General features: G+C 43.0%; 11 protein-coding genes across 35 annotated transcripts; 2 read left to right on the top strand and 9 right to left on the bottom strand.

The window, feature by feature from the left end:
• Positions 1-10,327: 10,327 nt before the first annotated feature.
• tnk2b (tyrosine kinase, non-receptor, 2b) lies at positions 10,328-73,022 on the bottom strand. Of its 10 annotated transcripts, XM_037083237.1 has the most exons (20): positions 72,945-73,022; positions 72,248-72,611; positions 61,636-61,844; positions 32,036-32,213; positions 30,759-30,835; positions 26,259-26,531; positions 25,868-26,020; positions 25,176-25,339; positions 24,018-24,137; positions 23,320-23,446; positions 23,025-23,171; positions 22,600-22,694; positions 22,186-22,380; positions 21,841-21,932; positions 21,085-21,207; positions 20,356-20,789; positions 18,891-20,105; positions 17,106-17,201; positions 14,003-14,133; positions 10,328-13,383 (listed from the first exon to the last, which is right to left on the bottom strand). In XM_037083237.1, the coding sequence occupies exons 4-20, from the start codon at positions 32,196-32,198 to the stop codon at positions 13,377-13,379; spliced, it is 3,612 nt and encodes a 1,203-aa protein (XP_036939132.1). In that variant the 5' UTR covers positions 32,199-32,213; positions 61,636-61,844; positions 72,248-72,611; positions 72,945-73,022; the 3' UTR covers positions 10,328-13,376. The 10 variants fall into 10 exon arrangements, with proteins under 10 accessions (XP_036939132.1, XP_036939124.1, XP_036939125.1 ...); XM_037083229.1 differs by lacking the exons at positions 61,636-61,844; positions 72,248-72,611; positions 72,945-73,022 and adding exons at positions 47,719-47,934; positions 48,371-49,011; XM_037083230.1 differs by lacking the exons at positions 61,636-61,844; positions 72,248-72,611; positions 72,945-73,022 and adding exons at positions 47,719-47,934; positions 48,371-49,011 and having other exon boundaries at positions 26,262-26,531.
• A 6,249-nt stretch (positions 73,023-79,271) lies between these two features.
• tfr1a (transferrin receptor 1a) lies at positions 79,272-96,748 on the bottom strand. Its single transcript, XM_037083914.1, has 17 exons — positions 96,562-96,748; positions 89,512-89,561; positions 88,382-88,619; positions 87,435-87,618; positions 86,936-87,281; positions 86,712-86,807; positions 85,962-86,101; positions 85,649-85,800; positions 85,442-85,561; positions 85,196-85,281; positions 85,027-85,090; positions 84,020-84,087; positions 83,805-83,872; positions 83,548-83,641; positions 83,187-83,408; positions 82,803-82,961; positions 79,272-82,130 (listed from the first exon to the last, which is right to left on the bottom strand). Exons 2-17 carry the CDS (start codon positions 89,542-89,544, stop codon positions 81,885-81,887), a joined length of 2,316 nt encoding a protein of 771 aa, XP_036939809.1. The 5' UTR covers positions 89,545-89,561; positions 96,562-96,748; the 3' UTR covers positions 79,272-81,884.
• Positions 96,749-103,848: 7,100 nt separating this feature from the next.
• On the bottom strand, positions 103,849-108,655 carry c21h7orf26 (chromosome 21 C7orf26 homolog). 2 transcript variants are annotated; one of them, XM_037084976.1, is made up of 8 exons: positions 108,531-108,655; positions 107,753-107,953; positions 107,435-107,656; positions 106,893-107,058; positions 106,473-106,750; positions 106,127-106,364; positions 105,230-105,269; positions 103,849-104,306 (listed from the first exon to the last, which is right to left on the bottom strand). In XM_037084976.1, exons 2-8 carry the CDS (start codon positions 107,945-107,947, stop codon positions 104,063-104,065), a joined length of 1,383 nt encoding a protein of 460 aa, XP_036940871.1. In that variant the 5' UTR covers positions 107,948-107,953; positions 108,531-108,655; the 3' UTR covers positions 103,849-104,062. The 2 variants fall into 2 exon arrangements, with proteins under 2 accessions (XP_036940871.1, XP_036940872.1); XM_037084977.1 differs by having other exon boundaries at positions 107,753-107,963; positions 108,531-108,631.
• Positions 108,560-121,283, top strand: rgs11 (regulator of G protein signaling 11). 2 transcript variants are annotated; one of them, XM_037084974.1, is made up of 18 exons: positions 108,560-108,807; positions 109,674-109,857; positions 110,117-110,213; positions 110,441-110,491; positions 111,376-111,482; positions 112,035-112,086; positions 112,429-112,487; positions 112,694-112,770; positions 112,886-112,967; positions 114,662-114,730; positions 115,298-115,321; positions 115,426-115,487; positions 115,775-115,888; positions 116,079-116,194; positions 117,625-117,712; positions 117,802-117,940; positions 120,395-120,477; positions 120,565-121,283. In XM_037084974.1, exons 1-18 carry the CDS (start codon positions 108,698-108,700, stop codon positions 120,695-120,697), a joined length of 1,647 nt encoding a protein of 548 aa, XP_036940869.1. In that variant the 5' UTR covers positions 108,560-108,697; the 3' UTR covers positions 120,698-121,283. The 2 variants fall into 2 exon arrangements, with proteins under 2 accessions (XP_036940869.1, XP_036940870.1); XM_037084975.1 differs by lacking the exons at positions 114,662-114,730; positions 115,298-115,321.
• A 1,748-nt stretch (positions 121,284-123,031) lies between these two features.
• On the bottom strand, positions 123,032-131,680 carry pgap6 (post-glycosylphosphatidylinositol attachment to proteins 6). Its single transcript, XM_037084751.1, has 13 exons — positions 131,516-131,680; positions 130,757-130,940; positions 130,450-130,651; positions 129,739-129,866; positions 129,130-129,395; positions 128,668-129,008; positions 128,434-128,530; positions 127,784-127,898; positions 126,974-127,116; positions 126,677-126,855; positions 125,754-125,900; positions 125,511-125,627; positions 123,032-125,422 (listed from the first exon to the last, which is right to left on the bottom strand). The coding sequence occupies exons 1-13, from the start codon at positions 131,577-131,579 to the stop codon at positions 125,105-125,107; spliced, it is 2,301 nt and encodes a 766-aa protein (XP_036940646.1). The 5' UTR covers positions 131,580-131,680; the 3' UTR covers positions 123,032-125,104.
• An 802-nt stretch (positions 131,681-132,482) lies between these two features.
• Positions 132,483-136,010, bottom strand: LOC119011373 (leucine rich adaptor protein 1-like). The gene is made up of 3 exons (XM_037084430.1): positions 135,725-136,010; positions 134,694-134,878; positions 132,483-133,658 (listed from the first exon to the last, which is right to left on the bottom strand). The coding sequence occupies exons 1-3, from the start codon at positions 135,935-135,937 to the stop codon at positions 133,106-133,108; spliced, it is 951 nt and encodes a 316-aa protein (XP_036940325.1). The 5' UTR covers positions 135,938-136,010; the 3' UTR covers positions 132,483-133,105.
• Positions 136,011-153,221: 17,211 nt separating this feature from the next.
• LOC119011562 (phospholipid phosphatase 3-like) lies at positions 153,222-166,982 on the bottom strand. Of its 2 annotated transcripts, none has more exons than XM_037084782.1 (6): positions 166,551-166,972; positions 160,200-160,357; positions 156,503-156,783; positions 156,143-156,200; positions 155,839-156,015; positions 153,222-155,321 (listed from the first exon to the last, which is right to left on the bottom strand). In XM_037084782.1, exons 1-6 carry the CDS (start codon positions 166,687-166,689, stop codon positions 155,193-155,195), a joined length of 942 nt encoding a protein of 313 aa, XP_036940677.1. In that variant the 5' UTR covers positions 166,690-166,972; the 3' UTR covers positions 153,222-155,192. The 2 variants fall into 2 exon arrangements, with proteins under 2 accessions (XP_036940677.1, XP_036940678.1); XM_037084783.1 differs by lacking the exon at positions 160,200-160,357 and adding an exon at positions 160,950-161,104 and having other exon boundaries at positions 155,182-155,321; positions 166,551-166,982.
• Positions 166,983-168,113: 1,131 nt separating this feature from the next.
• On the bottom strand, positions 168,114-180,478 carry si:ch211-188c16.1 (uncharacterized protein LOC562677 homolog). 6 transcript variants are annotated; one of them, XM_037084514.1, is made up of 19 exons: positions 180,316-180,478; positions 178,493-179,432; positions 178,186-178,377; positions 176,247-176,781; positions 176,021-176,136; positions 175,909-175,934; positions 175,697-175,737; positions 175,533-175,583; positions 175,179-175,311; positions 174,833-174,992; positions 174,224-174,347; positions 174,065-174,096; positions 173,617-173,680; positions 173,435-173,469; positions 173,103-173,166; positions 169,201-169,299; positions 169,047-169,060; positions 168,753-168,786; positions 168,114-168,621 (listed from the first exon to the last, which is right to left on the bottom strand). In XM_037084514.1, the coding sequence occupies exons 1-19, from the start codon at positions 180,322-180,324 to the stop codon at positions 168,552-168,554; spliced, it is 2,739 nt and encodes a 912-aa protein (XP_036940409.1). In that variant the 5' UTR covers positions 180,325-180,478; the 3' UTR covers positions 168,114-168,551. The 6 variants fall into 6 exon arrangements, with proteins under 6 accessions (XP_036940409.1, XP_036940407.1, XP_036940408.1 ...); XM_037084512.1 differs by having other exon boundaries at positions 173,435-173,472; positions 180,316-180,476; XM_037084513.1 differs by having other exon boundaries at positions 173,435-173,472; positions 178,493-179,429; positions 180,316-180,476.
• Positions 180,479-180,993: 515 nt separating this feature from the next.
• Positions 180,994-185,864, top strand: c8a (complement component 8, alpha polypeptide). Its single transcript, XM_037084518.1, has 11 exons — positions 180,994-181,197; positions 181,327-181,435; positions 181,815-181,962; positions 182,066-182,213; positions 182,770-182,959; positions 183,056-183,238; positions 184,217-184,457; positions 184,554-184,685; positions 184,861-185,018; positions 185,152-185,377; positions 185,532-185,864. Exons 1-11 carry the CDS (start codon positions 181,091-181,093, stop codon positions 185,681-185,683), a joined length of 1,794 nt encoding a protein of 597 aa, XP_036940413.1. The 5' UTR covers positions 180,994-181,090; the 3' UTR covers positions 185,684-185,864.
• A 2,118-nt stretch (positions 185,865-187,982) lies between these two features.
• Positions 187,983-196,240, bottom strand: c8b (complement component 8, beta polypeptide). The gene is made up of 12 exons (XM_037084679.1): positions 196,081-196,240; positions 195,676-195,823; positions 193,276-193,423; positions 192,254-192,395; positions 192,003-192,135; positions 190,798-190,995; positions 190,404-190,644; positions 190,114-190,242; positions 189,851-190,014; positions 188,938-189,091; positions 188,388-188,459; positions 187,983-188,269 (listed from the first exon to the last, which is right to left on the bottom strand). Exons 1-12 carry the CDS (start codon positions 196,161-196,163, stop codon positions 188,115-188,117), a joined length of 1,767 nt encoding a protein of 588 aa, XP_036940574.1. The 5' UTR covers positions 196,164-196,240; the 3' UTR covers positions 187,983-188,114.
• A 1,852-nt stretch (positions 196,241-198,092) lies between these two features.
• On the bottom strand, positions 198,093-266,498 carry LOC119011507 (disabled homolog 1-like). Of its 8 annotated transcripts, none has more exons than XM_037084682.1 (18): positions 266,440-266,498; positions 262,902-263,058; positions 262,405-262,562; positions 260,289-260,602; positions 226,093-226,713; positions 218,942-219,081; positions 215,767-215,865; positions 213,509-213,640; positions 211,824-211,943; positions 211,341-211,379; positions 208,746-208,811; positions 207,014-207,073; positions 204,880-204,927; positions 204,463-204,571; positions 202,960-203,607; positions 201,095-201,225; positions 200,499-200,605; positions 198,093-199,817 (listed from the first exon to the last, which is right to left on the bottom strand). In XM_037084682.1, the coding sequence occupies exons 5-17, from the start codon at positions 226,160-226,162 to the stop codon at positions 200,516-200,518; spliced, it is 1,752 nt and encodes a 583-aa protein (XP_036940577.1). In that variant the 5' UTR covers positions 226,163-226,713; positions 260,289-260,602; positions 262,405-262,562; positions 262,902-263,058; positions 266,440-266,498; the 3' UTR covers positions 198,093-199,817; positions 200,499-200,515. The 8 variants fall into 8 exon arrangements, with proteins under 8 accessions (XP_036940577.1, XP_036940575.1, XP_036940578.1 ...); XM_037084680.1 differs by lacking the exon at positions 260,289-260,602 and adding an exon at positions 226,861-226,996; XM_037084683.1 differs by lacking the exon at positions 260,289-260,602 and adding an exon at positions 226,944-226,996.
• Positions 266,499-288,358: the final 21,860 nt, after the last annotated feature.

The raw sequence follows: 288,358 nt of genomic DNA, 5'->3' as shown, positions 1-288,358 counted from the left end.
AGTTTATAGTTATTATGGATATACAGAAGTTTATAGTTATTATGGATATACAGACCTTTATAGTTATTATGGATATACAGACGTTTATAGTTATTATGGATATACAGAAGTTTATAGTTATTATGGATATACGGAGGTTCTTTGGAAAAAAAAAAGGCGCAGCCAGACCAAGAAGATGTGGAGAGCGAGACATCATGTCCCCCAGTGCCTGATAATACTTTGATCAGCTCAGGTTCGTGAAAAATTAAATTGTGGTTGTGGGTGTAGTCTGGGTGTGTAGTCTCTGTTAAAAGATGATTTAACAAAGCCTAGTGTAGGCCTAATGCAGATAGGCAATGAAGCGAAGAAATTGTAATAGGGAATGTTCAATCTGCTCTAATAGCCTATACACATAGCACAGGTCTACAGGCTTTAATATCTTGAACGTAAACATTACTCAGTAGGTCGACCGGCCTTCCTTTCCCTCTCACACTACTGAAATTGCATCTTTAACAGCCCAATTTTCAGACTCTATCTGCGGACAGTGATGCTGTTAACGCGTTACTTAGAAATGTTTTACTCTAATCTGACCATTTTTTTCAGTAACAAGTAATCCACTGCGATAAAATTTCCAAACCAGTAATCAGATTAAAGTTACTTATTTAAGTCACTGGGCGTTACTATTATTTTTGTCATTTTCCTCAGTAAAAATACATATTTTGCTTTCTTCTTGCGTCTCGGGAAGTGATGTCACATCTGCGACAAGTCACGTTTTACACTCACATGTAACACCAGCAGCGACACAAACGCAAACAACATGGAGGGAGGAGAGAGATGCGTGTTTGCTAGGAAATGAGGTCATTATTTTGAGTTCAGGTTTGTTGTATACTCTGTGCTGGCTGTACTTTTTAAAGGAGTAATCAGTAATCAGATTACTTTTTTCAAGGTAAATGAGGCACCACTGTCTGCGGGGCGAAAGGCCCCGGATGTTCTGCACCTCCTAGCGACGCCCCTGACTGTGCCACTTTATAGTTTCTTCAAGCCACCTCAACTAATGTTTGAAAGACACTTTCTATTCATAGGATCATCAATGAAATGAAGTGATGTAAAAGTCCTGAGCCCCATGACTTTTCACTTTGTAAATTTTGACAGGTAATGAAGGGCGCCTAGCTTTGACTTATAAAACCCCACAAACGTCTGATCCCACATGACTTTTCCTCATACATCTCAATCATCCATCGATTATCTCACTTAAGCGTCTGACCATCCCCTCAATTTACTCTTTATGGATTTAAACATAACTCCAATCACCTGGTTTGTATATAAAGGGCCAGAATTTAGTTGAGTGTTGAGGAGAAAGGCCAGAGGCAAAACGAAGCAGTCGGAGGAAGCGTAATTCTACGCACTGTGAACATGAAGTGATGATCAATCGACTGACAGAAAATAGCCTTTATTTGTATAAAGATAATGATTGTTAAAATTGCCATAATGCATACTGACAAACATGTTTGAAGATGACAGTGAAAACAAGGGTAACCGCTCATACATCTCTGTCTATAGACTATAGATTTAATCCTGACATAAAAAATAAAATAAAACACAAAATAAAATGTCACTCTATTTTCAGTTGCGGCACATTCTGCTCTGATCATGAGCCATTTACCGATGGGAGGAAGGCTCAGAGAGGACTTGTTAACTTTTGGGAATGAAAAGTGGATTTATCTCCACTCCTGATTAGTGGAAGTGACCTCCATCGCTGGGTGTTTGTGTAGTCTCTTGCCTGGCAACTGGAGCTGGAAATGCAAACTCAGCTGAATTGAAAGACTCACACGCTGGATGCCCGCTAGCTTACAGTTCAAATAAACACTTGCTTGAGAAACGTGATAAAGACGTAAGATCCCGAGACCGACTTTTGCGTTTGGTCTGAATACACCACGAGAAAGCAAATATTTCTTCAAATACCAATAAATATCAAATTTCTTTAAACCACTGATCACTGCGTTTGTGTTACTGCAGGAGTCTCTAACAACACCATGTTGTAAAGTGACAAGGCTCATACCAGCAAAAGGAGGAATAAGGGAGACGGGGAGTTATCATGAATATGGTATGGTGCGCGCGTGTGTGTGTGTGTGTGTGTGTGTGTGTGTGCGTGTGGCACTGTTTAAAGATGACAGAGCAGGGAGTAATGAGGATGGAGACGGGACAAGAAGGGATCCTGCGAAAGTTGAAAGATGAAAAAGGCAGAGGGAGCAAGGGATGATGGGCAGCAGTTACTTCCGCGACACACACTTTCAAACACACACACACACACACACACACACAGTCTCCAAACAAATCAGTTTGCTCACCTGCCTGTGCTGGCAGACAGCACCCGACGCAGCCGGCTAACGCTGGAATACAAATCACGTTTAAATTCACATCAGTGATTCAGTTTGATTCATAACTGGGCTGTCTGGGCATTATTCTTTTGTTTCCAGGGTTTATTTTATTAATAGAGCGGTACCTGGGTATCGAAAATGCAAGAAAGTTTGAGAGGTACGTGAACAGAGAGTCGGCATGGAGTTCCTACAAAACATAGCTCCTTAATTGTCTCATTATTCAGAGTATATCATGAATATTTAAAGGTCCGCTTTTTTGAAAACACAAGGGCAGTCTGTCATTTTCTGTTTTTGTTGGTCTTGACTGATTACCATGATAATTAGGATAATCAAAGACATCATTAGTTCTTTAAATATGTAGGTGATAACAGGCGCCCTGACCAGAATGCAGTCATTTTGTTAATAATGTGATAATTAGGTATTCACCATACTTTGTGGTTGTTGCAAATCAGATGCAGGTTCTTAATTCATATAGTTTCCTCTGCTGTCGTCTTTTATTACAGCTGAAGGGTTCAAAGTACTCCGTGAACTTGCTGACCTTCATGCTCCGATAGTGTTTTGATACAAAATCCTGACAACAGCTTCCCATCATTCCGCAGACAGCTGCTGGTTGAATACATGTCAAGAAATGTGCCAGCAAAGGCCAGGGACAGATAAGACTAAACATGAGCAAACATGGATACAACCAATGCACTCTTTTGTGTAAAGTGCCCAAAAGTCATCCTTTAGTAAAACCAAGATACCATATATTACTAAAAATTACTTTGGTTGAAGTGAATAGTACCTGAGTAAAAGTATATGCCATTTGACGTACTTAGAAAAGTCATTTTTGAGCAAAACACAAACTTACTGTAAGTAATCTAAAGTAAAAGTAAATTGTTCAAAACTGCAAAGGAGTGGGAGTATAAAGTACCAGAAAATGGGAATACTCAAGTAAAGTGCTTTGAAATTGTACTTGCGTTTGTACTTTACTTCATACATTCCTTCCCTGCCAATGCAGACTTTAAAATAAATAAATAAATAAAAATGACAGAAATTGGCTTTGGCGTTAAAGTCGTTTTACGAGGAAGTAAAAGTATTTAAAGTTTACCTCCAAATCTTAACTTCTGCTATTTCGTTTTCTGGAATTATAACTATGTGTTGCTTAATTATACACCGTAACTTACTGAGCAGAAACCGGGCAGCTTTACAGAAAAGAAAATACAGAAAATTCAGTCATCATCTGTTCACCCTCGTGGTCATGGGAAGTTCGGCGAAGTTTCTGAGTCTGCAAAAGACTCCGGAGCTTCACAGCAAAACAGCGTCTGAAGTAGAGGGGACTTGTTGTCAAATGTTAAAATACAGCTTGCAACAACGACTCCATACAGATTGTCTGACATAATCCGTGTTTTCCAGAAGCCCTGAGATTCCTTCTCGACTGGAAAAGCTGTTAGTTATCGGCACGCCATCAAGCTCGTGCACCCGCTTCAGTTGGGGTGCGCGCTAATGCTTTTAGCTTAGCGGCTGCAGTGACGATTCTGGCTTAGAAATAAGTAGTAAACAAAGTCTTCTGAATCGGTTTGGGATCTTGGAGCTTCCAGACACCTGGATTACCCGGGACGAGCTGCACGGAGTCATTTCTTAGCTTCTTGTTTATTTGCATTTTAAAATCTTTCTTCGCTGAACTCAGAGCTTCACCCGACTTTCCATCAGCCCGAGGGGGAGTAGATAGATAGACATTTTTTGGGTGAACTTTTACAAGAGCAAGCAGGGAGATAGGTTTGTAATGCGATTGGTGGAGAAGTTTAAACTGGCTTTACAGTAATTATGGCACTGGGCCAGAGGCTGGCTGAGGGGGAATCTACCTGAGTGGGACACACATGGGTGTCTTCCCACCGGGTGACCACCGGCACAGCGGCAGCCCAGAGACCGACGGCCAGAGGCAGACATGAGAGAGGTCCTCCTCAAAAGACTGAGAATCTCGAGGTCTCTCTCCTACTGCCTTCATCCAAAACTTCATATAGTTGGAAGTTCGTGCCGCAGCCTTGGCTTCCTGCAGAGCACTGTGTTTGTTTCTCCACAACTCACTCCACAGTTCAAGATCTGCGAGGTCGAGAGTCATTACTTGGAGCGTATTGAGAGAGTTAAGATTTACTTTTCTTTCCCTATAGGAGCCATAATGCCTTCAGTCACTTTCCTGTCATATGCCCCAAAATTGCCTCTGCGTGGTCGTATCTCTAAAATTTTAAGTCGTCCTTTCTCTCGGTAGTCTCAAATTCATCGTCAAGCTTTAACGAAGCGGAAGCAATCTTTTCGAAGCATAAAATACAGTTTATGTTTATGTTGACCATCTGGAAATACTCCAAAGTCAATGAGGTTCTTAAGACAAAAGAAGTTTTATCCCCTCATAAATTAATTGTTTTATCAGCTCCGGTTTGATTTGCATTAAAATACTTCTTCAGAGGAAAAGTTAGACTATATTTTCTTTTTCTTTTTTTTTTATTGCTCCTCCGCTGGTCTTACTGTAATAAAAATGACACACCTACTAGTCTTTCTTCACCTATAAGCCAATAAGCCAGCCTGCACATTTCACACGTGCGACTGCTCCGTACAACACCTCTAGTTCCGCACGTGTGTCGGCACTCCAGAAATCCAATTACATCCATGAGTGGAGGTCGGCGGAGGGAACATGCACATAATGTACCCGTAACAGTCAGACGGCAATTTAAAAGCCCAATATTTGTCCAGGCTCGCAGCTGACGGTCGCACGTTCATGTCTCATTATCTCAAATGATAGGACATGCTCGGCAGCATACATATATGACTACATCATGTAATGTTCTAAGGCACTATGTGGGGGATCCATTTCAGTGTGAGTTAATGTTACGGGTTATGGGGAGGAGGTTTGGAGACCATGGAAATAAGGTAATAAATAGTTGAGTGGATCAAGAGGGGATTCATCTGTTAAGGGTTACCTAACAGTGAGGTTGAACAAGTGAGGTTAGATTGTTCTTAAATAACAGGACAACATGGGACACTGGACAAAATGCTGAAGTGACTGCTCATCGGGTGAGCTGCTACTGTACTTCTACTCAGTTCACTTCTCTATTACTCCTAATCGGTCAATGATCCCACTTCAACCCACTAAGATCAGGCTTTTGTGTGCAATGTGTGCACTCAGCATTTACACCCGGGTCAATTGACCCTGCAGCAGACATGGGTTTTTATCACCTCGGCTCAGCTTTGATCTAAACATGGTGGGCACACTTAATTCCGATGTGCTAAGTGATGACATATCAACATCCGGTCATGGTGCGTAAATAAAGACGGAATCTGGGATGCATCTATCCAGGGACTTTTTATCACTGCACACAGTGACGGAGTTGGAGCCCCTTTCATTTGCATTAAAGCTGCTCAGAGGTATTTTGAAGCCAAGAAAAAAAGTTTGACATGCTGGCTATGAAAATAACCAGATTGCCGACCAAGCCAGCTAACTTCCAGTTTAGCGCCTGGCTAACTTTAGGGCGGAGTTTAAAACACCTGTAGAGACCTGCTAATTTTGGTGGAAAAGTGGTATGTGAAACTAGCCTCATAAAAGCACCATTTAGCTTAGCGTCAACTGTGGCTTTTGCTATGTTTGAGACATTTTGAGGACAGTAGTACACTGTTGTTATCATGGTTAAGCTGGGGCGTGAGGGGTGCCAAGGCTAAAAGCTACTGATTCACTGAGAGACAATGGTTCAATGGTACAATCAGTTCAGTCACAGTATAAAAGATTTGTTCACACAAGCACAAAACACATCGACTGCCCAGTGTCAAGCAGCAGACGTTAGCAACTAGCTGGCAGCTAATTATCCAGATATTTCTTGGTGAAAAGGTGGTGGAGACCAAAACGGAGCTAAAAACTGGGGTGACTACTTAACTAAACATGTCACCAGATTAATGCCAACATTTCCAAGTCTGTGCCAAGAAGCAACATGAAGGCTGTAGATTAAATTGAACTGGGTTCCGGTAACTGCTCGCCTGGCTCTTGTGCCGATACACCATATTCCCACTGCGGCCGTTTTGCTCTGACCTCACACTCAGGGTGGGAAGCTCAAATGTCTGATGCGCGCTAGGCTACAAGTGACATAAAGGTCGGTAATCTGATATCATTTCATTGCTTCCAGATTGATTAACAACTAGCTTTTGCATTTAGCCATGTACTAGATAAAGTGGCTGTTTCACAATACTGTTCTGATGCGACACGATTAAGATAGGCGTAAATTAATTCAGAAATATCGTCACACATCTTGGTGACATTTGCCCAAACCTGGAAGTGAAACAAACAGGATGTAATCAAATGCTAATGCAAGCTAGGAAGTTGTTTAATGCCGACATCAGCTGCTGAGTTATGAAATACATTGTTTTACCTTTAAATATGGCCAAATGTGCCTCCAGATTTTCACTTGCCGTCATCTTTTCAGTTGACGAATGACAACAGTTTGCCAGATCTCCGACACTTATACAGCTTGCAGCCTGGAAGAATGCAGCATTATGTTACCCAGCAATCGAGTTTCCCGACCTGAGCATGATGCTGGGAGGAAAATGACCACAGTGTAGATAAGGTTAACGCCGGCACCATTCCCCACAAGCATTCTTAACTCTGGCCTGAAAACCATCACCTCCCAGTGGAACAAAGTTCCTGTAGGTGTAATCGGTATAAATGTTGATGTTCCTGTCTTTGTCTGCTGTACCTACACTGAACCACCAGCAGAACCTGGTAAGTATATTATATGTATATGTGTATGCATCCATCTACTGTTACCAAATTACGTTTATTACATCGATTATACTCACAGAGGCGGACGAGAGAGAGAGCTAAAGGAGATCCGTGTCTTGTAGCACGGCACCGTTTTCCTCTCAGTCATGTCACCAATCCCTACCTCTCTTCTGTGATTTCTTTTGTTCTTGTTCTCCTCGCAGACCTCTTCAAAATCTCTCCCGTCTCGCCTCATCTCCGCCGTCACCCTGTCATCAGTCCGTCTTCATCTGCTCCAGTGCATACTGAGGGGTTTGTGCCTGTGCTATAAGCTCTGCTCCGAGCTAAGGTCTCTGAACAACAAAGGAGATGGCGAGGAAGGAAAAGACAGTCTGGGGGAAAAATATACCTTTTGCGCCGAGTACAAAAAAATTTTTAAAGAAAGAAAAGCTGAAAAAAGCAAAGGGGAGATACTGAAATCGAATTCTATAAAGCAAACAGTGGAAACGTACAGACATGCCGGAGGAGTTCTTTCCCAGACGGCACGAGGTAGGCTCTTATCTGCTCCTCGGCACTTTCTTGGCAGCTCTCGTCCTGCTTTGCGCTTTGTCTCTCTTCCCTCTCTATTTACCCTATTCTCTTTGGTGACAATAAAGCGACAATCATTTCTCTGGGGATTCCCACAACCCGAACCAACAGCAACAACAGGCATTAATAATTTGCCCGGGGACTGAGTAATGCTATTGTTCACACACGAACTACCCGAAGACGGATGAAGGGCCCACTGGGTCTCTCATTAGCAAGAACAAGTTCCTTAGGTCCATCAGTGCAGTGGGTTGTGTGTAAGAATGGGAAGATGGTCAGTGGCGCTGGAAGGACAAAAACAATCAAAGATAAATCGCGTTTGCGTGACGGAGGGTTGAGCGGCTCGTCCGTCTTTGCCATCTTTGCCAGCCTCGTTGTCCAATTCGAGTCCGCTGTTAAAGTTTTATGTTGTATTGACTCAAAGACATTTTTCATCATTAGGATTCCAGCCGTCTCATCGATAAACAAATGAGTCTTGGATATGCTTACTTAGGTCCTGACACGTCTGGAACAATTTATGAACTATGAACCATTAGAGTGCTTGTTGTTGCAGCAGCCGATAAGGAATAACAATATGAGGTCAATTGATATATGTGCCGCGGGGATCAATGCGGTCGACATATGCAAGGTCTGGGCTTTATTTTCTCACGGGGAGCGAGGTCTCGCGTTGTCGGAACGTCGATGATCACAAACACAAACACAGCCTAACTGATTCAGATAGATCCGTCACATCACACATAAGGCAAGGCCACGAGGGCCGCTGGAGGGAGAGCCTGACAACTGCTCGCTCACTTATGTAGCCACTCACTGCAAAACACAATCCACTGCACACCAGAGCACGGCTGCGTTCGTGTACACAAAGGGAAACGCTCCGTCAAAATGTAATCAGCCGAAATATTTTGAATGGAATTTTAGGTCTAAGATGGCATCCGTGTTTGTACCCAGACAGCGGCCACCCTGACTATAATGCAACAGTTGGGGTGGCGTACCACCTGATCCCAGCTGTCAGTGCTCTGAGTGATGAAATGTAAAACATCATCCACGTAGCTCCCACATTCAACACGGTGAAGTCAGAAGAACAACCTCTGAACTCCGGAAGCGGGTCCATCCCAGAAGCAGATGAATGCAGCAACTGGCCAAAGTTGCAGCTTAACCTTGGAGGACGTCATTGACTTTTACATCCCGCACCATCACAAAGCCTCCCAGCCATGAGTGGACAAATGCTTCCTTCTGTGCGGCGATACAATTGGTGGGTGTACTTTGGGAGAAAGAAAGTAGTAGTTCCTGTAGTTCCTATAGTAGTTGGAGTCGTGATTTCTGTAAAGAGACATAGCTGCTGAGTTTTTCAAATGTATTCTTTTTTCTGGAGCCCTGCACACAGTGTGACACTTTGTGCCATCTAGTTCCATTATATTTGAGAAATGGCAGACATCTCTACATGTCACATCTCCAACACTCTGCAACTGGCAACAAAACTTTCTAGATGGATAAGCAGCAGTACAGGTGAGAGGGATGATATGCATTTTGGATTTTTCAGTGAACTGTCACTTTGACCCATCGTACCATCGGTAGCTGAACTTTTTCCTTGCATTAGCTCTTAGCTCAAAGAGATGCTAAGCTTGAAGGCCCACTAGCTGTGTCTGTAGATTTGTTGGTGTGGTTCTGTGATAAATGAGTCAAATCAATTCACAAATGAACGCGAGTGTCGAATTGTTGAATAAATTTCTGTTGAGTGACCAATCCATTAACTGAAGAACTGACTCAGCATTTTAAACAATACAAACTTAGTGACAAGTAAAACTGGCCAAAACGAATGAGCATCATGTAAACAGAGATTTCCAATGAAACGTTAAAATACTTTGTAAATGCTAATTAAAGCGGTATTTGTCTCTTCGTCATAATTAGCTGCATCATAATATTCATCGGAGCAGGGAGTGGAACATGTCTTAATTTAGTGAAACCCAGTTCTATCCTACATCAAAGATAAAGATGATCAAAGTGACCAAAAAGAAGATTAGCGAACAGAAGAGGTAAAAAATAATTAATTCTTTAATAAAAAATACATTTATAAATTCGGCAGCATGAACTTCTCTTGAACATATCCATCAACCCGGGAGGAGAGAAACGATGAAAACCAACTGTACATTAGGCATTTAAAACACATTCTGGGAAGCAAATACACATAAATGAGGAAGATAAAGGTGAGCTGGATTGAAGGAGAAACAGCAAAAATGATAAAAAAAAATGACATAAAATAGCAGATGGTGTCTGAAGAAACAGAGACCGAGCAGAAGTGAACAGAGTTCCCTTAACATCGGAGTCTCAACACCACAACAGGAGAATGTTGCTTTAGGTTGATCATAACACCACGAGGTTCACGCTAAAGTCCTTCAATACAACTACAGCAGCTTGGTATAAGACGAACAACACACAAACAGACTGTGGAGGCACCGCTCACATCAAGCTGCGCTTCTGCACCGGTTAACAATCAGCTTTACCACGACACATCAGAGTGGCACAACTGACTCTGGATCAGTGTTCGAGGACAACGTCGTCTTACTCTGGGGAGGAAGTGTGAGTCACCAAACATTTCACACTGTTTCCTGTGCATTCAGTGACTCGGATACATCATGACAGATATGAAAGCTCTTTTTTTAAAAACACGACTGGATGGCACTGACAGACGGACAGGATGGGAGGTTACAGGTTCTACAGCAGCCTTATTGCACACGGGGGAAAAGTTTCACTGAGGCTGTCGTCCAAAAATCAGTCCTTTAAAAATATATTCCAAAGGTTTTATTTTTTTTTAAGCCTCTTAATGTGGCCGGGCTGATAGCAGGCTCGTTGTGGTTGTATATTAGCTTTTTTCAGAGGCCATTTGAAGTTTCTGCACAGATTGTGTCCAGACCTGCCACATTGGGCTGTTTGTGGACATACGGAGGGGCTGGTGTCTGTGCCTACATGTGGACATACACTCTGATATTGAAGTTTAAATGAATGGGTACCAGTTGGCAGAGAGGGATCTTTTTTTCTCTATAGAGAGAAGCACCAAAGGGATCATCTGTGTTTACAATACAAAAGTGTTTTTGACATCTTGTCGAACACTTAAAAGGGACTTTTAATCCTTTTGTGTCCCTCCTTTTTGTAGTAAAGTCCACGCGTCAAGAGTACAAAAGGCGGACAGGCCCAAAAGTTCTTACATTAACCGAGTCTTGAACCACTCCTCGCTGAGGGCTCCGCTCTGTCAGTGCCCGGTCACAAGATGTATCGTCCCATCCAGCAGTGACTGAGTTCACCCAGAGCTGACACGTCCTCTCAGTTTTAAATTATTGCCCCCAAAGCTGCTGACCGAAATATCACAGTTGTGGTTTTAAGTGATGATTATGAGACAGGATGTGCGCCTTGGGGCAAATTTCACTACGTTGCTGTTATAAGCTGGCAGTGTAGTCTGGGTGCGTACAGAAAAATAACAGCCTGGCAGCAGTTTTCAGCTGATGCACGGGGGTTCTGTGTGGGCAAAGTGCTTAGAGGGAAGGAATAAGGAAAGACTATAGGGGTTGAAGGAAGTTTCCACTGTGTGGGTGGCCCTTTGTTGTCGAGTCACGTGTCCTAATAGTCGCACATCGGGGATTAACTCAGGGAGCAACGCATTTAAATTAATTGTCGGCCCCGTAATGGACATAACAGTCTTCTGTTGTCTCTGAGATGGTGTTCTAAATATATTAACATCATATATCAATACTTTGTTCACAAATACACAAACATCTCAATATAAAGAGTATAGTACTTATACCCTTTGAGTTTAAATTAGACAGTTTAGCAGGTCTTTAAAAGAAGTGAATCCTGGACTTCTCTGATCCTCTTTTAACAGAACAGACTGGAGTCAACACTGGAACAGTTCAACCAGTAACTCTGAGCAGAGACCGCAGCACTGCATCAGTGCTGACTAGCGTCCCTCTGTATTAAACAAATTATTGAGACGACGAGCATTTTATTTTTTTTTTTCTTTTGCAACAGCACTTTCTGGGCACATTTTTCCTCGACACCACAACCTTTCAGCAGCATCATCACATCCCCACTCCTCTTCACAACTGTAAACAGGCCAAATTATTTCCTGCACAATGAGGCCTGGACAGCCAATTTGACATTAGCTTGGATTTTGTTGTGCTTATGCGTGGTGGAGGTAAACTATGTTGACGATCAATGTTTTTTTTCAATTGGTCATCAAGACAATTATTTTTAAGGTGCTGCTGGTGCTGTCATCACCAATTCAGGAGATTTGTACACTTACTAGACTAAATGAGTTCTTGGCATATTCTGACAAAATGCAATGAGCTTGAGGCAACGAATGGCCCATTATATGGAGCTGTTTAACTCAAAACAGCATCGCAGGATTTTCCTAAACAACTGAAGTAGATGGGGACCTGTTTTAAGGAGTAAAATGACAAAACATACAAACCATGAAATGGCTCCATACAAGGTCCCTAATTGCTTTGAAAGACAATATTCACATGGTTGACACAAGGTAGAGCTTGTGCGCTCACCTTATATGGGGTGCTTGCTTACACAGCTTAGCAACTTCAGTGAAGAATTCAGCTTGTAAAAGGGTGTAAATAAGGTATAAATAAGGGATCCCTGGGCGTTTGTAAATGTGGATCAAGCCAGATGCATGGAGTCATTTAATTTAATTTATTTTTTTTACATTATGTTTTTTAAGTTTTAAATCATCCCCATCCTCAAAGTCCCTGTCTACTTCAGTTGTTTAGAAGAATGCTGCAACAGTGTTTTGCTGTGAAGCTCCAGAACTGTTTTGTGTACAATGAAATGTCACCCAGCTTTCCATTGGCATGGGGGTGAGTCATCCAATAGATTTCAAATTTGACCAAATTTAAATTTTTAGGTGAACTTATCCTTTAAAGCAGGGCAAAGCGGGGCCCAGGGGTCGAAGTTAGCCAACCACAAGGTTCAATTTGGCCCATCACGTGTTTGACAGGAACGAAACATTTTTAAAAGTTTAAAATCTAACTGATCTATTTGTGTGAGGCAAAATGCTCTTCAAACAGTTAGAATCCATAATAATACATAATAATTTTTAATAAGCTGCGAACAGTGGACACTGTGGAACATTTTGCATCACAACACGATAGGTGTTTAGTTTTGGTTTGTGGCCTATCGTTAAGATCCGTCTGAGTACCCCTGCTTTAAACCTTCTTTGTGCAGCTGGTCTACTGTGTAACTGCGGCAGTGACGACACATGTAAGTGGATCTGACTGAGTGTTGTAGCACGACGGATCTGTAACACTGTGGGGATCTGTTACCGGTGATGAAACAATTCAGCTGACCAAATCAAACTGAAGAACAGTGTCATTTTTTTTTTCTTTGAACAGCTTTTAAAAAGAGGAAAAAAAGGTAGATGGCGGTCTACATTTTCTTAATAAGTGCAGCAATCACATATCTTTGTGACCCAACATCTTTCTTTTTGCCCTCAGGCTTAGTTCCTTTGTCCATGTTAAGTATGAATGGAGCCGTAATAGAGTTTGGTATTTTGTGCTAGTTCAGAGAAAATGTGCTTGATCCTTCCATAGTCAAATAACGGTCCTCTGATTGGAGGCGTGTCTGACGCGTTAACGGGTCAGAAGCAGATTCACCTCTTCTGATGATGTTTTTTACTGAGGACGAAGTTCCAATCGGAGCTCGGCAGCTTGAGATTCCTGTCACCGTCTGCAAATAGAGAGAGAGGCTTTAGATTAGATTGAGAGAATCATGAGATGAAATGCTGAATCCTCCTATATTAACTTGAATGATATTTACATTGTCTCGCAAGAGAGACTTTCACTTTTGAGACTTTTAAGATGAGATGCACATGAAATCGTTCAGGCTTTGAAAACCATTATCATAATATATACATTTCTCCATAGAAAGACCAGCAAAGCAGAAAACTTTCTCAGTCTAGCAGTTAAATATGATTCTTAGTCTCACTGACATTCTGATTGCATCATACCGCTGCCTGTTTCCCTGCTGTATACGTCTGCTTGTGACTTTTCCAGTTAATTCACATTTATTCATATTTAGCAGTTAAACCCAGCAGATCTCACGTGAGCGTGTGGAGCCAGGTCATAAGTGACTGAATTCAAGTTCTTGAAACCATGTCCAAATATTTTCATCATGAGCAGGACTGTCACAAAGTGCCATACAGGCAAGATTGAATAAATGTTTAAATGTAGAGGCTCTGGGTGCTGACAGTGATATGAGAGTACAGTCCATTCAAATGTATATATTCTATACTGGGAATTCATGACCTGCAGATGAGAACACACACCTACTGCAGAGCATACAGTACCTCTGTCTGGTTGTGGATCCATAGTTATCTAACATCTGAGTGCTGGCCACCTCCAGGTTCCAGTCACACATCTCCAGCAGCTTAAGACACTCTGACCTGCTCCTCAGGCCCAAACAGAACAGCTGCTCCACCTGCAGAACAGCAGAAAAACAGAGATGAGAACGGGCATACAAAGACAGTACAAAGAGAGCAGATGAGATGGGATGTTACTGTGTAGCAGAGTCACAGGTTCAGCTACTCTTTAGAGGAATCCAGGGAAATACTGTTTTGCTCAACTTCACAAGATATGGATCAGGAGTATTATGATTGTTATTGATTTGTTAATATTATTACTGTGATGTTGACCTGTAGGACTTTTGTAGGTGTTTTGTTGTTCAGTGAAGTAATCCTGAACAAAAAAATGTGAAGGATAGCCACATTTTTCTCTCGTTTTCCATTTTTCTATTCGGGCTACTGTGTTAACAAAAGTCTGTAATATCTGAATAATGTTAAAGGCAGCCACCCACATGAGGTACCTTATGCCAAGTTCCCACTACAGGATTTTAGTCGTGATCTTGCCGTTGCAGACAGTTTTTGGACATCACCCAGAAAAAGCCCTGGATCAGAAGGAGGACCATCAGTATGTGTGAACTGTTCAAAGACCTGATCCAGGAGCTCGAGGACAGCTCGCCGGCATTGACCTGACATCTGCTGAATATCTAGCCGGATGAATATCTGGTTGAGTCGCAGACGGGCCAGAAATGAGCTACAGCCAATGACAGCAGACACTCCTCCCTCCCTGCTCTGTTGTCTTTCACAGTAGCTCTCCGAACCGAGTCTTCCATCGTATCTATTTTTATGAAGCGGGTACAATGATAGCAGATCGTTTCTATAAGAATATATACACACAAACTGTTCAGTATTTGGAACTGTATCATCTTTGCTTTCTGCCGTCCTCCTAATCCATTCTCACACACACACACACACACACACACACACACACACACACACACACACACACACACACACACACACACACACACACACACACACAAAAACACAAACACACACATTCTCTTTCTTCTTTGTTTTTTCAGCGCACAAACAACGCAGACTGCTTGAACTGCGTCGTTCCTGTGACAGATCTCATGTCAACGTGGTGTGTGACTCCTGAACAGTCGTGTGGTGCGCAAAACACCGGGACAGCTAGACTCCCAATTACAAGACAGAGAGCTGTGTAGTGTGTTCAACTGTCTACTGCAGAGCTGCAGAAGGTGAAACCATCTTTTCCACTCCTTCAGGTGAGTGTGTCTGCAGCCTCAGTAAGCATGCTGTGACATGATTCCAGCCTTAATGCAGCTCAGTGTCTTGGCGCAAACATAGTTCTGTTGCTCCAATTGAATCTGAGTCCTTTGGACTGCATTTTTCTTTATCGTCTAAACACTGGAGCCACTATTAAGGAGCAGCCAAGTGCTCCCTTTGGCCCACTGCCACCGAAACACATCCTCCATCCTGTCACAATGGCCCCATCCAAGGCAGCGAACAGGGTGCTGCAGACACATCAGAGCATCTGTGAGCTTTTTTTTAAAATTTTTTTCTACGACTGGCTCTTATCATGTAATATGAAGCTATAAAGTAAAAATGACATTCAGCAACTTGAAACGACTGTGTGTTTACAGTTATGTCCTGTGTAAAAACAGGTTATTACAGGAAAGGACTCGAGGCTGACCTGAGCGGCACCGAGCTGGATCTCTGAGGAGCCCTAAACACCACAGCAGTGTTCACTCCTGAGGACCACTGAGGTTCTCCTTTAGTAATTGCATCCCTGCAACATAAGCGTGCCCTTCGTAGGCTCTTTATTTTGATGGACTAGAACCATGAATGCCTACTTTGCTGAAAGTTCTGTTTTACCAACTCACTCTGCCTTTCTTCTGTGAGAATAATACCATTTTTATTTGCCCCTGGCTTTGTATCTCGCTATTTATTTTATGTCTGGAATGTTGCTTGTGAACTGGTTTGTTAATACGGTACCTTGATGATATGCAGTAAAAAGGAATTAGATGTCAACAATATTACTGAGTTCATCTCTAAGTAATACATTAGTTAAATAATTCAAATAAGTTGAGAATAAAGATTGTTTGTTCTCCTCTAAACCAGTTGGTAATGTAAATACACATTTTATTATTGTTTTCTTTTACCTCTTATCAATTCATAAAGTAAATCCAAACTCCATTTAACATTTTAATATAAGAAGTTAGGAGCACAGTGTCTGTAAACTTAGCTTACCAGCTAAAATACCTTAGCTAATCTAACATGAATTTATACAGTGATGCTCCAGCAGCATGCAGTGCAGTATATAGATGATTAACATTGCGTGCACTGGTTTGTGTAGTTCTATGGTCATTATTAATTTTAGCTACATAGCTTGCTGAAACAATAGGGGCTACCATGTTACATGTGTTTTCAGTTAAGTAAACTAGAGCCATCTCGACTGTCCCACTGATATTACACACACTCTGAACCAATCACTGTCCTGGACATCCAAGGACACGGCCATCTTATTATCATATGATGACGCAATTATGAAAATGGGGGAAAGATAAATAATAAAATGTGTGCAAAGACAAAAAACAATCAAGGGGCTGAATATAAAATAAGGGACAAAAGGGAGAAAATGAATCAAGTTTTAATTGAAACCCACAGTATGTGATTTCTGCCACTGGGGGCCTCTCAAACAGTAGATATATTCTGATGACGTTGTGAAGAAGCATGGGATCATGGGAGCTGTCGTCTTCATTGTTAAATAAATCACTGTTCTGACGTGAATCTGACGGTAATAATGTTTCCACATAAAAAGCATTGTGTCGCGATTAGTCAGGTTTGCCGTCTTTCTTCCTGTTTCTCAGACCATTTCTATTCAAAAGTTTTGGGAAAACTGAGGTTGTTTTTTATGACATTTGGTCAGTTTCAGGACTCTATATGATTGTCTTTATAAAATAACATTTTCTTATTAATTCAATTGCCACAAAATCACAGTATGGACAACAGGTATTGGGAACATGCGGTATTCAATAACTCTTCAGTCCATCAAGCCTTTTCTTAGTGGGCTAATAAATGCTCTCACCTTTAGATAATGCACAGCTTTCTGCACATTCCAGTTGTGGTTCTGGAGGGCGGCTTGGCACTCCTCCAGAGTCACCCCATGAACCGCCTCCTGCACCTGAATCACACAACGACAATCAGCATTGTTAGTCTCTGCAGCATCCAACAACACTTACATTCCTCTGCCTCCAATTCCTCACTTGACCTCGGTAGCACCTTCTAAGCACACTTAGAATGGGAGACTGAGTGCTTTCTCAATTTAGCATTAATCCCTCATGTACAAACACCTCCACATCTGACAACCAAGTGAGAGTCTTCTACTTGAAAAGATTTTAAACCTGTTTTTGGCTCTCATGTTCACTTTTAGCTACATCTGAAAAAGTCAATGATGGGAATCTGATTGCAGAGATTTAAGCATCACTGGATTTGATCCCCCAACAATCCCCCCCCATCTCCTCACAAAATGAATTATATTTGTCTGAGTTCTACTAATGATGTTTATCCAAACCTCCCTTAAGCTAACTCGGGTTTCAACAAAATCACACTGACACTGTGTTCCAGCATGTGACGGGACTTTCTAGCAGCATAGTCATCTTTATTTAACTACTGTGCTTTTTAAACTACTACAGCTAATAAATCTGTAGTGTGCTCGTTCATCTTGCATTGAACTCCTCTGCAGCTCAGTTAATTCGTGATCCCACATTCTCAGTGCACCTCGTGTGTGGCCACTGATCGCAGTATCCATTGCAAAATGCCAAGTGGCTGATCGATGTAAAGACCATTGCAGTGACTCTGGCTCCAGTTCGAAGAGGTTCAATCGGTGTCAGAATCAATTGCTCGGAAAAAAACAAACAAACAAAGTGTGGTTCCTTGTCTTTCACACTCAGTTCACAGCAAAAATGAATGTGGCTTTTGTCTCATAAGATTGCTGGCATATTTTTTAGATGAGTTATGAGAAGTTATAACATTTAATGCTATTCAATCGTGACAGAAAAAATGTTTGTGGGCTTCCAAGTTTTATACCGGGAAGATATTCAAATGTAATTTACAGTTTAATTAGTCTGATTTGCTGACTTCAGCTCCAGTTTGAGGGTGTTGTTTTGTTTTCAAACATCAATGATAATTCGGTTCTGATAATAATTTGAAGTTGAATTAGGAGGTAAACTGATTATAGTTAGCATTATAGAATTATAGTTAGTTAAAAGCTGCTACTGTAAGGAGAAATTGCAGACTGCTCTTTCTGTATCTCAGTCTCTCACGGAAAGGCGCACACACATTCATGCACACATTTCTCCGTCGGGCTCCAGCCATAGAGTACCACCAATAAAAATTACCTTCTGTTGCCCCCTTGTGTTCAATGTATGGGCAAATATAGTGTACAGTAAACCTTAATGGTTCCATAAAATAAAATGTTGCATTCAAAAGCTACATTAACTGCAGTAAATAAGAGAAGTTGAGAAAGTTATGCATTGAATAAGCACCATTTTTATATTTCATTTAAAGTCTTCTTATTTCTTCTCTGAACAATTCCACTGCATTACTCTGAATATGCACTGGTATTTCAGTACTTAGCTGTGTGATAATGGCACTATAAACTCAAGAACAGATAGCTATCTAGTGTAAGGACTTTTTAGTTAGTTTACAAAAGCATCAAAGAAGCTTTAAGGAGGACATAAGCTCAACTATTTTTGGCAGGTAAACTATTCAACTGCAGTGGTTTAACATTCATCATGAAAGAGAAAGTAAGAAAGATCAGCACTTTCTTTCCTGAAGCATTAAAAAGAAACAGAAACATCTCTGGCCTCACCATTTTCACCCTGTCAGCTGAGTTCCCTCCTCCGTCTGTCCTGGTGCAGGAAGCAGTGAGCATTGTCAGCCCGTCTGAACAGACACGAGGGAGACTAACTGATGTCTTCATCCCTGACCTTGGCCCACCCAGATTGCTGTTGTTGTTGGAGGAGAAATTAGCCTTCAGATCGCCTGGCTGGACAAGCCCCTGTCCCTGGGCGTGTCCCTGCAGAGTCTGGCTGCTGACCACCATGGGTCTGACAGTGGCTGTGTTGGCTTGCCGTAAATGTCTTTCCTCCACACCGCTGGCAGACAGGCTCTCCGCCTCCCTGAAGAAGCGGTCGTAGCGGTCGAGGTACGGGGGCCTCTCAGGGAGAAGGTAATAGTGGGTGTTGCTGACTTTGCGGCCATCACGGACGATCGGGAGGATACAAGGGCCCTTGTTGGCGGCGTCCTTCCCCTGCGCTTGGATCACTTTGGGTGCAGCATATTTAGGATCTGAGGCAAAGCTGTGTGTGGTGGGCATGAGTTTACCTGGAGAGGTGGAGAGGTAGGAGCCGTGTGTGTGTGTGGAAGAGAAGGAGGCAAGGGAAGTCTGCATGGTGGAGGGGCTTACAGAGTAGACTCTCTGCTGGGGGGAGCCCACCACCAGGCCCATGGGGCTGGGAGTCCTAGAGCCCGGCTGGGACAAAGGGTCCCTGGGAGGGATCTGAGGTGGTCGGTCCTGGCCTGGGCCTGGGCCCGAAATGTCCTCTGTGGTGTCAGCTGGCGTCGGAGACAGCGAGAGATCCCTTGACCAGCGAGCAGATGTGTAGTCCCCCTTTTTTATAGGGCGAGGGGGTATGGGGACCCGCGGGGGGATCTGAGGTTTGTCCTCAGAGGAGAGGACAGTCTGCTGCAGTCCCTCCTGGGTCTGTGGAGTCTGGGGACACAAGGCCGAGCTCTGGCACGGTGAGCTCGACCGTGCAGCACTTCCAGTCGGCACATTGAGCCTCCTCATGCACTCTTGCTGGAGCTCTTGGAAGATCTCAGCTGACTGGGAGAAAGAGGTGGACAGGCCCTGGCTCTGCTTGCTGAGGAGGAAGAGGTTGTCCTCGAAACCTGCTCTGTCTGTACCCCTAGAGACAAGAACCTCACCCTCCACCTTCTGTCCCAGACAGAGAGCCTCATCTGGGTGACTGACTTCACTCTGCTCCTCTTCATGCTGCTGCTCTGAGCTGTTGATGGAGCTCACCTTTGTGGAGAGATTTACAAGAGATTTACAACCAAACTACATGATTATTAAAATCTTTTTTTAATGATCAATTACAAAACTAAAAGAATCTTATTTAACTATCATAAATAACAAATTAAAGCCGTTAATCTTCACATTTAAGGAGCTGGAACTAGCAAATGACATTGTTGCTTGAAATGGTTAATTATCAAAATAGTTAACAATTAGTTGACCAATCATGTAAAATGTGCTGTATCACCTCCTACCGTACCTCCATATCGTCTTCATCTTGGGCTACATCATCATAGGCCGGGGGTGGGGGTAACGGCCGGGTGTCCCAGTCCACGACTGGCGTAGGGTGAAGGGGGCGGGGCAACGATCTACACGGACTCTGAGGCGGAGTCCGGTCCAGGATGTTGTCCGCTTCCAAAGCTAGCTTTGCCAGTGAAGGAATCTGCAATTCAACCACCGGGGAGGGGGAAGGTGTGGGCGGGGGGAACTCCTCCCCAAAGTCAATGAGGGACACTTCACTGTTGGGGTTGTGGCCTGAGCCTGAAGTGCGGCCACTCCCCTGTCTGGAAGCAGAGACCCATGCAGCGGGTTTCAGTTTTAAGCCTTTGACAGAACCTGTTTTCCGAAGCGATAATCTCTTCAGTCCCACCGAGGTCAGATCTTCATCGTTGTTTACAGGGTCATAACAAGGCTCTAGGGACACAAAGACATAATGCATTTATTACTAACTGAAGATAACTTAAGAGGGTGATGACACCAACAGTCCTTCAGGTCACTTCACACCAGATTGCAAAACACATCACTCTCAAAAAAAAATCTCCAGGTTTGAAGTTAGTCCTGTAGTGCACAGCAAGGACACTGCACACCTGTTAGAGGGACACAGAGGTGGAAAGATGGGTAAGCAATTAAGTTAAAAGGGGAAATAAAAGTAAACGATAGAATCACTGCAAAGACAAGCAAAGAAAAGACAATAAAGTATGGGATGTACCTCTGAGGAGTGGAGCTAGGAGGGAACAGAGGGGGCAGGAGCAATGGGTGAGGAGCTGCTGAGGGAAACCAGACTTACTCTTGATTAACACTGCTGGTTGAGGAGGGCGGGGAGGAGGCTCCTCTGGATAAATTAAAGCGAATCCCGACATCGCAAAGGAGAAACAGAGAAAAACAAAAAGAAAGCAACAAAGATAGAAAAGTCAGGGAAACGAAGCAGGAAGCAAATGTCAGATTGCATATGTTAGCTTTGCAAACAAGTGTTAAGAAAAAGGAGAAGCAATGCGTGTGGCGGCCATGTTGATTAAACAATATATTTGCACCGTTTAAACATGCAGTTTTATCATTTCACAATAGAAGATGTCAGTAAGAATCAACAACTAAATGTTTTTACGTTATGCTCACATTTGTCAGTTATAGAGACAGATGTGACTGTATGGCTCAGCTCTATATTTTTCATTATGATCAGTAAAGAAAAGTGAGTTAGATTTTCATCTAGCAGAAAATGAATATATACCCACACATATATGCTTATTAATAATTTTTAAAAAACTACAGGATGGTTGTTTAAAATTAGTCCTGCAGACCTTTGAGCTCAATGCTGATCAGTGGTACAAACTAAAGAGTTTGGACCCAAAGATGGTGGATATTAATGAATGATGCTCTTGTGATGCTGTTTTTTTTCCTCCCTGGTATTTGTGAATCGAAGTGTCAATCATCAGTCATCACATCTTAATTTACAGCGTTTTTTACTCACTTCTAGCTCGTCCCGGTAGCTGTGTGGGCCGAGCACCACTGGGATCCACACTAAGGACATCAGGAGGATCCATGGGATTTCCGAGGTACAGACTGAAATGAGAAGAGGAACAGACTTAATAACAGTAAATGTCTCAGTCCTGAACGTACCAAACCTGGGCGTTATCATGTTGGAAAAGGTTGATGGTCATTTGGAATACTGTGCTACTGCTATCTATTGGTGAGAATTGAAACTACAACTCAGCAAAAAGTCAGACTTTTACCACAACTTCCTCAATCAGGAGACCCATTCATAAAGTAATAAAGAGACATTTAGACCATGTAAAAGCCAGAAGCTGCTCCTTACTCGTCAATCCTGTCAGGGAAGCCCCAGCAGCGATGAGGGTTGGTGTCTCCGTGTCCTGTGTGGATGAAGCTGTTCTTCAGAGGACGGCTGATGTCATGAGCTGACAAACCTGCGACCGATGTCACCACGTTCCTGGGGAACTGTCCAACCTTCAGGGTCCGTTTGTTTTGACCTCGCCACCAGTAGTTCTCCGCCCTGAGAGACAGAAATACTGAGGATGAAACAGGAGGAACCACAGCTGTTGACATCATCATTCTCTTCAGGGACATTAAACATTATCAACTTATGATACATGCAGATTGTGGAAATCCAGTATCACTGTAGAACCATGTATACTCTATAACCAGTATGTCTCAGTAATGAGATTAGCTGGTGGGACTATTAAGTAAATGTAAAACATTTCTTGAGACCCACCTCCCCTCTATGATGGTGATGACATCATTGATCTGGATATGGAGTTTGTCAGGTTCGTCAAAGTCCTGCAGAGCACACATGTCTGTGGGCATGGTCTAAAAAACAAACAGAAATGAAACAGACTTTTATGAATGGGCCATATTGTGAACTGGTTGTCCAAGTCCTTCCAGCTGACCACATGTTTCAGTTTCTACTTTGCAGTAACTCCACCAGGCGGAGCTAAAAGTCCATTTATAGGGTGATGGATTTCGGAGGGAATACTGGCGTCTCCGCACCAGAGGTGTCAACATTATCATCATGTGTCTTTTGCAAGATGGACTTTTATCCAAATACAGAGCTAAGGAATAACTTAAAATTGAAAAAATAAAGCTTTTTAAAATAAAACTTCAAAACGTCTTTGGATACCCAAAAGACAGCCCTCCTACCTCAAGCAGGAACTCACGCAGGGCGACAAAAGTGGGTCTGTCATCTGGTTTCTGAGCCCAACACTGCAGCATGACGTTATAGATATCTTGCGGACAGTCTTCAGGCTTAGGGAGGCGTTCGCCTTCTTTATCAATCTTGTGCAGGATCTAAGTGTGACAACGGAGAAATGAGTTGAAAGAAGAAAGATGACAAAAGCAGAATATACAGTATCTGTGTAGAATTGAGGGTTTGCCCACTGTTATTCTAGCCACAAGATATTTTTGCAATAATCCCTCATATATTGTGTGTATTCACCTGGCTCCCATTAAGGCCCAGCCAAGGCTCCTGGCCATGTGTGAACATCTCCCATAGAGTCACTCCAAACATCCACGTGTCAGTAGCGTGGGAGAACGTTCTGGTTTTCAGGCTCTCTGGGGCGCACCTGAACGAACAGACAACAAACTTCAACATGGACAGTACAGTGAATTAATTATTAAGTCTGCCCATGCTGAGGTTTTTCTCACCACTGTTGTCAAGTGTGTCAAGAGGGAAAGTTTGGTATGTATGTATGGTCCTGACCTGCTCCCATTGAAAAGTGTCATGAGAGATAGCGTTTGTTATGAATTGAGGTTATAAAAAAAAATAACAATAAAAATCTTTTACAACTGCTGGGTAAAGAACATATTTTCAATGTTGCTATTCAAACATTAAAAGCATTTTTAAAATGTTTGGAAACATCATGTGCAGTATATGCACCAGTATAAAGAATAATAAATTGCTAGCTAAGTACTCGACTGACTCAGAATCTGAAAAATAGACTTTTGCAAGCATTGTTTTATAAGAATTATCAGCATGGTTGGAATGCAGCTGTGGCAAATAAGATTTCTCTGTGAGAACTTTCTGCAGTAAAATAAATCTTGCTCCCGTCCTAACCGCTAAAACCACTCATAACCATGCCTGGACTACATCCGAGCACAGCTTTGGTGATTATGCTGCTCTCTACATCCACCCACCACGCAAAGGGGACCTTTCGATGCTCCTGCATGACGTAGTGCTCGTGGTTGTTCGGCAGCGCTCTCATCAGGCCGAAGTCACCGATCTTCACTCTGTGAGCTGAGGCCAGCAGGATGTTCCTGAAGACAGAGGATCAAACATTTGACGTAACTTTCTGTGCATTCTTTATTTGTAACACCCAATATTGTTATAGAGTTTTGTAATAACTGTAATTTAAGATTATTGCTGTTTGATTTTGTTTAGTTTTGCCTAGGTGGCCTACTACTGATGCCAACAACACACTCGTAAGTTCACACACGCTCACAAAACTCTCCAAATACAGTGGCAGCCACAAAGATGAGGAATAGGAATCTAAAGGTTTTCTATTTTTATCAAAAGAGAAATTCAGCTGTTACCAAAAGTCCAAGAAAGAATTACCAAACTTGGACTTGACCCAGAACATGAAATTTAAATCCAATTATGGCTTTGGTGAAAGGCTAAAGCTCTGGCAGGAGACAAACTACTTCATCTAACTAGATCCATACAAAAATGCTGACGAATTATCCATGAGTGTGATCCATGTGTGTAAAAATATACACTGAGAATGTTGTCCATGGCGAGTCATGTCTGAGCGCAGCCCTACAACTCAGGACCTACTGTGGGTTTTAATTGAAAGCATCAAATAAAACTGTGATGCATTAAGAACACAATTCACCATCTGGTACTGTAGCTTATAAAATCAGCAGACTGTCACTTCAGCAGTCCAGCGTTTAGAAACCACAGCTTGAGAAATCTACTGTAACAGCTGCATGGAGTCTTTACCATTTTATCACAGCTTTAAGTGGGAAAATGACTCATTTTTACCAGCTATTAAGATTTTCTCAAGCATCCACAGCATGTCAAAAGTTAAGTGAAAAGTGACGAATTTGGACAAGGCCAAGAGCTTAGACCACCCAGCGCAGCCAGCCAACCAGTGACTCATCGCACTGTTGGGCCAAACCTCTCTGTAATGGCCTATAAATTTCTGGGTGGAGGAGACGGAGAAGGAATATAAATAATTTAACATGCTTGTAAAGAAAAACAGGCTTTCATAGAGAGTGTGGAGAATACACCCTCTTCAAAAACAGTTTTTTTTTATATAGCTGCTAAAACTTATTAAATCAAGTATTTCTTTCTACCTGGCTGCCAGGTCCCTGTGGATGAACCTCCTCTGCTCCAGGTAGGCCATGCCACAGGCCACCTGCACCGCATACTGACACAGAGTGTGGATCAACACGGGGCCCTGAGGACGCACACATCGCAGACGCTCCAGCAGAGAACCGAGAGGAGCCAGCTCAGTCACCTTCATAACATGGACAGAGAGAGAGGGAGGCAGAGGGTGGGTGAAAAGAGGAACATGGAAATCACCAGTAAAAGGAAAGAGAAACAGATGATGTAGAAGGTGTGATTTGAGTTTGTGAGGAGGAGAATAGGAGGAAGAAGTATGTGGAAGAAAAAGGAGAATATCATCATAACAAAAATACACCGGAGGAAATAACTAGAGGGTCAGAGTGGGATGAAAACAACAAGGCAGAAATGTCAGCCTTTATCTTAGTTCTCCTCGCTTCCTGTGTCCCTTCTTTCCTCCATCACTCTCTCCGCTCATGACAAAGGCCTTAAGGTGCTTGACCTGATTTTTAACACACTATAAGGTCATGAAGCCAGCTGAGAGAATGCCTGGGAGGGACATCTGTGCTGAGTATGTGTGGGTGGAAGTGCGATGGAAGTGACTGACGTACACCTATATGTGTGTGTGTGTGTGTGTGTGTATGTATGTGTGTTTCTATTTATATGTCCTCCCTGTGTGTGTGCGTTTCTGCGAGTCCACTACCATCTTCATTGGGTGTGTGAGCACCACACCGTAGAGGCGAATGAGGTTCTGGTGGTCCAGGGAGTGCATGGCGTTGACCTCACAGATGAAGTCCTCCAGAGCGTCGGGCTGGCTGAACACATCTGTCTTCAGACACTTCACAGCTACGTTCAGCTGGAAAAACAAGAGAGATTTCAGCCTTTCAGTGTGATTTACATGGCAGATATACACAGACTCATCATAAAGACAGCACCCGGAGTACACCCCGTCATGCACCTGCTCTTATTTATTCCTACATCAGCACATGAAGCAAACAAGATGGGTGTTTTAGCAAAACAACTGCAGCTGTGTGACCTGTTGTCTCTTCAACAAATAGTAATACAAGTTAAATGTGAAGTGCGAGTCTCCTCACCACCTTTCCTGCAGGTGTCAGCCACTCTCCTCTTTTCACCACACCGAACGAGCCGTCCCCCAGCTTCTCGAACAGTGTCAGGTCCTTCTCCGGGATGAGGCAGGTCAGAGCCTGCTGCTGCTCGTCAAGAGGAGCGCCACCGCCACCGGGCTGTGTGGGCAGGACTCCCTCCCCCAGGCCAAGCGGAGGTGTAGGAGACAGCTTACGAAAAGAGGAAGCCGGCTGGCCCTGCTGGGGGAAGTCTCCTCCGTCTGGACGCTTACCACTAAACACCTAGTGAGGACAAGAAGAAGAAAGGAACAGGGTGAGCAGGAATGGGGAACTAAACATCTATAGTACCGACAGGCAGAATAAATGTGTGTGTAGAAGCATCCCTCTGTCTACCCATTTATGTTCATATACATGATCTCAGAGTGAAAAGGCCACGTCTCTTGGTTTACAAGTACAACACTGAATTCATAATGAACTGAACTCCTTATAACAGTATGAACCCTAACACAGAGTCTTGACATCTGCCTGAAGAGTTGAAATGTCCCTCATGAAGCTCTACATCTGAGTTTTATCTTGTGCCTTTATTGGTCTGAGCTCTCTGCCTGGTCACTTGCACTCAGGAGACACCGGGCTGGAGAGTGAGGGTGGAGATGGAGGGAGGATGGCCAGACTCTCATTTCAATTATGAAGTCTATCTCCTACTCTTTTATATATCTGTCAGCCTCACAGTAAATGTCCCTCCTACACGCAGGACTGACCCATGCACCCACAGACATCACTAAATGGAAGTGATAACAGTTTAACTTTAAATCGCACCCTTGTGAGCAACACTGGCAGCAGAGGGGAGATTTTCCTTGAAAATAACTTCTCCTTAACTTTCTGCATAATATTTACATGACCAACCAGCGCAACAAGAGAGAGAACAGAATATTTAAAGCAGCACAAGCAGACCAATAACAGTCTCAACGTAGCCTTTCTGTTTTGTTATAGTCTTAATGGACGTGCTTGTTAGCTTCAGCAAACCTCTCTACATACCAACAGAGCCACTAAACCCATTGTAGGCGCTAACACTTCAAAGCATAATTCCTCATTCAGTATCAACAGTGAGCCTAGACATTCTAACTTTTTCCTTATCTCCTGTTGTACATGCATGTCTAGCCAATGTGTTGTACAGCATGTATGTGTTGTGTAACGTGAGGAGACTCTGGTATGAAACCAGAGTAAAGCTACAGCCAGCAGTCAGATGACTTGCTGATATTCTCACATATAAAGAATATAAACATAAACACGAAATCATGCTTCAAATGTGACTATCAAACACTGGAAAGGACACACACATAATGGAGGCAGGATGTTTTACAGCGCAGCAAATCAGCCTAACTAGCCCAAATGACATCCATGCACTGAAACAGTCAACTTCACTCGGGATTTAATGATTATAAATCGCCCCAAGTATCTTTTTCTGCATCATAATATCTTAAAATAACTTTTGATAACACTTTCCAATTAAGCCCACATCTCTATTTCATTATAACACATGATGAATATACCTAAAATGCCTTATAATGCACCTAGAATAACTTATTATCGCACCAAAGTCTATAATGCATTATAAACATTGGTACATGTATGTTAGTGTTAAAAACTCCACTACACTTAAAGCAACAATGTTCACTTCATTTTAACTGCAGCACATAAAGCACCCAATGGCTGCCTAAAGTAACTTATTATCACATTCAAAATGTGCTATAAACGATTATAATGTATTAAAACTATGAAAATTTAAATACACTACGATCATTGCAAAAATAGTAGGGACCAGCAATTATGTAGTATTGTCGTCCTAAGTCATCATGAATGCTTTTTAATGTGTTATGATTATTGTTATATAGCACTCCGAATATTAAGGGCTTCTTATAACTATGATTTTACAGCTCTTTAGGTGCATCATAACACATTTAAAGTATGTTAATAATGTGTTATAATGGGACAACATATATGGTAATACCGATATATCTGTGATAGGTCGATATCTGCAATCATCTTTTAATCACCACCACCTACCACTTTAGATGACACTACACTGACTCACATTCACAGGAAACTTGACTTTGCTCGAATCATTACTTTCCTAAACCTGACCTCAGCCTAACATTAAACTCTAAAACTGAATGATTACACTACGATATGGGGACTTGCATTAACTCTAAAACTTACCATAATGTGACTATGTGAAAAGATTTATGTTCCCACAACATGAGTGACGTCAACACATACCCACAGGTGCACACACACACACACACACACACACACACACACACACACACACACACACACACACACACAATAATGGGACAGAGAGAAATTTCCTGTCTCTTAGCTTAAGCACTGATAACACAGGAGGAATGACATGCTGTTAGGAAGTACTCATTAAGAAGCACTATTAGATTAAGTCAACTGAATGTTTCCGTGTGTGTGAGTGTGTGTGTGTGTGCTTAAGAGCTTTCCATTCCCCTAAATTTGAACCATACAATGTGTGTGCTGTGCAGAGCCATTAAGGGAAACCTTTGTTTTGTTGAGGCCCTAAATGTGACTGTTTACCAAAATAGGAATGCACAGAGACTGGTGCTGACACTCAGGGGAACAATATCAAGCTACATATCAAATAACATACCAGGTGAAGGAAGGTAACATCCACCACTGATTTACATGCAACACATCAGATGCACATAACTTTCTCTTGAATGTAAAGCCAAGTGTCACATTCATGCAGTGAATTATTGGCTCGTAAACAAAGGTCAGCGCTCAGAAACGCCACCGTCAGTGAAAAAGAGGTGTCAGTGAATCCCCAGTGCCAGACATATTTGACTGGCTAGATATAAACAGTAGCGAGAGGTGTGTGGTTACACATTCACACTGGACCAGACAGACATGACATAATGCTGCAGACCTTTTTTTAAAAAACACCACGTCTCTGTGGTCGCTGTGTGGCGAGTGGGTTTCAAATAGGAGGCTAGACATTCAAAAGATCCTGGCTATGGCTGCGCAGCACATACACACATGCGCGCACGAACACGCGCACACACGCAGGGGGCTGAGGAAGCAGATTACTCAAGCTGAGGATGGTGCCAGAGGGGGAAACAGACAGGTGTAATTATAGAAGACAAGCACGACGACTTCCACTGAGAACAGCCAACACACATAAACACATAAACACACACACACACAGGCAATGTCTGCTCAGTATTCCCTCACACACTTCATGCCTCCACGCCTTGTGTGTGTATCAGACTCAGTATTAGTTTGTGTGTCTAAGGTTCAAGTAACAGACATGGCTCTGTCTCTTTGAGAGAAACTTTATGCTTCATGAGACAACATTTCTGTGAATGCAGCACGCTCTGAATCTGTGTCACCAGCACTTGTGACTTGATTCAAGTGTGGATTCGCTCATTGCCATGGAATGGAATGTCCTCTACAGATGTGTATGCACAGATGGGAATTTGTCTTTAAAATTAATCACAGAGCACACTGCAACCTCCTCTTTACATACATGCAGTACTGTTAGTGCTTCAGAAGCTATTTCTTGACATTGTGTTAACACTTTGTGCCTGATCACCAAAGCTGGGGACCTGAGACTTGGAATGTAGTCGCGAAAATGCAGATTTGTGACCCGACTTGGATTCATCTGCTGTGAGACTTCTGATTAACAGACATCACTATGGTAAAGGCTGCATTTTAGAAGATTTTTATGTTAATATACAATATTTACAATTCTGTACTATATTATATCTATTCATCTATCCATCCATCCATCCATATATCATGAGTCTCCCTATTTTCAACTCTTTCTCTCACTCCCAACAGTCATTTCTCCCATTAATCATCCATTTTCATGGGATACAGATTAAATAGGTGTTTCTCTGTTTCTGACGGGGTTATATGTATTAGTACCTGGCAACCCTTCCCAGAGGGAGCGTTGAGCCTGAGCAAACAACTCTGCCTGACGTGTGTTACAATTCCTGCTCTCTGTTCCACTCATTTTACCACTGAAATCAATGAAACGGAAGAAACACGCTTCCAAAGATGAAGCATGAAGCCTTCCTAAAAATCTATCCTTTTTTTTTCAACATGTTATTGTACATTTTGTACAGCTATCACTTTCAGACAAAATAAAAGTCATTTTACTTCCCATCCTTGTGTGTATTCTACTAAGCGACCATTTGTCTGTACCCCAGAAAGTTTTTTTTGTACAGCCTAACTTCTGTAATAATATCATCTGTATAGGGAGTAAGTGTAAAGTTTGTATTGTTCATAAGTTATTGTGTCCACACTGCGGCACACAGGCAGACAGACAGATGCCACTGTGGCGACACAATGTCAAGCATACCATATACCATACTAAATGAGTCCTCTGTGTGTGTGTGTGTGTGTGTGTGTGTGTGTGTGTGCGTGTGTGCGTGCGTGCGTGCGTGCGTGCATGTGTGTGGCATGTCTGTCTATGTCTGTCACCTTGCTCATCCAGGACTTGCGCTTGCACATGGCTTTCCTCCTTTTGACAGCCTCCCACAGTCGTCTCTGTCCTTTATCAAAAGATATAAAAGAAAAGAGAAACGCAGTAAAGGTCAGCGGTAAACATGAGTCCTATGGGTCTGCATCAGAGAGAGGAAATACAGAAAAAGAACTAACACTGGAGAGGGAAGAGAAAAGATGCAGGGCACACATGTAGTGTATTTGAGAAGTATGTGAGAACAGAGGAGTAGAGGAGAAAGATGTGAATGAATATATGAGCAGGAGAAGAGGGTGTAATTAGTCTTAAGCGGCTCGGTAGCTGAGGCCCTGAGGGCCTCAGTAACTGGATTTCAAACACACACACACTTACAAGTAGTACACACAAAAGACTTGGCACTTGAGTGTCCCTTCCTATTGTGCCTAATTACCAGCTGTGGCTTTAAAATGATATTAGGGGTATTAGTGATGGAGGATTTACTCCAGCTATGCTCAGGGTGAGCCAAATGAAACACGGCTATTACTGCAGACAAAAGTAACACTTGAGGCTATATATAGATGTAGAATATCCCCCTTATATAGTCAGACAAAAGCAAAGACATCATTGGGAGGACATTAACTTTAAACCTCTCTGCAGTGTATAATTAACAGATGAAAATGACGCGCAAGTGAAGAGAACATGACTTCGTTAGGAAAGATCAGGGGAATGCCAGTCTTGATGTGTGCTCGATAAAAGAGAGGAGCTGAGGAGACAAATGCTGCCTCGTCATGATTATTCAAGAATGAATAAAGAGTGGAAACAAGCCAGGCAGCCTGACAGCTTCCAAACGCACTCTCTGATCTGGCTGCATTTTTTTATCACAAAAATCCTCTCAGCTTATCTAGAAAAACTGACTTTTGAAGAAACCAAGTCACAGATGAAGATTAGTACTGTTTCATCTGAAGAAATGATAAGTAAAAACAAGAGTCTACAGCCACCAGCTATGTTGTGTTGTACTTTAAACTAAATCCTAATAAATGCTAACATCAACAATCAGACTGTCTTCGGTGATAATGCTGACCGGCTCATGATGAAAATGCTAACATGCTAATGATAGAAGAATAATGATAACCATGTGCACCGTCTTGGTTTAGCCGAGTAGAACGCTAACAGTTGTTACACAGCTGAGGCTGATGTTATTTCAACCAAGAATATGCAAACATAGTTGAATTTTTTAAAGTTAAATCCACACACACACACACACACACACACACACACACACCCACACACAGTTTCTCACCAGGTCGACCCATGCCGATCTTCTCTAGGTCTTCGTTCTTGACGTAGTCAAAGTGTGACAACCGTGTGACATTGAGGTCATCTCGGATCCGCAGGAAGTACTGCTGCAGCTGCACCTCCATCAGCAGCTCCAGCAGCCATTCTGTGCCTTCCTCACACTGCATGCTACTGCCCAGTTTCTGCAAAAATGTGCACAAATGATAGAGGACATTAAGTTTGAAACAGTTTGAAACAGATTTCTCAACACTTGGTCGCGAACCTGCAAAATACAGCCACATAGAATGTCACTGAGCAACAATCGAACCATTCTTCTCTTTGATAAAGAGAGGAAACTGAGCTCAGATCCATTGTGTGCTGTTTACAGCACACTGAAATACCTGCTTAGAGGCTCAGACACTCACATCAGAGTCCACATAGTGCACGGGTGGTTATAAATACATATATACGCTCAAAAACACACACATGTTGCACACCACGTTGTCCAAATTGACATCACATAAACAAGGACACGAAGGAAAGGGGGCCAAATTTAGTATGTGCTAAAAACTAACTGTGCAATTTTAGTTCAAAAGTTACACAGATTACACAGATCCTGTGTCATTGTAGTGTTAATACACCTCTTCTTCAGCAGTTTATCTCCTTCAAAATATTTCAGTGACATACAAATAGACTTACACACACTCTGGAAAAGAGCAGTAGTATTTTGGGCAGATACTTGAGATGAATGATTCACATCTGGGGTCCGTAAGTGTCAGTGAAAACAGACGGGAGGCTCCTAAACAGTCAGACCACAATATGCAAGCTACGTCCCTTCATGAGACTGTGAGTCAGACCATCAGTCCTCAACCTCACAACATACCACCACAGCTGAAAACACCATCCATCACTGTCTATTTAATCCACCAAGCTGTAAGCAGCACAAAACGTACCTAAAATTCATCTTGGGCTCCTTCATCAGGCTAGTAGTCATGATGATGGAGTTCAATTTAAGGTAAAGAAGCTCCACAAGAGTCCATGTAATCCTCCATAACACCCTCTGCTCACACGGCATTATTCACAGTGAGTCTGTAAATCAACCGAATCAACACAAAGATATGACAAACATTCCTAATCTGCAGTGACTGACAGGGAGACCTTTAGGGTGGATGCTTGGGGGCGTGGGGGTCACTGCATTGAGTGGTAATTAGAGTCTGTGAATGAGGAACTTCCTGCGGAAGGTTACAAGGTCCAGAGGAAAGTGTCGGGGGGGGGGGTGTCACAGCTTCCTCCGTGTCAAAGGATTGTGACCTGAGCGTCTTTCTGTCTCACATAAAATACACACATGCTTAAACAAACCCTGACAGCATGTATCTGTGGTTCCTTTTCAATGGGAGGACTCAACAACATTGCTATGAATATCTGATGCGAGTTCTGCTCAGAGGGCTCAATCCCCCGATGGTTATGCCAGATGTCTGTATCCTGATACAAATTCATAGCGATGCACATAAAAGTGGGTCAGCTGATATCTCTTCAGCAACGTCCAAACATGCAGCTTTGGACTCAGCGACAGGCTCCAAGCGCTCTAACCGAATTCCAAGCTTTTCTGGTTCGAATGCACACTGCAAGTCTTTAATGTTAGCTTGAAGGGTGAAGCAGGTCGGGCTGCGACTAAAGATTACTGTATTTTCATTATCGATTGATGTGATGAATATTTCCAGATTAATGGTTTGGTGCTGATAAATGTGTTCGTCCATTTTAGTCACAGCACCCTCACAAGGCATCGCAACAGCCTTAAAAATCTAAACAGCAAAGCTACAAATGAATCAAAGTAAATGAAGTTAAAGCTTCATTTTAAATCAATAGTGTCTTCTTCTGTCTGACTGGGATACTGGCTAAATGTGTAGTATTTGTGGATCTGCTCTGTTTTTTGTGAAAATGTGAAGTCCCATAAGGACATGCAGACTTTCGGGTGTATGTACGACCAAAATAGTCGCAGCCTGGAGCCCTGTAATATGATATAAAACAGACAAACAGGGCAAATGTGCACATTTGAGAGGCTGAAAAGAACATGTTATGATGTTACTGTCTGAAAATTAGTAAAACAATTAATCGATCATAAAAATAATTGTTTTTTTTCCCCCCGTCGATCAACTAATGTATCATCTGCCTAAGCGTTGTAGCTAAAGAAGCAGGTATATAAAGCCAGTTATTAACTTAGCCCAGTATAATAAAATGACCTGTATGAGTACAGAGATGCAGGCGACAGTGAATGCCTGCGGTGCCTGTGGCTTTAGCTGCAGTCATCTGAATCCATCTCCATATTTTGCATTTTGCTGCATCATGCCTGACCCTTACCCTGAGAAAGACGATACAGCGGCCCGTTGGGCTGGTCCACTCCCGCACTAAGCTGTGCTGAATGCTCTCCTACCATGTGGCATGTTGATTTGATCTGCAGAGTTTAGATTTCTCCAGCAACATTCGAACAAACGTTTCCTTTCGCAGCCATGCAAGAAATATTTACGTATGAGGGCACAACATAGTCCTGTACGGAGCACCTATCATGTCCACCATCGTCCCCCCCAAGTCTGATATTCCTTGGCAGTCAGCATGTGAGTGTTATTTCACTGTGCTGTGCCAAAGACGTAAGGCAGCTTCCTCTTGGGCCTCTTTCCATGACAGTGTCACATCTGAGGCATGAGGGGTCAAAATCAAGGTGCTTATATCATATTTCTCCATCAGCTTGCTACCTAATTTACAAAACTCATGAAACACACACATATATATATTATGTTTTACATGTTTCTGGACACATGTGCTGTACAAGAATAAGGTGATTAATGGAGGAGGTTTGGTTGAGTCTGACAAAGATCATATGTTGTCAAATGATACTCAGAGAAAAATAGTGAGCTGTTCTTCATTCATTTGTCATGTTGTGATGTGTAAACTATATTCTTTCCAGCAGGTGCTTATCTCGACTTCCCCTGTAATGGGATGAAGAGGATGAAGCACATTGCATAGGTGTGAGGTCAACATGAGGAACGCTACGTTCAAACCTTTAGGTGTGACTTTTGACAGGAGTCTGAGGAATCCAACCAAGGCCACAAGTCCAGTATTAGATAGGATGGTGGATTGTTATGTTATGGTGAGGTGTAAGTTACACAAGCTGCTTGCTGTTCTTGGACACTGGCTACTGGCAGTGTTGTAAAAAGCACTCGAGAGCCATTCTTGAGTAAAAGTGAACATATTGTCATAAAATATCCATCCATCCATCATCTGTACACATTATATGTACGCCGCTTAATCCTCTGCAGGGTCGTGGGGGGGCTGGAGCCTATCCCAGCTGACTTAGGGCGAAGGCAGGGGACACCCTGGACAGGTCGCCAGTCTATCGCAGGGCTACACATAGAGACGAACAACCACACTCTCATTCACACCTACGGACAATTTAGAATGATCAATTAACCTCAGTATGTTTTTGGACTGTGGGAGGAAGCCGGAGTACCGTCATAAAATATAAATTTGGTAAAAATGAAAGTCACTCATTTGAGTAGTGCTTGAGTAAAAGTCTTTCAAAATCTGATATTCAGTGTAATCCAAAGGTAAGTCCACCAATTGTACACATTGAAGTGTGTTTAGAGGTCTTGAGGAGTATTACTGCTTATGTGAAAAAGTAGTATAAGCCCTTTTATAGCTCCAGAGGCAGCTGCATGTAATCTGATAAAACTGCCCCCGTGATGTCGCTCAGTGGGCTAAATTGCATTGTGGGTCATGTAGCCACCAGGTTTTAAAAAGGAAGAAGAATGTATGGAATAAGAGGGCGATGTGTATTTTGATCATTTGTTTTTAAACTGCCCATGATGAGTCAAACAGCATTCTAGGGGCGCAAAGCTAGACCAGTGGACTGTTTTTTAAATACAGTGCCAACATTACCCACAATGTAACTTAGCCACTGAGTAACATCACTGGATGGATTTATTTGAAAAATGTGCTGCTTTGGCTGTGATGGAAATGGAAATACTCAAGTCAAGTACAATTATCTTAACATTGTACTTTAGTTCAGTACTTGAGTAAATGTACTTGTTTGAAGTTTACATGTCATCACTGGCTGCTTGTAAAGTAACACATCTGTTAAGTTACACACAAGTGTGCGAGACGCTGCAGGGAAATAACAGGGCCCCATCTCTAATAAAGAAATCATTAGACTTGTGTACTCGCCAGACACACAATCCAGCTTTGTAGGCAATATCTGAGGTTTTTCCAATACTGGTATGGCTATTAGAACAACCCGACTATAATGACTCCAAACAGTCTTCACACATTTCCAAAACATGAAAACAAACCACTAAAAGTTAACATTATCTCTCATTACATGTGGTAAACATTGTAAAAAAAAAAATAGAGACAGAAACAGCAAGTGTGACAGAGGGAGGGGAAAGAGGCATGAAGGAACTCAGATGCAGAGAAACAACATGATGTCCATGCTGAGAAATGCCTCTGGCCTGAACTCATTCCTCATGGCGGTGGAGAAATGCGCACACACACACACACACACACACACTACACACACACATACACACATACACACACACCTCCTGGCCAAAGCCATGTCCTGTATCAGATCTGTTCTGCTCTAACATCCTGCTGCAATAACAACAACCCTCCCAGAGGACGGCCTCAGTCCAGCTGGACAGTGCACACACGCACACACATACGCATGCACACACAAGCACACACAGACACAGACACAGACACACACACACACACACACACACACACACACACACACACACACACACACACACACACACACCATACCATATTCATGATACAAACTCTATATTCAAACATCTGTGCAGACCACATGATCCTGACTATAGTTACAACTCTCATGTCATATTTCCAAATAATAAAGCCCCTCAGAGGAGCAGCCAGACAGCAGACAGACACCAGACTTACTCGATACACGTGAAAGTGTGCCAGGAAGGGGAATGACTTTTTCAGCTTGTCAAAGCGTCGCATCCTGAATTCCTTCGTCCAGATGAGTGTAAGTGCAAAAAAAAAAAAATGTAAATGTGCGTGTGTGCTTTTTAAATGGCCAGAGGTGGCTGCTTGTCTTTTAAACCATTACCAAAGCCACAGTCCTCCCAGTGTGACGTCCCCGGTCTCTGAGGGAATTCTAGTAAGCGCACGCACTCCTTGGACCCGGACCCGCAGCTCCGAACCCGAGAGGGGGAAGAAAAGCTTCCTACGATCCAGTCCACAAATCTACTGCATTCCATGGCGGGGCAGTCGTCCTGTAAGCCCCTGCTTTAACTTCAGCTCCCTCAAGAAGGCAAAGAGGCATTCATGGAGCACTCCAGTGTGCAAAAGAGAACTTCAACAGTCTTAAAACTGGTTGTAAAAAAGGCTGTACAGTGATTAGGAGCTGCTGTCTGCAGCAGAGAACGCCACCCTGCTCTGCCCTGTGCCCAGTCCAGCCATGTGTCCTCACACAGCACTGAGCCAGTCATCCAAACTTACAGAACTTCACAAATAAGTCACTCCTCCTTCCTCCCTTCCTTTCACTCCCTCTCTCTCTCTCTCTCTCTCTCTCTCTCTCTCTCTCTCTCTCTCTCTCTGTCTCTGTCTCTGTCTCTGTGTCTCTCTCTCTCACACACACACACACAGACTCCCTCTCTCTGTCTTTGCGCGTGCAGCTACTGTCTGTTTGCTTTTCCATCCTTCCATCGAGCGTGGGGCTAAAAATAGGAGCGGCTTCTCCCCGATTCAGTCGCTCGCCAGTCAGGCAGGCAGCAGAGACACGAGAGCCAGAGTGAGTGAGTGTCTCTGGTTTCACATGTCAGGGCGCAACACGATGTGTGTCTCGGTGGTTTCAGACAACAATAATGTGTGTTTGTATCACCTGACGTTGTCTCCTACTCTTCCTCCTACCTTTCTTTCTGCTGTTCCGTTCCCTTATCTACCCCTCACCCTATCTTTCTGCCCTCGCCTCCCCCCCCGCCTCCATTCCCTCCTGCAGTCAGTCAGTCAGTCAGACGGTCCGTGCAGTGCAGAGCAGTGCGTGGTGCAGAGGACAGAGGCTTCATGGTATTCAGCCCGGAGGAGCATTTGATCCAGGGCCAAAGGGTCACATTCAACTGCAGGATGGAGAGCTTGTTTCCTGTGATGCAACCCCCAAACACACACACACACACACACACACACACACACACACACACACACACACCAACCACCACCGACCACTTATTCCCCCTCTCCACTACTTGATCTCGGCTCATATTGCTACTGGTTTCACTTAAAATTTGTCATAGTGGAGAAATGTCAGTTTTGGAGTTTGTAGTGCGACTGACACTGAACTGGGAATACACATGACTATGACCATGTTTATCATTAATATCATTAAGTGTTTATAATCACAAAATAACTAATATATATGATATCAATACATTTCTTTTCCTCTCATAGTTCTTTGTGAAATACTGTAAAAAAAAAAAAAAACCTCCCTCATGAAAACACTGACATCCAGTAGATTACATAACAGTAACTTTTTATCATCCTAAATCACACAACCCGCGCTGAAACTATTAGTGGATCAATCGATTGGTTGGTTCATCGACAGAAAACTCTTTTTCAGGCATGTAAGGTAATTTTATAAACAAAACATCACTGCTTGACCTTCCCAATTCTCAATGTTCACTGTGTGTCCTAAGCCATATTGCAACTGGGCTCTGTGTAATCAACATTTCAGAGGCGAAGCATCTGTGCTACACATCAAATTACTTACTTTATCAGTGTGTGAAGCACTATTTTTGGCAGTTTGGGGTGAATCTTTCACTTTACAAAGTATGGACACGCTTCACACGGGATTAAGATAACATTCTCCACAATTATTACGTAATATTAGAGGCCTCCCAACTAATGCGAGTCCTGTGCAATATTACTTCAGTCTAATGGGATAATGGGATTTGAACTAATGATCAGACAGAGCAAGCGATCTGAAGACACTGATTTGGGCATTAGAAAAGTAAAACAGCCTTATTTGTGAACTTTTCTCGGACATTTTAATAAATTATGAATCAGTTAATAGAAAAAAATATCAATAGTGACAGTAGTTGCAGCCCTACACACACCTGCTATCTACATCTTTCTGTGGAATGCCAAACCTGATGTGTTTTATAGGCAGCAGTAGCTTTGCAGACTGAATCCACTTATCTCCTGTTTACAGTCACACACACAGAAGCCTGTTGACTGCTGAGGATAAATCACAGAGGCAGCAGATGTCTGTCAGTGGGTGACTTATACTTGAAAGTTACAGCTGAAATAAAATTATTATCTTAATGGGACCTGACCCTCTTACTTCAGTTTTCTCCCTCTCTCCTCCTCTATCTAAGGCATCTATTCTCTCCAGTCTCTAACGTAAGCCTTTTCCTTCCTTCTTCTTTTGCTCCTTCATTAATCCTTTCTCTTTCACCCTGCCCCCTCCCTCTCACCCTCCCCCCTCTCCCGAGGGTCTGGCCAGCCCGTTGCATTTTCTTCTTTATTTGGTGCTGCCTTTTATTTCCTGCCTCTAATCCTCCAAAAATGTTATCTCTCAGCCCCTCTGCTGACTATAAACAAACCCTTACCAGCTGCTTTTCAGACCCTCAGTAGCAGCGAGCCGGCCTCTCATCCCCTCTCTTGCCAAACGCCATTAAGCTTTTGGTTTTCTAATTTCACAGCTTTTTGTTCTCTCTCCTCGTTGCTTTCCTTTGACCCTCTGCTAGTTAATCAACCCATTCAGCATTTGACTTAGCCTTCTGCCTTTCTCTTTGGATGTTGTTCCCCATCCCTCTTTTGCTCTCACTCACGTCACTCTCCTCTGCTTTTAATTAGGAAGGTCTGAGTTTACTGGAGGGAGGAAGGGAGGTGAGCAGGCGCTGGAGTCACGGAGGGGAAGGAAAGAGAAAACAACAACAACAAAACAGTGATGTTGTCATAAAACGTCTGACTTTAATTACAGGCAGGGCGGCGGGCATGTGGTGCTGTGTACGAGGGTTTTGTTTATGGGTATGTTGGTGTGTCAGTTTGTGTCTGTGTGCCTCCATTCACAAAAAAACACCAGCATGGTGTTTTTAGTTATCTGATTTACTGTCAAGTCATTCAGAAGGTCTGAGGGTGGTATTTCTCAAAATATCTTGTTGAACAATCATAATCAGTTTATACTTATGGTAAAGGCTGTGTGATATGACTAAAATCTCATACTTCTAATGTAGGTAATTTCTTATATGCGTAACAATACATATCAATATAGCACATTTTTCTGTACTGTTTGACATGGTTCTTGCGTAAGCGCTGAAAGAGGATAGCAGCGTTTGAGTGTACCCAAACCACATCCATGTGACGAATGTCGCTCCTCTTTTAGAATCTAAATCGTATCACCGCTAAATGCAACATTTTTTCTCTTGCTACATGATATGTTTCGCAAACAAAACCAAAAAAGAAATAAATAAATTGGTTTGAATTATGTAGAACAAACTAGATTCTTAAAGCAGTTCTCCTCATGCGTTCACAAATGTTTTATGAGAAATAGCTGAGGCGCCAGCTGCCTCACTGTCCATTATTTCAGTGTGGATTCCTCCTGGACTCGTTCAGCCATCACTTGTCTCATTCTCACAGTCGCTCAGAAGCAGAGGTGACGTCATCAATCTGGCTCTAAATCATTGAGCACGCAGGATGTGACAGGACATTAGAAGGGGGAAAAAGCAAGGACCCTTTCCCCTCCCTGCCTCTCCTCCCACTTTGCAACCACACACACTCTCACACAGGGGCTGGAAACACAACTCCCTGAAGTGAGTTATGCCATTAAAAGGCATAAAAATTCCCCCAGGTCCGCATGGTCTCTGCTCTCTTTAACCATTAGTGGGTTCGGGGAGGACTGGGTCACAGTGAAGTGGGTTATTGCTTTAACAAGTAGGAAAATAACATTTGCTTAAGTATAGGCACACTTATGTAACTCACATGACTATGAAACAGCACACATTTCTGCAAATCAGCAGCTGGACAAAGACCCTCCAACTGATTTGTGATCTGTTGAGTTTAAAATGTGATTCACAAGAAGTGAAAATAAGCCAGAAAGAAAATCTAACGTAGTAAAAAAAAGGAGGGAGCTCACAGTAAAGAATATAGGCAAGGAAACACTTGTGGTGAAAGGGGCGGGACTTGACGGTGACAGTGGAGGACGTGTTTAATGAATGTGCAACGGTGTTTACTGAACAGTGCATATACAGGCGTCAGATACCGAAGTTACACTGATGCTTGGCGGCTTTAAATCAGTGGAAGGAATGTGCCACGGTGCTGTCAGCTGCCTCCTAACTAAACAGATTAGACCAATACGATTAATGGCGTGCGAGTTGACCTGCAGCTCCACTGTGACACCACTAGGTAGCAGCCTGATGATGTTCAGTGCTCAGCCAGGTGGATGAGTGATCTCAGCACTAGGCCAAGTTATGAGGATTGCTGTGTGGATTGAACTGTACTCAAAGTGACGTGAGGATTTAACCTAAACACTGTCAAACATTAATCCGCTGTGATTTGTACAGATTCCTGATGAATACATGTAGATATAGTTTACTGGGTTAATACGTTATTAGTGAGGACAGCAAAGCACAACCTCTTTCAAGCTCCCTCACACCATTATCAATTCATTATCATCTACATGTTAACAATAAAGTCAAACTTCTCCTTTAAACAGTTACATATTGTATCATCCATCATGCTGACTTTATTCATGGGTGGTTATGAGTTGAGACATTCCTGACTGCTTCAGTTTATGTCTTATTTTCCATACTATATGTAGTATAAGTGGAGTAATCATCATCAGGGAACAGGGGGGGGAATCTATGGACCTTGGAGCACCCCAACTACTTTAGGAAGCCAGCACTGGTCCAATATTCAGCAAGTGTGATGTGGAAACTTGAAGCCGCTTGTACACATACACTGAGAATGGAATTCACAGTCAAGTAGGAGACATCTTGTGTCCAGCAGTTAAACTTGTAAAATCAAAAGTATTGAAATATTAATATATACTGGATTTTTCAAAAAGGGAGAAGAAGTAGGTGCCACTTTAAGGACATTAATATAGTAATTTATCTTTTTTTTAACGTCAGACACACATTAGAGAATTTGTATGTATGCCTCAATACATGTGTGGAGGGGAGGTCATGAACTACAGTGTTGTTCACTTTGAGCTGTTGTTAATGTTATGCCCTCACTTCACTGTAATGTAATGTACAGTATGCTCTGTTCATTGTCTGAGAGACATGTTTAAATGTTTCCCATGTTTCCCACTGATATGACTGACTGTGTTTACATGCGCATGGATGTCCCAGTCATGTTCAGTTCAGTATCCCAGATAAGAGCTGCAGGATTAACTCAATATATTGGTTTCAGGGAAATGTTGCAACCATTATGCTGGTTTTGTACCTAGCACATTTAAACACCTTAATCAGGTTTCCCTGCCATGCATGCAGGAAAGTCTAATTTCCATAATGCAGATCATGAATTGTATCATGGCTCTTGTTTATCATTAGCTTATTGTCATCGGACAGAGAAGCCAGCAGAGTGGCAAGTGCAGAAGAGTTCAAAAAGCCAGAAAACAAACGGTGTTCTTGGTAGTGGCTGTGGTAACTCAGTCAGGGCAAGAATGTCTGACAGATGTGCTGCAATGTCCAGGAATCAGGACAACCTGGATACTGGATTATGTCTACAAAGACATGAGCAGGTTTCTTTTATGAAAAACAGGATACTAATGTGCATGTAAATGTTGAAAGTGCTGCACTACTTTGCCCTTTCAATTTTTAAATATGCTCATATTTAAAGCAAGGAGCTTTCATTTTGTGTTTATTGGCTCCCCCTGTAGACAAAAGTGGTATGAGCATGACTGCCTCCTTTAATAAAGATAATCAGCTATATAGCTAGTGTGTGAATTTGTTTTAGAGGTAGAAAGATAGATAGAAGCTATTTTGAACACTATTATTTTTTTCATTATTAATTTCATTCACAGCTGTTTGCATCAATAAACACAAATTGACGACGGTGAAACAAAGGGAACTTTGTTGTAGTGCTGTTCATACACGCAGGTTAGCCTACATGTGGCCTACAACCAACAATTTTGGCTGCTCTGTAAATGTAATTCTGTTGAGAACCTTACTGATGCTCCCTTGTAATGTCCTGAATTTGGAATGAATCCAACCCAGAGTAAGTAAGGTATCAGCAATAACAGGGAGTGTTTCATAACCAGTTAAAACTTGATGTTGATGTTAGTTCTGAGCTGTGTCTCTTGTGCCTGATTAGCTTGGTCCCTAACACTTACAGTAACGTAGCTAATGACGGTCAGCCCAGCTGCTCCTTTCTGGCCTTCACTTCTTTTTTGGCTGTTTACACAATAACACACACACACACACACACACACACACACACACACACACACACACACACACACACACACACACACACACACACACAGTAGCGTGACTCTGTGGCTGTTCAACTGGAATATGAAAAGGGTGCCAACAATGTAAAGCCTGAGTAAAATGTCTGACCGTGTAGATTGCATTATCGTGAATTGACATCAAATTAGTGGCTCGCTGGCTAATAAGATTAGGCAGAACAAAGCGCTGTGTGGGGTCTGTATTCTGCCTGAGCACTGCAACACACACAGGCACAAACGCATGCACACACATTAAGCTTGATTCTGTAATATGATGCTCACTGTACACAGACACAGGCACGCAGAGGCATGTGCTCGCATCGGCTGGATTCACACTGACGTACAGTGTTGGGAATTAAGATGGCTTAGTGGATCGGGGCGAACGCGCTGCCAGTGCATTTCTAAAATAAGTCGCAACCCTTTTGGCGGCAAAACATCAATCTGTGGTTCCGTGTAGGGTGCCACAAACTGGCAGAGCAGTGTGAAGGAGTAGTAAAGCAAACATCACTAATCCACCTTACAACTGTGCAAGCAAAATATCTACACACACAGACAGTGGATGGCTCTGACGGAGCATGCACAGACAGACAGAGATGCGTCATTGCTGATCTCACAGATAGTAACCCCCTGCCAAAGACTGGCTTTCAGGTTCTCCCTAAGTCCCTCCACTCTCCGCAGCACCTCATCATTCACAAAATCAGAGGGGGAGAGCCTACACTGTTAGATGGTATATGTCAACAACGAGTTCTGGACACAAACAGACTGTTTCCAGACCAGCACACAACATATGTGTCCCCTTTTGGTAGCTTGGCCTAATATGCATAATGCCGGACGACCAAAACAACCCCCACTAATGCTTCCTACCACCACCTCAGACCTCAGGCACCTCTCCTCTGATCCCTTACAGCTGGTTAAGAGGGGAAAGGAGGGTGGGAGAGAAAAGTGTTGGTCAAATAAGACAACAGTGTAAAAATTTACCAAAGTGGCTGCTACAGTGAGAAAAAAACAGTATGTATTTTAATATAATTCTGCCCTTGTTGGACAGCTTCTATCCAACGTATCAGCGATGCTGGAGTTGAACTTCCTGTCAAAGTCGTTCAGATGACTGGCTCATGCCTGAGGTCCCCAGAGCAACTCATTTTAAATTATCTTTCTTTTACTCATTTGTGTTTGTACATCTACTTTTAACTGTTCTATAACTCGGCATCATTGTAAATGAGAGCAACCTCAATTGTTATTTGAGTTCAAATAAAAAAAAAGATTGATTGTCCCCATTTTAAAAAAATCTAGCAGATGCTCAACAATGTAGCACTGGTTGATCCTAACTAATCCCCTCAAGCTCCAGAGGGGAAAAACGTATCAGAAATAGATCTGTATGAGGGATAAAATGGCTGCTCTCATAAAACAATGTGTGTGTGTAAACTCTAACCTTATTCTCTTTTCCCCTCTGTGTACCCCTCTCCTCTCTCTTAGTGTCTTCTTACAGATCTCTCTCCATCTCTGTATTTCTGACTAAAGGAGGCTACATGCAGTGTTCAGGGGTTGTGTGTATTCAGAAAACCGCTGTATTCAGCACGAAGCTGCAGCTGTAGGAAGAGAGTGATCTGATTCAGTCCCCAGCAGCCAGGACAGCTGCAGCGTCCAGCGGCTTAACTCTGCTGAACTAGACCCTGAACCCTGCACACAGTCCACATTCATGATATTTAAACTGCTGCACAGATCTACACATTCATCCACCCATCCGATTTTTTTATACCAGCTTATCCTGCAAAGGGTCACGAAAGGCTCTGGAAGCTATCCCAGTAAACACTGGGTGAGAGAAGCGCTGCATGTCGTTTGAAATCCTTTGATAGTAATGTTGAGTTTTGTTAGTGGTAATGTGTTTTCACACGTTATAATAATCATCATTAATAAAATGTACATTTGGAATTTATCAAACTTAAGTAAATCATTTATGTCACTGTTAACAAATGAAAAAATGCTTCATAAACCATTTATCAATCTTTAGTTTGTTGTAAAGTCGAAACTGGTGTTGCTCATATATAATTGAAATGGCTGCTAAATACTAAATACTGTTATTCATCTAGAAACATTATTTGGATGGACATTATTAAGTTGCAACTGATGTCTATAAAACATAACATTTGCTTCAGAAATGGTTTATAAAGCATGTCACTGTTTGCCAACTGTGTAATAACTATTAACTAGTTTAATTAACAAAAATAATAAAATAACTAGAACATTCAAAATTAAATCAGAAGCAGTCCAATCATATGACTTCAGGCAAGAATTCAATTCAGTTTGTGTACTTGAAAGTTTCCAATATCAATTGTTACAGACACATTTTTCTCATGTCAGGTATTACACAATGGTCTCTACTGAATAACTTTGCTAACCCACAGTCATCTTGATTTAGGGCGCTGTTACCTTAAACTGTGAACACACCTCCAGCACAGCGATGGATCGTCATGTAATTTTGTCCTTAAGTACTTTATTTTTTACTATATCTCTCAGGCTTGGCTATCATTGTTACTCACACACAACATGGCAACTGCTGTCCATTCCATTTTCACTCCAGTATACTCAAGGATCTTGTGAAAATTACACAAACAACTTATATAAATAAACTGATATTTTTGAGGCCAAATTGTGAGTATGAAAACACTGATAGTGACATATTGGCCAGTCATATTTTTTTTCTAACACAAACACACATGATTAACACAAGTGTTAATCTTTGCATGGATCCCTTCTATTTGTTTGTCTAATTATAATAGCCGAGAACTTAAAGTAAAAAAAATTACTTATACTCACTATTATACCCAGTTTGTCTTTTCTCTATGTTCTTGTACTTATCTGACGACATGCACCAATACAATGTCTTCACTTAACTACTATGGGTTGAAATATCCACCCGGTCACTTTTAACAGTATGTACATTTCGAATCTAGCCAGGAAACTCAGTGAGTTCCCCTTCCCTCTCTGCACGTTTCTTGTCAGCCTTCACACAGATTTAAAAAAGACAAAAACACTGACAGCGTAGCAGCATTGCCGGCCTAATCATCCAAACCAAAAGAACAGTCGGGCCTGTCTGTACATCACAGGGTTTGTCAGAGGACGTGGGGGCTTGAGGAAGAGGTGGGAGGCTATAAAATGTCATACTTTGCCTGTCACCGGGTTTTTCAGCAGCACTTCATCAATGACCTCATGATCATGCATCCAGTAACTCATGACACACACAGGGGCTGGCCTTGTGTGTTAGTGAGAAGTGCTATGTATGTGTGGAGCGAGAGGAGAGTGATGGTAAAACTCAGGTGCACATGAGCTGCTTCATATGGATCTATGATACACAATTCGGTCTCTTTCATGGTTGACAAGGAAAGGTGTTACTAATGCCATCAATGATGATTCTGATCTGTTTCATGTCCAACTAGTCATGACAGTAAGTTAGCATGCTTAGGCGTTTAACCAATCGGCGTCCTATGAGGGACTTTGGGCAGCTAAAGCCGTGGTTTAAGTGTGATGACCTAGGAGAGATGTAACTGCTGGTTTGAAAATAACAATAAAAGCATCAGTTATATCTGAACTAGAGAATATATATCATTTAAAAAAAAAAAAAATTAAGAATGACACTTAAGTCTCCTCTCAAGTCTTTCCTACTGTTGATCTGATTGATTGGAGATAACCAAAAGCGGACAGCGATAGACAGATGGTTCGTCCAATCACCTGCCACGATATTTTTTGTAATTTTTTGTAATATCCTTTTTTGATATTTTTAAATACCTGGACCTTTCCAGACAGTTTCTGCCTTATCTTATTTGCGTAACAAACAGGCCGTCCTGATCAGAAAAACAACCATAAAGACCGTGAAAGCGGCTTATTATACCTATATTTAAGTTCCTTTCAAGGCGTCATAATAATTATCGCCGTAGAAGAGGAAGTCAGGGTTAAGGACAACATTGTTGCTTGGTAACTGGCAAAACGGAAAATATTTGCACATTTTGCATATTTGTTCTATACTTCTATGCATGCATAGAATACAATAATTTACTGAATAAATAATTTTCTCTTAAGTGATAAATACCACAGCCTTACATCGTCTTACAGGCTTTAATTTTCCCTCAAGAGGAACCTTAATGCCTGCTGAAACTGCTGCTCATTGTTTGTGTGTTGTCCATGTTTGTCTGTGGCTGTGTGGTACTACCATTACTATAATAAAGGAAAGTGTAGTGGTCTACCTCTTCATCATCGCTGGGCAGCCGTTGGTAGTCAGACTCTGACGTGTCCTGCAGCCTCTGGTACTCTGCCGTCTCCCCCATGGTGGGGCCTAACCCGTACCTGCCCGGGGCTACGTGTCCTCAAAGTCCTCCGACAGCCACAGCTCCAGTCAGTGAGCAAACCCACTCACTATGTCAGTCAGTCGGTCAGTCAGTCAGCCCGCTGCAAGGTCTGTGCTGTCATCGGGCAGAAGAGTAAAGTATTCTGCATGTCATTCACAGCACAGCACTGCATTATTTCAGACAACTGAGCACATTATTTCTAATCATTCGACTAACTAAGCCTCCAATACTCCCACCTTCATTGTCTTCGTCATTTAGGGAGAGTCAGCTTTCCTTGAAAATGGCCAGACAATGAGTTCCTCATGTTTACACAGTGATAACATGGCTGTGTCCAGTCTGTAAAAACACAGGTTCTTCTCTTATTGGATGTAGGTTTTAGTCATGAGTTCCTCTGGCAAGATGCACAATGAACATATTCCCTATATTGGCATTCATCCATGCAGGCAGAGATTCTTCTTCTCCTGAAGAAAGCAGACAATCCGTGTTTTGTCCTTTTCACACGCCAGTGTCTTAAATCTTCAGGAAGCATCCGAGGTATAAAAGTGATCACCTGTCGGTTGTTATTGTCCTCCCGGATGAGGGAACCCCCTGTGTGGGAGCTACTGCAGTCAGGTTGGAGCGGCGGGATGAAGCAGCCAAGGTGTGGCACTGGAGGTGACAAATCCGGCAGGCTCTATTTCTGTCGTCCCCTCTCACGCCACGGTGCTCACCCCTACCCCCGATCTCTCTCTCTCTCGCTCCACCTCGCCCTCCACCTCGCTCATCTCTGCTGTCACACACACTCTCTCTCTCTCTCTCTCGCTCTCTCTTGTTCGCCCTGCCTTAGTGCTGACGCATGCTCTTCATATCCTCTCTCTGCTCTCTCTCTCTTTCTATTCCTGTGCCTGAGGCATCACTCCAGCCAGCTTACCTCCTCTCATTGCTGAATTATCACAGCAGCAGAGGGGAGAGATCACACAGGAGCTGTTTTTCATTTTTCACCTGCTTTCATTTCATCCCTCCTTTGTGTGTTCTTCTATGTTTTTTTTCTCCCCTCCACAGATCTTGAGCAGCTGTCCAATCAGACTGGCAGCTCAGCTCTGACGATCACGCCTGAAATCTGGGAGGATTTTTAACGCTGCTTTGTCCTAAATGGACTTCCTGATTGCTCGGTCGATGCCTAATCCTTCGCTGTTGTTATTGTAGCCCCCCCCCCAACAACACTATTCAGTCCCTCACCCTCTAACCCGCTTTCCGCACCCCTCCACTTGATTTTTTTTTTCTTTCCATTTCAGCCCCAGTTCGATGATTTGGTGAGTGGTCGCCCTCCTCTATTACCGTGGCAACATCAACCCATCCCACCTCCTCCCCGCTCCCCTGTGTCCTGCAGCCGCAGCGATCCAGTCAGCGGTGGTCCTGATAGAAGCAGCCAATGGCGGCGAGGCGTGCTGATATGGAGAGGCAAGGGGGAGGAGAGACGACGGCGAGAGGCGGGGGAGCCCTAATGATGAGAGTTAATCCTCCCTCTGAGAAAAACATGGTCATGCTGCTTTGTGTGTGTGTGTGTGTGTGTGTGTGTGTGTGTGTGTGTGTGTGTGTGTGTGTGTGTGTGTGTGTGTGTGTGTGTGTGTGTGTTTGTGTGTACATGTGCGTATCAAAAGCACCTCTCCACTACAGGGAGGGTATCCAGGCCATCTGGATCCTTGCTGAGTGGACATCTGGATGGAGGGGAAATTAGAATAAAAGAACAATGTGTGTGGGTGTGTGTGTTTTGTGTGTGTGTGTGTGTGTGTAGCTGGTAGTGTGACTAGCAGCAGTCTGAGCCCCGGTGCCACTCAACAAATCTTTAACACGTGTAAATGACAGCAGTAAACAGTGCTCGTTGACTCATACTTCTTCTTCTCCAGCCCTCACTATCATTCTCTCTTCTTTCCTCTTTCATTCTAAACCGCTTTCTTCTCTCCCTCTCCCTCTGAGTCCATTCCAGTCCTGTTGATGTCCTCAGGCCAGTTATTCGCAGCTCGCTGAGCAATATTCGCCTCTTGCTCTCATTCCTCCTTTTCCTCCCCTCTCGCTCTAGTGTTGAATCTGCTCCTCGGGAGGCCGGCTGTCCCATCGCACACGTGAGCCGCATGCAACATCGCACTGTAAATACACAAACGTGCGCTCACCTCCAACACAAAGGCACATGTGCACGCATCAGTGCTCAAATATTTCTACAAAAGTGGAACAGCACTGTGCACGCACGCAGACGCCACACAAAGAGCAACACCGAGGCCTGCATGTCTGCACTAAGCACCGGACATAATACTGATTCAGTCTATACATGTTAAGGGCATTGTCAGTAATTCAGTTAATATTCCTTCTGCCATAAATGAGCCTTACAATTTTTATAGGCTGACCTCTCCTTCCAGCTCTCTTTTTATGGATTTATATTCTCTTTCCCCCTTCCTTTCTTACAACTGAATCCAAAATCAACAATCTTCATTATTCAGGCTATGTGACAACAAACATCATTTTGTTGGCATCTTCACATCCTACCTCTTACATTCCCTAAACACAAGTTCAGTTTATCCTTCCATCCATGTCTCCACATCCACCCTGGTAGAAAATGAATTGACATGTAGGCAATATCAACAAACAAGAGCTCATCACACTCACTCTGCTGGCCAGAGCCGTCATCACACATACCATAAATTAGGACTGTGCACAATTAACCAACTAGTTAATCGAACATGGGTACCCTGACTAACTGACAAAGGAAATAGTAGTAGTCCATTTTTATAATTATTTTCATTCATCATTATTTCTAAAATACTGATTCCACTTTCTAGTGCAGACTGATGAAGGAAAAAAATCATTTAAACAATTTTATTCAGTGACGTGTCATCATGTTTTGTAGAATAATGGGCAACATTCATAATGCATGGTGAAAAGTGTCACTCATTTTAGTGGTGTTTTAAATACCATTTCGCTACTGAGGACTAACAGTAATGGTTTCAAATATCTCTCATAATATACACAATATTTTTGAGACAATGTTACAGATAAAATAAAATTAATTCTGCTGCATTTAGTTACTTTAAGAATACCAGATTAGTCAAAGTTTAAACAGTGAAATGTCAGAGAAGATATTCATTAGGAACATCCCTACTACAGATGCATTTGTTTGACACACATCTTGGTTTGGATAATCATTACACTGAGGGGGATATACTGTAACTAGGGATGCAACAATTACATATTTAGATGCTCTAATTATATCATGAGGAAACATTCCGATTTCAGGATAATAATGTATTAATTTATCATTTTAACATTAAAAGGGGCAATATGTAGTTTTGGAGAAGAAATTCAAACTCAGAATTTTAAGATTCACAATATAATGAGGTAATCATCTAACTCAGAAATATTAATGTTTTCCATGACTGAATAAACAAGCTGTTCTCAAAGGAAAATAATAAGGTCCTCAGAACAGTGTTTGAAGCTAGAAAGGTGGCAGGGTCCGCCACCTATAAACAAAGTAAAACACAAAGTTTAACAATAATGTTAATATATAAACTCGCAAGCTAATTTTTTAAAGGTTTGAGTGTATTTTATCGTCACAACATTTCATCACTGGCTTTTGTTTTCAGTGGTTGCTAATTTATACAGTAAAAAAATAAAAGAACAAAACAAAAGCAAAAATTAAAGAAATAAGTGAGGACATTTTCTGTGCAGGTGTGATGTCTTTGAGGGGACTCGTGCCCTTTTTGTGGGTGTAATTTATAGATGATGCAACGCTCCTTTTTCTGTTCGGTTGCTTTTGGCTCACGTTGCTCAACTCTTAGCTCACCACTACTAGGAAAAAGCAATGTATCATAATATCCCTTTTTTGAGAGTGAGATGACAAACAGTTTGTGAAGCTGATCCATTACAGTTAAAAAAACCGTCACATTTTAAACCACAGTTTATAGGGCAGTCAGTTAATCGCAGCAATATATTAATAATTATTATTATTATTAACATTATTATTCAATATAATGTGCAACATCATAAACCATGCACTAAATACTGAATACAATTACACAAAGAAAAACAGTTTACACACCCTAACAGTAAAGTATTACATATGAAATGCATAAGATAGAGGAGTAAAGCTACACGGTGGAAGAGGAAGGAAAAGAAGAAGAAGACAGAAAGACAGAGGAGACAGAAAGACAGAGGAGACAGAAAGACAGAGGAGACAGAAAGACAGAGGAGACAGAAAGACAGAGGAGACAGAAAGACAGAAAGACAGAGGAGATATCCTGACGGGTGGAGGCTTTGATAAATGGAGCAGGGCTGAGCTGTGAGATCATGTGGGGTCACTGCTCCCCACTACCTCCCCCTGATGAACTTAACACGCTCCATGACAGACTGTATGGTAAGACTACAAGGACAGGGATGAGTAGTATAAAATACTCATGTGATCATTCAATAAATCAGAAGTGGAGAAGTTCAATAAGAATGTAGAGGCAAATGAGGACAATAAGATGCAGTAGTATGTGGACAATATGGAGTAACAGGAAATATGTTGACATATTCCTGAGCTCCCATAGTTATATTGCATAACTTCCTTCCACATTTTGCATAGAGAGTTGTCGAAACTGTATTTCTGTTTCTGCCTTTTAGTTCCAATCTTCTACTTTTCCATGGACGAGAAAAACTCAAGTTACTGCCACAAAACTTCAATGGAAATTTCTGCAAAACTTTATCTTTTTAATTTTTTTTCAACCCAAATTCACATTTATTTACTAGTTTTAATCTGATCTTTAATCTTTCTAATTAGGCCTGAACTGCAAACACATTACAGTTCAAGTGAAATACACTGTGTAGAAATATTTCTTACATAAAAAATACAGATATTTAATAATATAATTCGTCATATTATGGACAGACAAATTTATATAGGGATTATACTAACTGCGTTTTGGTCAGCAAACTACAGATATATTGGTGTTCAGAAGGAATGTGCTATTGAACTATGGAACTATTTAAATTCATTTTCATATTTTATAGATCCTTTTTTCAATCATTTAAGCAAACTTCATTTTTTTCTTACTCATTTAATCATCTGTCTTTAAACATATGATATCACTTCCTCAGAGAGCCTCACACCTCCACCTCTGACCTCTCTGCTTCCTTTAAAGACAACATTTCACACACTCTTCTCCAGAAACCTGGAAAAGCCCTTTAATAACCACACACTAGGGCTTTGACCTTTGACCCCAGGGTCTTCATTTGTCAGCCATCTTGTGTCAGGGGGGAGGTAAAGCTGAGCCTGTTAAACATGTAAACGCCTTCTCTGTCCTCGTGATGGAGAGTGAGGAGAAGCAGAGCAGACAGGTTGTGGGTGTTACAGCGCAGCGTTCCCAGCCCCGACGTCGCAGGCCGTTCAAACCCTCCCTTTTTAGAGACAGTTCAGAGTCCTTAAAGACTAAACAGACTGGGACCCCGGAGTCCCTCTCGTCTCTTTACGACCGTTGGTGGGCAGACTCTAGGCTCTGGGGGCAGCAGTAAGCTTTTGAACAGAAGCTGGATGAAATCCCTGATGTCTACTACTGATGTGGGGCTCGTAGGGTGGAAATATAATCAGAGAAGTAACTGGACAGTACAGGCTCTCCTCCAGCTATGGTGTTCTGTGTGTGTGTGTGTGTGTGTGTGTGCGTGTGTGTGTGTGTGTACATTCTTGAGTGTTAAACCTATGTGGGAAGTAAAGCATTTTCTTTCATTCTTTAAATTTATCTATGAAGCAGTCCAGGTTGCGGCTGCTAGTTCTAAGAAATGTCAGTAATTGATTCCTAGCTGCCTCATCAGTCGGTTATAATATATATATAAATGGTTGACTTTTTTCCAATAGTTTTAACCACTCATATAGGAAAATAATGATGACTTGATGGCTTAAATGTATCTGTTTAAATAAATGCTTGTATAATTCATTAAATACAATTTCTTTAACAGTAATTTATATTCTATTTTGATATATTTAAGTATTTTTTATTTGTTAACTAATAATAATCACATTCAATATGCTACATCCTCCATTTTTCAGGAAACTGTTTAATCATTTAGCCCGCATTACATAATACTGGTTTCAAAATGTTGCCTCTACAATCCCATCTACACATGCAAATACACACACACGCACACACACACACACACACACACACACACACACACACACACACACACATACGCACACACACACACACACACAAACACACACACACACACTAGATACCTCCATGAAGTTGTTTACTAACCAGACACAGATTAAAAGAAGAACAGTGGAGCCGCAATGATTAATCAACAGAAAATTAATCATCAATTGTTTTCATTATCACAATATATTCTGTATAATATATAATCTCAAAATAAGTAGGCTGACATTCAGGGGTCAAATCTTAAATGTAGTCATCAAAGAAAATCACACTGACCCAAGTTTCAGACTTTTCATACCCAACCTGTACATCAACTTAACACAATATATTGTCACTTCCTCATAGCATTTTGCCTGGTAAAACAAACTGACAACTGACAACAATCAAACTTAAAAAATTAAGTGCATTTTTTGGCTAAATTGGCTAAAATTGGCTAACAGACCTGTTTCTGGTGGGACTACACGAGAATCCATTTCACGCTTGGCCTCCATACACAAAGCACCCATGTAAAATACATATTTCATCTTATAGGTCATAGTAGGAAGACCCACCCACAACCACTAGTCGGAGATCAAATCTTGTTGACTTAGGCGATGACTTCACCACACCAAGGGTGAAAATCGGACATGCTGCCAGATGATTCACTACTCTACAATATGAAAAGAGAAGCTCAGATTGACCAACGACTGCTACTGTGCTGAGGTCAGTGCTTTGGGGGAAATTGCTGACACAGTTCACATCTGCCAGTGGGGAAGCTGATGTAGCTGAGGGCAGGGTGTGGACTGTGGACATGTGGTGCAGCAGCTCCTTCAGCATTTCTGTTCTGTTTGGATTTTACCTTCAACACCAGTGGGCTGAAACCTGACTGTGGTTGCACGTGCTGTCATTCAAAACTAAACCTCTTTTCTCTCCCTAAATCCTCACCATATGCTGAAAAAACTTAATGCGATTTTCAAGTACGAATGTGATGTTTCTGCTGCCACAATAATGGATAACAGAAAATCTTTATTGTCTTGTTGTTGATCTTCAAAGGCATTTTATGTATGGAGGAATGAAACTGACGAAATCACAGGGAAATAAATAAATAAATAAGGATATAAGCCACTAATTGCATCAAAAATAAATGCAAGCAAAAATTAATTGATTAAATCTGACATGAATCAATATTTTTGTTTGAACTTACTTATGTATGCTTTGCATTTACTGACTTATTTATTTGCTTTCTTATTTTCATTTCCATTTGATTGATGAATTAATTATGAATTAACTGATATTTTCAGTCTTCCTTATTTAACCAGCTCAAATGGCAAAACACCTCCAATATGTAAAGATTAACAGCTATCATTGTAAGCTCATTATTTCTGGGTCAGCAGGAAGAAAAAAAAAAAAAGACACAATTTTGACGTCTTCGAGCTCCAGAGAATAGTGATTTTCAACTGCAATCAATTCACTGAGAAAAAAAAAGTATCGACAAAATAATTAAATTCAGCCCAAACTATTTTTACTGTTGATAAAATGTTGGTTATTTATACCATTATTCAATTAGTCTTCAAAATGTAAGACTTCATTATGCTGAACAAACAGCTCAACATGCTAAATTTTTCAGTTTATAATGACACATAACAGAAAACTCTGGAATAAATAATCTAATAAAGAAATGAATCCCCCAAAATTCTGACAATGTGTCTGGTTTTGCATTTTCCATCTCTCTGAGATGCTACACTGGACATATTCTCATTTCTTCTTCCAAGCTACTCTATGTGGTCACTTTCAAACGTTAAAAATATAACATACCAGATCTCAGCTGGGCACATATGCTTTTTATGTCATTTTACTAATGTATTTATTCATTTAATTATGATTCAGTTTAACTGAGACTGACTGCCCTTTGACGAGAGGTGGGCCTATGTGTAATAATATCACTGACTTTGCATCATATGGTTGTCATTTCACCCAGAGTAAAAAGCACCATGTCCAGCTCTGAGGCAATGAAGCTGATGAAAAGGATGCAGTTGAAAGATGGCTTGTCCCCAGCCCCGCAGGCTTATTTTGGATCAATCATGGTCGGGCACAGAGTCAAACCTCCTAATGGCTTCCATTTACTGTGAAGCACGCAGTATTTCATTCTTGTTGTCAGGAGAAATATTATCCTCAACAAATCCTCTCTCATCACCCCTTTCCCAGAAAGATTTCCACTTCGGCTGAATCAGAGGTGGACAGGCACGCTGAACAAATCCACTGCGGACAGAGGTGTGTGACAGAGAGATAAAGAGACAAAGACCGGGTGCATGTGTGTGTGTTCGTGTGATGGTGACAGAGTGAGAGATAGATAGATCCCCATGCCACATAATCCTCAGCTCTCATGTCGTCTTTCTGGGAAGTGTTGAAGGGGCACGTGAGTGTGTGTGGTGTTGGCTTTCCTCTGTCCCCGCAGGCTAAACAGGTGGGATTTAAGAGGGTGTTCTAAAGCCTGCGGGCCAACACCGGACTGTGCAGGGTGGCGGAGGACAGGATTAGAGGAGCAGGGGATGGGATGAGGGTCCCACTGTCTGACTTAATCTGTGTGTGTGCGTTGGTGCCAAGGTCACAGGTGAGGAGGTATGCAAATCAGCACAAGCTGAAACGTTTCACTGCCATCTGGGTGCAGCATGCCAAGGGCTGTGCGTGTGTGTGTGTGTGTGTTGACATTGAAGTAGCTCACAGAACATACTAACTCATTCACACCCTCTGCTCACATGCCAACCCTGCTGTCTGGAATCAAGGGGATCTAACTAGGGGTGCACCCATCCATTTATTCTTTATTATTTGTTTAGTTCAGATCTGATTCCAATACCCGAATATGGATATCTGCTGGTTTCGATAGTGATGCTGATTCCAGAGCAGAACATTCGAATTATAATTATTGTTGCTGTCTTTGGTTTTAAGTGGGTGTACATCAGGCTGTAGTGAAGCAGAGCACTTCTTAGAGCAAAAAAAGCAAACATGCAATAAATGTTACTGATTCCAAAGAGAATTTGAGAATCTATCAATCAAAAAGTGGATTCTGCATCAGTACCCTATTGTATCCTGATTCACATATTAAATCAGATCATTACCTAACTAACCTAACCTTAAATCTAGATCCAACAAGTGGTTTCTTCCATGAAAACAGTGTACAATGACAGATAGCAATAATGTAATATGAATCAATGTTCTTATCTGTCAATTTTCTTATGATGAAATGGACATATTGTGCCATGGTTTTAGTGCAAATTTTAACAATAACCTAACTCATCTTGTTATTGAATTTGGGAAGTTGTGGTTTTAAATATGCAGCTTTTAGTGTGTAGCAGAGGTCACTGCATTATATATACACACTATATATATATATATATATACACAAAGTGGGGCCCAAAAGTCTGAGACCACCCTGAAAATGTGAGCAATGGTCTGTTCCAAGCTGTTAACAAACTGTCTGCCCTCAGGTCAGTCAAATACTGTACGCTAACATCATTTCTCCATCTGGCCACATGGGGGCAGCCTGAGGCAGGCAGAGGAAACAATCTCATTCAAAGCAGTTTTCAATGGTGTTCATGAGGCAGGTGAAAGACATGAGGCATAAATCTGAGTTTCTTCATTTCACTTGTATTTGGCTCTTTAGTATGCAGTATTAAATGTCCCAAATATACTCCAGACTCCTGGAGGGAAGGTGGAGGGCAGCTGTGATGGAGGTGTTCATTTTTTGGTGTTTGTGATCCTTTGTGTGTGTTTGAAATGATTTTGTAAACATAATAAAGTCCCCATCATTTTTTAAGAAAGCTGTAGAAAGTGAGGCTCATCAGCAGAGATAAGAAAAGGCTGCTGCTCACTGATGACAGCTTAAATGTTAATAATTCTCCACAATGTCTGCCAGCAGCTTCCTGGGACGTAATCTCTTCTATTTTTGGAAAAAAAGCAGACGTCCCACCCTTGGACTGATATCTATGTGCAGAAGCGTGTTGTTCATCCTTCAGCTTGGCAATGACAAAATGACAGTGAAATGGCAGCTTAATGATTTCCACCCATACACTCACCATGGCCTCAGAGCTGATGACAGTCATTTTAAGGACTGGAGCGATAAAACATCACTGACATACTCTGTGTGGCAGAGCAAACGTTAAAATGAAACTACTGATCATATCTACCTCTGTTGTAAATCTAAAAACTTGTCCATTTGCTATTCACTCTACCTGCCTTGAATCATCACTCTCTATATATGTGTACAGGTGTGTGTGTGTGTGTGTGTGTGTGTGTGTGTGTGTGTGTGTGTGTGTGTGTGTGTGTGTGTGTGTGTGTGTGTGTATGCCTGTGTGTGTAAGTGTGCCTGGTCAATATGTAAGCTGCTCTTCCGGTCCCCTCTGCCCACAAGGAGCAAGTGACTGAGTAGAGTAACAACAGATAAGAGAGACAACAATACACACTCTACCAGGAGTGTGTATGTGTGTGTTTAAAACAGAGAGAGAGAGAGATTAGGATAAGGATATTAAATACAGCTTATCACAAAAACTAATGCATTCCTTTACTAGAGAATAAACACAATGAAAAGAAGACCATGAGGGAAAACGGCAAACTGAGTTCAGTCACTTCTCTCAGACACAGACAGGAACTCGGTGCTTAGACTAACTCGTTACACATGTGCTATCAGTGAGACTCATCTTCCTACATCGTGATTGGTTTCTCGACATAATCAAGCAAACACAGCCAGTAATGTGACTGTGCTGCATGGTGATAAACTGTGAGTGAACCCTGAACTTCTATGAAAAGCCTCTCAGCGTACACTGTGAACCATGTATTGAGCACAGAGATAAAGTGGTATATTTCAACATGGGTGTTTGTTTTTTTTCATGGTGATTATTGCCCATCATAAGGACAGTGCGGCAAGGAGCATTAGCCTCCAGTAGCTTTCCAAAATACTTCCAATTCCATAGAAATGTTGCGCAACTTTTGTTGATTCAGACCATAAGGAAGCAGAAATTGGCTAATTTACAAATGTGAAGGTAGAGCTTGAGTTTAAAACTCTGGGAAGCTCTGGAGTTCAAATGTGTGTAGGTGTGAGTAGTCAGTGTCACAAGGGGATCTATTACAGGGTCACTTCATCAGGAAACCTGATGCGCGAACAACACAGCCAACATACAATACATCCGGAAGTGTTCAGACAGCACGCCAGCCCTCAGGGGGGCTGGTAACGCTACACCTGTGTATCTGTGTGCAGCGAGAGGAAAAAAAGAGAAAGGATAATGGAGAAAAAACACAGCTGAAGGTGAGAGGAGAGGAGACGAGAGGAGAGCTGGGGGAGTGAAAACGACACAGTGACAACTGCTCTGCAGGTAGATTGATTGAGGAGTCAACAGACTGGAGCAGCAGGGGGGGGTGGTGGAACAGCCGGATGTAAGTTCAGGGTTAAAATAACACTGTCCTCCCTCTCTCCCTCTCTCTCTCACACACATACACACACAGTCATACACTCGAACACACTTGACTCCCAGAGGCTCCCTTTCCTCGGAGTTCTCCTCTGTCAGTCTGGGCCCCCAAGGCCCTCCAAGCATTCAGAGACACTCTCCACAAAAAGCACACTCGCTGCTATTCTGGGAGCTTCCTCTCTGCTCCCCAGCTCCCTTTTAGTGCCTGTACCTCCATCCTCATACTGTCTCCTTCCACCTTTCCTCCCATTTTTATTTTATATTCAAATCCTGAGTGACAAGTGACTCAAACACTAGTTTTATAGGAAGCATGGATTCATTGTTGGAGCCTCACAGAGGATAATGGTAGACATTCTCTTTCCCACTTTTCTTTTCAGGGGACATAAGCTACTTTTACCTTCAGGTCATAACAGCTGGTGGAACTAGGGTTGGGCCGATGGCTGACAGCTACAGAGTACTTATCTCTGACCATCGTAACATTGTGATTTAAAAGGCTCCCCACCAGAAAGCATAATTAAGAGGCGTGTCCTCTTAGAGTTTCCGTAGGGCAAGAGTTGTTGTTGTTTGTGATACGTGGGGAGAAGAAATCAAAAGAAGTATTTTGCTACCAAGTGCACTAACATTACGTCTTCATGTCCTGTTTAGGAGCACCCAAGACACTTGGTAAAATTATGGGCAGTGTTTCTTTCTTTCCTGCCTTTTTTACACACAGTTTTCTTAGCTTAGATTCCTTGGCTAGTCGGCCAACGCTTTTTTTTTGTATATGACACAAAACAAAGCTAAGTTACGGGCATGCAGTGCAGAGAGGAGGACGCTTTTAAACCTGGCACAGGGATGTGTGTCGGTGGTAACAGGAGATAGTTTCCTCTGCAGGTTGAGACAGTTGGCGATTCAAGTCAGAGCAAAGGTGGGAAACAGAGGTGGCTTCTGATTAGACTTTAAAGAGAACATCAATCAAACTTCTTGGAATGATTATCAGCCCTCTGATCAACTGAAGCATTCTTAAGTAACATCAGTAACAAACCAGCAGCTTCATCAGTGGAAGAAGAACTGAAACATTTACCAATACCTTATCGATACCTTGATATAAAACTACTACCAATGTCTGTCAGCAACTACTGACCATCACACATTAATGCAAACATCTTTAATTGGTAAGACAACAAATGCTTTGTTTCACTCAGACATTCCTCACCTGACCTGAACAGTGCTGGGTGATAAGCATAGTTAACTTGGCTACCAATCCCCCTGCCACTTAGACAGCTGAACACTGACAATCTGCCACTGACAAGTAAACAACCAGCCTGGCAGAGGATTCAGCCCTTCGTGTGGCGTTTGGCAAAACAAAAGCATATACGAAGTGTCAGTGAGTGCACCCACACTCACACACAAAGGCATGCTGGCTCAATTCCTACATTCAGAGGCACACAGACTGTACACACTCACACAGTCTGTTCCTCTAACACTTCACTCCATCCCTGCTCTTAAGCACACTCACTTGATTATTTGTCTTTGTACCGACTCAGCTTGCAGACACCTGTTTGGGAGTGTGTGGCTGGCTGGCATCCTGTGTGTGGGTCTGTTTGTGCCTGAGGAACAGAGGGCTTTCTATTGAAGCAACGAGTGTGACTCTCACTTCCTCCTACTCTACCTCATGAGCTCAGGATTGTTGCTCAGTGACTGTGTCCCACAATTATAATATAAATAAATCTGCGACGTGACAGACGATTCTGATGAAACAGGAAATGGTCAGCCACATCCATCTCCTGTTTCTGAATGTGTATCTGCGAGGAGGACATAAAAACGTGCTTTTTCTTCATCATCCTGCCTCGCTATCTTTAACTCACACACGCACGAAAAACCAACAGTACGATCCAGAATGACATCATCCCTGGTATTTGCTCCTCATTTCAAAGGTGAATAGTTCCCATTCAGACACACAATGAGCTTGGTCAGTGGACCTCCCCACTCCAAGGAGAGCACAGTCACTGTTTGGCATGATCTCATGTCTGCATAGCTTTCTCACACACACACACAAAATACACACAGAGGGCAAACATAAAGTGCCACAGATAAACTTTTAAATACACAACCAACTCGTGTGTGTGTTTAGACAGTGTACACTAAGACAAACGTGCACAGCGGTCACGCCCAGGAATTGTGTTGATAGAGCTCTTTTCTCTGAGATACTGAATGTGCGATTGGGATCTTCTTACCTGGGTTTCTTTCCAGCGTCTGTTCTCACACCGTAGATACTCCCCTCAGGTTGATGACAGAAGGTCAACCACGTGCAGGCGAGGCCCCCAGTCCATTGAGATGAGATTTTGCTCAGCTATTAGTCCACGGCACTGCGAGGCTAGCATGCGCTCACATGATTTCATCCTCATCCATTGGTCAACACAAACCCCGGAGTATGTTTCAGGACCTGTGTGAAAAAGCAACAGCAAAACAAACAGAAAGAACTGTCACATTGTAGTCTGACGGGGTTGAAATATCATACATTTCCCTTCCGTTAAGCATTACAGAGAGCTTGCTTCATCACCTCCAAGTGCAGTCCTGCTGTATCTCTTGTGCAAACGACAACAGGAAGCAGATAAAAAAAACCCCTACAAGCACATTGAAAGTGAGCCCCCATGATGCACTCGCAAAGGGACCTAATATTGTGATGAGAGAATGAGTCAGGGCCAGGACCCTGGGGAGGTTTACAGGGTTTCAACTGAGCAGGGCACAACTGCCCTGGAGGGCCTCCTGCAGACATGCAGACACAGTTTAAACTAATAAGCTGCTGATCAGCAGTTTATTCTTCAGAAACAGGACAGAAGTTTGTACTAGTGAAAAAAAATTGAAAAATATATTATGTTTATTACGATGAAGTATTAATGAAATTTGTGTTATTCATGTTTTTATTTTCTAGAGTTTTTGACTTTCACAGCAATAATTATTGACAATGAGCCACTGTTGAATGTTTACATTTTTCACATTATTTTCTACATTTTTTTTTTTTTTTTTTTTTATAAAAGAAAATGTGTTTCCCTGCTGACCCTGACAAAAATCAACTACCTTCATGTAATTCTTATATTTTGGTGTAACGTTTGCTAGTCTTTTTTTTTTTATTATTATTATTATTTCCAGGCAAATGAAACTTCACAGCTAGTGAGCTGAAGAAAAAGCCAAGATTGCAGCAACCACCATCCACCCACTCACACTTCACACACATGACCAAACAGAGTGCTGGCAACACCTGGACTGAGTAAACCACAGAGATGAGTAATTTCATCTCACAAAGGCACCGGCGCAGTGCTTAAAGTGAAACCACTCTGGTCGAATCAATTCTACATTTTTGATAATATACTTTTTTTTTGATAATGTACAGCAGAATCAAGATCTGTTAGAATTTGACATTAATCCATTCAACAAACTAGAACATGAAAATTCACTTTCACGGTCGTTTGCTGAATCAATATCCTACAGTAGGCTATAACCGGAAGCAATGTCTAATGCTTGATGTTAAAATCGACTTGACATTGTTCCAAACCAGGTCTGGGGGCTGTGGCAGGAATGCCTGAGGGGCACAGTGCAGGAGAGGGCAGCATGAATGAATCAATGCAATTCACACGGACATACGAGGACACAGTCCACCCACCACCTAGTAAAGTAGCTGCCTGGAGCCTACAGTGTCAGAGGAGAAGCTCACAACAAGGAGAAACACCAAGCTATTCTTCCTCGCTGCATACGGTCCACAAATGACTCCTTTGTTTGTGAGGAAAAGAGACTACGTATGTAACAGTGCACGGTGAAACGCGAGCATGCTGGACAGTAACACCAATCACATACAGGAGTGAGCTCTACACTAACACGCACTCAGCAATCTGGCAGCTTTTAAGACAAATCACCACTGGGATGTCATTCATTTAACAACACATGCTCTGCTTATGCATTACTGGCTCAGGCTGACACAGTAAGCTGCATCTCTCTCTATTGACAACCATAACATGCCAGAGGGCGACATCACATGACCCCGACGCTTTTCACATTTTTGTTACGCAACCATGTCAGTGGGCAGGGCAGGGAGGAGAAGGTAGTTTATGGCTGGAGAAGCCCCCACCCTGGCACATAAGGAAACAGAAACACCACCCAGTCCCTGGAGAGTGTAAGTAAGGCCAGAAATAAACTGGACAAACACAGGAACGAGGCCACTTTAAACACCACATATTTTTAAGAAAAGCTCAGCTGAGGTCACTGGAACAACTAAGTGGCCACTGGTGCCAGCAAAACATGTTGTTTACTGTTAATTTACTAATATGACTATAACAAGCAAAAAAGTTCTCAGTCTAAAACCTTGGTCCAGACTGAAATATTTTAACAACTAGATAGACTGCCATGAAATCTTGTTCATGGTCATCAGAGGGTGAATCCTAATGACTTTGACGATCCCCTGAGTTTTCCTCTAGCACCACCAGAACGTTGACACTTGGAGTTTTTAAGACAAAGGTCATGACAACTATCACATCTTACGACATCTATTTTGCGATTAATTTGGTTTAAAACCAAACAGAGAAAACAATGACATCCCTACTCCATTTAAGTTCAGCGCTTATTACCAAATACAATCGTGGTAACACAGAAAATGTTGAACAAGGCAAACACTAGTTGCTAACCATTAGCTTAAACTCAGAGCTGTGCACCAACAAACAATGCACTCCATTCCAGTTCGAGACCAAGTAGATTGAATGACCATCACATTGTGCTAAATACAACAGTCACTGCAGACTGCAATAGCTGTTGACATTTTCATCCAAAACTGTCACATATAAATATACTGTACATGTACATAGGTTAACACAGTGGTTTGACCTATCCGATGTTTCTGTTGTGCTTATTTTACATACTTTGTTGCTTTGCTAGCATCTTTGATAACTGCCAACAGCATAGACATGGACAAACTGCTAGTTTTGGGTAGATTCAAGCTGGTATTTTCTTTAATCCAAAAGGCAAATTAGGTCTAACATCAGTGAAATTGTTGTTATTAATCATACATTGTTGTTATTAATCATACATGAAAGCATCAAACAGGCATTTCAGATAAATGAGATGTATATGCTGCAGGGGTTTTCTGCTCGCAATTTACTGTGAACAGACATTTTATATGAACCATTCTGGGCTATTCGACCAAAAATGAATTGGTTAGACTGGCTGGTGAGATATGACATGGCCGCAGACTCTTAGTCTTTCATCTATTGTTCTTTTAATGCTATGTTTTTTAAATCAAATATCAGTCATTTAAAGCAGCAAAATGTTTCTGGAGAAGGATAGTTGATTTTTGAGTCTCATTCCCAGATGCCATTTTGGGTTGGTATTGGGTATTTGACAAACTTTTCTCCAGATGGTTTCATTTTGTTGCTTAATGTTGGGAACTGGGCAGCTCCACTTAGGATTTGTGTTCACATGCAGACTTAAATGTCTGTTGCAGTCAACATTTACATATCTTCATGATGCAAATTGGATATGTAACAGAGTGAAATAAGTCCAACTGTAGGAAGATTGTGATAGGGACACTGGATTACCACAAAATCCCAAAATATCATCTGTGTAGGTTATACACAATTACTAAAACAATTTATTTTTCACTTGAATATTAGTACATGAAACTCTTCATCGTGTGTTCTAGTCCTTTGTCTTTTTAAACAAGCTTATAACATAACTTATTAATCAGGATTGTTAAGGCTGAATAGAAATACTGCCTCTCCTGTCTTTTCCATTGCAGAGTCACTGCTGATTCATGCACTCCGCTGTCAACAGAAAAGTCTTTCATTCACGCTGCCTCCCCCCACTGATGAAGTCAACATGGCACCACTCAGCAAGTGTTTTGAACTGCATAATCTTTAGTGTACCAGGACCCTTTGAACCCTGACAATAGTCTCTGTCTTACAATGTGCTTTATTTTAAATGTGTAAACTAACTGTTTTTACAGTGAATTATGTTTATACCAACACCGTATCAGGTACTCATGACTCTAGCTTCACCACAAAATTAAAACCAAATATACATGTGTAGTACAATTAACTCTAAATCAGATTCATAATTATAATCTTGTTTTGGTTATGTCTGTATGGACAATGACGATACTCCCGTGATCAGACTACTATGGTAATAAGAGATGAACTCATAGAGGCCAGGCGGACTATATTCTGTCCTGAGGACAAAGCAAAGCTGCACTGAGGAAGACAAAACACTATGAAGAGGTAAGAGGAGTCAAACACAATCTTCTCTTACCAACCAAAATAACAGTAAGAGAAACCCAGTACCCAGTACTTGCTGCTGCCCAGTGCACTCACAAACATACATACAGCATATATTTGGAACTTTATAGCAGGTACGAGTAACATGGTTGGACAGAATGAACATCACATTACAGTCCTTTCCGTGATCAATAAAACATTATAGATGTCGTTACTGTTTTTCTTACTGATGTCGACTTTGGTGGCACAAACATGAGGAGGAGTCGAGCAGAGCACCATAGTTTCTCTGTTTTTTTCTGCAAGAACCAACAGAAACATCTTCAACTATTCACACCATCCGAGGGTGTGAAGATCCAGTGGATTAACTTTATTTGTAATGTAAACATCCCCAAAACAACTGGAAAAATGTTGTATGTTTGCGCTAACCATTTTACTTGTAAGCAACATCCAGCAATGTAAAAAGCAGGAAACTTCAAGCTTTAAGCTGACAGACAGGGTTCAAACTGTACATTTTGTAATTTTTTATGTATCTTTACGGTTTATTCTCCCATTTAACTTGTTGAACTTGGCATGTTCCAGTCTACTGTGGCACACTGAAGCAGTGTTGTAGTACTTAGTATTAAAGGACAGTCAAGAGAAATTGTGTAAACGTTAAATTGAATTTGAAGCTGATTAAATAACCACAGTAATTGGTTAGATGTGGGAAACTGTTTTGTCATGTTGATCTTTGTTGAACTTATTACTGCAAGGCACGCTCAGCTTGCTCTGTCACTACAGAAACGCTCCTTGTGGTGCAAGATCCTCGCCAGTATGTCGGCTACTCCTGGATGTAAATGTGCCCCATGGTAAACTGCCGATTGTTATTACTTAAATTAATATACTTTTGGTCTGCTGCCAAATAAATGCTGTTGAGATGCCAAGTCCTGCCCCTCGTCTAACTCTGACAATAACATTACATTACATTCACTAAGTGACCTACATTATAAGACAGGCCTATACCTCTTTTTATTCCAATTTGTAAACAATAAAAACATAAATACTTTCTGGATATTTACTTTTTCTTTTTTCAAAATACTGTGATATCAATCTTGTGTTGTACTGCCCACACTTAGGAAAGCATAACTAATTGATTTAGCTGAATGTTTTTTACACATGGTCCTGAGTGACTTTATATTATATTACTGTTCACATGCTGCCCATAAAACTACTGAACAGTCACGCTGGTTGGAGGCAGCATGGAAAACTCTCTGCATATTTATCTCTGGCTGTCACTCTTAATTTCTTTATTTGTAGTATAAACCAGAGCTGAGTGAATTGCTCTGAAGCATCGAGTGTGTTCAAACTTTATTTCGTTCATGCAGGAAGGTGGTGCAACACTCCTGCACATTGTGACATCCTGTTAGGGAGTTGGCACCGGCCACTTTGGCACGCTTCCATATTACTAACTGCTCTGATCATCGAGCCAGTATTGACAGTTTCCACTCAATCCCTCTTATATGTCCAACCACATGTAATCATTCTGTCAGAGCAGAAATCATAGTTTAGGATGCTGTATGTGTTTAAACATGTCAGGCAGAATAGTCTGGTTCCTTTCATTTTCAAAGACCCTTTTAAGGAGGAGTTATCATCTTGGTTTTCACGCTGAGTCAGTGCATTCAACAATACAGTGATGCAGAAAAGGAGCAATGGTTATACAAAAGTACATTTTTTTTAAAGAAAAAAGAAAATATTAACAAAATCCATCGCAGCTTATTCTGAAGTAAAAGCTGACGCTGACCAAGCCCACCCTTTCTAATGATTCATCTCACGTTTGGCTTTAATGGCTCCAATATAGACTATATTTCGTCAGGGTCAACATAAAACACATTTTCTCTTTTTTTTTTGGTAGTTATTTCCTATTTTCCAAAACGGCTATTTCCTTGAACATCTGTGTAATTTGTTTAAGCCAAACCATTAAGATCAGACCTAATTAATCAACAGTCCCATTATTTCACTGTCAAAGACGCTACAGGTTTAAGTTAAGGTATATAAGAAGACTTGGACTAAATATGGTAAAATAAAACCAAAACATAACATCCAAATAAACAGAATAATTAAAAACATAGATGCTTTTGTTTCAACTGCACCTGTGTACTAGTGCTATGACCCCAGCATTAAATCAGTACCAGTCATGCAATCGTTGCCTGTCTGTCTGTCACTAAATCACCCTCTAGTCAGAACAGCATGACTGACTTTGTGTCAGTAAATGTGTCTAAAGGCATTTATGTCATATGACCTTCTCCTACTAGCTCACTAACGAACTGCAAGTAGAAAGATCAAAGCCGGGTTTTGACTGGTGTACAGCGATAGAAGGTTACAAGAGAAAACAAACCCTGACTCTGTGTTTTCACCAGGATTGTGGAAGGCTAAGATGCACTTACATGAGGTTTCCTTGCAAGTATGCCTTATTCAGCACTCTAATCTCTCGGCCAGAACCACTCAAAAAGCCATCTACAGTTTGAAATTCACTGCTTTAACAGTACAGGACTTGTGGACTGCACAATATAGTTATAGATCGCGTCACAATATCACCTCACACGAAGGTTGGAGACGGCACCTCAATCAGGATATTGGTGTTTCTCAAGAATCTGCTCATTCAACAGAGTTATCATCCAGCACTATCACTGCTGCTATAAGTATTTATAAGGTGCTCCCAATATCAACACAGACCAACTGTGTAATAGACCAAGAGGAAGCAAGAAAACTGGATCTTAAATCGCAGTGAGACATTTACAAGCTCCAGCATGTGAAGAGTGGAAGCAGTTAAAGCCAAATCGGATTCTGTGATGATGTGAGGGGTTCAAATTAAGGACAGGAGATAAAGACAGCCATACAGACTGATATGCTACAGCAGGTGATCCCTGCTATTTCAACCAAATACTACAACTATTGTCTACCATAGCAGACGTAAATGTGCATGGACCATGCAACACTTCAGCCCAATCACAGAAACATCACATCCTGCATATCGTCTAGCATTATCTACTGTCTTTGTCTTTGCTCCAGAATGTTTAACAGAAGCAGGTAATGCTAGGGTGGAGAAACAGGTGGGAAATGACTTTTAACCGCTTTAGCCAGAGGGTGGAAAGATTATGTGTGGTGTCAATTACACAGCGTTATCCAGTAGTGTTTCATGTGGAATAATAAAAGGGGTTTAGAATATCCTGTGTTAAATCATCAAGTCAGTCTGAAGTTTCCATTGACCTATATGTCAAACTGGAAGCCAATAATTATTACGCTACAAGGTTTTCAAAATCAGACAGTCCTGGACTTTACCCAGTCAAACACCAGCAAACACTAAGGGTAAATTGTACCAATAAAACATCAGTTATGTCGGAATGGCTGACATAATGCCAAGCATAAAACTATGAGCATTACTCATAGATCTACTGATAATGAGGGCTATTACGGCAAGTTGGTAGTGTATGTGTGTGATGTGACGTGTGTGTGTGTGTGTGTGTGTGTGTGTGTGTGTGTGTGTGTGTGTGTGTGTGTGTGTGTGTGTGTGTGTGTGTGTGTGTGTGATGTGGGACTTGGAGAGGCTGGGCCCAGCTCAGGTGATTAATCTACAGAGAAGGAGGTAGAGAGCTCCACTGCCCTCAGGCCTCGTATCTGACGCCAGGTGTGTCAGCGGAGTGGGTGTGTGGGTGTGTGGGTGTGTGAGCAAGCGAGACAGAGTTAAGACACAGCGAGTAGAAACAAGAAAAGCCCCCATGTAGCTCAGCTGCATATTTTGACTTTCTGAATGTGTGGGTATTTCATTCATCCTGGGTGATCTGACTTCTCGGACGAGAACTTGTTTATGCTGCAGTTTAACAACATTTGGGGAAAGAAAATTAAGTTTCCTCATGCAAAATGCACAAAGACACTGAGGTTCAAACTCAAGGGTCAGAGGATGCTTGCTGATCTAATTTAGCTAATTCAGTTTACTGAAAGAATTCAAGTCTCCTCGTGATGAGGATCATTTTGCACCAGCCATAATAAAATTTATTGAGTGTTTGTTCATATTTATTCCGTCCTCTTATGTGTTTTATTATATGTAATTACTGCATACCTTCACTGATCAGATGTGCTATATTTTAGCTATTCACTGAAAATCAACAGAAAACCTCAGTTGTTGGACACAGGATTGAAAAACACTGTAGTAAGGCATGACAGGCAGCAGGTATGAAAATCTACATCAATTAATGCAATCTATTACACCTGCACTTTTCCTACTGTGACATGTCAAGTGTCTCCAGTCCAAACGGTACGATTAAAGCACAGGATCTTACTAGTTGGGGTATCCCTGTCTATTCCCAGCTACCTGTGTTAGCACGTCAAAGAATACTGTGACACCAGTGTTGTTTAGTTATTTCACAATTATAAGTGGGTCCAGCTCAGGTTTAGGTTTACATTTGCTTTGTCTGAGAATAGATGGAAGCAAGTTACAGAACTCATGATATATCCGAGATGTTACATGCATTTTCCATCATAATAGAGGACACTGAAAGAAAAGCACATGTTTCTTCCCACAGGTAAATATCACCCATTGAACATGTAAAACAAGAATAGCTTGACTAAAATCATTGCAGAAGGAGGAAAGAGGAACAAGCTGCATCGGTTTACCTAACAAATAAATGATGCAGAATGTGATGACATGATCATGAATGAATGTTACAGCATGTGGATAGGATTAGCAGTTTGAAACGTATTAAACTTTTAAAGGTAACGCTATTTTAGCCCCGAGCAGATGTCTGGGTCTTTGATAGTTTAAAAAGGGGAACAGGCACATAGATGTTTAAATTTTTATTGCATCTGAAAAAAAACATACAAACAAATCTACACAACATATACAGAAAGCATAACTGGAAGGCAGGCTGAAAGCAGCAAAATGGAGATGTCCAGCCATGAAACGGAGAGGGGATAAGACATGAGTCCGGAGCAGTGCATCCATACGAGCAGAACTCCAAAGGACAAGTCAGAGGCAGGTGCAGGGACGTAACTGAACTGAGTCAAGAATTTGTAGATCTTCTAAAGCAGTGATCACCTTAAATTTTGGGGTTTCGTCTTTTTGCTCCTTCAAAGACAATTAAGGAACCATTTAATTAATTATACAACTATGATATCCAATTGAAAGATGTGCATTTCCTCTGCAACACTGGAACACTTGTGTTCTGTGTTTTTCAACCCCAGTTTTTCAAAGGCCACCTCCACTTCAAACATCAGTCATTTTATTTCTGAGACCATCTCACGGCATCACAAATATCCAATTCCATCCAAAATGCTTCACTATCAAAGCAGCTGTCCAGCCGGGTAAAATCATCCTCAGGTGAAGTCCACTGGCACTGAGGGGCAGGGGGAAAGAATAAGGGGAAAAAAATAGATTGCCAGCCAAGGCCCACTTCATGTTGAAACAGCCCATTTGATCAGAGGTAACAAGACTGAAGTGTTGACATCTTCGAGTTGGGGTCCTTCAGACTGCGTTGCAGACAGGAGAGCAGTGGTTAAAAATCAAGCACAATACAAAAAGGAACCATACAAAAATGGTCTGAGTCCCTCAAAGTCTATGGTTCTGACAGCTGCAGGGACCACTTCACAGACATAGACAAACACAAACAGGACGCAAAGGCTAACATTAGCTGAGCTAGCTTTATTTACAGGTAAGCTGAACTCTTTAGTGATGATGGCACCTACATGTGGCAACAAACAAATATAATGAAAGAACTTACCGTCACTTTTTTTGAAGGGTCTGTTTGATGAATGCTGCTGAGACAAGGACTCCTTTGGAAAATTAAAGAAATTCCAGCCAACTTGCAACAGGGACTATTTTTGAAAACACCTGCCTTGTAATGAAATGTTACGCCATTGGCTGTTCCTGGACGACCCGGAGCAAACGTGGAACCTGATAGGTCAGTTAAAAGGGGGAAAAAAATGGACGCCCACATTGGACTGGATAAACATCTCGTCCACTTTATTGACACCCAGGTAGAAAGTGCTTAGAGTTGTCTCCCTGTTCTCTGCGTGGAAACGCGACTGAAGTGTTGACACGTTCTCTGCGTGGAAACGCAGAGAACAGGGGGACAACTTTAGACATTTTTAGTCTTAGAACATACCAGACAGGAGGTTTATCAGTTTGAAATGTGTCCTCCACCATGCAGTTTGGGGGGAAACGTGTCTGTCTGTGTCCCTCTTAGCTTTGTTATTCATGTGAGTGGCAGACCCATTGAATCCACGAAGCCTTATGATTACACAAACAGTATACACAGTATAATGAGAGGACAAGTTGGTGTACAATGTTTAAGTGTTTCAAACACCGGCGTTTCAAAACTAGCTTATTTCATCAGGACACCTGCGCAGTTTTTATTAATTTATTTTAGCCTTATGATGGAGGACCACTACAAAGTCGACCTTTGTTTCATTGTATTTTTAAACTTTTTTTTTATTATTTATTTATTTATTTATTTATAATTTTTTGTCAGTGCCGTCAGTGAATTGTTTAACCGCAGGGCTAACTCTTTATAATAAAACTCCAGCCCGCTGTGTGTTAGCCTCCAGTCGTGTCTCCTACCTGTCAGTCTCTGCTCCTGTCACTTGCTGTCACCTCCTGTTCCGGCGGGTTCTGGTGCTCCGACAAAACCGGCTACGAGTTCACAAGTCCTGACATCTGCGCCGCTTCCAGGGGCCTCGAGCGTGGCGTGAAACGAGACCGAGAGAAGTGCGTGAAGTTTGGAGCAGTCCGTGCTGAATGGCTCACTTTGCGCAGCAGCCCCCGTCCAAAAAAAAAAAAAAAAACATACAGCGGTGGTTTGAGCTGTGTGGCGGCTGACGTCACGTCTCTGCTGTCTTTGTACAGCGCGAAGATCGTCTGTGTGTTTGAGGATGGATCACTCCGGGGAAAACAAACCGGGTTTGGTCTGTGCACTTGTTCCTGTCTGCAAAAGTGCAGTCAGGCAGATTATTTCCTTGGCTTGAATTCCTAACTTTAATTTTGCTTTTTTTTTTTTTTTCCAAAGGAAACCGTGCGACATGACTGGGCGTGATTATTGCTTTTCGCATTTTACTGAGGTGGTTCTCAAAGTGGGGTATGGGGACCTCTGTTACCCTCAATTAACCAAGGCGGTTCATGTGCTGGTTCAGAGCCAAGCCCTACTCTGGATCCTGCTCTACCACAAGAGTGCCGCCAGCACTTTACCTGTCTAGAGCAAAGAACCGCTCATGTCAGCGGCCGGGTCATTATGACCGAAGACCAACTTAAAACCACTCACCATTTTTGATTAATCCACTGATGCCAGCGTGGGCCTGCAAAGCCAGGAGCAGCATGCGTAAAGAGTCGATGTAGGCATATGTGTTCCATAGCTGACAATGCTGGGGAAAAGGAGACGTTTGCAGTGAGTGAATGATGCGTCAGTGGAACATGAACAAGCAAACGAGTTTTTTTAAAGGTTCACACGTTGAACCAACTTTGAGACAGCACTTGCATCAGCACTTGGTCACAAAGGGGTGTTGGAGGGGATTCGTGGGGGGCCCAGTAAAAAGGGGAATCATTCATTTTCACTATAATTGGATCCACAAGCGACACAACATAACAAGTGATCTTTTTTTAATCATGTGTTTCATACAATTCTTGTATTAAAATATCCTTACACAAAAACTTTTGTGCCGCAACATAAATCGCTAGCGAAGTGAGAGCTCTTTGTTTTTCTCATGTCTCTGCTACACATTCAGGCTGTCAGCCCACTCTTAAAGGAACATGCCGCGATATTACCACACTGCAGCACCTACAGACAAGTTTAATGCTTTGGTTTGGAACATGTACTCAGGCATTTTATTTCAAATAATGGTTGTTGTTGTTGTTGTTGTTGTTGCAATCACATGCAGTACAGAATCCAAAATAGACTCAAATAGTAGCGTTATTACTCAAGTTCAAGCGAAATTAAAACAAGATGATGACATTAATTTCTGAATTATTCTCTAGAAATCCCTTTCGGAATTTTGATAGTTTGGAGCCACCTCCATTTCACCTCATGAATACCATTCTTTATAATAATACTTCAGTTAGAAACAGGAAGCTCAGCATTAAATAAAACATATTATTTACTCTGCCTCCCTCATCTGGTCAAAGGTTGTCACAACAACTCTGGTTTGTGTGGACCGTGTTTGCCCTTTAATAGAGGGGTCTGCGCTGGTATCACAGGTGGAAAATAGGAAGGGAAATTAAAAGATTCCCTGCATGTGTTTTGAGACACTTAAAGGACAAATTCACCCAAAAATTACATTCAGGAAGTATCATCTCACCCCCATGCAAGTTATTTGAAGTTTTGCAATCCTAAAACCATTCCTGGAGCAACAAAGCAGCTTTGTGTCATTCTACTGAGCGACAGAAGCAGATGGGGACTTGTTTTAGAAGATAATAAAACAGCCGAAAAACAAACACAACTCAACACGGTTGAGCTTATGCAAACATTTTAAACACCAACTCTTTCAGCTCAGCAGCTGCAGCAAAGATTTTGGCTCCCAAAAGGGTGTAAATAATATCTAAGAGTTTTGATCGTGGGGTTTCCAATGACTTGGATTACAGCAGAGCTGATTTGGAGTCATTTTTGCTGTTGTTTTTTGTTGTTGTTGGTGGTGGTGTCTGCATCTTCTTAAGTTGTTTAGGAGAATGCTAAAATTGATAACAGAACTGCATCCGAACTAGACAAACCATTCTCTGTAGAGGAACTTATCAATGCAATCATGTCCATGCAAACTGGCTTCAGCATTACGCGATGAAGCCAATATAAAGGGAATACGGAGATATGACTCAGATGATAAGGTGTCCCTGTCGACCATATGCTTTTATATCTGTCCCAGTTCCTGAACCTGCTTGAGGAATTTGGCAAAATATCGGGATACAAAATTAACCTCCAAAAGTGTGAAGTTATGCCAGTGAACACAGCAGCTAAGCAAACTGACTTTGGTTTATTCCCACTTAAAGTCAGTCCACAGAAATTGAAATACTTAGGAATCTGGATAACACATGCCTTTAAAGACATATTCAAAGCTAACTCTTCACCACTATTAACCCACTTTAAGCGAGATTTGGAACGTTGGAGTTTACCCCCTTCTGTCACTAGGTGGCAGACTTAATATAATTAAACTGAATGTTTTGCTAAAATGTCTTTATATACGTCAATGCATTCCCCTACACTTATCTAAATCCTTCTTGGCTATGTCAGTGGACAATTTGGTATCGGGATTTCTATGGAATAAGAAAAAACCCCTGAATATGGAAAAAGATCTTACAACAGCATTGACAACATGGAGGATTATCCCTCCCTAACTTCCAGTTTTACTATTGGGCTGCCAACATTAGGTCTGTGCTGTTTTGGAAAGATCCCCCATCTGCTGACACTACCCCGAGTGGTTACGAATGGAAAACTCCTCATGTTCTCATACTTCTTTACACTCACTACTCTGCTCAAAACTTCCCCTTTTGGACTCAGTATCTAAATTCACCTCGAATCCAATTGTGAAACACACTAAAAAAATCACCAGTTCATGCCATCAGTTATAGACAGTGCTTTTCATGAACGGGCTAATAGAGGAGTTGCCTATTCATTGATAATACTTTTGCTTCCTTTGATCAATTAATGCTTAAATTTGACATCCCTAATTCTCATTTTCTTAGATTTCTGCAGCGCCATAGTTTTATATCAACATCATTTACTCACTTCCCATCCCAGCCACCCAACTCCCTTTTAAATTTCATTCTGAAGCTTAATTCAGGTTCCAGAGGGACTATTGGGAAAATATACTCCTTACTCTAATATAATTTGGAGCCTTTGATGTCATTAAAGATTCAGTGGGAGGGCGACTTTGGGGTTCGAACTTCCTGAGGAGTTCTGGGAAAGAGCTTTAAACACAATACATTCCTCTTCAATCTACTTACGACACACAGTTATCCAGTTCAACTTAATGCATCGCCTTCACTGGTCTAAAGTGAAACTAGCAAAAGTTCACACCTATAATCAGTCCTACCTGTGATCGGTGCAGGCAAATGCCAGCCACCCTCTCACACATGTTCTGGTTTTGCTAAAAACTAGACAATTTCTGGCAGTCAATATTTAAAACGTTTTCAGACGTTTTACAAGTACCTATAGAAACTTCTGCCAGCACTGCCATATTTGGAATAACTCCACAAGACACTCACCTTAACCGCCAGGCAAAGAATATGATAGCTTTTGCATCTCTCATAGCAAGGTGATTAATACTCTTTGAGCGGAAGGGGAAACTCCCCCGAACCTTTACGATGTGGATCAATGACCTTTTACAACATTTGGTATTAGAGAAGATTCGCTATTCTACAAGAGGATGTATTCAAAAAACGTTATGCTGCATGAAAAACGTTTTTAAGTTATATAAATAAATCAGATGTCACTAATATTGGTGTTCTATATGACTGATCCCGTATTGTGTATAATTTGAAGCCCATGAGGACCATTCTTGATTACTTATTGATTTTTTGCTTACTTGTGTATCATACTGTTTTTAAAAAATGTTTTGTATGTGTAATTTTAATATGTAAGTGATGCATCTAATATAAGTGGTTGCCTGCAAGTTCAATCAATAGTTGGTTGTCAAATGGCACAATAATGTTGTTGCAGGGATTGTATTATTTCTGTTCACCCATGCTTCTGAAAGTGTGTACTTTATACACTATCTCTCTATGTATAAATATCAATAAAAAGGCTTGGAGCCAAAAAAAAAAAAAAAAGAAAATAGAAATGGCTCCACACTCAATCCCTCAATAAAAAAAAATAAAAAAAACAATTACCAAAAGAACTGCATTATTCCTCTAAACATTCCATACTCACATGTCCAAAAAGCTGAGTGGTGTCTCCAATAGCGTAATCGGAGGGGTCTGGGTAGATCAACACAGCAGCAGCATTCATTTTGGCAGCATTGGCTACCTGTAAGAGAAAAAAAAAGTCAGGGAAATCACTTCTCAATTACTGTTAATAACAAAATACTTTATAAGATACAAAAAGTGAAACAGTAATATTAAAGTTCTGCTTGGATCCTTACTGAAACTACCCACCTTCTCAGCAAAGCTGATTTTACCAGCTCTGACCAGCAGGATCCTGCCAGTCAGGTTGATATTCTTGTCCCGCAGCACTCTCAAGTCACTTTCCTGCCCGTAGTACGCATACAAGACAGTACCGTTCACTTTTCCAGTTGCACTGTAGGACAGGAATCCTGTAGGACACTGCTCAGTCCCCTTAAAAACGAATTTGTTGTAGCCAGAAGCCGGGGGGTCCTGAACCTTCACAAAGTGCTCATCGCTCCAGGTGTCCATGCCGTACGCTTTAAACTTGGTGATCACTTTGTTAGCCAGAGCTTTATCACCCAGTGAACCAGCTTGATGGTCGGCACTGGTAAACTCACTTTGGTGGAGGAAAACAAACACTGAAGGGGAAAGAAAAGGGAGGCGTGAAACAGGACAAATTGACTCACTTTTGCAATAACAATAAACACACTATTTCCCAAGAATAGTAATTTTGGTGAGAAGCAGATTCCGTGGGGGGGTCTATACTGACCTGAACACAGATTTGAATTTGGATGGAGAGATTTTATCAGCGAAGAGCTTCCTCACATCGTCCCAGTCCATGAGGGGGGCAGCGCCTGTCTCGTGGACAGGAGGTTCTTGAAAAGCAGTCATGGAGGTTGCACATGTTGGAGCCACTTCCCTCTTGCGATGAACCAGGAAGCCAATCAAGTACCCTGAAATCAGCAATGGTTTTAAACGAGGAATAACCAACCAGAGGCACAGAGGAACAACTGCACTGACAGCGAGGTAGAGTGGACACATCCAGTTACAGCCTGAACCACAGTCAGCATTTTGAAATTCTCTATAATCAAGAGACAAAGACTGTGCCATGCAGTATGCATACCTTACACTACCTGAGATATTTCTACTGCTATGCCTGGTGTAGTAGAAAAGCATTATCCTGGTTGAGCAGTAACACTTTTCTAAAGTACATCTGAGGTAGGTGGGGAAAGATGTACTGTCTAATGAAAAGTCCACAAATATAGATTAAGAAGTAGCGGTCCTGTGAGTGATCCCTGAGGAACTCCATATATTTTAGAGTGTATCAAACTTAATGCAAAGCCAGCTTTTCCATTCCACAACCCCCTCTTATCGATGATGAAGATCAGGAGGGTTGCAGCTGCCATGAAGCAGAGGTTCTTGGGGGTGCGTCCGAACTTCTGAGCCACGTCGGGTTTACGGTTGGAGTTGTGGCTGCTGTTTCCCCCGAACTCCTCATCCATGTCGGACAGCTTCATCTCCACCTGGCTGTTATCACCTTTGTGGCTCCACATTAAACTGTAATGGCAGAACGATCCAGGAAAAGAAAAGTTTTTAAAGTTTTTTTTTTGTTTTTTTTTAATTATGACTTGCTTGAAATTATACAGAATAAGGAATTATGGATGTGAACATTATTTTTTAAATGTTCTAACATCAGCAGTACAGTTTTTGTGCCACTTTTTATTAAGCCATACTTTCAATTAGTGGATGTGTAAATTAAAGCCGAAGAGTTTACAACTGGCAAATGGACTACGGTTTCACAATGTAGAAGGGCACAGCCTTGTCGTATGCCAATATGATTACATGTTCATATTAATAAATAATATGCATTAAACAAGAATGTGAAAGTGTACAATTAAATAAACTTAAAAGAGTCGCTTACTGACAGCTGCCTTTCTCTTAGTTAAATATTCAGCTCTGAGTGTATGATTCGTGCGCAAGAAATATCTACAAGTCCAGAATGCTCTGGCCTCATGAGATAGGATGTCGTACGTATCCTGTATGAACGTCAGGCCTGATAAAGTATTGATGACGGCATCGTGACATCTGCTCTGAGTTTATATCTCTCAAGATCTTTGCGAACTAAGCAGTCGAGAGCTGCTGTGGATATGTCGACTGAACAGATCTCCGACAAACCAAAGCTGATTGTTTGTGTGAACGCGTAGGATGGCCTTCGATCCCTCCATGGCAGCAGACTTAATGTCTTTCTATTCCTCACTAGGCCAGAGGGCGAGGAGCTCTGCAGTATCTTTTTGGAGTTAAACAGATAACCACGTATGGGAGGGATGCTTTCTGAGCTGGAGCTATAATCTGAACATTGGGGAGACTCGACAGCATTAACATGGCATCGCATCGTGCAGACAGATGTGCTGTTATTTTGTCCCTACATGATTGTGTTTTATAAACTACTTCAGTGCAAGCCATCAAAAAAAGGGCCAATCTGCACAGAACATCCAGATGCTGATATAATCTAATTGTATGCACTAGTAAACGCTTCAATGTGACACAGATGTTTGCTGGGAGAGTAATCGAGGTGTCGGTTGGAACTGCATGGATATCATTGCGGAAAGGGTTGTTTACAGGACACATGACTAAATGACTTATTTTCCATATGAGCCTTTCATTTAGTGTACAGAATACAACAACCCTCCACGTCCATTATTATTTATAACTTAAAGTCATTCTAGAGGCAGAAGGCAGATGCAGATCCTGTGAAATAATAATCATACCAGGACTCAGCAGCTGTGATGTGATTGTTTATTGCAGCAACAAAAATGTAAAGCTAAGCAAACATGTGTACAGCTTGAGAAAAAAAATACATTTTTTTAAAAAAACAATTTCAAAGGACATTCCTTGTCCACATCGTCAGAATTTTGAAACGACCAATTTTGCAGATCATTTCCTTCGTCTGCATCCAATCAGTAAAGACAGACTTTTTGCAAGTTCTCTGCAAGATGCCAATATCAGAAAACCAACTTCCATTTCCTGCCTCAGTATAACAACAGATCAGGTCAATCGCTCGGGCAAGGTAGCCTGACCACTTACCAATCTGAAATTCATGTTTTGCCACTGAGGCGTAACACCAGGAGGTTTTTCGTAACAAAAATATTGAAAACAAGTGACCAGATTAGCTAAAAGAGGTCGACTGTAACATTCGCATTGTCATTTTTTAAATCCTTTGTTTGTTTTTTTTAAACAATTTTAATCTTGTGGTAACTTCTTCTACAGGGTATTGTAGCATTACAGGCTTTTGAACCAGTAACTTTAGATTCTAACAGATCAGAAACATCAAAACTAAAAACAAGCCAAATAGACATCAAGTGAAACCTCTTTCAGCACTGTACTGTACATACAAACTCAGCTCTATGAAGCACTCATGAAACAAAAAAGGCACAAGGAAATCTCTTTAAGAATGAATGAACACATCGAAATAGAAAGCAGAATGTACTTTCATTAAAACATTTTTGCAGAGTGGTGGTCTTCACTGGAAATCCTGGACTACGCTGTTGTAACCAGTGGTCCCAAACATGTTAGTGACTTTTTTTTTTTTTTCCTTCTTTAAAAAGCAAAAGACTGCCAACATCAGTTCCATATGAAGCCCCCAAAAAAGACAACACATTATCAGCGTTTGATTAGCACGACACAAACAGCTCAAAAGAAACCCAGACCTGCAGCCTCTTAGCCTCACTTCTCAGAGCAGATGTTAAAGCTCATCCTTGTCGTTCAGACGTCTGCAGGCCTGCAGAGGAAACTGCAGAGGATATATCAGCATGGAAACGTCACAGAAGGGTCCAAAAGATGCAGACAACATGTGCATGGTGCAGCAATGTACTGTATATTTACACATTATGGGAAACACTGTTCCCGATAATAAAAACAACCACTCCTACAGTGAAATATGGAGGGCACTGCCTCCGATACGGACACACACTGGTAGGCAAAAACTACCTTCTTCTTGTTTCACATTATGGAAGACACTGCTCCCGATAATGGCTTCAGGACGAGACGTGTGCATGGACCAAGGGACCGCTGCCGACACAGGTGTTCTGGGAACATTATCCAGGGTGTGATATGTGTAATGGTCTTCACTCAAAGACCAATCCAGTGTCAGTTAAGTAGAAAAAGAATGACTTCAGAGTTGTGTGGTTCGGCTGATGAGTTCTGTGTTCAGCACCGGCCATCGGTCCATGTACACTTCTTTAAGCAGATGCTGCTTTTGTCAATTCGACAGTATAACTGTCATAATTATGGAAGGCACTGCTCCCGATAATTATACTTTTTTTTTTTTATAAAAGGCAATAAAAAAACTATTTATAGTGAACCCTGCCACTGATAAATAAATAACACAATAAATAGACGTACGGTTTGTTTTTCAGTGCCACATGGTTGGAGACATTCTCCCTCGGTTTTTGAAAGGCCCACAGAGATTCGCTCACATGTCAGGAAGTGGACGAGTCAGATCATTAACTACTTCAGTTTTGTTTGTATTTTTGTTGCGTGTAATTAGGACCTTTTTTGAAAGATAAATGGTGCCAAGTAACGACAGCTGATCATCCGAGGTGTGTCCTGTGCAACACACCCGCTGTGTTATTGTACAAAATATTCTTCTGTCCTTTTTCGGCAACTCCTGAATCTCTGACGATGAGTTGAGCAGCTGATTTCAGCACAATACGAAATTATAGCTACCAACATAAACAGCTCAGGTTTGAACATGAGGCTCCAGCAGCAGCGGAAACACCAGCAGCTCCAATTTGTAATAATTTTGATGAACGATAGCAAAGTCGTCAGCTTAATTCCTAATACTGGCCTCTTGTGTTGTGTTAATCTCTGAGCTGGCGGACACAGCATTCCCTGTGATAATGACCTGATACTGTGCTGAAAAAACATCACTTTCACTACATTCAACTCTAAGTAGTGCTGCCACATAACATGGCTGTTTGAAGGTAGTCGTTACTAGCACCAAGGTATTCAAGATGTGGTATTCTTGTACCACGTGTTAGAACTGTTCAATAAATTCTCTTTTCAAGTGGGAATAGAAGAATATGACTTTTTCAACTTTCTTTTTGTTAAGGCGGAAGGTTTAAGTACATTTTCTGGTGAATTTTTGGCTTCAGGGAGAAAAACATGAGGGGACATATTACTGTTGACAGTGATGGATCAGAGGTGATGACTGGTGTTGGTATTTGTTTAGAAACAGCTCCATTTTCATCATTCCCTCAATTAAGAAAAAAAAAAAAAACATAAAACAAAAAGAAACTGACTGCTGGTTAATCACCACAGCCAACTGGTTTTCATACTGCCGGTTGTGATAAGATGGGCCAAACCATGAACAAAGGAGGCGGGACGGATGTTACTATTAAGTTTCCAGAAAAGCCAAAGACCAGATGTCTCCTGCTAGTGAGTTGGCGCAGCCCTGAACGGTCCAGGTGGCCAGGGCGAACTGGTTGCGGAACAGGTCGGTGTCTGCCCCGGGGCTGTCGGCCTTGAGGGCGTCGAGGTGGCTGGACAGAGCCTTGAGAGTGTGAGGCCCCGAACCCAGCAGGATGTGACGGAAAGGACTCTCTCTGGGGGACACGTAGGGAGACAGGAAGTTCCTTTCCACCTAAAGAAAAAAGAAGATGATGGAAAGAAGTAAATTTGCCATCTGTTTTTCTTTGATGATTCAGATAAAAGGGAGTTTTTTCTTTGACTAAGTCTGGATTAAAAAAGGTGTGGAGTGCTTCATGGTGCTACCTGCTGTTCATTTAAAAAGCCAGAAAAGCTACTATGAGTGCATTGACTAAACACAGCTTTGGTAATGTGGTCATATTGTCTTTTATAGATAAAACAAAACACTCACATTTGTAACTTGTTCATTGAACTTTTGTGTTGTATTGTTAATAATCTTAATTTTTAGCATATGTTTGTAAAAGCTAAAATACAACTGGAATTGTATTCAGTACATTCCAACCAAAGTCCTGACTTGATGACCATTTATTTTAATCTCCAGTTGTGTTTCATATTGGATAAAAAAAAAAAAAACAAACAAAAAAAAAACACCTGTTTGGCAAACAGTATGCTGGAGTGAGCAACGGAAAACAGAAGAATCAAAAACCATTTGAAATGAGAATTGATGGTGAATCACCCAACACCCAAGAATTGCATTGAATCTAGAGATTGCTAAAGGATTCATACCGCTACAATTCTGGGATGCTTAGAGTTCAGCTGGAGTGCAGAACCACAGAATGTGCATCAATCAATCATCTCAAGATGAGCAAAGTTGAGGCGGACTTACCGCCATGATGCGGTCATTAATGATGCGGCACATCTCGATGTCATCCAGGTTGCTGTTTGTAACGTCTTCCGCCAGTTGGCGAGCAGCGCGGCTGTACGTGCCAGAGGCCGAGAAAAACCACTGCATCGTCAGGTCCTTGGGAAGCAGCTGGGGCTGCATCTGGAAGCATACACAGCATCCGTAGGGGTCAGTAAGTGTTCTGGATAAACAACTATTCTGGGTTACAAACTCATGGCAGAAACTGAACAAAAACATGGACAAAATCTATTGAACACCCGATTTTCTATTTCTAGTCAGACAGACACGTCATGAACATGCAGACTCCGAGGCGACAAACTTAACACTGCCACAGTCTGAGTCAGCACGAACAACACTGGAACTCACCATCCTCACGTCCTTCACTCTCTTGTGGATCTGGAACACTTGAGTACGGATCATGTCGTTGTACCTCGTCAGGTTCATCCCCAGCACGTGATCGTGGACCAGCCTCAGTGCTATGTGACCTGCGAACTGGGATGCTATTTCAGCCAGCCGCGCAACATCATTGGATGTGAGTGAGTTCAGCTTCTCCCGCGTGTCCAGCATTGTGCCAAAGAACGGGTACTCCTGAGAAGGAAAACCGAGGTGTGTTAGGAAGGATTCTTCCCAGGATGAAACATGCTTTAATCATTTTACATCGTTGTCCTGGGTTCTGATAACTCGCTGAAAAATAGATTTATTTGACTGAAAATACAAGATTACTTACCGAATTACCAGGGGTGAACCTGAACGAGACTGAGGGGATGCCAGAGAAGGCGAGGAAAGGATATGCAGCGTTATCCATCTTCAGATCTTCATACCTGGAAAACAAACGCATAAAAGATAGAGCTTTAGACGACAAGATTAGGTTGTGAGCCAACATGAAAGTGACAGCTATCCTGTACATGGGTACTGGGGAGAAAAGATCGGTTGTCATGGTGACGTTTGAACACAGATTAGTCACAACAGCCCAGTCAGACTTACACATTTGATTCCCAGTTGTCCCTTCCAAACTGAGCAGAGAGAGACACGGCCTTGTTGAGGGTGCTCACCTAAGGAGAAGACAATTGTATATTTACATTACACTGTAACTTTCACAAACAAAGCATTATACTTTTTTACTAATGACAAAACTGCAGGTTTGTATTGAATACAGTTTGAAGTCTGACTGTCTGACAGTCCCCCTGTTGTGAATTTACCTTCTTCAGAGCGCTCTCAATCAGGCTATGCATCAACGGACTGGCTGCGACTTTAAATCCATTTCGACCTGCAAAAGAAGATTTCTATGGAGTTATTATGGAAAATCAAATGATGCCATATGATGGAACTAGTTGTTGTGCTGACCTACTGCTTGTTTACAGAGATGTCACCAACATTTTACCCAACATGTTGCCTAGGATTCCTCCTTACAGTTATAAAGAATATTGAACATTGTATTTATTGTTTTGATTATGTGGTTTATTTTCGGCTTGGGTTGTTAAGGATATTCTAATATTTGTTTCACATCAGGACCAACTACATTAACTGCCCAGAGTGGATAAAATGAAACGTTGGGCGAGAAATTTAGCAACTCACTCAAAAAAATAAACTTTGCCATCTTGCTTGCATCTCATATCTGATGAGATTTGCACATGTGCAGTACTAATTGGGCACTCGAGAGAAAATGGCAGCAGTTGGGTTATTATGTTTATTCTTATTTATTTTCTAGCACCATTTTATTTATTTCTTTGATACTCTTTCCCTTCAAATAAGACATAAGTGAAACATCACAAAACTACGTACATTCAGGTCACGACAGTGTTAAACACGTTGACGACAAATAAATACTGATTAGAGAAAATGGAAGCACTGGGAAAATACTGGTGTGTTAGCATGGTGTGCTGGAGAAACTTTATGGCAGTACGCAGGTGTTGGTTTGTGTGTGTGTGTGTGTGTGAAATAACATAGTAGGTTTACAACAATAAGGAAACACAAAGTGGATTGACTTGTTACTATCTGACTATCAACAATTAAAAGTTCATTGCTCTTTGACATTATATCAGTGTCATAAAATGTTCTTAAAGGACAATGTTATTTCATGTGATCATTTATTGGACAATATTTTGTCCAACATAAAGTAGTGACAGGCCTAGTAGGCACAGAAAGTAGTATAGTGAAATATTTGGGAGACTGATTTAGAGTTTTGCATGAAACGTGCAGTAAATACCTCCAACAACTCCATCCAGGTTGATGTAGGAGAAGGCCTTCATGTTCAGAGAAGTAAGATAACCCTGGATATACAAAAAGATACATTAACAAGATTAAGGAAGGGTGCTGAAACCAACATAAGTTTAAACAGTATAAACAGATTATCAACTTCATTGTGCTACTCTCACCTCCAGCCACTCGGTGGCGCCAACACTCCCATATTCTCCAGCACTCCAGCTGGCAAACACAATGCTTCTCCTTGGTTTGAATCCATCTGACGAGGGGATAATAAATGCATTTTAATAAAAAAAAAAAAAAAAAGAGCAAAGAGAAGACTGAGCATATCCTGTTACCACAACCTTTGGCATCCAATGACTACATAATGACTTCAGTTTGTATTTAAAACTACTCGTCAGCTGCCACCTCAGACTCACCGTTCTTCATCATGTCAGAGATGGACCGGGCCAGCTCAACAAGGACGCTGGTGCCGACGGTGGACGAAGCAAAACCTGGACCCCAAGCATCCCTCTGGGCACCGATAACCACATACCGATCTAAAATAAAACTCAGAGATTCACTCATATTCTTTTCACTACAAGTTCCTGATTGCAGTTTCTCGTTTAACAAACATTTTGTTGTACCTGCATCCACAAAGCCTTTAATGACCCCGAAGACATTATGTATCTCCTTCTCAACGAGAACGTTGTTAACTTCCAAAGTTATGAGATCGCTCTCGTCTCCCAGTCTGTTCATTCCTCTCCACGTTTCCGGGACATTCTGACCCCCGAGCTGCCTGCGGGACGCAGACAATACGCATCAACACTATGTAAGCTACCACAAAGCCAACTGCAGACAATCACAGTGCAAGAAGAACGTTTGAAAGTGACAGAAAAGGCCATGTGTTTATCATAATCTGCCGTGTGTCAGATGATCTGCAGCGTCAGTGAGCCTTACCTCAGAATGCTGGTACCCATGGCTGCTGTGATGGTCTGAGCCAAGATTTCTGGCAGGCCTGAAGACTTGACAGGTGGAAACTGGGTGTGGTTGAAGGAGGGGAAGCCTGGGGTGTAGGGATCCCCTGAACCCATGTGCACCTATGGGAGACAAACGAGAGGGTAAAATTCAAAGATGTATTTTCGCAAAATTTGCAGAGAAGCGTTGATTCAGCGCTGACATTTGGAATGTTTGTGTTCTTGTGCATTTCCTCCCTGCAGCCTCACTCTAAAGCTTCTACAGCTGAAATAAAATAAATTATTGTATTATCAGTTTAAACACTTAGTTAGCAGCAAAAATGTCAAATACATTTTCTTACTCATGAAACATTTGCAAAGTATATTCTTTTATATGTGCACCTGCATTGTTTAACCTCATGTTTTCAACAGCTGGCAGTCTTCCTCTTTCCTTATTTTTGCTGTCACACTGCTACAATACTGGGCACACATTACCAACACCACAGACAGAATAATGTGAAACTATCTGCAGGAATTTGTTTTCACTCATGCTCCTATGCAGGCTTAACATGAACAAAACAAACCAAAGAGGGAACTACTTAACTCACTAACTACTTAGGACCATTTCGAGAGTGGATACAGATAATGCTGCTGGTTGAACAGCTCGCTCATCTTTATCTGATATCATCCGTACACTGCACAAACTAAATGTGGACATGTTCCAGCATTATTCCTCTAAACATTCCATACTCACATGTCCAAAAAGCTGAGTGGTGTCTCCAATAGCGTAATCGGAGGGGTCTGGGTAGATCAACACAGCAGCAGCATTCATTTTGGCAGCATTGGCTACCTGTAAGAGAAAAAAAAAGTCAGGGAAATCACTTCTCAATTACTGTTAATAACAAAATACTTTATAAGATACAAAAAGTGAAACAGTAATATTAAAGTTCTGCTTGGATCCTTACTGAAACTACCCACCTTCTCAGCAAAGCTGATTTTACCAGCTCTGACCAGCAGGATCCTGCCAGTCAGGTTGATATTCTTGTCCCGCAGCACTCTCAAGTCACTTTCCTGCCCGTAGTACGCATACAAGACAGTACCGTTCACTTTTCCAGTTGCACTGTAGGACAGGAATCCTGTAGGACGCTGCTCAGTCCCCTTAAAAACGAATTTGTTGTAGCCAGAAGCCGGGGGGTCCTGAACCTTCACAAAGTGCTCATCGCTCCAGGTGTCCATGCCGTACGCTTTAAACTTGGTGATCACTTTGTTAGCCAGAGCTTTATCACCCAGTGAACCAGCTTGATGGTCGGCACTGGTAAACTCACTTTGGTGGAGGAAAATAAACAGTGAAGGGGAAAGAAAAGGGAGGCGTGAAACAGGACAAATTGACTCACTTTTGCAATAACAATAAACACACTATTTCCCAAGAATAGTAATTTTGGTGAGAAGCAGATTCCGTGGGGGGGTTTATACTGACCTGAACACAGATTCGAATTTGGATGGAGAGATTTTATCAGCGAAGAGCTTCCTCACATCGTCCCAGTCCATGAGGGGGGCAGCGCCTGTCTCGTGGACAGGAGGTTCTTGAAAAGCAGTCACGGAGGTTGCACATGTTGGAGCCACTTCCTCCTTGCGATGAACCAGGAAGCCAATCAAGTACCCTGAAATCAGCAATGGTTTTAAACGAGGAATAACCAACCAGAGGCACAGAGGAACAACTGCACTGACAGCGAGGTAGAGTGGACACATCCAGTTACAGCCTGAACCACAGTCAGCATTTTGAATTTCTTTATCAGCAAGAGACAGTGCTAAGCAGTATGCATACCTTACACCACCTGAGATACTTCTAATACCCCTGGCAACTAGATGATAATTACACAATGTTTTCCACTAATTATCTAGACTCTGGCAGCCAACCAAAGTCAAATTTTCCCCGCCATAGTTTCATAATGACTAATTTACTTCTCACAGTAGCATTAAAGATCTCTAACATTTTGCTTTGTTGCATCAGCAAAGCATCTTTTATTTTATATCAGTCAAGCCACCCGCACCAACGGTCATGCCCTTGAACCAAGAGTGTGTGTGCACACGCAGGTAGGTGGCGAAAACTATCCATATGGGCCTTTAAGCCAAGTTCCAAAGAAACACAAGGTTTTCTTCCTTGTAGGCTGGTGGAAAGTTTTACAGAATTCAGTTTCCCTTTTTCAGAAGTGGCTACAAATGCTTCAGTTTTATCCTGGTTCTTCCGTTATTCATCTAAATTACATCTGAGGTAGGTGGGGAAAGACGTACTCTGTCTAATGAAAAGCCACAAATACAGATTAAGAAGTAGCATTCCTGTGAGTGATCCCTGAGGATCTCCATATATTTTGTCAATCAAACTTAATGCAAAGCCAGCTTTTCCATTCCACAACCCCCTCTTACCAATGATGAAGATCAGGAGGGTTGCAGCTGCCATGAAGCAGAGGTTCTTGGGGGTGCGTCCGAGCTTCTGAGCCACGTAGGGTTTACGGTTGGAGTTGTGATTGAGGTGATCACCCACGCCATTTCCCCCGACCTCCTCATCCATGTCGGAGGACAGCTTCATCTCCACCTGGCTGTTATCACCTTCCATGTTCTGGGTCAGGTTGAAACGAGTGTAGGAGTGTGGCTCCCCATTAAACTGTAATGACAGAACAATCCAGAAAAAGAAAAGGATCATTCTTTTAGTCAAGAACATCCATTTTTGAGACCTATTAATGCAGGACATAAAGTGGAATCTAATAAAGTATTTTTGTAAAATTATGACTTGCTTGAGATTACACAGGAATTGGCGATGTGAACATATGAAAGTTGACTTTTAAATGTTCCAAAATGAGCAGTACAATTCTTGCACCACTTTTTATTACGGCATATTTTAAATTGGTGTATGTGTAAGTTAAAGCCAAGGAGTTACTACAGTTAATAAACCCATAGTGGACCCCTGGACCTCTTACAATCTTTATTAGGCCTAAGAACTTTAGGAGGAAACCCAACAGAAAAGAAGTTCAAGTGTCCGTTTGAGCTCTCCCTTTCTGTCAGTGTTCAAACAAATTAGCAAATTGAACTAATCCAAAATTTAATAAGTACACTAGTGTGATACTAACTTTTTACAACTGGGATATGGACTACGGTTTCTGACAAAGCACACAATAAATAAATAATATGCATTAAAATGAACCTGGCAAATGTTTTGTAAAGGTTATTATTAATCTAAAAGGGAATTAATTCTTTTTTTTATTCAAGGCCACAAAGCGTTTCATTTGGTCGCCTATCGCTATACCTTCTGGCTGAACACCAGATGATAGGTCAGAGAGAGAGAGGACGTTAGTTAAACTCTACATTGAAGTTAATAACCTTGATTGGCTAAAAATGCACACGATGCATTCAATGACTTAACAACAATAACAAGTTGTAGTCTCTTATTTTAAAGTGATTAGTGCCCAATAATCAAAATAAATGGTAAGTAATAGGTATTTGTTTTCAACAAAGCCTGCAATTTAAGGACTTATGTAATATTTAGTTACAATACTCACAATTTTGGATATCGTTGACCTTGCTTGGTCCATTGCTGCCTCACAGGAGTCTAAAAAGGGAGAAAAAACAAAGGACACATTATGCCCAAAGATTGATGGTTGTCTTTTTCACAATTTGTCATCATCCCATGAACACTGAGTGGCTATAAATACAATACTTTTTATTATAAATTGCTACATTTGCTACAAGTCCAATGAGGGCTTAGTAGTTTATAATCGACAGACAGGTTTTTAGATGGATTATAACATACTTCAAGGTTTGATTTCTGCACAGTGTGTTACTGTTTCACTTCTGGGAATATTGGGGTGTCCACAGAACACGTCCCACCTCTTGTCAAAACATCCACGGGGTTTCCTCTGCTGCTAACTAGAAAGGCAGCACTGTTTCTGGGCACAAAAGACCAGTGTCCAGTACAGGTCAAAAACAGACTCCATGCCTGCGTGTGAACTCCATTGCCAGAAGAATACAATTACAGAATAACTAGCTTCCCACTAGCTTTGATGCAATAGGCGAGCCAAACAAAGCAAGATTTTAATTTAACAGAGGAACAAGATCTGAAATGCAGCTCTTCTGTATATTTTTTTAAATAATGAAAAGCAGCACAGTGGAATAAGAGCCATGCATGTGATCATCCTCAGGGGAGAGGCCCTCTCTGTAAGGTGTTTCAGCTATGGAAGGTCACAATGGTCATACACATCTCTTGATGCATTTAATGCAACGATTATAACCGATAACCTTTTTGCTTTCATATCATCAAGCTTTTCTGTGCACTTCTAATACATATTATCAAATGTATTGAAAGGAGCAGAATCTCTACTATAAATAAACATTAATTCATGAGCGAGACAGTATAACAGTATCGGATTTCTGACCACTCAGTGCAATTTGTATTGATTCACTGATATTTGACACTTGGACACTGCAGTCACATTATGGCCCTCTACTGCCGTTTTTGAAAACTGGCTGTGGACTGCCTTGGAGTAACAAATACAAATACAATTCAATTACTACTTTCAGTTAAATAACCCAGCGATGGTTTAGCAGCTGACAGTGTGTTTTTGACCACAGTGGTCAATAAGTCTCAACACACCCTTTCTTGATAAGATATTGAAGTTGCAGAACATAACACATGTACTGAAATGAATAAATGGATTGCATGATGATTATCAAATGAGAAATGTAAAAGAAATTTCACAATTTCCCAGAGCACTAAGGGATGCTTTCAGATTGTTTCTTTTGTCCAACCAACTGTTTAAAACCCAGACTGTACTACTCTAAAAAAAAAAATGGCAAAGAAAGCAGCTAATCCTCACATTTAAGAAGCTGAAAGAGCAAATGTGACACTTTTACATTACTGAAATGATTAACTGGTTATCAAAATAGTTGTCAATTTATTATTCATTTTGATTGACTTATTGATAACCAACTGCTGCAGCTCTAGTTTTGACCAATCTGGCTTGCTATATATATTCGCTTCATAAAGCTGAGCTCTTCTTCAATGCAAATGTAATTCTGAAGTCATACAACATCAGCAACATCGCAACTATTCTATTCCAGTGAAATGTATTCCCCTGTGAGAATTCCCCTAATGAGCAACAGCTGCTAGATAAAAATAAGAGGCATCACTTCCTTGTTCATTATCAAAAGCACAGTGTTTTTTTTGTTCAAATATGGCTCATATAAACGGGTGTTAACAATAGAGGCTGTACAAAGGTACACTGGGTTTCTACAACAATACACACTAAACAATGTCCATGTAGAAAACACAATGGGATTAGAGGAAGGATGTCCTTTAGTTCACAGCCCATCACTACAGACAACAATAAGCCATAGAAACAGGATAGAGAATTGTTCCCTTTTCCTTGTCTCAATTTCTTTTTACACATAGAGTAACTCACTTTTTAAAAAATACATTTTTTAACAAGAATAGCACTTCGTACAGGAGGGTTAAATACCTAGGGACCGGGAAATGTCTTTCAGAATTGGCCTGGCATTACACTACATGTACTGTCTCGCCATTTTTCCTCAAGCAAGTTACTTTAAATACTTTAGGATAAGCCATTAAGAATTTCTTCATAAACTGGCATGGTTGGCAGGATACCTCCATCACAGCCCAACAACCACCTTTTGTACTCGTGCATGGATACCAGCCACCTGAATATGCTGACAAACCAACTAATCAACCTATTACCAACAAACATGGGCATAACAACTTAATGGTATTTCCAAACTCTCACATACAAGTAATCATTCTCACCCTGACTAATGTGAACCAAAGGACACCTATGCTATCAAAGCCTTTGTGAATTACTTTTGCTGGTAACCATATTACAGTGAAATCCTCAAATTAAGGCATATGAAGAGCTAGTAGTACTTGGACCCAGTTCCACCTTAAACCAAATAACTTGTTGAGGCACTGACAAAGCAACTCTTAACCAAGCAAACAGGATGATTTGATAGAACAAGTCCCCATGACCTTTCCTACCCTGTATGACCTTCAGAGAAGAATAAACAGACCAAACCTTCTCAACAACCTAGTCTTATCAAGCCCTGAGTTAATCCAACAGCTTCTAATCAAATTTTAAGTGAGAGGTATATGGCTTCAGGGTTAAAACGTTACCACACTGACTGAACTTTGGACTGAAAAAAAAAGAAACACACACACACTGATTTGTTGACAATAGGTTTAATCACAAACCACATACCACATGGTCAGTTTTAGCTCACTTTATAATGAGCACCATCTGTTCTATGTATTCTTTAACTGCCAGTTTAGTGTTTACAAAGTAATCAAACAGCAGTAAAACTGAAAAAAAAAAAGTTTTGATGTGTGCTGTGCTGCTAGACAACAGAGAAAAACTCTTAATGACCCCTACAGGCCAATTTGCAAGCTTCACTGGAGGGAGATCCCAAAGTGGACATTGCGTGAGGAGAGCCGTGGGCAAATGCCAGAGGGACAGAAACCAGCGGGCAGACGGGCCTGCCCTAGTTTGCAGCTCCAAAGCATGGCCTTGCTTCACTCCAACAGCATGCGTCCAAGACAGCATAGATAAAAAGCCTAGCCTTGCACTTCAAGGGCATTTGAATAAAGCACAAGGGTTCAGACATGTTGGAACCCAGCCATACATTAATTTAGCTCCAACACTTTGACTATTCAAAGCATTATGAAGCACAGCTAACTATAGCACATGTCTTGGCCTTAGACAACCCGAGGACATCAGTGACTTTATAACCTGAAGGGGTGAATCAACTCCTCTAAGAACAGCGCAGTACGGGTCATAAACTAAAGAAAAGTTCAATTTGAAAACACAACCTGAAGACACTTGACAAATAGAGATGTTAAAAAAAACTGAATCAGACCAGGCTTAGCTTTGTAAAACTAATTGCTCTCTAAGGTGGGCAGAGATATGGCAATAATCTTACATACCAAACATACCGGGCCTTAATACTATAAGCAGATTAGCTACTCTTTCAGTTAAGAGACCTATGGATTAGGGGTTGACCGATTGTCGGATCCGATATTCAGCAGTTTTTGTATCTGATGAGTGTATTTTTAAAATTTTTTACTTCTTTTGTTTGCCTGCCAATAAAATGTAATCTATAACGCACTTCTTAGGCTTTTATGCAGTATTGCTCCCCTATGATCTCACTCAATATGGCATCCACAAATCCATCTGAGTATCATAAAATATTCAATCTGAACCTGGAGGTAGCACTTTAATTTCCCAAGGATTACTAAATTGTTATCTTACATTTCCTTTATCAATGATATAATTTGCCTCAGAATAGATTTTAGTGTGTTTGTGAGTCAAAGTAGGTGCATGAGTGATTGAACAGAAATACATTTTTTTAGTTGGGAATTGCAAGTTCCTCAAAAATGGTACTCAAGTATAGCACATGGATGAATGTATTTAGTTACACTCCAACACTGATTTGTCTAAACTTTGCTTTTGAGATTTCAGTTTTTACTGCAAAGGTATAGCAGTCTTCTTGATTATTCATAACTGGATAAGCCCTGAAAATAAATAAATAAATAAATAAATAAATGAATGAATGAATGAATGAATGAATGAATGAATGAATGAATGTCCTTGAAGGGTTCGTATGCTTGTAGTGTTTGTGGTCTGTGAGCGCCGAAGCACGCCTTGAACACCCATTGAATAATTTTCAGACACGTGTCTGCAAGAGATAGTACGAGTGAACTTGAGACACGCCCTTCTGAGAACTGCACTCACAGGCATTACCTGTTAGTCATGCTAAATGAGGACTGAATAGCATGGTCCCCTGCACTTCAACAAGAGATGATGTTGGCCAGAGGTCATCTGCACACTGAGCAGACGAAGGCAAGGACACAAAAATTAAATGTGTGGAACAGCCTGCCAGTTTCACCTGTTACCTGGTCATATTTTATCACCAAGTAATGCAGACTGAATGAAAGAAAGGCTTGAAAAACATTGCGAAGAAAATGTCAGAAACAAATTGGTTTCTAATAAACCATGATCCAAGATCATCCTCAAGGACTGCGTGTCCCTGCAGATGGATTGAATATCACTGTCTGTGTGTTACGGGAGAATTTCTCAGATTCATAGGTATAATGCGGCAAAGGTAGCTCACTCAGTGTTATTAGTAACTGAGCTAATCCCTTTGAAAGAAAAGGAACTATTGCTTCATAAACAGGTTACAGAGGTTGTTGAATGAGCACTCGTATCGTAACATTACAACAGCACTATTGTGAACTCAGCTGAGAAGTATTGAGAAAGGATGAAGACATTGGCGGTAAAAAGGCCCTTTTCTCATGCAATAACTGAAACAGTCACACGCATTCACTGGAAAAATCGGTCCAACAGGACAGGTGGGGACATGCACTTAATATTCTACGGTTAGCAGACAGTCAAATGTGGCAATGTATTTCAAAATGACATGTTTACTTAAAATTTTCATTGGAAAATTACTAGAAGACATCAGCCCTAACAATAATCACACATTTCCAATCGTTAAAATGCTCAAGACCTTGCCCATTTGTCTAAATGGCTCTACAATCATGCTCCTAATTATTGTGAAAGACAAGCTGCCGGATGATTTTACTGATATGAAAAAAGTCTTCCTGTTACAGTGAGAGCTTTGAAGCTGTTCCAACTAAATAGCATGCAATTAAGGAAAAACCCTGTCTAACTGGTGGTTGATCCTTAACTGGAAACATGCAGAGGACATCAGGAAGTTAACACCGCAGATGCAAAGAGACATCTCCAATATCTGTCATTCACAGATATGGCTACAGATATTCTGTTAAAAAATGTTATACTGAAAGCCACCAAGTCAAACAAAACCACTAGTCTGTGGTGCACTGCTCCGACACACAAAAGTTTATCATATATTGAATTAGCTTCTTTAATTCAAATACATTCATATACAACTACACTTAATACGGTTTAATTTAGACCACGATCATTTTCTTCATTCAGGAATTTAACTTTAAATCTTCTTTGGTCAAAATCCCAAGCAATCAGAAAACTTGACAAAATGAGAAACACTACATCAGAATTTGATCTAGTCTTAAAGATTTCCAGGAATCATACTAACCGAAAAGAGACGGTGAGAAAAAGAGGACAATGGTAGGGGGAGCTGGAGAGGAGAAGGGGAGAGGGGTCAGGGGTGCGTAGGAGTCATTGTTGCAGTGGCAAATCATGTGAGAGTCACACTGGGGGAAAAGCTCCAAGTAGCTCATGGGAAAAAATGCAGTGCAACAGTGAGGAAGGGCAAATCCCACTTCACCCCCCCCCCCCCCTTTTTTTTTAAGATCTGCACAAGTATCCTTGCAACAGCAGCACATTATGAATTATAGACGCAAGCAGCAACACAAGATGCAGTTAGAGTCTCTGCAGAGGAGAAACAACAACCTCTTGTAGGCTTTAAGAAGAGTTTATGTTTTCACTATACAACAGGTCCTGGTGGTCACTTTCGTCAGAGTTGATCACATCTTTATAGACAGGGGCCCACCAGGTGGCACCATGGTGTGTGCATGTCTTTGAACATTTATGGCAGAGGCTTATGAACATTAAATTCAAATTCAAATAACTTACACTACTATAAACACTGCAAAACCTGCATGCAGAGCTCTTCCCATCTATCAGATACTAAATAACAGCTTCCAACTGCTTTGCAGTGTGCATGTGTGTACGTGTGAGACCTAAAATGCAATGACGGATGATAACTTATCACTCTTCTTCACTCTAAACACTGCATAAAATTCACCTGCTGCTAGTCTGAACAGTGTGTCTAATGTTTCAGTTATGACTAACACCACACTGTAGTGCCTTAGGGTCAACTCATCCATTTCCATATCCAGTTCCTGTCCTACCCATATGTTAACATAACAGCCTTCAAATAGCCTCTTAACTCCACCTAAATGCACAAAAGCAAGCTGGGTTACTTGGAAGCCGTCCAGACAGGAGGTTATAACCATTGATATAGTTGTAAAGATAGCCTATCTATGCAGCAGCCTATTGCTGCCAGTCAAGGTCAGCAAACAGGGACAGTGTCATGTCTACCTACTGACACGGTTACCCCTGGGCAGAAGGGTCACCCAAGGGGAGCTAGCTGTGTTTAACACCATCACAGGACACTCCAGTCAGCCAGGCTCAGGCAGGACAAGCTGGACGTGACTACAGCCTGCACTCGTTATGGCGCCTTCGTTGCACTGGCAACGTGACAGCCTACATAGTGAACAGTGACTCCTATCATAACGAGAAAGCGAGCAGGAAATGTGTAAAGCAAGTGACAGGTGGCGTAACCGCATCCGCTCCCGTACGCTTTGCTAAACGTGCATGGGCAAGTCAACGTTAGCAGTTCAGCCGTACAGGTTAACTTAAGTTTATGTTACTTAAGAGAAGTATATTCAACATACTGCATTTCACACGTATTAGCAGACTCCCTGGGTCCGTCCACAGAGCAGGCTTTAAAATACACTCTTCAGTACTATAATCCTAAATGCCTCTCCGGCTCAGACTGACTGTGTCTGACTGTACTAGCGGTTTGGATAAAACGCTCACCTTTTTCTTCAACACAGCTCAAACCGACTCACTTCTTCAGTGACAGCCCTTGACACGAGGTTCTTCTCCCTGCTGTTTCCTTGTTATCTGCTCTCGTTCAGCCGGTGCCCTTGACCATGCTGCTTCCAGTTATATCTATCGGATTGGCTACGAGTCAGTGTAGACGACATAGCTCAACGTCACTTCCCCTTCCCTGGTCTCGCCCATTCGCGCCAAATGAAGCGAGTCATCGCGAGAACACGCCTGTCCAACCGGTAAGTTGGGTTGTGGGCGAGGGTTACACGTGCCTTTTTAACTGAGTATAGATGTTTGCATTCATTTTAATGAGAAGGTAAGCTGTTGTAAGAGGACTTATTGTATTTCTCTAAACTGTAGCATCAACGTTTTACATAAAACTGCACTGCTCTGTATATGAGACAAAACACTACAAAGGAATAGAATAAGGTCACTGTCAGTGGTGGAAAGTACCCGTGTGGGCTATCTTTCCTCTGGAAATGAGTCACAAGTAACAGTTTACTTCCAACAGCAACTTCCAGGTACTGTTTTACTGCAGTATCTCAATTTTATGCATCTAAATACCTCTAGTTGACGGCATTTCTTAAGAAAATATTGCACTTTGGACTGCACTAAATTTATTTGACGGCATTATTTTAATGTGGCCATAGGAATGACTGTCTATAAGGTCTACATAAATATTATAGCTATACCAAGAGGGACAAATTAAATCAATCAAAAAGTAATAAATACTTTATAAGTTTATAAGTACCATCATGAATAGATGGTTAGTGTAACATACTGACATACTGTAACGTCTTAACTATTATGTCTTCACATTCTGTTAATAATTTCTGTTTTGTTTTGTTTTTTTAACATTCGTGTTACCATTATTTGTCTTACGAAGAATCCTCTGGTTCATGTGAGTCAAGGATTACCTTAAATGACCCCCGGTGTGTCACAGACAAATCGGCGACTTCCATCTGGTGCAGGCCTTGAAATGTGAACAAACATTACACCAGTGTGCCTACGAATGTTAATGTTTCAGACCCCACAGTCTGTGCAAAAATAGTGTTTTCCTTGTGCTGCAGCTGTGAAAATATCAGCTCTAGGAAAGGAAAGGAAGTGCAGGCCTATTTAGTTTGGTCACCAGTGTGCTGACTAAGTCAGACGCACAGATTTTTTTTCCAGTTAAGTTGTCTGGGAACATTCCAACTCATTTCTTCTAACATGCAGAAGTAATGCAGTATTATACAATAGAGGCTTTAAGTACACGACTTTGAAACCCGCTGAAGCCGACACTGGGGACTGCAAAGACAGAGGTCGTTTAATTTGCCTCTACGTAACAGAAAAACAAAACTCTTATTACAACAGCTTCAAATTGAGACAATATTGATAATTTGGTTATTTTAGAACTGATGTTTTGTCCATACAGACAGGGTTGACAAATCTGCAGCCCTGTGATTGGGCACCTGCGGTGGGTAGGGGCAAAGCTGTCGCCAGTGGTGGTAAATTATTAGTAAATCTTTGTAAACAGCTGGTTCCTTTTATCTTTCAATAGCTTGTTTTGCAACTCCATTTATTTACCAGCACTCTTAATTATTGATATTTTACCATAACAGCCTTAGTAAGGTTGTGTAACTGACCCTGTAATTGCTCTTTTGGGTATCTGCAGTAATCACATGTTTATGCCCAGCGCCGGGCTGCTAACGTGTAATTTGTGCAAACCAGTCATTGGGGGGGATCTTAGCTCAGTTTTTAATAATTTTCCCACCGCATACTTTCCTCGCATTGTGGGTCAGTTTCTGTCACTGCTTTGACATTTCAGGCAGGGGGCCGACGTGACTCAGGAGACCTATATTTTCCATATTCAATGACAACCACATTAAAGTCCAAGAACATGCGGGTCGGTACGCAAGACTTCACTTCTAACGCTACTGTATATCACCTGCTAAACAAAACAGTGGACGTGATGGGAGTTCATTTCTGTGTCCTCTCTTAGAAACAGCGGCCTCGATTTAGAGCCCCGAAAGTTCAGCAGCATTTTTCACAGCAAGTCGTTGTTGGAGTTCCGCGTGTCCGCAGGCCAAGAATGTAAAGTCGCCATAGAGACCGTCTGCAGATTTCGTTGTCTCTTATTTTCTGTGTGATCATTACTTAACACCAACAAGGCCGTGCTGCTGTTGAGCAACATGTAATAATGGCCCAGCCTGTTGTTTGGCTCACTTGTTAACTGGGATCAATGTGTGAGAGGTGAGCAGCACAGCAAGCCAACAGATTTCCACAATATCTGTAGCTGCCACTCATGACACTGTAACAATACTCCAACTGTGCAAAAACAGAGGAGATGTTTTCTTAAAAAGATAATAGAAGTGAAGCAAGGTGAAGCTGGTCATGAACTATAACTGGAAATGCGTGTGACTTTTTTTTAAGAGTGCACAGATAAAAACACAGTATGTAGCCTTCGATATGCACACATAGACTCAGGAGGCTGCAAGACTAAATGATTCGGCAACACTTCATGCAACAGCTTAGTTCCCTTCTCTTCTTGTGAGAACATCCTCTTTAGCAAAACATTTTCACAAAGTTATTTGTTATATTTCACAAGCAATGAATGACTGAGTGTAGTCCAAAGCAGAAACACGGATCTAAATGTTAACGGTTAACCAACTCATTAGCCTTATCGCACTCCGATAAGAGATTATATTGTTAACTGTTAACAACTCGACTTCCTCCCGAGTTGTATAGTGGCAGAATGGATTTTGTCACTCTTGTTGCATTACTTTAGCCAGCCGGTATCTATCTCATCTAGCTACCACTTAAATACTTGATCTGTCTTCTGTGAACATTTGCAGTGACATTCATCATCCCCAGAAGATGAATCCCACAGATCAAACTTGCTTTTTTTCATCCCCCGTAAATGTTTGATATTGAGTGTCCACTTAACCACGTGTACCTGTACAACCTTATGCAGTCCAATACAAATGCCCTGCAAGAATGTCTGTCTCAATATTCAGCCTTTGCCTGTATTGACATATGAAATATTTCAGTTCAAATACACGTTTATGTGATTATAGTTGTTTTTGTCAATCCCATTTACATTCATGCTGAGGAACAGAATAGTATCAACCATGATCTCTATGATGAACGTCATACTCATAGTAGACTTTATGGCACAAGTCGTGTTTGGGTTGCATTAGACTGTGCAGGTGTACCTAATAAAGTGAACACTGAGTGTATATCGACAACTATTCAGTGGATTGCAGTTTGCCACAAATATTCAGGTTCCCCAGAGGATGAACTGAACAGACGTGATCGACTGACTTTTCATTGTGTGACACCAGCAGGTCAAATGATTCAGTAAAAAAGCTTCTTATCTGCTGCAGTGATTAGCACAGCATTTGATGTATCCTAATATATTTCATTATCCTCAAGCTAGTGCCACTTTGAGATTTATTTACATTTTCATTTTGGAGTGAAATATCTTTACAGCACAGTCTATATAGGGCAAGTTCTGCCAAACATTAGCATGTTAGCCTCTTTTGTAGCATGTTAGCATGTGCCTACTTCTTGTTCAAGATACAGGATTCATTCATTAGTCATTCACTGGTGGACCCGCATGTGAAAACATGATAAAGTTTGCTACTTGTTATAATACAGTACAAGGCTGCACAATAAAATATTTGTTTTTCCATCTATCTATCTATCTATCTATCTATCTATCTATCTATCTATCTATCTATCTATCTATCTATCTATCTATCTATCTATCTATCTAAATGGATGAATAAATAATAAGTCATCTATGTGCAGTATGGAGGATGAATTGAGGAGTCCCACAGCCTGAGGAGAAGTAGTCTGGTGGTATGGCAGTGGATAATTCCATATCTTTTGCCAGATGGCAGCAAGGTGAACAGAGAGTGGCTGGCTTCGGTTTGTGTTGTCTTTTAAACTCCTTTAGGGTCTGTGTCGGCACCTCAACTCACCGATATCACCGATGCTCAGTAGATGGGCACCAGTGATGTTCTGGGCAATTTTACTCACCTGCTGCAGAGCCTTCCCGTCCTGGGCCATGTAAGAACCAAGCCACAGGAATGGGCCTTTTTAAGTTTTCCGTAGGAGTCGGAGCTGTTCCCTCGCAAACACGCAAACAGACGTCATGAACCATGACTGATTACACCGAAAGGCTCAGAGCGCTCAGGACCATATGAGAGAAAAACATCTTCCATTTCCCATAACGCTGCTAAATCCCATTTAAAAGCTGTTTTACGTCCTCTCAGAAAACAGCTAACACTCAGAGATCTTTTTGTTTAGGTGGAGTCAATTATGAGATCAGGCTTTCCAGGATGTAAACTCAGCGGTGGTGATCCTTTCTTTGAGAAAAGTAAATGAGGCCAGTCTCTACGTCGACCACAGCTGGACTCATAATCTTTTTATGGAGAGAGTCTTACATTGTGGGATCTGACAAAACAAGCCTGTTAATGATACCTCGTGCTGTATACTGTACATATTCACTTACAGTCAGTTACATGATTCCCAACAGTCAAGTGAAAGAATTATTATTATTATTATTATTTTTGTTTTTTTAGCATGTTCTCATTTGCTGAAATTGAATTATACTTTTGATTCATCATGTGCTCAGTTGATCCTGAAACTGCAAGTGATTTTACTGCTTTCTATTCTTGTGCTGATGACGGAAGAAGTGTAAAGATGAACCACTGAACACCTGTGATGTAGCAATGCAAAATAACAATAAAGAGAGGAAGGAGCGAGTGAAAATCGGTTTTGCACCAGTCTCTATTTCTGCTTCATGTTATTTCAAGCATTAATCTCTTTCAGGGCTTTGAACTTGAAGCTTGAAACCTCACTGACTCGCATTCATCTGACAAATGCCCAAGCAGTGCAGGTATTCATGGGCTCAATTCAGAGTGACTCAAAATTCAAGTTCACCCATCTGGTTTGTGGCTGGCTTATAAAAAAATATTCTTGTGAATCTGGTTCGGTGTTTGGCCTTCAGAGGGTTTTTCTTTTTTTCGGGGGGGGTTTCCACAGGAAACCATGTTTCTGCAGCTGCAGATCCAGACAGACAGCCACAACACACACCTGAAAAGGCGACGTGGACCAGTCCAATACAAGTTTTCAGCTGTACCCCACTTAGAACTACATGTAACTGTGCAGACGAAACCAGTTGTGGCCTGCGCTGTGTCGTGGTGCACTGGCAGAGCCACGTCTGATCGCACACTTTCCAGACATATCTGGTTGAAAGTAAAAGATCATTTTTAATTTGTAATTTGCTTTCATTTTGGGGTGATTCTGCTAATATGGCTCACAGAGTCTGGAAGACTGATTGAGTCTGATACTATAAGTGAAAGAACTAACTGTGAAAATGCTCCACAGCTAATATAAGTCTTGCATTAAAAAAGCTCACTTGAGTAGAAGTACGCAAATACTTTAGTATAAGTATCAGAAAAAAGTACCAGTTGTGCAGTAAAATGGTCCCCGTCAGTGTGTTACTATTATATTTGACGAATTAAAGAACAAATTTGCCCGCACATTAAACTAGCCTTTTAGCATGAGCTATCCTCCAATAGAGTAATCCTACATAAGGCACCTTTAACGTTGAGCTCATTTAACTACTTTGTATACTGTTGGCTAGTTTGATCTACAGCAGGTCATCATGCTCTATAAAAAATCATCAGATGTTTGTAGCGTGGCTGTCCTGTGAAAACCACACATCTCTGAGGATCATCAAGGCCACTTGTTCTCAGAAACACGGGCCTGTATTCAGCTCCGTGACAAATCATTTTCCAGGTTATCCAAGAGGGTTTTCAAATGGATTATTTAACTTCGGCTTTAACATTCAAAATCAACACATCTGGAGATACCTGCTTTCAGCTGGACAGGAGGGGTGTAAACAAAAATGTAATCCAGAAAGTAACTTCTAACTAAAGCTTTTAGACAAATGTGATAGAGTTGAAGGTACAGTGTTTGCCTCTGAGATGATGAAATGGAAACACTCAGGTGAAGTGCAAGTATCTTAAATGTTTTGTGATATGTACTTATCCAGGCTCCTGGATGGTTTCTAGGACCAAACCTCACACACTCTTTTTGGTACGAACACACTCCCTCTTCGATCCTGCTGTCTTCACTTGAATATTATCTCCCGTCACCCTCCTCCTGCCTAACAGCAACACATCTCTGTCCCAGAACAGATATCTTTATCGCTGTCCCACCCATGAGGGGGGGGGGGCACACCACGGACAGTACAATCTACAGTGCGTGAACAATCAGCCTTCAACAGTAGCTGAAACAAAGTGATCTGACAGCTGGAATCCCAAGATGGTACGGCATGTAGATGCTGATCTGAGCTGGTCCTGGCACAGTACTTCTTTAAGCATTTACTGCTGCACCATCGTGAGACACTTCTAGAAAACACAGAAGGAAGCGATGACTGCTGACTGGAACAATAGCGCGTGGGAGCCAACAAAGGCATCTCTCAGGATCTTTATTTCCTTCTCGGCACACGCAGAGATGCACAAAAGAAGAATATGAGGAAGTTGTTAAAGTTTAAAGAAAAAAAAAAAAACCCTGAGGATTCCAGTGTAGTTTTTTCTGAATCTCTGGTTCCTGCGTATTTTAAACCTTTGTGCCGTGTGTAAAAGTAAAAGGCGGCCATGAATGACACTACTCTGACAACTACTATGGATGATGCAATTCTCGTCCTGGATGAGGGCAGACGGGGTCCCAGGGAGGGTCAAGCATCTTCTGGTGAGCTGCTGACGAAAGATACGCTATCTTTCGAATAGCAGGGGCCAAGCTTATGCACACAGGGCTCGGCTCTGACATCTTCGGTTACATAATGTCGGTGACAAGTTGGTTTGTACAGAGGCGAGCAGTCTACCTTTAGATATTTATTTAATACTTCTGTGTTCCGTATGAGTCATCTGGCCTCGTGGCAGTGGGTGTACCTCCACGTACACTGGCTCAAATAGAGCTAGACCTTTTTTCTGTATCTCCCTGTTCCACTTTGTTTCCTAACTTTAATTGTCATTCATGGTGCACATGGTTTCCACGTTTAACAGACTGTTATCTCTTGTTCATGGTGTAAAAATAGAGCAGAGCACATAATAAGCTGCTTGGAGCATGATTAAGCCTGTGGCAGAGTTCTCTGTCCATGCCAGCTTCAAAATAGGGCCCTGAAATGTGCATCTGTGACATTGGAGAGCTGTGTTTGCAGCTGGGAGTGGGATGACAGTGACCACATGTGGTCAGTCCAGAGAACAACACCCGGAGTGAGATAAAAAAATATTTATTGGACAGACATGTTAGCCTCACAGTCTGCTGCACAGACACATCTGCTTATTAACACCATAATACATAATACATCGCTTACACACGCCAACACGCAGACAAACAAACCTCGCTGACCGACCAACACACACACACACACACACACACACACACACACACACACACACACAGCTCCACATCTGCGAATGAGTTTCCTTTAGTGGCTGGGTCTGAACGGGAACGGCATCCCCGTCATGAAAGGCTGAGCGGGGTACTGAGGGTGAGAAGATGGGTGGGCAGCTAGAGGTGTGTGTGGGGTGTGTGCGGGGTGTGGCGGGTGTGGCGGGTGTGAGGGGTGCGAGGCGATGGGCGAGTGGGCTGCATGCGGGCTGAAGGCCAGCGGAGGTGTGTGGATGTTGTTGTAGTACATCACTGGGCCTGACAACACCAGCTGGAGCAAACTGGGGACGGAAAGAGGAGGAAAGAGATACGTTTGAGCAAATGTTGCGCACGTCTCAACAACAATCTGACACACATCCAAAATACAAAGGCCCAAACATAACTATACTTAGGTTCAATTAGAGATTCTTTTATCAGTGAGCATCTGCACAGTTTACCAAGGAATTAGGATTTTTCAATCTTCAAAATGGGATTACTGTTACTAAACATGCCACTTCATCTAAGTAAAATAAGTCAGAACTTGTGTTTTTATAGTGATATATATACTTGACATTAACTTGATGTAAGTATACCTTTGTTGGAATCAATCTGACTGTGCGACAACCTTTGCCAGTGTGCTCACTACAGCAATGTGGTGGTTCTAAAATTAAAGTGATAAGCTCAAAGTCCTGCTTTTGGGAAAACAGCATTTTAGTATTTTTTTTCTTTTTGTGCTGCACACACTTTGAACAGACAGGGTGTGCTCTAACATTTTAGGCTAAGCAGGGGGGCTAATTTTATTGTGCTGCAAAGCTCCAGAAATGTTTTGTGTAGTATGAAACTTCACCTAACTCCCCATGGACGTGGGGATGAGTAGCAGCAGTAGCAGTTGCAACGACTGAATTTTCATTTTTGGTTGAACTGTGCTTCAGTATTTCTCACAATCTACCTACAGGTCAGTTGTAAAGCTTGATCAAACTATTCTCCTTCTAAATGTAACTACTTTTAACCGTGCTCTCCTGTTGTTTTGTTTATTTTCCACTAATCATTTTTGTGTGTACTTACTCAGTTTTAAGTGAACTCTCAACGTGATTAAAAATCAGGACATGCCCTCAATGGTTCTTCAAGATTTGAATAGAGGGTTGAATGACTGAAATGGTTCCAGCTGAAACCATGTAAGCTTTGGAAACTGTTACAAGGTAAAGTAATAATAAACGGTTCTTACTTGTTGTGTGGGAGGCGGGAACAGATGGCTCTCAGGTCCTCTGTGGAGATACAGCAGCATTAAATAAGCATCAAATATCATACCACAGCATCAACAGACACTCCGTATGACAAGCAATCAGTTATTCAGTCATCAATTAAAGGGGCACTGTGTAGTTTTGTAGAAAAATTCAAACTCAGAATTCAAAAAAACTCAAAAAAGGAACCCAGAATACTGTTTGAAGCTGGAAAGGTTTCAGAGTACGCGACAGCATACATAACAGTATGTAATTTAAACAGTATGAAACTGTGTTGTCCTTTAAGGTCAGTTTTTTACTTTAGTCATATGCCATTTAGGCACAGGGAAAAAAAATAAAATAAATAAATAAATCACTCAATGAATCATCTTTCTCTTCTGATTACAGGTGCACTCACTCCGTACAATGCCGAATCATCACTGTGTTTCTTCCTCAGTCCCCCCCGCTGGCTTGCATTCTCATTGCTCCAGCCCCAACTGGGCCTGAGCTCCATTACCTCTTGTACATATGTGTCCAATGTGTCCAGGACTTGTGCTCGTGCAAGATAACCGTACTGTGCCATAGTGCAACTCTTCCAAACATGCCAGGGCCAAGAAAAAGTACTGTCCTTGAGCTTGGTACGGAGTGTTCACACTAGTCAAACAAGCTGGACTCTGGACTGGGGTCAGACCTGCTTTGGCACAGCATTTCTTCACCAAAACTAGATAGCGCACCTCAAATCTGTAACTTTTCACAAGTTGCTGTCCTTTGCAGGTCTACAACAAAACATGTGGAAATGTAGAAGCTTATGTGAGTGACTGATTCCTCTCTTCTGTCCACTTTTCTAGCCTCTACTTCTGCACCACTCTTTTTTTTCCAGCAATTCACTTTTTCAGTCTTACCTCTTGCGCAGAGCAGGGCTCCATTGGCCATGGCCACCTGCAAGGCCTGTGCGAGCCGGTCCAGGGTCAGCTGCGACAGCGCCTGTGTGTCGGCAGATGACGTGTGTGTGTGCTTGTCGGCCTGGTCCAACAGCCTGGAGAGGTCGGAGGTCAGCGTTGCCAGGGACTCCATCTGGAGGAGTGCCAGGCGACCAAACAGCCCATTCTCATTTAATATGTTTGGTAAAAGCATGAAGACCTGATGTGGAAGGAGATTGACAATGATATGGGAAAATAGCTTTGTTATCTTCATCTCGGATGTGCTTTGTATCCTGAAAGTAAATGTACAATGTAAGCAAACACACACCTGTAGCACACTCAGGTGGAGAGCAGAGAACAGAGGCCCCACTTCTGTCTCGCTCTCAGAAGTGCCATTGGTCAGTGGCGGCTTTTTGTCTCTCCTGTAGGCCAGCGGCGCTTTGACACACCAGCGTACCAAACCTCCTAAAGGTGTGACATCGAGTGAGCTGATTGGCTGGCTGCCAGAGAGGGGCGTGTTCAGGAAGGTGATTAAAACTAGACGAGGATCATCTTGGATCCACGACACGATCATCTGAAGGAGTTCTGAAGGAGGCGTGAGCTCCTCTGAAAAGACACGCACAAAGATTTTCAGTTTGTCTATGAGGATGCAAAAAACTAAGAGAAAGCAGTCCAGTCCAAGCAGTTTTCTTTTTTACAGAGGTCAATTCACACTTTATAGATGTTTCTGGACCTTTGTGTAAAGTACCTGAGGTGAGGTCATAGAGGGTGGTGACGGCAGTGATGAACTGGCAGCAGAAGCGTGGACTGGCGCTGTGGATGTTCTGCAGGGTGGGCACCGAGCCTGGCACCATACTACAGTAGTCGTCTACCAGCACCTGAGCCAGGCGCACACAGTACACGCGGTGCGTTCTCTGCAGGACACAAACACACCCGGAGGCAAATGTTCAGTGTTACACAAACACAAATACACACAGGGAGTTGAAATACATCACATAAAAGTTCTCAATTAATCTAGCCTCACATTTCAGATCTAACAGCCCTCTTACACATGTATTACACCATCTGTATCCAGATATGTTGTCTGCACAATAAACTATCTGATTTTGCCTTGTGTTTTACGCCTGATATTTTGTGTGGAGCAGTTTAGACTCATTTACAGTTTGCATTAACAGGTTTATATTTATCTGGACAAACACCTTTTGACAGCAGGTGTAAATAGGGTATAAAGTCAGTCTGATCAGGAACATAAAAACACACATCTAAATGCACATCTGTGTGATTCCTCACCTGTAACCAGGTAGCTGCGCATTCCAAGATAGGTACCCTGCCCACAGCAACAGCCATAGAGACGAGTTTGCTCAACAGTGCCATGCGACTTTCGTCCGCCTGGTTGCCCTGGAGACTGAAGAGGGCCGAGAACATCAGCTGACGTACAGTATCGCGGCTCTGTTCCTGGAAACAGCTGCACATGATCTCCAACAGCTGGAGCTCCTGGAGGGCACTCATCCTCTGAAAGAGAAAGAAATGCAACTCACTGGCTGCTCACACACATGTGCTTATAATCTGTGCTTTGGTTTACAAGCATTTCCAGGTCGTGCTGTTTACCCTGGCTGGGGTGTTTCTGTCTTTGGGTGCATGCAGAATGAACTCCTCCACCAGCTCCAGGGTTTTGGAGTCCACCTGGGGAGGCTGCCTCCCTGACTGCACCAGGTTACAGATGTAGATGTCCAGGTGGTACAGCAGCTCCTTGGCCGCACTCAGCACATCGCGAGGCAGCAACGACTGACGGATGTCACCCATCACCGCCTACAAAGATCAATAACCATACAAGAGATGTATGTATTACTAGTAAAAGGTGTTAAAGAGGGACATTGTTACAAAACAGGTGATGCAACTGTTGATGAGTTAAATGTGGTTTTCATTACTCGATAAATGCAACATGGACATGATGTAAAATACTGAAACTCATTTGTCGGAGATGTTTGATGTGCTTCAGAGAAAAACTTCAATAAACTAAGTGCACCTAAATATGTCACAGCAATACACTGAATCTCAGCCTATGTTCGCCTATGTTTGTCCCTACAACAAAAGAGGGAATGCGGCTGAGCTGTAAGATGAAGTTGATGCAACATTAAAAACAACAAAGTAGAGTTTAACGCTACTTCTCTTTATATCGCCGTTCAAACCGTAGGTTCACAGCTGTAAAGCCCACACTTTTAAAGTGGACCAGCTCCACTGTCAATCGCTCTCCTCCATCCTGCTACAGCTAATGCTAGCAAGGTTAGCTCGAAGACTTTACTATACTGCGACAAATCTCACGCACCTTAGTTATCATCGGAGCAGCCTGTTAAAGAGAAAAATATACTTGTAGTTAAGCTCTTACCTGTGTAACAAAGCTCTTGATATATTCTTGATACGAATTAGCCGCTGATGAGAGTAGTGAATGGTATCCCAACGACGACGGAGCCACTTCCTGCTTCTACGGAAGCCTGCGAGGGATAAAACCACTGCCATTGTTGTAGCGAAGTCCGTGCATGTGCTGTTTGGTAAATGTCAACAAAGACTGATACTTCAGTTGTTTGCTGGCACACATTTGTGCTAGCGGCAAAACACTACAACGAATATGCAAACAAAAAAAAGCGGTGGAACCTCAAGTTGCTGTAAGCAAACTTGACACAACAAAGGAAAAAAATGAATTAAAAAATCATATCTTAAATTACATATAAACAGAGATTAAATTGGGCCGGAGCCCTCCAGAGCTCCGCTCCTGTAACTACCATTATATGATTTTTTAAAAATCATTAATTTGGATCCCCATCAATACATAAGTTGATAAAATATGTATTAGGCTGATGGTGCAAGGTAAAAAATATATATATATTTTGAGAGATAATGGACGCTGAGTGAAGAAGCCCCCCCTTACAAAAGCCAATTTAACCACTGCATATAAGGAAACGTTTATTTGTTTATTAATAGGCTTAATATTACTTTTTCCACTTGGAGTAATTATAGTAAAAAAAACAATTTTACTCAACAAATAGATCTTTCGAAATTAGGACAGATGTTATTGTCCCTTAGTTTACTTTAATTTACTTTCCTGTTTATCGGTCTTACACATTCACACCTTGTTTTTGCGTAGTTTGTGAAGTATAAAAAAAAACCTAGCTAAATGCTTGCGACAAACACACTGGTTTATGGGCTTGCATGTGATGCTAACATGTGGCTAGCTAGCGCTGCTGGCCACCGTTAGCTTACGTGCTTGACTTTTAAGTGTCATTGTGTTAAAAACAAACAAACAAACAAACAAAAAACCCTGTATTTTCATTTGTGTATCGTACCACACAAATGCCCCATTTAACATTAAACCTAGTAGACTATATCTCACAAGTATGCCTCTTCTGTTGGCTTAAATGCATCGGATATAAACACCCAGCACATGGAAAAGTTGTTGTTTTCTCCTGTAACATCAGAAACTATTTATCATAATGAGAATCACTCAGGCACACTGTCTGTAATCCCTACACAGGGGCGTGCCCGCCAGGCAGCGGGGCCGTGGTGCTCGTGCACTCTCGGCTGCGCGTTCCCGACACCACATCGGTGTTTGCACTTTGCCCGTCCCGTCGAGTGATCCCGGGCATCCCCGCAACATGACCATCAACACCCTGGCTAAAGGAGGCTGGCACCGGGAGCAAATGACATGCTTCCGAAAGGTAAGACCGTACAATTCTGTCTGTGCTGGTTTGTTTCACAATCTGACATGTCACACTGTAGTTATAAGCCTGAGTGAATCTGGAAACATCAGTGTGAGCGGGGAGGCAGGCAGGATGGAAACAAGTGAGGAAAAGGGTGCAACATTTGTTATCTGTATTTTATTTATCTGTTTTTTGGTTCAAGCATTTGTTTCTGTTTTGTGTGTGTGTGTGTGTGTGTGTGTGTGTGTGTGTGTGTGTGTGTGTGTGTGTGTGTCAGATGGAGAGAGTGATCGTGGCCATGCAGGACCCTGACATGGGCATGAAGATGAGAAACCAGAGGCTCCTCATCACTGTCATCCCGCACGCCATGACAGGTGTGTATGTCTGTGTGACTCCTTATGTCAGTGTGCATCAGCATCGTTTTGTGTGTGTGTATGTGTGTGCGAAGAAGCACACTGCAGCTTATGTTTGTCCCAGCGGTCATGCATAATGCAGCAGTGAATTTTGGAGAATACTGTGTGCTTCGCAGAGCAGAGGGAGGAAGTTTGTCCTCCTTTCTTGACTCCTTCCTCTCCGTCTCTTTACCCCCCCCCCCCCCCAGGCCGCGACATCATCGACTGGTTGATCCAGAAATACAATATCTCTGAGGAGGGTAAGTAGATGTATATGTACATTTTCTAGACAGAGAGAGTATTTCACTGTTATTCTCTGTTTCAGGGTCGACCGGCTTGTTGTGTGTGTCGTTGCTAGCGTGTTGCCAGGATATGGTGTTTTCTCTCAAGCTGACGTGCCAGGGATGTGTGTGTGTGTATTGTCGGGGTTGCTGTTTCCAGTAAACAGGAACGGGGTGAGCCCCAGAGGACCCAAGTGTGATTAACTCACCTGATCATCTGGGTTTGATTAGCTTCCCTGTGGAGGATTTCCCCCCCTCAGGAGATTTTACCGTACCTGAACTAAATTAGAGGTTGGAAAAAAAGAAAAAAAAAGTAGAAGTACTGAGAGCAGACTAAAGTAAGAGAGAGTGGTGTCAGTCAGCAAGGGAGGGATGGAGAGAGAGAAAGAGAGAGAGAGAGTGGTGAAGGCTGATTAAAATGCACCGCACAGCTTTTTTTTTTTATTTTGGTCACTGTCAGTCATAAAAGTAGGGCTCTTTAACAAATGAGAAGAGACTGAAGATTGATGATGCATTTCACCACTGGAACCGAGCCTCGATTTGAGAGAGATTGCAGACAGGGTGCGGGCGTTTGATGAAAAATGCATGAAGAATTAGGTGCACCGCATTTCATACTCATTTTATTTCTTCTGGCCAACTGATACAATTTGTTTTCACTCAGCGTAGCTTATCATTCACCTCGAATGTTAATGCCCTTCACGAGTATACATTAAAAAAAAACAAACACGTATGGTAGTCTAATGTGTGTGAGGTTGAATGAAGTCACCTTTTAGATGACCTTCTCTAAGTTTCCAGCCCTGACAATCTCCTGAAGGAGCTGAAACAGTCTCCATGATTAGTTTCCTCTGTGGTGTTTCTAACAGAGGCGCTGCATATCGGCAGCATGCTGGTGAAATACGGGTACATATACCCCCTCAAGGAGCCAAGATCTCTTGTGCTGCGGCCCGATGAGTCACCCTACCGCTTCCAGGTAAGTCGATCATCCCCCTCTCAGTATGTTTCCCTTCATAGTTTGTACATTTTTAGCTGAAGGGGCAGCCTGAGTGAGACCCCCAGAGCCTAGACACACTGATTTCTGTCGCTGGCGGCCCCCGCTGCTTATTCTACGCGCTCAGCTGAGAAAAGTCGGCGACAGTAGCCAACCAGTGCCAACAGTCTTTATCATCTTTATCATGGGGGGTGGAAAGGGGGCTGTATTTTGCTCATTTTGCCTGCAAGGCCGGTGGCATCCCCTCTCATTCTCACTACTCACTGTGAGTTCATCTTTCTTCGGGCTGCTTGTTAAAAGCGCCACCCTTTTTACCACTTTTTACCAAACCATCATCTTCTCTCCACCGCCGTCTATCTCCCTGTCTCCCTCTCAGTCCATTAGCCCACATCCTAATCCTCCATCCATCTGCCTCTCTCTCTCTCTCTCTCTCTCTCTCTCTCTCTGCTGCCACTTCATCATCACCCCACCGCACAATTAACCTCCGTCAGAAACATCACAAAAGTGTCATTCGTTTTTTTTTTTTGTTCTCAGACTCCTTACTTCTGGACCAGCACCCGGTGGCCTGCCTCAGAGCTGGACTATGGTAATGCCAAAAAAAAACAAAAAAAAAACTGAAGGGGTAAGAGGGCAGCTCAGCAGGGTGAAGAAAAGGACATGCATTTTCAGCATAAGTAAAACTACTTTATATGTCTGATGTTTAATTAGAAAAAGAAAAAAACAACAACCGCTTTCGACTCAGTAACACACTACAAGGTGTGACACACTAGTAGTAATGCCTCCATTTAAGATACAACCTCTTACAAGGAACCCCGTAAGGATTTAGATGAGCTTTGGGCAAAGTGAAATAAATAGATCACGGCACAAACCTCTTAACCTCATTTCTATCTTTATTACTCTTCTTGTTTTCCTCCTTATATCCCAACAGCAATCTATCTGGCCAAGAAGAACATAAGAAAACAAGGAGAACTCATGGAATATGAAAAGGTGCGTGTCTGTGTGTAAGTAAGGGAGCAAAGTGAGTGCATGCCATGAATTATGTAGTAGTGACTCTGGGGTGAAAAGGTCTGCGCTATCAAGTCAACATTACCTTTCAGACATCCCACTCCTCTTTTCTTTCTGTGTTTTCTTATTTTATTTATTTTTTTATCCCTTATTCCTCTCTTGTCATTCTTTTCTCTTCCTTTTTTCAGGAGAGGTACAGTGTGTTGCACAAGAGAATCAACCACACCTGGGACTTTGTGGTCATGCAAGCCAGAGAGCAACTCAGGTACACACACACACACACACACACACACACACACACACCTACACTCACACCTACACTCACATGCGCCATTACACACAAAGTCACACACAAACTTACTGGGTGATTTATGTTTTAGAGCATCCAAACAGAGGAGGAAGGCTGACCGCATTGTCTTAGAGTGTCAGGAGCAGGCTTACTGGCTCATCAACAGACCCCCGGTACGTTCACTGTTGTTACTGTGCTCTACTGTAATGAATCAGACTGTGTGTTATACTACATGACACTACAGCGCTATACACAATACTATGCTATACTTTACTGTACTCTACAATGTACTTTTCTACACTATATTGCACTACGCTACACTACTCTATAGTATACTGTACTGTACAATACTTTTCACTATGCTGTGCTATACTACACTATGTAACACCACACTACACTACTTTACACATTCTCTACTGTGGTGGATAAAAATATACCATGCTATGCTATGCTAAACTATGCTATGCTATACTATACAATGCTAAACTATGCTATGCTATATACTAAGACTTAGTAAATTATAGCATAGCATAGTATATTATGCTATGCTATGCTATACTTTATTATACTCTATTGTACTATATACTATTCTATACCATGCTGTACTATGCTACACTATGCTTTACAATGCAATGCTGTAGTATACTTTCCTATGCTATGCCATACTGTATTATGCTATGTTATGCTATGCTGTGCTATACTACACTATATAACATTACACTACACTACTCTACATGTTCTCTACTGTGGTGGATACAAATATACCATGCTGTGCTATGCCAAACTATGCTATGCTACACTATACAATGCTAAACTATGCTATGTACTATGCTGTACTATACTACATCACTCGACAGTGTTCTCTACACACTCTTTACTGTGGTAGATTTAAACATCATATTATTACTGTACTATATTATACAATACTGTGTAGATCTGAGCCATGCTGTTCTAAAATGAAATCAAATCAGATTTATTTATGTCTTACGGAAATCACAATCACACTGCCTCAGTGGGCTTTACAATCTGTACATTGAACCATATCCTCTGTTCTTAGACCCTCAATTCAAGTAAGGAAAAACATCCCATGTGAGGAAAACCCTTTCAGCAGGAGGGACGAAAAAAAGATGGAAAACAATCTCAGTTTGAACTACAGAGAAGGAATCCCTCACCCCCCAAGATGGGCTGACATGCAATAGATGTCTATTCTATGCTTTGTTGAACCATACTGCACAACTATAGAAATGTATATTGAAGTATTTAAAAACAGTCAAGGGTCCCACTAATGTTCACTCACAGTCCCTTCTGCAGCCAACATGAAATATTCAACCCATCTGGTAAAAGCCTCAGCTGACAACAGGGGCAAAAGAGAGAGAGGGCGACAGCAAGGGGGGGGGGGGGGGAGGGAGAGAGAGAGAGAGAGAGAGGAAGAGAAATATCATCATATTCTACTTTCTTTATCTTGCCTGCACATCGCTGCATCCATATGATTGTTAGACAGACAGGCAGAGAGAGAGAAGGGACATGGGGGAGATAAAGTGGGGGGGAGGGGAGGAGGAGAGGGATGATGGGAAGCGTAGATGTGCTGTGGGGGAGAGGGTTAGAGGGGAGGCAGGGGACAAGGGTTTGAAGGAGAGAGTCCATCTTGCCTTGCTCTTATGAATTAGGGACGAAGGCACGGAGAAAAAGAAAGAGAATACTGGAGAGTGAAAGTCAGAGCTAGTGGAGTGGAAAGCGCAAGGAAGGATAAGTGCTCACCCACACATCATCATCAGAGACACACAAACACACACACACACACACACACACACAATGCAAAATATGCTATACTGTACACAGTTGTGTGTATGTGTATTTTTTTTTTTAGCCTGGGGTGCATAATGTGTTGGACATGGGTCTAGAGAGACCAAACAACTTCAGTGCACGAGTTACACTGGTCAGTAGCATTATCACATTTATTTACTCCCTGTTTAACTGATTATGTTTGTAAAATCTAATATGATGACACCTTCTTCTCTCCTTGTTTGATTGCTTTCCCTCTTTCTTACTGCGGGGATTGTTTCAAAGTAAGTGTCCAAGCGGGACTACGGACAATTACGCTGTATTACAGTGTTTTTAGAAATATAAATAGAGGGTAAAAATGCGAGGCGCTGACATGACTTGTTCCCCATGTCCCCTGTGCCAACTGGGAATCACGGCTGATAACAACAGTTTCTTATTAGCAGCAGTCAAGTGAACCATCCATTTGTGATAAAAAATAAATACATGTTGTTATGATCAGTAAATAACCAACCTGTCATCCATCCATCCATCCATCATCTGTACACATTATATGTACGCCGCTTAATCCTCTGCAGGGTCGCGGACCAACCTGTCATAATATTTCAATATTGATAGACACTGGGGGAGGCTGCCTGCTATTAATATGAATATATAAACATATAACAATGCAGTCACTGTGTGAATCTAAGTGATGACGATGTGTTTCTCCTCATAGATTTAGAACAGTGACTACTACAAAAATGAGGTAAACTTCATATATAACTTGTAAACTCTCACTTTAAGTGCATTGCGTGTTTATTATAGCTCAGTGTGTGTTTGTTAACGTGGTCCTTGTGCCTTTGTTTTCAGATTGAAACCAGCAAAAGGGCCCTTGGAAGAAACCGTGTAAAGTCATCCATCTGTCTAGAAGGGTAGGGCACGCGCACACACACACACACACACACACACACACACACACACACACACACACACACACACAGAAGGACTAATGGGCTTGATGTTGCCTGACTCGAACCCTACGTCTCATACATAAGGCTTAGTGTTCCCACTGTAAGAGCCACTAATGGATTCTTCCTGAGGGAAGTTGGAATTACTGGCCATTAACTCTTATGATTTGCAGCACTAATACAATAATACTGTGTGTGTCCTCTTGTGCGTGTGTGTGTGTGTGTATGCCGCTGCATTTGTGGATGTGCAGTTTTGTGAAATACAGCGAGCAGTACCTGAACCACGATCCCATCATGCAAGGCTGCCTCCCCAGTAACCCCTGGATCTCCGATGACACCGCACACTGGACAATAAACACAGACGTGTGAGAGAATACACACATATACACACACACCTTACAGGTCCAACATACAGACCGCTATACTGTTATGTAGTGTAGCTGGTTTTGCTTCTGAAGCATCTCTTGACGTGTTTTTTCCAGTTTAAAGTTATGACAGTGGTTTACCATCTGATTGGGCTGGATGTGTGTGTCGTTGGTGTGTTTCTGTGAGCAGGGTGCCGACACCGACGCGTCTCCGTGTGGAACGTTGGAGCTTCAGCTTCATGGAGCTCCTCGATGACCCCATGGGGAGGCGGGAGTTCATGACCTACCTGGAGAAAGAGTTTAGTGGTAAGGGAGAGCGACAGGAATGCACCGTGTCTTTGTGCACATCGTGCATCCTGATGGTTGTCGTAGACGGTTTGAGACCGTAAAGATTCATTTTTTAAAACATGAAGTGACAAGGTCTTGTGATTGGAGCCAACCCATGGTTCAGACACACAATACCCAATATTTCATCTACTTTCTTACTTCTATGTTAAGCCAAAGGTTTTAAAATGGGGTACAGGCCTACACAGGGGGGCTCCAATGCCCGGAAGGAAATCACATAGAACAGTCAAACCTGTGTGTGATTTCCCACTTCCCCAGAGTCAGAAATATAATGAATGCATTGGTACAGACCCTTTTTAGTCTGAAGTCGTGTCAAACAGCAGTATGAGGATGAATTAGTATAGTCGTGATCACAAAGGCATCTGGAAATTAAGGGAAATTAAACAAGTAAACTAAGGCCATGTTCTTATATCGCCATGTTGGTGTTCCTGGAACATCGTAATCAGTGTTTATCCAGGAACATCACTGAAACTGACTAGACATGTTTTTGTGATGTCATAGCTCAGCACCTAGGGGAGAAAGACTGGAAAAATATGCTCATGAGAGAAGTTATCCTTTCAAACATGTTTTTAATTACGTGAAAGTGGTTTATTTTAATCCAGACCATGATTTTCTAATTATGACCAAGTTGTTGTTTAACACTATAGTTTTAAAGACATGGAAAATAAAAAAGTGAACTAGTGTCAAAGTGACGTGAACGGTACAAAGAAATGCTCCAAATGGGATACACAGAGTCTTATATTTAACTCACTCAGCCATGACGGCTTGCCAAAGATGCACTTCTTGTTGCTTAGGCTTGAAATAATGGTCAGTTGCAATGATGATCCTGGAACAACGTTAATCATAATGTTCTAGAAACATCAGCAACAAGGCGATATCAGATACACCAAACTAGGGGCACCTTTCTCCAAGCTTTGTCTGGGAGGACGCCCGAGGTCTCAGCCTTTGAAAACCACTTACCGGGCGAATCACAGTCATGTGGTGTACACATTACAGGCTGACAAGTGATTCATATGGAGAGACTTAGTGCAATAATAAATCGTGGAAAATAAATTTTAATTGCTATTCATATCAACATTTTGTAATCATCTTCCCAAATGACATTTTCCAATCCCAGCAGTGAGAGATGGAAGGATTGATGTAGTGGAAAAGAAGATTAATTTCATGACAGTGTTATTTGTGAGGCTGGAGAGGGTAGATCAGGAGGCAGAGCAAACAGGAGAGAGGTGAGTCCAGGACACATTTAAGAGTGAGATATACAGCAGAGGAAGGTAAAAGGCATAAGAAGGGGGATTCATTTGTTGATGCATGCAAGGCCAAGGTTTTCCACAGAGGCCAAATCGTGTGTCACTTTTTCCTGTTGTGTGCCTCACGGTCCGTCTCTCTGCCAGCGGAGAACCTGTGTTTCTGGCAGGCCTGTGAGGATGTTCGACACGGAGAGAGTTCCAGGATCATAGAGAAGGTGGAGGATATTTACAAGTAAGTGTACAAGCACAATAGCATGCATGCCAAAAATACACACTAATATCTACTGTCGGGTGACAGCCACTCTTCTGTGTGTGACTCAGAAACTTCCTGGCTCCTGGAGCAGCACGCTGGGTCAACATCGACAGCAAGACGATGGATAAAACCCTCGAGGGGATCAGACACCCGCATCGTTTTGTCATGGACGACGCACAAATGCACATCTACTTTCTCATGAAGAAGGTCTGAAGCCAATCTGCATTACACTAATCATTTCTCGAAACACCTAATAGCGTGAAAGGTTTGAATGTACTCGTCCGGACACCCACTGTTTTAAATTGGTCCTAAAAGCCTTTTTTTTAACTCATATGCAAGTAAAAAGCTTTATGCTCATAGTTTTTTTAAGGCGGATCAGTGGGAGGGGAGTGCAAAATGTCAACTGTCAAGAAATGACAGCATGTCTTCATCAGTCTGAAATGAGATTGTAAGATGATATAAGGATGTTTTTGTGACGTTGGTGATGTGGCTCTGGAAAACAAAAGTCAGACTTAAGGAAACACCCACGCTGACCTGTGCTGTACTTTCCAAAGTTGGCTTTTGCGCCAATAACAAGATATTTTTTTTCTTTGCTGAGCAGAAGGAAGTTGTGGGACGTCCAGTTGTTCGTGTCGACGAGGCATTTGTTAAGTGATCAAACAGGGTTTAGCTTTCAGGTGTAACTGTGTGTCATCAGCATAATTATCATGACTGGAATTGCGTTTGTGTTCATTTTATGAACAGCAGTGGCATGAGTATCGATCCCAGATGCACACCACACATAATGCCAACTTATCTAGATGTACGATTCCTAAGATTCCTCATATACAGTGCAACGTTTCCCCATCAATCAGCTCATAGTTGCTTTGGCGTAGTTACGGGTTTCCTGTAAAAACAAGCAGCAGCCAATAGCACAGAATGTATGTTATGCCACGCCCGACCCCCTAACTGCTGAGTCGCTGACACTCTCTAGCTCCATGCACTCAGTTTGTCAGCAGGTACTTGACCAAGTAAAGCCATCTCTTCAGCAGCCGGAAGGAAAACAAGATGGATATGTCCTCACATGACCCAATTTCCCCCAGATCACTGACAGGGGCACTAGGGATTTTGGGCCCCATGAAAAGAAATCTAATTGGGCCCTTGAATAAGATGGTTTTGCATTTTAATGATATTTCATATTTGTGAAAAAAACAACATGACAGTTTCATGGTTACTGCTCACTGTCTCCCTTGTAGTCCTGCATGCAGGTCTAATTTATCTCCACAGCTGAAGACTCACAGGTGGTGGCTTTGGATTTGGGGTGAAAAAAATACATATATGAGGCTATATGGTCATTGTGATTTAATCTTCTGATTTCCAGAAAATACAAACATTTCTCTGATTGTACTGACAGTTGTATTGAGTCACACAGTCTGCATGCTCCAGAAATGTTCTCCTCTGTTCCTACTGCAGAGCAGGAAGATGAGAGTCCCAAACTACTGACCAAACATTCAGTTTTAGTGATAGCTGAATTTGATGTATATCATGTATACACATACATATGCTCTTTTTATTTCAGAACTGTTTTTAATACATGAAAATCATTCTGAAATGAATATGGATTATAGGCTATTTTCATTCTGTAACTCTTTAACCCTCTGAAAATAACATTACTGTCTTCTGAAGGCCGTCATGGGCTCAGTTTTTAAGATTTATTTAAGCCATAAGCATCATAGAAATCTTGAAATTGACACTGAATCCGCTGACACCAAACATGTCATGCTAGCTTACAGGGAAAGGAGCTAAATATCACTTCAAATTTGAACAGTTTTTATCGCGAGGTCCGCGACCTCATTGTGAAACAATTACTTGGAATAATAACGCTCAGTCACTTAATGAGGGATGAGATGAGGACGAGGAACCTGCTGCTGCTGATACTGAGAAACTAGACTCATGGCCGCCTGACTGCCTTCAGTCTTTACAGCTGCTGATATTATCATTCGCTTTAGCTGTTCTTATAGTGTGTTAGCTGTGAACTGTGCTCACCTTTCTTTTGAAAGAAAATTGTGAGGCGTTGTCTTCCCCCTCCTTGCTTTCTTTCCCCTTCTGCCTTTTCCTTTTGTTTAAGGCTCCCTGATTTTGTCTTGGTAAGCAGCAGCCACTCTGCTCATTAAGCTGCCTGGAGAAGCACCTTCCCACCTGTAGCTGCAGGGGTGGACTGAACCATTATGTATTGTGAGGGGGGAGAGGGGCCTCAGACAGCCTCCGCTATTTTTTTTTTTTGCAGAGTAAAGTCTCTCATCCGATTTATTCTGCCAATTTTAAGTTAGTTATAACACTAATTACTTAGAAATTAATAAAGTAAAAACAACATTTTTATTTCAGGCCTTTCAGGGGCCCCCTCCCCCATTGGGGCCCTGGTAATCAGTCCCACTTTTCCCCCCAGTTTGACGCCCCTGATCACTGAATAAAGTTTTATGCATCCATGGCAGCGTCATAGAATAAAGTTTTTATTGGATGAAAAATAAATGTAACGCCCCGAGTGACTTTCAGTGACTTTCCAGGAGCTCTAAAATACCATCAAAACGAGCAAACAATATGTGAAAAAAAAGCAATTCTGACTTACTTGGGTTCACTTTGGTGGTAACGTTGTGTGATGCCATTTGTGTTTTTTGCGTGTAGGACTCTTACCCGAGATATCTCAAGTCTGACCTATACAAGAACATGCTGGCCAAGGCTATTGTCCCCCAGGAGACAAAGAAAAGGTAAAAACTCATGCTCGTCACCACTTTTACTCTCTGTTACTCTATCAGTTTTTACACATTTCCGTCCTTTCCCCTCCTCCGTCTCAGCGTGTTCCCCTTCATGAGACGCCAGCGGCACTCCAGCCCCTCCCCTGCTCAGGCTGCCACCCAGGCGGAGGACGGACAGGCCAAGGGGGCCGGGCAAGCAGGTACCAACTCTGCAGGCGGCTCCAATGCCTGACGCCCGGGCCGAAAAAAAAAAACAATGTCACTGCTCAATCACCTCCATTGTCTCTGTTGATCACCATAGTAACCACCCAAGGAGCGCTCCTCTGCTTTTTCATTTTTCTTTCAACTCGAACTGTCTGCGTGTACCTCGCCACAGCTAGGATTTTGACGTTACAGCGTCCTCTCGGAGCTTCACTTCTTATTCCCAAAGCACAAGCAGTAAACAGCAGAGGGGGAAAAAGAAAAATGAGCTTTTAGTGCTACTGTCACAGCATTTACTGCTGCATAGTAATGCTGCCCCCCGCATCCCGTCTCAGTCCAAAAAGTCTGTCCTTTAGTTCTTTCTATCGATTCCTGACGCCAAGTCACCCAGTTCTCCCTTTAGGGCTTTTCTATAGAATCTCTCTCACCCAGGTTTACGCAGGTGTGTAGAGCAGTAGAGATGTAAAACCTGTTACTCCAGTCCAAACATTTGCCTCCGCATGTCTGTGATTATCGTGCAGTTTGCTTATTTTTGCTCATTCCACGCGGCAGCTCCACGTCGTGACGGTTGTTGCTGTTCATTTTTGCTCGAGCATGTTTTCATCCCAATAAAATGTCACGACAGCATTCGGTGTTGTGTTGTGTTCTCAGTGCTGCATGCCGTGGTCGACCGTGAGTGTGCGTGGGGATGTTGATCAGTTATTTTTAAATGTACCTCTTCTTTTCTCTTGACCTCCACTGAGTCTTATCTTTCTCTTTTCTTTGATGTTTTTTGAAGCCTTTGGATCTATTTTAAAGCACAAGGTCTTTATATGGTTTGGTTGTTTTTTTTTTCTAGAGTTTCTTAAAGGTGCGCTGTGTAGTTTTGGGGAAGGTTTTTAATCAGAAGAGAGGGATATAGAGTGACTGATTTATGTCCAAACAGATTCCCTTAAATACTGTTTCAGATATTGATCTAATCTTTGTTATCACTGAAACTGATAAGAGGATTCAGTGACAGTGCGTAAGTTAAAAACCAGCTGCTACATCGGCTCAGGGCTGCTTCCACCTGTCTGCTCATGCTGTTCTGTCTCCTCCACTTCTGTGTCTGAACTTACAAACCTCTTTCTACACCCTTCATCTAATAACCTTTCAGATTTGACTTCCCCGCCCTTTCCTCCATCGTTCCTGTGGGAGCTGCAGTTTCTTCTACGGGACTGGCTCCCTCTGCTGGCTGTATGTGGTCAAAGTGGTTCCATTTCTTTTTAGCTCAAAATATAACAAAGATCCACCGCTCTCAGAATAATGCCTGACGGTGAATATGAGTTGTTAAGCCAAAGAGTAATTTTTCCTTCTAAGACCATTTTATGTAAAACAGAAGGATGACGAGATGAAAGTAAGGAGGAAAGGAAGAATAGCAAAAAAATGCACGACGAAGGAATTTATTTTTTAAACCCTTTTGTCCCTTTAATCATCTATCCTGGCTAAACTGAGTGTCCAAATAAAGAATCACAGTATCATATCACCACTAAAACTAAGAGAGGTTCTCTTTTAGGGGACAATTAAAGGTGCAGCTACACAGATATCACGTAGAAATGCTGCGAGGGGTACCTCTCAGCTCGTAATAACAACTGGATAACATCTTCTGAAGCAGTGGAGGAGATATCTGTGGTCTTGAGTCAGGCTTACAAGTCTAAACATTTAAAGGTGCAATATGTAAATATTTTAGTTGACAACGTGCAAAAAAGCAATCCTGTTGAAAAGTACCAGTAGAGCAGTTTTGACATTATGACATCTGGTGATGAGCTGTTGTTTGTAGCATGAGATCCACAGGACACCGACTCTGATACTACCCCATTAACAGAAAACTTTGATGATGGTGGTATTTTGGCGTTATGCTTCTGAGCTGCATGATGGGAAATATAGGACCAATCACCTTTGAAGCGTGACTCATGGAGGGGGGGACTACAAGTCAGGATATGTTTGCAGTCGTTGCTCTCACTCGGACTGTCAGACAGATGAGCAGTTAGGCTTGATGTTGTGATCTGTAGTGCTGATCCGTGTCAGCTTTGCTCCATCTCAGCGCCCATCAAATTTACTGATGGAGGAGGGCTATATACACACACACACACACACACACACACACACACACACACACACACACACACACACACACACACACACACACACACACACACACACACACACACACACACATAGAAATGTGTTTTACCACTCCAAATAAGCACTTTCTATATTTCTGAGGATTATGGTAATCCGCTTCCTTTCAAATCGCATCCTCTCGTGCTCTGTGTGTGTGTGTGTGCCTGAGGAAGAAACAACAGTATGAAATAAAAAAAAGGGGGAAAAAATCATGAAACATTTCTCTTTTTAGACAGCTTTATTTTTAGGAGGCAAAATGCTGTTTGGGTGTTTTTCTTTTAACAGATTTAAAAGTAGTCGTCCAGGATAAGGAAGTAAAACTGTGTTTTACATGGAATGTGACACATTTCATCACCTTACACACAATGAGAGCTACAGTACGTTGTTGTGGTAGAATCCCTTTTGTATACTACTGAACAACAAGAAGTGATTAACTCTCACAAAAGAGAAAAAACAAAACAACAATTTAAACAATCATGGAAGGCTCTGCGAGAGTGACAGAAACATCCTGAAACAGTGCAAAATCACAATGACAAGATCACAGGGCGCATAAATTAGACAACACAAATTATATGTCTTACAATAAAAAAAAAAAGTGTGGAAGGTGTTTCAAAACACCCTCATACATGCTCATACGACACACACACAGCGCACTCATTCACATGAAGATACAGACAGGAGGAGGCACCGGACACAATAATCTGAATATACATTCATGAAGTGCCCATTCATACACATGTGGGCTTATGTACATTACATAGTGGAATCAGCTTTTTAATCATAAAAGTGCTTCAGAGAGAGGAAAAGAAAAGGAAAGAAAGCTGCATATATATTTGTATGTGAACATAACATCCTGTCATGTACAGCATTTTAGCTGGATTGTTATTATTTTTTTTTTAACGGAATGAGAAGGCACCCTGTATCCCCAAACAACTACACTTTAGTTTATCTACCTGTTCACGCGTACGCTTGGTGAAAAGCCTCCGAGTACAGCTGGCTCTCTGAGAAGACACATGGGAAAGAGTTAAGAAGCTGAGGTCGACATTATGGGGAAGACGACATAAAGAAAAGTTTGCTGGTTTTGAATGATTTATGTAACGATTTCTTCGACTTCTTGTTCTGTGATGATACATTTTGATGTTAAGATGATTTCTTTTTTTCCCCCTTCTTCATCTGATTGAAAGCTCCAGAACAAAGTTAAGAAAGTGGACTGAAAATACAAGAGGGCACATGAGTGAGGGCTTCCATCAGCTGTAAATATTTTATACCTTATCAGCAGACTCATCGATAGGCTGAATATATAAAGATTTAAAAGAGTTCCACAAAGTGCTATTCCTTATAAATATTCCAAATAATTTTTCTAGCCGAGTAAAATATGTACATATGCAATATGTACAAACTCCTGGTCGTGAGGTCAAAGGTCAGGTGGTGTGCTACCTGCAGGTTCTGATGTTCACACCGAAGCTGGTGCAGTGGACCACCTTGGAGGTTTCAGCAGGTTTGATTTGGGTTCACTGGGATGTTTGTGTATGTGTGTGTGTATTTCAAGGTGTCTGCAAGGTAATTGTTTAAAGGAACAGTTCAGCACAAAATCTAAATGACATATTTCTCTTCCTCCCTTGACTGCTATTTATCGATCTAGATTGTTTTGGTGTGAGTTGGCAGGTTTTGGAGATCAGGCCATTTAGATGTCTGTCTTCTCTCCGATATAAAAGGAACTGGGTGGTGCTCAGCTTATGCTTAATAAAAAAGTGAGTAAAACTCTTTCTAGAAATTGAGACCAGCTTCCCATAAATAATCCGCCGACTTTATTGTGAGCAGCTTCATGTAGGAACTATTTTATTTAAACTTAACCACACCCTGCAAGCATACTTGAGATCTTAAATATAGATCCAGGGTCTTTGACATTTGTTTAAATATTATTTTTCCTTTATTTCAGACAAAGGTCTGTGGATTATCTTGAGTTTTTTTGGATAGTTGAAAAGTTTGGCACCACAAGCAATCTAATTCTGTTATACTGGAGAGAAGTCAGACATCCCTACTGCTGATATCTCCAAAACTCAACGACTCACACCAAAACAATCTAGATGGGTAGTTCAAACTGCATGCAAGAGCGCAAATATGTATTTTTGATTTTGGGGTGAACTGTCCCTTAAAGCTTATTTAAACACCTCTTGAGAATGTTTTTACTGAAATATAAAAAACATTTCACCTTTTGTCCTTTTACCTTGTGTAAATGCTTGTAGTTAACAATCAATGCCAAGTCACTACCTTCTTTTCAGCGTCTCCGCTCCGTCTATGTGACAGCATACAGTTCGTCCTTGCTGCTTTGACAGAGCGTGTACCCACAAACCCGAGGTCTCCAGCTCCAGCTCCAGCCCCTGCTCCAGCCCCACGCCTCCCTGTTCTTCTCCTCGGGCGGCAGCAGGAACACCACGCAGACGGCCACCAGGATGTGCCACAGCGAGTGCGTGTAGTAGTAGTTTTCCTCCGACTCGGCGAAAATGAACAAACACACCCCGATCAGGGCGCACAGTATCCCGGGGATCAGGTAGAAGACCCAGCGCTTCCAAGAAGGTGGGTAACATTGACGCCGCCGCACCCCTCGGTACACCTGTGGAAAAAACAAGAAGTTGTCTCGGCAAACCTCACAACGTACGTCAGATAGTGTTGTCCCTGTCGTATCGTGGAGTTTCTCTTACCCAGGCAGTGACCATGAACAACAGGGCACAGAGGACCGGGCCAAGCAGGTTCCACAGACCTTTACGGTCCAGCTGCATTGACATGGCTATCAGCAGAGCCCCGAGCAAAAACACAGTCTATACACAATGAAGGATACAGAAACAGAATATATCAAACAACCTGAGGCACTTAAATATCATTTTAATCCTCAGTAAAGTTTGATGACACTACGTCAGGATTGTAATCAGTGGTCAGTGTCTTACATATTTGAATGTGTCTCTGATGCGAGCCATGCACAGGATGGTGACCCAGATGGAGCAGACTGATCCCAAGAAGTCACAGTATTGTAGGGTATCGTAGTCCATTATACACATTACAGCTATGCCAGGCTGGTCACATGCATGGTAGAACTGGAAAGTGGAGAGAAGAAAGAAAAACATGCGAGTCTGTTAAAAAAAACAAAAGAGTCTGTTACTGAAGTAGCGATTAACTCTCACATCATCGGCTCTCATACACAGGTCTGGTGGACCAGGTCTTGTTCAGACTGCCAGAGCAAATTTTTGCATACTTGGAAGTGATTTTAAATGTGTTTGCAGTTGGATTTCTCCAAATTAATCTCAGTCCAACTCTCTGGCCAATGAAGAAGAGGGCGAGTCACCAGTGCAAGTAGTTGCTGTCACTGTCGTTACCGCACTAACCTAACGCAGACAGGCTGGAGATGTGTGGACACAAGTCCGAGCTGATTACATGTAAATTACGGGGCAGACTGTCAGTCTTCATGATGTGCTTAAAGAAACAAATCTGATTTGCCTGCAGTCTGAACAAAGCCTCAGTGACTAATCTGCCAAATGTTTTCTCAGAAGTGTAAATAAAATAACTCTGGGTGGTAACAATGGTTGAAATTTGTGTTTAATCTGGTGTGGAGTCATATGAAGATAACTTACATCCAGGGCGATAACAAATAACTCTACTAAGACACGGGTCGGCATTTATACAGCCACTTCTGGTAACAATGCACGATGAAGCATGGCAAAAGTTGGAGCTTTGTAAACATAAAGGATAAGTCTGTTTTGATTTACTGAGGCTTTCCTTTGACACAGCATTACCCCTTCAGGTCAAAAGAATCGGTAAGTATGATTATTCCCACATCTGCACACGTGTATGTGTGTTTCTCAATATGTGTTACCGTGGAGAAGAACATTGTGAAGAGGTAGACGGAGGCCTCGGTGATGTAGAAGCGCATGACGGCTACCACGATGGCGGGCAGGAAGGCCAGGTTGCTGAGCGTGAGCAGCAGAGCGGCCGTCAGCTGGCGACGGTAAGACTGAGCTGTGGAGTCGTCGGTGCAGCCCCAGCCGTTCCAGCCTACACACACGCAATAAACCAAATTATTGCTTTGTTGAATTAAACACTAAATTACAATAAAGGAAGCAGGAAGCAGTGAAGCAGTTTCTTTTTGTGAGTGTGTGTGTTAGAGTCGTACCAGCCTTGCAGACACAGGCAGCGTACAGGTAGCTGTAGGATCTCAGCAGTCTACATTCTCCGTATGTCCCACAGTCCTCGACACAAGCACTGAGAAACACCTCTGGGACCACAGACACCAACGATGTGTTACCACAGTCACTGCTGCAGGGAAAAACACACATATTTAATTATTTAAAAAACACTTTAAACAATAAAAAAGACAGATGATAGCTCATCAAACTCAGTTTCAACACTCTGGGACCTCTAAATGTGGAGTCAAATGTTGTACTTCCACCCTGACCCCTAACCCTTTTCACACAGTTAGATACAATTATTATAAGCACTCCTGCAACAATAGTTTATAGAAAATAATCATTATATTCAGATGGATTTTGATTGGCTGTCTGTGTTTCTATGGTTCCTGAAATCACTCTGAATGTGATCCCAAAGATATCGTTCACCACTGTCATTATAGGAGGTAGGTAGAAATGATTTTTACAAAATGATACATGGTGCTCTTAATAGACATTTTTAAATCAGTAAAAAATGCTTAAAGTATACACAGCATACACTTGCTGCTGCAAGGCTTTACAACCAGCACTGCTCCCAGTAGACCTCACTGTACACTGTGCAATACAAACTCTATACTCACTTTGGTTTGCATATGTTTATACTGTATAATTTTTTTTACTATTACTATTGTTTACTGTGATATTACTGTCCTTAGGCTGCTGTGACAAAAAAAATTTCCCTGTTTGCACGATAAATAAGGGAATTTACATTTGGATTCTGAAGTGTGAAAACACACTTTGACGTTACGCAACGTTACCTGTTACACGTGAGCTGCAGGGTGAGGTACCATGTTGTTGACTGAGGGAAAGGCAGCCTGACCACGGCTTTAGGAACACTGGCATTCACATGAGCACCATATCCTCCAAACAAAGCTGCAGACACACACGGGAGAGTCAATCTTCCTGCTTAGTTCTGTATTTCTGGACAATAGTGTATCAAGAAGGAGTGATTAATTTATTGAAATTCCACAACCGATCTGATCAATACAAATCATATATATCACAAGCTAAATTTGAATTTATATTACAATTATTCTTGTTTGTTGTCTAGAGATAAGCTACCATAGACAACACCTATTTCCTCATAGCTGCATAAAATATCCATCTGACAGTGTCTGAGACATAGAGAAGTTGGAACAGATCCCAGCATGCACTTGGCAGAAGTCAGAGAAACACTTTGAAAGATTTTCATAAACTTCAACAGGTGTAGAATGTCTTTGTGACAACCTTTAACACCACACGCTGTTATAAAAGACATAACCTGTCTGGTTTACTCAATACAGTATTTATTATTATTTCCACTGTATTTCCACATGTTCTATCTTGAAGTTGTCTGATTAATGAAGCTACAGAAGGTGTTTAAAGCATCGTGTGAATGTGAATAAATCATTCCAGTGAGCTGTGCTACCTGTGCGACAGGGTTGGGAGTGGTTGAGTTGGAGGACTGGAGCCCAGGGAGAGAGGCAGGCCACCACATTGCTGCTGTTCCCCAGGGTCACATTAGTCTAAAAGACACACACACACACACACACACACACAAACACCTATTAATACAAAAGAGCAAAATCACGCACCTCTCAGTTTTAACATGCTTTGTCATACTGTGTGTGTTTGTGTGTTAAGCTAATTCGATGTTACTCACAGTGTTGAGTGTGAGCTGCAGGTTGAGTGTACCACCAGTAGCCTGTGTGTGCAGGGGGTAAGTGAGCAGTGTGGGGTGCGTGTGCGTAACGCTGACGTTGGGCCCGTTGACGGCAGTGAATCGCAGCGACAGTACATCCACCTCCTCATACAGCACGGGGATGCTCCACACACACGCCAACGCCGGTAGCGGTGTTGATGCTGATTGGTTGCTAAAGGCGACTGAGTCTGTAACCACTGAGCTGTTGCCCACTGATGTTGAGTTACTGTAGCTGCTGTTGCCGCGCAGCTTGTTGATGTCGTCGTCTGCTTTGAGGCCGACACTTTTTGGTTTACATCCCACTGTGGCAGACATTAACACACACACACACACACACACACACACACACACACACAGGTGGTGGATTAAAACAGAGTGTGTGAAACATGTGTCAGTGGTGTGTGTGCGTGTTTCTGTGTTCACCTGTGTAGTTTGAGACGATGCTGAAGGTCACAGTACGGTTGTCTTGGCTGCTCTGCACAACAACACGTAACCATGTGTCCCAAGGTGGGTTAGAAAGAGCTGCAGAGCAGCCAATCCCTGAGCAGTTCACTGTTAACGGGCCGCGGTGCAGAGAGGAAGAGCCCAGCTTGAGGACCAGTGAACAGTTTCCACTGTCTGAACCCTCCCCTGAAGAACAGTCAGCCACAGAGACGGAGAGAGAGGAGGCAAACTCTGGAACGTACAACCTGAGACGGACAAGAATACATTAAAGTTAGTGTACTTAACGCACCATTATGTGACTTTTCCACCTCTGTCTCAGCCACTCTGCCCCTATCACTTGTTTTTGTTCTATGTGACTTGAGTGAGAGGGTATGATCAGTCTTAAATACACATTAAATACACATATTACATATGACAAATTGTTACAGAACAAATTGTTCAGAAATCTGGGGGGTGCCAACTTGCACAAAATGCTGATTTCTACATAATGCTGCTTTAAATACAGTAAGTTTATAATAATAATAATAATAATAATAATAATATAGCACAAAGGATGAGAAGAGAGAAAATAAATCAGACACTTCTTACTTAAGGCGTGCAGGTCGGTCGGATGCTGCAGTTTGTTGGAGGAAGGTGCCCTGCTGTAAGGTGGGAGTGTCCACCGCTCTCCTGACTGACAGCTGAGGCTGGAAGAAGTACGAGCAGGACGGAAAGCCCTACCAGAAGACAGAAATGTTATTTTGTATATAGAGATGTAGGCGTATACTTACTCTTCACATTATAATACAATGTGTTGGACTTTAAAGGTACCCTGGGTAGTTTTGGGGAAGACATTTTGATCAGAAGGGAAAAAATCTTAATTTATTGACTTGACTGAAGAAGCGAAAAAAAAACAAAACACTGTCATAAGAGGACAGCACAACTTCATACTGTGTTACTTGTTATAGTTGCAGGAAGTTTTTAAGTGGCCACTCAAATTCTCATACTAACTAATTTTGCAACAGGAACACAAGCCATTAAGAACAACACAGAAGAATGCAGTTTAGCTACCTTACAAAACATACAATCCACATACCCACTGCTCCGGTGGAACAGGTTAGAGTTAAAGGGAAATTTGCATGTCGAGCTCTGATTGAAATACCGACACTTTACTGAGGCAAAACAAAACTCTTATTCAAAACTTCTTATTTCAATTAGCACAAGTGTTTGCGCACATATGGAACCAATGAAAAGATCTTATAAAGTGAGGACTCAACAGTAATAAAGGCCAGCAGGTACTGTATACAGCTGGACACAAACCTTCTGCTCTATGCGCCCGTCATCCTCAGGCAAGTGGGCTGCGACGTACCAATCGCCAGGAGCGGGATTGGAGAGGTTAAAGGTCGTGGAGCTGTGCGAAGTCACCGGCAGGATAAGAGACAGACAGGGGCTCCAGAGTGTGTGATTGGGAAACCTTGATCCTGTAGGGTTTATGACTGGAGGGGCGCCCCATCGAATATGGCTGCAAGACAGAGAGAGGCGTGAGCTTGAGAGGAACAAGCAGCGGCAGGAACTGAGACTCAAATGAATAGCAGGGATGGAGGGATGTGATCAGGACGTGTCTTACATGGTGACATTGCGCTGTCCACAGTGGAAGTTGTGGCCCTTGGTGACAGTGAAGAGCCAGCGAGCGATGGCGGTCTCCTCCGGTATGTGAAACCTCTGCAGCCTCACGCTGCCGTACCAGCCGTACTTTGACAACTTCTGAGCTGGTTTGGACGAAAGCTCTGACACAAACGTCATTTGTCCATCTGTAGGGCCAAACACTTCAATAAGAAAGTGCACAAACTGTTTTTCTACCGAGTGTGGTGAAGTCAGACTCATAAGTAAACATAACTTACTGCCAATGTCTTGTACATCTAGGATTATCATTAAACTAGTGTGAACAGGCAATTATTAACAGAGCATGCCATTTAGTCAATGCTTTTGTGTCTATGTATGTTAATGCAGAAATTATTTACATTTTTACATGACTTTTTTCAATTTAGTTAAATTTTTTCCGATAAGAGTAAAACAGAAAATAAAGGTCAGAAGAGAGAAAGCATTTTTGGAGTCTACTGATACACTTCAATAAGGATAACCTGATTAGCAGTACAGTTGTAAGACAAATACTGTGTATATTCATGTTGTCATCCTCATACTAATGACAGGGCTCACAAAACATGTCTTTGACAATGTGCGGGCGAGTGTTAGAGACAACTATAGAGAACGCAAACTGTCAAAAGGTCTCTCTCTTGTAAACTAACAAGTCGAGGTAGTTAGCAAACATGCTAACACCAGCTTCTCTCCGGAATTCGTTACTTCTGCTAAAAAAACAAACACTTGCCGTCTCCAAATGTCCAAGCCGTCAGGGAGACGAAAAGGAGACCACGTAGAAAACTAAATTCCATGTTTCCTCCGCGGGTGTCTGAACCATTACATCGTCCTTGGTCCACCTGTAATGTCGCACAAACCGAGTTGCTAACGGGACAACATTTTACCTGCACAGCACTTCCGGATTTCCACATAAATACGTGACGTCACGAGAGCCGACCTGGTCCGTTTGCGGCCTGTCGGAAAGACTACAATCGCACACATGAACGACCTTTTAATAACAAACTTGCATGTCTTGTATAACTCATGTCCTTTTAAAAGAGATGATGATCGAATCTCATTAAAGTGACATAAAAAGCCACATCTTGTGTGTTTTAATTTGATTTTAATACGTAAAAGCTAAAAAAAACCCAAAACAAAACAAAACAAAACAAAAAAAACAATGAGGACAACACATGCCCACTAACATGAGGCTGCTGAAATGAAAATATATTATGTTTAGTACATTTAGTACATTTTCAGGTTGATACATTTATTTTGGGTCACTAGCAAAGTATCATTACATGATTTACTGCTACAAAATAACCCACATCAGTTTTCTGTCATCATATCTAGTGCTGCAGAACTGTTTTCCTCCACTGAAATGCTCCCTCCTCTCCAACGCCCAGTCTGTGATTGGTCAGCTGACACACGCCTGAGCCAGCACAGCTTACAACAGCAGAGCGGATACACTTAATCAATTTGTGCGTATCAGGTGCCGTGTGATGTCAAAAAGTCACAAAATTAAAGGTGGGACTACAGCATTGTTTTCTGTGGGAAGGAGGAGCTTCTGTTGGTGCATGCTTTCACATTTTTAACTTTTACATGCACAAGAACAAATATAGCACACTGAAGGGGGACTTCAGATTTCGGACCTTTTATACTCATCTGATGTTTGAGTTGAGAGACAAGAAAGAGCATCTATAAAGACATTTTTGTTTTATTACCAACAGGTACACAAGGCTCATCATTCCATAATAATAATAGCACAACAATGGAATCATCTTTATAATCCTCACAGGCTTACAGTTGAATTATACCCATGATTGTGAAAGATTTCAAGGAGACAGGACAATGTTTGAGAAATAAGCACAAGGAACAATTGACTGCCATTCTTGTTTTATGAATACAATGAGGCAATCAAATAAAGTGAAGTGCAAATAAATGGAAACAAGGCAGGCCCATTTACTTAGAATAAAAAATAAAACTTCATTTGTTCATGATTAATATCTCTTAAAGTCCCAAAAAATAATTTGACAAATTTCATAAAGAGCTCCTTCTTATTTGTGGATACTTTAATATTTGATTTTAAAAAAAGTTTTATGTTGACTTTCTTTTGGAATTCCCCAAAATACACAGGCAAATGGAAAAAAAATTAGATCCAACAGCATACATCCTATCGAAAAGCCCTGACAGAGTCACTGAGTGACAAGTTCATCTCTGAGCATCATTCATTCATACAAGTGTCAAAGTGCATTTTAAATCCCACTGCATATCTGGCAGTTAACTGTTGAGGGGAATGTCATCACACCAAAGATTGTGCGTTCAGACTGTGCTTATAAGATCACACAAACGTCACATCATCCTGTGACTCTACCCAGCACCACTGAGCATCATAGCCCAACAGACTTGTCTCTTTGTCAGGCGCACCCTCTTCCTTTTGCATCGTATTGTTCTGAGAAGCTCTGGAACTCTCCTGAGTTCGGCGCTCTGTCTGTTTCTCCTCTGACTGTTTAGTCTGGGTGGGGGTACCATCACCTACTTTCACTTCTCTTCTTGCCATGCTTGATCTGAGCAGAGCTCTTCTGATGATGTCAACGCCGCCGGCCGTCGTGTCTTGAGCCGAAGCTACACCCGAGTCCTGTGGTCGTGCCCTCGGTGAGCTGGCACGAGCCAACCCGTTGGCAGGGCTGCATGATGCCTGACTGTGTGTGGAACGAGTGACTTCAAGCTCTGAGAAGGAAGAAGGAGTAGGAGGTCTTTCCTCAGCAAACACAGGGCTTAGCATGTCAAAGCCGCTCCTGTGGTTTGAATCACCGTGGTCAGAGTGCGCTTGCTGATCTTCTGATTCCTCACCAGTGGTTTCAGTGAAATCCTGAGTTGGACTCAGGCTGTCTCTGTGGGAGCAACAGCGGAAACATTGAACCAAATATGAAACCTGAGCTATGATACTAAGAATACCTTAAAACTGCAATATGTAAGAATTGGCCGCCTTTAAGGGTAACTAACTACTGCTAAATGCATTCTGTTTATGACTTAAGCCAATTTGAGCTCTTTGGCTCAGTTAGCCATGCAGCCAGCCACAGATTTAGTGTTTACACTGGTGCCCACAGGCACCAGGAAGCCCCCAAGGACCACATGTGTAGCAATCAGGCCTGTTCTAAAAATGAAAATTGAAAATTGATAATATCTGTTTCCCACGTTGTTAAGTCATTGTTGATGATTATTATGAGAAATCATTAAGGTGATCAATGTCTTCACATAGATGAGTATCATTAATCATTAATAATCATATATAACTAAAGGCAAACTGAGCAAATTTGTTATTTCAGAGTGTATCAAACTGGTGGCCCTTCATATAACTCATGAAATAGCTCTCAGTTTCAAAAACACTGGTGGCCCCTGGCTTAGAGCATTACGTTTTCGAGGCCTACAACACCACGCACAGCAGATGTCTTCGACATGATGTCAAAATTGTTAGTTATTTCATTGCATTCTGTTGATCATCTTTGTTGAATGTTTTGAACCAAAATTCATACATATTGCACCTTCAATGGCCACATGTTTGTACAAGAATATTCCATGTCTTGTTTTATTAGAAGCGGGTGAATGTGTTGTCCAAATACTGTGGAAGTATCAGAAGGCTCAGTCCACGGAGAAATGCATTTAGAAACTGAGCACGTGTTGCCTAAGCTGTGAGCACAGAGAAAAATGTTGTGGTTTTGAAAACTGAAGCATGTCAGCATATTCTAAAACTAACCCAAAATAAGAGTATGAAAATAGGCACAATATATGACCTTAAAGGCAGCATACCATTCCTGATATTACCTCTTCTTTTATGTAATTTTTCCACACATGCAATCTGATATAAACAATGAGAGGTGCTTCCTGTAGGCTACAGCTGCCAAACTAACACCAGCGCTGCCCTGTACCTGCGGGGGGACATGGAGGCCCCGTGCTCCTCCACAGTTGCCAGGCTGCTGAGGCTGCCTGTCAAGCTGCTGCCGCGGCTCAGGAAGGTGTCCCGCTCCTCCATCAGCCAACGCATGGCCTCGATCCCTTCGTGCACGGCCACCAGCTGGCGAAGAATCCTCACATCAGCACACCTCAGCCACCTCTGCATGAAAATAGACACGTTGCAGGCACATGGATGAGGATATTAACCTGTCTCATGGTTGGCAAAACACACTAAACTGCCCCCTTGGCTGGTTAAAACATGATAAACTGCCTTCTTGGGAGCCAAAACGTGCACTAAAGTGCCCTCCTGGGAACCAAAATGCGTGCTAAAGTGCCCCCCTGGGATCCAAAATGTGTGCTAAAGTGCCCTCTAGGGAGACAAGAAAGCATGCCAAAGTGCCCTCATGGATGGCAAAATACACTAAACGGCCCCCTTGGCTGGTTAAAACATGATAAACTGCCCTCTTGGAAGCCAAAACGTGTGCTAAAGTGCCTTCTTGGGAGCCAAAACGTGTGCTAAATTGCCCTTCTTTTCGCCTCTGCCCTTCAAAAAGTCTGTGCACGCCACTGCTTGTGAGGCCTTTTACTACTACAGTACACGAAGCAGAAGAAGAGCAGACAGAAAAGAGGGGGAGGATACAGAGTGATAGAGAGCGAGCAGAGGAATCCGGTCTGAATGTGCCAGATGACTGGAGGTCAATGAGGAAGAAGGCAGCCGAGGGGTGTGGCGGAGAGACAGGTGACAGAGCCTGTCGTTACTCTCCGAAATGAGCAGGTGAAGCTCCGGCACTTTGACATTTCCTCAGCGCAGAGGAAAAACATGTCACCATCAAGAACAAACAGAGCACTGGCTGCTGAAACTAGTTGTGCAAGTTGTGGCGCTGCCCCCAAAAAATGGAGAGATGCGGGCGCGTAAAGCCACCGTGAAACAGAAAAGGAAACTGTTGTTGTCCCTTTTAAACACACAGCACCCGTGAAATGACATATGAGCAATCTTGATCTTTACCATCTCTTGTTTTAAGCTGCTGATTTTGTCTGAGAAACTGTCGCCGGAGGCAGAGCCGCGGTCCCCCCTGTCCACCGCGTCAGACCTCCAACCATCTTCGCAGTCCGCAGCATCCCTCATCCAAACCAGGAGACTCTCCGGTGTTTTCCTGCCCACCTTATTTTCCAGTTCTTTCAGACACGGGAGGGAATTGTTGAGGATTTCTTCTTCCATCCCGCCACGCTGTGGGCAGTCACCTCCGAATGTATTCCGACCGGCGGCTCCTGGATGGAGAACAGCTTGTGCGTAAAGTTCACACGCTCACGGCGGGGAACAGTTTCAGAGCCGTAAATCTCCCGCACCTGTTGACTGAAGTCCACGGGTTGGATTCCCGAACAGTCCACAGTAAACCATGATCGCGACCGACGAGCCCGCTGAGCACACACACACACACACACACACACACACACACACACACACACACACACACACACAGAACGAGCCGTGAAAACGCTGGAAGTGTGACCGCGCGACTCGTGTGTCCTGCGCACTATTCACACAGAGGTATTGCTGTTATGCCGCCCAGAACGCGATGCTGGAAAGTGGAAGTGCTCGTTGTGTAGTTCTTAAAACAATGATGGGAGTCACACACCGGCGGTCACATGGGGAGGCTTCAGGGACACCTGTGCGCACAGAGCCGCTGCGCACACGACCCGAGTCAAATAACACAAGAAATCAACTCTAACTAAACCAACTAATTTAAACGTGATTATGGCAAAGATGGAACACTATCCAGACGGCTTGCGAAAAACAGGCCACACGTCCACATAATGTACGTTACTGGCTGTAGTGGACCTGATATTTTATGGAAGAAATGACTCTGTTAACCTTTGTACACCGCAGGTTGGTTTTTTTCCTCTTTTTCCTCTTGCACTTTAACCATCTTAATGGCATTTAAACACATTATGTGTCTTTAGTACTGTGATCAGAATCAGATTTTTAAAAAAAAATATTATACGCTGATTTTACCACTAATCAGACAAATGAAAGCTTGATTCAACCACATGAAAAAACACACAAGCATTTCACACAGATTGTTAATTAACAGTGGTGCACTCAGGCTTCTGAGGGGCAGGGGTGAAAAAAATAAAAAGGGCACCAGCCCTGTGGGCCCCGCCCCCCCCTAACTAATGTTAGCTGTCAATCAACATTTCTCTGTATCAAACTTGGTGGGTCGGCTAGGTGGAAACATTGGAAACTGCTCCATTATCTACTATACTATTTTCCATTGTTTAAAGAAAGTTAGCTAACATCAGCCATACTGGTAAGCTAACTTTGAGTAATTTTAGCAACGGCGACACGAGCAACGTTAGCTATTTCAAGTTGTTAAACCAACGTTGACTAAAAACATTCACCTTTTTTTTTTTTTTTCCAGTCACTAATTTGGGTGTTTTTATGTTTCTGTGCTCATTTATTGAACACAAAATACTTTACTGTATGTAGCCTATACTGAGGGAAATTAAAGGGGCACTGCAGTTTTGGAAAAGAAAATTGGAACTCTGAATTTTTATATTTACAATATTAATGAGGTCATAATACAAACTCGGAGATGTTTATTCTTTCCACGACTGAATAAACAAGTAGCTCTCATAGGAGAATAAAGTCTCAGAAACGGTTGGATTATGTTTGGCTGACTCCGCCACCTTTCCAGCCACAAAGGAAAGCAGTATGAACATGTGTTGTCCTTTAAGATCAGCTCTTCTAGTCAGTTTGTTCAGTCATGAAAATCAGTCACTGAGGATCTTTCTGTTCTGATGGGTATTTCCTCTCTAAAACTACACAGTGCACCTTTATAATAAATGAGCAAATGAACAAACATAGTATAAATATAAGTATAAATGGGTTTCAAGTCATTTCTTTCATTGAAATATGTTTAATCTAGTTGAATCTAATTTGTGCGTGACACTTTCTAATGAGACTGTGTCGAAGAAAACAGGTCTGTACAGTTTCTCAGCCCACTTTTGACACAGAGACGGGGCCAAATAAGCAGAGCGGAAGCTAACATCTGCCACCCACTCAAATAGATGATTTATTTTTATTCATCTGTCATCTTGCCCCATATCAATGCCTTTCAGAATCAGGGCAACAGTCGCGGGAGCTTCCTGTTTTCCACCGCGGTTGAGGTCAAGGCCGGTTCGTGCGCATTGTTTTGACGACGAAGCGGCAGAAAAGAGAAAAGGCGGCGGGCAGAATTCAAGGCTGACGGTAAGTTTATGACAATTTGCCAGCTTACAGCCAAAAAATTGCCTGAAGGTCAGATGGAAAAAGTTTTTCTGCGCGTCTGAAAAGAGAGGTCAGACGGTGTGGGACTGAGGGAGAAAAACTTTCAGGAGGGTTTTTACCACAGGCTGCTTTTAGAGGGAGACAAACACCGCTGCATCCGACACAGACATGTGGAGAGGTCGGTGCAAGCTGCCAGCAAGCAAGTTGCTCTTCCTGCTTCACAGCACATACACTACATTCTTATGCAACGAAGATGAGTAAATGCAAAGATCTGAGTCATGCTCAGAAAAAAAACAAAAAAAACAAAACTTCAAGACTGGCAAATCACTTACAGGAAACACCGGTGAGACAGCAGGAAAAGTATCACAACAACACACAGATTAGCTCAAAAATGACAAACTGTCACAGTACGTAAGCAACACAGAAATGGGTAGAAGCGTGTGAATGAAACATTTTCTCACACACACGTGATTTAGAGGATGACAGTTTACGAGCCTCCGGGCTTACCACCCTCGCCGGGGTCGCCCCTTCGGTTGAGGGGCTCGTAAAAATTCAGTTACCTTTACTCAGTGCAACAGGATCCGCCGTGGTTACAGCGGGCAGCTCCCACAGTGAGGAGTGAATGTGTGTGAGGTCAGGCTGTGTTGGTGAGTTTCAGAGAGGAATCTCTGTCACCTGCCTTTTTTGGACGTTACATGAACGCTCCAGAGTCATGCTGGTGACCTCAACTGCAACGTCCAAATGTTGCAGAAATGATCGGGTCCGTTCAGAGGCGGCTCTGAAGCTTTTGACTGTATCACACAACCCTCTTCGTAGAAAGCGCAGGTGTCATCCATATCTTTCTCCTCACTTTAAAGCAACATTATGTAACTTTTTTTCTCTGGCTCAGCCACTCCGCCCTTCTATCACTTGTTTCTGCAGTGGGTAGCTTCAGTGAGAGGGCGGGTAGATCACAGCGTTACACACATGTTTACTTCAAGACACAAGTTTCAACACATAACACTGTAATGACATAATGAGTGTGTTTGTAGTTAGACCCACATTATGTCTGACAAACTGTCACAAACATTGGATTTGTATTTATGACAGTGGTGTTGCAGTCAGAAACTGTGTGGGGCGCCAAATCACACAAAATGATAATTTCTACATAATGTTGCTCCAAGTGCTTTACATACCTGTTGGTATGAAAAGACATGTTTTTACACACAGAGATGAACAGTTCGAGCACAACGTGAAACAAATGAAGAGGAGCCACTCAAACCAGTTTCAAATACAGAGTTTACCACATTTCTATTCCAACAACAGCATCACCAATGAAGACGATTATCCGTTGTTTGTCATATTTAAACTGAATATGCCACATTCAGCTGGACCATGTTGTTTCTGACACTGTTTATACAAAACCAGAAGTGGTTACGGATCATCTATAGTGTTTACTCCCAGATGGTGCACTGTGTGGCCAGTCCAGGTGTGCTGTGGGATTACAACCATAGAGTACTGTTGTAATACAAAACTTCACTTTTTAATGTCACTCATCTGTTCTCTTTTCTGCATACATTTTTCAATGCAGAGTCAAATTCAGTAACACAAAAACTCCTTTACTGTCAAAGTATTGTAGTACTGTCAGATCTTATTTGGCACTGGCAGATAAAACAAACATCTGATTGGATAACTAGCATTGCAGAGGTGATTTTGCACATGAATACAGCTGTGCTTTGTGATTGTGGCTTGCTGTTTGGTGTGCTTTGGGCACAAGTTTGCAAACCACCAATCTGACGATTTGTTAATGAATCATTAACTAACTTTTTCTTTGTCATCAGCTATTCTGGCAATCTATTAAGATTTTCGGGCATTTTTTTCCAGCCTCATAAATGTGAGTATTTGCTTTTTTTCTTTCTCATTTATGACAGTAACTGCAGACAACTGAGGGGTCTGTTGTCTGTTTTCTGGACCGTTGGACAAAAGAAGCAATATGAGGACGTCACTCTGGGCTCTGGGGAATTCCACACCCTAAAGACTAAACAATTCATCAATTAATCATGAGAAAAACTTAACTGATAATGAAAATGATGGTTAGCTGTTCCTGTATTGCCGCAGCGACCTCTAAGGTTAATGACTCAAAAGCTTTAAATGGATTTCCCTGTAATGGACACAACACAAATAATTAATAGCCCCTCCACGTCAGCTGTCTGTTGTAGCATGAAAGTCTTCGAGGGGACATCTGCTCAGCCTGCCTCTCTCTGACGTCCGGTCAGAACACGCAGCTTCTTCTGACGTGACCTGGCAATCGATGTGTTTTGGAAAATCAACTCAGAAAGATAGAAATGGATGTACACAATAAAGCACCTGCAGGGGGCAGCAGATGTTTAACTAAGCACTCGGGCATCTGATGACATACTCAGAGGCTGAACAATCAATCCTGATTTTGGCCCCCTCTGGGAACACATTCATTAGGTGTGTTTTCCTAACAGTGCGGCTCGTGTTTCACCGACGAGGCCGTCGGACCCGCGGAAACGCCGAAAACTGAGCCTAAGTCAACACGCTGAGGTCATCTCATCTACTAAAAAAATATGTTTTCTGTAATATTATAGGAGAGCCCGGGCCATTAATTGTCCAAACTCCACGACAAACGCGCTCCCCTGCTGCGAACACGTCCCATGATTTCATCGGAGGGGAGTGTAACGCCGAGAGCAGATTTGTCATACTTGACACAACATTCCTCTAATTTTGTCAGAGTGAAAAACAAGTGGGGAAGTGGCTGGAAGATGAGTGGATAAAAAAAAAAATATCTGGTTACTGGAACCCACTCGTCATCCAGCCTCCCCGGGGAGGAGCTGTAAAATATTACCCGCCTATGAGCAAGTGTTCTCAGGGCAGCTGAGGGCGACCCCGGGGGTCAGCGTTACATGGGGTATAGGCTCATCATAAAAAAAAAACGTTACACACAGAAAGAATTATGTTCTTTACGAGGCCGGGGGCCTCTTACTTCCAGTTTTGGGGAAATCATAAACTTACACAAACATTAAGAACGGTCAAAGCGTGGATGTCACTGAAAGGCCAGCATTATGAGCAGATAAGGTTTTACAGCACCTGTCAGAGCAATTAACTGTGATTTACTGTGAATCATAAAGAGGATGTGGGGTTTATTAGGGGAGTTACCCGAAGTTTTTTTTTGAACGCCAAACCACCTGAAATGTGAAGAGCAGAGAAACCGCATTCACCGGCATAAATCCTGGAGCCTGTGACACACAGAGAACATGTGGACAGTTAAAGAGGACTAGATATTTCAGCATGCTCGCGGTGAAGCCCTGTTCCCCGGTGGATAAGCCTGAGGCGTGGCGTGTGTGTTTGCATGCGTTAACGATGGGGGTCAGAAAAAACAGCAAAACAACCGCGGCCATCGGGTCAGGAAATCCTCCAGGTTCACATGGGCCTTGCAAAAGCCCTCACGCGCAAACAAAGCCAGATCGGGGAGGGGGGCCGAGGACCCCCGGGCCCTCGCGGCTCAATCAGGGCCAGAAAACACTGAAAGGTTCCTTCAGGTCTCCCAAGAAGCACTAAGGAGTGGAAATATTAACATGTCAGATGTAGTGGACACAAGACATTTTTCATCATTGTGTTGAGCTGACTTTACCTTCCTTCAGTGATCACCTTAAAGGAGCACTTCGTACTTTTGCAGAGGAAATTCAAACTTTTAATGTTTACAATTTCAGTGAGGCAATAATATGGGTTAAATGTATACATTCTTTTCAATAACTGAGCAAAAAAGCTGAAAAATCTGAGCAAAATAAGGTCCGCGGAACACAGTTTGTAGCTAGAGAGGTGGCAGGGTCCGCCAAATATAAGCATATTTGACACATATAAAACTATGTTGTCCTTTCAATCAGTTTCTTTATTTATTTTGTTGAGCAAGTTGTAAGATGAAGAAGTATCGTGTTTGAGCTTATCTGTGGTTCTGCAGAAACGTGTTCCGCTAACCTTTGTTCTGGTGATTGGGGTGGCGAGCAACCAAAACCCACTCACACGTGATTGGTCAATATTACCTTGACTACTGACGGTCTACAAACAGACACTAGAACACCCCCAATACCAAAATCTTGGCCCCTGTCTACAGATTCTGAATTGATATGCACTTTCTGTTCACAGAGATCACACTCAATACTTGCGTCAATACTTACTGTACAAACTTCAGAGTTGTATCAGACTTCCCTGCTAACTCTTGGCATGAAAGTGAATAAGGGCTGTTTCCCAATATGTTGAACTATTCCTTTAAAGCTCCGACTGACATGTTTAAGACTTGTGTTAAAAAGGCGCAGATTTAAAGCGAAACAGTAAGTTAATAACTCCCGCTGCTCGTGGATTTTTAGTTAGATGATCACGCTGCTCCGTGCATCTGTTTCCATTTAGGAACCTGCAGGGAGATTAAATGAGTGTGGAGCAGTAATGGATCTCATATGTACGGAGAGGCCCATTTACATCCTGTAATTGTGTTGTGTTTATTCAAACCGTGGCATAAAGCGCAGAACCCGCAGCTGAGGAGGCGCACAGATACAGTGTTTACGGTGCGTGAGAGGCTTACCGAGACGTCCACATGAATTTCTACAGGCGGGCGTGCAAATATTAGAATACATCAGCCTCCAAAGTGCACACTGCACTGTCAGACTGAGGCGAAGCAAACGGAGATGCGGGCTGTTCGGATGCGCCGAGGCAGGCTCCTGCACAAACACAGCCGACTGCGGGGGTCATCAATAGATTCCTGCTGCATCAATCTTTGCTGTTTAAACAGATGGCAGCGGCACCGGAGAGCTTGTGCAGCGCCTGATCGAACGCTTGATAGGAAAGCCCAGCGGAGCCTGTGTCAGAGGCCACGGGGGCCAGTGGATTCTAAGCACATTAACATTCCTGAATAAATAACCCCAGGGAATGTTATTGTGGAGACATTAAACAGGATTTTCCTCCCATAGCCCAGGAGAACGGCCAGGCATCGCTCTGGCATCTCCATCGCCCCGGGTTAGGAGGAGCTAAAGAAACCCCCGTGCCAAAAAGAAGAGCTTTCTAAACCCTTTATATCCTCCGCTTCCTCGGGAGGAAAATCCAGGTCTCGGAGAATTGCAGCAAATTGCACCACATGAAAGAAGTGTGGCGATTCCGGTTCGATGTTCTTCCTGGCACAGCCTGGTTTCCTGTTTTCATTTAGGTGGAGCTCATCCTGATGTCAGTGTGTACATATCAACACATCCGACCTGTAATTACGAAGCCAGCTCAAAAACAACAACACCATATTTTAAGCTAGATTTAATTGTGTTATACCTCTCCCAATAAAAGCTGTTTAGCCTCTCTCTTCATTCTGCCACCCCGACCACATCGCGGGTTTCACGTGGTTTTCCGGGCAACATGTGTTTGTAATAATGGACTGTGAGAGGGACCTGTGGAGGTAAGGAGGTTAGCGCTGCTTAACTGTGTGTCATCTCACACTGTTTCATTTCGTATCTTGCGTTGAACCGAAATTCTTTAAGGGTGAACTGTGTTGTTTTGGGGAAGACATTTTCATCAGAGGAGAAAGATCTTCACTGACTGATTTTTTTAATGCCTAAACAAACCGGAACAAATAACACTGTTTATATGTGGCGGACCCTGCCACATTTCTTGCCCCTTTAATGGCAATTTCGTCACTCTCATGCGTTGCCCTGTTCACATTGTGACATTTTGGATATGTGACTGACTGCAACAGTAAACCTCTCCATTCTTTCATGGAACATGACATAAAAGATTAGGTTTATGATTAAGATTATGTGCAGAATTGAGTCCTCAGTTTTGCACTGTTACCTTTTAAATAGAACATTAACATAACTTATAACAAGGTTTCGAGACTTTAGTGTGTCTTATAGTACAACATTTTCCAGTTTAGTAAGTCTGTAGTCTAATACAACATATCTACAGTAAACCCTAATGAAGGCTGCTGTGCTGCTCATATGTATATCACAGCTTTAAAGTTGCGGCATACAGATTCAATTATTGCTCATTACACAAACTACACATTTACTTAAATATAGGACCCCATTTATTCTGGGTTACTATTAGAATAGGTTAACATGCTTTAGTGCTCAAAAAACAGATTAGTTCTCTCATACTGTCCAGTGCTGCCACGCTGTATCCCCCTCTGTCTGAAACACTCTGTTTTAGCTCCTGTCTCTTTAGGGCCCTTCTGCCCGAATTACCCAGTCTCCTCTGATTGGTCATCGCACACACGCCTGACCCAGCACTGCTAACACCAATACAGGAGCTGTGCCAAAAAAAAACATGTGCCAAACTAGCCACAAGGCTCAAATTATGCAAATGTGTTACTCTCTGAAGAGGCGTTTCAGGAGCGGAGTTTTCTGTGGGAGAGAGGAGCTTCGGCTGGTGCACCTTTCTGAAGACCTTTTACGTGCATCACAAACACAAATAACACACTGACGGGAAGGGGAGGGGAGGGGGAGAGCATAATACATCTCCTTCAAAACCAAACGTACAATATATTTATATTAACATTAAGTTAGCTTTCACAAACTCCCCCCCGACCATTTTATTTGTGAGTTCTGCACCCTGCAGGTTTCCAGGTCCCAAAATAATACTCAGGGCATAATTTATTTCTCTGTGCCTCTAAAATGTCCAGTCGTTACTCCCTCGCTCCTAATAGTTCTGTTTTCCTCCACTGTGTATTCAAGCACCGACAAGTATTTTATTGGTACCTTATTCAAGCAACAAAATGACACTGTAAACTGCAGGCTGTATTAAAAAAGTGCCACTGCAGATTTTGTTACCCGTGGACGGAGCCAAGCTGGCTCTTTACCACTGTTTCCAGTCTTTGTGCTTCTCATGTTCGGTTGTGTCTGCGGATATTTAACAGAGGTGTTGAGTCACACTTATCGTCAGTTTTAGGGTGCAGATGCATTGCAGTGTGTTTCGATATATTGTGGATGGGGTGGACCAGAACCAGTGTAAGTCACCAAATGACATCGCAGACAGCACTGCTTTAAAGTAGCAGCAAGGTCACCAGTGACTCATTATAACTCTGCATCGCTGTCTGGTCATCGACAGATCAGACGTATCAGTATCCAGTCCATCCAAATGAAAATACCAATGTGCAATCAATTCACATTGACACTACATTATACTTGTCATATATCCACCTCAAGTTACACAAGCAGCAGTCAATGCTACTACTAATGCACGTGTACTCAGAATAAAACAGGCTACACTAATAGGTGTTCAGCATAAATATTGATGAAGCTCTATCGGATCAATATTTAGACCACAGGGAGAAAATGTGACAATCAATGCTGCATCTCATTTCAACAGCAGACGTCAATGTCACATCCTCTTCTTTCTTACACCACCTACGATCATAGATCTTTTTTTGGACACTTTGGGTTAGTGCAAAGCTTTTAAAGACAATATTAGCAACGTTAGAAACATTAAGGTTTCATTTGAATCCTGTTTGTGTCCATCTGATGAATATTAAGTCCGTTAGTCACTCAGCTTCTGGCTCTGTTTTGGTCTCCACCAGCTCCTGAGGGGAACATCTGGCTCTCTTAGCCGCTACATGCTCCTCTTTGTTCAACGACTAACTAGGTGCTAACTTTTTTCCATCCGCCGTTTGGTGCTGAGCAGGTGGTGTTGGTTTTCAAAGATTCTTTCCACTGGAAAAAAAATGTTAGCTGAAGGCTACACGTAGGCTAAACTAAGGTCTGCCTGCTGAGGCTGAAAACAAGTTAATAGCGGTGGGACTGAACCACAACAGTAAAACTTTTAACTGGTTATGAAACAGTCTCATTTTAATCCCTCTAACTGGCCAACATAAGCAACGAGACCACCAGTGAGAAGATTGGCTGCTTCTGTATAGTCAATCGAAATGCTTTTAACAATTTAAATATCACTTGAAAATGTTGATAAATTTAGCTTTCTCAACAACATTGCTATTATCAAGCAACTGAATCTTGTATCTGTACATGACACGTGGGCTAACTCTGTGTATGAGTGACACTGAAACAGGTTTACTTTGTTTCACTGGTCTCATATCACAGTCAATAATCTTGCATTGCCACAAATAAATGTCACCTCATCGCTATGCATCCGGCAAATGACGCAAAAATGCTCTTTAAACTTGAAGGATCCGTAATTATGTAACGTTTGCCATAATCTTGGAGTGAGTTGTGCAGGAAGTGAGTAAGTTAGGGACACTTTGGAGCATAGTACCACTGTTGAATCATAACAGCATGATACAATCTGTTTTGTGCTTTTGGCCTGTGGCCCGCCGTTAAGTTTCGGCCCGGCCCTCCGCAGGGGAAAACGTGTGACCTCATCGCCATTTGTAAATGTTAATATGATCAGTCAAAATCACAGTGAGTTGTGAATCCAAAGTGTGAAATTTGCCCTCGGAGACATTTCACTGGATTGTCTGGCGGAAAAAACTGCAACGCCTGACACGCATTTCTCCAGTCTTACGTTGTCTGGGTTGTTTTCAGCTCTCTAATCACCATTAAACAACTTGTCAAACAGCTGACTAGTTGGTCCAACTGGAATGCAGCACAATGAACCCCCCCCTGCAGTTTAAATGCTCCACTTCTCCTCAGAAAAGGCTGTTATTGCCAAATCCTCGCTCTCTGTGTGTGCATGTTGTGGTGCTGGAGACGCCTGAGGAGGAGGCAGGATCCCTCCGGCTCATCCTGCAGCTCCACTGCTTGGAGTCTGCTAGATAGCAGCAGAGTGCGCCCATCTCCTCCCCACGGTGAAATCATACATTCCTGATGCTGGAGGTCAGCATCGAGGGAGGACTGTAGCTCCGGACACATTGATGATTTTGCGTGAAATATAGCTGCACTTGATTGGGCGATTTTTCTCTTGAAGGCCCGTGAATGGTTTTCTGTAAGTGATCTTTCTCCCGAGACGTGTATTCATTGCCCGAGAAAGGTCACCGCCGAGCGCTTGCCGAGTGACATGAGAAAGAGAGCGAAGAGGGTCAAAAGCCTTTGGCCGGGTGCCAGAGGAAACACAGGGTTTCGGTGAGAGCAAGTGTGGTACCTGAAGTCAGAAGTTAATCACAGAGGGAGAGTTGGACCCCGTCTTCCTTTCCTTCATTTTTCCATCCTGTCTCCTACTTCCCTCTCCGCCGTCTCTCTGGTAACCACCTGAAATCATACGAGGCCCGAAACAGGGGTTCTGGGCTTTAATTTGCCCCCATTGCATCCATGCGAATCATTTAAATTTCGACCGACGCGTTTAAATCTTATCTGATCTGAAGGCCAGAGCAAACAAAAACCCTCCTCTCCGCGCTGACATGTTGCCTCATCGGGCGATAAGCGGCGAGGCTGACCAGCCCCCGTCCTCTAGACACTGAACAGCGTGCGGCGCGAGAAGATAAAGTGCCTCTCTGGCGGGATGTTGCCGCGCTTGTCAGCGAACGGCCGCCAGTGCCAGGTGAGCATATGGAGAGCATCAGAGCACGCCACTCGCGATTGTTTGATGAAGTCAGTGTTTGTGTTCCGTCAGCAGTATATGCTTCTTGGCCCATTTCCCATGGGGCTCCTTCAGACGCATATGGAGGTGATTTGTTCGAAATTCTTCGGCAGAGAAAGAAGTAAGAGGGGAGAAAGTGGCCTTGGGATTTCGGGGTTGGAAATCAGTTTGAGAAGTTGGGACGAGGTGGGGGTATACGGCTTTGGAGGGGGGTACTGGGAATTGGGGGGTTTCTGTGAGAAATGGCCTTTTAAAGAGCTACAAGTAACATGCTAGTGTGCGCTCCCACCCCACCATAATTGTTGAATTAAACCAGAAACAGTCACTCTTTCTGGTCTTACAGCCTCACTGCCAGGAGAGATAACGCCGTAAAGTTTGACCTCAGAACGTCTCTGGAAAAATAGTTAGTAGTGTGGTAACCACATTTACAAGGAATCCTCCCCCGAGTGAGCGTGAGTGACTGTGTTCTTTTAACAAAGCCATTTGTGTGCAAAAGTAAAATGGCTTCTTGTGGGAACTATAAATAGTCGCAATGAACTGAAAACAATAGATTTTTCTTTGGCCAGTTTTGGTTTGTCGTGTTTCAGATTTAACCTGATGACTGGAAGTCCCGTGGAGGGTCAAAAACAGAGGGGGGTTCATCATCTGGAGAACCTGAACTATGGATTTCTCCGGTGTCCTGTGATCCTTAAATCTTGGTCAGCAAATTTCCAACGGATCTTCCTCTGAGGACCACGATTGGCTTATGACAGTCAGCCTTTTTACATGAGGCCACACAGTATTGTATGTAACAGGAAAAACTCTGATGTAAGACTGGTCCAAAGGAAAGGCCAGAAGATCAGCAAGGTTAACGTTATCATTACTGGACAGGTGCTGATACCTTGTCTTTACTCTTTGTAAAGACCCTTGACTTGTTGTAGCCAAGGACAACTTGGACTAAAGATTACTTGGGACTTGCTGGAGACTCGGAGTCACACGTCTGGTAGGAATTTCTTCGGAAATGTACTTTTTTTGATCCCTTGTCTTGAGTTAAAATCCATCACAGGAAGTTGATATGATCTTGACCTGACAGTAGCACCGGACAAAAGGTCACAGTCGTCATTAGAACTGAGGCTTTGATGACCGTGAGTATCCAGAGCAGAGTTCATGGCAGTAATTGTTTCCCAGAACGATGTCGGTCAGTCAGAGCTTTCGTGACTGACCGACATCATCATCCTGAGGCTCCGTCGGCGGCAATAAAAGTCGAAATGCTGCGAATAAGGAATGGTTTTGATTTGTTAGCCCTGCGTCCACGGTGGGACTTGCCATGAGCAGGACGGCTGACATGTTGATGCTGAGGGGAAAGGCTCCAGCACAGAGTTAAACTTTCAACACAATACTGCGGCATTACAATCCAAACACTAATCACACATGTGTACGTTAGACCGTGTCAGGCTCGGACTCCCGGTCAGTGTAGCCCTGTCTCCGTATCAGCAGTAAGAAAGGTTCGCCTCCCTCTTGATGTTTACATTCTCCAGACGGAGGGGAGGATGGAGGGGGAAAGAGAGAGAGATGGGTGGGGGGGGGAATGACTTACAGCTGCAGCGCTCCGACCCAAAGTCCTCCAAGACTCAGTGCCTCTGGGCATGGACACAACATATTATGGCTAAACATCGCGGTTTAGAGTAGATTTTATTTGGGGCGTTTGCGTGTACTGTGCGTGGATGAGTGAGGGGCAGATAAAGGAGACTTACATAACATGCCTCAGGCCCACGGTCTTCGCCTTGCTTTTGTCTCAGTCCTCTCAAACAGAACATTTCCAAGCGGGGATTGTTCTCGCAAACAACAAGCGTAGAGAGATTAAAAATGTGGTGCGTTTCTGTGTTTGGGGCCGATAATGACAGTCCTGGAAACTGATTGTGCGCCACGAGCCAAGAGGAGAAAAAACTCTTGAAAAGTCCAAAAGCTTGGCACGGCTCAAAAGCCGAGGTCTCCCGGGGAGCCAGCCATCATGTTGGTGTTCTGTGAATAAGAAAAACATGCCCAGTGGAGCTGTAATGAGGTCACTTATCAGCCAGGGCATTCGGAGGGTGTGCCTCGCTTCCTCTCAGCGTCCCTCCATCTGTCAGGGAGCGGACAAATGACCTCAGCAGCTCCTGCCAATAATGGCATGTGGCATCAGACTCTGTGACAGGCCTCAAGTTGACTGAAGGAGACAGCAGACAAACTTTATGGAGCAAAGTCTTTCAGGAAGGTCAGCTTTTTTCTTATGCCTTTTTATTTTTATTTTTAACTCAAGTATTAAATTGATTGTTCCCCTTTTTTCTGTGTTGTTGGTAACATTAAGCCATCAAATGTCACACTCTATCTCCCCCCTTCTCTCACATTACACTTCCAGCGCTGCTGTTCGAATCATCAGGTTGCTCACGTTAGCTAGCAAACCTAAGCTAAGTTTGCTGAGGCTAGGTAGCATGTGCTACCCTCTCAGGTGGCTGTCAGTTTGGTGCACTAGCTATCATTGCTTACACTTGCTGACATTGCAAAACCTTCACTCACATTTCAAAAGCTAGGTACCATTAGTAATGATAATGTTTGCTAGCTAGAGTTGGTTACATAGTTGAAAAAAAATTGCTAACACTGCTGAGGTTGGCAAGCATTTGCAGTGTTAATGTCTGCTGGCTAGCTGGCCAACGTTTGCTAACTCAGCCACTATATGGGGTATTCCATCTCAACCCCTGCCATTTTGACACTGCTAACGCTAGCTGACATTGCTTATGTTCGCAAGCAAGCATTAGCTACCGTTGCTAAGGCTAGCTAGCAAATGTTTATGTATGATAACACTAGCTAATGTTAACATTGCTAATGCCAACTGGCAAATATTAGGGTGGTAGAGCAGCCCCCAACCACTCCTTGTTTTTCACCTAAATAGCAACTTTTGATCACTGACGAAACACAGACACCACATGGTAGTAACAGTGTTATGCTATTGGCTGACAAAACAATAACTTTGGACCGAACAAATGTTGTACAATTATTGACTTACAATCATAACAATGTCTTTAACATAAAATTATCCTTTTTTTCTGCACCTTTCCACAAGCTCTGTAGATGGATTATTTAAAAAGAAAAAAAAAAATCTACACACAATTATTGTTAATATGACCATAGCTAGACCAACCCAACACAGGAACAGCCAAAAACTGCTCCCACATGAAAACATGCTCGATAAACACAGTGTTGCAGTAAAATGTTTATGTGTGATGGGAAAATACAACAGTTAAATGATTCAAGTAACTGACAACAATCTAAATGGGGGAGGACGTGTGTGTGTGTGTGTGTGTGTGTGTGTGTAGGGGGTAAACAAGAAAGGGGGGAAGTCATCACTTCAGAGAAACCACAACAGTGCTACAGAGTTCATGAGAAGTATTTGTACATCACACAGCGTAATTACTTCACAAATAAGAGGGGTTCAACTGCGGGGGGAAACACAACAGTTTTTTTCCCTAGACCACATGAAAAGGATTCCATTATTTCAACATTCGGCTCTGCTGATCAAGAAAGCCTCTTTGAATCCCGACCAGAAAAAATGGGTCCAGCCAAAGAAAAAAAAACAAAAAAAAACAGGAATGTGCCATTTGTTGGTCTGGTGAATACTAAAAATACACCCAGCGTGCAGCCTCTATCAGTTTCAATTACAACCAAAGATATCTCTGAGAAAATCTTGCCCCACGGATGGTTTAATGGAGTGGGTCAGGACTGGATCACAAAGATAAACATTATGTCAGGCTCTTGGCACTGGATGTGGACATTTGTTGAACAGAGCGAGCAGCACTCAGTAAATTAAAGGCACTGCCATGTTTGGTAACATAAATGACTTTACACCTCGGATCAAACATGCCCCATGTTTGGTTTAGAGAGAAGAAAGAGGCAGAGAGAGATGATGATTATGTACCCAAATGGTGCTAACAAGTTAGCATGAGGGTAAAAAACTGTCATAACTGCCAACAGGAACACACACTTAGTAAGGCGTAGTCTATTGTCCACTTAAGACAGTGGAAAAGGAATTTAGTGGTCGTCGTAACACACGGAAACTGCTACACACTTATATACATAGCATGACTTGGCATGCTCACAAGGACAATGTTAGCCGGTCGATATTTGACATGTTGAGCATGTTCACCGTCTCGGTTAGATATATTTGTGTGCTAATATCAGCGCTTGAACAGCTGAAGGTGAAGGAGGTATTTGTCCATACTGGAAAAAAAAAAAAAAAAAAAAAAACCCTGCTCACACCCACTAACATCTGGCCTGTGTCTTTACTGGGAAAGCGCACAAGCGATATTTATTCCCTCTTCAAAACACTGTGCAGTAGTCACAGGTATTCGTGGGCTCCGGCTTTGATCGGCACACCAACATGACAGCTGGATGGACCCGTTTGCCCGTTTGCATGTTGCTGTGTATCGTGTCGGAACCTTCGAGAGCGGGCACGTACATAGTTTTCCATCCAACTCTGGTCAGCGTCATCCAGTCGGCAGCGAGTTTGAAGGTGGGGATGAAGTAAACACCGCTACACTGTTACTGTCCGCCATGCTCCTTTAATGCTTCCTGTCTTCTGGCTCATTTTGGATGAATACTATGACAAGAGAGAAAAAGAAAACCAAAACACAACACAAAGATATAGACAAACTTCACTTCACTCATAACCGCCAATGTCAACCCCAAAGTAAAGGAGATCAACTTTACCAGTAGATGTTGAAATGTTTCACTGGATAATTGAATGTTTGACTTCCCGGTCACGCTCGGATAAAAATCTGTTGGTCATCAGTCATTAGGGCTCATCCCTCAGAGACCATGCACAGATATCTGCACCAAATCCAACACAATCCATTCAACAGTCGCTGAGAAATTTCACTCAAATACGAAAATTCTAATTTGATAGTGGGCTAAAGGGAAAAGCCAGGAGACCACCAGTCAGTCGGTGGGTCATCCTCTGAGGATCATGAAGGATCAGACCGACACTTGTTGAGGGATTTCAGCTCGGACCAAAGCACTGACTTTTTTTATTGACATCCCTTGACATGCCGGCTAAAAAAAACTCAATGCACACATCTTCTGTTGGGTGTAGTCTTGTGCCCAATTAAGACAGTGGAAACAGGCATTTAGTAGTAGTCATAACAGAAGACTACACAACAGTACCACCCCTGGTGTGCTCGTGAAAACAAAACACATTTTGCAGTCTATTAAACTAATCAACTCAAATCTCCGTCTGGGCAATGTGCCTGATCCACAGTGAAATCAATCGGCTTAGGTTACAATGTGAACACTCTGGCCTTAAAACCCAGCTCACAGTTTGCCGGTCGATCTCCGGGTTAAACAGTTCAACCTGTAGATGCCCTTAATACGTACTGTATGGTTTATTCAGGTTCTGTGTGGACAAGGTGGTCTACAAGGATAACACAAGACACTAAAAGCAAATTATATAGCTCCCAAGCATTCTCATATGCGAATGTACTTTCCCACTCTGGCATAGTTTCTGTGTGGAGTCTATATTATTCTAGAGAGCCATTGGGGAGAGGGGTTAAAGCCTGGAATGTACAGTATTTCCCCACAGGAAGCTGAGCAGGGAAGTATACCATAGCCCCACGCCCAGGTCTCTCCATCGCACGCACAGTTGGGAGGCTTCTGAATAATAGCACTAAAGTCAGAGATTTCGTCTGAACGTATGGCACAAAGAATAAAATAAACATCACGCCGCTTCTGATCTTTAGTGTTTTATTAAAGACATCTTTGATAAGTCTTACAGTTTCATACAAAATTTCACAAGACATTACAAAAATATCGAAAAGGCTTTTTTGTTTGTTTTTTTTTTAATTAAAAAAAACATACTGAAGCTGTCCGTCTCGAGAGCTTTGTTCAAAACACGACACTTAATATTCACAAGTTGTCAACGTAACTGGGCCACATCTGCCTCGCCTCTTTAAAGCAGCACGATTTACATTTACACAGGTCTTGACACGAAGTCGTAGTGGGCGTTTTCTTCAAAAAGATACACTGTATTTACACAAAGGACACAGCTTTTTACAATTTATGGCAGCATGCAGAATTTTCTGATGCTGATTACAGAAGATTTTCAAGACGCGTATGGGAAACACACACACACACACACACGATGTGGTTTCAAATTAGCAGTGGCGGACTCGGGATGTCTGATGGCCAGGGGTGAAAAAATTAAAAAGGCACCAGCGCACAGAGAGGGCACTTCACGAATCCAAGAGGGTACTCCTTATCTGCGTTTGTTTTTAACACGGGGGCACTTGGGACTTAGGGTTAGTCGACCAGTTTGAGCTGGGCTAAAGCTTTCAGTCAGTGGTTTTAAGTATTATTATAAACATTAACTCAATTAATGTCACGCACACATAATTATTTTTGTCTATTCTAATCCAGAGCCTCGTTTCCAGGCCTATTTTTATTATCTTACAAGACTTCATGCAATAAGCTGTTAAAATGGGTCAAAATAATAAACTTTCTTTTTAATGTTTTGCCAAATTTTGCTTTAGCTTCTTTGAAATAACCACTGCTCCAGGGAAGTCCCTGCCTATATTTTAAGTATACATATGTATATAGTGTATATATATACAGTATATATATATGCCTTTGAAGCACACAGTATATCACAGTGATGTGAATCATCACTATGATTAGCAACAGTAAAGGACACGAACTGTCTACGACTCTTTTGTTTCCACAGTGTTCCCGTCTCCAGTTACATGTGTCTGTTGAAGCAGGTGCCTGTTCTCTGGCAGAGGAGAGGCACACTTGTACGCTATAAACACTGAAATATATAGACATGACATTAAGACACACTGGCACGCTCAGAGAAAGAAAGGCCTCACCCAGGCACGCACACACACACACACACACACACACACACTCTGACCTAACACTTGCGAGCACCCGTCTGGTACATATAACAGACAGTCATTTCATTAAATGGCTCAGTGGGGGCTCGTCCTGCCCAGCAGAAAGAGGCCCAGATCCAACACATACGCTCTCACTGTTCTTTCCCCCTACTGTAACTTATGTGCACCTTCTAAGAAACACTACGTTATGGACATAATAAAAGGTAAAAAGTCTTACAAAGCTTTCCAAAAGCTTAACTTTAGTCATTCAAGTGGTGAAAAAAACAACAGTACTGAGTTTAGCTAAAATAGTGCTATAAATCACACATAAAATGCTTATGTTTGTAATAAAACCAAACCAAAACATCATCCTTCATGAAATCAAGGAATTTGTTTTTTGTCATGAGTGAGTGGCAGGAATATTTTTAAAGCTCCCATTGCTGGATGCAGCTGAGGGGAGAAAAGGCAAAATAAAGCCACATACAGCTTTGTTTACAGCTGCCGTTTCTCGGTTTTGTTTGGTTTCAACGTTCGTCTGTGGAAAGGACTGAACGGAGGTTGATCTCCAATAATCTTCATAACAGAGGAGGAACAAATATCTCTGGTCCTCTCTCATTTCCACATTAACATGTCTGGTGAGACTGAGGAAAAACATGAAGGTTTCCATCGAGAAAGCATAACAGCGCTTGACTGTTTTCCATGGCCTCCTCTCATCCTCTGACATGTTCAAGATTCCACATTTGTCTGCATTATCCAGTATTGGCCAGTGGCTGAAGTAGTGATTTAAATGGCACAGGTCAGGGTTATATACAGTCAGTCTGCAGGCTTTTCTATGCCATGATGAGATGATTGCTCCGCTCTCTGATGTCTGCTGGAGGAACAAGATCTTTCTTAACTGGGGTTGGCAAGAGGGTGGAACGTCTACCTTTGGGCTTGAACAGATCAGACACAAAGAAGACCTGTGGAGGGAACAGAAAAAAAAAAACCTTGAATATTTCAACCTCTGTTGTTGAAACTGGCACATTCAATATCAGAAAAAATGAGTGTAACAATGCAGAAAAGCATTTTGCCTATACAACTATGAAAGCCTGCTTCTTTCAGGCTTGTAGGTCATTAAGTGAACGGCTCAGTCCTGTTTTCACAAACTGAAACGTGTTGTTATTCAAGATATTCGCTGTACTCACGAGCACAATGTGTAACAAGGACAGAAAAGGACTGGCTGTGTACACCTCAATTTTGGATCTATGTCCATATAAATCAAAGAAAGCCTCTGAGATGATGATGTACATTTCTAAATTGTTTACTTGACATGGTTGATAATATTTTGTGCTGCACTGCTCTTACTTGTCTATGAAAAAGATTGTATTACAATCTTCATTTTTTCTGATTAGAAAGTTAGAAATAACTTGCACAGTTCATGATACATAATGTAATCTAATATGGAAGATAATATTACTACATCATAGAGGTACTCACTATGCAGTAGGCCACCAGGGCGCCCTGTACAAACCCAACCAGGACGTCAGTGGGGTGGTGCTTGTGATCAGAGACCCGGGACAGGCCAGTGTAGAAGGACATCATAATGAGGGTGAACTGGGTCAGAGGGCGCAGCAGGCGAGCTCCGTGCCAAGTGAAACGGGACTGCAGGTAAAACTGCAAAAGAGACACGAGTGTGAGTTGATGCAGACAGAAACACTTTATTATCTGAGTAGTGAAATGTGTTGTGTATCCATACACAGAACAAAAAAAATAGTGTTTATAAAACAATTCAGCAACTCACCACTAGGTACAGCATGGTGTACATGGAGAACGATGCATGTCCAGAGAAGAAGGACTTCCTGGGAAGAATAGAGGACAGTCAGGGGATATACCACAGTACCACAATGGGCAAGGTAAAAGCTGTCAATACACAACACACGTGCAAATATGTCTAAATTAAAGGGCGAGTCCACCAATTTTACACATGCCAAGTGTCAGGTTTTGATAAGGAAGAAGAATGAACTAGATTAAATAGTTTCGCTGTATTGACTTTTCTATTTTGTTTTCAGATTTTCCATTTTGAGTCTACCAGTGCTAGACCAGTAGGCCTACATTACAAAAATTCAACTATGAATATATGTTTCAAGGTTTTAGGGACTACCTGGCCTCCTGAACTTTGCCCTCCGGCCCCTGACACTGGTAGTCAGTGATGTAGCCTAGCGAGCAGTTGATGGTGGAGAAGTCAGGTTTGCACACATCGAGGAAGTGAGGGCGCAGGCGGCCCACTGACACCTTGGCGATGTCGGTGAAGGACTGGCTGATGGCGCAGCCGAAGATGAACACGCCCACCTGCTTGTAGAGAGCAGAAATGTAGGGGTTCCCCACAAAAGACTTGGATCCCTCGTTCAGGAAGTAGATCCTGTAGCTCTCCCCGATGATGATCTGAGGGGACAGAAGAGAGCGGTGAATATCAGGAGTCTGACTTAGTCCCAGCCCGAGTGTCCATCCTAATTTATCAGCACGTAATTCACGTCTCTTGAGTGCTAAGTGACAATGTGTTAGTGAAGAAGGACCAATTTTTTTCGGGACAGGGACAGGATTTTGAATTCATGGTACTTGAACAGAGGAATGCAGGAGCAACCTAGTTAACTTCTCTGTTCTATTAGTTTAAGACATACCTCTTCATTACCATTTTGAACTGGAGAGAAGAACATTAGAAATAACACAACTATAGAAAGTGTAATCTAACAGTGCTAAGCTCTTTGAAATGTGCCTCTAAGTGTATGATTGGCTGAAGGTGTATATTTGGGACCTGACTGACAGACAGCGTGGAGAACTTAAGTAACGTTTGTGACTGAAATAACTTTTTTTTCCCCAGATCAAGGTGTTATTATGAGCAGCTAAAATATATCCAGCGATGTCTCTTGAAGTGGTTTGAAAAGGGCTAATTTATAGTCGAATGTGTTTGCCTGTGTCGTTCTACTTCTGAGACAAAACAGTGAGGCGTCGTGGGAGGCGACTGGAACTGTCCGCCGTGTATAGTTTTCTGTAAGTGTGTAAATAAACCGTTGTCTAAAAAAGCGACGATTGACGTGTAAGGCACGATGAGGGGGAGGTGGATAGCCGTAACTAACAGCAGCTGTTAAAGCTGAAAAAAAAAAAAAGCCTTCCCAACCCCCTCATCCCCCGTTGTCTCCCGGCAGCTCACAAACGAAAGTGTGGAAGAGGAGTCAGAACGAGAGTGTGGGGAAGTTTCAGGGTGAAAGTGAAGGGACGGAAAGCAGGAGGATCGAAAGTAGAAAGATTGTGTAAAAAAGACGGGAGTGAAAGGTAAAGAAAAGGGCAAACAAGGAAAGGAGAGGAAAGGGGAAGAGAAAGGAAGGTGAGAGGAGGAATGAGTGGAGAGGGAGGCAGCGGGGGAGGCACCGCTGGTTCTAATCAGCAGAAACGCTGAGCTAGGCGATGTGTCTGATTTTGGTGGCCAGACTCCACCAGGCGCACGTCGGGGGCACGTTTATTTTTCACCACTCTGCCCGTCTGTCTGAAGCGGCTCCGGTTTCGCGAGGGATGTCGGGCTGTTTTCATGTTAGCATCTCGATTTCATCAGACATTCTTCCGAGGGGCGCAGAAATGACTCTCATTCTGGGAAACACTCTCCGCAGAGGGAGAGCCTCTACCAGAGATTTAACAAGCTGATAGAGTGAGCTGTTTCCACCATCCAGGCCTTTGGAGCCAGCTCGATAAAGCCCAGCTGCTTCCATGGGAATGAGGGAACGGGGAGAAAACACATCTGGTTTCTCTTGTGTGAAAGATTTAACTGTGTGAATGAATACATGAATTGGCTTTGTAGGATATGTAGCTGTTGCACTGAAACCTCAAGAGATAATCACGGGGGCAACGTGTTGATTTGTAGCTTATGTCAAACGCCTTCTACTCCCATAATGACACCATGGTATCTTCACATCTTCTTTAAAAAAAAAAAAAAAAATCTGCATAAATTATAAAGGATGTGGCCTTTCTTTGTTTCTCAGCTCTATCCAGTGGGAAGTGGAGCACTAAATGAGTCAATGTTGGTGTTTTCTGGTTCACAAAACATAAAGGCCAGCCAAAACACTCCGGGGGGGGAGATGGATTGTTAAGTCACGTTTCACTCGGGGGGGGGAAATTAGATATCTGGCAAAGACTTCTTGTTTGGAGCCTTAACCACAATTCCACCCCACCAATTACTGTATTTCAACGAACAACCATTGCGTCAACCATAATTACACAGAGCCGGCACTCGTTCTCACCATGAAAACCCCCGTGGCCCCAAGCCCATGGAGGAGTCTGCTCTCCATGAGGAGGGCACTACTGGCTGCAAGGAGACACAATGGAGAATCCAAGCCATGAGGCTGGGCACCTTACTACCGCGGGTCTGCCAGGTGCCAGCTGTACATGCTATGGCAGTTCTGACAGATTAACACCGCAGGGCAACTCGACGTTTCCTGAAGACTTTTTGAAGCGTGCCCACTGTTTAGTGCATGTCCTAGAAGTCTGTTTTTGCTAGTTCATGGCTAGAATATGAATTATTCTTGGCATTTTTAATGTGGTGGCTAATTTGTTGGTGCTTTGTTAGCACATTGTTGCTAAGGACTGACAAGCATATCTTTAGCTAGTTGTTTGCTAAATAGTTTATAAGGTGTGATAAGCACTTCATGTGCGGTAGCTAGTTGGCGTCTTAATTGCTGCCGGGGTGTTGGCAGTGGTTCAATTTACAAATTGGATTAAGTCGAGACAGATAGAGACAAATCGAGACACGTAATGGTCCCTTTGCTGTTGCCTAACTTAACGATCCATAATTAAAATGATCTGGATAATAGCTTCATACCCATCAGAGACATGTCAATGGGCCAATGTGTGAAGGGAAACAATTAGATAGAAGGACTAACTTACCACCTAAGACTACCGCAGTAATGTTTTTCTCCCTATTTTTTTCTGTCTGTGTTTTGTGTGGTAGTTTTCTTTCCTCATGTGTGGATACGGATGTCAGATTTTGGGTTGTGTTATGTTTTGCTACAGCAATTTCGCAGAATTGCAGAAAGGACTTAATGGACGAAGGTTATTGCTATCACACCTAGTCTACACTGTTTGAAATGCCACTTTCGAAGGGCGAGCGATGGCTGCGAAGATGTTCTGAAGTGTAGAGACGCATTACTTAAAATGGAACAACGTCTGAAATCAAGAGCAGACAGGGGATTTCGACATGTTGGCAGTGGCAAAATAAAATGGAATTACTGGATTTTGGGACGGTGTAGAGGACACATTTTAGATACAGCCTCGCCGTTTTCGCTCAGAAGAACGGAACAGACCACTCAACATTCCTCTTGTTCAAGTACCTTTATCACCTGAGTCATCTAAAGTCCCTGAAGAGAAAGCCTTTAACAAATGCTGATGACTGATCTTATCTAGAATCTCCTGAAGCCCATCAGACGGACTGATAGCACAGGTATGGGGAGGTGTTGTTTCAATAATCATGAAGGATTATCTCAGTTTATAACCTCTCAACCAAGAGTCAGCAGTCTGAACAGGCCTTGTGATGGGGTATTTCTCTGAACATAAGTAAAGCCAGAGTTTGAGTGATTTGGTTGCAGAAAAACAAGAACATTTGTTGAGAACAGTAACATGTATTGATGGAATTGTGACTGTGATTATAAACAAATCAAACATCTACTGCACATATTAGAGACATTAAAACAAGGATGAGAAATCATGTGGTCAACATCTACTATTAAGTGTCAGTGGGTGCTGCTAGTACCAGTGAAGTCTGCTGAAACATAAGAAGTGATGATGACATTAGTGATCAGAGTGAGGTGACTTACAGAGAGGATGGTGATAAGAATGCCAGCAGCACTAAGCACACCGTCGCTAATGGTGTCTCCATTTTTGGCCGGGTACTTGATGGACTCATCGTCGCAGTAAAACCCTCTACGGTAAGGCTGAACAGCGCTGGTCTCAATGACCAAGAAAGGCAGGCCGGCTAGTGTGAAGAAGCAGTGAGCGGCACGGAGAGAAAGAGGGGTGGGGTGGGGATGGGTGTGGGAGAGAGAGATGGAGGTGCTGGGTTAATGAAACGCAAATTACGGAGGTCGCCGGTACGAGCGAGAGGCAACGAGGGAGCATCTGGGACCAGCTCAATCCATCCTGCGGTTGTTATCTGTGACTGAACAACAAATAATGGCTCTAGCTTTTTTTTTTTGGAATAAACAATAATTTCATTATTTGTCAAAATAATTAGCAGTTGCATTACACGCGCAACTTATTCAGGTCAGGAGTGCACCTTCAAGCAGAGCTTTGTTTTTTTTTTCCCTGATAAAAACAGTTCAAAGTTTAGTGGCGAAATGAATGGAAAGCAATGGCTGCCTCATCTTTAGGGCAGAATATCAAAATGGTTGGCAGTAATGCAGTGTCTACACGATTTAAAGCTAATGACCTACAACATGCAAAACCACTGAGTCAGAGTCTGTCTGGACCAATCGGGTCTTTTGAGGTGTCACAAGCCAACCGCTGGATGAAGTGAGTGTCCCAACATGTGCTCCCCAGTTCTCTTGCAGTACCACAGCAGGACTTACTGAGACCACGGGCACACTGACGCCCACAGCTGTGAGCACAGTGTTGGACACCGTGCTGCTCTTATGGGTCAGCCTGATGCTGTCGTCGTTGCAGAAGAATCCTCTCTGGTAAGGCGGGAAGGGAGATTTGTGCAAAAACGCAGCGACAAGCAACACTGTATGGTTGGACACACACGAGCAGACGTCAAAGAGCCGCATCAACCGACGTTATCAACAGGAAGACAGACAGAGAAGCAAACAAAGACAGAAATCATACAGTCAGACAGCAAAGTATTGAAGTTATTTATCTCATTCTGCTTTCAAAGTGGACACTGAGGCTTTCATGAGAGAGACAGCCACGATAAACGATATAACATCTGTTGGAGCGAATGGAAAAATCAATGCTACGACATTGTTTTAGACTTAAGTGAACCTTTGTACTTAAAATAACATCAGCTGATTGCAAACAGGCTGAGTTAGTGCTAAGATGATTGGATGTGTCATGTTAAGAGAAACCATTGCTGCTAAATGGCGAGAATAAAAACAAAAACCCTAAAACTCTATCAGAGTCTCCCGTCCTCGCTTGCCGAGGCTTTCAAGTGCACTTAAAAAGGCCCACTTTAAGATGCCTCGGGGAGTTCCTGCGTCTGATCAATTTAGTGTCTTTCACCACTTAATGTGGCAAAAGGATCTTATTTATGTGCTGACAACAAACACAGAGTGGGTGTAGCTAAGATGCAAGCCAAAAAGGACAGCTTATTTTCCCCATTTACCAAAGGCTTCAATGGAAGGACTGAAGGGACTTTGAAATTTGAGTGTGGTACCCAGGAGAGGGCCTCAAATCTCTGACAGAATTTAGAAAACACACTTTCAAATCACTTCAAAGTGGCATTTAACTGACGGTGTGGCTTTCAAGTCACTCCAGGATAATTCTGCGATTTGCCGATACAAAGGAAAACAAACACGAGCGCTCTCGCGCTCTCTCTCTCTTCCTCTGGCTCTCTGTCTCAAATGCTAAAAAGCACTAGGGTGCAGGGGTCAGTGCTGAGAGCTGCTGACAGCAGGACAGTTGTGGTGATGGTGGGTGGGGGCATGATTTCTGAAACCAAATGTCAACATACGCTTCAGTTGCTGAGCCCCTCAACCCTTCACATCCACACACAGCTGACTTGGCCTTTGAAGGTCCAGCTGGGTTGTGCTCAGGTTACAGACAGAGCTCCGCTGCCTGATGGGAACTCCAGAAACTTGGCCTTCCCTCCACATTCAGCAGGATTCACATTATTAACTTTCTCGCTTTCATTCCCGCTCTTCAAACAAACACCCGGACGGGGCTACGATCGGCTCCTGAGCTAGTCTGGCGGTGAGAGAAAGTGCAGGGTGGCATGTCTGTAGTTCTGTAACTGTAAAAATATGCAGCGCTCAAAGTCCACTTCATCAAATCCTGAATGTCTGACACCTTCACTTTGCTTAGCCTGGTCGGTCCAAGGGCTACGACCAACGATTCCAATCAGCATCTATTTGTCTGCTGATTATGTTGACGATAATTATTTAGTCTACAAAATGTCAAACAATTGTGAAAAAAAACAAAACAAAACAAAAAGCAGCTTTTAAAGGCACCTGCATGGGTCAAGTGCTTTAAACAGCGGAAAAACACACAACAACAACAGGACACTGTCAGGACACTGTGCTGACAACATTCTGCTGGGTTATCTTTCTTCTCCACTCAGTTCTCTGACCCCCTCCATCCATCTCAACAGTGCAGCATCAGCATTGAGTACAGCATGTCAGGATTTTCCCCTCCTACCCTCTTCCTCCTCTCCCGCTTCTTACAAGCCGGGGGAAGGAGAAGGAGGAGGAGGTGGAAGGGGGGGGCGGTCCTTGTCCTGCCAACAACAACACCAGTCAGCAGGCGTGGGTATGTCTTTTGCATGAGCTCAACATTGACCCAAAGGCAACAGAAACAAACAAAATAGAATCGGAGCTGGATGGGGCATTTTTTGATCCCTCGGATTTCAGTTCCTAATGTCAACATCAGGTGTTTCTTATTCAGCTTTGCCCTGAAGCAGTCTGCTTAACAATCAACAGGGGAGCCCTGTATGAAAACAAACAAACACTGTAAATGAAGAGCGAAGATGACTCTTCAGCACATCAGCGAGGCGTTTTCTCACCTCTTACGGGAGAAAACACATTATTATGAAGACACACTTGTTTGTATTTTCCCGCCCATTAGCCTTTCCCCCAGTTCAGCACTGGCAGCTCCGTGTAGCTGCAGTTTGTGGAAACTAGAATCAATGTATAAATCCCCCACCATATTTTGGAGGCATTCGCCAAAACACCAAGTGTGACTATTAAAATAAACATACGCACATTTTCCACTCGCGGGAATCTCTCACTGTCTGCTGCAGAAATGTATACATGTCTGAGGTAGTTGTGGTGTATACACAGATGCAGTTGTTTTTACTCTCAGCAGCCCCCACGCAACCTGCCCCCCCCCCGTCTGACTGTGCTGTCTGTCTGTCCGTCTGTTTGGCCTGCTGCAAAACTTAGCTCATAGTTCCACTGTGGAAGAGAAACCAGGCCTGTCTGCTTGGGTTAAATAAAAGGGCATTTCAACTGAGCTGCTGGTGGCTCTACTTGCTGCTTTTCTTCTGTTATTCTGCTCCATTTATTACTCATATGTACAAAGAAGGGAAAGGTCTGACACACAGGGCAGTTTACAATGTACACATCTGTTCCTCCTATATTCCCAAAGCCTCCAAAGACCCACGCACAAACAAAAGTAATGCTGACAGTTACTGGTGCTAACAAAACACGTAAATCAATATAAACATGAACACAACATACACAACATTGTCAAAGACGAACAACATACATGAGGAATGTATGTATACATCTCAATTAGAAAATTGTTGCAGACATCATTCAGCACTTCCTGTGAAAAAATGTTCATACAGTTACGCAAGATCAATTTGTTCTGAGGTTAACCAAATTAAAGCATTTGAAACAGCAGATATCACTGTGGGACTGTTTTGTCTTTACAACGTGTGATAAAATGTATCACATATAACTCACAAGTCCTTGTTTTACTTATGGTGTTTCATTAGTTGTTGGTTTTGAAAAATTGAAATGTCGATACAGCCATGCTCGACCAGCCCTTAAAGTTAAACTAATGGCCCAGAGGCATTTTTCAGCATTTAAATTGGCTGTTATAAGTGGGCAGTATGGAAGCCCATTCCCTGCCAGTGCCACTGCTGAAAACGAAAAAGAAAAGAGTGTCTGTAAAAGTCAGTATCTTGAGATCAAATCAAATTATAGCGTGCATATTTACAGCACATTTGATTTTGTTCAAGCTATTGTTTGTTAATCTTAAGGGGTCAGTTCAACCAATGGACAAACATGGAAACGTTTTTGTTTAATTTACCGAACTGGTAGGATTACCACAATATAATACCACAGGCTCAGGTACCATCAACATTAATTGTAGGCTTTTGTTTTCGTAATGTGAGTGATCTGAACATTTAACAACTGTCCACAGTGTTGTCCTGGTTAAAATTAAATAAATAAGCGCTATTGTTTGCAAAACCTAAAAAATATGGATGCAATTACAGGTGATCATCCACTTTTTACTTCGTGCTGAAACGGGGCAAAAGTACTCTGAAATGTTATAAGACGATTTACTGGGAACATGAAAGCCACCTGCTCCGGCTTACTGTGAACTGAACCTGATCACCTCACCAGAGCTTTGAGGAAAGAAACTAAATAACAGCCCTTTGCTTTCCTCAAGATTCTGTTTCATTCACTTCTGAATGAGGGTGAATTTCAGCTCATGTCATCGTTACTGTCACCGACAGTCTGCTGGGATCACTGTGATTTGGGATTGTCTATGAGCATCGGAAAAGAGGAGCGATTTATACCCGGATGCAGTTTTACTGTATCTGAAATCAGTGTGAGAGAATGGAAGAGCTGTGATTACCAGTAAAGACCAACCATTTCCTCCTTGTGGCCGCTCTCTTTACACCACATCTTTATCCAAACAAAACACTGGTGGTTTGTTGACAAGCTTCTCTGTGGGGAGTTATGTACATAGAGAGCAAATCACGGGGATTTACCCTCCATGGAGACAAAAAACTAGACCAAACCTAAACATAGCTTGTCAGAAAAGGACTGTTTATACTGTGGATCTTTCATGGGATTGTTTCAACAATGGATGGTCTGGTGCTTTTCCCAGGCGGTTGCAACAATTTTAATTTTGTAGCACTGATTTGCTGTTTGCAATCATGTTCTTCCACTCATCTCGCACAGGTCCCACTGGAAACATATGGTTATACCAGGGGGAAAAAAATGTAATTAAGAGAAATTAGTGAACGATCAAAGGTTAAGCCCCAAAGACTGGCAAACCCTTTGCAGGACTTTTGGGTTCAAACTTCAATGCAGAAGTGTTTCGCCCACAATAATAAGTTGAACCCGCTGTCTGCGGCTGCTGAAGATCACAGGACCTGTGCTGATGAACATGCACACACACTCAGGTCTGACCTTTTCACCACTTCCCTTAATTACTCCACACGCACACTTATATATTAAGCCAGATGTTGGGATCAAGAGAATTCCTGTCGGTGTGGAATGTGAGCCACTCTGGAAAATATAATGAGGAGTCAAAGCAAGCGAGGTTATGGTACAGGTGTGGGTGGAGACCAAAGAAATATATTCCTCCAGGGGCAATTTATTATTTCTCTTTGACAGCTCTTTTTTTTGTATGGTGGGGTTCTGAGGAAAACAGACTTCCTCTAGGTAATGTAATTTTTGGAAAATGTGTAGCTTAATAGGAGCTACAGTTACATGTGTAGGCTATAACTGCTGATGGGACATCACTTGTTGCTTAGGTAACAGTGTTTGTCAAGCTGGTGTGGTAACTAAAACTTTTAGGCTAACAAAAAGTGTTTTAATATGTAAATTAGCTAGGATAACATTAGGTTCATAATAACCATTAATAATTATAATTAATTAATAATTATGTCTATTTCACTATTCATATGTTTATAGATGAACTATGCCACATTCATCAACCAATTATACTGTGAAGTATCTTTGCAATAAACAGTTGCTTATAGAGCATTTCATTGTTTTTTTTAGGGGTGGCAAGTATTAAACAATGTTTAATTAACCAAAGGTTTATACATACAAAAAAAGTTGTTAAGTTTTAGGCTTCTAGTTTTCTATATCTTAATAGTTTCAGTTAAAGCTAATATTTAGCCAGCTTAACTAGGATATTAGCAACAGAAACGTAATTTTTCTCTGTAGTTGACGAAGTACAGGTAAACAAAGAGTAGTTAGGCAGTTGTAATCATATAAAACATCTTCAATATAACAAGAAAGCTAAAGGGAACATCATATTATACCCACAGTAACTTACACATGAAGGTTAACGCACAGAAACAAGACAGAGTTAACTTTAACACCATTAAAGATAAGAAGAAGTTAGCTAGCTTAATGCTGAAAACGACGTTAGTTACATTACAATGACCTTAGTAAAAGTCATACATGCCCAGTTGAACACCAGAAGCGCTCGCAGTATTGTGATACATGTTACTGACGACAATAATTAACATACAGAGGGGCTCTTACCTAAAAACAAGCAGAAGAGATCCACTCCGACCAGCAACTTTCTCCTGCTGTGGTCTTTGCAGTTATTGTTGTTCAGTGAACTCCCGCCGTTCCTCGTCTCGGCTGCCATGTTCTTCTCATAAATCAAACAGCGTTGCATTTAAAAAGTATTTTGTGGTTCTGCTAAAAGCGGAATGAAGAACTTGTGCGTAGCTTTTGCTTTGCTCCGTTCAATTTATGTTCTATCTACTTTTAAGCGAATCTACCTGAATCCTAAGGAGGAGTAGTCATGCGAGCGTGCGCTGATGCTCGTCTGGTGAGAGAATAACGCTGACCACAGCTTCCTGTCTGCCCACCAACTATCTCAGCTCGCTTTCTTCTAACTTCTGACCATCCTTTACTCCTTTCCTTGGATGTAGTGAGAGTCCTGTGACAGCCCTCCAAGAGGCCCCTCCTCCAGCCCCTCCTCTTTCAATTAATGCCATATGGCAGCTGCCTCACACAGCCTCGTTCCCACACTCACCTCTGGGTGCTGCAGGGGGATTTCACAAAGCCAAGTCAGCCAGATAACAGTGAGCATGTGTGAGGGTACAAGCACGTCAGTGTTTCCTGCCATGTCTGTGGTGCTACAGATGTTTTTAAATCATATTACATCGTATCAATCACTCAATGTAACTTTTAGATGATGTTAAGAAATTCTTGTGCCATTTTCACCTTTTTCCCCCCCCAATTCAAGTTGTGTTTCTACTTCAAGGTGTATATAGTTGTCACATACGATAGTTTAAATGCACATATGTTTAGTTATATTGTGTACATTTTATTTTTATGATCTTTTCTCTGTTTAGTTTCTTATATATCTCTCTACACACTGAGCAACTGTTATATGCCAAATTTCTCGCCTCAGGGATCAATAAAGTATTTGTCATCCTGATGTGGTCAGAGGTCAGGTTATCAATCAGGGAGACATAAAGCCAATTCACAGATTTTATTTTAGGTTCCTACTAGAATAGGTTTACATGCTTTAATGCTCACGCTGCCCACTACAGCAGCGCTCTATTGCCCCCCTGTCTGAAATGCTCTGTTTAAGCTCCCTTTTCTTTAAGACCCCCTTCCCCATTACCCAGTGTGCTCTGATATTCTACAGTGAATACAGACTTACATTAAGCAAATGGTGGGGTAGTGTGATATCACAAAGTCATGGAATTGAAGGTGGGACTACTGACAAGGTGTTTCAGGAGCAGTGTTTTCTGTGGGAAAGAGGAGCTCCCATTGGAGCAGACTGGCTTTTTAAACTTGTGAGACGTTTCATATTCACAAGAACCTACATATAGAACACACTGACGGGAGGTAAAAAAGAAAATCATAGCCGCTCTCCTTTAATACTTTAGCTGTTTCCCTTTTCCGAATTTATAATTTGGTAAACAGTATATACAGCCATATACACATGCCACCTTGCATCGATCATCTCAGGAGTGGAATGCTAAATGTTAAGAAAGTTGGAAAGGATGGTAGCAGGTACACTGTTTACATCTTTGTTCCAGCAGTCTGTTTCAACATCATGAAAGTGTAATCAAAAGCATGAAATAAATGGCAACTATTTATTAGATGTAACATGGAAACAAAAGAAAATGCAAAGAACCCCTTCAAACAAATGTCTTGAATGTCAGCTACTACAACAACTGTGTTATAACTTTGTTATTGTAATTTATTTTGGATTAAGTGCAATGATTCATTTAGTGCTACATCAACAGTAACATCATAGACAAGGAAAAACTAAAATGTGAAACAATGTGAAAATGTACAAATATGTACAACAAACTCAACAAAAAAGGTGCAATCAGAATAACAGTACAGTCACATCAGCAGCTTCATGATTGTTTCTTTTCAACTGTAGAGGGTCAAACTATATTTTTAAACATATAATATAGTCTCCATGTCAGATATTACTCATCGTATCAAATCCTAAAACTGAGCTGTATAGTTTTTCATACCAGCATTCCCTGATTTTACCCGACATTGAGATTAGAAAATGTCAGCATATAGTGGTGGGGGAGGAAGGAGCTCCAGCTCTGTGAAGTCAACCTCCTGTTCACTGTCATACAAAACACAATGAGACATCACAGGTCATGAGCAGAAAGACAGATCTATGAGTGCTCAGCAGATATAAATAAGGATCAAACAGAACCTAGCTTGCTGATTAGAGGGGGGGGGGGAAACACTCACGGATATGGAGGCTCCTCAACAGCATGCAAGAAGTCTGGATGAAGACAAGCAGACACAAATGTCACATTAACTTTGAACTGTCTCTGCAGCCTCTCCTGCATCATGTCTCCAGGTTACAGGAATCAGATAAATGTACAGACACAAGTTATTTTCCATAAGAGGCAAGACGCCAGTGTTGAGACTGTTTAAAGAGATTTGTAAGCACCCTCCTCTTAGCTTCTCCATTATCAGTGAGAGTGACATGAGTGGTGACAACAGTGGAGTCATGGAGACAACTACACTCTGTGTACTCACTTGGTGTCTCAGCACTTTTCATAGGATAGAATGGATAAAAGGAAAAACATAAATAAGTAACTTTAGAAACATTTTTTATATCATTAACAGATTTTTCATCAGTGGGCTTTAGGAAGAAGTAATGATTGAGTTAATGGATAATAGAGTACTGTACGTTGTGGGGGTAGCTTCTCCACTATCAGGGAAGTCACCGAATTCATCTTTGTTGTGTTGGAAGAAGATGGCTAGTTTCTGCAGGGCCTCATGTCTGGTCCTAAAGGGTGAACACAAGAAACTGTTAGGACTTGTTTTTAAGGATGCACAATATGTATCAGGCAGATAAATGATTGGCCCAATAATAGAAAAATACATTACAAAAAGTAGAGTAAGAAAAGAAAAAGTACATTATATGGCATCTGCAGATTAAGACGTTAATGTTGATAAAACAAAGCCAAAATCGCTTTTGTTGGCTTAACAAGTGCAGCACCCACACACATTAGGTTGGTGGCATGCACCTTTACAGGTGGTTTGTGAGTAGCCAATAAACAAAGAGAAGAATTACGGCAAACAGATGCACCTGCGTAGAGCCACGCAATATAGACATGAGCCAAACATATCACTGGTGTGAACTTTTTCTAAAAGAAAACATGAGGGAAAAAGTCTTCAAGTTTAACCATACAATCACAGCTATAGAATATCAAATAAACCCTCTTCGCTCACCACAGCTTAGCCTTTGTTACACTCAGGGGTGCAGGAAAAAGTTAGTATTATCAGTTATTTTATCTGTATCAGCCATGATGGTCAGGTAGGTCACTGTATCAGCTGAAAAGAAAATCCATATCATGTATCCCTTCTTGTTTTACTACTGAACATTTAAGTTTTCATACTCGTCAGTGGCCTACAGGAGGCAAGGTACACACATGCAAAATAGTCTACACCAGTGTAGTAACTGTGAAACAACTACCAAATTCTGATATTACAGAGCCCCAGACATGACATGGTCAAAAAAATTAAATAGTGGCCACAATATAGCTATAACGTGCGTACGAAATACAAATTCATGGCCATGAAGTAGGTATAATGTGTGCACGAAATTCGAATTAATAATATTAATATCATTCCTGGACAGCTAGGTAAGCAAATCCAGCGGACCTTCTCTAGAAACTGCAACAGCCTACATGATGTCCTTAAGGTGAGTGTCTTTTCTTATTCTGTTCTCATCATTATCTTGTTATCCCACATTTAGGCAGTGCCTTTCACTGACCATCTCCTTTGAAAGTAGCATCATGTGTGTCAGACTCTCAGCTGAGGGAATACACAGGCTACATGAGCCGCAGCGTTTAATGATGCCACCGAACGCAGCCGCGTAGTTACAACAGTGCTCACTGTATGTATCAGGATGCCAAGGGAACCTATAGCCCATCAGTGATCAGAATCTAGTTTGTATTGATTTGCAGACTGTTGTTGTTGCTCTGACTGAACTACTGAGGGTGTCTGTAGTCTTCTCTGGACATCTGTCCTTCAATAAAATCACAGGAGACTAAAAGTTCACTATATTATAGGCCTAATTAAATAACTGCTCAAATGCAGGATGACAAGATATTGACAACAGAATAAGAAAAGACACTCACCTGAAGAACATCACATAGGCTATTGCAGTTTGTAGAGAAGGTGCGCTTGATTTGCTTACCCAGCTGTCCAGGAATGATACTATTAATTAGTATTTCGTGTGCACATTATACTTATTTCAAGGCCACAAATTAGTATTTTGTGGCCACAAGTTAGTATTTCGTGCACACGTTATAGCCATATTGTGGCCCCTATTTAATCTTTTTTTTGACCATGTCATGTCTGGGGTAGATGTAAGATCTTTAGCCCGAGCCCGAGCCCGACCCGGCCCGAAATTCGGGTGGGGTCGGGCCTAAAATGTCAATCATTACGTTCGGGTCGGGTCGGGCTCGGGCTTCTCTCTCGCTGACTTTTTTTTTAATAAATATATGTTTATAAAAATGTATACTAAAACGATGTGTGGATACTAAACTAAGGAATACTTGTTGTAAATAAATAATTTGGATAAAACAGAGAAGGCGGCGCTGTAAGGTAATTGCTATATAACTACTACTAAACAGGAGGCGCAGAGCAAGAGCACGATTTGCGCACGGCTTTGCGGACATTTCGTGAACGTAATCTTGAAATTTCGGGTTTGCTTCGGGCTCGGGCCTGCAAATCAAGTTAATTGGTCGGGCTCGGGCTGGGTCGGGCTTTAATGCCTGCGGGCCTGGGTCGGGTCGGGCTGGATTTTTTAGGCCCGATCTTACCTCTAGTCTGGGGCTCCGTATGATAGACCATTTTCACAGCAGACTTTCTGGCTTGTCAAAGCAGGTAAAGTCCAGGTGGAATTTATAACATTAATGAAGGCTGCATTCCACTTAGGTGAGCTAGTTCCAGGGCTCTGGTAATGTACATGCTCACTCACTGAAATGCCTTCCTGGGACACTTAATAGAAAGGAGCCATGATTAGTGTTATTGGTCACACCTGTGCTTTTCAAGCTTTGACAAGTCATGGAAATGGTCTAGAAGTACTCCCTGATTTAAAGAATAAATTAATCTGAAAATGAAAATTCAGTCATTATCTACTCAGTCTCATGTCGATGGAAGATGAGGGGAAGTTTTGTAGTCCATAAAACGTTTAAAACATTTGTGGAGCCTCACATCAAAACAGCATGTAGCTTTAACACACACAACTGCAGTGGATGGGGATTTCAAAATGGGGGAGGAAAAAAAAAATTAAAAAAAATAAACATTTAATAGCCCCCTAGTCCGAATGGGTTTGAAAGGTCATCCTTGACACAGTGAAGCTTGTGCATTCACTTCAGACAGGTGTGTGTTTTTAGCCTAGCTGCTACAGTGAGGATTTGGTGCAAAGATGATTCTAAGTAGCAACTTTTTCAAATGAATTTGGGACTTCTGGAAAGTCTCCAGGACTAAGCATGGTTAGTTTTATGTAGACACTTTGCGTACTACTGTAAAAAAAACAAACAAACAAACAAACAAAAAAACCACTTGAAGAATGCTTCAATGCCGTTTTGCTGTGAAGCTCCAAAAACATGATGTGGCCTATGAAACTTCTCCACACTTCCCAATGGCATGAGAGTGAGTAGATAATGATTCAATTTTCTTTTTTGGGTGCTCTGATATTTTCAATAATTAGACCAGTGTTGGTCGGTTTCTTATTTTAATGCACGGATAAAATGGTTTTGGGCTGCTTGTGATTAATTAATTTGATTTAATGTAACTGCATGCCAATAAATCAACCTTTCTTCTCCCTCCTACTAGGACAGAGATTGGCAAGGTTGCTGCTGCTAGTTGTGTCCAGTCGGCCATAACTTTAAGAAATTAACAAGCCACAGAGTTACTGTTTGTGAGCTCCACCATTAAACATGCAGAGACAAAGGGGGTGATGATGCACAAATCCAAATGTCTGTTCCAGTTCAGTGATAAAAGACTTATTAAAGCTTTGATCTTTTTATGTAACTGAAGACTTTTGCTAATTGATGTTATAATATATTTTTTATTTCAACCTCAAACTTGACTGATGTAGTTCTGAAACAATTAGCAAATGAATGAATTAAACAATGGAAAGAAAGTTAAATGTTAACTATTTTGCTTACAAATCTTTTTTAACAAAAATTGCGAATATTTGCACATTCTAACTTGTCAAATGTTGCTTTTCTTCATTGCCTTTTTTTTCTTAATAGAAGAAATGATTAGTAGATTCATTGCTGCTCGTGGCCCTACAGTATTGTTTTAGGACGCTACTAGAGGACACAAGAAAAATGTTACAGTCAGACCAAAAAGCTGTACTTCCTTCTAGGACTGATGTACAAGGTTACCAATTGTATATTTCTTTAGCTCTCCATGCTATTCTTCCTCTCTCTATTGTTTAGTATTTAGTTGCTCATGTAGGGATATCAACACACTCAGTCTTGAGAAGAGGAGGATGTAGGAAGATTTATGTACAAAAATGGAATACAAATGAAACATGCCAAGGTATCTGCTTCAACACCTGAGACTCACTGTGTGTGTAGGTCCTCCAGGTTGGCATCGCTCAGGGTGTGCTGGGCGGCTTCATGGCCACATGCTATCAAAGCCAACACATGAATGGCAGAGGTGGGTGGGCGAGGGAGGGTTTGGGGTGAGTTATGCAACGACAGTAAGACAGATTAAAAAGGGGGGGAGTCAGGAAACAACATGGTAAAAGTGCACATCAAAGGCATGTTACAATCTGCCATATGTCAATGCAGAGCATGAAACAACCACTAAACCAGAAGGCTGAGAGCAGGGAAAAAAAGCATCTTCTGTTCTCATGTTTTCACTTCAAAAGAGGACTGGATATAAAATGCACTCACGCATCTCAGGCAGTGAGACAGTCTGCAGGGGGAAGCTACTATAGAGTGAGAATGAAGACACAGAAAATAATTATATACACTCTGCGACACATACATTCAATCTTATCTTTCAGAGGAAATTATTTAAATGAACTCTTATGTGGCCAAGCCACAGTAAAGAACATGCAACTTGTCAGTCTTACTGGCTTTCATTGGAGGGAGAGAGGGTCTCATCTTCACAGGCCCACTCCTCACTGTCATCTGTGACTGTGGAAAAACAAATGTATGAATAGTATGAATAAGCACAGTGTATATGTTGATAGATGTTTGGCAGCGTAATATGAAAAAAGGCCTCAGCTTACATGGAATTCCTTCACAATCATAAAACAACACAAGGCTGTCATGCAGATGACAACTAGTTAAGTTATTCGGGCCAGGCTTCGCGCCATGTGAGACTTTGGTCTCGTTGCCAGCCTGTGCATCTGTTCTCCTTCATTCAGCAAGTCCATACATTATATCAACCGGTTTACTTTGTAGGTGCTGTCTTTAATAGGCTGTAGCTAATGTAAACTTATTCGTGGAGGCGACCATACAACCAGGCTACCAACAGTAAGTCAACCATGTGTTTGGGCAGAGGCTGCTGATACCCACAGCTGCTTGTTAGTACGGGGTGGCTCGAGGATCTGCAAAACAAAGATAAGGTTATGATTTATTGCTCATGACACATACTGATGGACTGGCAAGCAAAAGCTGGTTACAAACTGTTTTTAACTGAGAAACAAAGATTATCATCAGCGAGCTACCCAGTACCTGCTCCCAATGCTGATGGTATCTGCTTCCATGTTGCCACCTCGTCCAGCTGCTTGGGCCTTCTTGCCAAGTTCCAGCATCTCCTTGATGTTTAGCTCCACATTCATGACTGAAATATAACCGTCTGCAATACCAGAAACAGAGAAACTTCCACTACATTCAGATGCTACTCAAAGGCTACAACGTTACACTGGTCAGGCAAAGGAAGCCGGTTGTCTACTCTGTGGCTACTCTTGCAGAAAATAGTCAGTCACTACTAATAATTTACTTGTGTCTGTCTTGACTTACAACACCAACAACACCTGGAATCTGTTATAGTGGTTTTGAAATTTTGGAGTAGTGTGGACTCTAGGCAAAAACCTAGCAAAATGTCTGCATTTCAAAATGAAAACATCAGGGTGGGTGGCGCTCGAGCCTCCTTCTAGGGCATTTCAGGAGAAAGAAACATAAGCGAAGGTTCTTTAAGCCTAGGGTCAGATCTTGTGACACAACCTGACATGTACAACCAAGGCATTGTGTTATCTCAATTGTTCATTTTATTGAAAATGTAAACTACTCTTCATTTTCATTCATAAACAATAAAACAAAAAAACACTACTTTAAACTTACACTTGTGGTTGGTGTCTCGGGCCAACCATTTGCCTTTGGGGCAGCAGGTGGTGCGAATGATGCCAACTGTGTCCCCGCTCTTTACAGGAAGGTCATTCTTACGAACCTTGTTAGCCACCATCACCTTGGCATGGTACATGGGCTCCTCTTCGCCCGTCACCTAGAGAGAAAAAGTCCCAGCAATAAGAGTGCTGCAATGCATGATGCCAAGGTGAGAAATTATTGTAAATTACAGCCTTAAGCTGATCTGTCCATATTTTTTTAAAAAGCTAACAAGTCAAAGTAAGTATAAATACTGAATAAAAACAATTACAGGCCCTGTAAAGTAATTGATTGTCTAACTTACTTTGAACTTCTTCTTCATTTCATTTTCCTTCTTCTCCCTTTCTTTTTGTTCCTTTTTCTCCTTCTCCAGTCGATGCTTCTCCCTCTTCTTCCGTTCTTTATGATCTGCACTGCTGGGACTTTGGCTTCCTTTACTGAGAACAAATTAAACTGTTCAGTGGTAAAAAGTAACTACTTTTCCATAAAGACTAGATTTACCACCTGAAATATAAATGACTATATGCCATATGCCTATAAAAAACCCCCAAGTGTATAAGAAATTACAAAAGCTTTTTTAATGTGAAAACAAAGTGAAAAGGCTGTACAACATCATATGTTTTGCCACACCAGTGAGAGAGGGAAATGTGAAACATACTAGAGGACATGAGTGCGGGCTGAATGAGTATGTTCTCCTAATACACTGCCCCTACAGTTTGATTACACAGTAAGAGGAAAAATCAATGGCGTCTTCAAACTGGCAAAAAATGATGTTAATGGTAAAAAGCAGGACTGCATGTTTAAGAAAACCAGAAGACATACCAAGGATTCCGCGGCCATATGTTTAGACATGCTTCCTCCCTCTTGAAATAAACACATATGATTTTTAATTGACCACAGATTGTTCCAGAGGGAATACAGAGAGTTAAAGTATGTTTCTCCACTGTGACTCTGGCCATAAACATTAACTGTTCTTTAACTACTTACTCCATACGGAGATTATATAGTGGATTAGATTAAAACATTTTTGTTACCATGTGGTGGTTGTCAGCATAGGGATCTGTAAAAAGAGTTTAACAGGGAAAATAAATGTCTGCAAAAGCCCTTATTTTGAGGAGAAACACTGTCTTAAGTAAACACTCTTACTCTTCAGACCACCTTTACGTTTACGCGAGTTCTGGCCCAAGGTGAATTTGTGGATGTTCTCGACATCCTCATACACATTATCGCAAGCTTCATAGTAACTGTCCTGTTGACACACACTACAGGGGAGAAAAACAATACATTTTAATTAAATATTGAAAATCATCAAAACAAAAAAAACAAAACAAAACAAAAAAAACAAAGTGTGTGCAGGTTCAACAAAACTCACCTTGGATGTGGTTGAATCCCATCATCCACTGCTACAGGGTAACTATTGTCTGTGTCATGTGAAGCAGACTGAAGCTCAGCAATTTCCAGATTAGTCTCATCAGCTTGAGAGTTGGACTGAGGATCTAGGCTCGCCTCCTCACTCTGAGACCACAGCTCTGGCACAGCAGGCCCTGGGAACTCTGAAAGGTTTATTGGTGCAGGGAAGCTGGCTAGATCAAGGGGTATTATGTTGTCACTGCCAAGGTCCACATCTTGGATCCCAGAGCTCATATGGGGCTCTACAGGGTCACACCCTGACAGGTCAGGTAGTGAATGCTCAAAATCGGAGACCCCACAGTCATCTGGTACAGGAAGGTCAGTGCTGACTATGTGTAAGGCCTCCAGTTCTAGTGCACCAATGTCAACAGCGTCACCCTCTGCTGTTTCCATCTCTGAGATCTCAAATTCGGGAAACTCTGGGGCGTCGAGTACAGATGATCGAGGCTCGGACTCTGGCTCTTCACTTGGTGCCTGGCTAAGACCTGGAGACACCTCTATAATAAGAAACCAAAATCAGCACTTGAACAGATGTTTAACTTTACCACAAATAAGAATAATGTAAACTGCAGCACAAATAATACAGCCCAAGTAAGCCACAAAAGAGGGGAAACAAAAGTGGACCTAGAGGGGCAGGGTAGGGCTAGAACAGCATTTACCTCCTCTGAGGCCAATCCGCAAGTGCAAACTCAATACTACTGCTTGTTCTTGTGAAGCACACATTTTGAAATTTGCTCTTAATATATCTGCAGTTTATTGCAGGCAATTCTCATTTTAATGTCAGTAAGCAGTGATGGAATACATTCAAGTACATTTACTCAAGTACTGTATTAAAGTGCAATTTTGACATACTCGTACTTAAGTATACTTCACCTATTTTTTTTTCCCCAATCACATTTATTTGATAACTTTGCTTACTAGTGACTTTACAGATTGCATGCTGCATCAGAGCCAGTGTAATTCATCTGCAATTACATTCAAATAAAGCATTCACAAACAAAAACACTGACCACAATTCTTCACCTCTGTCATGGTCAATTACAGTATTATCAAGCTTTTCCAGACAAAGCTTGGCCAACTATTTTTTTTAAATGGCCTTTAATATTAGAGGGTATACTGGCCATATATAACTACCTGACATACATCTTAAATAACCATATGGTATATCCTTCATTAACAATGGCAGAAAACACACTTTTTTTATTTGTTTGTTTGTAAATCACATGCACACTATGCTCTGCTATGAAGGCTGATAGTGTCCTGTCTGCACCTTTTTTAAAAATATGTCACTTGTGTGTAAGTTGACTTGGCATCCTGTATACAGTGGCGGTCATAGCCTGCATGACGGCCTCAGCAGACCTCACCTTCATCAGTCGATCCATTGTATACAGTTATACATACATGTAAACATGCCAGTAAACCAATACAGAACTTTTTGTATGGTTTCCCTTTCACCACAGTAATATTCTAACAAGATGTCTTTCACTCAAGTATGGCTGTGAGTAAAAGTACATTCAATTGCATGATATGTGTAACATAGGCTAAACAGACAGTAAAGCCAGCCGACCAAAAACTAGTTTCCTAGAATTCCCCTTGGTCCCCTCTGAGCTCCCATCTTGTCGGAGCCGTAATCTTTAGTCAATGTCTCTATATCATGGGTCACCACAGTATTGCATTGCCACATGGAGAGATCGTATTTCTACAGTTGGCTATGTTTTGCCACTATTGAAATTTACTACCACCTACTGGACTTTGAGATATATGGCATTTATTCTGCCAAGGCAAGTAAAAAATAATTTGTGCATGTACCTGTTTTTTTCAGGAGGCAATTTTTGTCCTACTGACAAACACATGCAGACTCACACACAAAAAAGAAAAAACATGAATGCAAGTCAACATACCGAAAGCTGAGGGTAGATAGTAACAGCTGAGATCTACAAAAGGGGGTCTAGTAGGCTTCAGTGACGATGTCCCCAGTGAGGTCAGGTCAGGTAGAGGTTTCTTTGGAGGAACAGGGGGTGGATGAGGTTCCCCGGTCTTGACAGAGGGAGGTTCAGCCTTATCCCTGCCAATATGCTTATCCAACACAGGCCCTAGCCATCGGGAAATACAGTATCATATATGCTTTAGAAAATGTATCTGAAAAATTCAGAAAATCAGAAAAAGTCTGATGTGGAATAAAACAGTTTAGCACTAAATGTAACTTACTGCTTGCAGTGTTGGCTTTGAAGAAAGGCCGAGCTGAAATACAAGCCAGGTGTGGGAGACACACTGGTGGGGGTACAGGTAGCTCTGATTCAAAACTTTCATTGTTCTTTGGCGGTGAAGGGAACACCTTGTCTCTTGAGATGTAGTCAGGGGAACGCAAGCTCTTAGGTTTGGCAGAGATCAACATCTGCCTGCGTGAGAACTTTTTCTTGGCACGTTCCAAGGTGCTAATGATTTTGTTGTCCGAGTCAACGCTTGAGTCTGCAGAAGGAGGAGTGTTTGAGATATCTGGGCTTGAGTGGAGGAAATCTGTGGTTGACTGGACACTCTGGAGATAAATCCCATCTTCTGTGGTTTGTTTTTCCACCGGGGGTAACTCACCGGGAGCACTGGAAGGTCTGGTGGTCAAATCAGCATATGTAGGCTCCTCTCTGTTTTCTGAGCTGACTTTTGATGCTTTGGCCGACTTGAAAGGAAGCAGCAAACCTTTTTTCTTGATCTTAGTTTGTGGCAGGACTTCTTTCCGTGGCTCTGGTTCCAGTTTATGCTCCTTCCTGGCTGGTGGTTCTGTCTTCTGCTCTTTAACAGGCAGGATAGGAAGCACCAGAGGCATGTGTCGGTCTTTGAGGGACTGCCTAGTTGTGCTGTCTCCATTAGGAAGCGGGGATGTGGGGGAGGTCTGCTCAGGCTGTGGTGGAAGGAAAATCGGTTGCTTGTCGCCAGATGAACGCAGCCCATCTCTGAAGATGACCCGGGGAACCACTGGTGTCTTGTTTTCTACAGCAATATTAATACTGCTAACCACGGAGCTGCAGTGACCCCCAGGAGGAGGAAGGTGTTTGGGCTTCTCTGCCACAGCTGGTCTACTGGTTTTGGAATGAGCCAGGAGGGCTTCTTCCTGAAACTTGGCCCTCAGAGCTTGGAAGCTGATCAGTCCCTCCAGAAAAAAAAAAATATCATCAATCATTAGATTAATAGAGATGTCTGTTACTTTCACAGACAATTTACTCAAGATGGTTAATTTAGGGAGCCAAAACCCAACGCTGACACAACATAATTAAACAGTTGGTTAACCTAAATTACAAGCAACTCACTCAGTCTCTTGTGGTCAACTTGTTAGGATGCAGATATAGTTGTGGTTTGACATGGTGAGGGTTTGAAATAACTTCTGCTTCAACCATGATACAATTTGGGTGAATGGAATTTGTCTTTGAACAGCTCTTTCCCAGAAACATTAACTGTTCAGATAATCAATCATTTTGAGTCGTTCTTTAAGAATGGCTCTGGTTCCAGCTTTACAAATATGAATACTGATTGGTCTCCTTCATCTTTAATGCTTGCAAACAAAGTGAATGTGTTGTTTCAGGTTTGCACTGTCAGGCAAAAAAAATAATTCATTTGTGCATTTAAACAATAGTGAGGGACAGTTTTACGTTTTAATTTTGTAAACAAAACTATTTACCAATGAACTAATTATTATTGACATTGAGGTATTTGGGTTAACCAGAATAACAGGTACACTGGTTCTCAGAAAAGATGATGCTGCTAAACCTTTTAAAATGCAATGCCTATAGGCTGCGGGAACCACATAAGAAATTCATTCGCAGGTTGTTTTGACGTGGTTGTCTGGCGAGATAATACTAGACTCTACTCTTTAACCAATATGAGCCTGAGAAGACTTGAACTGTGTGAACTTGTAAAAACGTGAGATAACGGCTAACTTAGCACAGGGGCACGGTAAGAAGGCTAACTAGCTAAATGTAGCTCCCCTCTTAACGGTGCTCAAGCTAAAGTGAGACAGAAAATAATCGTTAAAAAGTTACCTCCTCCATTGTAGCTCTGTATGAACATTACTGTGCGCGTCTGAACACAAGGAAAGCCGTCTAAACTGACTTGGACGCCGTCAACTTCGTCGAGCCAACAAACAATTTGAAAGCGGCGCCGCCAGACGCAAGACGCACCTGCGTACCGCGCGTGGCCTGAAAACGTGCCCGCTGATACTGTTTTACTGACCAATCAGAAGCGTCGGAAACTACGGCATATGTTAAAGGATAAATCCACAAATTCTACTCAATATGGTGTGTTTACGGGTACTGTTGCATTCATGAAAAAGTAGTATAAAGCGTGCTGTGTCTCCAGAGGAAGCTAAATGTAATCTAATAGTGATTGCCTCCAGTGATCAGTGGCTACATTGCATTGTGGGTAATGTAGGCATCATGTTTTGAAAAGCATTACTGTAGGCAACTTGTCAGGTTACATGCAACCATTTAATCTATTCAATTTACATTAAAATGCTAATACAAGTAATAATGATAATAACGAATAATGTCGCTATTGGTAGCTTAAAAAGGCAAATATTTGTGTCCCACTTAAAGGCGCTTGAAGTACTTGTACTGTTGATACAGTGTTTTAGGGGGTGATGATGGGAAATGGGGGTTATAGATCGTTAGACAAAGATTTCCCAACTGTTGTAAGAGCATGTGTTTACTCTTGATCAATCATTCACTGTGGTTGGTCAAGACTGCAGTGGTAGATCTACAGAACAGCTGTTTTGTGATGTTGCATTTTAATGTTAAGGAATAGCGTCTCATTTTCACTATGAAGATATTTATCAGTATACCACTGACTTTATGCACACTTCTGTTCATCAATTTTGGCTCTTTTGTGAATGCAACGAGGAGGCCATGGACAACGGCTGAAAACAGGTGCAGTATTACTTCAGATCGTCTTACGTTCAGATGATATCATCAAGGTAGCAGGGATTTAATATATTCCATACGCCATGATTATTATGAGACAAACTGAGATGATACTGGGTGTTTTTGGGGGGCCAGTGGGAATGTGACAAGGAGGGCCAGAGCTGTAAACAAACCGACACCTGTTGACTGTGTAATGGGGAGGTGGTCATCTTGGACTCCGTGTGACTCCTGCACGGACAAAAAGGTAGTGTTTTTCTCAGTAAATCTCTCCAAAGTCTTTTTTTTTAATCAAATAAATGTTTACAGCAGTCTTCAAAAACACCTGAGTTGAAAGTGGGCAGTCTTTTTTGTTTGGATTTCAGATCAATTCAAAAGATCACTTGGTCCAAAGGGAGGACTGATTATACTCAACTAGTATTCTTATTATCTTTTAGACACTACTTAATGAAATGTTGTGTAGCTCTGTGGAATACAGAAAAAAATATTGAATTCATGGTTTTGGCTCCACCACTTTGGACGTAAAACATTACATGTGTTTTTGTGTGGATATATATGTATCTCTAATGACAATATAAGGGATTGGGCGTACAGAGTGAGTTTGATTCTCTTTGCGTCTGGCTTAGTTCCGTTTCCGATACTTGGAGAGGCCCTCGCAGTTTGGCGGCACAGAGTGCACTGAGACACTGTGGGAGAAGCAGGAATGTCCAGAAGCAACCGCACAGTGTCTGGTGCCAGATTACTGTGGAAAGAGCTTCACCTGCATTGAAACTGGCAAGTCCCATCAGCAACTGCTCAGATTGCACATTCTCCGTCTGTAGGTGTGATGTGAGATTGGTACATGTACATCTTAGTGAGACTCTCACTGTCTATACAGGGCGCTGCATCAGCCAGTCTCTTCGCTGTAACGGAGAGGCAGACTGTGAAGATAATTCTGATGAGGACGGCTGTGAAAGCGTCATCGAAAGAAACGACAAGTGTTCTACCCTGATGCCGATCCCTGGAGCTGAACGTGCTACTCAAGGGTGAGTACTGCATAGCCATACTGGTGTTATTTTTTGTTATTAATTCAGTTTTTGTTGATAATTTAATCACATAAAAGGTTTTAAAGGCAAAGTAAAGGCTTGATTTATCAGGACACAATATATACCAATTTATTCTTTGGCTCGCAGACTACTGTGAAAAATTATTTCACAGGTCATCCTATCGCACCATTATTTCCTTTTCTTGTTACATGTCTTATTCGATCTCATAACCCTAACCCTTTACTTAAAGGTGCAGTATGTAAGAATACTTACTGTAGCAAACATTTGCTGCATTAGCTAGTTAGCTTAGTTAGCCATGCAGCTAGCAGTCCAGAATGGGGGCTAGAAGCACTTGGGAAATAATGGTGTTTGCATCGCTAACACGGGAGCTTTGGACCAGGATGGGCTAGACATGTGTTGCATCATGCTAGCAGCTAGAGAATACATTGTCATCAATGTCCTTCACATTCTATTGATTATTTTGGTGACATTTGAAATGTTTTTCAACCAAAGTTCACACCTTTAATGACCAACTTGAATTGACCACTTTGCCCAGCTACAACGTCTTGACAGGAGAATTTGTGGATCATGTACTCGACCCCAAGTACTTTGGAGGAAAGTGTGAATATGTCTACAATGGCGAATGGAGGAAATTCAGCTATGACTCATTCTGTGAGAACCTGCACTACAATGAAGATGAGAAGAACTACAGGAAACCTTACAACTACCACACCTACCGTTTTGTGGTATCGTAATGTCATGATTTATCTTCTTTGTGTAACTTAAGAAATGGCCGCTTTAAACTGAGACATTTTGACATTTTAATGTATAACCCATGACAGGCTGAGGCTACGTCAGAGGGCTCAAGTGAATACTACGACGATATGATGAGCATGCTGAAAGCGAGGAAAGAAATGAATTCTTTCAACCTGGGCGTCACAGTTGGGATCTATTATGTTGAAGGGGGATTACGTGGAGGTGAGGAATCTGAATTTCTCCGGAACCTAACGAAGCATAACAGCCAGGTAAGACCTACTGACCCACAAGTTAACATGTTTTATTGGTATATATATATATATATATATATATATATATATATATATATATATATATATATATATATATATTTTACAAAACAGTTTTGTATAACATGCTTGATTGCTTTTTGCTGAGAGTTAGATGATATTGATACCCTTTCATGTCTATCAATTAACTTCAAAGCAATCCAGCAGCCGGTTAGGTTAGCTTAGCGTAAAGATTGGAAACAAGGAGAAACGGGTAGCCTGGTCCTGTCAGAAGACGGCGTCCTGTCAATATCTGTGCAAAATTATCAAAACAATAAATAACGTGTTTATTATTGAGCTGGTAAATTACATTCGGACAGAGCTAATGCTAGCTGTTTCCCTCAGCTTTCGGCCTTTACGCTTCACTAAAGGTCTTAGCATTAAGACTGACAACAGGTCTTGCGTGCACTCTCATGTCTGTCTGTTAAATATAGAACAACCACTAGCAGCTGGTTAGCGGTTAGCTTAGCTTAGCTTAGCTTAGCTTAGTATAAAAACTGAAAATGGGGAAAACAGCTAACCTTGGCTCTGTCCAAATGTAACAAAACAGCTCACTCATTTACAGACACAGTTACATACAACATCAGTTTAGCAGATTGAACCAGATATAACGTGTTTATCACTGAGCTGTAACACTTGCTAGCATAGATTTAGTTACCTTTGGACAGGGTAAAAGCTAGCGGTATTCCCCTGTTGTCAGTTTTTTTTTTTTTTTTTTTTTTTTTGCCAAACAGCCAGACAGTGTCTTTCCAAACATTTTGAGTTGTGTCTAGTAGTGTTTTGGTATCAAGTGTTATTATTATTTATTTGGCATAAAATAATGTTTTTAAAAATTATCATTAGGCCTAGCTACCATTCTGAAAACGCACTACAAATACCGCTGAAAAAAGAAAAATGACTTTACTCTGTAAAAACTCTAGGAAACCTTTTCGTCCACAGGACTTGGGGTTCGTTCGGCTGTGGTCCAAAATACAAACAGCCCACTTCAAAATGAGAATGGATAAGCTGATGCTTCACGAAGATTTCTACATTTCACTGATGGAGCTCCCCGAGCAGTACGACTTTGGGATGTACTCCAGCTTCTTCAACACATTTGGCACTCACTACGTCACGGGGGGAACTATGGGAGGGACCCTTGAATATGTTGTGGTTGTCAACAAAACGTTAATGGCAAGATCAAGTACGGTGAAACTTTCCAATTTGTTAATCAATATAATCTAACAGGAAATGTCACGTAAAGTAACCATCTTGTGTTTCTCCTCCTGAACCCCGCCAGAGGTGGAGGGTGAACAGGCTGGTTCATGCTTTGGCGCCTCTATTGGCTTAGGCATTCCCCTCAGCAGCTACGTAGACATGAATCTCAGAGTGGGTCCGAATTGGTGCACTAAGAAGGGAAAGTATAAAGAAGGTGAGACAACGAAATTCCATTGGCAGCGCATACCTGAGATCCTCGTGATACCTTTTGTTTGAAACTGAATTTAAGTTAAATAGCTCTAATTTCCATGTCACATGATGTAATGGTTTGTTGCATTAATTCAGTTTGTATTACAAATGTGATTCTCTTCTCTCCGTATGCAACATAGAAAGGCCCTCTAGTTCTGCTGTGGTTGAGGACATTATCACTCTTGTGAAGGGGGGCGTCGTGGACAGCAGCAGTGGCCTGTTGGCTATCAGGAACCCTGAAACATACAAGAACTGGGGAGCGACCCTCAAGTACAACCCAACACTCGTCGAATCTGAGGTGAACAAAACACAAGTTATCATTACCTCCTCATTTTATGTGCTGCTTCTGTGCCTTTGCTGGTGTAGTTCTTTTCATGAACTTTTCCCTATTTCCTCTTCCTGTCTCTGTCTTTTCCCCCCCGATGATCCAGACCATGCCAATTTATGAGCTAGTGCGCTTCAGCACAGCCGTTGAGCATGTGGGCGCCAGACTGGCCAACTTGCAGAGGGCCTTTGATGAGTATCTGCAGCAGTTCGACTCCTGTCGCTGCGTCCACTGCAGGAACAACGGCATCCCTGTCTTCCAAGGCACTACCTGTAAATGCAACTGTAAAGCAGGCTACATGGGTGACGCCTGTGAAGAGACTCACAGGAGAGGTGAGACTCTTGTCCTATGTTAAAAGCGCACATTCAAATCATCTCTGGTAGGAAGTTGTTTATTTCTTTGTGTGTAACTCCCTGAACTTGGATAAATTCTGACTTTTTGCTATATTTAAGATCATCTTGAAACCCTCTGACTGTTACTCCACAGACACCGTGACAGATGGTGCATGGTCCTGCTGGGGGACCTGGTCATCTTGCGCATCAGGCAGGAAGACTCGGACAAGGACCTGTACTAATCCTGCACCTGACGGAGGCGGAGCGACCTGCCTCGGCTCCTCCTCTCAGAATCAACGTTGTTAGAGAGCCGTTCCCTTCAGAATCAGATGCTCTGAAGTCCTGATTTACAGTCTAATTTTTCACTTAGTGTAAGCTGTTCTTTGACAATCCTTTTGTTAAAGTCGTTGCTCTCAAAAGTCACTTTTCAGGACAACCTGTATGACATACTGTACTTTAAGCAGGAATAAATGATGATCAGACTTTCCCGCGTGTGTTGATGTTTCTGTGACAACAAAGTTGTATGTGGTGTGGGGATAGTGTTGTCAAAAAAAAAAGATATATATATTCTGGATATTCTGAACAGTTTAAATACTCTTTTCCCGCAGCATTGATACACTGGTGTGCTGTCCTCAATGAACTGACAATGAAACATTCTTTGATTCTAGCTTCCAAATTGTGAAAATTTGCCTTTTCCTCTCAAATTGATGACATTTTATCTCATAGTTAGGACATTTCATGTCAAAATTCAGAACTCTTGAACTCTTTTATCTCAAAATTTAATTCATTTAAAAATATGAATTTTTATCTCACATTTACAACCTTTTATAAAGATTATGCCTTTTCAAAGCACCAAATTTAGAAAATTATACATTTCTATCACATAATTAAGACTTTCAATCTCTTAAATATGACTAGAATTATTATTTTTTTGCATTTTTTAAACAGGTGGACACAGGCCTCCATAACTCAACGCACAGTACAAGAACCTTGTTATATTTATCTATAAGATCCAAAATGTTATGCCCTCCATGTTGTGTGAATTGGTATTGGATATCGATATCACATGTTTTATTGTGTCTATCATAGAAATTCCAGTATTGTGACAGCAAGAGTATAAAACAATTGGTATCTTGCAAAGCTGTTGTCTCAAAGTGGCTTCTGCACCTGACCACTGAAGGTCCACAGTGTAATCATAAGTCATGATGTCAATGACAGAGACACACCTGACGGTTTGATGCTGCAGCAGCTCAATATGATGAATCTCATTCTGCGTCTGCTCACTCGCGTTAACGCATGCACACACGCACGCATGTCAATAAGACTGTCATGGAAACAGGTGAGCAGGTCAGAGGCTGTGTGAGGCCTGCACACCTTTCTAACTTTCACACTTGTACTCTAGCACGAATTGACCGGTTGACCTGCTGCAAGGTAGTATGCAGGTAAGTATGAAGAGGCAGCCGTGGAACTGCGAAGGAAGTCACAAGGACTCTGTTCCCTCAGGGTCCGGCCTTCACTAACAGGATATTCTGGCATCCCCTCACTGTGTTGTAATATCTCTCTTTAGATACACCGCATCAACCTGTCTGCAAGAGACGGTGATCTGGGAGACTGAGGATCGGCATCCTGGATCTCCATCATGACTGAGAAGATACAGACCAGATGAGAAGGATGGAAGGCAACGGGACCAGCTGGTTGTGGTCAGCTGTCTTTCAGTAAGCTGAGTAAGTGATCCTCTCACCCATCGGTGAAGTAAAGTGTTGATTAGCTACAGTTAACAGCACATATGAGCCTTATATTCAATAAGAACCTCCTTCAATGTTATTATAATATTTCTACGAATTCAACATCAAAGCTTTCAGTAATGTAAATTTGTGTCTAAAGGTGATTCATGACCCGTGTTTGTGATTTCGGGGCAGGACCACTTTGTGTTTTTGGTGTTCAGAAATGAAAAGAGTGGAGAAAGAGACAAGAAAGCAATAAATATAAGGCAAACTTCTAAAGCATTTCTGTTTCTTTATCCAACAATATTCTGAAATTCAGAAATGTGACAACGTGTGACGTCTTAGATCAAATAATGGTTGAGTTGATTATGATTTAGTGTTTTGGTGTTCCTTTAACTCAAATACATTACTGGTACAAGTGATCAGTGGGATTTTTAACCATTTGGTAAATCTTCATTAAGTATTATAACACACATATCTGTCAGTACTTATTACTGCTAAAAAAGCACTACGGTGTACTTTTTCACCTCCATTGTCTGAGAAGTGTGGTGTTTTTAGGTTTATTTTAGAGACAATTAACCACGCTATATCACAATCTATTACATCTTGTCTTGTATGTTTAGTGACACTGAAGTTCTTAAAAATGTGCTGTTGAGCTCAAAGGGCAGCTTGTAATTGGCAAAGAAACTCACATATAGTGGAGTAAAAGTACAATATTTGCCTTTAAAATGTAGTATTAAGCAGAAGTACAGCACTTGTGTAAATGTACTCAGTTACTTTCCATCACTGACACTGACATGGTGTGTTCAGGTGCAGCTGGGCTGAAACGAGCTACACGGTTTTACATTCTTCATCAAGTATTCATTGCGGACATCATTTCTATTCATGTGAGTCTGTTTTTATTCAAACGTTGGCAAACTACGCAATGATAATGCAAATAAACCCACAGACTAAACTTTAACTTTCAAGAATGTTTCTGCAATTCGTTTTGTCGCCGTTGACATGTGACAGCTTTAAAAGCACTCAGTAGACTCTTCCTGCGGCCCTCTGCACGCCGCTCCTCCGTTGCTGGGCGCTGGACGGTTGCACTGTCGACTCCTCGTCATTCTGCTCCCACTGCAGGACGACCACGCGCCCCAGCAGCTCCAGCTGCCGTCAATGCCTATATCTGTCAGGAGGGGCCGCATCATATCTCATTATGTCAACATCTCAGAGGGTTTGGAGCAAAGAAGGAGAAACAGTGCTGCGCTGTGTGCACTTTTGTATTTGGGATGTTGGGTGCTAACCTTTTCGCCTTTGGGTGATCTCACAGCCACGTCCAGTGTAGCCATTAGGACACACACAGTCACACCTGGTGCCTGTTGAGGGAGATGGCAATACTTCTTTCAGTATCGTAATTACCACCAATATCACTACCATCACCGCAGTCATCATCAGAGTCACTTTATGCGGCACACTCTTGTGCTTGGGAGCAAAAACTTGCGTGCGCTGATGGAATTGGTCATCCAGCGAGGCTGATAAAGGTCACCTATGCCGTTTTTTCCTCCAGCAGTTTTTGCAAATCAAACTGAGCCGCGCTGGTTTGCTTTTCCATCACCAGTTTTCCTGCACTGAGTTGAGCCGAGCCATGCTGGCGATGGACCTGCTCCGGATTAGGCCTCCAAGCTTCTTGTGACTGCAGCCAACCCATAACAAGCACCCGCCTCCCCCTCAAACAAGTGTGTGTTGCAAATTGCTTGTAACGCTGCTTCATTATAAAAGCTTTTAAATGACTAAATAACAGGTGGCTTTGGCTGTAAAAACAAACAAAAAAAAAACAGTAACTGACTGAGGTACCTCTCAAAACGGCCATCCCGTTGTTGTGGCAGAGAGCGCACCGACATGGGCTAGCCTCCGCCAGGTACTCCGACAGGGCTCTCTTCAGGTTTCTTTTCAGGGTGGCGTGCTCGGTGAAGTCTCTGGAGGTCACCAGCTCAAACAGTGGCCGTGTCTAATGGGGAACAAATAGAACCGTTAAACCAGGGCCTGTCTTACCGTTCAAACTCTCTTGAATTGAATTGAACTCTTTTTCTTTTCAGACAACGGGAGAGCCTCACAAATGCTGAGACCCTGACCGCGTTGGAGCGAGGCAGCTTGTTTGTGGTTGGCGCAGTTGCCGCCTGGCATTGTTGGCTGACTGTACTCCAGCTCACTATTGATCTGTACTTTGCCTCGCTGTGATGGTGCCAATCCTGTTACTGCTGCAGACCGACTTTATTGTGAATGTTTTTGCATCAATTAGTCAGGTCAGACTCCCCGCAGACAGTTTTATTACAGCCGCAAATTGAGATGGTGAAAAAACAAAAGGAGGTGATAAAGGTGCAATGTGTAGTTTTGGGGAAGACATTTTAGTCAGAGGAGAAAGACCTTCACCGACTGATGTTCTGAGCCTGAACAAACTGACCTTAAATGACAACACAATTTCATACTTTTTCACTTTGTTTATATGTGGCGGACCCTGCCACCTTTCTAGCTTCAAAAAGTATTCTGGGGCCCTTGTCTTCGTCTCAGAACAGCAGTTATGGAAAAAAAAATTCTGAGTTTGTATTATGACCTCATTGATACTGTAAACACTAAAATTTAGAGTTTGAATTTCTTGCAGAAACTTTACAGCGCCTCTTTTATTTTGTGCCATAATTATGTGGACAGGAAGCGCAACACAAATAAATAAGAAACTGACAAAGTAAGCGAGAGAGAAAGAGGAGCTCACTTTTGTGCGGATGAAATCGGGGTTGTAACGCACGCCCTCGCCCCAGAGCCTCATCAGCGCTGGGGTGGGAAGCTTTTTGGACACCAGCGCGGTGATGGACTGACTGCTTCCGCCCTTCACCACAGCGACAAAGTCCTCCACCATGCTGCCATTGGCTGTGTCCTCTGGGGAGAGACGGGTTGACTTCAGAGGTCTAGCATCAACTCAAGTGCCCAATGTAGAAACAGAGGGCATTCTGCAGCAGGTCAAACATGGAAGCTCACCTCCCATCTCATTCAGCAGGCCGTCGCAGGATCCACCATGGAACCCCAACGTCACATAAACGCCATATATGTTTGCCCCGGCCTTGATGCCCGCCTGCGTGCAGTGCTTGTAGTCTGACAAGGAAAAATCTAGAACGACAAAACCCTTCAATCAGATGTCAGTGATGATGGGAAGATAATGCCACTGCAGTATCTGACCATAGATCTTTATGCATTCTTGTGATAAGTAAGGCAACTGAAGAGTTTGATTTGATTTGACTCAAGATGCCCAGTGAACTGGTATTTACTACCTGATTTCTCCAGCCTCTCCTTGTTCAGGATAATGGTGTGCTCATACTCTCCTCCCAGGGATGCCTCTGTGATGTAGTGGGTGCCATAGTCTTTGTAGATCTGTCTGTACTCCCCATAAACATAGGACTGCGGCAAGGAGCGCAGGCGCTGCAGGAACTCCGGGTGGAGCATCAAATCGTCCGACTTCAGCATGTACTGGGCCAACTCCAGTTCCGCCGTGGCCCTCACAAAGCTGTAAGACTGAGGACAGAATCAGCGGAGGATGCTTTGCGGACATTTTTAATTGAATTGTGGATTTGCATACATTTGTTTGCTTTGTTTTGTTGCTACTCAGTAGGTTGCGTGGCGGTCAGAAGAAGAGAAAAAAAACAAAAAACAAAAATGATTTCTCACCTTGCCAGAATAGCGGCGAAGCTTCTGAACTGACTTGGTGTATTTGGCGTCATCTTTGTGGAAGCTGAATTCAAATAAGCCCGGAAAGCCAAACCCAAAGGAGACACTTGTTTTTTCTGTGCGCTCATTCATGGTGTAGTCCATGTAGTCGGAGTATGAATCAAACGACTGCAGGCTGAAATCATACGAGGCTTTTGTCTGAAAATACACGAGAAACAAGATATTCCCTTTTAGGATCATATTGATCAAATGAACAATGGTCGGAACGTGGCGTAATGATATTTCATATTTAAACAATGATTTTCATAAGTTGAAAATGAATTCTAGCTGTAGAAACACACAGAAAAAAATGAAAATGCTTTCTAATAAGGCATCCTCTATGAAAAGTTTATGGGTTATTAGAGCAACATTGCGTATATTTTTCCCCTTAGAATAACATCATATAAAATCATTTGCTTCTGCACTATAACTTCAGTGAGAGGGACGGATCATAGCATTACATAATAAGTCTACGTCAAGACTTAACATTGTTACAAGGTAATGATTTTTGTCCGTAGTCGGCACCTACGTTACGTCTAACAACAGTGTTGTTCCACTCGGAAACTGTGCAAATTTGTACATAATGCTGCTTTAATGTCAAAAATGATTTACTCATGCATCATGGCTGATATAAACAATATTTCATAAAAGCCACGTGTAGTTCGCCAGGCTGTGAATAATTTCTCCATTTCTTTTTAGTAATAATCCAGTTTTAATGTGGGTCGTCCGTTCATTCAAATGTTTGTTCATTACATTTTTGCATCATTTTCCTCTGCTGCCATTTTCTGGAAGGTAAGCTGTAATACCGTCCTATCAATCAAAGGGATTTTCCACAACTTGGCAGGCTGAATATTGATCTTATTTGGAAGTGATCTGGAAAGTAATTACAAGTGATCTAATAACCATTAGGAAAGGCATCTGTTACAACTTATTGACCCGTTATAAAATTGTGATGCATTACAAGGTGGTACAGAGTAAATTGAATGTTGTATATCCAGTCGATCGCTGGTCGACTCATGGTGCCTCCATGTTCGGAAGAGCACAGCAGAAGTGACCTGTTGGAGGCCCTTATGGAAGAGTAAACATGATAATTTGCCTTCTAGGGTGCCGCTCAAACATCCTCAGTCTGAGGCTGCAGTCGTAATAATTATACCAAAAGTGATCACCTGTAGAGTGTACTGCTGCAAGTTGTACGGCTTCCTGAATGGGACATTTTGGATGTAGTGTGGTAAGCAGCTTCCAGCGTAGTATCTGTTATCAAGCACCACTCCCTCCAGGTTACTGTCCAAGATGTTGATTCTGGAAGATGAGTAGCAGCATTAACGGTGAGCAGAATGATTCTAGGACAGCAACGTGTTTTTTCGCCCTCGAAAATCTCTGTGACTCACATTGCGGACTAAAAGGGTACGTGACTCACCCTTTGGCGAGGTTTTCGATTCCCCAATACTCGTCAACCTCCTGCCTGCAGGGCTTGGAAACCCTCTTGCAGCCCACTTCATCCGACATGTCCCCACAGTCGTCCTCCCCACTGCACTGCAGAGTTCTGGGGATACAGCGACCTGGAGAAGTAAGACAAGGTTGGCATTTAGTAATGGTTCACTTCCAAAGAAGACGAGCAGATCAACAGCAATGGACGCTAAAGCAACATTATGGAGAAATTGGCTGATTAGCTTAGCTTAGCACAAAGAGTGAAGGCCGTGGGGAACAGCAGTCCAACACAATCCGACACGTGTACAGATTTTACAAATGAAATTATCTGGGGTCGCTACACGACCGCTACGACAGAGGGCGCCAGCTTATTGTAGAGATGTCGCCGACACTGTGGCTGGGGTTAGCTGTCAATCACAGCGGAGAAGAAGTGACAGGAGATGAAAATTGGAGAGGCGTGGTGATTTTAAAGAGAAGTGGATCAAAAGTGGGGCAAGTTAACAGACATCTGAGGTGGAGCTATGATGGTCAATGCAGTTGACGGAGTTACGTTGTGTAACGTCCGAAGATGGCGGGTCCAAAAAGACCGTCTGAAAAGGAGGGTTATCAGAGTCTTTTTCTGAAGGTTAGTCTTGAAAAGAGGGGTCGTCTTAGAATCAGGTTCGTCCTATATTCCGGTCAATATGGTAAGTGGCATCTGGCTGTGAGGTTGCAGATTGCAACCAACCGAATACCCCTCACGTCTGCAGCACAGTAGATATAGAATAGATCAGGTCAAAATAACTATAGGTTTTTCTTTCACATCTGCCCCTTGACTTGATTTGACCTGATTTGACTTATAGTCAATTCTTACACATTGCATCTTTATCGTTTTTCTTCTTGTGACTTCAGTTTTTTAACATCCAAACAGCCAGTGTCACTGCTCTTTGGCTGTATAACACAACACCAAGTGATGCTTTCTGCTTTTTCAGTTAACAAAGTAGAGTACTGGTGTACGGGTGCAGGAGCTACCTGTCTGGGTGCAGAGGAATCCCTCGCACAGAGGAACATTGTCACAGGTGTAGCGGGCTGAAACCTCACAGGCCTCCTCCTGCCTGCCATGAAAACTGCACGGCTGCCCTCCGAACTGGGACGGCTGGTCCAGTTTAGCGTAACGGTACTGGATGGTTGAGGGAGACAAACACATAAACGGTCAGGGAAACACAGGGGAAGGCTCCCCACCACCCAATAAAGGTGGTGGAGGAGCTCGGAATACTGCCCCGGGGAGCTATAACAGCCGTAATCCCATTAGAGGGCTGTTTTCACTTTGTCATGTCAAGGTTATTAATCCCCCTCCTTGTAAAGTGGATGAGATAGAGCACTGAAGTACATCAGCTGAGACCATTGCCAGCCGTGGAACAGAAAAAAACAAAACAAAAAAAAAACAGCCCACACTGGTCCAAAGTGTTGAAAGACTCAGATTTATCTCACAATGCTAGCAGTGCATGAATAATTTATTTACCCAAATCAAATCTCATTTATGATAACCACAGCATTACAATTGGTTAAGACAGTTTGCCTGGCCAGTTGTTTACTGATGTATTGAGTATACTGCAGTCCATAAAACCAGTGTTGTTTTTTTTCTTTGTAGTGGCTTGACTATTTACTTTTTGAATTAGGAGTCACAGCTTTTTATCCAGGAATGATTTGGCTGTCAACAAGACAGTGAGCCTCTCTATCAGATAGTCTGTATGTCCAATACTGAAGGCACTGTCAGATAACGTGACCCTTCCCAAACTGTACAGTCATCAGGGTCCTCAACTGTGCCCCTGTACCTGCACACCACAAGGCTCTTTGTCCAAACGTCAGAAATGACTGTCAATCATTGGTTTATATGACAGCTGAGAGATTTAGTGCGCCGCATCGGAAACGTGCAGATTTACTGGACGGTGACCTGAGGTCTTTTCCCCACATGCTGGCACCACAAACCTTGCCGGGCTCTTCAGTCAGGAGCAATGTGTGTGTTTAGAGATTTTTAAAAAGAAAGGAAATGTTTGACATTATCGGAAATGTATTTATTTGCTTTATTCCCCAGATTTCAATGAGAAAATTGATAATAGTCTAGTTGGCTAACTTGGATTTGGAATTGGAGATTGCTCCTCGACCAGGAAATCAACTTCTGTGTTGTTTTCACACAAGCTTTAGCATTGCTGGTCAACACATTATAGCTTGTGTATATATATTATGTCACAATTGGAGGCAAGCTGTTTCCAGTCTTTGTGCTAAGCTAAGTTTGGCTGCGGCTTCATATTTACCTTATGGAAATAAGAGTGGTGCCAATCTTCTCACCTATCTTCCTGAAACTTTTCTTTTAAGGTTTAAAGGTTTTTGTAATTAAATGCTTGCAACGCATGTCTGCCACTGAATCGACACGGCGGCCAATATCCTCTGACGTCATGCTGTCGTGCTGCAGTTTTCTAGGTTGCAAGTTATTTAAACCTGAAAACTCCCTGATTGATCAGCAACTAAAAAGATGATGGACAGTGAAAATCTGGGGGGCTATTGAGCCATATTTCAAGGTAAAACAACATACTCGATAGCTCATTAGTTAACATTAGCATTTGAACACCTAGCTACATTACTGCTTGATTCTGCCCAGTGGGTTTCACCACCAGGTTAAATAAATGCACAATAATTCATCTACCTATTTCCTATCGTTGTCCCTATCGAGCAGTAGGATTGGTTGCCAACGTTAGCTGTTAACTCATGAAAGCTAACGGGTCGTCAAATATGTTGTTTTACCTTGAAATATGGCCCTATGGCTGTCCAGAGATGTCCATTGTCTTTTTTAGTTCCTGATCAAGCAGGAAGCGATGACGTGTACAGTCATTACAATCAGAAGCTTCTGACTATTAATCAGCTACTATCCTTCATGCTAAAGCTGTTTGCCGCCACCCAGACCTTCTCCTTATGACGTCTTTTTAGATTTAATGCTAAACATTTTCTGCCACAATTAAAGGGGCACTACGTAGATTTGGAGAAGAAATTCCAGTGATGATACAAACTCAGAAATATTTATTTTTTGAAAAAACATGCTGATCTCAGAGGAAACTAATGTAACCCTGGAAAACTATATGAAGCTAGACAGGTGGCAGGGTCCGACACATTTAAATTGAATAAAACAGGGGAGAGTCTGATTCCTGAGCTTATTCATTTGATGAAGATCTTTCTCTTCTGATTAAAATGTATTCTGACTGCACTTATATTAAATGCAGCACTAAAAGGCAACTATTGTCGATTTCCGTCTTTTTTACTGACAGATTACCAGACCAGCGCCAGACTGTCCTGCTGGGCCCTAAAATCCAATGCCATGTATAGTCATTGTAAGGTCTTTCAGGCCCGCTATCACCCGTCCGGTGTCATCATACTCACTCTTTTTTTCTGACAGGTGTCGCAGCGTGACCATGCGCTCCAGTCTGATAAAACACAGTCCACCGGATGAACTACCACCCGACCACCCACTGAGCGAGCCTCACGAACACCGGGCTCTTCATTGCTCGCTGCTGTGATGGCGACATCACTGTGACATGAAGATCAAATCAAAACAAAAGCATACTTTTAGCACTGTGGAGGCAACAGGTCCTTTTTTTCTCAGATCTTAGCAGGGTAAAAGTGAAATTAATTACTCACATTGGAAATTCGGTAAGCTACAGTATGTTTGAGCATTATTGTGATTCAGCGTGTCTTTGAAAGCAAGACAATAATACTTCACCTGAATTTAACAGGATAGGACAAAGGAAAGGGACAATTGACTAAACAGATGAATAAAACTCCTACCTTAGCAGCACCAGGCTCAGAGAAACGTGCAGCAGACAGCATTGAAAACTGCGTGCACTCGAGCGTGTCACCGCAGAAAGCATGGTTGTGTGTTATGCCCGACTGTGAACAAGTAGACGACACTCTTCAGCTCTCTATGTAAACACTCACCGATCGATACTGGCCTGGATATGAACTCACTGCCGCCGTCAGACTCAGACGTGGAGCTGAATACACAATCCTGCAGGCCTCAGAGCCACAGACGAGGTGTTTGGGTCTTGTGTCAGTGTGTATTATTAACTGACACACTGCTCAGGTTTACAAAGAAGCAGCTGAGGATGTCTTTTCAGTTATCATACGATTCATGATGTATAACCTGTGGCTGTGTGATGAATCTAAAATGGCAGACAAAACCTACTTTAGATGACTGATGGACAATGGTGGGGAGTGAAAGCTCTGTGATAAAGTCAGTTCCCGTAACAGACATCTGTGGTCATGTTTGTGTACTTTGTGTACTGACCTTTAAACTTTGTTTAGCCTCAGTCATGTTTGATTCTGCAAGAGTGACACAATCCCATGACCCAGCAGCAGTTGGTGCAATTTTGGGGCATTTGTATTCACGCAACTTAATTCCATATTTGTACTCAAAAATGAAATAGTGTATGCCACTGTCTTTTCTTGACAAGTCACTTAAAGGGTAACTCCACCAATTTTTTACACGTTAAAGTGTGTTTACAGGTCAGGTTAACAGTATGTATGAGTAGTATTTATATAGCACCTTTCACAGACACCAGTCATCAAGTGCTTCACTGCCAAAAATAGTAAAAATAAAATAAAAACGACAAATAGATAAAAAAAAAAGTCATTCAGTAAGTTGCATTGTGGGTAATGTAGGCACCAGGTTTTGATAAGGAAAAAAATACGTGCCGAATAAAAAAGGTGACATCTCTGATTCTGCTCCATCGAATGAGATGATTTGTTTTTAAACTCTCCATAATGACTCCAGCAGGAGTGCGATGCCAGAACAGTTGACTACTTTTAAGAGCCTGGTGCCTACATTGCCCACAATGCAATTTGGCCACTGAATGACATCACTGGAATCGATCCATTGGATTACACGCAGCTTCATGTGGAGCCACAAATGACTTTACACTCCTTTTTCACACAGTATGCAGTAATTTTCCCCAAGACCTGTAAACACACTGCAATGAGTGGAGTTACCCTTTAAACATACATATATTTTTAGATATTAAAATACAAGACATTCTCAACTTGTTGGGTTTGTGACCAATGATAAATAACAGATGTCTGTGAGTTGTTAGCATGTCCAACAAATGTGATATCCCGCTTAAGCTTTTTAGTTTAATCAAAAGAACGAGATGCGGCTCAGGGGTCATAGTTTCCAATAGCTCACAATCAAAGCAAACATTAAAGTCCAGAAGCGAATACAAATAGGTGTGGCTTCTTCTACTGTTCTACCCCATTATCCGTCTCATAATGAACCAGACTAATCTTGCAACCCTCGGTCGAGAAACGCTAAAATAAACCAAACTGTGTAAAAAGCAGTTAAATCTGGCTCCACTCTGACCAGCTAATCGCTGCTTATACGCTGATGCATCAACATTTTCACTCACTGCCCTTTTCTGGCCCACTAATCTTTTAATCTGTTGTTTTGTCCCGTGTTGTTTGCTGCACTCGCTGTGTCTCAGTGTGTTTTTTCTTTGACTTTCTTTGCTCAGCTTAAGCCACATTTAAATGCAATCTCTAAATGAAATAAAGTTGAGTATTACAAATCGAATCATTTATCGTGTTTATTATAGTTCCTTTTTCTGTTTAAGCACTTTTACTGGTGATACTTTCAGTCACTGTGTCATATGTAGACACGTGACACAGTGACTGAGTGCATGGCGGATCTGTGAAGTGTTTGTGTGAGGAGAGCAGCCTCTGTTGGCTGCCTCAGAGCTCTTCACGGCCGATCACCGGAACTCGAGTGGTGTGAGGTCAAAGAAAGAAAAGAGAGCTGAGCGGAGAAGTGGGAATCACATGATATTTTATTTGTGACTGAACAGTGGCATGGGTACAGTGTGTGGGGAAGTCATAGACGTACAAAAGTCCTTCTTTTTTTTTTCTCTTTTTCAAGAACAATTCTTAATTCCATAAATAAAATTTACAAAATATTTTGGACTATTTCTCATTTTTCTTACACGAGCAGGGGTACGGTTACCGTTTGTTATTGTAAGTCTAGCAGTTAATAGTGATATCTCTATTGTTCATGTTATATAACGTCACTTTTCTTTTTGACCCTTTTTGCGATTTGGTGGAGCAGACCTACAATATGCCCAAGTGCTTCGTTACAACAATGACCTGTTTACTGTATACAAATGACCTGACAAGAAGAACAGTGACTGGACAACAGAAAAAAAAAGAAAAATTCCACCTGATAAGGCATAGAAAAATGCACTCTACTGTCTCTGAGCTCGTGGTTGTTAAGCCGTGTCACACCAGCGCGGGTTGGATTCTGCTTATCTATTCAAGAAAAACCAAAGAGGCAAGTTGTAAACAATGCGACCTCAGCTGGAAAATACCTAAAAACCAAGAGATGCGGGTCAAATCTGCCTCCTATTCACTAAAAAAAAAAAAAAAAGTCTGTAACCTTTAAGAAGCAGTAGGATTTTTCTACTCTTATCGACCATCGACCCCTCTTTGTTCCTTTCGCCTGTCGAGCTCAGGATGAGTGAGACAGCTACAGCAGGCTTCATTTCTCAATGACCATGTAACACAGATTCACAGTTCATATCTCACCGACCGAACGGAAACAAAGACAATTTTATTTTATTATTATTAATTTTTTTTTTTCAGAAAATGAAAAATAAATGGCAGCAAAAGCGAAACAAACATCCAGACGTCAAAGATGGAGGTGCTGGTAGGGCATTGCTTGAGAGAAAACACAGGTAGTTGGCATCCAAAGAGGCAGAGAGCTAACTTATGGCACAGAGGCTCAGGTACGGGGGACTGGAAAGATTCTTATTTACAAAATAGATGTTTGGCAAATTTTTGATTTCGACATTGATGCCCTTCGGAGTCACTTCGATATCTCTCACGACCCGGTGTCATCAACACAGAATTCACAGCTTATAAAATAAGAAAAAAAAACCCAACAATTTTTAATCAATTTGTTCCAGGCCTAGAAGGAAGCTGCAGAGAACAGTTTTGCTCACAGCTGAGTCCGCTGAATCCACATCGAGTCTGTTCATGCAAAATGGACGAATCGGTGGAGCAACACTATATGAGAACATTTGGCAAATCCATCTGCTGTGCGCAGTCTCTTGCTGGTGGCCGTCGACGAACCGAAGGTCGACCACGTGCAGCCGGTCGCTGCTCCTCTCGGAAAAAAAAAAAAATAATTTGCGTTGGCCTCGTAACGTCTCCTCACAGACACAAACTCATCCTGTTTGCAGGATTCGCTCAAAGATCAAAAGGTCACTTCCTGGTTGAATGTTATCTGATTGGACGATAGTGCCAAAGTCTGGCTGTCATACTCAGGAGTACAGTACAGTTACAGGTGGCCTCTGGAGGAAAACAGATCCGGCTCGGTACAGAACTGCCAAAATATCCTTTCAAGGTTGACAAAACAGCACGAGTGTGTGTAATCCAGCTGCGAGAGGCGACGATGCTGATCACAGTCTCTCATCTCTCTCTCTCTCCCCTTCTCTTTTCTCATGAGCGTCTGTCTTGGCCTTGAGAGCTTCCATCCCCCCCTGAAAGACAGACACACCATTAGGAGGCTGAAGTTACAACTCTGACCACCGGGTGGCAACATTGTGCCTTCCCCGTCCCTCTCGTGGGTGACGCAGAGAGGCATTGTGCCAGGAAGGCTGAACTGAATCAAGGCTCTTCTCCAATTGGCAAAAAAACCGCACTGATCTGTGAGGAGAAAAAGGAGACACTAACACAGGAAAATATAAGGAAACACAGGGGGGTTGTGAAAAAAATGAGAGACGGTTGCACAACGGCGGCAAAGGAGCACTGTGTAGTCTAGTCACTGCAGAGAAAGATCTTCAGGGACTGTTTTTTTTTTTATGCCTTAACAAACTGAATGAACAAAGTCTCTTTGTTTTCATGACTGACTGAACTGAATAAACAAACTGACCTTAAAGGACAACACAGTTTACTTTGTTTATATGTGGCGGACTCCGCCACCTTTCTAGCTTCGAACAGTGTTCTGGGACCTTGTTTTTCCTCTGAGGACAGCTTGTTTACTCAGTCATGGAAAAAAATACATATTTCGGAGTTTGTATCAGTATTGTTAAAAATTGAAATTCTGAGTTTTGACTTTCTTCTCCACAGCTACACAGTGCCCTGTAACAAGAGCAGGGGAAGAAATACACAAATTAAGTAACAAGGGCAAATAAAAGAGGAGGACACTGTGAGATACTCACTCGGTGTCTGTTGTTCTCTAGCTGTCTTCCTGTGGACAGGTCTGATCCTGTGGGGGATCAGGAGCTTCACTGGACACCGGGGAGATCGACCTTGCAACAGCAGAGCCCTGAAAGAGAGAGAGAGAGAGAGAGAGAGAGAGAGAGAGAGAGAGAGAGAGAGAGAGAGAGAGAGAGAGAGAGAGAGAGGAAGCTTTAAAATGTGTATTTTGCCAGAAAAATCAACTACACTCCAGCCATCTGAAAGGTAACATTTCCTACAACTTGGGGAAAATGCCAACAACTCTGATTACCATGAAACATAATCACACCTTATTATATATGATCTAATCAAGACACTCGAATCATTTTCGACCTTTCAGGTTTAATTGACTTGACATTTTTCTGAAAAAAAAGGGGCTAAAAATCAATCCCATTTGGCCCGTTTTTAATCACATGGCACTCTACCCGCTGCGATTACACGCGATTTAGTCGAGAGCGGATCACCCGTACGGCAGTAATAGATTATAGCATCGTGCCAGTCAGTTGTTAGATCAGATCCATGAATGTTATCGACTTGGGATGCGACCCGTGGGGATGGCGGGGGGGGGGCAGCTCACCGATTGTTCCTCCTCCCTGGCGTTGCCGGAGCTGCCCTCGGGGTCTACGGGCGAGTGATCTGTAGGGGGGTCACTGGCCTGGGAGGGGGGGCAGTCTGAAGACGAGCTCTGCTGAGGGGCTGGAGTGGATGCTGCAAACAGAGGGGAGAAGAAACATTCAGTGGGATTTCAACCTACCGCTTTCCAAAACATGGAGTGTTTGCTGTTGAATGCTAATCTGACGCTAACATGGATAACCTACACCGAGAAGTCGTGCGTTCAGATCTTGATCGTGACCTTTATTGCATGTCGTCCCCTTCCACTTTTGTTTTTGATTTCAGCTGACAGTCTGTACTCTGGATAATAGCGAATAAAGCACAACTTTCTTACGCCCTTTCATACCTGTCTGATCTCCTCAAGCCTCACATCCCATCCCGTGCTCGCCGGTCTCAGAGCGCGGGGCTCCTTTCTGTCCCCAGAGTTATGAAGATGTCAGTGGGCTGCAGGGTCTTTTTCCTACTGAGCCTCCTTCTTCCAGGCTAGCATCAGGCAGTCTCGACTGCGTTGAGGTCTTTAAATGCAAACATCAAACTCATCTATTTGCTGTAAGTGTCAGGCAATCGATGGATGTTGGATGTTTGCCTGTCGTGTGTTCCTCTTTGGATCCACAGTCCTATATGTTTACACTCAATCTACACTGTGAAATCTGACAAAAGTGACTTTACAGAAAGAAAATCGAGGAAACAGATGAACTCAAAGTTACCAAGTACATTAGACTAATAATGTTTAGTTGTTTGAATCTTTGAGCTCGTGCAACTTTAATTTCACAGTCTACTTTACTTGGTAATTCTGAGGTAATTGGTTAACTCTTAACAGTTTACAGTGTATCGTTTTGCCACCCGGTTTGTTCATACTGTAATCAGCACACACACAATCTACTGCACGTCTCTCCTTCGTGGTAGAGAGATCTGTCCCCTGTTGCTCTTCCTGAGGATTTTCCCATTTTATTCTGTGTTTTAGGTGTTTCTTGATCTAATCTGAGGTTCTAGACACAGAGTGAGTTATATTGTGTACACAATGTAAAGCCCCTTGAGGCGAACTTGTTATATTGGACTTTATAAATAAAACTTGCCATGACATTTCGTTATGTTCCAAAATTCAATGCACATTTCGGTGGGAAACAAACTGCTGTTTTTTCCGGTCACAGTGTTGTTGAGTTAAACAAGACCACAGCCAAGCTTTGAGCTACATGCTAACATCAACATGCTTACATGCTCACAACAGCAATTGCTATCAGCACTAAAAACTAAATGAAGCCGAGGCTGAGGAATGTCATTGGTTTTGAAGGTATTTGACGTCAGGAGATCACCAGAGATGTCACAATTCATCCTGAAGGGGCCACAACTACATTTTACAGCACTACATGCAACAGATGTGGAGAAATTCATTTGAAACCACAAACACTGAACATCAGGAAAAGACAGGGGATCAGCAAAGTCAGCAGGATACATCCTCTGGGAACCATGAATGTGTTTACAAAACTCTTTTCCATTACATCGAGAAGATGCTGAGATATTTCACTGGACATGTAAAACATTTGATCAGATGTTGGCTATAAATCAAACACCAGAGGATCAGTATCATCAGAGTCAGTAGGCTTCATCCTCTGGGACCATGAACATCTATGAAACATTTCTTAGTAATGGATCCAATAGATAGATAGCGTGGTTTTGGACCAGGGTGGTGGACTGACTGACAGACGTTGCCGTCACTAAGACCCACGATACTGTAGACGCTGATAAAACAGATTTATTACACTGAAGTACAGGTGAAGGTTGGGTGAGCTGCATCCATTATACATGTGGACAATAATTCAGAAGACTTACGAGATTCAGTCGACGGTGATGTGGATGTTCCTGGGCTCAAGGTCATCCTAGAGAGATCAAGGTCACTACAGCTCCCTTCCTCTTCCTGGGTGGCAGCAGCTGAAGGCGGCAGCAGCTGACTGCAGACCAGAGTGTCCGGTACACTCATGAGGCCTGGGGTCCCACACCTGCTCACCGCTGCCGACGCCACGCCGTGCCCCACACCTGCTGCTCCCACTCCTGACGTAGACGGGCCTTCGCCTGCATCCGAGTCCATGCCGAGGCCGTCCTTCCCCAGGCTCAGCTGCCTCTGCAGCAGGGCGGGGTCAGCCGTGTGCTGGGGGCTGGTGATGGCGGAGGAGGGGGCTGATAGGTCGCAGGCTTGGGGGCACATGGTGGTAATGGGTACCAGGCCTTGGAGCATGGCAGCTGGTATGGCGTGCCCCCCCACGCCAACGGTCTGGGCTGGCATGTAGGCCGCCATGGCCGCCCATTGCTGTTGAGTGGCAGGGAAAATGTTGGCCCCGCTCCAGATGACCGGCTGACCACCGGGGAGGACCTGAGCCACCTGGAGGGGCCCCTGCACGGGGAAGGCCAGAGTCTGAGCCTGGGCCGAAAACGGCTGCTGCGCCCACTGGGCCGCCTGCACTGGACCCATGGTCATATAACCTGGAGCGGGGACAACAGGAGGAGGGTATCAAAACAGGACAAGGAAGAGGACATTATTATTGGTATTATGAGCTTTAACTTTTCTGTGATTCAATACAGTTCAATACACTTATATTATCCAAAAAGTTCCTGGATTAAAATAACTGTTTTAATCCGGGAACATCATATATTTTTATACTGACTGCCTGTTCTCCAAACAGCCACAGGCTTCCATTTCATGACCAAACTTGCTTATCCAAGTTTCAAAAATTCATTCAGAGATATAACATGTAATATTTCTGCATTTCAATGCCAAAAGAAGACCTGACATTCCTTAACTTTTGGTTGAGTTGTGAAGTTAAATTGTCCCCAATGTTTCAAACATGGCTCAAACACACCGAAATGTGTGTTTGTATTTGTAGTGTAATAAATGTATTAGAGTAGAGACTGCCAAACGTGCTTTAGATCGTGACATATTGTTACATTCTTATTTTAGTTATCACGAAAAGGCGCATTGTGAAGAGCGTCGTGTGAGTTAAGCAAAAAAAAAGCTTGCTCTTCAGCAAGCCGACTGATGCTGAGACGTTCCTTGAATGTTCTTGGGAAAACCACAATGTCAGCGGTTCCGCTAAAATATGCAAAAACCACCAGTGGAGCATCACTTTAAAAGTATCTCTGCGGGTCCCGGCGTAATCACACTGCTGCTCCATGTGAGGTCCTTGGAGAGAAACTGAGATAAATCCACAACCTGTCACATCTTGGCAGGGTTTTTCCACAAATCTAGCCATCATAGAAAGACGTCTCCACCAGAAACTTCACCGTCTTGATGTTTTGTTCTGTGGAGGTGTAACGCAGTGTTCGAGTGTAGGCGGCTACCTGACGGCACGGAGGTGGGGCTGAAGGGGGCGTACATCTCAGCAGGATTGTGTTGCTGCTGGCGGCTGCTCCTGCTCGGGTCCAGCGTGTTGGCAGGTGATGGGGGCATCTGGGAGGCAGCACGCACACGCGCACACACACACACACACACACACACACACACACACACACACACACACACACATACACAGACAGATGTCACCACTATCAAAGTCACCAAAAAGTCACCGCGCTGCACATTCACCTTTAATCTGCAGTGCTGTCGGATACTAATTAATAATAACTTAATAATTTAGATCTGTGCCACTGTCCTGATGAGAGGCCCAAACATTACAGATGAAATATTTCATTTTCTCTGTGCATTTCTGTTAACTTTCAGAGAATCAGGAGTTTTGATTTTGGTGCGGTCGTACTCACCGAGGGAGGAGTGGACATGTCGCCGAAAAGATCGAAGTGGTTGATATTCTGCGAGTGGAACCGAGGGATGAGAGAGCGAGAGAAAGAGAGAGAGAGAGAGACAGAGTCCAGTGATACACCACGACAATGAGATTTTTTTTTGCACAGTCATGAAACCTTGAATTTGTCTCCGCATAGGGCATGGTGGTTGCATGGGTGGGTGGGTAGCGGGGAGTGAAATCTACTAACAAAAGGCAGTTTTGTGCTGCGGATGGCAAGAAACAACTATCCCCTGGTTTCGTTATCAGAAAATGGATCTAAAATGAATCTTTCATGGCTCGCAATAATTGAGCGGGTAAAAGGCTATTCAGTCCTATAAAACAGGCCCCTGATTAGATATTCTCATGTCTGCCAATCAACAGGGGTCCCCCCCGTGAGAGCCCGGGCCGCTTTTATCATGCTGATTCCACTCTTGTGAGCGGACGCATCCGCGGGAGAGGGGGGGGGTGCGTTTGTTTCATCGAAAATGAATGAATGAAGAAGCTCCTGGAACCACCCAACCGAGACAATGAGGCCACCTCACCCTATAGGCAGACGTGACCCCTGCACTTGTCCCCTCTGTCCTCTGCCCGCGCTACTCAAAGGAGAAGGGGGACGCGGCCGTGGAGGAGGTTATGGGATGGCTAAGTTGCGTGAAATGTCTCTGGGGCCATGCACAAGCACACAATGAGTCACCACGAAAAGCACAAAAAAAACACACACACAACAGGACACACAGGATTTTTTTTTTTTGCTCTCTCCATGCAGTAAATAAACAGACACACGGACAAACACGTATTGAGACAAAAAGAAAGAAAAAAAAGGGAGGAATCGCAGCAAATCGGCATTGCTGCGGACGAGGTGGTGGGGGTGGGGGTGGGGGCCTTTGTGTCCTCCTCGGGTAAGCGGAGGTACATGGCGGAAATCGCACAGTTTGCACGGCACTTTGGGACCATTGAGGGGCACAGAATGAGTCAGAATTTGGAGGAAGAAAGAAAAAAAAAAATCAAAGTAAAAAAAGGTAAACATTGTACACAGAGGTCTCTCCCTGCAGGCACTGACACACATCAGGGGAGCTCGAGGCTCTCAAAAAGCTCCAACTGAATGAACAGACAAGCAGTAACACTTAAGAGATATGGAAGCGCTGCTACTTATACTGGCATGGGCTGTTCGGGTGAGATAGCGAAGGGGGGGGCGGGAACAGTGTATCTGTTTGATATGCTGAGCGACGAGCACACAAACAGCGAAAAAGAGCAGGGAGGCACTTTGCTAGGGCTGTTTTCAGAAGTTGCGTGGAAATTCTCTCTTGGGCGAGTGTTTGGCCAGAATAGGCTTGAATGAATGTTTTTTTTTATTCTTTTCTTTTTTCTTTTACAAGCGATTTGAGAGATGTAATAGCGTGGTCACTGCAATGGTGGTGAAGAACTCATAAAACCTACCAGGATGAGATGAAATTTATTTTCGGATTGATGAAAAAGGGGGGAGGGGGGGTGGGAGTTAAAAAAAAGAAAAAAAACAATGAAAAAAGCTTTCTGCGCTGTCGTACGATCAAATCAATTTACTGGCTTTTTATGGGTGTTCGGTGGCCTTGATCGTATGCAGCCGCCACTACACTGCATGCAGCTCGTGCCCAGCACCCACCCTGCCTACAAACCTCTCGTCGTCACCCTCCGAGGAAGACGGAACAGCCACCCCTTTGCTCGTCCGATGTACCAGTCGACCCCGACATGCATCTGACTCATGCACAGGACTGGATTTTGGAAAAGGAAGCCTGCCTCTCTAATGTCCTGTGAAATTGCTGACATGTCCGACTTTGGTTGACCAATCAATTTGTCTTATCTCTTCAAGCAGGCTGGGCATGACCAATGTAGCTTTATTTCATCATCATCATCATCATCATCATCATCATCATCATCATCATCATCAAGGAAAACGGATGCAGGCATTTCCCTGTCGCTGTTGGCTCGGAGCCTTGCACGGCTAAAGCTGAATACAAACGGACGCAATCAAGGGGGGCTTGAGGCACTTCCTTTCGAGAGGATGTTAAAGAGAGGTTTGCAAGTAGAAGAGCAAAGAAACAAATAATAAAACAAAATTAAAATAAAAAAACACCTACAGTCATGAAATGGCGTTTTGGGACATCATAGATCCCTTCCTTCTGCTGACTGGTTGGGACCTGCATTGGATTGGAGGTCGATTCAAACGTAAGTAACAGAGCAACACCTTTTGTTCCTTTGTGGCTTCTTAAGAAACAGGAGCTGACAAGAGCTGAAACATGTCTATTGAAAAAGAAAGAAAGAAAAAAAAAAAAGGCTCCCTGCATCAGTTTTGATTCAGTCCATTTTGGGTTTTTTTTCCAGATGTAATTTTATCTTTTAAGAGCAATGGGATTATGCAAATCCTACAGCTGTATTTGTGGAATCAATTCTACTTAAATCAATATTGATTGCGAACAACGCTCGGGGATCGCGCGTGCTCGTTTGGCGAGTATCAAGAGGGCCTATTGTTATTCCGCAACAGTACGTCTCTACTGGCTCATCTGACGATCCGGGGAGCGCCGCCGCTCTGGCCTCCCCACTCACATTTTATTTTTCGAGCTATACGTTGCTCCTAACCTCCTCCCTCCTACCGCTCCCTCGACTGGTTAACTTTCCGTTACGTTTTCCCCAAGTCTATTGATCTTGTTTCATTCCGAGATCAAATGGCATGGCAAGTGATTAATCTCTCTCTGCATCTTTCATCTTCAGAGGAACGCAAGATACAGAGAGGCAAAAAGAGGAGGAGGAGGAGAGGGGGGAGAAAGGGAGGGAGGGGGTTAGGATTAAACCATACGACAGGTCCCTGGAGTCCTAGCTGGTCCTTCAAATGGTCTAAAGCCAAAAGGTCAAAGTGTTGGATATATAAAAGGAGTCTGATACAACAGCTTTAGCTGAACTATACAGTCTTTACAGCTGACCTTGACTCCTCTGCAGCTGTTTCAGATGCTGCGTGAGTTATTATTTCAAAGCTGCTGCTGATTTACTTTAACACAATCATGACTGCATGTGGTATTTCTTTCAGCAATAGCCATGCAGTGTCAACATCATGTGATCACCTCACTGTACAGTTCAGTTTCATTTGTGTTGCCATTTTCTGAGGCACGAGGGAGCAACAGGAAGGGACGCATGTGCACTGATGTCATTTAATTTAGTTTCTAATTTCGTTCATCTAGTGACGTTTCTATCAGCCTCACTGATTAGTGTTTGCTGTCTAGACGGTATCGGAGGTGTATTAAGTACTGAGAATAGAGCATAACACAAGCTTTACATCGAAAGTGTTTGGCTGGTGAAAAACGGGTGCTTTTATTGTGAAAAACGCTAAACACAAAATATTCGAGAGTCCAGTTTAGCGGCGACTGCAATCATTCATCGGAAGAAGATGTCGATAGTTGTTTTATAGTTGCGCTCTGACCGAACAGATCGGCTCGCGTTTTTTTGCTCAGAGCGAAATAGCTGCTCGAGTGTTTGCCGTGTTAAAAGCAAACTCGCTCAACCCCGACTGAAATCGCACGGAGTATAACTTCAACATGAACTGAATCGTTTTACAACAGACCTCACATCTATCATTTGGTTCTCTTCATCTGCAGCCACATTAAAGAAACAGAAACCTTGGTTTGATCTACTTCTGAATCCCCCAGAAAATCCTTTCTCCCCAAAAAAAAGAAAGAAGAAGAAAAAAAAAAGAAAACTGCACTTTGTAGCTTCTCACAAGGTGCTTTAAAGTCATGTTGTTAGTACTGTTACTATTACCATCTATCACAGGGTATGAAGAAGGAGAAAAAAAAGGGGGGGCAATGCTTGTCTTTGTACCTGATAAACGCTCTCCTCTGACTGGGGGCCACGGAGGGGTTCGTGTCCAGCCTCAAACACTATGTACTATAGAACAGAAGTAGTGGGCAAGGCAAAGAGGTGCAGAGAGTCATGAGATGGGAGGACAGAGAGAAAAGAGAGAGACACGATGGGAGGGAGGGGAGTGACACATGACGAGAGTAAATGAGAGCACAGGGGAGCGAGGGTGGCGTCGGGTGGGGAGTGGAGTGAGATCGGGAATATGGAGGGTGTAAGGAAAAAAAGATGGGGCATGGGAAAAAAAGAGGAATGGGGGAGATGATGAGGAGAGAAAGAAAAAAAGAGTGAGGTGGGAGGAGGAAAGAGCACAAGTATAATAGGTCAGGCAGTAGTTCAAAGCAACGTGGAGGACTTAACTAGACGGCTCCCTTCAACATCAGCTGTGTGATGCTCCACCTCTGATATCCAGGTCTAACAAGTCCCCGAATGGGTCGGCATCTCCTCTTGAGGTTGATGTTATTAAATGTCTTCTCAGATTAAAAGGAAGAGTTTGACATTTTGGGAAACGTGCTTATTTCCTTTTCTTGCCGAGAGTGGGACGAGCACGTTGACGCCCCTCTCGTATCTGTGTGGTGAGTGTGTAGGTGAAGCCAGCAGCTAAAGGAGCTCAGCGAAGCATTAAGACTAAGCAAACTGGAAAAAAGTTCGGCTCAATGCGCCTCACCGCCACACAACATGCCTTCCAGCTCAGCAGCGTTCATTTATCTAGAACAATGATGAAACATTTTCGTTCATGACCTGTTTGTCGCTGCAAAACAGCGAGATGACGTGAAATGAAACTTAACAGTGACATGAAAGACGGGTGAACAGACAAGTTTAAGATTATCAAGCGCTGCTGGATGAGGATGTGAAGTTACCATTAGTCTCAGTTTTCAGTTTTTACCTTCATCTTCAGTGTCTGAAAGGAAATGACGGGCTTGATGTTGATGCTGAACTATCAAAATCTTCCTCTAGATGTTCACTGTAGAAGAATCACTGTATTATATCCAACGTTAAAGCAGCTGCTCTTAAGCTAACCCCAGCAAACAAACAGTATTTTAGTGAGCAATTGACAAGGCAGGGCAGTAACGCTGAGCCTCTTTCACACTGGACAAAGAACACACTTACATCTGGGTCTGGACTTTAATGGGCATAATTGGCTTTGACTCCTGTTTGAAAAAACTCTGCCAGAGTCTTGATTAATCGGCTCCAGATCCAATAAGCAAGATACTTCCTTTTTCTGGAAGAGTGCTACGACTTCCATGGAAGTTCCGGAAGTTCTGCGTGGACATGGCTCTCGTCTATGTTCAAGCGACGCTCAAACATCGTTTAGTTGCGTTAAGTTTGAAAGAGAGACTGCGATCAGAGACACACAAAAGAAACACTGTCACTGGCCACCGCGCTGATTTCTACCGTTCGCTGCTTTTTGGTGCATTTGTGACTTTGACTGTGATAAATCAGAATAAATAACAGAAAGGCAAACCCGTCCATTGGCTTGAAATGAAGTCAATCGTCTGTTCTGGGCAGTTTTACCCATGCTTCAAAGAACAAAACAAAAACGGCACATATACACGCTAATTGTGGCGTAAAAATGGTGAAACAACACATCAAATGACATACATTCGAGCACACTGCTTGGGTTTCACAAACGAGATCTAACATACTAATGACTGGTGAGAGTTGCAGGTGCTGGTAAGGAGGATTCTGCTTCCTTTGGACAGAAACTTGTGGTTTCCCCCTCGTTTCCCACCTTTAAACTGAGCTAAGCCGGCTGCGCTGCCGGCTCCAGCTACACAGTTACCACACGGGCGCAAGAGTGGTATTGATCTCCTCGGCAAGGAAGTGTGGAGACAAAGTGTATTTTCCCAAAATGTCAAAGCACTTCCAACGGGCTTCTGGGCCACAGTCTGGAGTTTTGTCAACCAACATCAACATAATCGAAAAAAAGCTGCAAATGGAATGACTTTATGCAAAAAACACACTTCAAGAGCAAAGAACAGAGGTGATCTGGGAGGTGGCTGGACGTACTGTACCACTGAACATAGCATTCAGAGTAAGAGTTAGTGTTGTCTGTATTCAGTGTGAGCACACACAGAGAAAAAAAAAAAAAAATGAAACAAAAATAATCATGTTCAGCCAAATAAATGCACAGGGCAAAAAAGGGGGTGGGGTAACAACCAGTAGGGGGTGAGGGTCAGGTGGGGGTTGGGGGTAGGTGGGGAAGGGGGGGGTATAGTGTCTTTGGAAGAAAATCAGAACACTGACACAGATCAACTTAAAAAATATGGTTTTACAACACTGCACTGGCAAATGGGAGCTGAATGGTTGAACAAAACTGTCCACTAGGATGGTCTACCGTGTATTACTGGAATGGTGCGGTATCATGGATCATTAATTCAAGCAGATCAGCGACTGGAGGAGATATTTAAAATCAGGGATTCATTGTTTTGGTTGTTTTTTTGGGGTGGGGGGGGGGGTTGGATTCCAAGCTTTAGGAGTGAAAACAGCACCAGTGAAGCTAGGAAAGGCATCAAGGGTGAGCAGTGTGTCTCGGGTCTCTGTGTCCTACAGACCTACCTGGTACACTGGGTCGTCCACTTCGTCCTCCAGGATGGTCTGTGTGATGGCGGGACAGAAGGCAGATGACACAGTTTTGTTTTTTCATCAGTAAGACAGTCCAGGGAATGCACAGCGTCATTAGAAAGAAAATGGAGGAAGCACCGAAAAAAAATAAATAAATAAACACTATGTGAGGAAGCATCATCGCAGCCTGACAGCGCGACCAACTCACACATTTCCTGTCACACACAAACCTGACTTGAGAAAAAAAGACAACAAAAAAAAAATTTGCATTCAAACCTGTTGCATTTCTGTTCAGATATTCAACATAGGAATCAATGGTGCGGACAAACGCAGTCTGCGATGCACTTCGAAGTGCTAAGACTTCTGCTGTGTGAATGAATCGCTGGCTGGGTTTTAACGCGTGATCTCGCCTCCGAATGGGGAAACTAAACCGAGAAAAAAAAAGAAAGGCAGGAAAAGCGCCAGCGAGTGTCCTACCTGGTAGACCGCCTGCTCGCACTGTTTGTCCTTCTGGGCCTTCTTCTCCATCTCCTCCCGCTGTTTAATGTCGTAGATGAGCGTGAAGAGGTCGCGCAGGTCGATGATGAGGGGCTCCGCCTGCGTGAGAGAGGCGGTGGAGAGAACGAAGCAGTGGGGGGGGGAGAGGATGCAGAAATTTAAGAGTTGGAAGTAAAGGAGAGGGATGTAAGTAAGGAGAGCAAATGGACAAAGGACAAAAAAAAAAGAAAAAGAAAAGAGAGGTGAAGAGAGAAGATGCGGAGGAGTGTGGCAATAAGATCCAGGTCAATGAAGAGCAGCGTATGGGAAGATGAACATGTGTAGGCAGGCAAGCAGGAACAAGAGGCGGAAGAGGGGAGAATGGTAAATCCAATTTGAGGATGTGAGAGAAGAAAAGAAGGACAAGTAGATTATGTACATCTTTTAAATGATCTCAAATGCTTTAACAGCATTACGAATACAACAAATGCTAACTGTTAAACAGAACTCTGAGGTTGATTTAAGACTTAATGTGTTATCCTAACAACATGTTTTCAGTATGGGGAGTGATCTTTATGTAATGTATATATTCCCTGTCTTGTTTTGTTTTTTTTAAAAATTACATGTGTAATTAGGAATAGATATAGTCATCTCAGTGAGTGAGCTCACATAAAATATATTATGTGAATGTAAAATAGTGTGATTTTTGACATCTGGCTTTGACCTCGTCACTCCCCACTAGGCTCAGAACAGCAGAGAGTGGGGAGTGACCTTAATGTGTTTTATTTATTTCCTTTATGAATATTTCATTATTTGTGTAATCATAAACACACACGCACACACACACACACACACACACACACACACACACACACACAAGATCATATATTTAAATCAGCCAACCCACTTTGAACAGAGAGTGGGGAGTGATGTGTTTGGTGCTCGTCAATAACCAAACAGAAATCAATTCAATACGTGATTGTTTATTTAGCATCCATCTGTTCATCTTTTGTCTTGTTGTATAAAAAGCTTGACCTGAATACGATGTAACAGACAGTAGCATTAGCAGTGACTACATAGTAGTACATCAGTATTGGTTTTTGGGTGGGTGTAAAAACTGTGGAGTAAAAATGAACCTACTGTAGTTTCCTGCACCACAGTCATTTATAAACTATTTAACGGACCGAACTGAGCTCATATGCACATCACAGCAGAGTCTTTTTTGACCAGCTGAGCCGCTGCTTATGCATCCGCTGGAGATCGCAAGCGGCGGCTGAGGACGTACGATCGAACAAAATAGTGCACATCTGCAGAGACTTGGGCAAACTTTAAAATGAGGGCCTGACTCCCCGTTAGCTTGACAGCGAAAAACACGAAGTCTCAAATCTTTTATCAAAACAAGCGCAAGGAAGGCCTTGCATAGCCCCACAGCTTGCATTATTAAGTCTCTTGCATTGCATGGAGTTCGGTCTCGGCGATGTGAAAACACTTTTTTTTCACTGCAGCTTTAAGACCTTTTTGACGCCATTATATCGACGGCATCTAGAAATCCAGAAAGAGCCTCATGTTGACCTTGAATTTTCTTATGCAGAGGCTGCTGTGAAGGACTGAACTCGTGCCCACAGAAACTTACAAACAGCGGAGAGACAGAGAGAGAAAGAGACAGAGAGAGGAAAAGCACTTACTGACTGCGCAGTCTTGATGGCCACAAACCTGTGGTGGCCCTCCTTCCCGCAGACATAGCCGAAGGCCCGGTGGTCCCTGGTGTCCTTGGCGATGTAGCTGATCTCGTGGACTGAGTGGTGATGTAGGAGCACCTTCACGGCACAAATGTAAAGTGTGACAGGATAAACAATGTAGGCCATGTGAAATAGGGTAACCACATAATCCTGTATGTCTTGCCCTCCTTAAAGGTTTACTATGCAGGATTATCCTAAAAGCAAAAAAGAATCTCTCAAAATCATTACTTATGATGCACCCTTTGCCTTTTTTTGCTCATTTATATCCTTAATTTTCTTATTTTGGGGGCTTTCTTCAGTTTGAGACGGCGAGCCAACGACCCACAGCGTCGCCATCTGACAACCAGAGCACCGTCCTTCTCAAGAATCGCTCACAGCACCTCGAAAACGGTGTGTTTACATGCGGCAGCTGGCAAGTCCTGCATAGCATTCCTTTAAAGGTTAAAGGAAAAAAAAAACGTCTCGTCTAATTTGAAAGTCTGCCTCTTTTATATGATGTTTTACAAGTGCAAGCACTGTACACTGTGTTGGCAGGAAAAAGTAGGGCAAACCTACTTTAAACATCTTTGCATATTGTTGAGGCACACACAGCCAACCAACACAGAGCGAACGCTAAAGTCTATGACAGAGGGAGGAGAGATTCCCGGCCTGTTCAAATCTTTTTCACAGTGCTGTATGGATACCACAGTTACTATAGAATTCGTTATCCTGTATGTTTTGTGCTGTAATCCAATTTGGCCACGGTGGTGGTTGAGAAACAGGAGGGGAGAACCACATTTTTTTTTTTTTCGAAACAGACTGTATGAAATATTCATAATAGACACCCCAAAAAAGCTCACAAACCCATACACACACACTCGGCGCTGAGAGTAATTCGGCTGTCGCTCAGGCACACCCACCTGCCGCTCCGCTATTAGCAGAGATAAGCTTAGTCGCTGGGGAGGAGCTTTCATTTGAATATTAGCTGATGTTCGGCGGGGAGCGTCGCGAGTAACGCCTCGGATTAATGTAAAGTACAAAACTAATATGACCGGTCGGCTCGATTCAGCGGAGACTCGCGTCAGCTTTACATAAAGTATTTCCATCTAAATGTTCGCTGACGCCGCCTGCGCCGCAGCGATCCCCCATTTCCGCCGTAATAATTCAAGAGGGATATTAAGAGTGGAGTGTTATTTACTGCCTGTAATCAGTAAATAAAATGAAGCGCATTAGGGGCACGGGTTTCCAAAACAACAAATGGGCTTGTCAGGAGCCGGCGTGCTGGCTGGTGGTGGCGGGAGGCTTAATGTGCCTTTTCATTACTGGGGGGAAAAAGACATGCCGCCACATCACCACCAGTCATATTAGAAAGAGATATTATCAAAGATGGGTGTTTTTTGGGGAATAGACAGTCGGCGGTGGGGCGGGGGGTCGGCAGCCACGGGACGAGCGCCGTTGCATAATTATCATTTTAGCGCTAACGACAGCTGAGGTGGAGCCGCGGTGTAATTAGCATTAGCGGCAATGATCATTAAGGGGTGGAACTGAGTGCTAATTATCGGTTAGCGCTGATGAGCAGAGTGGGCCTATCTAGCCAACACTACGCCCCAGGACGGGGGGAGAGCCGAGCCCCTCGATCATCCTGTAATGGAGCAGCAGGCCTCTGAGTCCGCCAGGGGGATGGAAGCCAGGACGGAGGTGGAAGCAGCCCGTCTCATAACATCACCATAACATTGCTCACTACGCTATCATTAGCAGGCAGACAGGGCCTGAGTGATCTTAAGTAGGTCCTGCAGCATTCCCCCCTCATCTTACCGGGGTTTGTGTTAAACCGGTTACTGGTTTACTATCAAATAAAAGACCTGTAATTTAATGCTGTCAAGTTCAATTTTTATGAGCTAAAGGGCAAGCCGTGCTGTGGAAAGCTTGTTACCGCTGCTTCACTTTGGAACTTCTGCAAACGCGGTGATGAAAACGACACATTTTACTGCAGCGCAGCCTTTGTGAATCATCCTCCCCGTGCGCAGGTACTGCAGTTGCACCAATATGTCAACCCGTGCCAGGCAGGCTTACAAGATGGCGGCCCTGGCAGTCGCTGTGAACTGAACCGTGCGAGCGTCTGCCCTCTGGATGTCCTACACTGTAGGTTCACGGCGCGGCAGCTGGCAGGGGCCTCGCTGCGCAGCTCCGCCACGGGGCCCCCACTCCGCTGACATGCTACTCACCCCTGATCTTTCGCAGTAAATCTTGATCCCGCCGAACGAGACCGTCAAGAAGACTCGCTGCTTGTGCTCCCCTTTGGAACGTGCCGAGGAAGCCATTCCCTGCGCGAGATTAAAGGAAAAATGACATGAGGAGATGAAAGGATATGAGCTCAGCAGGAAAGACGGTGAGCCATCTTCTCTTCCGACTCAGGTGAGTGTGACAGTGGGAGATGTTGGGGGGGGGTTGAGGGGGAGGATTGGGGGGAGGCAGGGTAGGGTGACAAGAGTTACATAAGGTGTGATAAGACAGAATGTTCTTTCATGTGCCTTTTTCTTGAAGCTTCACTCTCAGAGGAATTCACACATCTCCATGTGCAGCAAGCCTTATTATTATTGCCCGAGCACCTTCTCCCCCTCCCTCTTCTTAAAGTAGGTCTACAAGACTTCAACGTGACATGCCCCAGCGTGAGCTAACAACAATAAGGTGAGATGTGCTGACGGAATGGATCGCGCTGCTGACCGACCGGCTCGCTCCTCCAACAGCTCTGCATAGTGCTGACTGAAGAACCGAACCCCAGCCCTTTGAAGTGCGTTCTTTCCCATGGATCTCTGCGCCCCCCCACCCCCTATTTTTTTTCCTCATATTCTCGGCTCTAATAAAGAAAACAATTAACATTTCCACCGCGTTCCGTTTGACGCGACCTGTGTGCTTGACATGTCTTTCACGGAACAAAGCCTGCGGGGGAAAGAGAGGAGAGGAGGAGGGAAGAAACGACGAGAGGAGATAAGAGGAGAGGAAGAAAGGCCCGCCTGCTGCGCTGAATGTGCGCCTGACAAAACTGCCGGCCGAGCAGCATCGACGAGCGCCCGACCTCGGCTCGCCAGCCCTCCACCTCAGAGTTCCTCTTTTTAAAGCTTAGCAAATATTTAAAAACCCAATTACTGGTCCTGCATTAATCACTTTCAAGCTCCGCTCCTGGGGGGGGGGGGATGTTAAAGAAAAAGATCCATCCATCTTGACATACATAAATGTATATTCATACGAGAACAGGAGGCACTGAAGGGATAAACGGAGTACAAAGGGGGAGTGAGTACAGAGGGGAGGATAAAGAACAGAACAAGCAACAGGGATGAGAAAGAGATGAAGTGAGTGGGAGAGAGAGAGAGAGAGGCGGGCGGGCGGGAGAGTCGATGGATGTTGTCAATCAGCCATCGGCTTCTCCATTTGGTGGATTAGTCCTCAAGGCAGCGAGAGGCAGCTCAATAGAGACCCCCATCCCCTCCTCTATCCCCTGTCCAGATAATAGCAGGTCTATATCGACTGCTCCATTGACTGTAACTGGCTGGTGGCTGGTAACTACCACAGTCATATGGAGGGCACTGCTGAAATGTCAGATCGAGGCAGAGGGAAAAAGTTATTTTATTGGACATATCCCTTGGAATGAATATGGCTGATGAGAGGATTTGGCTCCCGGCTACGCTGCTCTTCTAGCGGGGGGCCTCCCACACGTTTAAGCTCCGGCAAAGTCTGCGAGAAGATACTTAAAAAGCCATGCATATACGTCCACTTCCTGGAGAAGGATTTATCCCGTAGCCACCTACGGTACTGCAAATTTGCTTATGTGCTGCTTTTTTCTCCCCAACAAAGAGAGTGATAAGTATTTCCTGCCTTCAACTTTGGAGGCAGTAAACACAGCTGCCATTTGAGAAGATGTAGTGAACTTCTGAGAAGAGGAAACATGCTATTGGTAAGTAATTTGTAATACATAGCTAACTGAGCTTTTGCTGATCACTGTTGCAGTCAGGTTGATTAACAGGACTAGAGATAAATCCACTTTTTAGTCTTAAAAGTTTGAAAATAATCTCTGAGCTCTCCTCCCGTCAGTTAACCACTTTTGATCAGAGCAAACTCTGATGTAACTCTGCGTGTTCATTCCCCCAGAATATCTGGCTCTGCATCTGACCTTTGGAACTAGCTTGCTTTGAGAAGCTTAGAAGCACATTTTGATTTAAGCAGCCAATCAGGGTCTCCCCTTTCCGATATATGGAAAAAAGTTTAACATTACAACACAAGAGCACTGCATTTTCTTTATTTCCGTGTTTATTTCCACAGATTAGCAACTGATGAGCATGCTAACTTTTTAGCTGCAACATCTGGCTTTCACTTCGTGACGCATGCAGCCATCAAGTGCACATGTGAGACTCCCTTTTACAAGATTCTCATTTTAAACAAGTCAGCTATATCAAATCAGTGTTCTCACCAAGTCATCGAACTAATAAAAGCTGATAAAACATGAACGCCTCAGTCGTCATTTCAGCCGATAAAACTGGCAGTTGCCAGATAGAAATGAGGAACCTGCTCTCGTCCAGCAGTGTCTCATCAGAGACCCTTTGCTTTTGAATAAATGCTATGAATTTCTTGCTATTTCTGAACTACCGTTAACATTGTTATGTATTGTCCATGATGTACATTTTGATAGGTTGCATAGGGAGGACTGAGATTGCAGCACATTTTAGTACACACACTCTTAAACTCCCTTTTCTACTTTAACACAAACTGTAGGGCTGACTTTGACCTAATTTACTTTTTGCATTCTGTAAAGAACACCAGCTTAAATATTATCTGGGTCACATTATCACAGTTTGCATGTGCGCTACAAGTATAACACCACAGACTGTGATGTAAAAATAGATGGGCTGTGACTGACATGAGAAGACAGACAAGAGGCAGACACATGGGGGGGGGATTCTCCTACTTAAGTGAGCTGCTTTAAGCAGGTTAGGAAGCCAGTTTGCCTCCGAGGTCAAAAAAGCTGTACGAATAAATGCAGAGCTAAGAGCAACGCTAAATATACAGCAGCCTATTAGAGGGGGAAATGAAGTACAGAGCTGCTTCAATTTTGCAGAAGATACTGAAGCAGCCTTACAGGAGCTTTTTCTACATGACAAAGAGCTGCGGAACAATATGGTCAGACCTTTTGTTTGTTCCGTCTGTCCAGTTCTTTACACAGCATCAGTGAGTCATGTACAGGACGAGGCAGCTCCCATGACTCACTCACAGACAATACAGACATGCCCGAGCATGCCTTTCCCAAATCTGACTGAGATGAGTGAAGAGGCTCAATGATGTCCCCGAGCACACTCACACACACACACACACACACACACACAGATGTACAAACAGAAGTCTCTGCACCTTCAGCTTCATCATGGAGTCCTGGCACAGCTTGTCCCCGCGCGCCGCTGTCACCTCATCAATCCCGATCAGCTTGGCCTTGTAGCGCACGCCATCTCCGCGGAAACGCTTAATAAGCCCCGCCTCGCTGCGGTCCTGACCTGCAGCGGCGGGAGGGACGGAGGGAAGAAGACAGGACAGGAAATAAGTAAGGTGAAAAATGACAGAGAGTGATCACAGGAAACAAGGGATGCGCGTGAGCTCGAGTGAATCCTACAACTTTAGTTTCATTGCCTGCTGGTGGTATAGAGGCGGTGTGTGTGTGTGTGTTGGCTGCCGTATAAATATTTATGGAATAGGAAACGCAAAATTAATAACAAATTAGCAGCGGCGAGCAAGATTGAAAGAAAATTGAACCTGAAATTGAATTGAGGCTGGGCGTAGGCGGTGGACTAAATGAGAACACAACCGGAACACTGAGAACACTCTGTGGTCACCCATCGCGGGGCATTGTCGTGGTATCCACACAGACAGGCCGGGTGGAAGGTTACGGGGTGGCTGAGCGGAGGGGGTGCTCACTCCTACGCCTCGCCCACGCCCACAGTTCCCATGGGTGCTATTGGCGCTGACAAACCGGCTTGAATGGCTGCTATTGAGGGGAATCATCTCGGTCCATTGCTCGCCCACAATCCACCAGGCCCTCGCTGGGTGATGGATGCTGGGTGGTGGGAGACGAGGGGGAGGGTGGGGGTGGGCATTTGAAAATGTGTTCATGGATGGCCTCGGGCTTCACCTCCCTTCTCCCTCCCATCCCTGTTGCTGATTATTCTGTCTGTCAATCTCTGCAGCCGGCCCGACACCACCTTGACACTGACACCTTTCTCATTCCGTCTCGGCGCTGTCTGCCGCCGCACCGCTTTGATTACGAGGGTGCGAGCCCCGAGCGCTGTTTCGTGCGCCTGCAATGTACAAGCCGTCGCCTGGTAACCTGTGCACGGTTTGTCAGCTGCAAAACACCGGCTCCCACCGCATTTACACAAAGAGATAGCAGGATTTCAAAATCAAGGTCACAGGCACCTTGGAGAATTTAACACTTTTCAGGCCCCTTGCTCACTCGATTCTAGGTCACGAGTGCGTACAGTACATCAGTTAACAGCACATTTGAGCGGCTGGGTAAGCTGCGTGTGAGAAGAGAATAAGGTTTATCATCCCCGACAAAGACGACTAGGCAGCACTCAAACCCCAAAATGAACTTATTCCATCCCAGGAAACGCAACCGCATCTCCCACAACACACATTTCTTCCTCCATTTCCTGCAATTTGCAAGAAAAAAAAGATTTTAAAAGAAAAAAAACAGAAATTTTGAAATAGAGCACATTAAATGGCTTGTGCAAATGGAGTAAAAAAAAAAAAAAAAGTGTATGCGTTCAAATGCAAGCTCTTGTCTTGGCTATGCACACCCTCTCACTAATTCATGAGGGCACAATTCTCTAAAGGGGGGGGGAGGGGGCTTGACGATGCTAAAGTCATTAAAGTCTCTAAGCAAGTGAATGTCAAATTTGGGTCTAATTCAGGCTGGTTTCTCTGCCAGGGGATAATGAGTCTTCCATACAGCCACCGTGTACCTCCGAACACCAACCAGACACAGCCTGGCACGCACGCGTCTACCGTGTAGAGACATTAACATTCCCACTTGGGTGACAAACTCCCTAAAAAGACAAACTGTATAATATGTACGTGCTGTTTGTTAAACCCTGCAGGACAGATGCGGGAGAGGGCGAACTCCTACGATAATTACCACTGCGCCTGATTCAAACCCCCCCCCTCGTACAGCGACTGAAGTCTATTCATACACTATTATGTATTCCATCCTGATTTTACTGACTCATACACTCTGTAATGTAATGTAAAATGCATGCTGCTCCAGTTGCATTTTAAACACGATCGGTCCAATTGAGTGCAGCTCTCTCAGATGAGCTTTAACCAGATGTTCTGTGCCATTTGTTTCTTTACATACAGCGCGCCGTTCCCCCCCTAATAACACTTCAGGAGAGATTTAGAGGTTTATGCAGAGATCCTCCGAAAAGTAGGCCTTGCATACCGAATGAGAGCCTTGACACAGTGGCATAACTCGAGCGCTACGTGCTCTGGGTTCAGATCCAGACGAGCGAGTGTGCTGTATTTGAAAACGAAAGGGCTGCGGGGCATGCTGTTTCATGTTGCTACACACTGTAAGGAAGGAGAAGAGAGTGGGTGAAGGTGTGCGTGTGTGTGAGGAAGGGTGACACATATTCCTCTGGCTTTTGTGGATTTACAATTACCCAAGGTTGAATGGTCCTCACAGTGTTTCTGCCCCGAATGGCCGATGCTTATAATTTGTCTGACAGGGGGCTGCCTTAAGAACTGTCTACTGTTAGGGTTTCCCGTTGCCCTCGTGTTCCAGCAGTCTGCTAAAGAGTTAGGCCCAATCCCAGTAAAACCACTTGCCCCTTCCTCTCCATCTTTAACATTTTTCAAATGATTGGCCCTCAGTGACTTTTCTGTCCGATTGCCGAAAAAAAATAAACACATTTGATGTTCTTTCTTTTTTCGTGTCCTACTTCGGCTCTGTTGCAACATCCTTTCACACGACGTCCCTCACACAACAACATCTGATCGGTAGCACGTCACAGTTAATAGCCTGTAAACACCCACAATAATCTGTATCGGCCAATTATTTCAACCACTACCCCTTGTAACTCTTTTCCGAGGGGAGAGGGGGGACTCCAAAACGAGGGGCAGAAATTGTGAAATCGGACTGGGCTCTAAATACCATGAAATTGCCAAGTCCTTGCTTCTCCAAATGGATCTGAGATTTGACAGCCTGGACGTCAGAGGGCCTCAAAATCAAACGCTCCTATCAACCCACCTGACACGCAGGCCCTGCACCAGGAGCATGGAGAGAACAATTACCGCTCGCCCCTCGCTCCATACTGTTTCAGGGCTCGTGTCTGATCACAGCGTTGCATCCTCCTCCCTGCCACACGAGAATGGGGACAGCGAAGGGACAGATGGCAGCAGATGGAGAGTCAGAAGTGCCCCTCCAGATATAAGGACTTGGCAGCAAGAAACTTTTTGTTGGGGGATCCGGGCATTGAGGCAGCTTAACCTTTGAACCTTTCTGAGTGTGTATCTGTGTCTTGGCTGTCTCCTCCTGTCAGCGTCCGTGTCTGCTAGTAGGCCACACACGCCACGGGTTGAGCGCGTGGGGCGGAGCCTACTGAGTCACGTCTCCACCTATATACCCAGAGCGTGTTGTTAACCATGATCTTTGTGAGTCCCTGCACAGGAGACTTGGAGTGGGAGGGGGGGGACCGCTGTAGGTACATCCTATCAGCGTGGGGGGCTGATGACTTTAAGCAGCAGTGAAGAGAATGGATGTGTGAGGAAGGCAAAATCTGTCGCCGCCATCTGCCTCCCCCATGTGCGCAAAATAACTTTCATAAGCCTCAGCAAACACACAGATACACATTTACAAACATTAGCAGCGGCACGTGTCCCCCCCCCCCACCCCCACCCACCCACCAACTGCGCCCTCAACAGCAGGGATGTCGAAATTCCTCCACGCAAACTTGGGATTGAGCGGACGTGGCGGTGGTTTTGGTTTAAAGAGCGATCGTTAAAGCAGTTACACAGTTAATGAGGGGCATTGTGCTCGTCGCCAGTGCAGTTGATAGACCACTGAATCAGTGCAGAGTAACATGCAGGTATTGATGCACTCTGGCCGGTAATGGGCGAGACCGCTTGTTATAGGCAGGGGCTCCACGATGCTATTAGCACATTAATGGTGAAGCCTACGATGATTATTTGGTCAAACACGGGAAACAGTATTTGAACAGGGTGGAATGGTTTGTGTTTGTACTGCTTCTTGCAATCCCTCCAATGTCAGACATTCAGAGGTGATTCAATGTGCTGTTTGCTTCTCTGCCTCTTTCCGTGTCTGTTTGCTCCATCCCCGTCCCCCGCCGACTGCCTCAATGTCTCTCTGTCCTCCGTTCCTTGTCTCTCCTTTTTGAAAATGAATCTTTTTTTTCTTTTTTTTTTGTGGTGCACAGATTACAGTGGGAGAGCAACAGTTGCTATGGAGATAGAGTAAAGTCACGCATGTAAAGCAATTCATGGATAGAGGGGAGCTTTGGCTTTGGCACAGCAGTCAGAAATCGCTGCAGCGAGGTTTGATTTTTTTCCAAATGGCTTCCAACAAGTGCTATGACATCCCTAAAACAGAACATCACATAGTGTATCCAAGCAACTCAAGAAGTTTTATATTCATTTGGCATCCGTCTAGAGAATCACAAAGCATAATGCAAAAATTTGGGCAGCACGACGGTCAGCAATGTTGCCTCACAGCAAGGGTTAGAGCTGGAGTTAGAGTTCATGGGTCTAATCCCGGATGGAGCGGGGCCTTTGTGTTGAGCTTGCATGTTCTCCCCCCCGTTTGCCTGGGATTTATTCAGGCGTTCAGGGTTCCCTCCAACGTAATACACATGTTTGGTAATTGCTACAATCCACTGAGCTCGGAACTTTGCAAAAACATGGGAGAGGTGTAATGGAAGGCTCATGCAAGTCAGCTACTAGCCCTCTCCTCCCTTTGCTTTTGAACTGTGCTAATCTGTTGATGAAGATGCTGTGGTGTCAGGTCGGTGCTCAGTGGATGCTTGCAAAGTTCAGAGACCTGCTGGACAAAAATCAGTTTGTCCATGTTTTCCCGAGCAGGTGCACTGAAATTTAGTTTGTAAGGCGGGAATACAAACTCAGAACTATCGACTTCTGACTTTCAGCGGATTGCAGCATAATTCTCCTGCTAGTGCGCTTGGCTAAGGCACTGGCTTAGAACTGGAGTTCTCCTGGGTACTGAGCCCTGGCTGGCAAATGCTCCTAATACTCAAGATGGGTTAAATGCAGAGAACCAACTTTCTTAATCACAGCCCGACCAATACTTGATTTTTGGGCCCGATGCACATACCAGTATTACAAGTCCGATATTGTTACATTCGCAGATTTACACATTTTCTTTTCTTTGCAAAGATTCCTCAAATATGGTTATCAAACACTCGACACCTGATTTGGCAAAGATATATAATGAAGGCAGGATATATTGCTGTTTAGAAATAGATGTTATTGTCTAGAACGACGTCACTGCACTAAAACAGTAATTAGGAATTTAATAATTCAAATAACAGCATTGGCAAACCAATATATCACTTGGGCTCTGGACTAAAATAAAGCAGAACATGAATTACTGTAGGTTTTTCTTACCATCAACATATCCCAAAGCTAATCCCCGACAATACCAACAGTGTGTAATCCTGCACACAAGTGTCAACCCAGAATTGTCCAGTAACGTGTTACAGAGTAACACATTCCAATAATGTGATTAGTGTATATAATTGTAAAACAACATGAGAGGAGTTATCATGTTGTACTGCTGGTACCTCAGCGTTTCATGTGCAGAGACAGGCCTGGTGCATGTTAGCTTGGCTCAGGGACTGGAGGTTTGGGGAGGAGACTAACCCATGATAAAGAATGTGTGTAACGTTCTCTTTCTTCACATGTTGAATACTGTGAGATGTGCTGTTTGCTTTTGTTGGCAAATGTGTTATGAGATAACAGGTCTATTTGTGCGATCGTTGTAAAGCGTTAAGCCTGGAGAGGATACGTTTAGACTATTCTGGGGTGTGAAACACTGATCCTGGCACTGTTGAATCCACAGCACCTAAATACGAATTACTCACCACTAATTGACATTTGGTATCATTAATTCTTGCACAAACTGAAATTCGGTGATTTCATGAGTCTCCTCATGATGAAGACAAGACTTGAGTCCTTTTCAAGTTCCTCGCCCAACAGTGTTAATACATTACAGTCAATCCCACATACATCATACCCTGCTGTGTAACATTACTGCACTGTTTACTCCGGTTTGAGTAATGCTGGCCAAAAATTTCAGATCCCTGCCTTAAAAAACAAAAACAAACGTGCAGCTTTGGGCTTCAGTGTAACAGATGGAGAAGGGAATTGGGTCTTTCCACTGGGGTTGTTGACAAGATGAAAAACAGAAAATGATGGCGACCTCATCCTTTAAATCACAGGCAATCGATTTCTTCCTTCACGTTCAAACCGTATGTATATAAAGAGCGCTCTCCCTCAGTGTCATCGACCTGATCCTCAGCGTAGTCCTCCACCGGTAGCTGTGCTGCGTCCCAGTCCGCATACATTTACGTTGCCCCATTTCCATTTATATGGATCCAAATAGCATCTTTGCTGATTGTGACGATGGCCCCCACAGCACATGTGATTAACACGGTAAAGTCAGGGGCTGATAGCCCCCTCTGATGAGCGCCACGTGGCCACGTGTATAATAGCTCCCCTGCTCTGCTCTCCCCCCTCCACTTAACTCAAATCAATGGGCCCTCCTCCAGCCCGGCTATTTATCTGAGCAAGCTGACAGGGCCAGCGCAACAGCCACAGAGGACCTGGCCCTGCGGTCTCGTTACAGCCAGCCCGCAGAAGCCAGATTTACTGGACTAGCTGGAGTGGCTTTATTCATGGACGGAGAAATGAGAGAAAAAAAAAAAAAAAAAGGCTGAACGAGAGCGCATCCTCTCACTTCCCTTTCCCAGAGAATCTCACTCTATCTACTCTCCTATTCCTCCTCTCAGCCAATTCAATCCCATTTCAATCTCCCGGTGAACGTTCGGAGAATGCCTCGTCCTATTACATCACTTATGCCGTTCATCAAAGCGACAGGGTGTGAATTACCCTGTCCATGACACCTAAATCATGCCGCTACCGAACCCCGGGGCTACATGGAGTAGCTGCTACTACATCTGGATCCCAGGGATGAGACAGGGAGCCTCTCGGCGGACTTGACTGAGTGAAGCTTCAATCCATGTAGTCCAGCGTTATTTAGCGCCATCTAAACACGACTTGAGATTATGTTCGCTGCCTACCAAACACGAGAAAGCTGCCAGTTTCCCCCTTTTTTCGACATGTTTCTGGTCGTCTTTTGAGTACTCTTCCCTGAGCATTGCAGATATCTCACAAGATTATATTCAACATGCATATTGTGTCAAGCTGTCTGTTACTGTGGCAGAATTGAGAGCATTTGGTGAGAAGAAAAATTCACATACCTTTGATCCTCCTGGACTCCTTTCGCTGGCTGGTTTTGACACCCGGCTGGAGCTCGGCCTCCGCTGACATCCTCCACTGCTGAGTCCCTTGTTCTGCTCACAGCAGATCCACCATGGGTTAGCAGCACACTAGCTAATCCTCCAACTGACTCCCAGTGTCCAGTTCCCCCGGCTCCAGTCTTTCTCACACTCGCTCTTTGGTGGAGGAAATCGCGCTCAAATCCATGGTGAGATGTCTGGTACTCCTCAAATAATGAAGATCCAGCATTGGCACCTGCCCTCCGTCACTGTTGGCCCATGGTGTTCGAGTATTGCTAAACAACACATGAAAAGATGATTGAATTACGGGCTGGGCGATCCTCTCGAGAGCCGCTTCAGATCAGATTTGACATCTCCTGGAGTGCGCCTGAGTTCTCTTCGTGAAGGTCAAGTATCACATGGTCCGCCGGTGCTCTTTTCTGAGGGCCCACCTATTACTCAGGAGTAATTCCCCCCAGGGGAGACCGCACCATTGATTGGATGAAATATTGTTCTTCAGAGTAGGTCAGGAGTGGATATTATTCTTTGGTAGAGTACTTCAGACGCAGTCCGACAGCCCATCACAGTCTCTTGCTCCGAGCACTGCAAGGTGAGAAGACAGGCATGAAGCCGGTTAATGTTAAACCGGAGGCAGTTTAAAAAGAATTGGAAAAAAAGTCAAATCACGTGCCCACTTGATCAGTCATTACAGCATTAATTCAACGTAGCAAGTGGCAGGCACCAATTTACCAAATCAACAAAGATGTTATTATCTCTTCTGGATCATCAATCCTTAATGAGAGTGCAGCGAATGCGTGCTGCTCAGTGCCCACCCTTGAAGGAGACCTGTGGCGAAATGCTCGGCGCTCTGGTTTTCGTGTGTTGCCTGTGAGTGAATATGGAACATTAAAGCATGACCGATGCTTCTGTGCATGCAAAGCAAATTTTCAGAAGATGGATTGTAAATGCTCCCAGCGCGGGCCGACAGCGCGAGAGGAGGGGAGGCGAGCAGCGAGCGATGAACGACAGGCTGTTTCGAAGCAAACTCCGGCGGAAATCCTGGCATAGGCGTCTATAAACTGGAAACCCTCACCCCCCCCCCCCCCCCCCACCCCCACTCCCGCCCCACCTCAACATTGTGCTTTAATGCCCTTGAATCATCCACTGCTAACACAGGGGCCCGTGCCAAGCTGGCACCGCGGCTGGCACCGCTTCTGTTGGCATGGTGATAGGCCATTGTTGGAGAAAGAGGCCTTGGGCCTAGCCTGGCCTGAAAAGAGCTGCTGCACATCGAGCACCGGGTACACATTATCCTGTGTGACATTGTGTGACATTGCGAGTGTGTGTGGTGTGAGTGGGTGCGAATGTGAGCGTGAGCAGAGTGTCATTTTGCATGTATTCTAGGAATTTGTTCCATCATGATATTTTTCCTTCTTAGTCCCCATTACTTCATAGTTCCTGTTGTCAGATTTAAAGACACAGCCTGAGTAGCTGAGACACTGCTCTCTGCGGGTGTGTTCATTTTTCTGACTCTTTATGTTTTGTGTGTTTTTATTTAATATTGCGTTACTTTTGGCTCCAATGCAGAAAGCAATCTGCAAGAGTTGACTGAAGTTATCCAATAAATAAGAGTAAAAATATCTGTTTCCAACATGTAGTGAAGTCGAAGTACACGTACCTTACAATTGTATAAATGCACTGATCACACCTGGAGACCTCTCACCCACCGCAGTAACATAACAGAGGTACATTTCACTTTATTTGCGCTGCTCGTGTTATTTAAACATGACATTTACAAAATCCAACAGCAGTATATCTTTTCAGAAACAGTGTCCCCGTTAATCTGGATAATCCACAGACCTCAGTGTGAGCACTTTTCATTGGAAATACTGTATATTGAAAAAAAAAAAAATAGTCCAAAAGAAAGCTATTCATAGTGAGGATTGTGGATTATCCAGAGGAACTGGGACACTGTCTCTGGATAAATATGTTGCTCTTAAGACGATGCCCCCAAATGGAATTCCATTCACATCCACTGTATTGTGCTGGTGGCAGATATATTGAAACTTGGGAACATGAAACCAAAACTATCCGCTATAGGCTGGTAGCCACATTTGGGATCTCACCAGTAGATCTGCCATTAAAAGTTACCTCAGGAGACCTCTGAGAAATCTGTTACTGTTGTGCCCTCACATTTAAGGCTACAGGGCTCAATACTGCTAGAGGGAAGCAAGAAAAATGTGTCATTTCATTTGCAGTCAGACGTTCCAGATGGACATTTTTTTCGGCGCACAGATGCATAGCTTTGTGCATGTATAGACCAAACTGATCTCTGAAATGGTCCCCTCCTTGCCTCCTCCTCCGTCTACTGAAAGGTCATTCAACCCTCCCATTATTCCAAAATGAACCAGTTGTTCAAGGGAATGAGATGCATCTTTTAACATCACGGTCATTGCGATCTCCTCATCACCACCCGTTCTCCTTGTGCATGGCTGTCTAGACCACGTTTCCCCCTTCACGTGTGCTTATGAGCCTGATAATGTCACCCAGGTCCAGACGGAAGGGCCAATCTCCCTGTGAGTACGTCTCGGGGAGGGCCTTGGAGTGTCAGTGATGGCAGAGGTATTTTCCATGTCACAAAGAACCTTATCAGAATGTAATTTTCATTACCAACGAGGCAGATATGCCTCATTGTATTAGACGGAAGAGCGATTTAATGTGATGTACGTCTGCTTGTCAAAAGCAATGCTATCTAGGTCACCCAGACTCCCCAATCTGCTCTGTGTTTTAACAGCTCCCAGTGTCTCTTATGATTTGGGTCAGAGTTAACGAGCATCATTCGTTTCTCCAGCTACTCTCAACTGTTAGGGGATGTCAAAAGCCCTTGACAAAAGCCACCCTTTATTTATTAATTTGTTCATTTTAGCGCTACCTCTCTGAAGTGCAAAGGGAAACTTCCTTGAGGGGAGTCAATTTTTATTTCTGCTTGCATTCCCTTATTTCCTTCCATCAGCCCGCCGCTGTCTTTGTCTCCGCCTGCGTGCATTTCACAAATCAGCTCTTGAGACGTCTGTTTGCTGCTTGCATCAGAATCTTTACCCCGTGACCAGATTATTGAACAAAAACAGGCATGCGGCGAGAAAACCTGATGTATGGCAACTCTCGCTTCCTTAACGTTAAGAATATCAATCATGCAAGGCATTGATTTTCTCTGGCGAGGCACGTATACCATCACACGGTGAAGCAGACCCCCTCGGCAACACGCAGGTACATATATCTTGTCATGCAGCTTTAGCGTATCGGGAGCAGATGTGATCTGAATCTTTTTCATGAGGAAATACAATGATTTCTTTGTTGTTTCAATCAGCTCGTCAGGGAGAAGAAGCACAGGTCAATCAAGCCAGTCACACTGTGAACTGGCTTCATGATCAAAAATCACATATAGAGTCTTATAGCTGCTGTCAGTTCCTCATAGTTGTGTATTTAATGCACATACAGTGATGAATTTGCTTGACACGATCATTTGCTCGCAATGAAATAAAGACTATAATCTAGATTTTGATTTACGTTACGGACACAAAGGATTGTAATTTCCAACAATTATGCTGAGTTCTATCTTCCTAGTCGCCTCCGTGAATGAGAACGAATCATTTAGCGTGATCAGATATTCAGTCATGTTTACCGTCTCAGAAATATAATGGGCAATCACCGAGCACGTGTTGATTTTTAAATTAGATCATTGTCGAGTTGTTTTTTTTTTTTTTTTTTTTTCAGGCTGCAGCATCACAGTAAGCAACACTTCCTCCTGAGACCGGTGTTTAATAGACTGCACAATCAACCTCATATTGTGAGACAAGCCTCCGTGCATCCTGCCACCGATGAGTAACAAAGGTTGAACAGCCATCTATCACTGGATATGGCCAATTACACCTCCATTCACTGCAGTCCCGATGGAAAGGCGCAGTCTGTGCTCTCCAGCTTGCATGTGACTGTGGAGGAGCGGGGAGGCCCCCCGTTCCCCCGAACCGTCTCCGCCTCTTCCTGGCCAGGGCTGGCATGGCCCGGGGCTGGTGGAACGTTTGTTTTCGACAGACCGGCTTTGGCACCTCGCGCTGGTCATCTTTGTTACAAAATGCCCCCCAGCTTATGGAGTGGGACACAACTGTCACAACCTGGCCTAGCAAGGCTCCTCAGAATAGCCCTGCTGTGCTACCTTGTGTCACCAGTGGCAACGAAGGCGGCCAGCCACTGCTATATCCTCTACATACCTAAAGCCTCTAATCTATACTGTTGCGAAACGCTTTATTTTTAGACATGTTATTCGACTGTATGTCGGCTCTTGTTGCAGCCTCGCTATCAACAATAAGGTCGTCTCGTGTGGCCTTACAAGATAAGCTGATAGCCCCGCATCTAAGATAAGGTTAATTTGCTTTCTTGGACTAATTGGATCACGGAGTATAGCGAGGGGGTGACTGGCGTATGGGTCTGTGGGGTAACAATGCAATATATTAACACTTGTGACCATGCAATTCAGTAAGTTAATCATGTCACACAGTGTCATGGACACACAGACGGACAAAACGTGCGACACCAAGACCACATTCTTCCATGCTAACGGCTAATGGCAACGCTTACCTCAGTACCAGGACCAAAACACAACACATGCTAGTCTTGCTGGTTGTGTTTTGGTGCTGGGACATGAATATGCTAACGTGAGCATGTTGTCAATGCTAATATGCTGGTGCTAAGCAGGCATAAAATCAGTTAAATTCGCCATCCCAAATTAGAGTGTTAGCATGCTGGCATCTGCTTCTTAGCACTTTCGCTAATACCAGCTGAGGCTGAATGGAAGACTGGTTTTCAGCTGAAGTGCCTCACTGCTAGCATGGCCGTAAACCAAAGGATGTAAGTGGCGCCAGGGATAGAAAGGACACCCCAGTGACAATCAGCGATGAAACTGAGCAGAATTACAAAGTATTCTTTAAGCTTGCGCGAGTGTGAGCAGAAAACGGATGCAGGAGAAATGGGGACGAAACGTTCCTTTTGATATGCGCAGGGATTTATCTGAGGCAAACCTGAAATATTGTAGCCAAAGTCGGAGAAGGACCTCTCCTTTCTTCTCCTCCTCCTCCTCCTCTGCCTTCCCGGCCTTCCAGGGGGAACTGATAGCCTCTGAGCTCAGGCTGTTCAGCCACGGCCCATTAGTTCACCTCATTCTGACAAGATGGAGGGCCTCTGACGATGGAACAGTCAAGTGTGCTGGTGGGGAGGAGGAGGAGGAGGGCAGGGGAAAATACATACAAAAAAAAAAAAATACAGTTTGGGTATTTGAAGCGCCCTCATTTACTTTCTGAGGAGAAGAGAAGCCTCATTGCTTCGGGTTCAGCGGCTGCAGCTGGTATACTAAATAAGCGTTGCCACACAGTTGCTTTGCTGTGCAGATTTATGTCAGCGGAGGCCTCGGAGCTGTTGCACGCAGTAAGGCGTGGCTGCGGCACGGCCGGGCACGGCTACGCAGAGGGCAGTGAGGAGCTGCCCTCTGAAGTGCTCCTGCATTATCCTTTTTTCCTAGCTCAGCTGCAGGATAACTGGGCCCAATTTAGATGGAAGAAGAGCGAGGAGAGGATATGTGTGTGTGTGTGTGTGTGTGTGTGTGTGTGTGTGTGTGTGTGTGTGCGGGGGGGTCTCTTCAAGTCTGAGACGTGACATAAATGAACAAATACACCCGCGCTAGCACAGAAGACGTCTCCAGATACAAATATTAATGGGGTTTATTTCGAAAGTTTGCATTTCTTGGGCTGCCTCTGCCTCTATAACAGACATATTCAGGCTAATAAAGTGTCACTGGCTCCCCTATGGTGGCAGTAAACAATAGCATGAAAACAGGAGAAGCTACATTTCCACTATTATTCATCTAATTCCAACTGCTGTGTATGTATGTATGCAGCGGGTCTGGAAACGTAGCCGGCGTGAGTCTCCTGGACTCCTCAGAAGAGTTAATTGGTGGATCTCTCTCCCGTCTAATGTTACTCTGTGGCTTCCCCAAGGAGACTTTAATTCACTGTTGATTTGGTTTGTTGTTGTGCTGTGTCTCAGCATCCGAACAGTGTGTTAAAACAGCCTATTTACCACGTTCAGTGGGAGAGAGAACTGGGCCGGCTCCAGACGGCCTGGACGAGCACCATGTTACCTCACAGCCAATCTTTTCTCCTTCTGTCTCTCTTTCCTCCTTTTTGATTTGCTCTGTATTTATCCACGGACCCTTTTTTGTTTTTGTTTTCTTTGGTTTTCACCCTCCCGCTCCTGTTCTCCTCTGCCCTCTTTTTCTTTGTCTCCCTCTCTTGCAGCATAATGTCTATTTGTGAAAAAGAGGTTGAAACATGTTTCATTTGGCTGCCCTCCCCACCCTCCCCACCCACCCTTGCCTTCTCTCTTTTGTGAGTTACAAAAGAGCTGTGGATACCTTGGTTTGGTCATTATTTCATGCAGAGAGTAATTAATGAGACAATTAGGGGTTTTTTCTCCCCCTCCCTCTGTGCTCCCTTTGAACTAAATAAATAGCCAAAAGGTGTCCTCTTTAATTGCACATGTGTCACGGATATAATTAAGAGACGTAAGCAGCCTCTCTTCACGAAACTCGACTGTTCTCCATATTCGCTGCTCTTGCCACATTCGCGCCAGCGTAGACGCAAATTTGACTTAGCGGCAGCACCGAGGAGGGGCAATGCGATTACCAAACGTGACGGAGATGAAGTGCAGCTGAGATTAAAAACAAAAAAAAGTTGGCATGATCAAAACTGATGCACACAAAAAAAAACATAACCTGCCGTCTGCGAGGCGGCGTTAATGAAGCTGAGGGGGAAGCGGGAACCTTTTTTTTGTTTTGTTTTTTGCGCTCGCTGTCACGCCGTCTCATCGACGTTGTCGGGATGTGACACGCTCACACAGTGTCGAGGAGTCGTTTTACTCAACGCAAATAAAAAAGCGCAGCTTGGCGTGCGTTTAGAGGAGTCAAAGTTGAGTTGTTTTAACGTCCTTGTTGCTGTTGTCACCTCGAGCGACTGCAAGAAGCATACGCATGTGGAACAAGAGGCAGTCCTACAACTTGAAGGGTTATGTTCCTTTTTTTCGTTGTTGTTGTTTGCGTTTCGGTGAAATGAGGGTGTTCTGAATTTGTTCCGCAGCCCAGATTTATACCTCAGCGTTCCAGCCTTCACCTGAACTGCGCAGAGCTGCCTCCGGTGTCTGGTTCGCTCAGTCACCTCGCTATGCTTTTGCTCTGTTTTCGGTCCAATCTGCCTGCTAAAATCTCCACCATGCTCACCAGGTTGTCACTAACATCGTCTGGCTGTCATGTGGTGCTGGGCAGGTAGTGTGCACCGGGGGTTATTCGGAGACTTTTCACTGGAACAAACAAAAAAACAAAAAACGCCTCAGTTGCAGCCAAAGACAACACTTAAGCTGCGTTTCCAACCAGAGTTTCCTGAACGGTTGCACCCAGGAGGAACAACCCTTCTTTTTGTTGTTTGTGTTTCCACGGCAGTTCGAAGACTCACAAATATTAGGAGATTCCACTGACGTATAAACGATGGAAATGTCTTAATTTCAGAGTCACAATTTTCAACGTTTTATCTTGTGATTAGGACTTTCTCTGCTATAATTTGGCTTTTTACCTCACAATTCTATTTTTTTTTTCATCATGATTCTTTCTTTTATCTCAAACTGAAGACCTGCCGTGGTAATATTTTTCCATCATTTCATCATCATCATCTTTTTTTTTTCTTTAAATAGCAGAAACGGGCTTCCATTGCCGTCAGACAATAACTCTGTGGTTTCATCTTGACGAATGTTTTTCTTTTCACGCAAGGCGTTGTCGTTATGAAAATTCAGATTGTGGCCACCTCAAGATTTCAATTAATATACAATTTGGGAAACAATTCAACACTGTTAAACTTCTGTTACTTATTTTGATATAAGGAAAGCACTGGATCATTGAAAAGCTCAATAAAGCTGTAAAAGATTCAGCCGCCCGCCTCATCTAAGCACTCTTCACACAGTCCCTGAGGGGCCGAGTCCGTTTGTGTGCTGAGAAAAGAAGTTGGTTATGTTCTGCTTTGGTCATTCGTTTGTCATGTTTGTACACAGCGGCGATGCTACAGTCTCCCTTCCACCGATGGTTTCTGTTCCGCCGTGAAAACTCCTCTCAGACTGCTGGTTTGGCAGAAATACGCCCGAGAGAAAATTGTCAGAGTGACTGACATTACATACAAAGGAACGTTAGCGCGTCTCGTACGTTCTGCTGTGATGACGCAGATGGGTTATTTGGTTTTTTCCTTTCATGACTCCGCTACTAGTTTTTTTTTTTTTTCTCCTCTCACAGCCAGCTGTAGGAGCTCCTCAAAGCGCCGCGAGAGGTCTTTTTTTTTTCCCCCCCAGATAAATTACCCTACAACTCCTGTTAACATCCCAATTAGTGGTGTTTCGCTGTGAAGTGATTTTTGTTTTTTGCAGCTGTGCCGCAGATATCACCGCTTCCACAAAAGTGCTTTCAACTATTTCTTACTTTCTCGCGAGGGCGCCTTTTGTTGCCGCTCGATTTCTCCCGCCGCGAAGAAACAGGTGTCTCGTGAAACTGTACTTTGAAAGAAGCTCACACACACACACACACACACACACACACACACACAAAAACTGTCTATTCCCATGACTACAATATAGTATGTGCAGGCGTAATTAGTGAATCTCCCGCCACACCTCAACGTCTGCCATTAATCTCTCATGAGTGATTAGGCCGCTGCGACGTATGGAACTGCGGGAGGTGTGAAACTGGGTGTGAAACTGTTGTCATCTCATATGTTATCGCACTCTGGAGACTGTGGGGGGGGATTAAACCACGCCGGGCACAGCCCATTGGCAGCTAATCATGCCGCTAATGATAAGTGAAAAATTCGACTGCCTCTCGTTACAATGGCATCGCAAGGTCAAGATCTCGCGCGGATCGCAAACACAAACAAGTGGCGGCGCTGTCGTCTCCCCGAGGAGCCGGGCGCTCGGTCGCCAGCGCCATCTCGAACCGACCAAAAAGAAAAAAGAAAAAAAATGGATGCGAGCCTGAGTGACGCCCTCGGAAAATGACACTTGATGGCTGATTAGAGCGAAAACATCAGGGTGGTCTCCAGCTGCGACGCTCTGATGAGAAGTGATCTAAAGGGTCTCGTCAGCGGGCGTCACGCTGACCGCTGTTGCGGCGCCAGATGCTTGTCACCCGGTGCAGCTCTACATCAAAACAACGGAGTGTGTTCCCTGCAGGCGCCACAACAAGAAACATCTCCATTTAATTTTTAAAAAAAAAAGGGGGGGGGGTACAAAGTTCCAAATTAGAGCATCTGCAGTTACTCATCCGGGGGCAGACGTTCAGGAAAATGAAATGTCATCAGACGTTAAGAGTGAGACGTCCGTTACTCACATGTCAGCTTCTACAGCTTCAGTCGATGGCTAGTGAGTTAAATATCCCCGGACCCTTTTTTTTTTTCCAATAATGACATGGATAAATAAATGGAGGGTAATGATGGCGCATTAGCGGGCCGAGTCCAGAAACGTGTGCTTCGTTCCATGAAGGTCATCCTCCCTGTAGGTAAACTCCCCGTGGAGACGGCACGCTGGATTACCAATCCGTCAAACTGACCGACCGCTGAGGGGCCCCGAGCCTTCAGGGGATCTGAGGGATCCAGGGCCACTGTGCTGTGATCAGCGGCGAATATAGTAACAGAGCCTTTACTTAGACAGGAACTTGTCACAATAATGTTGGCAGTTTATGCCGTTCATTGTTGGAGTCTTGCCTACAAGGTTATCATATATTTTAATGTGTGTTACTATAGCCAGCTGTCTTACTGTTTACTGTTTTGAAAGCGGTGCAAAACCAACAGAGTGTTTGCTGGTCCGGTGCAGCGCGGCGCAATCTGGTTGAGCAGAAGGAAATAACCACAGCCCTTTAGCCCTGTTTATCTCCAATAATAATGATGAAAAAAAGAAAAAAAAAGTGTGTCTTTCTACCAAACAGGCGGCCCAGTTTTCTGCAAGGGCCATCTTTCCAGTGGTGGAATACATCTTTCATGTAAAAGTAACTATTACTATAGTGTGAAAACACACAGTTACAAATAAAAGTCCTGCATTTAAGTAACAGTGAAAATCACTGTTGCTAGCAAAATGTTCTTAAAGTATCAGAAATGAAAGTTCTCAAAAGTGGTTAATTATGGAGAATTTGTTATCATCAAATTAATATGAAAATAAAAATAAAGCTAATATAACTCTTATTATTAATCATACCATTTTTTCAGGCTCTCTCCTTCGTTAGTTTTGTTGTCAAGCAAATTACAACTTGGTCGCTCTCATGATGCATACAGTTGCACAGTGTAGGGTAAAACACCTCACCTGTCATCTATGATGAATCATCACACCTGTAGCTGGTTTTATGTTTTGTGTGTAAAACTACCAAGTAACTAAGGCATATGAATACAGGTAGGGAAGTAAAAAGTACAATATTTCCCTCTGAAACCTAGTAGAGTAGAAGTGTATCATAAAGTAGCATGAACTGGATTTACTGAAATATAGTACATCTACCTCAAAGTAGCTTGAGTAGATGTATTTAGTTACTTGGTGACACACTTGGTGACAAAATAGATTAAACTGAAATAATGATAATAATGAGAACTCCTTTTCTTAACTCTCTGTTAGCGAGCACAGAGTGGCCCTGCGACGACACACTCGAGGCGTATACGTACATAGAGCCACATCCTTTGGACTGTCGCTGGAAAAATCTGAGTCCTTCCCAAATAAATCCATCGACCAGCAGCATTAAACAACTCAGAGACATCATCCACAGGCTTGTATAGGCGACGGAGAGGGTCACCCGACAATCTGCTCACATATGGCCAGTAAATAATGGTTAGTACGTGGAAATTGCTATAAGGTATGCATTAGTAGCTAATTCTGAGGCTCCATTTCGTAGAGAGGTTGAAATCGTCATTATTTCAGTTTATATTGGGCTCATTCGGTGAATGTTCCTGAATAAGAATGAGGGAACCGGCGCTCAACGGGGGTTCTACATCTTATTCTTTTTGCCCCAAGCCTCCCTCGCAAGTTAATCCATTCCTGCTCAGGGCCTCTTTTGATTCACTTTCAAGAGTTACTCTAAATAGATGTAGCTGCACTCCTAATTATCAGAAATTAAAGGAAAAAAACTATTTCGCTCCTCAGTCAGTAAATAAGCGGCTGAGCAACTCTGTCTCCCAGAAATTACATTCATGTGCCACTAATTTGTTTTGACAAATACGTGACGAGGGCTGCCAGGATTATGTTCAGCGGCAAAGTTTTTCAAAGGAAGAGTTGTTGTCTGTCATCATGGTTTAGTTGCTACAAGCGGATGTTGTTGGAGCGCAAATCAAAAAAAAAAGTTGTCAATGAATATTTCGCAAATGTGTTCTCTGTGAACAGTTTGCGATTTGGCATTCATTTAAACATACGCTTTTTCCAGTCAGTGGTTTATAAATGTCATTTTTAGAAGACAGGACTAGACGGCTGCAGAACTCCTTCCATACTGGACAGAATATCCACTAACATCTTGGCTGTTGGTTTTAACAGGAAAGGGTACAATCACCATTCATTCCTGCCTCAGATGATTCTGCAGTAGCCACGGTGACGTAAACATGACACCCCGGGCAGACACGCTAATTTTCGCCCCCTTTCACATTGGCCCCATGCTTCGACACGCTTACAAATTCAGTGCTTTGTCGCGAAAGTAGTTTCTCCGTCCATCTCTGTTGGGACACGACTCAGTCCCGTGTTGTGCTTAAAAGAGAAACTGATGTAAAAGATATAGAAGAAGTCACCACTGGAACATTGTCACTGGTCTCCATACTGCTTTCTACAGTCTCCAGGCATTGTAATGTGCTGTATATACACTACATATCCTCCACTATACATCTATAGTTATCTCTGTGACTTTTTCGCCTGTAACTTAGTTAAATACTTCACGTTTAACAGTTTGCTTTGTATCCATTTATTCATGGTTTACCGTTCATTTTGTATATGGTGTTTTTAACATTTTTTATGTTATAGATAATCATGTAAGTGTTTTTGACTAGAAAGATTTAGTGTGTCGGCTAGCTAGCTTCTTAAAAAGCTGTGGACAGACAGAAAATAGTTGAACCGGTCACCCTTCTCTCTGATTTGTGATTTGATTTCCTTATCCAGCAATGAGGTCGAAGCTTTACTGCTCAGCCTGACGTTGCTAGCATGTGGAGAGCTAACGTCGCTAACAGTTATTCGTCGATCCACAGCCTATGTCTATAGTTATTTTGATGCTTTCACATCGATTACTTGTAAATGTATTTCACTTTCTCTTTGTATATATTGTTTATAGTTTACTGTTCTCTTGTATGTTGTGTTTTTAGCATTTTTGATCCTTTGGATGAGTAGATAACCGTTAGCGATGTTATCTAGCCACATTAGGTGACCAATTTGCTGGATGAGAGATTTAAATGTAATTTTGTCATGCAAATGCTATCAGTGTAGGTAAAGAGAGGACTTTTTTTATTTCAGCAACTGCTACTCAACAGTATTGTCTAACATTTATGTTTTCCTACATCTTCACAGCGTAGGAGCTGAACCATTAATAAATAGTCGGAGACACTGAACTTTTCTGCTTCCTCTCTCGTGTTTCCCTTGTTGGCTACATGAAAATAAAGCCAACAGACAACCAACTGGTTTAATCATCTTCACTATGCACCCAGTTGCCTTATAATTTGGTCCACAAAGCTAAAACTAAGCCAGTCTGAAATCAAATCCAACCTTCATGAAGGTTATAATGTTGGTACTATACAATATTGTTGCGTTACTGTAGCGTTATATAGGGAGACTAGTGCACTAAATGCTTGAAATACCTCATCCTACATCCTCCAAAATGACAATAAAGTTACAGGTTATTGGTGCGGTTTCATCAAAAAGAGGCTTCGGTTGTGTGTGAGCAAACTTTTGCTGTCATTGAACGTTTGATTACTCACAACTGTAAGTGATCCAAACATGGGGAAGGCGCTCTGCTCAATGAGAAAAAACACGAATCAGGGGATATGAAATCACATGAGAATTGAGTTTGATAGCTCCTCTAGGCTGAACTAAACATCTGAATCACCTCAAGGGGGTTGAGGAAGCGCTGCAGTAAAGAGATGTGGCAGATACAATATTTAAACTGACTGTCAGTGGAAGGGGGAGAAAAAAAACCCCTGCTAAGCTTATATTTGATTGCATATTTTATAGAAACTCCAACACAAATGCACGCACAAACGCATCCGAGCCACAGTAGTGCCCTGCTGCTGCCAGCCCCGCCACACTATTATAATCATCAGCCACATATGGAGCTGCTGTCCCGCCTGTGGGGAATAGGGTTGTGGAGCGGGCCAACGGGATGAAACCGGAGGACCTCACTACTCAGAGGTGATGAATGCTCTGCTGCTTATGGAGCCTCCCGTAGTGCATCAGCGAGACCAGATGAATGGGGCGGAGAGGCTGATAAATTGGGTCACACGAACGTAGCGTTTCTGGGTAATGCGGTGAAAACGCTGGAGGAGTGCAGTTGGGTGGCTGCACGTGCCTACAACTGGGGCAGAGCTGCTCCAAGTTGACTCAATTTTCTCTCTCCGGCTCCTCTCGCCGCTCCTGGCATTATTGAAAAGTTACGCTTTTAATTTTAGCGACAAAAAAAACAGGCCCGGCCGTTTCTATTTCTTGAAGCCACTCACTCAAAACAAGGCAACTGAAATTAAAATGGGAACAACTTAAAAAAAAAAAAAAAAACCTTTTTATGTTGATAGTTTCCGTCATTTTTTTTCCCTCTTCTGTAATAGAAAACAATATCATATAACTGACAAATTAATCCAATAGGTTGACATATATATATTTGGGCAGATATAGGTCACAGATTTCAGACCTTTACATACATACAACGGTTGTTTCATTATTTAGTAATCTCCTGGTTATTCTCATGATTAATTAATCATTTTGTGTGACTTTCAAAAAAATGTGAAAAAATGCTTTTCGCTATCTCCCAGAGTCCAAAGTGTCATTTTCAAATTGCTTCTTTTGTCCGAAAAACAGTCCCAAACTCAAAAACTCTTTATTTACTGTCATAAATGCCAAAGAAGAGCAGCCAAGCCCTACACTTAAAGGGTAACCCCACCAATTTTTCAGACACAAGTGTGTTTGCAGGTCTCAGGCAGTAGAAGAGTAAAAGTAGTAGAACACCTTTTGTGGTTCCAGAAGAAGCTGCATGTGATCTGTTCAACTGTTACTCAGTGGTTAAGCTGCATTGTGGGTGATGTAGGTGGCAGGTTTTCAAGCATTGGTGGAATTAAAAAAAAAAGGCTGTCCTGAATTTGATCGCTTGTTTTGAACTATCCATAATGAGTCCATTATCAGTGCTGGATCAGTGGACTGCTTTATAGAACCTGGCACCTACATTTCCAGCAGTGTAACTGGGCCACTGAGTGGCATCGCTCGAGGCAAATTATCAGGTTACATGCAGCTTCAAGGCTTTAAGGCTACATTTTCCACATACGCAGCAGTACTCCTCAAGCCCTATGAACACACTGTGTAAGTAGAATAGAATTACTTTAATGATCCTAGACTGGGATTGGCAAAAAAAAATTGGCAGAGTTACCCTTTAAGAAGCTGGAGCCAGCATATGTTGACATTTTCACTTTTGCAGTTATCAAAAAGTTGCAATTAATTTGCTTTCAATCTGCTAAATGACTATGGTACTAATTGCTGCAGCTCTAATTAACACCTGTATCAGGCGGATATCAATGTTTCGCTTGTTATCTGCCAGACATGCTCCTCTCTGATCATTAATACATAGGTATGCAGTATAATATATTTTATTAAAATGTGCACACATGAAAAAAAAGTAGGAATTTATTCTATCTGCAAATTGAGGAATCCAATGATCCAGATGATTTCGTGGCATAAAAATTGAAAAATTAAAGACCCGGTGACATAAAAACTTCAGGTTTTTATCCTGTGGTTCTGCATGAGTTCGGTCTCTGTAAATGTCAAATATATGTGAAGAAAACTGACATTTTTATTAGATATCAAAATATCTTTCTTTTAGCTTCCTGTTTAATGTGTTTCATGACTCATCCTGGACTCTTTGGCAGATTAAGAAATGTCTCGAATTTAATAAGATTTGGGGTGACCTGCTGAGCCATCACATTTTCTACTGTAAAAGTGCTCGTCTTGTCAGCTTTGGAGTCTCAGTAGGTAGCTTCAGCTTTGTCGCTTGTGAAATCGAGGGTCAGAGATGTGGCTGCGGTTTCATTTGTGAATTTTCCTCTCATTCTCCACCTTCAGAGGGAGGTGCAGACGGAGGCAGAGATCTCTGATCTCTACTGATCTCTATATCTTGAGGCCGCTGCCACTTTGTAGTAGTCAAACGTCTGAATGATTTGACTGACTGCCTCTCGAAATGATAACCCACACACATGTTCCATTTCACTGGAAAAACTTCATGTGACAGACGCCTCTGAAACTGAGCATAATAATATATAATAATATAAATAATATTTGAACGTCTGCGTAACAAGTAGCCCAGTGGCAGTTCTGAGGCCATGTTAGCCATATTGACCTTTAAGATCTCAGAAACATCAGTCATTAATAAATATCACATGTCAGCTTGCATGTATGTGCATGTGCCACATCAGATCACATCACATCATGTAACTTAACTGGGTGTGTTTATCGCCCTCGGTCTCTTTAAAGCTGCTCTCTGCTCCGATCTAATTTCATTAATTTCGGGTTCGTGAGGAGTGTGACGGGGCGGTGGGGGCACGTAAGACGGGGCTGGGTGGGGGGGGGCCTTTACCTTGGCACAGATAAGAAGACAAACTAGATTTGAGGGCGGATAGATCTTGTCGGCAGCACACGCCGCCTCTTGGCAAGCGAGGCGAAGTCGATATTGAGCGGGGGGCCTTTCTTACCCTCTAAGATTTACAGTATCTGGAGCTCCACAGCCTCATACTTCAGTAGATGGATGAGTATTTCATACGGAGCCAACTGGCGCAACATGAGTTGAGATGAAGGTCATTGTGACTCATTCCCAGCTCAGAACCTGGGTGGCTGGAGACAGAGATGCTAAATCTCCACCCCTGACTTGTTTCAGCGGCACAAAGAGGACGGCTCTGTGCGCAGGAACAGACCGCGGCCCTGCGCTGGTACTGTACGACACGCGACACGTGTGCACAGACTGTACGGCGCCAACGACGGTTGAGACTACAGTAGTAGGGAGTGGGTGCAGATTGCAGTTAGAACCTCGAGGCATATGGCAGGACGCCCCATGCCTCCCAGCTAATTGAGTCCTAATGAATCACTGGTTTGGCATGCTACATGTCCCTTGTGATGGCTGGTGTCATTGATGCATTGAAGATGCCCAGTCCTCTGGAAGTGAAGCGGGCAGTGACGGCCGTTCCGGCTGAACGTGGGAGGCAGGCTGACACCGGCGGCCTCGCGCTGAACACTTCACTCACTCACCAGATGTTACAGGCCAAGGCACAAGGATTACTCGGCACCCAGCTCAGCACAATGGAAATAATTGTGTGATGGGCTGGCAATTCACTGCCCCATTTGATTCCAGTAACAGCCTCTGTAGTGGTGGGGGTCACCGCCTCATTGTCGGCTCAACAGGGTCGGTGTGACAGGGGACATAACTGAGAGAAAACACTCGAAGCCAATGGCACTCGACTCGCCGTTTTTACAGAACGTACACATGTATCTATAACCAACTCCGTCACAGGCGAGTCAATGGCAACATTACATGAGCCTCGACTGCCATTAACAGCACTTACTGACCTGATTCCTTGTTGTCGCTCTCATTTCAACATGTAATTCAACAGTAACAACAACAACAGTATCACGTGACACGCATCTGTAAACAGAGTGGTCCCATTTTACTTGGGTAATGTCAAAATGGATATGGGAAAGATTTTAATGAATTCCTATGTAACAAGATATGAATAGGAACAGAGTTGCAATTTACGTCCTTGTTAGAACGTGAATAATAGTTTAATGAAGACAGTTTAATAAATGCTGTGGGGATTGTGTTTCATTTTAAATGTGTGGACCTGTTTCCGGCTTCATTACTGAAACTGGTGCAGCCCAAACAAACCGGAATGTAAATGTATTTATTCAAACATTTTCCATTTTCCAATGTTAGATTTCACCCATCAGCATGTCGACGTTGGTAGGAGACCTGTCGTAGGTTCTCACGGGGCTGCAGAGCCATTTCTCACACTGGTTGCATTGGTGCGCCTTTTTGTATTTAGTGACACTAGCACATAATTGAGCGGCACCCAATAGTACATTTTAATTAAATTTTTTAGGGCATTATGTTGGTGATTGTCAAAAGGCTAAAGATGCATATACTACATGAAGGTGGAGCCAGCTGCCTGTTAACTTAGCCTAAAGACTGGAAACAAGGGGAAACAGCTGGTGTTTACTCTAGTGCTGTACTTAAAGGTGCGAAATGTAAGAGTAGAAAACATTCAAAAATGAAAAAGAAATTTGACCGAATGTGAAGAAATCGCATTTTTAGATGCCAGGGTCTATGCATTGTGTTGATATTCACTAAAGACTGCATGCTAACCAGCTAGCCTGTTCTGGTCCGATGCGGTCTGAGCTCCCAATACAGACCACTAGATGCACTGCTAACCAAGCTAACTAGCTAATAGCAGCTACAGTTCGCTGTCACTCTGGTGATATGCTGACCCCTATTGGTTTTGAGTGTGACTACACCAGCTGGCTAATTCTTACATATTGCACCTTTAAGTACAATTTTGAGATACTTGCACTCTACTGGAATATATCTCTACTACCTTTATTTGCACAACTTTAGTTACTAGTTACTTTACCCATTTGGTTTAGTAGTACAAAATATAATCAACAACATAGTATGATGTAATATTATGGATGGGAAGTTAGCAAGCTACCCAGCACAATCACTATATAAAGTAGTTAAACCACTTTTATAAAAAAAAAAAAATAAAAAAAAAAACTGCATAATGATTACTTTTACTTCTGGTACTTTAAGTATATTTTGATGGAAATGCTTGTAACAGAGTGTTTCCACACTGTGGTACTGCTGCTTTTACCTGAGCTCTGAGCACTTCCTCCACCTCTTGCTAACAGCACCTCCAGTTCACAAACAAACGCTTGATGTCTTGTTCGTTTAATCTTGAGAAAAGTGCCAGAATTACAGTTTTGCTGGAGTTATGTGCCCATCTGTGTCTCGGCCAACCTTGCCCTCTTGTCCTAACCCTGGACAAGAAACAGTCAGGCACATGTGTTGTGTCTGTAAGGTTCTTCTTACCTAACCCTCTGCATGACACCCAATGACAATATTCCTTTAAACTCATCCGAGGCCCTTTTCCTTACCTACTTTTACAGCTTGTAGTTTTCAGTCTGGCACGCTCCACTTTAGATGCACCTGTCATGTTGATTACACTCCCAACATGAGCATGTGCATCATTCAGCATCCCACAATGCGCCGCTATCTGGGCGATCTCCCCCATCTTCAGCCGAGGCAACTGAGTTCACCTCTGACCCTCCTTTCGCCTGCAGCCACGTCTCCATTAATGAGCCGACGAGATGTGATAAGGCCACCAGCGAAATGAGAACTCAGACACAATCTTGCGAGCTCATTAAAACTACTTTTATAAAAGATTCAGGCCACTCCCGCAACTTTGCGTCTCACGCTGAAACGCCACATTAGTGTCAGTGTAAACCCCCCCCCAACCCGTTCGTTAGACGCATTATCTCAGAGCACTTGGGGAAATCTTGAGGGAGTTCAAGTTGAGGTAATGCCGCTGCAGCACAGGGGGGGAGACAACAAATGTGATAGCACACTGGGCTTTCAGCGAGACGATAGGCAAGAGGCAACGCTCAGCGAGACAACCCGGAGGATTTCGGGAAGTGTGACACAACAATCAGCCGAAAATGTTGTCGCCGCATTGTTGTGACTTGTGCTGACACGACATGAAAAAGAAATAACCAAACCGCTCTCACCGTTTTATAATAATTGCAAAAAAAAAAAAAAAAAAAGGCATTATGGTCCTAATCGGATAAGATACAGCTCCCATATCCACTGGCTGCTTTAGCTGCGAGGAGCTAAATTAAGTGTCTTGATTCCACTGGGAGACCCAACAAAGCTCTGACTGGAGAAGTTAATGCTCTCTAGTGTTTTGTTCAGCTCCGTCTTAAGCCCCCCCGACTCACACTGGGCCGCAAAGAACTGTCTTGGGATGACAACTGGAAATTGTTATATATATGCATGTGTGTGTGCGTGTGTGTGTGCATGTGTCCTACAATGGAGCCAGAGGCTGCAGCTTAGGATCTGTTGCAGAACATCCTCTGTAAGGAGATTACTAACGGCAGTTTGGCTGAAGTCGCCGGTGAACTCTGGCACCAATGTCAAAACGCTAACGACGCAACGCAAACACGACTCTCGGTCATCTGAGGCGTAGGTGGGCCGGTGGGCTTGCTTGATAGACGCCGGCTGTTCTGTTGCTGCTCTTCCACAGCGGTGGTCAAGAGCGTGCTCCAGCCGGGCCTGCTCGAACATCAGCGCTCATGCAGAAAAGGCAGGGCATCATGATAGACATATGGTCCAGAGAGGCATTGTGCATCTGAACTGGTCTTGTTGGCTCATATTCAGTTTTATCCAAAGGCGGGGGGAGGCGTTGTTGGCGGTTTGAGAGGTAAGAATCATGGGAAATAATGACAGGAAGGGGTTAAACATGCACAGTGCTAGATCCATCATGGATGAACTCTTATTTTTCACTTTTATGAAGAAATCAAGACATAAATAGGGGGAAATGAAGCATTAATATGAATATTTAGCCGGTGCTGATTGGTTCCTGTCAGTCTAATTGGATCAATGTGGTTACAGATCGAACCAGTGACAGTAAGAGGCCATCAGAAAGTTGAATCCAAGTGTATTATGGACAGTGGAAAGAGAATTTCGGAGTGATCGCCCTCTGATATCATCTAATCTCATCGGGAAAATCCTGAATGTGGGCGCAACTGCACGTCCGGACGCAGCTCAGACAACCCCTCCACGCCTGGACGCTTCCACAATTAACACGATTGCTTCTATCCCCACAATGACCCTGGGACGTGAATGAAGACCCCCAAGAAGCACCCACTCTTCTCCTCTCCCGGGCCTATACGCACCGGTTTTGATGGCTCTGCGCTGCCGGTGCCGCTGCGCAACACTGCGCGCTCCCATCCATCCATCCATCCATCCATCCAGCCAGCCATCCATCCATCCACCCATCCACAGGTACTCATCATCCCAGCGCAGCCCGCTGAGCAGTCTGCTGGACATAATTCAATCCATCCAGCTGCATATGCGCCATGGTTCACTCATTCACACGGCACAGGAGCGGGTTAACACGCCGCCGTTTGGGGATGACTTACTGCCGCTGCAGCAGGACATCTCTTCATTTGAATATTTGCGGAGGGGGGGGGGTGGCAGCCTTTAGCTCACACTTGTATCTTTAGATCACATCTAATAAAGCAGCAGTGCCCACACATGCATGTCACGCACCGAAACCACCTCCGAACGAAATGTGTCCAATCTGTGCGCAATCGAATGTGGGACAGCAGCGTATCTGACAGGCGACCGGCGTTTTTTTTTCCTTCTTCTTTTTTTTTTTTTTTTTTTGCCGCTTTAAAAGGGACTCCACATCCAAACCCGCCAAACAGCCATCGATTTATCCCTCCCTTCCACTTCATTCTATCATCTATATGACTGTGTGTCCCCCCACCACCACCACCACCGGTCTTCCACAGCGGCGGACGGGTTCCGCAACCCATTTCCAAACCAGCGGCCAACCAACGCATCCTATCCATAAATCCTGACACGTCGCCGAGCCCGAACCTCGCATCCTCTCGGACCGGCTCCCGACACTTTCACAGTTTCCAAAAAAAAAAAAAAAAAAAAAAAAAGACTCCCGGTTTAATGGGGGAAGACGCCACTCACCTTTCCTCCGCGGAGTGTCCCATTTACGCGTTTTTAATCCACATCTGTGTTCCCTTCATTTGAGCGCTCGATTTTCTCCCCCATTGAGAGAGAGAGCGAGCGAGAGAGGGAGAGAGAGAGGAGGAGAGAGAGTGGGAGAGGGAGCGTGTTTAAGAAAATCCATTTGTTAATTCCATTTGCCGGACGCACAAGGTGAAATCACATTGCCTCGCTTTTCTTTTCTTTTTTTTTTTTCCTCAAATGTCCTCCCCCCCTTTATAATTTCTGAGATCCCGTAAAGAAGCCCCCTATCGTCATCTTCTCCTCCTCCTTCTTCTTCTTCTTTTTCTTCTTCTTCTTCTCTCTCTTTTTTTTCTCCCCCTCTCTTCTTCTCTCCAGCTCTGAAGTTGCCTGGTTACCCCTGTTTCTCATTCAAGGAGGCTGAGGGCTGCATACAGCGGCCAATCATAGCGGCAGCCGGAGAGATTAACTATTTCTTGGCTCCACTATTCTAGACTCGGGCGAAAACGAGGAGAGTGGGCGGGGAAAACTGGGCCCCCGGTGACAGAAGAGAGAGAGAGAGAAAAAAAAAAATTAAAAATGCACAGAGAATAATGTAGAGCGAGAGAGAGAGAGAGAGGGAGAGAGAGGGGAGGGGAGAGAGGGGATTAAACATTTTCGAAAAAAAAAAATAAAGGATTGGGGGAGGAGGAGGAGGGACCGGTTGCCACTTCTTCTCACAACAACAAAGATGTAAGTGAATGATATTCCAAGGGCCTCGCAAAAGGGTGTCACGCAGCACCCTCCTTCTCCTTCTCCGCTGGACGATCGCTCTTTAAGGAGCAGGGATCCGTCTCATTCCTCTGAAATCCCCAAAAAGCAATCCATCAGGGTAATTGATCGCCCCCCGCTTTAACCAGCCATCCATCAGCATCTCCCTCCCTCCCTCCCTCCCTGTCCCACTCCAGTCGCCTCATCATAAGGCCGTATTGATTTCAATTTCCCCCCCTCCAGCCCCGGGGTGAAAGGTGTGGGGAGGAGTGAGCCAGCTTCAATCACCGGTACGCGGCACGTGGGGGCCATGATGACCCCCCACTTTCATGTCCGGCTCCTGCTACATCCAGGTCAAGCCCCCCCCCACCAACACACACGCACCTACTGTTACTGTTTGGCAGCCGTGACCTTTTTGCGAGCGGCCAAGCCGGCGCGCTGGTGGCTTCACTCTGGCCCCAACAGGGTGCCGCCGAGAAGTGCGGGTGCATTATGGGGGAGCAGCGGGGGGTCCTGAAAGGGCAACAACAAGCTTCTCAAAGGGGACAGCAACCAGTAGGAGGAGGTGGTGGGTGGTGGGCGACCCATGTGTGGGGGTGCGCACGAGACTGTCTGGAACATTCCAGTAGATACAAAGTGAGCGAGACGTGATTGTTGTGTTCATCTTGAAAGGGTGAATGTAGTAAAAACTGAACAAACAAGCTCTCCTCAGAGGGAGGAAAGGTGGCAGGGTCCGCCAAATGTAAACACAAGTCAAACAGTCCAACCTGTGTTGTCCTCTCAGGTCAGTCTGTGTACTCAGTCATCAAAACAAAGACGATTTGTTTATTTTGTTCGTTGAGGCATACAAAATTCACCAAGGCCCCTTTAAATGTCAGCACTCTTGTTTTTACATCATTTTCACTCTACATTACAGCGTCAGTCATGTCTGATTCATGCACCGATGCCACAAGAGTTCACACGTTTTGGGAGGAAGAAAAAAAAAAAAGTTTCTCCTTTCATTTTTTTTTCCCTCCTCTCATTGTTTTGCCGCCTCGGAGTGTGATTGATGCGTCGCTGGCCTCACTCCATCCCACAGATTACAAATGAAAACAACAGTGTTGGGGCGCTCCCTCCCCCACAACCGGACGAGAGCTCTGGGTCGGGGTGTGTGTGTGTGTGTGTGTGTGTGTGTGTACAGTTGTGTATGTAACGCGCACACACAAACGCATGCACACTGGCAGGATCGTGCGCGCTCACACATACACTTAGCGTCTGATTGACGTGCAGCTCTTGGCTTGAGCGCAGCTTAATCCCGCTGCTTTCACAGATGGACTCAGTCTTCCTCTTTTTGTCTGGTGTCACCAGCAGTGGCATGTTCTGCACTTACACACACACACACACACGCACACACACACACACACACACACACACAGAGTACAGTGCCATGTACTTTTGTTTACTGTGGAGGGAGGCTGCTGTGTGGGTTCTAATCCCCCCCTGTAACCCGCCCTCCCTTTAGCGGCCACCCCTGCTTCTGTGCATACACACACACACACACACACACACACACACACACACACACGCACAAATGCACACAGGCATCTACTCTTTGGTCATTAAAAAACAAAGGAGGTCAGTATCAGGCAGCTGGGTTCCGTGAAGCGAGAGTTAATCCTCATTTTCAAGGCCCACAGACAAAAAGAAGCCTCGCAGATGAAATGTTTTCACGAGTTACACATGAACACATCGCTCCTGTGCCACCTTGCTCATCCATCCGTCCATCCACCTTCACAACAACAACAACAGACGGTGTGTGCACTGCATCGTCGTTTGTCAGCTCTTTGCAGGTTGCTGCGGTGCGTTATTAGCGTGTGTGTGTGTGTGGGGGGGGGGGATTAGACTTTTCTCCCCCTCCCTAATCGTATTCCACTTCTGCAAAAGGCTTTGATTTCCATGTAGATGGAGCTGTGTTGATAACGGCGCAGAACTGCCCCGGAGAAATGAGGCAGAGCGATAAGATAAGGCGAGCAGATCCCCATCCAGACAAAAAAAGAGACAAAGACGAGAGTCATCACCCCACATGGCGGTTAATCTCCATTCAACCCGGAGATTACCGCAGTCAAAAATTCTCATCGCCGCTCCCTCACAGATGATTAGTCATCTCCCAGAGGAGAGATGGTTAACTCTGCCCTCCCCCCTTCCTCCTCCTCCTCCCCCCCCTGCAGGGAAACTTGGAGTGAAGGCTGATCGATAACTAGTTCCTGGTTACAATGACAGAGTAGCAGCTTTGGGATCACGGCACATGTACCTCAGCAGCAGAAAACATGCCCATGCTGATTTGCTGTCCTGCTCCACAGCTTGCTAAAGACCTGACCGCTGATCAGGCCATTCAGCCGTGTTCTTGACACGAGTAAACAGCCGCAGAGTTGAGCGTGTTATCGAGGAGAGAGGCCTGTCCGCTCAGTATTGTGCCCGGCCTCCAATGGGTTCTATGCTAATGGACTGTTTTAATCAAGTCTAATCGTATTGTCGCCGGGGCGTGTGAGTGATTAGCATTCAGAGAGGGAACGGCCGAGGGAAGGCTGACGTCGATAAATGACATGTGACCCCTGACCCCGACTGACTCCGGCTGCTGGAAAGTTTCCACCTTCTTCATTTTTTTTTTCCTGTAGCACAGCTGATCATAACGTACAGATAAAGCACAGAGCACCTGTGGTAAAGTGGGACACCCATTTTTAAATGAGGGGGATAATGGGGGGGGGGGGGTCAAGCTAACTGTCACGTGAGGACCATTTACACCATGCTAACATTTAGCAGACACGCTTTTGAAGGACGAGCAGAGAGAAAAATGTTGCGACAGTATGCCAAATAACCATTCAATAAAGAGGGGTTGGTTATGCTTGGTTGACAATTAACAGAAAATTACGACCTAACTTAGTTCCCCCTGAGGCTTATGGGGCGTTTTTGCATCTTTCAGCAAATTGTTTTGGTTTTGTAAACAAAGCTGTTTAGGTTAATTCTCACCGCTCTCATCAGCCTCGTTTTCAGGCACAAAACTCAGTCGCTTTTAGCAAAGACAGCTCTGGCAATACCCACAAAACTGTTTACAGCATCAAACAGCAAACAGATAAATCAGCTGCATTTACTATCCCATCCCTTCCCCCCCAAAAAGAGGCAATAAAAGGCTTAACACTGAATTTATAATGGTCAGGTGGGTGCTAACTTGACTCCAAACAAATGCTAATGTTCCTATATGTCTCTAGGATGTGTAAAGTGGCAGCTGTTTGCTAACACACCTTTTTAACGCCAATGTTGAATGTGTTTCCATCCTCTTCCACTCCCCCAAAAAATAACATTAATACCAATTTGAGCACTTTTCCACCTTAAAGGACTAGATGAAATGTCAGTCCCTTCCTTTTTCCAGCTCAACTGTCACTTGATCAGATGTCCACCTTGAAGCAGCAGGCTGGAAGTGAGGAGCAGCAGAGGATTAATGCAGCCATACTTGCATTGGAAGGTGCACGGTGCCGATGCTCTCCAGGGTTTTAAAACGGGGCTGCGAATCAGGTCGCACATTTCACTTTGTTGTGCTTTTGCCTCTTCATGCCCTCTGCCATTGTTGTCACGTCTGAGTCCGAAAGCCAGAGCACCAGCTCATTAATCTCATGTAACCCGACCAGCTGTCTTGTCAAGGTCGCGAGAGGTCCAGAGAAAATCTCGCTCATAAAACTTGCGATAATTAGACTGTGGAAATTCCGATGCGGCAACTCATCTGGCTTATTAAAACACTCAATTGTGAAAATAGAACCTCAGCTTTGTTGTTTTCTGTATGAGTAGAAAAGAAGTCCTACATGCTTTAGCTTGACTGGCGCGGAATATAACAGTATGTGTCTTATAACTAACCTTGAACATCAGCAGTGAACAGGGAGGGCATCTGAGGATGTAACCAACTATTGTGGACAGTGGATATGCCCACAACAAATACATAGACAACATAACGTCATAACTGCTATTCATTTACATCCTGCTGATCATTTTAGTTCTTTTTTTTAAACATTTTCAACTAAAACTCGTACCTATCGCCACCTTCAGACCACAGCTGCTCACATTTAACGGCAGCGATGATTAAGCGTAAACCCATAATTCCATCTAAAGCGATGCGTACACACAGACGATCAAACACTTGCATGGACACATTAAGTCCCACCACAGCACGGCCACATATGAGGATACATATGGTTGGAGATCAAGCTCCGGGTGTGACGGTTTATTAGCTGTTGATATTAAATCACAAGAACAGGAAGTAAAGCAGATGGACGCTGACAGGTGCCAGTTTTCATTTTGGGAGGCAAAAGGCAGCGGATTTAAGATCCATCTGCTGAAGCAGCGCATTCGTAATTAGACGCGCTAACACACTGTGGTTACATTGCATCTGTACAGTATTTGGATACAGGGCAGAGCACACATATCTGCTGCCAGGCACATCTTGATTATTGTCTGATGAAGAAATGTGGTAACGTCTTGGCAACTGTGAATGGGCCATTTGCATCTTTTTTTTTCTTCTTTTTTTTTTTTGCTTCTGCTGCTGCATTCATGTCACTCTCTTATTGTTTAATGACATCATATGAGCATACTTCCAAAATGTTCATCAGTTATTGGATTGTTGGCCTGTGTGAAACGTTAACATAAAAACTGTCTTTCTGAAAAATAGTCTCGTCCAGAGAAGTTTTCATCGCTGACCTGCGTGTCGATCACCCGCCTCCGGGTACTGCGAGTCGGATTTCTCTTATACGCATCTAAAAACAGTGAGCTGTCGCCATCTTTGCCCGATCAGCAACTCCAAGCACATATCAGCTTCTTCAGGGAACCATGGGAACGCACGACACTTCGGTCACGTCCGTTTTTTTGTCAAAGGGGCCCTTCATTTTGGCGAGCGCGCAGACTGCTTAGAAATCCCGTCACACACGCACGCGTGCACACACAAGCACGCATTGTGCGCGCTCCTCTCCACCCACACATCACCGCGATCAAATTGTCACAGGGGGGCCCCGACGACAAAGACAATGTGACAGTATGTGATTTATTGTGTCAGAAAAGAAAGTAGAGGAGGGTAATTGGGGGGTAAGTGGAGGAAACAAAGTTTGCAGGTGTCAGCGTAACTTTGTCTGCCATCACCAAGACTATGATGAATTTATTCATGGGTGGGTGACGCTGCCAAGTCAAGGACAAACACCATATAATTACCCCATAAATTTAGGAAGCGATTAATTCTAAATTCCAGCTATTTAATTAAAATATGCAAATAGTCAGCCATCGCTGTAACATGCGTCACACTTAGCAGAGTAACAAAGTTTGACAGGAGTTTAGTCACTTCCTAACATTAGCTGGAGCCATGGACCACACATACTCACACACACACACACACGCACTGACACAGACCCACACACACTACATCTCTCTCCATTGCACATTTGCGCCATTGCGCATCACTGATTTACTGAGCACATTTGGGTCCAACAGCGGTGACTCAAGCAAGCTGACTCCTTCAAAGCAGAAGAAGAGTTGGAGACCCATTACAGATATAATTGGATTTCATTTTAACCATGTGAGTGGAAAAAAAAAAAAAGGACTCGTCACCACCCTGAAGAAAAAAACAGGGCCGCAATACAATCACTGTATTTACTGCATTGCATGGAGGGGGTGTGTTTGTGTGAATGTGCAGATGAGTTTTTGCTCTCGCCGCCTCTCGTTTGTGTGAGCTCGCAGCGTGTCGGTGTGGGTGTGTGTTGCACATTCCGACGCGTAAAATCCCAAGACGCATTCGCAAGTGTCAAATGAATCCAGGGAAGGAGAGAGAAATGGGTTTCCCTGTTGCTCTTTAAAGTGATGCGTCTGAGAGGCACAAACTGAAGACAGTAAATGCAGGACAGGAGGAAATCACAGCTGCAGCAATGCCTCGCCACTTTCAGAGAAAAAGCCTCACAGATTGGATGTTGTGTCTGTCACTGCTGCACAGCAGAACTGTCCATCTTGAGAAGACCTCCAGTCCTAGGAGACGCAAAAACTGAAAAAGACTATCGCACATGCACTTAAAGGTCCAGTGTGTGGGATTTAGTGGCATCCAGCGACTAAATCTTCCCCACAGTTGTTGCTGAAAACACAAAAGCCACTCTCCAGAGCCAGTGTTTGGTTTGTCCCCACTGGGCTACTGTAGAAACATGGCAATGCAACATAGTGGACTTTGCAGAAGAGGGCCCGCTCTAAAAACACAACAGCTTTTGAGTTTGTGTTTCTGTATTGGCAGAATAGGAAGAACAGGAAAGTACTGCTCACATTTAATTTGGTGTGATGGCTACCCACTGCTAGCATTACAGTAAAGCAGATACAGCCAAACATGATTAAACTTTTGTTTCTCTTCATATTTGCTGCAGTTCAATAACAAGTAAGACCAAATGTAGACCATGTAAAGCTAATTAAATTAGCTTAATTCTCAATTTTAGGGCTAATATTTTATTTTATTCTGATGTAACTGCCAGCTTTGCAGCTCTGAGAAGGAATTACATCTTGAAGGCTGAGTGTCTTTAGTGTGAAACCGCTCAGCAGACTACATCTTCTCGCTCAACACCAACATGGCCGCCAACTGGGCACAGAAAGGTGCTGAAAAAAAGTAAAGCAATGGATGAAAATGACAATAAAACTGCAGCTATGCAAAAGGGTGGTTACGGGTTTTGGTGGCATTACCTAATTATTACGTTAACATAATTCATCTTAATAAAGTTTAAATAATTTCAAATGAATAACATTGACTAGTGCTCAAAGTATGCTTGAAAACGCCAGGTTTCCTAAACTCTGTTTGATTTATTCATTTACAGTATGTAAGACGGGCGCAGCAACTTTTAGTGAAAGCAGGTGAAAACGCAGTCAGCGTGGTCGGGAACAGTTGGCTTGTTTTACAGTGCGGATCAGTGCGGCTGAAGCTCTTTGAGATGTTGATGCCAGCGTACCACCTGACATAGTTAGGCAGCAGCATTTTTTGAAACAGGCGCACACGCTTTGCAAACAAGTCAGGTTTTCCTCATTTCTAGCCACACACTCACTTTTTTTTTTTTTTTTTGCAAACGGAAAAAACAAGATGTTAAGACTCAATCCTCGATAAGTGATGAGCCGAGATGGGTGTATGTTCGCGGCGCGGCACCCAGATGCCTCGCCGGTCTTTAAGGAGCGCATCAGAAAAGCGGAGCTCCGCGCGGGGAGTCGAGGCGAGGAAGGGAGGAGGGAGGAGGGAGGAGGGAGGGAGCCGCGGAGCATTTGATTTTTCCATCAAGCGCATTCAAATGCCTTCAGACCTCCCCTTCACAGGCCTGACAGGCACACCTACATACACATCCTCGCATCATCACACTCCCGTGCACATGCAGACAGACGGGCGCAGCTGCAGCACACCTCTCTGTGTCTGACTGACATATATATTTAACCGCCCACACGCACACTTTACGTGACACAAACGCACGCCTGGATGCAAATTGAGGCACACTGACACACAGGTAGACTTTCCACTCGCTGTTCCTCGTGTGCAGGGCTGCCCCCACGGTGTAATCGCCAGAGATTTGGGAGTTGAACTGGTGCGGGGCCCAGATTGGAGGCTTTGATCGTCACGCAGGAATCAGTTCACCGACATGTTGACTCTGAGTTATTTAGAGGCTGGAGGCTGCTGGGGACAAACACACACCGCTGCGTACACAGGCTGCCTCTCTGGCGTCTGGATTCTGGGTTTCCCTCTCCTCCCACTGTATCCTCATCTCCATCCTAAATGTGCCAACCTTTTGTTTAGAGAGTTTCTCTCTGGCAGAATATGAAGCTTGACAATACGCACAAAAAAAATGATAATAAGGCTCCTGTTCTGATATTTTGAGGCTCTGACCCAGATTTGATTTGTTCCATGGGGGGGCGATACATGGCTTCTGAACACAACTTCAAATCCTAATAAACAGTGAATCCGCTCTATAATTACACCAGAAAAAAAAAAACTTTTCCCAGCGCAAGCAAGTGATGCTCGATGACGAGCGGGAGGATTCGATTTAAAACCGGCCAAGTGCGATGCTCGCAACCTACTTGGAATGGAAACGACTGCAGGTACGTGAGGAATCAGGCAGATTGAGAGAGATGCTACACCCCGTGTGAGGGTCTTTGAAGGAGGAGGAGGAGGGGAACACGATCTGAGGGAGGCGGTGAGTGACACGAGGAGAGACAAAAGGTAGGAGACAATGAGAGTAAAATGAAAAATAGATGGCGAAACAGCCAGATGGAGGGTTTGAATATTCTGCAAACTGTAATCCCTCCGCGTGCATCGTGGCGTGACACGCGGCTGTCGCTGCAACCCGCCAGATGAGGAACGAGGCAGATGTGTAATGGTGTAGGAGAAGAACCTCAAATGTCAGTCGGTAATGGGCAGCCTGTTATATTAATCACAGTCAGGGGCCTCCTTAAGACTCCGACATCCTTGGGGAGGAGTGTCATAAAATATAAGGCAGCGAAGAGAACTGTGTAGCAATGCAGCATGAAAAATGCCCTCCATCTGCAGTGACTCAGCCAGTGGATCCAAGGTAAAGACGAATATGTTCGCCCTCTCTCTTCCCTCCTCTCATCTCGCCGCTATCTCTCTCTCTCGCCTGTCTCTCCGTCTCGCTCTCCACGCTCGCTTCGGTTCATAGCCTCCTCACACACACACACACACACACACACACACACACACACACACACACACAGACGTACACTCTGAGGGGAGGAAAGACGAGAAAAAAAGGGGAGACACTTGCTTCGGCGCATTATCAAGGCCCGCTTGCATTCATCAGGTCCTGTGTACATATGATTCCAGTCATTATCCCCCAAATAGACATATGAATTTGTGCAGGCGTGCTTAAACAATCACCACTGTCTTTCCTTTTCTAAATCAAACAGCAGATGCCGGCGTTTTTCTCCTTCTACCCCCCCACCCCACCTCCAGTTGACTAATCTGTTAATTCTACATTCCCAGGATGAGACAGACAATAAGGACGACGGGCTTCAACGTTAAAACCCCCGGCTATTGGATCTACGTGGTGAGACCGCCTATTGTTTACGGGGCTTTCTAATGTAAATGGGCAGTGTAAACAACAATCGCTACATGCTACTGTCCTAGATAGATACTACTCAGCACTGAAACACAATTAAGCACAAAGACATATTCACGCGTGACCGGGCACCCTCGCATTCATGCGTCGCAGCAGAGCGTAGTGAGGCCGAGGACGGCGCATGCATAAACAAGCCGCCGAAATGCCATTCAGTCCTCTCTCGTGACGCTCGGTGGGATGTGGGACGACGTTCCCACGATAAAAGCCTGCCCACAACTTTTCCGAACCGTTCGCTGGAGGTATGACCAAATCCCGGTGTTCATGGAAACCACTCAGATCTGATGAGAAGTGAATGGAGGCATATCATTGCTTCCTCCTCTTTGCCGAGGCAGGTTGCGCATGTTTATCCCAATAATTCATTGCCTTCGCATGACTGCTCCCCTCGGCGTGATAAGTTTGCTGATTTCTGTGTTTTTCAGATCGGTGCACCTGGAATTCCAAAGGGGCGACGCCTTGAAACAAAAAGAAAATGCACGCAGAAAAGAAAGGATTTTCTCTTTTTTACGGAGGACAAAGCTCACATTTAGAGTACACGTTTCAATTCTTATCCTGTTCACGATCATATTCTCTCTGGGGCAGCCTTGTTATTCATACATGATTCTGACGTTAACCAGGTTTTCTGATCATCTGTAAAGGTTCAGGCACGCTTCATCGTCGCATCAGTCGTGATTCCGTGTTCGACTGACTGACTATTGCATAACTTCAGTCGAGGACGCATCTGGCAGAGGGATCTCAGTGTCACAGCATCCTCATTTCCTTTGGAGTGCTGGCATCCAGCATCATATAGGCCCCCCCAGCAGACAGCAGCGCAGCAGTCATATGACACGCTCACGTCACATCTTTAATACTGTAATTATAAGCAGCCGAGTGGGGAAATAAACATTCGTGCCAGCCTTGGAGTTGTAATTCAGGGCGGAGATGCAGCATCAGGACTTTCCTGACAGCGCTGACACCTCCCGCCGGATGAAAAGACGAACAGAAGTGTCAACAAACTTACAGCAAAAAAGCCACAATCACTGACATTGACAAAATGCAGTCAGTTCTGTTGGTGTTAAATCATCTCTATCTAAACATTTGTGCCTGAGCTAGCTTGTTTAAGAACAGCTCCAAACGTTTAATGCAGCAAAGTAGCTAACTATTTAAATAACGTGAATACAAGGTAAGCAGCGGAATAACCATCTTCCCAGTTTGCTGACATTGCGTTGCATAATCCAAGCAGGGAATGAAGTACAAACCCTGAAGTGCAAACAACCAAACAACCAAGGGAACCAGAAATACAAAAAAAAAAAAAAAAAAAAGGGTCAAAAGGACAAAAACCAATGCAGCAAAAAGCTAAACAAAGTGCAACAAAGACCAAGTACAAATTGACGAGGAACAAGAGAAATCCAAACCCTGTTTGTCAGGCCTACAGAATAATGTCACTGCTGCAGCACCCCGTGAAGCGCTAGATTATCTGGAATGCTGAGCTTGCATTTCATGTATTTTCTTGTTTTCTTAACAAATAACCGATTTGTTACTGATTAACAATCGAACTGGCATCCCCACTCCTGTCCATTCAGCTTTGTTTGTTTTATGTTAATAGTCGCCATTTTTCCAGAATCTGAATCTTGAGGTGTCTTTCATGAGGTGTGGTGCCAATTTCGAGCATGCAGACACATCTCAGTGAGCAGTGACGTGATGTGTAGCAGGTCTAAAGATGTCTAGACGTCTATGTTGGCAGGCTGAATGGATGAATAATACCATCATAGCTACTGAGCTCTGCTGATGCACACCATCAGATATAGATCAAAGCTATGGAAAAGCTGCAGTTGAGGAACCTTGAGGAGGGATTACTTTGTTGCAAACGGATAAACTTGGTTTAAAATGAGAGTTGTTTTGGTCACATTACAACTGGTATTTGAATTAAACGACATATTTAGAAAGATAGAGATAGAGCAGATCCTAATTGCACAACAACGCGATACACCGTCTGCATGTGTGCAGGAAGGGCTTTGGGAGATAATGTAAATAGTTCAGTTTCAGATTAAAAGATAATTCCCTTTTAATAACATACTGACACTCTTGCTAATGTCAAAATAAACAGTCGTGCGCTTCTCACGGACATGAGAAAACACATGCAGCTAAGTCAGAGAGAGAAAGAGAGAGAGAGAGCGGGAGCATGACAGCCTCTGCCGTGGCCTCACTCATCCGTGTCCTGCTCCGATGCAGATGTGCTCGCTACCTCGTTAACCTCGACCAATGGGAGCTGCCCGCGCGCAGCTGTGCAGCCGGCATGCCGCTCTGCCTCACCAGACTGCAGCGCTGGCACGAGGAAACCCACTGGCACCGAGTCAACACATACTCACACGCTTGGACACATGTACGTACACATACAGTACACGCCTGTGTGCACAAACACACACACACACACACAGGAGGAGACGTGCCTGTTTTAAAACAGGAATCCACCTCTGCACAGACGCCGAGCATCGCTCTGCACAGTGCGCCGGCACACCTTACACAGTCACCTTGTTCAAGGCCAGAGATAAATAGGTAATTTATTGACAGGGGCGGCTTTCCTGACTACATTCAATTACACTTTGCGAGGGGCTTGTGCAAATTTAGATCTGTTCCTATAATGTTCACAGCAGCTCTGCATCCTGCAGGGCTTCAACCACCACCCGCTTTTACGGTAACCATAGCAACTACTTGGGTCTACCAGGGCTTTGAGGGGAAGGGAGGTCAAGGGTTGAGTTCTGTTCAGTGGAGAAATCAAATCTGCTCTTTGCCTAGACAGCAGCTCTGAAGATTGATGTCCAGCAGGAGAGGAGTCTGCGGAGCGAGCTGCCTTGGGGCTGCTGTGACCCGAGCTAAAATCTGCTGCCCACACCCACTGTGACGGAGGCTCTCTCTGACTGATCTGGAGACTTTCCTGTCTGCTGAATCAAGACGTTTTTTTTTTGTTTTTTTTTTATCTGCCTGCGTGAATGTCTTGAAACATCAGAGGCTGTGAAATGTTGGATTTATTCCAGGGTACTCTCGGTCAGTCCGTTTGCAGTCTGTTGATTTGTCTCTTTTTGCCTTTTTTCTCTCGTACATCAGAAGCGAGCCCACAGGTGGTCGCTTACTTTACTGTAGCCATGGCAACTGCCCACGGAAAACCAAGAGAGACGGGGAAAAAAAAAAAAAAAAGAGAGAAACCCTTCACTTACCTTTAGAGGGGCAGCTCCTTGGACGAGTGTGGGCGATTTCTCCTTTGCTAAGTGCGTGTTTTAGGCTCTGACGGACCTCTGACTCAGAACAAAATGGACACTGTAGCGGGGGCCCTCAGTCAGTCCAGGTGGGCCACATTCATTCCCCTCAAGGCCAGTCCACAGATGGGCTGTGCCAAGAGGGGGTGAGTTGCGGGGGTGGAGGGAGCTGGGCACAGTCCTGGCACGGAGGAGCTGAGCCATCTGCCTGTCAGGACTGCTCCATTTCAGACCCCTGCTCTGGCTCTCCGGTGTTCCCACCACAGATGGACAGCCTTCAGAAAGGTGTTAGTCATGCTTGGGCTGCATCACAGTGACACAACAAGGGCCACGCAGTCTGGATTTCATTAAGGCTTCCCATGAGGTAAAACTCAACGTTCAAGTGTTTATATCATTAGTGTCTTACGCTATACAGTGGCAAAAAACACCTTTAAATGGTATTAAAAAGTTTGTCATTTCAAGGAAGACAATAAAAGACTCATTCTATACTAATTGAGCGTCCAGTGAATGTAAAACTGGATCAAATTTTAAGTCCTCTGGGGCTGCATTGCCTCGACCCTGGACAGCTTGTTGCTAACGTAATGAGCAACGTAAAGAAATCATCACAGTACAATCTCAGAAAACACGACAGCATGGTACAGTATTGTTATTAGTATCAGTTACAGCTACCCTTAATAATACAGAATGGTTTGGTTGAACAAAGAAAAAAATATTTTTAATTATTCAATAAATAATATTGATATAAATTTGGAATGTTTATATTCTTAAATAACGCTAATACTTTAGAATACAATACTGTAGAAATGCAAATGTACAGGTATGATCGTCAGGAAAGGATAATCGTCAATTTGTATACCTCAGCCTAGCTTGAAATCGGCCTACCGCTTCGACCCCTTCTTAACTCGCAATTTTTACGTCAGGGTACACATCACTGAGGTGGTTTACCGACTTTCCTGATGGAAGGATAGCTTTCCTTGGCACTAATTTTACTATTACTGCTGCTGTGTTTAACCATTGTTTGCTAGTTTGCTCATGTAGCCGTGCAGCTAGCAGTCCTAGCGCTTTACTCATCCCAGGGAACTGAAAACCAACTGAGCTGTATTCCCTGATGAATGTCAAGCTGGCCTGCGAGCCTTTTAATATATAAAATTAACTAATAAATTCTGTACCCTAGAAAAGCAAACGTACACGGTATAATCATCAATAAAATATGTAGGCTAATTGTAAAAAGTCATACCAAGGTATGCCTCAAAAACAGTATGCCGTTTCAATTTTACCGTTGACTGCTGGTAACTAGCACAGCCTTAAGTCTACAGGAATACACCGAGGTGGTTCACAGAGTTTTACTTGCTGCTAGCGTAAGTGAAAGCATATCTGTCATTAGCTAGTTTGCACAGTTATTTGTGCAGCCAGCGGTTCCACGAGCTTACTCAGCCCTGGGGTGCCAGGGAGCGAACCAGGCAAGAAAACCACCCCAGCGCTGCGTTCCCTGTCGTCAAACTGGCCTCCGCCGGCCTCGGAGGCTGTTGTCCAGTCACAGCCCAGTCATAGTTAGCTAATGGGGCTGCCGCCTGCATGGCTGTCTGTGCTATTGGCTGCTGTAAATGGCAGTCAGAAGCTATGACGAGTCCCTGCCGAGCTGTGTTTCTCAAGAAAAGAAGGTTGCGCTCTGCCAGCTGATAAATGGGAACCTAAAGGCCATGGCTCCGAGCGAGGAAGGGAGGGTGGAGGCGGAGTGCGGGAGTAAATCTGGTGTATGTTTGAACTGGTTAAAAGGGGTTAAGACACAGAGCGGGGATCTGTCAGCAACTGATATTTGCACACAGTGTTAAGTAAACGCTGCGTGGATACCAGATATTAAATGTTACAGCCCACAGCCCCTCATTCTACAACCAGCGCACCCACACAGCACCACCAGCTCTCCGTTCTCTCTTTTGTCCTTGTTTTCTTGCTCTTACACCCCTGCCTTCCTGTGTCATTTTCCCTTTTCACTTCTCCCTCTTGTGTATTCCCACGTACGCACGCACAAAAGCAGTGTTTGAGCACACACACGCGCTTGCAACCCTCTCCCATTTACCTCTTTCTATCCACACCTTTCCTCCACCACATCATTTCTCTTTGACCTTCGTTTCTCCTCTCCTTCTCCTCTTCTTCTCCTCTCCTCTCCTCTCCCTGGTGGTGGTAGCCCCATCACTAATCCGTTGGGATGCAGTGCAGCATCTCCGCCGGGGTTTTCTGGAAGTGGATTTGTAAGAGAAACACCAGTAAGCCTCCCTCTCCCCCCTGTCTTAATGGCAGATTAGAGCCCCGCTCCAGCTTTACGTCGACAAACACAGAGAGCCGTCGCCGAGCCTCGCAGGCTGGTACAGGAGTAAGGTGGAGCAGCTCAGGGAGAGCGACTCGACACCCGTCAGAAAAAGTGGGAGCGGGGAACAGAGGCAGAAAGAAGTGGGGGGGGAGGGCAATCATCATAAACTAAACATAAGCTGCTTAATGTACCACCTGCTAATTCAATTTATCACAAGAGAAGGAACAGGTGTGCTGAAAAGGACACATGAACCCCCACATGTTTACCTTTTCTACGTGGATGTTGTGGCGTTCCAGGAGGTTGACCTTTTTTCGAGACATTGGGTTTGATCGGCGCTCACATCTGCAGTGTATTTTTGTCCTCCGCGCAGCCAATATACTGTGGACCACGGCCGCAGGTAATATCACATGACACAGATGGTACCTTTAATAAAAAAGTGAAAAGGTTTTTTTTTTTTTTATGACCGTAATCTCACAGGATGAAATCAGAAAATAAATTTACCAAGAGCGAAATCTCAGAAGATGTTTCTTTCTTATCCTGTTTCATGACGTTATATGACCGGGCTTGGGGAGTAACAGAATACACATGTGATGGGATTACGCAATCGGGAACATTTGAAATGGCCGAAACTGCAAATTTCATTGATTTACAAAAACAAAACAAAAAAACTGTGGTTCATAGAAAGTAGTGATTCACAGTCTTTTTAAAGAAGCAGCAAAATGAGCAACAGCAGCAGCAGTTTGTTTGGAAGAAGCAGAAAAAACTGCCAAATTAAGATGAGCAGAGATAAATACTGAGGCCATTCCTGCCTGCACAGAGAGTAAGAGAAGAAGAAACTGAGCAAACCGAGCCTTGCCTTCGCCTCTTTCAGGACAGTTTTTTTTAATTTATTTATTTTTAACCATTAGCCTTTTTTAAGATTGAAAACAACATGAGACTGAAGTGAGAAGAAATACAAACAAACATATATGTCTTTTTTACTCAGTGGAGGGTAATGCCAGTCTGCTGGTTTAGTCCAGTGGGTGAACCAATATGCCATTGATTACTTTTCTTTTGTAGCACCACCATGAGGTTGACATTTGTGCTATGAAATGAAATGGATGGATCACTTCACATCAGACATCCACCCTGTCCCGACCATGAACTTTGACGATCTTTTCACTTTTCATACAGAGCCAAATTAATAGCTAGCCTCAGCTGCACACAGTGCTATTCAGCAAATGCTAGCCCACTAAAATGTGCCCTGATTGGATAAAGTGGGCAGGGATACTGGAATATTTCTTTCCTCCTCATGATTCAGGGGAGAAGAGACATGGATTTCTGAACACACACTGTATAACAGTGATTACTGATGGAATATAGAGCTATTTAACACTCATTTTAATGAAAATATCACTTACAGCAGCCTTAATTAGGTTTTGTTCATACTGAGTGATTTTATTAAGATGAGCCCTCGTCACTAAATTGAGCTGCATGCTGCTTTGTAGCTTCTCTACTGTGTGCCAATCAGCATTTGTGGGTTTGATGTGATTCATTGTGTATTGTGTAAAATGTTGCTCAGGGCCGTTCCAAGGTCAGGAATTAGTCACATCAGCGCTTGAGCGCTAGCGGTTCTTTTACCGTTTTACTGTCTTATCTTACTTGTCCTGCTTAATATTTTATGTTGTTTTTTTCTTTGTATTTGTGATTCTGCTCTATTAGATGGTAGTTTTTGTTCATACTGCTTCATGATAGGAATATGCAGTGATTACATTTGCTTTAAAAAACCTGTGTGAAATATTTATATTGTTTTTTTGAGTTTATAGTATCACCACACCCACAGCACCACCCGTCAAAAAAAAAAAAAAAAACAGACATCCTGTGGATCATTTGCTCTTGCTCATTAAGTATATAATCAAAAATCCCTAAATGACCACTGGGTTTTTTCCCGGACCCTTCACTGAGGACCAGCTGTCGACACACTGACAGGCTGGATGCCTTCATCTGCTGCTGCTGCAGCTGATCAGACAGCTGGATGCTCCTGTCTCGGCGCTTCTCTGGCCGCAGCATGACACAGTCAGTGGGATTGACCTAACCTCGTGTGCCAGGTAAGGTGGGCTGACAGGGCTAGTTACTGGGTCAGCGCCGTGAACCGGCACTGCAGATCACACACCTGACCTACATTACACTTCACGTAGCCTGGACAAGCTGCACGCCAGTGTGCTGTAGTCTCTGGACAGAGTTAGAAAAAAGCATCAGATAAGCCACAGCACTGAGAGAATAGTTAATGTGTGCGAGGTGTGTTTACCTCAACAGCTCGTATGTTTATTCCTCATGTTTTCTGTTTTACAGTCAGTCAATGAGGTGAGAATGATTTAAACTTGAACATAAAAAACATGGAGGGCTGTGCCTGCTCAGTCCTTTAAGAGCTGACCAATTAGAGCAGACTCAAACTCAGACTATTCAGAGGGTGAATAGAGGTGCTGCAGCAGCAGACATCATCAACAATAATGTGTCTTTTGAGCATGTAAACATTTTCTGCCAGACATCCAAAAAAGAAGTCTGAACCTGAAAATTAGCTGTTTGTCATATCTGCAGCCATTATAGTCCCCTACATCATTATTTTAAAAGGATTAAAATACTTTTTTTTTTTTAAAAAAAGAAAAAAAAAAAAATAACCAATTACAATTCCTACAAAGTATAAGAACTCCTGAGGATTCATTTAAATAAAGTTTGGGATAAAGAAAAAAATTTAAAAAATGACTTTTGATTTTATTAGTGAAAATCTTTTATATAGTCAGCATCCTCACTTCATAAGACTTCTTTCTCCACAACTTCTTTTTTTAATAATATCCTCACCCTCATCAGGGCTGTGTTCCAAAATCTAATCAATATGGCTCTACCGCAGGATGATATGTGAGCAGCTTTATTTATTCATTGAGGGAAGATCAGTGTAGTCTCAAGCCATGTTGCGGCTGAGCACAATATTCTGTTTGATTCCACGGCAGACAGATTTATTTTGGTTGTAATATGTGGTTCCCATAAGGAGACAAGTGGGATATGTGAGAGTTAAGTAAGTACAAGTGTGGATGTGTGACTGGGGTGGATGCCAGCGATGCATATCTTTTCATCATCATCATCATCGTATCGTATTTTGGCAGAGACACTTGGTTCCTCATCAGGGAGCTGTGGAAAGGTGTGGTTGGTGTGTTTCAGTTCTTCACTCTCTATTACAGCTTAATTTGTTAAATCACTCAAAAATGTGTTTTACTTGTTATTTTCCCTGAGCATGTATCAAAACTTTTAAAGTGTGAAAATCATAAAAAAAAGCAAAAGCATTATTATTATTATTATTATTATTATTATTATTATTATTATTATTATTATTATTATTATTATTATTATTATTAGTAGTAGTAGTAGTAGTAGTAGTAGTAGTTATTCCGGCATACATTTAATCCATGGTCTAACACACCGTGACACAGTGTAAGACCCCACCCCTCGGGAGATCAAGTTTTCCGACCGCTAGCTTGTGTATTTTTAGCAACCTCAGAAAAAGACTGCACGATAACAATACACTGCAGTCTATGACACCAACCAAGACACTGTCAGGTCAGGATTTAAAGGGGAAGACTATGGAAAGGGGAGGTGGACAAAAACGCAGTTACACACGGGAGGGAGCTGAGTACAAAAACCAAAAGCAGACAAAACTGGGACGAGAGGCAAAACAGCAACAAAAAACTGCAAGACAAAGTGCAACTGAAAAAAATCAAAGTTCAAATCAAACATCAGAAAAACAGAAATCTAAATCCAAAGAACACTTACCATGGGGAGACAGGAGCAGGAGCGGGAGCGGGAGCGGGAACGGGAGCGGGAGCGGGAGCGGGAACGGGAGCGGGAGCGGGAACGGGAACGGGAGCGGGAGCAGGAGCGGGAACGGGAGCAGGAGCAGGAGCAGGAGCAGACAGATACAATGACCGGACAAGGAGTGCAGGGAAACTCACAGACTAAATACACAGACACTGATTACCAACGAGGAACAGGTGAGGAGAGAGAGGAGGGAGGAAACCAGGTGTGGTAACGGAGGGGGAGGAGCCCAGAGAAGAAAACCAAGAGGGAACAAATCTGACAGACAGAGGGAGACAGGGGGCAGACCACAGGAAAACTTAAAGGCACATGAGGCATGAAAAATCCAACATAACACAACATAAAAACAGGAATCGTGACTGAAACTGCCATCAAAAAGCCACTCATAGCCACAAATAATTCTCAGAACAGCACCAAACTTCAGTAACAGTACAAATAGAGTCCCAGCACATAGCTCGAGGCATCAAACATCAGCTAGCTTTGCCGGATTTCTACTGAAAAGTGAACACAACTCACCACTCTCCTGCAGCAGCTTGCTCATTGTGGGGAAGCCCTGACAAGTCGATTACCGAGTGCAGTGGAGTTCCACAGCGCAAGGATGAAAATGTATTATTATTACTCCATGGAAATGCAGTTAAAGTTCATGTGTGTCTTGCCTATCAGTTTATAACAGTTATAAAAGAAAAAAACGGAATTGAGCGTTTCTAACAGTACTCGGCAATCTTGTGCATTTAACAAAAAAGGCATAGTTTAATATAGCACTTAAGTATACACTGACCATCAACAGCTAGTTTAGCATGCCAACTGCATGAGGCACACCAGCAGTCCCACCCTCACAAATGAAGGTGCAGGTTCACACACTCTCTGAGCTCTATAGCATATATTTGCATGTATGGGCGAGGTATCAGAACTCTTCAGTTTTCTGTTTGTGGTCCAAGTAGTATCGACCAATCATGTTTTTAGCTGGCTTTGGTTGCGTGCAGGTAGAACGCATTGGCCAAAATGCAGTTCGGGAACACGTCGGTCATTATCCGATCAATGACAGTTTGTCTTCTTATTAGTTCGTTCATCTGCATTAATATGTGGATATATGTTTTTACCACCAGGCTTTCGAAGCCAATTGGACATAGCGGCCAAACTGTGTAATCACAGCGTCACGTGACGCACCGGAGCCCAAGAAGTCCATAAAGATGTTTAACCATCAGAATTTGGTCCAATAACATTTGGAAAGTTTCAGAGGAGCCATTCTAATATCCAATATATCCATGGCAGCCACCGTTAGCTGACTGGCAAATAAGCAGTTTCCCGTGAGGTGAGTTTTTTCTTTCTGAAGAAGCTGGTTGTGTCCCCTCAGCTCCAAACTCACAGCTTGCCCTTTATAAAACAGACACAGAATTCATATAATCTCTCTCATGTTACTCTCGCCAAAACAATAACAAGCAACCTGACACAAAGAAAATGCCAAAGTAACGGAGCTATAATGTTATTCTCACTTCAACAATGTTATGTCATGGGCGAAAAGTGCTCATCTCTGTTGCGCTGGCGGGTTTCAAGAGGCCTGACACGTAGTACAGGTGTCCGGCTCAGGTCAGCGGTTTCGCCCGACTCCTGTTCCGCACGAGTAACGGCGTGGTGTTGATGTGTAGGACGCTCCTGCGTGGATAGCCTATTAGTGGGACAAAAGCGCATGTTTCCCTTTTCATTTGAAGGAGATCAGTGGATTTGCACAAAGGCAACCCAATTTAGACATCTCTAACAAAGCTCGCCTTCTTCCTCCCTCCCCGCTCTGCCTCCCTCTCCATCTCTGTCGCACATACATTCACACATTTGCATGCTCTTTGAGGGAGTAGCGGTTCTCATCCAAAAGCCCAAGCTGTGAGAAAGAGGGGATTGTGGAGGCTAGCGACTGCGGGGACAGAATTAGTGGGAAACCGAGAGAGAGAGAGACAGAGAGATGGGAGGTGTGTGTTCTGTTGGTGAGGAGGGTTCCCCCGAAGACGCTTAAGTCTGCCCTGTTTTAAAAAGGCTTTGATCTCGCTCTGAAGCCGCTCACCCAGGAGTTAACACTGTTGCTTTATTAAGGAGCCACTCTCCTCTCAGCTCTGTCAACACTTTATTTATTTATTTATTTATTTTGGAGCTCAAATTAGCAATTCAAATGGGGGCTATTTGTATATGCTCGCCCAGCTTCCTCCCCTCGGCTTTCCAGGCAGTTTGACAATATTTTTGTTAAGCCCCATTTCCTCCTAGCGCAACTGTAGCAATGGGGGAGAGAGAGAGTGAGAAAGAGAGAGAGAGAGAAAGAAGATGGGGAGATAATGGGGAGGGCTGGGGGGCAGAGCAGGGGAGAAAGAGCATATGCAGGGAGTGCGGGGTGTGGAAGGTCAAACCAGAGACAGAATGGCCCTTGCCATTTGGCGTGTTCCCTCCGCTTAGCTAATATGAGGGATAATGACGGTTATTGGAGTAATATGGTTCCGTTTGGAGCTGAGAGGTTTAAATTCATTCAGGGATTATGATACAGGGCCACCCTGCCCCTAGATGATGAGCTTTTTCTTTTTTTATTATTATTACATTCACTGGCTGACCTGAAGGACACGGTGTACTGTTGAACTGTGAAACTGCTGACAGACTGCACTGTGGTATCATAAATCTATCCATATCCACGTCCAAGTTTGTGTGAAAGGGAGGATCCCGCGGTGGAGCTAAGTCTAATGAGCAATGGCACTCAATATAGCTAACTGTGGTAGGCTGAGACACCTGTCAATAAAGCCAACAATTAACTGTCATGTGACCTTATTTTGGAAATCAGTGAGGGACAAATCATTTATTTTCCTTGTGGCCTGACTTACACATCTCTCAGTTTGAACGATATGTTTACAAGGTGTGACATGTAAAAACTGGCTCCCTCTCGAGTTCATAGTCAAAACAAACAGGGGGCAGCATAGATCCAAAATAACTGCTAAGTTCTGCTAATTAGAGCTGCAGTTAACTAGTTAGCTCAGTTAGCCAATTATTTAGTGGCCCAGACTGGAAACTCAGAGAACCAGGGCAGAGTTGTTTTTTGCACCACTAGCATAAGAATATCGGACTGGGACAAGATGGGCTAGCTGGCCACAATGCTACCTGTAGTAGGCATCTCTGCAACTCAGTACGTGAATGTATTAACGTCAAAAATATTATTTTGTTCACATTTTGTTGACAATTCTGCTTACTAAAGTTACTAAAATTCTTATATATTGCAATGGTAGTGCTGTAGGAAACTGGATGTGTTTCAGTCACTTGAAGACGTTTCACCCCTCATCCAAGAGGTTTCTTCAGTTCTAACTAACTGGATAGGAGTTGCCAGCTTTTAAACTCTGTGTGGGATTGTCCTTACTGAGTTGTTAAGGACTCGTGTGTGCTCTGAGTTTAAGAGTCGTTCCTCTTCCGAGTCGTTAATCCAACCGGCCTTCGTGTGGGTTGCTAAGGCTAGATGAGCCCAGGTGTGAATGGTTATTAAGCTGTCTGGCGAGGGAACTCAGTGCTGCATTGTAGGTGGGTGATAATGTCATAGGCCACCTCCTCTGTTCAAGTACTGTCATTCCAGCCTGACACAGACGGATTCTTCTGCTCCTCTTTCGAACCATCCGTCTTCTCTGGACAAGATGTTTACATTGTTGTCCTGAAAGTAATGATATTCCTCCTTCAGATGTAAGTGGACAGCAGTGTCTTGACCTGAGGAGTTGGGCATCCTGTGTTGTGCTATTCATTTATGGAGTGGTTGTTCGATGTATTCGATGTATGTCCTGGCTGCATTGAACAGCATAAACTATATTACTCTGTTCATGCCTGGGAGTTTTGTCCTTAGGGTGGACACAAGGTCTGTTTCTTCTTGGACGGTGCAGTACACACCAAGGAAGACAGAAGCCTCAACACTGAGGTGTACAGAAAACCCACATACACAGATCAATAATTTCAGTTCAACTCTCACCACCCACTGGAAAACAAGCTGGGGGTTAACAGAACCCGAGACCAAGATGTTTTAGTGTTTTTTAGCATTTTGTTTTGATTTGAGGGCCCATTTCTTTACTGTTATGCTTCATACTCACCCACTTTGTTTATCTCAGCAGGCACAAGGCAGCAATTGTCATTCATTTTCAAAAAAGGTCTGAAAACTTACTGTACACTTCCTACCCAGCAACAAACAGCGTCAGACAATGTTAGTGGCTTGTTGGAGTGGAGCACTTAGCTGGTGAAGTACCAGATATATCTCTGAGGTGTGGGTGGAGACAAAAACAGTGCAAAGGAGGGTGAATATTGGACATTTGTCAGGTGGACAGAATGAATGCTTACACTGCTCCAAATGTGTCGCATGTGTAAATAGACACTGTCACCATAACAACTTGAAACAAGGTAAAAATATGCAAATGTTGTGTTTGCTGCTCATTTTGCTGCCCCCAAGTGGCCAGACCTGCATTCATGCAGCTTTAAAAGCATGAACTAGTAGAGAAAACTGACTTTGAGTTTCATTCAGACATGATAACCTTGAACAACACACATTGGAGAACACTTGGGGCTGAAATTGAAGTAGTTTATTGTTGTGTTTAGACTCACCTCTGTCTCAGTGTTGTTATATAACATACATCTATGCGATAACAACTCAGGAGCTTTCAACTTTATTGAACTAGATCTACACTCCAGCCAAGCAGAGTAATATAAGAAAAATGTCAACATTATTACAAGGATTGATCACTAGATGTTATGACACTGAACATGGAAAAAGACAAATGGGGAATAGAGATTAATGTTGAGATTATTCAGTGATAGTGATGCACCACTCGTCAACAAATCCAGTGACATGGAGGCAATTCTCCTAGATAAATCTGATTATTTCTTTATAACATCCACGGTAAAATGTAAACATTTAAATACAGTAAGTGTCAGATGAATGGAGCGTGTGCATCATTAAATGGATAGTTCATGTTTTTTGAAGTGGGGTCATATAATGTACCTATCTATAGTTGATCTGTTCCCTACCATAATAACCCATCAGTGCAGCCTCAGTTTGGAGAAGCAAAGAGCCGCTCCAGCTCAGACGCTCAGCTTTGTACTGCAGTGAACGTGGTCCAGAGAAAAAGCAGAATAAACCACATAAAACAAGGTTCACCTAAAAAAATCTATATTATTGCAAGTGAACGTCATATAGAGAAAACTCACACCTCTTTACATCGCCATTCTCGTGGCACTACATTTTCTCAACCGTAGAACCGCCGTATCCCTACGCAGTTGAACTGTTATAGATTTTTTAAGATGAGCCTTGTTTTAGGTGGTTAAATTTTGCTTTTTTCGCTCTGGACCCTGTTCACTGCAGTACAAAGCTGAGCGTCTGGGCTGGAGCGGCTCTCTACTTCTCAAAACTGAGGCTGCGTTGATTGATGATTACAGTAGACTGACTATAGATGTGTACTTATAAAAGATATTTACTTCAAAAAACACAAACTAACCCTTTAATATGGATAACTCACAGTTTGTTCTTGGTAACGGTAAATGGACTTGCATTTATGTAGCGCTTTTCCAGTGTACTGACCACTCAAAGCGCTTTACAACACTTGCCACATTCACCCATTCATACCCACATTCATACACTGATGGCGGAGGCTGCCATGCAAGCTGCCAGCTGCACATCAGGAGCAACTTGGGGTTCAGCATCTTGCTCAAGGACACTTTGACATGCAGCTCAGCACAGCCAGGGGGAGCCTGGATTCGAACCTTCCGAACTCTAGATGACCCACTCTACCCCATGAGCTTCAGCCGCATCTACAACTTGGTCCCCCCGATGGTACTACAACAGATAGAAGGTCATAAGGTCCCATTGAGTTGAAATAAAAAAAAATAAATAAAAAAAAAACAAAGACAAATATGAAGCAAACAGTATTTAATGAAAATAGGTATTATGAGGAATTGGAAAAGGGCAGCCAGTCCACATCAGAAAAAGTAAATCGACTGCATAAGCTTTTTATTATGATGCATATTTATGCTTCTCATTAGTCAGCAACCTCCAGTGTGCATAGTTGTAATTATGGCAGCAAAGAAGAAAGTCAGGCAAAGAAGTATTAAGAGCAACAAGTCTGCAAAATGAGGAGGTTAGAGAGGGATGGTTGGGTGGAACAGGCTCTAACCAAACTGCAAGTGCACAGTAAAGGTCTGGCAGGCCCGTCCACATGTTACTTTGGAAAGGCTGATATAAGTCATTTTGGAGTCACTGGCAATCAGCCTATTGAGTAGGTGTGAGGATGACAGTGGTCGTCCCAGGGCCTACATTGGTCGGTAATTGTTGAAGAACTCTTCTTAAAGGGTGACTTCAATAACTGTTCACATCAAAGTGTGTTTAATGTGAACAAAGTAGATTAAAAAGGCTGCATGTAATCTGATAAACTGCCTCCAGTGGTGTCATACAGTATATGCAGTAGTAATCCTTAAAACCTTTACACATTAACATGTAAAATTTATGGAGTTACCCTTTATTTGTAAAAACATAGACATATATTTAAGAAGAAATTAAGGAAAAAATAAAAAACATAACTATGGCATCAGAGCAGAGCAGCAGATGAATTCATCCATAGGACAGTGTGGATGATGGAAAACAAATTAAATGCATCCCCCAAGCTGTTTATTCTTTACTATAATTATGTAATGTTTCAAACCTCGTACCAATAAAGATTTAAGTGGGGGGGAGAGTAACACTCCAGATATCTCCAGTGCATCAGCCAATGGCTCCTAATGGGCTTCCTCTGCAATAATCCCAGTCCACAGAGAGTGATGGAGGCAGCCAGAAAGATCCCATAAAGAGAGACAGGCTGCACCGCACTGGCTTTAAACATTACGATTAAAGGTACCTTCAAGCTGCATCGAACACAAACACAAAGTTGCGCTCATTTGAGGGCGTGCGCGCACATTAATCATGCAAAAGCGTGCATGCATAAATTCAGAGCCTGTGCACAAAGACACCTCCAGACACACTTGAACTTTCACACACACACACAACTTCTAGAGGACATTGGGGTGAAGTTAAATTGTACTTTTGTCTACATCTCTGTGTGAGATCTGGGGAAATATGACAACAACAACAGCTAATGAGGCAAATGATATAACTCCCTCATGTGTGGGCCTCTATCCCCAGTTCAGCCTCAGAAGCCAAAAATGCGGCTCGGCTGGCACGGCCCCGACAGTTTTACTCCATCAGATTGTACTTTGGTGCGATATTATCCAAAACAAATAGAGGCGGGCGGACCAGCGAAAGCGACAGTTAAATGCTAATTCAATATGTCTCAGTCCTGTCAATCAGGTCCGACTGATTAGCGGCGCTTGTTCATCTAAATGTGTTGTATCACCTCCTTGCCAAAATATAATGTGATCCTTTCATGCGTGGTAGGCCCGGGCTGTGGCACAGTGCTAAGTCAGCGCTCTAGTTAATAAGTCCTTTTCATTAAACAAGCGTTCATTAAACATTCATTCATTCACTCATCCTCATTTGCATTTTCTCATCATAAAAGCATTCATGAAACATTCATTTGTTCACTTGTTCCCATTTGCATGGTTTCCAATGCATTCTTCAAGGAGTGAATAGGGTCGAACTAGGCAGAAAGCGGGAGAAGAAGAAGAAGAAGAAGAAGAAGAGGGCAAGGATGAGAGAGCGGCGAGGAGTGGCGAGGCAGCGAGGGGCAGAGGACATATTTATTACTCCATTTGAACAATCTGTCCTGTAAATGAAAGTAGAAATTAGATTATGTTTCCTCTCACCATTATGTAGAGGCACTCGCCATGCACTAAAATTGCCTGTTGCACAATGCAGGGCCGCGATATGAAAACAAATCATTTCTGATATCAAAGCTCGCACGGATAGAAAATTCGCACTCGGCTGTGGTTGAATAACGTACCTGCGGAAAAGCAAACAACATCCCATTTCAAAGATGATGGGGGCTGGATAACAGTAACGCCGCTCGCTGTAGAAAGCCCATCTCACCACATCCCGAATAATAAGCAGTATGCAAAGGGGTCACGTCTCTGACATTACAATGCATCTTTTTATTTCCTTTTCATTTGATCCATATTGTACGACCGACACACTTTCCTCTCCCTCTCACATCAAAGACATGCTCAACAAATCCTCTGTGTAATCGGGCAGCTTTGCTCCACACAGCAGCGCTCCCACGACACAGGTATGGTTTGTGTATGTATGCGAATGTCAATGTGATGAATTGACTGCCGATGATGCGGCGGTGAGAGATCATCTCCGTACGTCTCCAGCCCTGGGAGCTCTCTCCTTCCTCCATCCTCTCTTCATTACCTTCTCCTCCTTTCCTTTTAACTTGTGCCGTCAGGGGAGACATCAATCTGAGTGACAGGTTGTGTGATCCTCCTTCCGGGCTTGGTGGGTGAAGGAGGGCTGTCAACATAAATATCCTTCCCGGATTCGCGGCGGACATGGAGCAGCCATGGCCACCATGAATCTTCATCCATTATCACAGGCAGGAAAACACGAGCCCATCAGCATGGCTGAAAACCGTGCCATCACCGGCAAACACCGCCCTCTCCTCCGCAAACAACATGATCAATACTGTCAGTTTATTGCTCGTTGTTGATTGTTTGCCCATTTTTATTTCCAGACAGGCAGATAGTGCACATAGGCTGCCATGTCCGCCAGTCAAACATTCACACACCGGCACAGTTTATATTCCAGGAAATTAGATCTGTTTCTACTTCTACTACAACTAAAACCAACTCGCACTTTTTTGTGTCATGTATACGCATCTATTTCAAAGAGCTTTAGGCAAACTAAAAATGTCCCCATCCCGGGACCAAACATATAATAACAAAATGAAATAATAATTATAATTAAAATAAGCAGACTGCAAGTTACTACTTAAGCACAAAGGACACATCTGGCATTTACTTATATTAACTACATTAGGAAATCATTCAATCCTATTTTTTGCATATTTTTTATTTAATTCTGCCTGAAAATTTTACAAAACTTGTTGAATGAATACCTGGTAAACCTGCATTGATGGATTTATTTTACCACTTGGCCCATTTGGCAGTAGGCAGTAAAGGTCATTTTAAGTAGGTTTTTAGAGATTTGTATGCCAAAAACAGCTTGAGACAAGGTTGAAAAGAGTGATGACAGTGAAACAAAACAACCAAACTGCTGGCGGTGAAACCAAAACATTAATCTGCAAAAAAAGGGGGAACTGCTGCCCTTTGTTATTCTACCTAATCAGTCTGCTAATGTTGGCCGGATCACGTAGGAGGCGGGCAACGGTGCTCGGTTCGACCAGGCTCAGCAGCCTCCCACTGAACATGTCTGAATACCAAACTGGACTGAACACTGCCTCTGAGACCGATGGATGTCATTCTAATGACAATGCATGCAGTTGGACTACAGAGGTGATTTACAGAGTCATAGTAAAAGTACATAATGCAGTTTTGCAAATGAGATCTTCCTTGTTGAATTTTGTGAGTTTATTTTCTTAATTTATTACACTGAAAGCTAAGAAAGCTTGTAAAATGTTGCAAAGGTGCTTCTTGCAAACATCTCCTAGCTGACACCACAGGGGTAGGCTATACTATCAGACTATCACCCCATGAGGTGGTATTAACAAACAGACAGACAGGGGCTAGCTAGTTAGCATGCTAGCCTAAGGAGAATCTGTGCAACACGTACATAGCCAACACTGTTGTTCCTTCACATTCTGTGATAATATTGGTTCATTTTTTGAGTGTTTTAAAATTGAATTGTGGTCGTATCTCACAAATTGCCCTTTTTATTAAAAATAAAATATTCAAGGCAGCTTTATGGTTTTATTATCTTGTCCCATTTCCTTAAGGACAATTGCCTAGTCTGTATTTGTAGTCTGACAGCTCAGTCACTGGCTGCTCTTGAGATTAATGGCAGCTTCTCTCAAAAGTACCATATCAACTTCAAACTTTTAACTGATACTTTTGCTGTAAGTGGTTTACTACTTTTCCTCAGTTTCCATTTACATCACATTGCCATGCGGTTGCTTTGGCACCCTTAATTGTTATGTAGTCATTTTTCAATTATACACCCAGATGCACACACTGACATTAAGGATGCAGCTCAGCGGGGAGTGACGAACCCTGAGGCCTCATTTTTGAAACAAAGTTAGGCACAAACATTGCTTTTGTGACCAAAGTCAAAAAGTTAGTTTGCGTTAATGAAATACTGAACTTGAAGCTACAATTCACAGAAAGAAAGAAAGAAAGAAAGAAAGAAAGAAAGAAAGAAAGAAATTAAGTCTCTTGCATTATTTAACACAAACCTTTGACTGTAATTTTTTAAAAAGATAAAGACTGGAATTTAGCAACAATTAATGACCCTGAGGCCAATGCTTTGCATCAGTTAGACTGCGTGGGCAGTTGGACAGAAATTTATTTTGTTGCCCAATTAATCTCCAAAACGCGCCACTAACTCACAGAGCAACTGCAAGTTTTAACCTTGTGTCGAGGTCAATGGATTCATTCCCACAGCAAACCTGCAGGCAACCCAGGGCTAAACCTACATGTCTGTCTGTCTTCCTCTCCCTCGCTCTCTCACCTTGTTTGGCCAGGGCCAGGAACAGCAGATGCAGCTTATTGCACCCTGTGTTCCTCCCTGGGACATTATTAAAGATTACAGGAGATAATCGCCCTGGTATCATGCCGGATGCCAGGATCAGGCAGCACAATATCATCACATAAAGAACAGTTCACTTGGGGAATACTGTATGGCTTTGACCTTTCCAAATAACCTGTACATATGACCTTTCCATAAGGCTAACAACTGTTACAGATATCTGACGCAGTTACAGAGGGGTACAGTCTGGGATCCAAAGGTAGACAAAAGTGACAATACGCCACCGAAATTCACAGGATTGTTGCTGCTTCTGCTCTAGAACTGAGTTCCAGATGCTTAAAAACAGTCATCTCGAACAAAAGACGACAGCTTGTTTTTGTTTGTAATATGCTCACTCATATCAAAGTTTGGCACTTTTGAAAAAAACACTTCTCTCCTTTTCAAGAGTTTGATAACAGATTGATAGCACTTTCATGTATGATTAATAAGCTACAGCCAGCAGCTAGTAAGCTTTGCGGGAAACAAGTGTTAAGCAAGGGATAAGTAGAAAGCCTTGCTATCCACCAACTAAAACATCTAACGTCTGTTTTTTGTTTGGGCTTAGATGTAAGGGGGGATTCATTGGAATACAATAGCCATGTTTTAATCTTATTCGCCTGAAACTAAGAATCTTTTTTGTTACCTTAGACCTGACCTTTTGTGTTTTCGGTGTTTTAAGCGGCCATCGTATCGGTATCAATGGTGAGGTGAGGCGTGTTCAGTTGGTCACAGTCTACCTTCGCCTATGCCACATTTAATTTTTTTTAATTCATGCATTGAAACTTGTGATCTAGCATGTTCATTTATGCTTCAGAGGTACTCGCACATGAAATTTGTCACCTTCTGACGGGTCAAGCTTTCTTTCTGTTTTTAGTCGTTATGGTAAGATAACTGGCTGCTGCCGTTGGGTTTATCGTACAAAAATGCATGTCACTCTCGGCAACAATGCTAATTTTTGAGGCACTAACTACTGTGGGATTAATTATTCCTATTCAGTCGACAAATGTTTACATTTCTTTTAACACTGGGTCAAGTTTGTATGTATTGATAGTAGAGAGACAGTCAGAAACTTTATTTACATGAGTGAATTTAGCTTTAACACATGGCGGTGTGTACATAGAGCGCACACGCATGGGGATATGCAAGTTCCCTTTCCCTGCATCTAAATGACCTTCCATAGCTGCAAAATACCAGCTGAAAACATGTCATTCTTGTCAGTTGAAAACACGGGGTCCGTGCCTATCTATCAGTCTGTACGAGGCAGCTTATCAGTGGGCTATCATTGTCTGAGCCACAGCCTCGGACACCTGCTCTGCAGAGTCACACACGGGGAAGAGAGGAGGCCACCTGAATACTAATCAGACAGGGCCGCTGAGCACGAGGAGGGGCCGGGATGATAGAGAAGAGGAGAGAGAGGGAGAGACTGCAGGCTTTGGTTAGGGAAGTAGAAACAGTTAATTAGCTGGGATGCTCATAATGCTATCGACTCTGAACGCCTCCCCTCCCCTGCAAACAGCTCCCTCTGTGACTGCAGGTGCTGAAGGGAAATCATCAGGGTGATAGAATCACACAACAGGCTCACGAATAAACAGACTTCTTCTTTAACACTGTATTGATTTTCCATCATAGCTTTAACATAATTGATGAATATGTGTCAGGATGAGATTGTGCTGATGGCGGATGTGGTTTGCCGTAACAGCAGCTTCAAGTCGCGCACTGACGAAGACGAACCTCGCAGATTCGTGGGTTTTTTCGGGTGAATTCACATGCTGCTGTCTGTTCTTCTCGCCTGGGTTGCGTAACGACCACAGCTGACTCATAAACACAGCAACCTCTAATTAATATTTTTTTTTGACCACCTGAAGCAAGGTCATTATCACAACACTTCACTTGCAATCACGGCTGCTCGGCACTGATGCTGCACCGGCAGAGGGTGGGATATAAATATTCTGATCTTCTCAGTAAAGGCTGTTTGATTTTAAACTACAGCCTCTGGTAGAATATTAACAGTCTGTGGCAAATGGAGAAGCCAGTTTATGACCTCTGATGTCTTTTTCATTGTGGGAGTGAGGCGTAGGCTACACCATTATCATGTGTAACAAATCAATGACTGACAGAGTCTGAAATTAAATTTTTGGTTCGGCTGCCAGTGGCAGGGTGTATAAAATATTTACCATTCAGAGTTTTAAATTAAATTTGCATTACGAAAGCGCTGAACTTGTTTTCTATGTTGCCTAATAGTTATAGTTACAACAGAGTGGGTCATTATTTTGACAAAATCAGAGCTGTTTGAAATTTCCCTTGTCTACTCTTACGCTACTTTTAAGAAAAATAATAATACATTTAAAAAGTTGTGTCAAATTCAATGCTTCTAGCCGTGTGACATGGTTCTACAGATGTTAGATGGTTGGATGACGTTTCCCCTTGTGCCACCATGAGTGGGACATTTTTGATTTTGAATAACACTGTCTTGATTACTTGATGGAGTGATATCACATTAGGCACAGACATTTATCTGCCAAACAGGACGGACTGATGACTACCTGATGCTCTACCTGTCATCAGGCATCCCAGTCACCAATTAGAGCAACGTCATGTAGAAGCAATGTAGAGATGTCACATTCCCCCCACGTCATGTCACATTTGTATTCATAAATACAAATCCCAGGTCTGTATCAATTTGTCAGACGTGATAGGTGCTAACTACAAATAAAACTCATCACTTCATGACAATGTTACGAGTTGAAATCTTATATCTTGAAGTAAACTTGTATGCAACGGTGTGATCCTGCCCTCTCACTGAAGCTAAACAGTGGAGAAACAAGTCAACGACTGACCCTATTACAAGACACTCTACCATCAAAAAAAAAGTTTTTAAAAAGTTGCATAATGTATTTGTCTGCAATGCACATATCTTAAAATGTGTTTTTTGTGATATGACACGTAAAAATGGTCTCAAAAGCCTCAGCTGTGTAGTGCTAATTAGCCAATGTTAGCATGCTAAAACGCTAAACTAAATCGGTGAGCACAGAAAACATTATATTTGCTCCACATAGCTGACTGCAGTGGCGCTGTGAGCCTGTTAACATGTTGGTGTTAGCATTTAGCTCAAACTGCAGATGTGTCGGTATTACACATCCGCTACACTGTACATTTAAAAAGTTCGCCTCACTCAAAAGTCAGGAAACCAATTGTCTCAAAAATACAGAGCCCTGGAGTTGACATGGATGGGTTTTTTTAAACACGCGAGTGCGACTTACAATCTCGCACTTGTGACTTACTGTATCTCGTGCGCGCCAGATAGTAAGTCACACTCGCGAGTTAGTAAGTAAGATGCAGTGGCACTCTGGCTCGAATGACTGAATGAAGTGGACATTGTAGTGTTACCTCAACAATGATGGGACGCTGGGATGAACAAGTGCCGTTTACTTCAACAACTTACACTGCAACATTGTCCTCAGTAGCAGTGTCGTATCGTGCATAGTTGCCATCTTGTTGCACTCTGACCTCTTTACTTAACTATTACCTGACTCATACAAGAGCGCCCCCTTGTGGTATAAAGAGCAATAGTAAGTCTGCTGTATATAATAACAACACAACAAACATGTGAAGTGTTACTGTGAAAGCAAGAGAATGTGGTCTGTGTGAGAAAAATGAAAGGTATTTTAGTAAATTTAGGTTTTCTGTCACAACTTTCACATGAATATGATACTATATGCACCTGCATTCATTGTTAATCATTTGTCCTGACTGCCAGTTGTCACTGCTGCAGCGTTATTTCATAAATGAATTATAACCAAACTAATATTACCTTGACAACTCCTCCATCATCATGGCTAGCATAGTAGCTATTAAAACAGCTATTATAATAGCTGTTAAAACACCTGGACACTCATCATGGATCATCAAAATACCTATTTACATGTACCTCTTGACACAATAACAATATGAAACTTTATTAACTAATTAATCAGTTAAAGTTCTGCGATGGTCTCGATCCATGATAATAATTACATCAAAATGTGCATGAATTAATATCTCACACATGCGAGATACTTAGTCGCACACGCAAGATACAGTAGTTGCACTCACGAGACTAAAAATAAAAAATAAAAATCCATCCATGTCACCTGCAGGGCTCCATACAAAAATGACAAAGTATTATTTTTTAAGTTGTTAAAGCCTTTTGGCTTGCTCAACTTCAATATAATATTCCTCTTCACTTGATAATTCGATTTTTTTGATTTTGTCCTAGTAAAATCTCCTTGTCAGATTTCAGCTGCTGTAGCTGCTAAGTAGAGCTTTCTGGTTGATACTTTTGTTTTGTGTTAGGGCTTATTGAGTGGCCTTCAATCCTCCATGAGAGCTGCTGATAATGCAGTGGTGCATAATGACAGAAGAGTAGCTTTTTACAGTATTAAAACAGTCCCAAGATGAATGGCATCATATATTTATCTCCTCGCATTGATTTATTCAACTTGAAATGAACAGCCCCATGCTCTGTGAGATCCCGTAGTGCGGCCTTGTTTTATGCTTAAGTAAACCCTGGCTTTTACCACACTTTCAATCATATTAAACAGGCTTCATCGGGAGGTGGCGGTTTCCTCACCTGTCCATGTACAGTTCCATGACATCTGAGCATTCTACACCCACACACACTACGCAACGGGGGTCATATAATGAAAACAGGAAAATATAGGAAACAATTATACAACATGATCTGATGGTCGAACACAATGTGCAACAGCCCTGTGTGGCACACCATGCCATACTTGTATCTAATCAGCATCAGCAATCAGTTTTCATTGGTATGGAAATTAACTTAACAAGGTCAGGATTACTGCAGAGATTAATTAATTTAACCAAATACAAGGATCAAAACACACACACACACACACACACACACACTCACTCCACACAGCCTGATGTTTTCCTGTTCTTTTTAACAGTATTAACTGGTACAGGCACACCATGACCATGAACCTTAATCTCAACCAATTTTCGAGAACAAACACAATGTCACCTCCTGCAAATGCAAATCCTCCTATCATCATCAACTGAAAAATTCATTAAAACCCCCCTGGCTCTGCCCCTACCTGTCTTCGCTAATGGCATGTCACATGCATAATGCATGAGAGTCATATAAATTTATAGATTTTGTAATGCGGACCCACCTGTGTTACAAAACACAGAGGGGGTGCTGTAAATACTCTCTGGCATTCATTTCAATTTCAAAGTGGGTACACTTGCATGGAGTCACCTGATCAAACATGTCAAACCGAAGCATGTATCAGTGACAGTGAAGCCGCGGCGGCCTCACGGGGAGATGCAGGCTTCCCTCCCCATCATTTCATTCCCGGCACTGATTTGATGTGAACTTGGACCATCTGTCCTGCGTTAATTGCACATGTGCTGCTATGTAGCCTCATTGGTGGGCTGCACTACAGAGGGACCTGTAATAAAAGTCATGTTCCCTCTCCCAGCAGGCAGTCCTCGTCGTGTTTTTTTTTTTGTTTTTTGTTTTTTTGGGGATAATGGGTGAATGTGAGTGGCTCATTTACTCCTAAAAAATGATCGGTCAACTGTCAGACAGAAACATGAAATTCATTGATTGATCCAGATTTGAAATTTCAGTGTGACAAAATGGGACGATTGTCATTTGGCAGTCTGTTGCGTTCATGGCAGATGTACTCTAGTAATCAAGGTGCATAATTTAAAAAAAGGTCGAAGCTCGTTCTCAGTCTCAGCCTTGCCTTTAAAAGCTTTTGTTTGTTGGCCGCCTACAAATACATCCCTCACGTTTTATTTGCAGTTTTAGAGCTGCGGTAGAGCAGGGTTTGGACTTTCTGAATAATAATAAGTGGCTAAAGGGGAGATTTAGTCAAAGTGCATTCATCTCGCTGGCTCGGATGTGGGTGACATCACTCTTCCCCCCCCCTCTCAGGCTTTGGTCTCTTTTTCTTCCGCCGTGAAACAAGCGCTCATTGAAAACAGCAGGGCTGTCCCCTCTGACTTAAATATTACATGGTCGAGATGAGGGGAACACAGGGCAGCAGTGAGGAGAAGACATTTTGATGTCGAATGATCAGGGACAATCCCAGAGCAGCTGAGCTGAGAGAAGGAGGTGAAGCAGAGCGAGCAAGAGAGAGAGAGACCAAGAGAGAGAGAGAGGGTGGAAAACAAAAAGAGACAGAAGGCAATAGAATGCAAGAGAGCGCAAAAGCGAGGGAAATTAGACAAAAAAGAAGGGGAATTAAAGAGAGATGTAAGAGTGCAAAAGAGAGAGCAAAAGTGCAAGACAAGAGAGAGTGCGAATGAAAGAGACATTAGAAGAGAGGAGCTGTGTGATCATCCTTCTCTCTACAGTGAGAAAAGGAACAAGGCCATCCCGATGGAGCAGGGGAATTGGAAAAACAGAGAACAGCCATTTCCTGGTCTTGACAGGTGTCATGTAGAGTTCCAGAGTGCATGATGTTGGCTTTCTGACACACATATACAGACATGCAGTTGAAGTGAAATGCCAATTCTCCGTGGCACTGTCTCCGGCTGGGAAGCAGTCAACATTTCGATAGTGTAATTCCTGCTTTCAGATGTCAGTTACAGGCGATGATGTAGGTTTACCAGTAACTGAAATCACAATTAGTCATTCCTTTTTTGCTGTTAAAAAAATGGAAGGGGACGCATTTTCTTCGTTGGCGCCTACGTTATCTGCAATGCAACTCGTCTGCTGACAGCTGTAGATTTGGGTGTGTCGCACTAGTAGTTGCAAATGCAGACAATATAAATTAACCCTCAAGGAGAGACAACGTTAATGTGTAAAGGTTTCTCCTTTAAAATGGAGGGAAAAAACCTCTGTAGGTAAATTGATAGCAGCTATCAGGCTAACGGGGAAAAATAAAAGCTCCCAAACTTCCACTGGGTACTGTAGTCTGCAACTCAGTGTTTTGTTAGCTATGGTATAAATGACTAAAATGACATTTGTGGGCAGGTTTATATGCTGTTTAACATGCTACAGCTGAAGGTAATAAGCTAACCAACCTGTAAATGGATATTAGCACTGAGCTTATATGGCCAGAATTTGAATGTAGCTCCAAAACCACACGGTCCAGAATACATCATATCATATCATATGCCCGCTATCTTTGGCCATAGCTAGCTAGCGCTAATTAGCTCATGGCTCAGTTAGCCATGGAGCCAGTGGCCCTACAGTTTGCCTGGACCGAGACTACAGGTGACGGGGCTCAGCTCAACAGTTGTATTTTTTCTGTTTAGTAAGAGAACAGTTTTACATTTTTAGTGGCATTTTGTGAGTTTGTTCTATTCATTCATCACGCTAACAGACGCGGCTAGTCGGTTCGCGTGTTAACTTCAGTTGACATCTCGTCAACACGGTTGTTTTTCCTCACTCTGTTAAGAATGTCAGTCAATTCATTGAATGTCTGAGCTTAAAATTCTGCCTGAACCTTACAAATTGCGCCTTTAACCATATTATCATTAAATTGTGCAAAATCAAGTCCACTAATTAAGTCGATGGGGAACCAACAGCTCACCCTGCTGTATTGATGGAGTGACCTGATCCGAAATAATGAGGAGCCTACGTTGAGTCACCCACTGTTAAAATTGGTCTCAATGTGACCTTCATGATGGAACCATACTTTTTCTGTACTACACTAATAAGTAGTGGATAGAATGGAGTGGGGGGTGTGAACCACAGAATTATCATAACAAAGCAGATGGAGCTGAAGGGAGGGGGCTGTTTGCATTGTGAGCATCACGCCGAGAAAGGGCCGACCAAGAACCGCCAAAGACCTGCTGCCGCGCCTACTCAGGGCCACCGTTGAACTGTAAAGTCAGCCTGCATTTAATCATATTAGCACAACCGGTGAGGCATCGCGTCGGCTGCCTGCTGGGAGACAGAAAATCTCCCTTCACTCTGCTGCTGCTGCCGGCCCAGATATTTCTTGCTAGAGGGGTAAGGAGTGCAATCATGACACCAAAACTATGAAATATGAATGTTTTTTTGTTTTGTTTTGTTTTGTTTTTTTCAAAAGGAGAGCAAAGGACGTGCTTTTCGCAGCAGACGTGAATGAAGAAAAAAAAAAAAACACGCATTTAATTTCATTTGGGCTTCTGAAAATTCACTGTGACCCGTCTTTGCTCGTGGTTAAAAAGCACTGGGGGAAACCTGTCTAATAAAGCCATGTAGTTTCTTCCTGTGAATGTCTGACAACACGGCATGCAACACCATCTCTGTTTCCTCAGCAGGAGCAGCAGAGGATGCCAGACACCTCTCCTGAGAAACAATTAGCCATGAACTTCAGAGGAGAACAATGATTAACATGTGTGTGTGTGTTGGGAGGGGGGGGACTTGAGTTATTTTACAGTTACACTATTGATCCCTTACATAACCGAGCAATGAATTACATAACATCTTGAGCTCTCAGGATACCCAACCCCCACCACTGCCCCACCTCACCTCTCACGCACGAACACACACACTTTTTTTTTTCACATTTTTCTCTCCGCCTGCTCTTTTTCATTTGATTTTTTTTTTCTCTCCTTCGCTGCAGTAACCTCATTTGGACCGCTGGGCTAATTAAAGGGTCCACAAAGCAGAGTAAGAGCCCGCCATATGCTTTTAGCCAACAGTAACTCCAGAGTGTCACAACCTGGAGCATCAGACATACTGTAGCTGTTAGAGCAGAACTAAAATACATTACTGCCTTCTGCTCACCTCCACCAAATCATAAAACCCCCTGAATCTCCTTTAATATTAATTTAATGAGTGTCGTATTGTGCTTTTTACGGTGCGTAAAGACAACTGTGCTACTGCGCATCACGGCTTATACGCAAAGACTGATGTGTTAATATTTCATGGAACAGCACTTTTCGAAAAGAAAGGACAAAACTCTATTGAACAGATTAAAACAGGTTTCAGATGTATTGAATAAATTAAGTGTCAGAGGCAAAGAAACGCACCCCAAAGGAAAGATAAATTAAAGATTACAAAACGGCATCTGAATAAAACACAGTGTGAAAAGTGATTTAAAACTCGATACTCACTCGGGCAGTCTGAGCGCCTCAGGCAGAGGAGCCCCGGGGACCCGACGGCAAAAGCACCGGTCACCTTTAATCTTCGGTCTCGATTAGGAAAAAGGCGAAAAGAGTTTGAGAGCTGAGACTTTCAGAGAGCTCACTGGCTCACAGGAGAGCCTTAGCAATAACTAGAGACCTGTACATACAACGTCTTAAAGTAATAGATGAAATCTTTAAAATCCCTTCGAAAATAACAGCCTACAGGACAGCAAAATGTGGAAAATGTGCATATAACTTACTGAAGAAGTCAAAATGTTGTCACATTTTCACGGATGAAAAACTTTTGTGTTTAAATGAAGATTTTCAGGCATGTTTAAAGGGCTCTAGCTTTACACATGGTTGTCACTTTCTTCACTGTGTGGACTAAAGCGTATGTGAAAACAGTCCTATCCAGTTCACTTCCTCCACATTAACCCAAGTGATGTGAGTAATCAGACTCAGTAATAGGTAGTTAGCGTACAGATGGGGAGAGCAGCCTAAGATGACCCAGTTTTTACTGCCCATCGTTAAAGCCAGTTAATGACAGGAATGTATTTAAAGCTGCTGTATTTGAAAGGAACTGCTTGTTATAACGAGCCTACAGGGAATTATCACCAACTCTTCAGCCCCCCTCAGCACTATGAAGAGCTCTAGCATCTTTCAGCTCATCGTCTTGTTTTTTTTACGGCTCTCAACTTTGCTGTTTTGGCTCAGTCTCACAGAGCTGTTTTCAACCAAAAGGCTCTAAAACCTGCTGTACCTGCCCAGAACCACATGACGGACAACGTTAGCCCCTACATGGCAAACATAGTGGAACATTTAGCAGCCAAAGAGGCAGCTATTTCCATCAGGAGCTGGTGGAGACCAAAAACAAAGCTAAAAGGAGAGACGTGACGTGTCTGCAGGTTGTGTAAATGACCAAATGTTTACAAGCATGTGCAACACACTGTAAGAAGTTAATTTGTAATAATGTGTATAATTTAGTAGATATTTCTAGGTTATCTCAAGAAGCTAAAAGATAAGACTCGTGATAACAAGTGAGTCATATAACCCAAGCTTTCTTCTTCCTTTCCAAATCTGGTGCCCACATTACCCACAATGCAACCTAGCCACTGAGTGACATCACTGGAGGCAATTTATCATATTACATGCAGCTTCCTCTGGAGTCACAGAAGACTTTATACTACTTTTTCACATATGCAGGGGCAGACCAGCAAACATAGTATAATAGATAAAATTGGTGGAGTTACCCTTTAAGTTACACAGGGTTGAATTGTACCAGTTGAAAAGACTCTTTACTTTGTAACTTTAAGCCTTTTTAATTACCACAGGAATTGAAATGAATTAGGCCTCCTTAGATCGTGTGAAGTTACTTTACATGCAGTATGAATTAGACTTGGGGGTCGTTGCTTCGTGCTCACCTCAGACCTGTAGACTGTAAACACAGGTGTCACCGGACAGGAAAGGTGAACCTTTTTCTTTTTCTTCCAGTTTCAAAATCTGGCAGATGGTTCAGAGGACAAAACGTAATTCTGTATGCAGCACCGTTTTCTGGCCAATTCAGGTATCACAAAATCTTTGGCTTATCACCTCAGAGCCAAACACGCTCGCTCATGTCAGCCATGACATCAGTGCGTGAAGGCACATATCGACTAAATATATGGTGCTGCGAATGAACTGTGATGGCATCTGTTAGCGTGCAGAAACGTCGTGCAAAAATACAATGATAATATCAGACTGAAATTGGAGCATTTTTTAAAAATATGTCTTTTTTTTAGTTGTTGTAGTAGAAAAACTGGAGGTGTTCAGGAACACAGTAGACTGGATGTTGCTATCGCAGATGTCTGAAACAAATCTGGATGGTGTGATTCCCGAATACAACAGTTCAAGTCTTGCTCTGGTTTAATCACAGTGCAAATTGATGTAAAGACCACGAACTATAATTAATCACCCTTAACTGTTAATCTTAAATAACCTCCGGACCCCCTCCTAACCTAGTTAACACCCTGTCAGCACGGAGCGCAGCCCTGTCACTGCTCGACTGTTGAGTCATTGTACAGTCGAGACTCAGGAGGGAATAAATAGAAGTAAAAGTTGAAGGGCAAATAAAGAGACGTGCAGAGCTTTTCTCTCATATGTACAGCT

The sequence above is a fragment of the Acanthopagrus latus genome, chromosome 21 (assembly GCF_904848185.1).
Source record: "Acanthopagrus latus isolate v.2019 chromosome 21, fAcaLat1.1, whole genome shotgun sequence".
In the NCBI taxonomy this organism is placed as follows: domain Eukaryota; kingdom Metazoa; phylum Chordata; class Actinopteri; order Spariformes; family Sparidae; genus Acanthopagrus; species Acanthopagrus latus.
Note: the sequence above shows the minus strand (reverse complement) of the source record. Positions and strands in the feature narration are given on the sequence as shown.

Coding starts and splice junctions, on each gene's coding strand:
- tnk2b (XM_037083229.1), bottom strand. CDS start 47,799: ATGGGGGAGACGGCAGAGTACCAGAGGCTGCAGGACACGTCAGAGTCT. Junction 26,021..26,258: donor TGACACCTGCAGGAAAGGTG/GTGAGGAGACTC, acceptor TTGTTTTTCCAG/CTGAACGTAGCTGTGAAGTG. Junction 23,172..23,319: donor TGGGCCTTAATGGGAGCCAG/GTGAATACACAC, acceptor TGTCACACTTAG/ATCCTGCACAAGATTGATAA.
- tfr1a (XM_037083914.1), bottom strand. CDS start 89,544: ATGGACCAAGCAAGGTCAACGATATCCAAAATT. Junction 85,282..85,441: donor CTCTGACATGATGAAGAACG/GTGAGTCTGAGG, acceptor TCCCCTCGTCAG/ATGGATTCAAACCAAGGAGA. Junction 82,131..82,802: donor TTAATGACCGCATCATGGCG/GTAAGTCCGCCT, acceptor TTTTTTCTTTAG/GTGGAAAGGAACTTCCTGTC.
- c21h7orf26 (XM_037084976.1), bottom strand. CDS start 107,947: ATGGGTGACATCCGTCAGTCGTTGCTGCCTCGCGATGTGCTGAGTGCG. Junction 106,751..106,892: donor CCTCTATGACCTCACCTCAG/GTACTTTACACA, acceptor GTGTCTTTTCAG/AGGAGCTCACGCCTCCTTCA. Junction 106,365..106,472: donor TCCACCTGAGTGTGCTACAG/GTGTGTGTTTGC, acceptor CTTCCACATCAG/GTCTTCATGCTTTTACCAAA.
- rgs11 (XM_037084974.1), top strand. CDS start 108,698: ATGTCAACAAAGACTGATACTTCAGTTGTTTGCTGGCACACATTTGTG. Junction 111,483..112,034: donor AGTCACCCTACCGCTTCCAG/GTAAGTCGATCA, acceptor TTTTGTTCTCAG/ACTCCTTACTTCTGGACCAG. Junction 117,941..120,394: donor TCTACTTTCTCATGAAGAAG/GTCTGAAGCCAA, acceptor TTTTGCGTGTAG/GACTCTTACCCGAGATATCT.
- pgap6 (XM_037084751.1), bottom strand. CDS start 131,579: ATGGAATTTAGTTTTCTACGTGGTCTCCTTTTCGTCTCCCTGACGGCT. Junction 128,531..128,667: donor TGCAGCTCACACTCAACACT/GTGAGTAACATC, acceptor TGTGTCTTTTAG/ACTAATGTGACCCTGGGGAA. Junction 125,901..126,676: donor TCACAATGTTCTTCTCCACG/GTAACACATATT, acceptor TCCACTTTCCAG/TTCTACCATGCATGTGACCA.
- LOC119011373 (XM_037084430.1), bottom strand. CDS start 135,937: ATGGAAGAAGAAATCCTCAACAATTCCCTCCCGTGTCTGAAAGAACTG. Junction 134,879..135,724: donor GCAGCTTAAAACAAGAGATG/GTAAAGATCAAG, acceptor ATTTTCATGCAG/AGGTGGCTGAGGTGTGCTGA. Junction 133,659..134,693: donor GCCTCCATGTCCCCCCGCAG/GTACAGGGCAGC, acceptor TTGCTCCCACAG/AGACAGCCTGAGTCCAACTC.
- LOC119011562 (XM_037084782.1), bottom strand. CDS start 166,689: ATGCAACGCTGTTTGATTTATGAGAAGAACATGGCAGCCGAGACGAGG. Junction 160,358..166,550: donor TCTCTTCTGCTTGTTTTTAG/GTAAGAGCCCCT, acceptor TCTTCACACTAG/CCGGCCTGCCTTTCTTGGTC. Junction 156,016..156,142: donor ACACCATGCTGTACCTAGTG/GTGAGTTGCTGA, acceptor TCTCTTTTGCAG/TTTTACCTGCAGTCCCGTTT.
- si:ch211-188c16.1 (XM_037084512.1), bottom strand. Junction 175,312..175,532: donor GCCCGCACTCATGTCCTCTA/GTATGTTTCACA, acceptor ATTTGTTCTCAG/TAAAGGAAGCCAAAGTCCCA. Junction 168,622..168,752: donor GTTGAGGAGCCTCCATATCC/GTGAGTGTTTCC, acceptor TTTGTATGACAG/TGAACAGGAGGTTGACTTCA.
- c8a (XM_037084518.1), top strand. CDS start 181,091: ATGAAGATATTTATCAGTATACCACTGACTTTATGCACACTTCTGTTC. Junction 182,214..182,769: donor GCTGAACGTGCTACTCAAGG/GTGAGTACTGCA, acceptor CACTTTGCCCAG/CTACAACGTCTTGACAGGAG. Junction 184,686..184,860: donor GAAGGGAAAGTATAAAGAAG/GTGAGACAACGA, acceptor TATGCAACATAG/AAAGGCCCTCTAGTTCTGCT.
- c8b (XM_037084679.1), bottom strand. CDS start 196,163: ATGCTTTCTGCGGTGACACGCTCGAGTGCACGCAGTTTTCAATGCTGT. Junction 190,996..192,002: donor TGCAGCAGTACACTCTACAG/GTGATCACTTTT, acceptor GTGTATTTTCAG/ACAAAAGCCTCGTATGATTT. Junction 189,092..189,850: donor CCGATTTCATCCGCACAAAA/GTGAGCTCCTCT, acceptor GTTCCCCATTAG/ACACGGCCACTGTTTGAGCT.
- LOC119011507 (XM_037084682.1), bottom strand. CDS start 226,162: ATGTCAGCGGAGGCCGAGCTCCAGCCGGGTGTCAAAACCAGCCAGCGA. Junction 207,074..208,745: donor CAGAGGAGAGCGTTTATCAG/GTACAAAGACAA, acceptor AATCCAATGCAG/GTCCCAACCAGTCAGCAGAA. Junction 204,928..207,013: donor CAAAACGCCATTTCATGACT/GTAGGTGTTTTT, acceptor TTCCACTCGCAG/AATATCAACCACTTCGATCT.